The sequence below is a fragment of the Equus caballus genome, chromosome 24 (genome assembly GCF_041296265.1).
Source record: "Equus caballus isolate H_3958 breed thoroughbred chromosome 24, TB-T2T, whole genome shotgun sequence".
Lineage (NCBI taxonomy): Eukaryota > Metazoa > Chordata > Mammalia > Perissodactyla > Equidae > Equus > Equus caballus.
The window spans coordinates 45096624-45384981 of record NC_091707.1 but is presented as its reverse complement, the minus strand read 5'-3'; the positions used below and the strand labels follow the sequence as shown (position 1 = coordinate 45384981).

Below are 288358 nucleotides of genomic sequence, written 5' to 3'. Positions count from 1 at the left end.
TCTAATAAGTCTGTGACCTAATTCCTATGTTAAGTTCCTCTCCACCTAAAGACCCAGAACAGTTTCTGTCTTCTGACTGATAACGCTGACTGATAAAAATATGTATCTTCCATTTGTTTAATGGTTTATGGTTTTAAATATCTTTTGAATTATCTTATTGAAATTTTATAACAATTCTGTACGGTTGACAACGCAGGGATCAGCGTGACCATTTTATATGGGGATAGGAAAACAGAGAGACTAGTAGGAGCCTCATTGCTAGGCCTGTCTTTCTTCTAAACAGCTGAGTAATTTTGGCCCACTGATTTAATCTTTCTATGCCTCAGTTTCCCCACTTGTAACATGAAGCTATTAGACTAAAATCATTAGGTTTCAAACAGTTTTTACTGCAACTCGCAATAAAAAATATATTTTACATCACCATCCAGTACTTACACCTGCATGTATGTAAGAAAGTAAAATATAGTTTCATGAAATAAGACCCCCAAGAAACACAATGTATTCTGATTTTTTTCCTATGTATTTTTTAAATGCTGTTGGTAATTATTGTGGACTAAATGTGTGTGATCCCCCAAAATTCTTATGTTGAAATCCTAATCCCCAATGTGATGCTATTTGGAGGTGAGACCTTGGGGAGGTAATTGGGTCCTGTCGATGGACTCCTTGAGAACGGACTAGTGCCCTTATTGAAGAGGCCACAGAGAGCTCTCTCAGTCACTCTCTTTCTACCATGTGAGGATACAGCGAGAAGTTGGCAGTCTGCAGCCCAGAAGAAGGTTCTCATCAGAATCCAACCATGCTGGCACCCTGATCTTGGACTTCAGCCTCCAGAACTGTGAGAAATAAATTTCTGTTGCTTAAGCCCTCCAGTCTAAGCTCATTTGTTCAGCAGCCCAAACAGACTAAGACAGTGATCTACCACATTGACTTCATAACTCAAGTTCTTGGGGAAGTAACATCCATTTCCTGAGTCTCAGTCTCATCATCTGTAAAGCAGGAGAAATAACATCCCCTTTATAGAGTTACTGATAGAATCATATTTGATTCTAGCTCAGAGTTCAGCCCAGCATTGATGCTAGCTTTTATCCCTGGAACCCACTGGCAGAACTAGGTCATACTTAGTATCGTGATTACATTAAAAATGCAGAATAGAGTATGAAACAGTCCAGCGGGAAAAACCTGAACTGTTTACAATACAAGAATACCAGCTCTGCCAAGTGGTTCAAAACCTCCCCTTCAGTTGCCAGGAATTCAATGTAGAAACATTCCTGTGGCATTATACATGCTGCGGGGTCCGAGGGCGAATGGAAAACAGCTCATATTGGAAAAGGATGTAATACCACCAGGCAGTGTGCCGGGATAAATGTGAGAGAGCAGCCTTATTTTAAACACCTATGCAGCGTCCCACTGGGGTGCTTTGCAGTCATGACGTCTTTGTAAGTTTCTAGTTTCCAAATACCTGCCTTCTGTTTTGAAGCATTGTTTTTTCAATAGTTTTGCTCTCCAAGAGGTTGTGAGCAAATTGGATTTTTATAAATCAGCCATCATGCTCCTGCTGGCTTAAATTATAACTTGCAGAAGTTTTGTTTTTTATTCCTGATTCATTTTCAATCCTAACACTTAATTGAAAGCGTCCCTGTTTCCTCTAGCCTGCCCACACCAGTCAGAGTTCTTAGTTGAGAAAAATAGAAGGCATTCTAGCAGTTTACACAGAAAAGGAATTAATGGATATGAGGTCGCTTACGGAAACTCCTGGACACCTAGAGTCAGGCTGGGAGTACACGAACAGGCGAGCCACGCTGCAGGGCAACTCCAGCAAAGACAGTGTCACTGTCACTGGACACAGACCCTGTGGCTCCCACCACTGACCCCAGGTTCTGGATACCAGCCCTCTCCATCCTCTGTTATTGATAACTGAATGCCTTATTGCCCCATCATCTGAAAATTGGATTCTGGGAAACAGCTGATTTCTCACCTGTTTTCTTCCAAATTAAAGTGTCACATGGGCGATTCTGAGTGGAGAGGTCAAAATCACATGTCTGCACCCCAGCTGCAAGGGAGGCTGGAAAGGAAGGCTGGCTTCTACCTTGGTCCATGGGGGGTGGGATTTATATCTTGAGATATTCCTCCCCAAATGGTGGATGGTCATAAACCCTGATAACTGTCTACTACACACCATCTTTACACAACCCTTCTGCCAGTGTAAGCAAAGGTCTTCAAAGCAAATTAAATACGGACTTAATGAGTACCTATCATTTCCTGAAACCAGAAATGTGTTTGGTGTTTTATGGAAGTTTACGTGTGTAGAAAAAGGAGTTTCATACACAGAACCTACCTTTGAAGGAGCTAATAACCTGGTTTAAAAAATAGGCAACCAGATGATAACTAGGGCTAGTGAGTCAAAGAGACCTTTGACATTCAGGAGGACAATATCTGGCGACCTTTGGAGTTCCCAAATTTGCAAATACGGATAACGTGTTCACTGAGAATCACATTTCCTGGGCATATCCTCATTGCCTTTTCAATTTCCATTTATACTTTCTCTTTAAACTGCTTCCATTTTTAAACAACGAAACAGAGTTTGTTTCATTTTCTAAGAATACATGGAATAATGACCAGAAATCCACAAAGAAAGTTATGATGAGAATGCGGGGTGGCCAGCTATGCATACTCAGTAGTTGAGTCACTCAGGATCAAATAATTGTGCTTAAACAGTTAGTGAAAGAAGGGCAGAGAAAGTTCAATAGAGGCAGCAAAAAATCCAAACTTCTTTCCATAGATTATAAGAAATTGTACGATCTAGCCCTTATCAATTCTCTGAGCTCATCTATATTATTCTCCCCTTCATTCACTATACTTCAGCCACTCTGGGGTTCTCTCTATTCCTGTAATGCACCAACTTTTCCTGCCTCAGGGCCTTAGAACTTGCTGTTCACTCTAACCAGAATGACCTCCCCTGATCTTTGCATGGCTAGTTCCTTCTCTCATTTGGGTCTCAGATCAAAAGGCACTTTCTCCAAGACAGCCTTCTCTGAACACCAGAGTAAATGGCCACCCCATTCTCTCTACTCTCTAGCACATCTTCTTTTATTTCTTTAAGAGTTATACTATTATCAGCAGTTACCTCATTTATTTGTTTCCAATTAATTCTTGGTCTTCTCCTTGTGGAACTTAAGATCCATGAACAGGAATTCTGTCTGACAATTCACGGCATCCAGGATGATGTGTGATGTACATTAGGTGCTCAGTAGTTATGGACTAAATGAGTGAGTTAAGTCTTAAAGGATAAATAAGAGTTTGTAAAGAAGAAAAATAGGAGAAGGTATTCTAGTCTGAGAGACTAGAAAAGCATATGTAATCAGCACTGAGGAATAAAATAGCTTGACACTTTGGGGAAGAGATCAAAAGTAGGCAGGCACAGTCAGGAAAGCCTTGTGTGCCATGCTAAAGAGTGGGAACTTGTTCCCACGGGGAGTGAGGAAGGATGGAAAGGTCCTAACCAAAGGCAAAAGGAAATTTACTGAGATGTCTATAGCATGATGTATACAGACTAAGCTGCAGAGATAAAGATGATGGAAGGAGCGGGTACTTAATATCAGGCCGAAGACCTTGTATTGGATCTGCTAGGGCACTTTTAAAAAGCCAGGTCATTATATGGGTTTGGCAAACACCTTGTAAGATGAATTTGGGTTGGGAGAAACTAGAGTTAAGGAGACTACAGTCATTTGTCACTCAACGACGGGGACTTGTTTTGAGAAGTGCCTTGTTAGGTGATTTCATCATTTTGCCAACATCGTAGCGTGTACATACACAAACCTAGATGATATAGCCTACTACTCACCTAGGCTATGTGGTACTCATCCCATGGGACCACCATCGTACAGGTGGTCAATCACTGACCGAAACATTATTATGTGGCACATGGCTATAATTAGGAACTTTACATATCCCAGACAATATGTCACTAGGGTCTGAATGAAGATGGCATGATTAACAATGACAAATAAGGAATCAAGAGACATTTTAAAGAATCAATAGGATGTGGTGACAGATTGGCTGCTGGGGTCAAAGAAAATGGTCAGGTTCTGATGAGAGCCCTCTTCCAGATTGTAGACGGCTCACTTCTGGTTGTGTTCTCACAGGGCAAAAAGAGAGCTAGAGAGCTATCTCGGGTCTCTTTTATAAGGGCGCTAATCTGATCCATGAGAGCTCCATTCTCATGAACTAATTACCTCCCAAGGACCCCACCTCCAAATACCGTCCCATGGGGATTAGGGCTTCAACACATGAATCTTGGGGACACAAACATTCTGCCCATTGCAGTGGCCTTGACTGTCCCTTTCCTCCCCTGGCTCCTGCCTGCACTTCAAGCCTGGTTCTTCAGCCATCTCATCATTTCTGTGGTCCGTCTCACATCCTTCTGCTACATTCCCTTTCCACTCAAGTTAGCAAGACTTGATTCCCATTGTTCACAACCAGGAACCCCGACTGGCTCAGCACCCGATAAACTAACAAGACTTACAAAATGAGACCAAAAGCAAAAACAAAACAAAATCCCAAGATATTTGATTGTTACTTGAAGAATTTGAAGTGGTGAAAATAAAGAGAGAAGTTTTCTTCCAAGTGTATAGTAGTTGCAACTACACTTTAAATGGCTTCTGAGCAAAAAGATCTGTTTCAGAATGAATGTTAACAAAAAGCAGCTGAAATAATAGTGAGACGCCAGCCCGTCCCCACCCCATCCTGCTCCAATGCTCCCAATGTTCCTGTGGTTTAAACCAGAGCAACAATATCCTAGTCATTGTGTAGAATGGGTACCAACATAGCCCAGGAAATAGCTGAGATTGAATTCAAAGATTGTAGGAGACTCGTGGAGATAAATGTCGGGCTGTTATATAGCAGTTAGAAGACACAAATAGCTACAGAACATAGAGGTAAAATTCTTTAAAAAAAAAAAAAATGCTTGATTGGTGCAGCATATAACGGGGCATGTCCTCCAGGATTTAAAAAAGTTTAGATTATCAGAATCAAACTGTGGGGCTATTTGCAAAATCAAGTTATTAGATAGCAGTTTTTAAATGACTCAGTTACCAGGAGGTGCTGCAGCACAGTGAGCGCCTGCATTCCCTCTGAAGTGTGTGCCGCGTGTCAAGAAGCAGCGCTCCTAGAAAACTTATCACGTTACGCGTAAAATGTGGGTTTGTGACGACCGCCTCTAACAGCAGGGGGAAAAGAGAAACTTAGTGAACGTCACGAAAAAGCTGTTGGAGGTGGAAAGGGTTATAACCCTTTGCCCCCGAATCGGACCACTTCTCATCACCTCCACGTGATGCCTGAACCCACGCCCGGGTTTCTGCAAATGATTTTCTAACTCATGTCCTTATTTTCACTCTTATCCCTTATGGTCTCTTTTCATCACAGCAGCCAGAGAGGTCCTTTCAAAACCTGAATCAGGTTATGTTCCTCATCAAAACCCTCCAGAGATTCCCCATTTCACTCAGAAAAAAATCAAAGTCCTCACAATGGCTTACAAGACCCTAATGATCTGCCGATATCTCCCTCCACACACACACTCTCACACACACACACCTCTGACCTCACCTTGCATTGCTCTCTCCCTCTGTCAACTCCAGCCACCCTGGTCTACTTGCTGCTCCTTGAACAATACCAAGCACGTTCCCGTCTCAGGGCCTTTGCTTGCCTTATTCCGTCTGCCTGGAACACTCTTCCCCAAGAGACCCCCTTAGCTTAATCCCTGAACCTTCCTTAAGTCTGCGCTCAAATGTCACCTTGTCCACAAGGCCTATCCCATCGTCTCTCTTTAAAATTGCAACTTGCTGCTCCCCCTGCACACTCTTGACCCCCCTTCTCATGTTCTCTTTTCCGTAGCATGTATCTGCTCCTTTATTTCTTGCTACGTTTATTCGTTAGTGTCTGTCTCCCCTGCTAGAACCTAAGCCCCACAATCACAAGGATTTTTGTGTATTTTTTCCACTACTATATCCCTATAGCCAGAACAGTACTTAGCCTTCAGTAGATGCTCAATAAATATTTATTAAATGAATGAATGAATGAATGTCTCAAGGGATAAATACAGCTGGGGAGAAAACAGAAAAAGTCTTCCTGAGTTTCTAAAACTCTAAGCCTCTGGGCATTAGAAAGGATTGGGAGTAGATAAAATTTCTGGAAGAAACTTGAAAGGGAGACCGATCCCTCCCTACCCACATACTAGAAAAATATTTGAGGGGATTGAAGGGAAGTGATGAAAGCAGAGAGTTTGGTGAGTTCTGGAGAGTGAAATCTATGCTTCGCCTTATGGACAAAGCCCCAGGGATGCTCAAGACCCTGAGGTGGGATGCCTGGATGCTGCATCTGTTCAGAGAGAACCAAAAACAGCATCTCACAGAGGTACACATCCATGAAGGAGAAGAGCAACAAGAGAGTTACAGGACCAAAGAGGGCCACATAGACAGAAAGCAGGGAGGTCTCAGTTACAACCTGTGTGCCCAGATGTCCCCTCCCCAAATCTGGCAGTATGTAACTAACTCCCCCCACCCCCGCCTAAAAACATTCACACAACCTCCCAAAAGTAGCGTGATCCCTAAAGATTGATTAAATTTTCCCACTAGTCCATTGGAATACAGGTAGAAATCATAACTAAGTTGAATTATGTAAAAATAAAATTCTATTTCCTGCATGCTAAAGTTCCAATCTGCCTCATTTTATGTCAAAAAGCTAATATTTTAAGAAATAGAATGAATTTTAAAGACGTTTTGGTCTTGTGCCAGGCAGAAGCCAACTTTGTCCCCAGGAGTCTGGGACAGGCACTTTGCGTCCTCTGCTGACCTTGAATGCACTTCTGTGGGGAAATTAGAGAAGCGTTAGGCAGCTGCACACAGCTGAGTAATTGCCATGGCAACCAGCAGCCCATCACCTGAGCTTCGTTCCAAACCACTTTATCGGGAGCGAATTGCAGACAATTTCAGCAAATGGAAGGTGGAAAATTCATATTCTCTCTCTTTCTCCTCCTCTCTCGTGTTTTCATATTGGAGTCCTAAAAGTGGCCCATCCCTTCTCTTCCTAAAATTATTCTGAAAGCCTTTTTCTTTCTCTCTCCAATTTGCTGTCCGATTCATGGATCTTTGTGTTGACGAGGTGAGGGATTGGGATAGAATTAGGACACAGCAGTTCCCTTGGGGGTCACCCCCCATGTTGCATGTTGGCAAGGCTGGCAGAATGACGGTGTGTCCCTGAAGAGGCCACCCTGTGGCAAGCACATTTCTGGTCTGTTGAAGGGGATCCATGACCCTGTCACTCTACTGTCTGGAGGGGACCATAACCAAGATAGATAAGTTGTCATGTCAGGCTGTTTCTGGACTTGGAGTTATGTTAATGAATAAACGATGACTTACTGACCAGATCTTTGTGGAGTTTTTTTCTCTAATCTATCATTTAAAGTAGAAGACAGAAAACATGAAATCGTGGGGAACACAGTTTGGTGAAGAGTTCTTTGGTTGCTATGGTGATTACTCTGCTATGACTCAACGTCCCTTCTAAAAACAGTTCTACCAAATTAATAAGCCTAAGAATCAACTATAGAGCACGTCTAAAATGTTCATGCCTGGGACCCTTCCCCAGGATCTGATTCAGGATGGATGGTGATAGGAGCCCGCAATGCGTGTTTTTAACAAGCAGCCCTTCTCCAAGCAGATTCTCATTCAGAAGGTCTTCACGCTACACTATGAGAAACGCAGTACATTCAAAAGCTGTCCCCATGAGTAAGGTTAGGCTCTACCAGGACAGGTATGGTGACATGCCAATGAGTACCAGCTGGTTTTAGGGTACGAAAACATGACTGCAGTAGGGTCTCCTACTTAAGTACGTGCTGTTGGGCTAGTTACATGACTTCAGTTTTCTATTTGTATTTCCTTTATGCAGAGGATACCTGGAATGCTTATGAATGAATAATTGGTACAAAATTACTAAGTCCCAAATATCAAGCATATGCACAGGAAGGCAAAGAATGTTAATTCCAGACTGATTTATATTAAAATAGGCAATACTTTTTCAGAAACCTTGAAATAATGACTTTTGGGAGAAGACTCTCATTCTTGTGAAAGGAAAGCCCAACCTCCTAACTTGATGTTGAGATTGCATCAGAAATAAATTTTATATCTCCTAGTCTTTAGGGCAGTTATAATAAGAAACAATAGAAGTCTTTATAGAAACTTTTATTTCTTTGCCTTAAGGGTATATGCATACACATTTTGGTGTGGATGACATAAAACCCTCACATATATATCATTATATTGTGTTGCAGAGAAGTGGATGGAATGAAATTAATTCTTGGAATTAAATTAAATCTGTTGTTAAGTATCTCTTGAAAAAGAAAAACCCTATAGGTCAATTATACTTTATAGACAAAATTATGGATTTCAAACAGCAAAAAATATTGAATCACAGAATTTTAGGTTGGAAAAGACCTAAGAGATCCTTCATTCCTACCATTTACAATCACCGATTCTTTTTTTTTTTAAGATTTTATTTTTCTTCCTTTTTCTCCCAAAGCCCCTGGTATATAGTTGTATATTTTAGTTGTGGATCCTTCTAGTTGTGGCATGTGGGACGCCGCCTCAGCATGGCTTGATGAGCGGTGTCATGTCTGCGTCCAGGATTCGAACTGGCGAAACCCTGGGCCACTGAAGCAGAGCACGTGAAGTTAACCACTCAGCCACGGGGCTGATTGTCACACCTAGGCAAAATTCTCAGAACTACCCAAATTGCTGTGTGGTACTAGAGCTTTATCATGCTGACTATAATTTGAAATAGCTTCACTGGGATTCAAATATCTTTGTCATTCAGGTTTTATTTATTTGTTTATCATTTTTTTAGTATTTTGGATTTGACTTCTATATTTCAAACTCTACTTTGGTTTTTTGTTTTGTTTTGTTTTAGAGAATGGGGTTAGATGAAGGGAGTTGTTTGAAATAACAAAAAACAAGCTGATACCAGAACTTTAGCCAAGAAAACATTTTTTAAAAGATAATAAGGCTGTCTTTACTCAGCTTGAGCTGCTAAAACAAAATGCCATAGACTGAGTGTCTTCAAGAATAGATAATTATTTCTCACAGTCTGGAGGCTGAGCAGTCCAAGATCAAAGTGCCAGCAGGTTCCATTACTGGTAAGGGTCCTCTTCCTGGCTTGCATATGGCTGCCTTCTCCCTGTGACCCCACATGGCAAAGAGACAGCGAGCTCTGGTCTCTCTTCCTCTTCTTGTGAAGACACTAATCCCATCACGAGCTTCCATCCTCACGAGCTTGTCTAAACATAATTACCTCTCAAAGGCCCCACCTCCAAATACCATCGTATTGGAAGTTCAACACATGAATTTGGGGGGAGCACAAGCATTCAGTTCATAACAATAGCCTTGCAGAAAGAGCATTTGATACAGCTCAGAAGACCTGGCTCCCCTGGCCAGTGGTGATCTCGAGCCAGGCTTTCAACATTCTGGGCAATTTCTTCATCTAAGACGTACAGGAGAAGGATTAAACACTCTGCAGGTTCTTCTGGCTTCAAAATGCTAATGATTCCATGATCAGCCAGTGCCTGCCTCCTGGTGGGCCCTCCAAAAATGTGGCCGAATGAATGAACACGTGGATTAGGTGCCTACGGAGAGAAAGAAATCCCTGGGCTTCCATGAGCTTCCCAGCCCCTGTGTCAAAAGACACACCTTTGAGATGAAAGAGATCACTCAGTTGAGAAGCACAACTATTGTGGTATATGTGCAAAATTGTTTTGGTAAAAGATGTTTCAACTTTTTTCCTTTTAGTGATTGTGTTTTACATGAATCCAAAAGGCAACACGGTTTCCTGAATACTTGATAAAGTTTACTGTTTCTTTTCTCTTAACCTTTCCGCAATACCTAGTGTGACCCTGGCTAAGGAATCATCTTAGGTTGGTGGATTTGAGTGTCCTTTTTTCTGTAGTTCATGTTGATCTTGTCTGACTCTCTGTGCCATACAAACCCTGACATTCCCACTTAACTCTGAGCCCAGTGCCTTGTTGTTTATATCAACACCCCATGTTTTAGTTAAAGCAGTACTTGAAGCAATGCTACGTCATCTTCAGACAAGCCTTCCCACACTTTTTGCATAAATAAGCATAAGAAATAGGCCTATGTGTAGTATTTAAGTTATGCTGAAGGAGAGATACACAATCTAAAACAGTGCCTGGCACACAGTGGGTCTTCAGTAAGGGTTTGTTGAATGAATGAATAACTGGCAACTAAATATTTTCCCCAAGACAAACCTTTCCCCACTGTCTGCTAACGTCCCTTCACTTGCCAGCCATTCCAGCCTCAGAACTTTGAGCCCATGTGTTCACCACAAACAAAGATGTGACCCCAATTCTACACTAATTCTGCCATACGTATAGTAGCCCTTGTTCCTCCCAGCAGGCTTTGTCGCTCCCATGTGGACTTCAACGTAAACAGGGTGCCTGGCTGGCAGTGTATTCTTCCTGAAAGTCAGAGCCCTTTATCAAGAACACAGAAAAGAGGGTGAGGAGGGGGTTCATTTTTCTGGGCCCTGCAGGATGTGCAGCCAGCGCCTTTCCCATTCGCAGAAGGGAACTTCAGTCTCTCTCTTACTGGAATACCTTTCCTGTCATAGCCTGCCGCACCCAGAGCAGCATTCTACCCGATACAATCTACCAAGAACTTTTGTTCCCCAGATTACTCTAAAATCCTCTTTCAGAGAGGGCTGGCCCCAGTAAAGGTGATGGGAAGTGACAGACTACATTCAGAGAATTGAACCATTACACCTCCTCTGTACTGGGTTGAATGGTGTCCTGTAAGTGTGCATGTCCACCCGGAACCTCAGAATATGACCTTACTTGGAAACAGGGTCTTTGCAGATATAATTAGTTTAGATGACTAGAGGGGGCCCTAAATCCAATAACTGATGTCCTTATGTGAAAAGGAGAGGACACATACAGACACACAGGGAAGGAGGCCATGTGAGGATAAAGGCAGAGAAAGGAGTGATGCAGCGACAAGCCAAGGAATGCCAAGGATTGCTAGCCACGTAGGAAGAGGCATTTGGAGGGGGCATAGCCCGCTGAGAGCTTGATTTTGGACTTCCAGCATCCAGCACAGTGGGATCCTCCAAATAAAATTATACTAAGGTAAGACAACATTGTTCTGGATTTTGTACCATGACACCATAGGTCATCAAAGGCTTGGACCATTATGAGGGGAGAGGAAGAGAAGGAAAGAGAAGACTGAGCATACACTGGCTCAATAGTAAAGTACTGAGCTAGATATTTGTCATGTATACATACATCATTTTATTTAATACCCAAATCAAGACCCTGTAAGATAGTATATCAGTTAGGACGCTTTCAAGAATCTGACAAAGTGAATAGGTTGAAAAGGTAGTAAGGACCTAGATATATTGAATAATAAAATAAACAAAGTAGATAAAGTGATTTGTATATTAGAGAAAGAGAAAAAAATCTGATACCTCTCATATGAGAATATACATTTTTGTGTCCATGGAACACATACCAAATGTAGGGTAAGTCTCCCCGAGATTTTATAACTAGATGCCACTAGTCTCAAGAAGTACAGTGAACAAAGAAATTCGTAATCATGTAGGCAAATCTAAACAAGCATTAGCAACAATAGGGACAAACGACTAATTTGAGAGATATAGAAACAAGGCAAACTTCAAGTACTGGACATGTAACATGTTAACATGTAAGACTGGAGCGTTTTGCATTACGCAGGAAAAAGGTTGAAATATTAAAACAAATATAGACAAATTGAGTATGCCTCTTAATATTGAGTAACTACTACAAAGACACAGAAAGAGATTGTCAAACTTCCAAATCAGTGGAGAGAAGCTAAAGGGAATGTTCTCTGGCTTTTCTCCAGGGCCACCTCCTCTCATCTCCACCTTTCAGTTCTGGTGCACACCACCATGTGAGAAAACCAGGTTAGCGCTGCTCAGACAGTGAATTTGCCACTCCTGTTTCCACTAGCTGTGGCAGGAGTATGAGGACAGGGACACATTGTTTAAACAGTGTCTGTGGATAGAGAGCAGATACTTCCAAAACAGATCATGGGCTCTGCAGGCACCATAAAAATATGTCTATTCCATGTGGTAGATTGATAGTTAATATGAGGCCCCAGAACCATACAGATTGTCTCTGTATTCAAAGCAAACTGAAGATTTTTATTTGTCAAATGGTAAATGGTATCTACATAGCAACTTTCAGATTCTCTAGATTAACTTGCAATGAAAAAAAAAGAACATGATCCTCTCCACCACATATACACCTACAGGTGCATGCGCACGCACACACACACACACAGACGCACAAAGAAAACACCCAACAGAACCCCAGAGGTGTAATCTCTGTGGCACTATGTGGGCAGAAATGGATGTGTGAGCAAAGCCAGCATAGAAAGCGTCTCCCAATACTTATTCATCCTCCCACCGCCTTCCAAAAACATTGTGTTGAGTTTACAGCTTTGCAAATGTAATTAACACTTTTGCTCATGGGAGAGTAGGTCCTGCAAATTTTAACAGGATGTGCTAGAGACAGATTCAACTTTCAATAACCAATGGTTACCCGAAGGATAAACCAGTATAGCCACCATTTTCCGGTCTCCTAGGAAACCGGAAACCACCATGGGCTTAGGTGGACCTGCTTTGAATCCTTCTGTCATTGTTGTCATATCCCTCCACCTGATTTGAAAATTAAACCCTACTGAGTAGTATCCAAGCAACTCCATGTGAGAGCCCAGAAAAGCTGTTTGAATGAACAGGACTCAAACTTTCTGGCTTTCTGCTGTGATAACCTCACGAGCTGCTCTCGTGGCTTTGGGATTGGCAAGAGCAGTGTCTCTGCCAAGGCGATTGCTTTCGTGCTGTGAGCTGAGGGATGCCATGGAGCAGCTCTTGCCCCTAAATGTCTCTCCTATAGGTCTGCCATGATGCCTGAAATCCAACGTGACATTACAAGTGTTTTACTTAGGAGGGAGAAACACATAAAACTGCCCACATTAGGCAGCGATTTGGCGTAATCTTGAGGGAAGAAGACACAGAACTGGCAACTTTTGCTGGAGTGACACAGAGGTCCAGAGCAGGAGATGCTACTGAGCTGGGCAAGGCAGGACCCTGAGACCTGAGCACAAGGAAGAGAGACTGGAAGAGCCAGAGCGGGAGGTGGGGAGAGGAAGGTGCTCAACGAGGCAAACTGCACCCACTTAGGTCTTCTACCTGGAGCTGAGAAAATAGAGGGAGAGAGTGTGGGCGCTGCAGGGGAAACCACAGGCTGAATTATGGGCCTTCATTCTGGAACGGCCGCTTTATGTGAAGACGTGTGGAATACATTCCTTTTGTATTAAAACAAATACAGATTTGCTTTGGGGTTAATTGCAAGATCCAGGTGGCTATTTTAAAGAGAAAAAACCAGGAGGCTCCAACGTCACATGTCACGCTTACAGTGGACCTCGTGGGTGGTGACCTGGATTCGGATTTTCTCGGCTCAGTCACCTCACCTGCTCCTGCTAGTGAGCATCACTGTACAACCTGGAAAAGCTCGTGAGCTTCAAGGATATGAAACTAAGAAGCCTTGTTCTGGGAAATCAGTACCAAGAACGTAGTACAGTACTAAGAACACAAATTCTTTTCAATCAAAGTTCTTGAGAAATTTTTTTCTGGTTGAAATCCAATCAGGGACTGGAAAACTAGAATAAGTCCTCTGTAAGTCTGGACAAGTCAGAACGCAGGCTATGTAATGCCATCTATCAGAGCTGTTTGGCATCTTCTCCCGCTTCCTTTAGAACGGATGAATGTCTTCCATGCTTGCTCAGGGTAATGTATTTAAGACGTGCTCAGTGCTGTTTGAGGTGACTGTTTCCAATCACAGGTCTCCCTTGTCTGGAAACTTTAATGCATTCAGGGTTGCCCTTCAGTGAGTCTATGTTATTAACAGGCTGCGTGGTTGGGAAAGTGGAAATGTACTGGTGTCGCAGGGAACAGAAGACCCATATTTAAGTCCTCAAGCTGTGTGACTGTGGGTGGATCATCTTCTCTCTCTGGATTTTATTTTTCTCCTCCACAGTGGGGACACAAATTGCTGGGCTACTAGCCCCACAGTGTTGCTGAGAGGATCAGAGAAGATCATGAAAGCACTTTTTGACCAGGAGAGCTCATGGAAATTTCAGGACCCATTCTGATGAGAGACATCTCATCCTTTGTGACCCATTTGTTCCCTGTCACAACTCAATGTTTATCGAACTCGTGGGAGCTACCACCTGGTCTTCTACTTTGCCAGTTTATCTGCTCTTAATTGGCTGAGAGAAGACAGTACACCGAGATGCTGGGATTCCCAGAAGTGCCTTTTAGCATCTAGTAAAGGTAACCTTGGGCAAGTTGTGTAACCTTTCTGAGGTTATCACAGGAAAAGGGGAATTATAATAGTTATCTTGTAGACTTGTGAAGATTACAAGCAGCAGGCACTTAATACATAGTAATTACCTGTTATTGTGATGTTCTCTCTCCCCACCTCTCTTCATGAGTGTTTCATGATGGTCTCAGAAGGCAACCTGGATTCTTCAGTTTAAAGCGCTCTCTGTTAAGGAACCTGGGACACCTCACATTGGAGCTGTATGGACACTTCCCATTCCAGTCGTATTAATAGGTAGACTCTTTAATAGATACAGGGCTATTTAGGTTATCTATTTCTTCTTGAGGGAGCTTCAATAGTTTTGTGTCTTTTGAGGAATTTAGAGGTGAAAGCGCTCGTAGAAACGATCTAGCAAAGTGGTTCTCAAATGTTAGGGTATGTCAGAATCATCACAGCCTTGCCCTAGACACTAATTCTAGTGTTGTAACAAATATTACAGTGGAGAAAACTCTAGCATGGGGTAAGTATTACTGTTTTTACTTCCCCCAAATTCCTATTTCATGAAATAAAAAAAAATCACAGAACTAGTGCCCCTGCATTTGTAAAAAGACGGCAACCTTGTTAAGAAAACTATTTGCTGCAAACGGTAATTAATAAAGCACCATCTGCAACATTCAGTTTTTTCTGCATCAGCTGGGACTATCTGGGCAAATTTTTATGCTTTTTAGTGCAGATAGGAAAGAGAGAAGAGTGTAACCAAGCAGAAGTGTGGCATGAACTATCTAATCAGTTGCATATATTATGTGGTTGAGAAATTTTTATTTATTATCTGGTATAAATATCTTCATTTTCACACTTTTCCTAGAAAACTTGATTTGAAATCTATATCCAAATTTATATTCTCCAACTGACCCTAAACATTACTTCCAGATCAATTCTTACGAAATACCTGCTTCCTCTCCAACTTTCAGATGAAACTTAAACTCCTTAACTTGGGATTCGAAACCTTCTATATTCCAGTCCTTCCTGTGCCTCCAAATTTAGCTCTCATGACCAACCTACTCCTGCTGCTATTGCCCAGCTCCCATCCAGCCAACTTGATATTCTAATGGCCACCATAGTGGTTCACCCATTAGCCTTGGCTGGAATGCCTCTCCACAGCCTCTCTCTACTGTCTGGTTGTTAAAATCCAACTGATCCTTCAAAGCAAGACACTTCATCCATTGATTTCTCCCATATACCCTTGATGTTTGTTCTTTAAAAAACAGTTATAGAGCTCCTAAACTTTTATAGCACTTGCAAGGTCTGTAAAAATAGCATGGTACTTCAGTTAACATTCAGTGACATTTGTGGGGTTTTTTTTTATCAAGTCTGTTGAAGTATAATCTATAGAGAGTAAAACTGCCTTTTTATAAAGGTGTAGAGTTCTGTGAGTTTTTTTAAGAAACAGTTTCATTGAGGTGTAATTGACATACAATAAACTATATATTTAAGCATAAAATATAAGATTGACATATGTATATTTGATGAAATCATTACCACTATTAAGATAATGAACTTGCCCATCACCTCCAAAGTTTCCTCCTGCTCCTTTGTAATCCTTCCCTCTTGCTCCTCTCTGTATCCCCCCACTCTGGTCCTCAGGCAATCACGGATCTGCTCCCTGTCAATATAGATTAGTTTGTATTTTCTAGAATTTTATATAAATAGAATAATACAGCACATGCTTCTTTTTGTTTGTCTTCTTTTACTCAGCATAATTATTTTGATATTCATCCATGGTGTGTGAATATCAACAGTTCATTCCTTTTTGTTGCTGAATAATGTTCCATATGTGGATGTGCCACAGGTCATTTATCCATTCAGTTGTTGATGGACCTTTGGATCGTTGCCTGTTTGGGGCTATTACTAATAAAGTTGCCACAAATATTCAGGTCTAAATTTTTTCTTGAATGTGTGCTTTCATTTCTTTTGGGTAAATATCAAGGGATGGGAATGGCTGCATCACATGCGAGATGTAAGTTTAATCTTTTAAGAAACTGACAAACTGTTTTCCAATGTGGTTGTACCAATTTACATTCCCACTACCAGGATATGATAGTTCCAGTGGCTCCACATGCTAATCAACACTTGGCATAGTCCACCTTTTTAATTTTAGCCATTAATTTGCATTTCCTTAATGGCTAATTATGTTGAGCATCTTTTCATATGCTTATTTGCCATCCATGTAGCATCTTTGGTGAAGTACTCGTTCAAATTATTTGCCTGTATTTTAATTGGCTTGTTTCCTCATTACTGAGTTTTGAGAGTTCCTCATACATTCTGGATGCAAATCCTTTATCAGATATAAGATTTGCAAACATTTTCTCTCAGTCCGTGGTTTGTCTTTCCATTCCCTTAACAATGTCTTTCTGAGTACAAAAGCTTTTCATTTTCATGGAATCTAATTTATCAATTTTCCTCTTTTTGGAGTGTGCTTTTGGTGCTATAGCTAAGAAAACTTTTTGTGACTTGAACTCACAAAGATTTTCTTTCATGTTTTCTTCTAAAGGTTTTGTACTTATAGGTTATATATTTAGGTCTATCATCTATTTTAAGTTAATTTTTGTATACGGTACAAGGTGTGAATCAAAATTCACTTCTGCATCTGATATCTAATTGTTTCAACGTGCTGAAAAGTTTATCCTTTCTCCATTGAATTGTCTTTGCACTTTTATTGAAAATCAGTTTTCCATACGCGTGTGGCTCTATTTCTAACTCTATTCTGTTTCATTGATCTATTTACTTATATTGATACTAATACCACAGTGTAGTGATTATGACAGCTTTAAAATAACCTTGAAATTAGGTAATGTTAGCCCCAAAGTTGTTCTTTTTCAACATTGTTTTTACCATTCTTGGCTCTTTGCATTTCTATATTAATTTTAGTACCACACTGTCAATTCTTACCCCCAAAAAGCTGGGATTTTGATTGGAAATGTGTTGAATCCGTAGATCAATTTGGGTTTCAGATATCTTCCTGTTATTAATTTCTAATTTAATTCTATTACAGTCATAGAGCATACTTTGTATGACTTAAATCTTTTAAAATTTGTAGAGATTGGCTTGATAGCCCAGCAAATGGTCTAATTTGATAAACGTTCCATATACCCTTGAAAGTTGTTGATGTTGAGTGGAGTGTTCTATAAATGTCAGTTTGATGCTGTTGTTCAAGCTTTCTATATTGTTACTGATTTTCTGTCTGCATGGTCTATCAATTACTGAAAGAGATCTATTCGAATTTCCTACTATTAATAGATTTGTCTATTTCTCTTTGCATTTCTGTTTTTGCTTATGTCCTCTTGATGAATTGACACCCTTGTCACCATCAAATGGTCTTTTTCTATTCCTAGTAATATTCTTTGCTCTGAAATCTACTCTGCCTGATATTAATATAGCCATTGGAATTTTGATAGAGATAGCATTGAATCCATAAGATTGCTTTGGGTCGTATGGACATTTTAATAATATTAATTTTTCCACTCCATGGGTGCTGAATATCTTTTCATTTATTTGTGTCTTCTTCAGTTTCTTTCATCAATGTCTAATAGTTTTCAGTGTACAAATCTTTCACCTCCTTGGTTAAATGTATTTCTTGGTATTTTACTCCTTTTGATGCAATTGTAAATGGGATTGTTTTCTTAATTTCTCTTTCTGATAGCTTGTTGTTAGTGTATAGAAACACAACTGATTTTCATATATTGATTTTGTATCCTACAACTTTACCAAATTTGTTGATTAGTTTTAACAGTTTTTTGGTAACATCTTTGGGGTTTTCTATATATAATATGTCCTCTGCAAACAGAGACAGTTTTCTTCTTCTTTTCTGATTTGGATGCCTTTTATTTCTTTTCATTGCCTAATTGCTCTGGCTAGGACTTCCAATACTATGTTGAATAAATGTGGCGACAGTGGGCATCTTTATCTTATTCCTATTTTAAAGGAAAAGCTTTCAGCTTTTCAACATTGAGTATGATATTAATTATGGATCTGCCATATATAGCCTTTATTATGTTGAGCTACATTCCTTCTATACCCCCTTTGTTGAGAGTTTTTATCATCAATGGATGTTGAATTTCATCAAATGCTTTTTCTACATCTATTGAAACAATCGTATAATTTTTATCTTTCATTTTGTTAACGTGGTGTATCAAATTGATTAATTTTTGGATGTTGAACTATCCTTACATCCCTGGATTAAATTCTACTTGATGGTGTATGACCCTTTTAATGTATTGTTGAATTTGGTTTGCTAATATTTTGTTAAGGATTTTTGCATTGATGTTCATCACGGATGTTTGCCTGTCTGCCTTCCTTTTGATCAAGTATTTTTATGATTCTACTTTGGTTCCTTTGTTAGCTTATTAGCTACAACTCTTTCTTTTATAATTGTAACAATTGCTTTCTAGCATACATCTTTAACTTTCACAGCCCATCTAGTGATATTCAACCACTTCATGTATAGCATAAGAAGCTTACAATTGTATACTTCCGTTTCTCCTCTCCTAGCTTTTGTACTATTGTCATACATTTTACTTAGGTATATGTTGTGAACTTCTATATAACACTACATTGTTATTATCTCTGTTTAAATAGTAAACTATATTTTTATATGTTTAAATAATAAAATATTTTATATATTTACTCATGTATTTACCATTTCTGGTGCTTTTCATTTCTTTGTGTTGATCTATATTTCCTCCAGATGTCATTTTCTGTGTCCCTAAAAGAAAACTTCCTTTAAAATCCCTTATAATGCTGGTCTGAAAAGTCTTTATTTCACCTTTGTTTTTGAAAGACATTGTCTCTAAGTATACAATTCTAAGTTGACTTTTTTCTTTCAGTACTTTAGAGATGTTTCTCCACTCCCTTCTTACTTTCATTGTTTCCAACAAGAAATCTACTGTCATCCTTATATCTATTCCTTTGTACATCACATGCCTCTTTCGGTCTTTTTCTGGCTTCTTTTAAGATTTACTCTTTATCATTGGTATCGAACAATTTTATTTTGATGTGCCCTCATGAGGTTTTCTTCATGTTTCTTGTGCATAGGGTTCATTCCATCTATTGGGTCTATGGGTTTACAGTGTTCATCAAATTTGGAAACATTTCAGCCATTACTTATTGAAATATTTCTTTCTGCCCCCCTCCCTCCTTTGAGGACTCCAATTACACATATATTAGGCTGCTTGAAGTTGACTACAACTCACTGATGTTTTATTCATTTCTTTTAGTGTTTTCTCTGCTTCATTTTAGGGAGTGTCTATATTTTCATGTCCCATCCAGACTCTGAGCTCCTCAGGGACAAAGCCTCATCATTGAGATGGGAAATAGAGGAAGAGAAACAGATTTGGAGGGGCTATTGATGAGTACTTCTTTTACTTGAATTTGAGGTGGCTCTGAGCTATCCAAGTAGAGGTTCCAGATGAAAGTTGGAAATAAGGATCTGGAGGCAAGAGAGAGGATGGGACCTGAAACAGATTGGGAACCACTGGCATATGTATGGGAGTTGAATGTACTTTGAGAGAATGAGAATACTGAGGAAGAACAAAAAGAGGAGAATTAATTACAAAGTGTGAAGAATTGAACCCTGAATAATAAGACTTAAAGGATAAGCAAAAAAAAAGAACTATTGGGTAATTTGGAGTCTTTCATGAGATTGAGGAGTGCTCTAAGAAGTATGAGGAGAACCCAGAAAAGTGATGGCACCAAAGAAGTCAAAGGAGAAGAGAGTTTCAAGAGAGTGGTCAGTGCAAACAGTGAGAAAAGTCAAGTGAGACAAAGACTAGAAATTAACCCCTGAGACATCCTATGTTCATGAATCAGACTTAATATGAAGATGGCAATATTCCTCAAATCAATCTACAGATTCCACATCATCTGCTAATGGGGACGAGGTTTCTTTTGGGGATAGTGAAAATGTGTTTAAATTGATTATAGTTATGGTTGCCCAACTATGAATATATTAAAAACCATTGAATGGTACACTTTAAAAGAGAGAATTGTATGGTATATGAATAATATCTTTAAAAAGCTGTTATGTAAAAATAAGTAAATAAATAAGGAACCTCTGGACTTTCTCATTGGGGGTTACTCGTGACCTCAGTGAGAGCAGTTTCAACAGCGATGGGAGTGGAAGCCAGATTGAAGAGGGTCAAGGGATGAATGGGAGATGAGGAAGTAGGCAACATCACCGGCCCTTTCAAGGTGCTGTGACGAAAGGAGAGAGGGTAGTACTAGAAAGGGGGAAGATTTAAAAGGACCGTGATTTTTTTTTTTTTTTTAAAGTTAAACAATTCAGTAGAGAGAAAGAAATTGAAGCTATTCGATTAGAGCAGGTGCGGGCAGGGGGGCAGTGACAGTTGTAAAGTATTGGAGCCCAAAAGAACTTGAGCTTTGAACACTGGAAGAGGGTCTCTCTTTTCTCTGATTTAAACAGGAAAAAAAGTCTTCCTTCCTAAAATCTGTCTAGCTCTGGACTTTTCTTCCCTAACATAACACGGTTGCTTTTTTCAAAAATTTCCATCATTTCCATTTTACCAACCAATTACTCCTTATTAGTCAGGATTCAGGTAAGGGAAAGGATCACATTGCAAGAAACATTACAGTCCCTAAAGATTATAATTTAATGTTTCTTTAACCTCAAGAACTTGGCTTTCATCTCAAGGAAGTAAAATGTCAGCATTTCTCAAAAATGTTAAGTTTTTAGCCAAAAGTAGCACTAATGTCATCTAAATGGAAGGATGTATAACTGTAGTTATTTTCAAATTGCTCAAAAAAATTTCCCCTAATATCTGAGCCTAGAGAACCATTGGAACGTATCCACGGACCATTCCAATTTACCTATTCCCTAGAATTTAAAACTATCCTGTAGTGGCCTTTTATCTAAACTCAATTCCTGGATTTTTTTCCAAGGTTGAGTCTTCCTGCAGTATTTCTAAGATCTTTGTTGGTTTTTTTGAATGCTTAAACTCAATCCCAGTTGAAAGCTTTTGGCAGAAATCCCTTATATTAATAAAGAGTTGGTGGTTAAAGTGTAGTGCTGTGTTCTCTTTGTTAATTTTCCTATCTCTAGGCCATAAATCATACCCCGATGGGTGCTGAATCCTGGGAAACACCATTCAGCAATGTAACAGAGCAGTTATGACTGTAGGGGGCTGGTTCAGATGTGACACATTCGGGAAGGAAGAACTTCTAACCTCAGTGATTACTTAGTGCGGGCAGCCTTCTGGCCATATCTCATTTTGCTCAGTTGGACGCTCAATGATATTAATTTTGGTTGCAGTTTGGACATGGGTTGGATAGCTTTTTAGCCATGGGAGAAGGCAACCGTTAAGCCTCCTTCTACAGAAAGGTTGGCACAGAAGCCAGAAGTTATGCAGTCCCGAAATAGTTTTGTTACAAAGATGCATGTAGCTCCTGATGCACATGTTATGTCATCATTCTGTCCTTAGCCATCCTGACTCATTCTTTGCACTGGTGTTCACATTGAATTAACATAAACTCAGGACAAAAATTTCTCTATCGCCTTAGGAACACTGACTCATTTATTTTTTGCTGTGTTCATATTTCCTTATTATTCAATTTTACGAATGCATATAACATTCATTTTAAATGACAGTAGCTTTATTTACAAGAGAACACTAGGAGGCAATTTAACATAGTGGTTAAGGGCACATGTTCAGGGGGGCCATATTGCCTGCATTTGATCCCCAGCTCTGCCACTTCCTAGCATAATCTTGGGCAATTTACTTGACTTCTCTGTGCCTCATTTTTTCTCCTAAGTAAAATGGGAATAACAGCACCTCATAGGACTGCAGTGGGCATTCAATGAATTAATCCAATCCACATCAAGTCTCGGGAACAGGGCTAGATACATACAACGTCCTCAGCAAGTGCAAGCATTGTTATTAGCTTATTCTAAATTAGCTAAGAAAATGATTCACATTATAAAATTGGAACCTAAATATTGAATACAGTATTAGGAAATTTGATAGGGCTTACGGAAATTCTCATGAGCTACACAAGCACTAGCATGTCCTGGAGAACCAAGGAAGGTTCAAGCCTAAAGTGCAGGAACAAGATCCTGGGTTCTAGTCGTGACTGTGCCACCAACCAGCTGTGCAACCCCGGGCCTTGCTTCTTCATCTGTGCCACGAAGAGATTCTACAAATTCTCTGAAGTTACCTCCAGCCTCTAACGATCTGTAATTCCTTGAATTCACAGGTAGCTAAGTAGTACTATTTAAATCTGAACAGAAACATCTATAAAAGAGTTCTCATGAAGTTAAAAATGAGAAATAACATGGACAGATCCCAAAGTCCAAAATACGAGTTCAAGTGGCCCTGGCCCTTTAACACATTTCCTTGTATGGACGCGTTAATGAGAGTTCCACTAAATACCGGAGAGGAGAGACTTGCCAGGATTTCACAAGGCACCATATGGAGAACAGCCTAACCTCCCTGGGGCTGACCACAGGTGGGACCCCGGGCCTTGACTCCATTTCTAATCCTGCTGTAACAATGTGATGTCCCATGAATAGCTTCTCAGAAAGAAACAAAATTGGTGGTACATGATTTCAAATAAAATTTAAAATAATGACTTGATTTCTAAGATTACTGGACTTCTGAAAAACTTACTTTATCTGAGATGACTGAAATAAAAACTCATGAAAAATAACAATGATGTTGTTTCACATACTAATTTATTTAAAAGCACAATATATAAGAATATGTAGAGTGTCTCACAAAACATTTGATAAAAAAGAATTTTAAATACAAAATTTTTAAGCTTTAAATAAAGTCTTTACTTAGGAAAAATATACACACTTTTAGCCACAAAAGTGCAGTTTTAAAGGCAGATTTCAGACCTCTTAAGCTACGTGATACCTAATAGCTAGCTTAAGGGACATTACAGATGTGCATTTATAAATATTTGAGGAAGTTCATGAAAATGTTTTGTAAACATTATGAACAAACATTTAGCATATAATGTGGGAGAAAGTTGGATGATCTACTTAAAAATGGTTAAAGCTTATATTTTATAATATTATCTTATAAAATTACTATTATTATAAAGAATTCATTATACATTCTGGTTTAAATTCTCTTATGTCATCTTCACTAATATCAAGCACAGGTTTGTATTACATATATATATATATATATATATATATACATACACACACACACACACACATATATATACAGACTCTACTTTTTCCCTTGTATAATGCCCCTGCATAAGAATCTACTTGCTCCAAGGAACAATCAGAGCATGGCAAAATGCTGCTTTAGCTGTTTAATTAAATGTTGGGTATCCACATGATCTGGAAATGCTGCTTCAGACTTTTGAGCGGCAACATAGCTTCTCTGTAGATCCCCGATCTGTAAGAAACATCAGAAAAAGACCACAGAATGAGACCAGAAAAAATGAGTAAGAAAGCAAAAAATAAAAGACAGACTATCTGCCTATCGTAGAAATGCAAAGGTTCTTAAAGGTAAACTGCTTGATCTACTTTGACCTTAGAATTCTTTCACCCAGATTATAATTCAATCTTGAAAAATATATGAGAAAAAGAAAACAACCAATTATACAAACAATTTCTGTTCCATGATAGCTGTCTCGTTATGAATTCATAAACCCATGTTTTCTCTTCCTGTCACTGATAGTATTATAAAAATACAATGCCATTTGCAAGTTAAAACGGCCAGCTCTATGTAGCTCAGGAACACCATTTGTAATGTGCCACAGAGAAAGACATGTTTTGATTAGGGAATTCTCTTTTAAACAGAACACTCAAGCAAAAACTATTGTATTTAAGATAATAACATGCTCTAGGAGGTTTTAAATGGTGCTAGCAGAGTAATCTGGTTTTAAAAGTTTATAAAGGGTCTCTCTGATTTTCAATAAACTTTGTGTTAAAGTCCAGTCCCAAAGAAAAACACACACAGTATCTGAACCTATCTGAATATATCTTGATTCATGTGTACATTTCTAAAAAGAGGGTTTTCAGTGTGTGCACACAAAAAAATCTAGGTAATTCAATTCTGGTATTTTTTTGTAATGTATATATGCTAAAAACATGTTTCCTTTTTAAAATCATAGCATTTCTTTTTAACATACTATTTTCTCTTAGGAAAGTGTAGCCTTTTGTTTAAAGAAATATCTCATTTGGAGTTACATATTATTAAAATGTGCTAATATTCCTGAAGGAAAGCAATCGAGTCCTCTTTGCGGTTTAGGTGCGCAGCAGCACAGTGCAGGGGAAAACGCGTGGGCATCATCGGGAGCTGGGTGTGAATTCTGAACCTACCAGTGCCATGTGACCCTACGGAAGGTTCTAACCTCTACGAGCCTTCGGTTCCATTAGAATATAAGCTGCATGAGGCAGAGGTTGCTGTCTGTTTTATTCATTGCTAACATCGTCTGTGCCTACTACAGTGCCTGGTGTATAGCAGAGGCTCAATAAACGAAATATCAGTTGTACAAAAAAATGAGTGAGGGAGGCAAGGGATACCTACATTGCAGGGTTGTTGGGAGAATTAAAGAAGGTGTGTAGAGCCCCTGGAACAGTCTGGAACACTTAACAGTGAACAAAAATTACAACTTATGAAAGACAGCTTATTTTCAAAACAGAAATGAGAGTGCAGAGGCTTTGTGCTCATACTATGAAAAATGATGTATTTTTATAATGTCTGTTGGTCTATAAAGACTCTTATTTACATCAGCAAACATTTTTAGCCATTTCCTTATCCTCAAATCTCACCTCCGATGTTAAAAGAAGGTTTCCAAATAAAAAGTTAGCTATTAGACGTCTTTTGTTTATTTTCTTCTTATTATTAAAAATGGCACATGACTCCTTTTAGCTTTTGGATATCAACCGACTTGCAACACAGTATTAAAAGTTGCATTTTTCCCATACTTTCACAGCTAAAGCAGATTTTACTAATCTCCCTAATTTTACAGTAATCATGCCAGAGACTTGGTGGCAATATGATCTACTAATAACATACAGGATTTTTTTGCTGTAAAAGCCAATTACTAAATCATTCCCAAACCAGGAGTTACTTAATGAGTATTTTTCAATGACTAAATGTCATATTTTAAAACATAAAATAATTCTCCTGAAATCTATAATGGTGTTAAGTTTGGTCAATATTAAGTGACAAATTCCTTTACAGTTTATTAAACAGTCCCTTGAAGGAAAGACATGTATACAAAAATTGTTTTAAAAAATCACATTTTTCAGAAAGGCAGAATTTCCTTGATTATCTGCACTTTTTTTAAACCAAGAAAGAAAAAGAAACAGATGAGATGATACGTTAATAAAGAAAGAGAATACCTTATCAGAGATTGTTGCAAAATTAAAATGCGGCTCATACATATGGGGTGCTAAAGATGACGCAGTTTGTAACAGTGCCCTTGCCTGCGTGAAAAAAAAAGGAAAGAAAAGAAAAACCAAAGGTATATGAGCATAAATCATCACTATATTTCCGAGGTCTTTTTTTTTTTTTTGGTAAAAGAATCCTTCACCCAGGACAGGACCTTAATAAACAAGATCCTGTGATAAACACAGATGATATTCCTCATGAAATACAACTTACTAATACAGAGCTAACTATTTACATCTTGCGAAAATTATTTTAACAATAAAATGCTTCAGAATATGGAGAAAATAAAAGAATTGAGAACTCAGAGTAGATTTAAAGTTATTTGAGATCCACTGCTCTTGTAAAGTTCCTATTTCAATATGACATACGACTCAAAATATAATCCTCTCAATGCTAAAAAAGTCTTATTAATCCAGCTTTTGCTGCTGTTGATTGATTTTGTAGGCTTCTAATTACCCGTTCTCTAATGCAACAACCAAGACAACCAAAAAGCCATATTAAATTTCAAAGCCCCGAGGTCTGTGCTAGATGACAGTGAGCAAGCATTCATTATACTGCTGACCTGAAAAGGACAACTGAATGCAACTGAAAATGACAAGCTTTCTGTTCTCTAAAGTACTCAAAAACAAAATTCACATCATTTTTGTCCCCTACAGGCTCCAAGGTTCATACATCGCAGAGACCACTGAGTGACACGAGATGCTCATACATTCGTTGTTAAGACCACGAACTTGGCATTCCAGGCAGCTGAACAATCTCTTACTTGTAGCAAAACCCAAAACCTCTATCCACGACCCTGAGGACAAATTCGCAGATCTTTTTTTTCATGGAAAATAAAATACTTCATGTAAGATGGTGGATATGAATGTTTAATAAAATGGGGTTAGTATCATGAAAGCTTTCACCAAAACATTTCTATACCAGAGAAAGTACAATGATTAGGAGGGAAAGAAAATCAGCAATGTGGTAACAGAGAAAACCACAAACAAATCCTTGCTTGGATATGGACACAGGCAAAGTTCCGTGAAGAACAAGTTCCCATTTAGAGTAGTTACTTTTTGTTTATAAAATACAAATCCATCCTATTGACCGTGGGGGAATTTATGAAATAAAAGCAACAGCCAGTGATGTTTCTTCCCTCGCTTTGTTTAAAGCTCATCACTGTGCTTAGGAGACCAGGTTGGAGGTTACCGTCCTGGCAGCTGCTCACTATGTCTGCAGCTGTGAGGAAAGTTACTTGCCCTCCTCAGGCGCGTTTCTTCATCTCTAAAGTAGAGAATGTAATAATATCTACCCCTGATTGCCATTAATATTGTATGAGTATAGTTAGCATTTTTAACTTTCTGTTACGTACATAATAATAATACCATTTATTAAGCATCTACCCTGTGCTCAATACCGTGCCAAGTGCTTGACACACATGATCTGCTAATCGTCACAAAAACACCTTCAGGTACTGTTATTACCTGATCTTACGCATCACCCACTCATGCCACAAATATTGACTGAGCACCTACCCTGTGCCAGGCACTGTCACTGGTGCTGACAACAGAGCATTTAGAAGACAGAAGGTCCCTTCTTTCACACAGCTACCATTCTACATCCTACATATCAATTTGAAAATATCTCATAAAACGATAAGCACTGTGAAGAAAGAAACAGTAGGAGATGTGATAGTGCCTGAGGGCTCCTTTAGACTGACGCTGGAGATGGCCTTTCTAAGGAGGTGGCAATTAAGCTGAGACCTGAACAACAAAAAGAAAAAAGTTATTGCAGGATGGAAGAAGATGGTTGCAAAGGCCCTACAGTAAGAATGGGCGCTGCACCTCTGCAGAAGAGTGAGGCAGCTAAGGCGTCCGACATCAGTAGGAAAGAAGCAGTGGCAAAGGGGGGTCTGAGAAGGAGCCAGAGGGTAGGTTACATGGGGCCTTGTAGGCCAAGGTTTGAAGTCCAGATTTTATTCCAAATGCAAGCAGAAGCCCCTGGAAGATGCTAAGCAAAGCAGCAATAAAACAGTCTTGTTTTGGGGGCCGGCCTGGTGGCGCAGCAGTTAAGTTCACACGTTCCGCTTCAGCGGCCCAGGGGTTGCCGGTTCAGATGCTGGGTGCAGACCTAAGCACTGCTTATCAAGCCATGCTGTGGCAGGCATCCCACATATAAACTGGAGGAAGATGGGCACGAATGTTAGCTCAGGGCCCATTTTCCTCAGCAAAAAGAGGAGGATTGACAGTAGATGTTAGCTCAGGGCTAATCTTTCTCGGAAAAAAAATAATAATAATCTTGTTTTTTAAAAAATCCCTTAGGCTGTTCTGAGGAGGATGCATTACAGGGTGCCCTTACTCACTGATGTAAGTGGAAACAAAGAGACCAACTAGGAGACTCTTGCAGGAGTCCAGGCAAGAGATGAGAGCAGTGTGGAGCTGGGTGGTAGGAGAGGAGAAAAGTGGCCAGGTTCAGGATGTGGCCTGGAGGAAGAACTGAGGGGGCTTGCCGAGCACGACAGGGGCATGGGGTGGCAGGGAGAGGCAGTAGGAAAAGATAGGTGTCAAGAGGGGCTCCTAAGATTCTGACTCGAGCAGGGGGATGGTGGATGGAGGACTATGAAGAGTGGAGCAGCTCACTAAGACAGGGAAGACCGGGAGGTGCCCATTTGTCCTAATAAAATTAAGCGTTCTATTTTAGATACAGAAAGGTTAAGTAACTTGTCCAAGGTCACATCACTCAAAGGTGACAGAGCTGGGATTCAAACCCAGGCCTGTCAGGCTGTACAGCTCACTTTAAAATATGCAATAGTAGCCACAAGTGACAACTTTTCTTTGAAGAGAGCAGATGGTCCCTTGGGACACAGGTAGTTCACTGACCTGTTCGACATGGCCCTTCCGCATCTCCAGCACAGCCAGGTTGTTGTAGGCTTCGGCGTGGTTATTGTTGTTGACCAGAGCCAGCCTGAAGCACTGATGGGCCAAATTTGTGTCTCCTATTCCCTACAAAAGAAAAGCACATATTCGCAGACACAAATCCATATGCTTCCTCCTGCCATCTCTTCCCTTCTTTCCTCATATAAGTCTTTTCTGCTACCATAGAAAAAGCAACAAGTACCCATCACAAGAATCAAGTGTGAATTTTATGTAAGAAGATTTAACCCAGGAATATAAAATGAGCTGTAGGGACCCCTAGAAATCTCTAATTTGCTAAATAAGACCATAACCAAACCTGAATTTACAACCCCTGAAAATTTCCTCTAACTTGTGGCTACCTTTTCTATAACAGAAATTATAATAGAGAAATAACATACCACAGCTACATGTCCCAAGTTGTACCAGACATCAGCTGCCTCTTCTTCGTTTTCAGCCAGAGAAAGGGCACGTTCAAATGAGGTCAGAGTCATATCATACTGCTGGGCATAGAAGCAACACAGCCCCAGATTGTTAAAAAGCTGGCAGTTATAAACACCCATCTGCAGAAGTCGCCTTTTAGAAAAAGAGCACACAAATTTTGGTGTCAGATGAACTTTATAAATATTAACGCATATACCTTTATAAAGTTAGAAATGAATTCACTTTATAATTTTTAATACTCCCAAAGAATATAAACAGAAAGTATTATAGTAAATGAAAAAAATTTTAAAGCAAATACAAAAGCATGTCTTTTTTATTGGTACTAGTCATGGGAAATGTATCCAGAGGCAAGGTCAGAAACAACTTAATCAAGTTTTTTCCCCCAAAAGCTCTGTTACAGAACCAAAACAAGAAATAAGTAGTCACATAAAGTAAAACCCACACATTTTTTGCTTCATAAAGCTTTGGTGCCCATAGGTGAATACCTAAGACCTTCTAATCTAATTTGAAGACTGTGTTTAGCATGTATCTCCAAGTTTTCATAAAGCTTTGGTGCCCATAGGTGAATACCTAAGACCTTCTAATCTAATTTGAAGACTGTGTTTAGCATGTATCTCCAAGTTTTCAATTGAATCGGTCTTGTTTTTGGTTACCTGTAATGTGCAGTTTAGCTACGTCTACTGACATCCTATGAGCTTCCACCCAGAAAGACAAGCCCATCAGTGGATCCCTATGACATCCACTTAGCTTTCACGCTACAGCTCAAAAACCCCATTTTGTTTCTATGCGTCAATTCCAAAGGCCAAGGGACAAGAGAGTTCAAGGAAGTAAATGAAAATCCACCTCAGCTGCCCTGAGGAACCCATGGCCCACGCTGGGGCTGGGGAGCAGAGTCAGCTGCATGTGCTCAAGAGAGCCTTCATATCATTATGTTTCAGGCTTCTAGCATATGTTTGGAAAGAATTCTTGTCAGCTGCCAGTTATCTCCTTGCGTATCACCTAAGGGCTGAAGAGGATATAAAATTATTTTAAGAAACCATCTATAGGATAAAATAAGTATGTGCTCACAAGAGAACCAGTCAACAGAATTTATTCAGATTTGGAAAAATATTTGGACAAGAGCTGACAGTATTTCACAAAATGGGAATCCTGTTCCAGGTCCTCATCAGGCTCAGAACCTGCAGCCTACTGATCTTTGCAAATTGTGTCATTATTTCAGCGTCAGGGTCCTTATACTATGTATAGTGGTTTTAATGGAGGCAGTGATGGTGAGAAGTGCCCAGTATTGGCTGATGACAAAATGGCTAACTCATATAATGACATGGTGTTAAAAACTCAAGCAGTTGTCTAGGTATATTTCTGTAAGATGCCAACTAATTGTGCATTTCCAAATGAGGGGTTTCACTTTAATGCTCATAAAACATCTGCGTGTTTGAATTTTTAGTCTCATATAGACATGGCTTATCCATCATTTCTCTACATTTTCATTCCATCTTTATTATTGTTTCACTAGTATTTCACAGGAATGTGGTTCTACAAGTTGAATGGAAAGCGCACCTGTAAAACCGGAGAGCTACTTCTGGCTGATCAGAATAAAAGTGGTTGCTTCCAATGCATGCGATGGCTTCCACATGAGTATTGTCCTGTTTCAAAACTTCTTTGTAGTATTCAGCTGCTGATGAAATATTGTTCATTTCCTATTCCCCATCAGGACAGAAGAGCAGTACTTTATTAATATTGAACAAGAAATTATTTTTCTTCTGAGTGGTTTACATTCTTTCATTCAATAAATATTTATTAAGAGTGTGCCGTGTGCCAGACTCTGTTCCAGGCCCTGGGAACACTGTAGGAACAAAAAGATAAAGTTACTATCTTCAAGGAGGTTACATCTGGTAAGGAAGACCAAAAAATGAACAAATATGTAATATAATGTCAGGCAAGGACAAGTGATGCAAAGAAACAGAGCAGGGTAAGGAGAGGGGGAGGGAGGGAGGGAGGGTGCTGCTTCCGAAGGGGCGGAGGAGCAGTCACTTCAGAGGAGGTGCCATGTGCGCAGAGGCCTGAGTGAAGCTGGGGACGGAGACCTGAGCGCATCTCGGGGAGGCACAATCTGGGCAGAGGGCACAGCAACGGTAGAGCCCAAGGTGGGAACACACTAGCAGGAAGAACCACACAAAGGCGAGTGAGGCTGTGAAGAGGAAGAGTGGCGCAAAAGGACATCAGAGGGCAGCCGGGAGCTCTGTCGGCCATGGTAGGAACTTCAGGGTTTTTTCAACATGGAAGGAAAGCCATTAGAGCGTTCAGAGCAGAGGAGTAACGTGATTGTATTTAGTTTTTTAAAGAATAACTTGGTGGCTACACACAGGATATGCCAAAGTGGGGAGGGAATGGTAGCCAGGAGACTGGGAGTCTCCCTGATAATCATAAATAAACGTAGTTAATGTTATTAATGAACGTTACATCTCTCAAAGCCACCTTCAAGGCCAGTTCAGCCTCCACACCCTTCATGGAGATTTCTCTAATGCCCTCACTTCACACAGCTCTCTTCTGCCTCTCAAATCACATGATAGATTGTGTGAACCATTCACTCAGTCTCATCATGTGAGGACTCACATATTTTTATCATAACATTTTATCAAATCTAAGAGACTCCACTGATTGTTAAGAAGTGCCAAACAATGCTTTCTTATCACATAGAATTTTTTTTTTTTACCTCCATAGACTTCAGTTTTGTTTTTTTAACTTAAGGACTTTATTTTTTTAGAGCTGGTTTAGGTTCACAGAAAAACTGAGGGGATCGTACAGAGATACATGCATTTCATTATGCAGTATCAAAAAAATTACATCCATTAATACTATCCCCAATCTCATCAACATTAGTATTGTAAAACTAGCTTTGACCTTGCTGGACCCCTTGAAAGGGTCTCAGGGACCCCTAGGAATCCCTGGACCAAACTTTGAGAAATGTTGACATTAAAATGATATTTGAGGTCTTTCTTCCCACTCCTACTCACTCATTCCCATGAGATAAATTGAACATACTTGTCTCTGCCCCTTCTGGGTCTCTTTGGAAGCCACTCCACCTGCAAGATGGCCACATTCTCTGCCCCGCCGTGTGGAGCAGGTTCCCCGGGTGGAGAAGGACCACAGGTCTGTGACAGGGTGGACTGTCTGTCTAACTCGGAGGCAGAACTCTATTAAGTCCTTTTGGTCATAGACCTAAAATCACATGCTCCAATTCTGCTTTTCCCAGTAATAAACTAAATGGTTTATCCTCCATTTTGTCTGACTCTTGTATCTATCTCTCAGCTGGTTCCCAATTTGGAGTGAGGAACAGGGGTGTTATTTATTAGTCCCTTAAAACCCCAATAAAACATTCACAGGTTGATCCAAACTCATCCTTTATATACATTTTTCACATGATTTATATTTGAAATTCTTATTCAAAGTCCTGCCAGGATTTAGTCCCTTAAGAGGTTTTTTCACTGATTGCTTATAGCTGAAAATCTTTTTTCAAAACACAGCGCTGTTGACACATTTGTTAATTAATTGTTAGTTCATCTTCTCCTGAATTTTGCATTCCTCTTATGTGCAACCATTCCAAATATCCTTCATATTTTAAGAACCCACTGAAAAGTACAAAAAAATAAAGAATTTCAATAGAAGTATATTTTCTATTTTTTGGTAAAACGAGCCTCATAAAACTTAAAAGAAAAGAACAAATGAGTATCTTACCTCCCTGCAACCCCCACTCCCACACATACACTCAAATCCTTCCCTGCTATAGACTGAATGTTTGTGCCCCCCTAAAATTCATATTGAAGCCCTAATCCCCAGTGTGATAGCATTTGGAGGTGGAGTCTTTGGGAGGTGATCAGGTCATGAGGGTGAGGCCCTTATGAATGGGATTAGTGCCCTTAAAGAAGAGACACCAGAGGAATGATCGCTCTGTCCACCATGCGAGGATACAGCAAAAAGGTGTCCATTTACAGACCAGGAAGAGGGCCCTAAAACTAGGAACCAAATTAGCCAGGACCTTGATCTTGGACTTCCTAGCCTCCAGAGCTGTGAGAAATAAATTTCTATTGTTTAAGTCACCTAGCTTATGGTATTTTCTTATAGCAGCCTGAGCAGATTAAGACATTCTCCTTCCAAAGAATAATCTCCACACCTAGGCAGCAACCTGACCGGTGAGCCTTAATGGCTCCATGAAGCACAGGGTTCTAAGAACATGACTTTTCTGGTTTCCAGGGCAACAGCATCCCACAGTGTAAGGCTTCAGTGTTCCAGCTGCCAAAACTGGTGTATTAGGCTGCTTGGGTTGCTGTAAAAAAATACCATAGACTAGGTGGCTTAAACAATAAAAATTTATTTTCCCACAGGTCTGGAGGCCAGAAGTCCAAGATCAAGGGGTCAGCATGGTTGGGTTCTAGTAAGGACTCTTCCTGGCTGGCAGAGGGATGCCTCCTCACTGAGTCCTCATATGACAGAGAGAGAGAGAGGGAGAGAGAGAGAACAAGATCTCTGGTGTCTCTTCTTTTAAGGGCATTAATCCCATCATGAGGGGTCGACCCTCATGAGCTCACCTAAACGTAATTATCTCCCAAAAGCCCCCATCTCTAAATACTATCACACTGAGGAGTTAGGACTTCAACATATAAATTTGGGAGGAACACAATTCAGTCCATACCAGGCAGCAACGCCCAAGGCAAAGAAGGCTCCAGCCTGAATAGCTAGTTATTTCAAGGCTTTCAGTTCTATCAAATTACCTTAGAATGTCTGTATACTTCATTAATGGGCACAGAATTAATTTATGTAATCTTCAGGAATTTTAGACTGAAACTAACATGTTTTTGGCAACGTCATATGTAGTTTTTCAAACTTGTTATTGTAAAATACATGCTTATGCTAAATAAATGTAAACACTGCAAAAGGGCTTAAAAGGAAAATGTCCCAAATCCCCTCCCCTCCCCTCCCCAAATCCCAGTCAGTAGATGCTCTGATAATAGTTTCTTGAGTATTCTTCACGAAATTTTGTTCACATATATGCACACATCCATGTATGCATGTTTTAACCACAAACAGAATCATTCTGCACATTCTGATATAGTTTATTGTTTGTACTCTCAGTGTCTTGACACTCTTTCCAGATGAATAGAAAGAGCTTTACTCCATTACTTTTTCACTTCTGCATAGTTTTCCATCAATACATAGACCACAATTTATTTAACCAGCCCCTTGTTGATGAAGCATTAGTTTGTTTCCATTTTTTTACCATAAAAAAATACTATAAAACCCTCTTTGTACGTATCTTTGCATACTTGTATGAAAAGATCCTTAAGGAAAATTCCTAGGAGTAAAATTGCTGGGCCAAAGAGCACAGACATTTAAAAATTTCATCTGTAAGTGCAAACAGTCTCCAAATGGGTTGTATCAATGGACACTCCCAGCAACAATGTTCATATGTGGAGTTTATTTGACAAGTCTAGCTGCCATAGAACTCATCCATCTTTATCAACCTAAGTGAAAAATGGCATAACATTATTTTAGTTTTTATTTCTTTAATCATGACTGAGGTTAGGCATTTAACACACCAGATATTGATATTTCCTTTTCATGAACTGCCAATTCATGTCCTTTTCCCTTTTTCCTATCCTACCTTTTGCCCTTTTATTATCGATTTGTGTGTATGAGGGACTTGGGTGGGAAACTGTCCTCCTGAACGCAGGAGAGCTGGAGGCAGAGATGGGGCCCTGCTTTCTCCTTCCAGATGAAATGAGCCTGTGCCGATGCTGATTTCAATTCAAAAACCAGCAAGGTCCAGTGTTTATAAACGTTCCCTTCAGAGGAAAAGCACAGATGGCTTGGTTAGGTTCTTCCAGGTCGGTGTTAACCAAGCCCCAGCATGAAAGGGTGGTGGTGCAGCCAAAATGCAGCTGGAGTTTGGCTGTTGTTTCATCTCTGGGGTGATTTGACTCACATGGAGAGGGTCAATGGCCACTGTGTAGGCTAGTAGGAAAACAAAGACCTACGCAAAAGCCACACCACAGTCTGACCCAGAACTACTCTGAGGAAACACCTAGTTTCCATAAATATTTACATTCTTGACTAAACAAATGAGAATTTGTGTGTGGGCACGCGCTTTTGTATATGTATGTGTGTCTGTGTGTAATTTGTCCATCAACCTGTAAACCACCCGAAACCCAGCAATTTTTTAAGCATGTGTAGATTGAGGAAACTAAAAGTAGCCTTTTGACTGTCCTAAGTATAGCAAATATTTTCCCCATTTGATATTTTTATCTTTTTTTTGTTTTGGTTTTTATTTTTGCTATATAGAAATTTTATGTTCAAATTTATCAATTATGATTTTCTGACTTTGTATCATGCTTAGAAAGATCTTCTTCATTTTAAGTTTATACAAATAATTCATCTGTGTTTTCTTCTGAAACTTTCATGATTTTAAATCTTTGAGCCATCTGGCAGTAATAGATTCTTTTAGTATAAGACATCATTACTCATTCAGCTCTATTTTTTATCTATTAAATAATCCAATAATCCAACTGATTTAATAAGCAATCTTTCCACATCATAAATTTTCATATGTATGAACATATGTAGACTCTATTTTGGTCCTTTTATCTATTCCTGCATCAGAATTGTTTAAATTATAGTAGCTCTAAAATAAATTTTTTATTAATGTAGATTTAAAATAATATTTTCAAGTTTATCAATGTCACTTCAAGTATATAAATAACTGTGGTATCATTATGTGACTTTTACAGTGGTTATTTTTGAACGAATTCACAAAATACTAACTATAATTAGATTTTTAGTTATTTAAAATAAAATTTCAAATAACTAAGGAAGTGAATGTTGCAGTGGTTCTCAAACTCTGTTATACGTCAGAATCACCTAGTGAGCTCGTTAAATATACAAATGCCTGAGCCCCACCTTCCAGGATGCCTGATTCACTACGTAGGGGATGAGCTGTACTTTTCAAACACTTTCATAGTCATTTTTATACACAGTAAAGTTCAAGGACCACTAGAATAATATTTCCCAGGGTCATGTTTCTAATTCAAACGCCTTTTAACAAAGAACAGTTCAAATAAAGACCTGGCTTTCACATGGATAAACAAAATGCCTCAAGAAAAAGTAAAACCACAACCAAATCAATTTAGCAAGGATAAATCATTTTAAACAACTTTCTGTACAAAACAAGCAATGACAAATAGGCAGCACAAGATGAAGTTCATTTTAAAATAGAAAACATTTAAAAGAATCAAGACCAAAATGAAAGTGATAAATGAAAAGAACATAAAGAGAGCTTCTCCAGAGAATAGAATGATGTACACACAAAAACCCCTGAAGGCATATGTAGTGTAGGCTGCAATACTAAGGAACAAACTTTACCAATTAACTCTAAATCCATTGTCACATAAAGAGAAAAAGAATACACTGGAAATCTCTGTGTGGTAAACCTTGGCATAAGGGAAATTAACTACGTAAATTCAAGGGGAAATACTGCATCCGACTATTGCAAGTCTGTGCTTAGTCCCTGACCACCCTACTTGTGCATGACATCATCCCCAAACTAGGATGCTTTCCTCTCCACTTCTTTCTTCCTTCAAGTGCAAACTTTAATTCCACTTTTCTCAGAAAGCCTTCCCCTGTACACTCAAAAAAGAATATGTTCCTCCAACTCCTGGCCAAACCCACAGCAGAGAATGGAAGCAGGTAGCTGATTAAAGTCTCCACTCGAGAGTCACGACCTATCCCAGCCATAGCAACAGTGACTATAACAGAGGTTTGGAAGGAATTCTGACCAGCAACCACGTGTTAAAGACGCCATCGTTCACTAGCTCTTTCTGCCAGCACTTTCTGCCTAAGAAGAGAAGGGCAGAAGACTGAAAGGTGCAGAAGGCAGAGCCTAAAGGTCAAAGAGCGCCGAGTGCATCGGTCACCACTACACATGAATTCCACTGGTTTCAAAAGTCGATTCTATTTAATCTCCTTCCTTTCTAAGCTTCTTGGTCAAAATTTAGTTCATGTTCAACTCAGGTTCACACAAGTAAACATACAGAGATACTGATATACTATTTTTATTGAATGTTCAAAATCTTCTATTTACAAGTTTATAAAAATTATATTTCAAAAGGGAAAACATTTCTAGACAATTCAAAAATAGTATTTGTTTTTCATTTTAAAAGTAATGCATGTTCATTAAAGAAAACCTAGGAAATAGAGAAATTATAAAGAAGAAAATAAAAGTCATTTATATACTACCATCCAAATATAGTATTAACTATTAATACCTTGCATTCTTTTTCTAGCAAAATAATTTTAAAACATCATACCTAGCATTTCAAGAAATTTAAAAGAGAATAGAGATGCTTCTGTTCAACATTGTACTGGAAGTCCTAAACAATAAGATATTTTTAAAGATTTTATTTTTTTCCTTTTTCTCCACAAAGCCCCCCGGTACATAGTTGTATATTCTTCGTTGTGGGTCCATCTAGTTGTGGCATGTGGGACGCTGCCTCAGCGTGGTCTGATGAGCAGTGCCATGTCCGCGCCCAGGATTCGAACCAACAAAACACTGGGCCGCCTGCAGCGGAGCACGAGAACTTAACCACTCGGCCACGGGGCCAGCCCCAACAATAAGATATTTTTAAAGCGGTAAAATGACTGAAATGAGGAGATGAAACTGTATTTGCAGATGATGATTATTTTAATTACTTAGAAAATTTAAGAGAATCTATGGATAAGATATTAAAATTTAAACAGAGTATTTAGCTAGGTTGTTAGTATCAAATCAACTTCAAAAAATTAATGCATTCCTACTCACCAGAAATAATCAAATAGAAAATACAATAGAAAAAAAAAAAGGATTTCATTCATAGTTATACCCAGGAATACATCTGGGCAGAAGAGTTAACATAGCAGGTCTGAGAATGCTATTCTTAGAAAGGCCGGCTCAGAAGGTTGGCCATTTGCTGGCATCTGAGAATGTGGCTGGTTCCTTATATTGATATAAAACTTTCCCCAAATGAAAAGAGTGGCTCACTATACCTAAACTGTTTGGACAAACAATGTGGTTTATGCTGAATACCTGCTTCACTTCTTGGAGTCTGGGATTTTGGTACATGACAGACAGAAGGTGCCTATATGACCAGCCCCCAGTAACACCCTTGTATACCAAGTCTCTAATGAGCTTCCCTGATAGGCAACCCTTCACACATGTCATCATAAATTGTTGCTGAAAGAATTAAGTGTGTCCTGCATGACTACACTGGGGCAGAACTCTTGGAAGCTTGTGCCTCATTTCCTCTGAACTTTGCCCCATGTACCTTTTCTCTTTGCTCTGGATGTTTCTAATAAATTATCAAACCTCAGGGTGGTTTCGGGGACCCCCAACAAAATACCTTTATGGAGGTAATTATAAAACATTTATTGAACGACAAAAAAAGAAAACCAAGGTAAATGGAGAGTTATATCATGACTGAGAGTGGGAAGAAAGGCCGCTCCCCCGCCCCCCATCATTCATATATTCAATGCAATTCCAATCAATAAACCTGCAAGGTTATTTTTTTAATGGTTCTTGAGAAGTCGATCCTCATATCAATATGGAGGAGCAAAGGCTCAATAATAACCAGCTATGAAGAGGAACAGGTGGTAGAATTTGCCCACCTGGTATCAGGAATTATTGGAAAGCTATAGGCATTAGGCAGCAAGGAGGGTATCTCACCGGGGTTTTTCATGGAATTTGACAACATGACTCTAAAATTTATAAGAATAAGCCAAAGTCCAAAATAGCCAAGATGTTCCTGATGAAGACGAACAAAGTGCCCTACCAAAGAGTATTACAAAGCTATAGTAATTAAGATAGTATAACACTGGTATAAGGATAGGCAAACAGACCAATAGAACAGAATAGAAAGCCTCAAGATATACCTACCACATATAGAAAAAATTGATATTTGACATTATAGACCTCAGGAAAAGGATCAACAAATTTGCTAAGACAAATAGCTATCTCTAGGGGGAAACTAATTTAAATCTCTATCTCATACCATTCTCTATACTTTTCTGTATGTTTGAAATATTTCATAATAAAAACTTAGCTTGACTAAATGCATACACTAAAATCTCTTATTCTATTGGTAAACCACAGGCCAACAATCATAATTTTATAAACTGTTCTTCTTGCTAGGATCTCAAGGGACTATGAGCTTACTTAAGAAGCATATAACTTCAAGGTTACATCAACTTTTTGAATAATATGAACCTTACCTCATAGATCCTGGCAATTCCACAAAGTAGGGTTACTTCTCCTGGAAACTTATCTAAGCCTTGTTTGTAAAGATTTAAAGCAGTCACAGGTTGATCCAATGAGATGTAAACCTAAAACCAAGACACAGTTCAATAAGAGCAATGGTTCTTAAAATAATAGTATTTGTTACAATTTTGTAAAAATTGCTTACTAACAAATTATCTCCTAGATACCACAGTAAAAAAATTTCAGAAATGTGTAGAATTAATTTTCAACAATGATGTTATAGTTTTGTCTCCTCATATTGCATATGAAGAATTCATTCATTTATTCCTTCAACAAATGCTCATTGCAGGCTTACTATTGTCACAGATACTGAGCAGTAACTAGACAAGAAAGGATCAAGGGAAAACCCTTTGAGGATAGAACAGACATGAGTATGTCTAAAGGCTGGCACTAAGGAATCAATCCTAAGACTGAAGTGGAAGATGCAGGAGAAAGGGGGAACGACCCATGGAACAAGGTCTGAGAAAGAGCAGCAGGCGAGAGCTTGTGGAAGGGTCGTTTTGGAAAAAGACCCTCAGAAATAGAGGAGAAACTGATTGTGAGGTATAGTGTCAGGAAGTTGAGAGAGTTAGCCCTTGATGGCTTCCACTTAACTAGCAATTAGGACATTAGCATGGATAAACCATACACTTCATAAGAATTTCTAAAATAGAGAATTATTTTATGATTAGAAACATAAGATTATGACATTTTTTTCTTCATGATCATGGATCCTCTATTTCTTCCTAAACACTTAGACTGTGCTTTGAAGGAGGACCAACTGGATACAGAGAAAACCGTTTACAGTGTTTATGGCTAAAGTATGAGATTAGAGGGAGAGATATGGATGAAACCTTCTCAGTTTTTACCTTATATGCTTCAGAACTGCTTTATTAAATATAATACATAATAATTTAATATACTAATATAAAATATTTGATAATTTTTTAAATTAACAATCCAAATTTTTAAGAAATAAGGTTTTTCCTAAAATCTGCTTGATCTCTATTATTTAGCAATCCTTCCTTCATATACTAAAGAAAATACGTACACTTTACCTCTATACAGTCATGTAAGCAATAACAGATTTAAACAAATCAACTTATGGATAAATAAGTCAAACCATGTATTTAACAATAGTTAAAATTAAAAGTACATTTTTTTAACCACGTGGCAAGTGATTATCCATTAAGATGACAGTCAAATAGTGTGACTTGAGTTTTAATTTCAAGCTATCAGAAAAGTTTAAAAGTGTACTGGGATGCTCAGAAACTTCTTTAAGAATTTAAGTTTAATATATAATGCATAGAAGATAGACTTAGATACCGGATAGTTTCAAACATTTTTGAAAACCACTGTAAACATACTAATATTAGCACAGTAAGTTTATACAGCACAATTTTCATTTTGTTTCCTTTTAGTATGCCAATTTTTAATACCATATTTAGGAGGTAGTAGTACTTCCTTTTGCATCTCATCTTCTTTTCAATGTGCTTTACCATACTTTTTAATTTAAAAAATTCTTAAAGATACAGCAAGATGAATTCATAACCACCAGTTCATCAAACATTTCTTTTCAGGCAGCCTTGCTGAGGGTGAAGTAACTTTATCCCAAAACTGAAAATTATAGGTGGCCCTGCACTTCTCTTGTGGCTATGGGTGGCACTAACGGGGCAGTGAGCAGGCTCTGGAATCAGAAAGTCCTGGGTTTGAATGCTGGCTCTTAACAGCCAAGTGATCCTGAAAATCTTACTTATCCTGTTATCCTCCTTTTCCTTAAGGGTACAAAGGAGAAGCTATAAGGGTTAAATTAAACTGCATATGGAATGGACCTGATACCATACTTTACACTGAGTAGGTGCTCAATAAAGGGGAATGTTGTTTTTGTTATTATGGAAGAGACAAGAAATGAAGGACCTACACAAAAACAATCCCTATTCTCTACAGTCCACTTAGGCGCAAGACTGTGGTAAAAAAGAAGGCCTCTCTGGGGCCTATTATGCATGGGGGTGGAAAGCCCCTGGTATTTTCTTCTGCTCCGATGGGCAATCTTTCAAAAGGGTTTTCTTATTTTTCATGGCAATCAGTTTCTCCTGGGATGGTTACCCTCCACATGTTCTCACGTTTCCCCTTGCTATAAAGAAAAATAAGTTAAGACTGAACATGCTAACTTGCCGAATATTCCTGAAGAAACTGGCAACTCTCCCCGTGCATTGAGCAGAACTAAACACTTACTCCAAGAAGACCGATTTCACTCAAATTAAGAATACTTACTTACTTTCGCCAAGTAGAGGAACGTATCTACCATTTCCTGCTGCTTCAGGGCTGATTTAAACTGTTTTTCTGCTTCACGATACATTCCTAACCTAAGAACAACCATTAAAAAAATTAGACGTTGAACTTAAAAATAAACACTACCGCATTTATTCATACCCTGAGGATATGAATAGAGATAAATTACATCTATAGGAGTAAGCATGTACCAAAGAAGGTAATGTTGTACACACACATATATTAACATAAATGTTTACACAGTTCAGCAAAAAGTTGCCTATTTCCCAAATTCACTGTCTGTCTAATGCTCAAATGCTATGTAAAGAGTCTGTCAGAAGCCTAGTCACAGCAGGACTAATAGCTGCCAGGAGCCAGGTCACAGCAGTCCACCACCCAAAGAGCTTATGATCAGCTGGACATATGGTAAGCGACCTGAATAAATGCTTACTCTCCATCTTCCTGGAAGAACTGAAGGGTGACACTTCTTTGAAAACATCTTCCGCTCTGAGACAAAACACCATTTTTAAAGCTATTCTTAAACAGTTTTGATGTAAGTAGTAATTGCCATCTGAGTATAAAGCTATACTATTTTGTTATTCTAGAAACATTTTCTTTTCCTTTTTTAATATCTGATACTGATTGTCCTATCTACAAATTTGAGACTTGCTCCTTGCGTAACTAAAACTGTCCTGATGTCAGCACCCATCTCTTCTGCCTAGGGAACATTTTGTTACCACTAAATCAATCATTAAAGCACACTTCAGCCTGTCCTTAATAGATCTGTTGGGCTTTCTCATAACTACTCAACCCTAGCCATCTAAGAGCTACTTAGGCACTTTATAACAACGCTTTTATTTTGTGAAATAAAGTCAGAACAAAACACAGTATGTCCCATTGTGCTACTTTCATTTAAAGGCTTGAGAGAATAGCTTGATCTTTTCTCCTAACCTAAGCCCCAAGCGTTGGTGTGGCTATACCCAAATAGCCGTTGGAAGACATGGTGATTAAACAGGTTAAAAGCGACCCCAAACAACTGGCCTAAAGTTAGAGGACGTGTGACATGGCAGAAACACCCCCCTCTTCAAAGGTCTCACAACTTTTACAGGAGCATTTATAAAATGTTATCAAAGAACTCTAAAAGTTCTGGAAAACTGCATATTTACATACATAACTTCAACTGAACATGCTAGTCTTAAACACAGCTGAAGTTGAGTCACTAAATTCCATGAACACCTAATTATCCATGAGAGTCTATATATTTGTATTGACCAAGTCCTCTCTTTCCAAAAATGATTTAAAAGGGATTATAAGAAAAGATACGTATAAAACAAGAATATGAAAACAGAAATGGATTTTTTTAAAAAAACAATGGAGATGGAAGGATAAACGAAAAACAAACAAAAAAGCAATCTGAGTTATTGAGCTACCTGGAAACCAAAGAAAGGAAGGAAAGATGGGTCATATGTTTTTATTGCTGCATCCTCAAAGGATAACTTCTTCTAGTACTGTCAAACAGGGATTTACCACATGAGTTCTTATGTAAAGGAAACAGAGTGGACCATGTATAAAGAAAGTTTAGGAACAATGAAAACATTAGTTAGGTGAATGAACACACACCAATATCAGAGAGTCAGAGTCCAGAGACAAATCCCCACCAACTGCCAACTTTTTCTCTCCAATTTAATGCAATAACCATTGTCAAAGCACCAACTGCACATTTCATGCACATTTCATGATGGCAAGAAGATGGAAAAATGAAGATAACAACTATATCCTGTCCTGAAGGCACCAATAAAGACTGAAACAAAACATGTTCACAAATAAATTTAATTGTATTATGGCAAAGAGACAAAAAAGTGCTTTGAGAGCACAGAGGGGGAGCACACCAGGATAGTTTCAGGGAGAAAGTGACAGGCAAGATTTTGACAGATAGAGTAAAGTGGGGCTGGGGGGACATTTCAGATAGAAGCAAATTATCAGCATAAGCACACAGGCAGGAAAGTACACAGCATGTTAGGGCAACACTGAGTTGTTTTAGTTTAACTAGAAAAGGGAACATAATAAGGAATGGGAGAAAGTGAGACATATGAGCAAACATGTAGACTGGGACAAGATCATGGATGGCACACTTAAAATCCAGATTTCATTCTAGAGGTAATGGAGATTAACCAAAGTATCCAACAAGAGCTGTTTTGTCACAACCAGTTACTCCAACAGTGGTATATAGGAAGGATGGATAGGGTGAGAAAATGGAGAGAAAATCCAGATAAGAAGCTAACGTGACAACTGAAACAAATGACACTAAAAGCCAGAAGTAGGGCATCTGAGTGGGAACGGGTAGTAAGGGAGCAACGTGAAAGCTATTGCAGAGGACGATCCAGGAGCACTTCACAATCAGGAGCAAAGAGACGGAAGTCAATTGGGGGCTGTATCCTCTGGTAATGCATCCTTGACCTCTCCAGTCGAAGTTGGGAGCTCCTTCTCTGGACTCCCACTGTACCACCCTGCGCTTGCTTCTACCATAACAGAAACCACGCTTATAATTGGTTAATGTCTTCTCTCCCCCATTCAATTGTAAACTATTTGAAGGAAGGGACTATCTAATAAATATTTGTAACCTCTGTGCCTGGCAGGGTAGCTGCTCATTAAATATTTTACTGAGTGAGTGAATGAATGAATGAATGAATGCTGAATACATAATAAAGATGAGAAGCTACTAAAGAACAGAGAAGAAGAATAATTAATATGACAAAGTGCACTCATTTAAATGCCATTCTATGGATGGCAGAAGGAATCCAAGTTGTGCTTTTTTTAATTATTAAAGGTTTCTGAAGGTTTTGCTTAGAAGCTCAAGATTTCAAGCTTGTCTTCAGAAATTATATTCATAAGAGTTTAATGTCATAATGGTCTAAAATTACCTTTTAGCAGAAAACACTTCCTCAATCTAACAGCAAGAAAAAATAGAGTTCGATGTGAAATATCTAAATGGAAAGTAGGCTTACTTTCAACAGTAGAAGAAGGAGTATCCTTTTTATTCCATTTATACATTCCTTTACCTCAGTGTTTGACTCACAACTAAAGTTTATAAGTATTGAAGGACGTTCACAGTAACCAATCTACATCGTTTTGAATAATAAAAAGCATTTATCTTTATAAAATATAATTGCTCATTTATCTCTACTTTTCAAATGCTTTAAATGCATTTCAACATCAGGCAACAATTTTCAGATCTTATTTACTAATTGCTGTATAATATTTATTCATAAAATTAATTACAACTTTTCTGATCTCTCAATTAATTTGCTTAAAAGTGTGTTTAAAAATTAAGTAAATTAATATAAGAATATTTCAATCCTAGAGAAACACTATGGAATTGTGCAAATAGTAAGAGAACTGGCATCAGAAAGTTGAGCGCAAATTCTTGTTCTGACACTTAACTAGCTATACGAATCTGGACAAGTCATTTTATCTTTCGGAGGCTCAATTTTTCTCATTGGGACAAAGGGCTAATCACAGCAACTACCTCCAAGGTGCTGAGAGATTTAAGTGAGATAATGTAACATACGGATAAGCTATCTCTTATCTGCAAAGCATTTTACAGATGTGAGGCATCAGTGGAAATAAGAAAGACTTGAGAGCCAAGGGGAGTGGAGTGGGAATCAACAGACTCGATCATAGTCCCAGAACGTTACTAACTAGTTCTTGATGCAAATCATATCCACTCTCTGGCCTCAGCTTTCTCATCAGAAGAGAGGTGTTTGACCTGATGGTCTCAGTTTCCCCTCCCCAGTTCCAAAATTTTATTATTCTAAAGGTGTCAGTTCTTAGTGCTACCAGGTGATTGTTAAGTAAATGTTTCTCAAGTAAACCAAAGACACAGTTCTCATTTCTTCATGAGGAAATCTATAAAAAAAAACAAGTTATCAGATTTGAGACTCTCAAATATGTTGCCACTTCTAAGCCCTTCAAAAATAATCAAATTTTTACCTGTAGTAACATTTTCCAATCTGCACTTTCCACCACCAGTCCTTGAACTGAGAATGCTCTGTAGAAAGGGCAGCCAAATCCAAAGCCTTTGAAAACAAGTCATTTTAGATTAGGATTTTCTTTTCCAACAATAAACAGAAACAATAAATAATGAAATAAACCATACAATTAGCATAAATCAAAACATGCATTAGAAATCAGACAGAAACTCAAGTTGCTCATATTTCCAGATGGCCCCACCAATTTTCCCTAAATAATCAGTTCCAGACCAGAGGGCTGACAGCAGATGAGAAGTAAACATTGATCAATGGGAAGCAGATGCACAATATATTTGAATACAATTTTAATATACAAGGTACAAAATCGATAATAAAAAATCCCTAAGTTTTTACCCCCTCCCCACCAAAATGCCTCCAAACTTAGCGGCAGTCAAGCCTTTGGTGTGTGAGTCAGGTCCAATTGCAGGGACCACTTTCAAGACAGATGTGGAGAAAGAGAGAAAGATCAAGTGTGTAGACAGAAAAATGTCTGAAAAACAGGATCATGAAGAGTGAAAGGAGCAGAAGTCCTAGGGTAACCGTCATCTTCAACAACCATCGTGCCGTTATTCTGACATCACCGGACATTCCAGGAATTCTAGGGGTCAGACTTTCCTTTGCAGCAGACTGAAAAAGATCTTAACTGCTTTCATATTTTACATGTGTTTATCCCTTTCTAATCTCTTCTAGTTTGTTCCTTCTATTGTTTATTCAAGATCAGACAAGAGATGACTAAATAGGAAAGTAGGGTTTTCTACAGAGGAAGTGGAAACCACCTGGACAAAGAGGAAAGCAAGTCAATCTTTACACAAATTTGAAGCTCACAGATATTTGAAGCTCATGTAAAGATTTGGTGAATAAAAATTTAGGGTTTTAGTTAAAAAAGAATTCTGATTTTTTTATGATATTCTTTTTCTCAAGGTTGAAGAACTTTTATTCTTTAGCCAGTGTTAATATATCATGATATCCAACAACTCAAAGTAACTCTTAGATTTTCAGTTCTATTATCTCAGAATAGAACTATTCTATTACCTAAATATATAGAATATATACTATTCTATATATATATTCTATTACCTATAAATATATAATATATATATAATATAACATATTACTGTCCATTTCTTAATATTAACTCTTTTCTGAAATGAATGGAAGAGTTCCTTCAATCTCCTACTGCAAAATTAATAACTTTTCCTCGTGCTCCCCATCTTCCCTTGCTCCAGGGGAGACTTCTAAATATGCAAACTCTTTATAAAAGAATGGTGTCACCATGCTGAGGTTCTAATGGACTTGAAAAATCAACGTCTCTACTTGAAAGCTACAGAAATTAAAAACAAGCCACATGCTACTTTCATATGCTTATTTTTCTTTTTTTCCCCAAGCCAGAAGTAAAAATGGAAGCAAAAGATGAGGAAAAAAAGTATAAGTTCAATTAGCATTACCTCTGGAAATACTAGAAAAACATATTTTCAATCAGCTCAACTCACAAGTGTACTGTAAATATCTGAACATATTAATTTTAACTTAATCTTTATAGAGACCTTTTCCAGCAAATAGATCATATTCATTCTCAGTTTTAATATAAGAGAGCTTCTAGTTTTCAGAATAAAAGTCATTCTAAATTTTTTTTACATATTCTAATTTTCCAAGATTAGATTTGGTACTTATTACAGGCTGCTGATTTTGCTTTCAGATATGGTCCTGAACAAGTCTTCCTATGTAGGACCCATATGTTGTACTAGCCCAATTAAGAAAATTAATATGAATTATTGATGCAGAATAAAAATGGTTAACAAATGTAATAAAAATTACATTTTAACGATCACTCATATGAAGACTGAGCCTGCACTAGACAAAATCATCTGTGACAATTTCAAATGGACCCTAAGTTCCCTGAGGTCAGGCGCCCCTTCTTACACATCACTGTTGTTCTGGTACATTGCTGTGCTGTTAAGAGGCACTCAAGAATTATTTGTTGATTGAATTAACTCTATTCTTTGTTCCTCATTTATGCTGAAAACTTAAGAATCAAACGATACTGTCATAGTAATTAGATTCATAATTAAAAGCTATTAACATTTAAAACTTTAAAGTGGTGACAAGAGATCTATATTTCTTTAAAGTCTTTCCCAATTTTCTAAAATAAATGACTATATACTTATATTTAAGGATTTTTGAATAATTTAATCAATTTGATATCTAGATATTAATAAAGGCCTAGAATGTCATAAAAGGCCTGAGTTCATAAAAGCCCATAAGGAGAGAGAACCTTAGCAGATCTAGACAATGGAATGTTTGTGAATACATCGACTGGGCATCTCAGTGAATTTCCTAAGAAATAGTGCTCCAACCACTGAAGTTCAAGAAAAGAGTCATCCTTTCAACTGTCATAGCAGCAACAGCTTCAGGATGATGAAATTAAAAAGCATAAGGAAATAAAGATTCTAGAATCACCAACCCACACACCACTTCAGTTTTGCCAATACTGCCAATATTGCCCCAAAAAGGGAATGGGGGGGGAGTTATCAAGAATTCAAAGGCAGAAATACAGTTTTCCATAGATCGATTTTACTTTTTTTAACAATTAAATACCACTTCATAGTACTCTCTATAGTTATCTATAGTATACTCCATATTTGCTTATAGACAAATACAGAACCACCAACCCACATGCCACTTTAGTTTTGTCAATATTGCCCTTCCACAAATAGAAAAAGTATTAAGAACTCAAAGACAGAAATATTGTTTTCCATGGAAGATCAATTTATTCTTTCTTAACGTTTAAAGCCCACTTCACAGTATTCTCTATATTTGTCTATAATTTTCCCTATATTTGCATGAAATAGTTTATTTATGAAGAAATTTGGGAGCCACCCAAAGTAAAGCATGTCTGATTTCTTCAGTATGTTAAAAAACAGAATTCTCTTTTCTTTTCCCAGCCAAAGTTGAAAAACATACAAAAGGTATAAAAATACATGCTTTGTGCTCATTATCTAAATCCTCTTCCATTCAGAAAATAACACTTGTGGTAAAATCTAAAATGACATTTTAATGGAACAATCTGATCCATAACAGAACTATAATGTGGCAAGCCCATAACAGAGTAAGAAAACAGACACAGGGTATCTGTTCTACCCAGGACTCCTAGCACCCATAATAGTTCCAATATATAGGCACTCAATAATTATTTGTTTAAAGAATAACTCAATCAATTAATAAGTCAATCAAAAAACTAACGAACAAAAAGGAAAACAGACGAACCAACAATTTGTGCTTTTCACTAAATAAAAACAAAACAAACTGCTTAATTTCATGTTCTATAAAATAGTGAACATGTATTAGGGGTAAGCAGATGGAAATAACAAGCAGGATACAATTACAAGCATCTTAAGTTCTTATTACCCCTAATTTACAGCTAAATTTATAAATGAGAAGCTGCTATAATATTATTGAAAATTTGGAGGGGGGAAAGGTAAAATTAGATAATCGCCATTAGTACCATGGATTATAGCTTCTTTACTGTTGTAATTCAAGCTGCCAGCACAATGCAGGTATTAAAGAAATATTTATAAAATAAATACATCTCAATCTCGTAATATTATTTTTTCATTTTTAGGTATTACTTTCTAGTATCTGTCATAAACGTATCTTTTATCTCTTTTTAGAGTTATAATTCTATTTAACATTCTAAATGGTATACTTTGTTGTCTAAACATTATAAAATAAACACTTCATGTTTCTGTCTACTTATAATTATGATTTTTAATGGCTGCATAAAATTCCATCAAGCAATTTACTAAACTTGTCTTCCATCATTTGAACATTTAGGTTGTTTTTCAAGTTTATTTGCTACTCCAACTAATGTTACGATAAATACCTTTGCAAATATAGCACTTAATTTTTTCATGAAATTTCCTGAGAAGCGAAATTACAGAAACAAATTGAATAAACATCTTTATAGCTACCTGCTATACATTATCATGTTTTCCAAATTATTATACCATTTAAAATATCATCTATAATATATGAGTATAACAACATACTCCATTCTCCCTCAGTATTTTTTTTTTCAAATTTCATAAAGGTAAAATTGCAGATCCAAAATTTCTTTAATTTACATTTTTGTTGTGAGTGAGAAAGTACATCTCTATTATGCTTGTTTACTGGCATTTTCTCTAATGCAAACTGTCTGTTATTTGGGTCATTTCCATTTCCAAAAAATATTTTCTAACAAATTCAGATAAGCTTTTTATATGTGACAGACACTACAATTTTTAAATCATGCTTGATGTACATATTTCACTCTTCCATTGTCATTTCACTTTCGGTTTTGTCTGGGTTCACTATAGTATAGTGATCTATATGAGTCACTAAGTCTTTTTCTTTTGTAATTGCTTCATAAATCCAACCAAATCTGTGAAATATTCTATTGTTTGCTAGGTTAAATTTGTAAAATTCTTCAATGATCAAATGCATAAAAGAAAGTCTAAACAAATTTTCTGAACAGTATTGTTTAATGGAGTCTTAGGATCTATTTCAAAAAGAATCAAAAATTGTGTTCAACGTTGCTTGTTCCTAGTATATTAAGACTCTTCCACTGTTCCTAACAATAAAAATATAAAGTTTATAAAGGGGGTCTCCAGTTCTCAACAGTAGTTTGTATCGCTTCCTTGTTACTGAGACATATCTGAGAGTCATTTTTGTTGTGCCTTTTCTCTTAACTTGTTGATTTCTTTCACTGAGCCAGGACACAGACCTCCTCTTGTGTGTTAGTTTGTTAGAGGGAGCTCCGCCCTTCAAGTCTTGTTACTGCTCCCCAGCTCTACCCTCCCACATCAGAAGGCCTGGCACTACAGCCTTCTATTAATCATTGGTTTTCAAACTATATTCTACAGTCGTAGTTCCCAATCCCCGCTGAAAATTAGCATTACCTGTGGAGCTTTTATTAACAACAGATTTACCAGACGTACCACTGAGGATTCTGGGTTCAGGGAGCCAAGCATAGTTCCAGAAACCCATTATTTTAAAATTCCCCAGGTAATTCAGAAACAGCCTGATGTAGGAACTGCCCAACAGTCCTAAGATTTGAGGGGCAGGATCACATGGGGTGGGAGGAGCAAGGAGGAGGTCCAGTGGGTGTGTTCTTAATCCATTACTTCTGCTTTAACTCAAACAGCTCCACTTTCGTCTCTTTTACCTATTAGGGTCTGGATAAGATTTCATTTAAAGAAAAAGGTTTTGCTGCTTAAATAAAACATTTTAAAGTCACTGCTCTATTTAAGATTTAAAATCAATGTATATGAAGAACTGTGAAAGCATTCTCTAATACATAAAATATAAAGGTTAAAGTCGGGTATCCTTAAAACCTTTAAAATATTAAGTTCAGTTAGTGCAGAGAATAAATCCTATTTTTTTCAATGTAGTTCCTATTTCTCAACAACATTACGTAGATGCCAAGATGCAGAGTGACGTCCTCAAAACGAATCAATTAATAAGGACACTATCACAACCTACCAGCATTATGCTCTACTTTCCAAATTCATCGCCTACAACTCTTCCCCCTCACAGACCTCACTCCAGACACACTGGCCTCCTTACTGTCCTTAAACAATCCAAGCATGCTTCTACTCAGGGCCTCTGCAGTTAAAGTTCTCTCTGACTTACGTGCTCTTCCTACACCTAACTATATGGTTCATCTCCCTTCATTCAGGTCTCTGTTTAAACATCTTTTCAGAGTGGATTTCACTGACCATCTCCCACCCCCTCCAAAATAGCATCTTTCCCCATGTCATTATCTACTCCTTTACCTGCTTTTCTGCTTTCATAGTACTTATTATCCCACGATATGTCATTTATTTTTAAATTTGCTAATTGTCTCTATTCCTTGCCCAACCGGAATATAATCTCCAAAAGAGCAGACGTTTTGTCTGCTTGCTTCTCTCTGTAATCTCAGGATCTAGGCCAGTCCCTGGCACACTGCAGTGGCTCAAAAAATTTTGGACGAAAGAATAAATGCCTCTTCAATAAATGAATTAATCTTCAAAAAATCAAGATATAACTTTATAATACCCCAGTAATTTTAGAGATTTACTCATTTAAGAAATGGAATGGTATTTGGATGTTTCTTTTTAATGACAGTATGACTATACGATTTTACATATCACACTGAGGGCCTTTGATCAGCTTTATATTCAGTGAAAATGGCAAGTACTGACTGCTATTTACAGAAATGCACATGATTTCTCAGTTGCCCCAACCTTAGTTTCCTCATTCCCCTACATGGCCACGTGCACTAACACTTCATCATAGATAACTCTCATATTCTGTACATCTGGTCCAGGTTCTCACCTACACTTAGTGCCACATCTTGCAACACATGCAGTGGTATCTCCACTTGGATAGCCTTTCACAATTGCACACTCAAAATGCCTTCAAGTGAATTATTCAGCTTCATTACAAACTGACTTCCTTCCCTAATTATCCTATTTCTGTTAGAAAAAAACAACTATTTCTCTCATAGCATCTTTAGGAGGCTGACTTGACCTGTGTTTTTCCTTTGTTCTCCATATCAAATCTATCATCAGGTTCTGTCACTTTCTTTAAAAGGTCTCTTTGATACTCCCATTTTTAAGGATACAGCCTATTTATTTCTCATTCCATACCTTGTTCATGTTTTTATCCTTTCTTTACATTTATTTTCCCTCTTTTCCAAAATAGCCTACTTATTTTATGAATCTTTACTAACATTACCCCTTCTGATTTTTCCCTTTGCTATTTGGTAGCAATTTCACAGTTTGGCAATTATCTTTTAATTGTTTCATTATGTCAATTTTACTTCCTCAGCTAAATTGCATGGTTTGTAGAGACAGGAAAAAATATCACATTTTTATTAGTTTTTCTAGTACATAGCATAGTGGTTGACACACAGACAACACAACTGAGGAAACCATTTTTATTTTCCTGAATACTTAACATATGGATATAAAGTTTTTTTCCCTGAACTAATAAAAAAAGGAGGGAGAATACTCTCTCTAGACACTGCAGAATTAACTACATTCAATTTGACAAAATTTGTGAAATTATTGCTCATTTGCATATTAGCATATAAAAATTGAAACAAACGGAGAAGTCATGTGCATATAATATCAAAATTCTCTGTTAAGAGACTACCAAGATGACTGATGATTGTGGAAGCTGGGTGATGGGCGATATGAGCTCATTATACTATTCTCTCTACTTTTACATATTTGAAATTTTCTATCATAAAATGTTAAAGGGCAGAGAGAGGGCACACTACAAAGAAACTAGAAATACATGTATTAGTAAATCTATAATACAGTATATGGACTAAAGAAAAAAACAGATAAACAATGCTAACTATGAGTATAAAAAATAAACTTTGATATAAACGCATTATGCAGTATTCTCAATTATCTATATCTTGCCCTTTAATAAAGATCTTCATATTCTATGGACCAGGCACAGTTCTTACCACTTCTAGATTTACACAAATTTTCCTACTGAAACCGACAGCGGATTTGAAAGTATTAGTAATCCTCCAATCTTTAATAATTTCATCTGTTTATGAGGTGAGAAATAGAACATTTCAGAATCTAAATAACTGGAGTCAGAAAAATCATAATAAAAGAAAATAGCATGAATTCAAAACTTACAGTCTTAACATCATTTTCATGATGAAAGATATACTCAAACAAAGCCTATGAAGAAAAAAGAAGCCAAAAATATATTAGATTTTATTTTAACAAAAGCACTCTATTGTCATATCAAAATTCAAAGGCCATTTTGACAGCAGCTGGAGTGAACCAAAATAACAAGGTACTCTACAGTGTCTGGGGTTTATAAATAAAGGGTCTATCCATCATTCATTACAATCACCCATTTTAAAACAGGGTTATTTACAAGTGATTCCTGTTTTTACAGAATATAAGCTGGAAAGTTTAAATAATGGAACAATTTTTTTCACGTTATTCACATTATTTTATTAGAAAGAGACAAATGAAAAGACCAAGTTTAGGATTGTTGTAAAACAGAGTCAGCCCATTTTCTAGACACTCTACATATATTACACAGTGATTGTGATATTAATAAGGACACTTTAGATATGAGAAAATCTGTAAGTTCCTTCTGAAACAAAGTAGATTTTAAGCCTAAAGTGGGGTATTTCTTGCTTAATGTGCACATGGCTCTAATGTGCAGCCATGGCTGGAAACCACCTACTTTACACTTCACCCAACTCATCTGGATAAGCAAGCACTTACTGGATTACCTTTTGGTGCTATTACATTTGTCCATAATAACATTATTTTACACTTGCAAAGAGGCTAGTGTACCTGGAAGATATCAAGGTTATTAACAGAAAAGACTTGGAGAAGACCAAAAAATAAAAAAGAAATCAGGACAAGACCCTTTTTAAAAACTCCAGCAAACTCTCATTTGTTCAAATACAAAGAAAAAAAGTTGGGAGTGCAGCTGGTACTACTGTTCTCATGAAAAGAATGTTACAACACCCAAGACAGTGTCAAGGAGTCACCAAAAACACCCTAAGCAAAATGCCAATATTAGAAATGAGTCTTGATGACTCAAAGCAAGTTGGGAACCAAAGACAGAAAAACCTGGCATTATTTCTACAACATTCCAAAAAAGCACAAAATCTAGTTCAGTCTAAATCTAGTAACATAGACCAGGTCTGTCCTGGAAGTATCTTAATTTAGTTGAGGAAAATACCTCCACTGACTACACTCCTGGTTAGAAAATAGCAATGGTATGAACTAGCCATCCAGTCACCCCAAGCAAATGGCCTAAAAGGTAGGGAACCAGATATTCCAAATAAATTGTTTTTCAGACTCCACTCTCATAGAGGAAAAAGAAATAAGTAAAGCTTTATGATTCTGCTAAATCAAGTTGACTGGATTGCTGTCATAAGAAATTTAAAAAAAAATCCTCAGCATTATTACAGTCTGATTCCCTGTCTACCAACTGGCATTTCTTCTTCTGATTTAAACTTCAAGTCTGTATGGCTAGACTCCATTTTTATTTTCCCTAGAGTGTTTAATATTTAGTAAATATGTTAAATGCCATTAGAAGTAAGATTAGGAATGAGTTCACTCACGCACAAAATTCACAGAAATTACAACTGAAAACCTGAGCTAAGCTTAAACCAGTTTCCAGAAGATAAGTGCTCCTGGTTCTGAATTATTCCACGCTCACCTTAGTTTTTTATACTGGAAAGGTCATGAAAACCCTCCTTTCTCTCTCTCTCTCAGTCTCTTTCTCTCTCTCTCTCTCTCTCTCTCTCACACACACACACACACACACACACACTACTCTCTCTCACACACACACATACTACTCTCTCTCACACACACACTACTCTCTCTCTCTCTCACTTTTTCTTTAATTTAAAGGTGCATTTAATCTTTGAGCAGTTAGAATTACTAATTGGCTTGCCGTTGTCTGGCTTGAGTAACCCTTATTGTGATGCCTGATTAATGACTAATTAGAAGGAGTACATATTTTTTATCTTCTTTTTGACAACCTGAAATCCTACAAGGATAGAAAATTACTTTTCTGAGAATAGTTGAAGCTGGAAGAGAAAAAAAAATACACACACATACAGATGACCTCTTAAGCATTATTCCCCAAAGATGCTGCTGTATATCTGCTTTTTTTTGATATATATTACTGCTCTTTACCAGGATAAAAAGAACTTTCTATAAAAATAGTATATATGCTTGATTCTGATTGTCTTTCCTTAACTCAAGACTAAGAAAAATATTACATATTAGCGTAATTAAACATTTTCATTTCAATCAACACATGGCCTCTCCTTCACAAATTTTTATCCAATCTCTACAATGTCATTATGATAATACTTCTAACGTTACTGCATAACATAAAATAATTTTAAGTACATACCTTTGCCAATTTAGGTTTCTGGGCATATTTTGTTAAATTCAGTCTAGATAAATTTATGAAAGGTCCATCAGGACTTGTAAGCATGGAAGCCTATGGGGAAAAATGATAGAATGAGAAATCTGAAACTCTCTTGAAACATAAATTGAGTTTAATGTGCATAAAAATTATAGAGGCAACATAAGTAAAAAAAAAAAAAAAATCACTCTCAAAACTCTTCCACGTAATTCTCCACGATAACAATAGTGAAAAATGATGTAACAAACATAAAGTTCACGTCGGTAACAAAAGGCCACAATAAAGCTGAGAATTTACCGTTCCCAGCCTGACGAATCTGCCAGATGAGCTGGTGATGGGGCGAGCTGTGTAGGCGGTTCTGGGTGTTCTGATGGCCTGCTCCATAGTGCCCGGCCTTCCACTCTGTGTGCTGGGTCTAAGGAAACCTGTAATGGGTCTCCCAGTTTGAGTGACTGGCCTGTGAAGATTGTAAATTGTTAAAATACAAAGAAGATCAGTCTGGCCAATACTTAGTAGCAGATGGTATGAAATAGAAGTGCATACCTGACAGCTGGGCTGGGCCCTCCCATCTGATTAGTTCCAGGGAGTTTCAAAGATGTTCCAGGGCCTATGAGATGAGACAGCAAATTCAATTTATCTATTATTTATTCACCTGTAAAAACTGTCAGCTAATTTTCAGAATGTGCTGGCCTAGTGGGAAAGATATTAATAACAGGAAATACATTTTATAAATGGGAAATCTGTTTGAGACTAATATTTATTGAGCAACTATCAGGTTACTTTATGTCACCACATTTAATCTTCACACTAAGTCTCTATGGTAGGTATCATTAAGCCATTTAGCAAAGGCACAGAGAGTTAAGCAGACAAGTCAACCTATTAGTAGAGCTGGGATTCAAACCCAAGACTAGCAAGCTCCAATTTATCCAGAGAAAATGAAAACACTAATGCAAAAATATATGTGCACCTCCATGTTCATTGCAGCATTATTTACAATACCCAAGACATGGAAACAACATAAGTGTCCATCGATGGATGAATGGATAAAGAAAATGTGATGTAGATATAAAAAAGAATGAAATCTTGCCATCTGTGACAACATGAATAGACCTCCAGGGCATTATGCTAAATGAAATAAATCAGACAGAGAAAAACAAATACTGTATAATCTCACTTACATGTGGAATCTAAAAAAAAAACAATCACCACCACCAAGCTCATAGATACAGAGAACAGATTGGTGGTTGCCAGAGGTAGGGGGATAGAGATGGGGTAAATGGGTGAAGGAGTTCAAAAGGTACAAATTTCCAGTTATAAAATAAATAAGTCCTGGGTATGTACTATACGGCATGGTGACTATAGTTAATAATACTGTGTTGCATATTCGAAAGTTGCTAAGGGAGTAGATCTTAAAAGCACTGATCACAAGAAAAAAAACTTTCTAACTATGTGTGGTGATGGTTGTTAACTAGACGGATGTAGTGATCATTTTGCAATATATACAAATATTGAATCATTATGTTGTACACCTGAAACTGATAAAATGTTATATGTCAATTCCTCAATTAAAAAAAAGGGGGCCAGGCTGGTGGTGTAGCATTTAAGTTCATGCACTCTGCTTTGGCGGCCCCGGGTTCACCGGTTCAGATCCCAGGCGCAGACCTAGCACGAGTCATCAAGCCATGCTGTGGCAGGTGTCCCATGTATAAAATAGAGGAAGATGGGCACAGATGTTAGCTCAGGGCCAATCTTCCTCAGCAAAAAGAGGAAGATTGGCGGGAGATGTTAGCTCAGGGCTAATCTTCCTCTCAAAAAATAAAAAAAAAAAAGACTAGCAGCCCCCAAAGCTCCAAAGCATCAAAATGATGGCTCTATATTCATAGTTTATTTTTCATACACACTTCTCTCAATAAAAGATCATTTACACACAATATCTAGAATTTAGATATTTTAACTCCAAAAGAGCAAATGATGGGGAAACAGACATTTTAACCGGAGACATATTTTTTTTCTCAATTTTCATTGGAAGCTTTTACCTTACATCATGCATTAGAGCAAATCATCTTCAATTATTACAAGGAAGTGATGTTTCTAAAAATGATCACTTTTTTTTTTAAAAATCCTTTTAGAATACTTTTGTTGTTTGGATGCTTCTTGTGTTTAGGCTCTCAGATACACAATCTCCCGATATAGTAGATAAGCAGTTCAGATAGAATGCATTTTACAAAATATTTAAAAATGCATAATATAGCTTTTATTGAAAAATTGTTATACATCAATCTCACACTTCAAGTTTAAGATAATGTAACTGAATTGTGGAAAGAAAGCCTCTGTACTATAAGGCAGAATAGAGACGACTTACTTGAGGTAATTTTTTTTCATGTATATACATGTTTCATGTATATGATGTCCTGTGTTTATTTTATATATATAAAGCATTCCTCCTCGTAATGGCATTTCACTTACTTAACTAAAAAACCAATACTCACGTGGAACTTGAGCAATAGCATTTTCATCCAGCATCATTTCTGCAATTCCTTCCTGATTTACATCAATTTCATCTACGTATACCATTTCAGTTAGTGCTCGTGCCTTTAAAATCCAAACTGCCTAAAAAGCATGGATAAAATAAAGCATATATTAAATAGCATTAGAAGTACTGCATAGCCTACAGAAGCTAGCCATCATTTATTGTTATCTGATTTTTTATTAAGCATGTTTATCACCTAATGCATTATACTAATTTAAAGGGCTATGTCAAGAAACTAATACAGGAAGGCAAGGTCATTATTAATCAAGAAACAACCAATATATCAACTACCTAGTAAATAAAAGTGTGGTAATTACCTGGTAGTCTTCTAACAGGCCTTTTTTTATACGTATAAGAAGATCTTCAGAGAAAATTTTACTAGAATAATAATTTGAAAACAAATGAATAAAGCTGCAACCACAGTGCTCTTTCTGCCTTCCTCCTTCAGGGCTGAGTCCTTCACGAAGACTTTCTTGATCTTTTAACTCTAAACCTACTTCCCTCTTGTCTTTCTCACAGAACACTCTCTTTATACTTTTCTTGTTATGTACTTACCATATTTGACAAACACTGCAATTATCTGGGCATGTGTTTAGCCCTCCCTTCTCCAGAATACAAGCTTTTTTATTTACCTCATTCACTTTTGCATTTTCCATAAAACCTATGGTTTTTGTACACAACAGGTATTCCAAAAATGTTGACTTGAGCTAAAATCAATTTCTCCCAATTCCCAATAACTAATCAACACGATCTTGGTTGCTTTGTGATCTAGCCAGTAGAAAAACTGCTAGAAAGTAGGCGGAAAAAATGGAAAAGGTAATTAAGGAATCTGGAAAATAATTTATCAGCTTTGCTTTACCTTGACAAACGAGATGTAAAGTTGTGCACGATTATTTTGTTAAACATTTAAAATTGCTTTATCAGAAATGTTTACCTTTCTGCTTCACTACAGAATAGAAGCAGAGAACAACAAAGCTCCGTGTCCCGTGGAGAATTCGAGGAGAAGGCAACTCTTGAGGCAGCAGCATAGAACTAGCTCTATAGCATAGAGGAAGCAGCAGCAAGAGAACCTTGGGAGGGGTTAGGGCTCACCATATGAGGGATCTGCCTGAGAAGCAGGCTGAATGAAGGCAAAGGGACTGAGAGAGGAGCTGATGGGAGCCACACGAGGCCCAAAAAGTGCTCACATAAAGAACTCAAGATGAATCCATTCAGCCAGTCCATATTAATTGAGCACCTCCTAATAACATACCATTGGGCTAGGTTCTGCAAAGGAGATACGAGGAGATTAAAACATGGATCCTAATTTCCTGAACACATCACCTATCGGATTAAAGGACACGGCAAAGCAGTGCATGATAGGTGACAAGTGTGTGGTGTGGAAAATAGTTTTAATGGAATTAGAAAATAGAGATCTTTTTGTGGGCTAAATTAATTGGGATGCATAAATAAAGATTTTTTTAAAGAAGAGAAAATCTTCATGCTTTCATTTTACTGGGATTAAAGAAGGCTGTTTTCACAATATATTTAGCTTCTTCAAGTGAAATTACATTTGGTTAGATGATTAGTTTTTTGGCTTGTATTTTTCTGGTTGAGGTTTACTGGATTCTTATCGGACAACTTAGAATGAATGTTTCAAATGTTATGTGTAAATTTAACACAATTGAGTGAGCAGAATACGAATTCAAGAACTAATTTGTTTGTAAAAAAATCAACTCCAATTGGAACTGCATCTAACTGCGGGAGCCACCAAAATGTAGAAACAATGTGAGATTTTCACTCATAAAAGATCAGGAAAGTTGCCAGATCTATACAGCCATTCTCAGGGGTCAGCGAAGCCATCACTGGCTTGGACTAACGGTTTAATTTAACTTCAAAGATGGAAATAAGTAATCCTGATCTATCTGAAGTTCCCTCAGTTCATAATGCCCTCCAAGGAGTATCTGATGGCTTTAATTTTTCAAAAGGGCATTCTTTGCTCAGCACTCTCCAGTGGACAGGAAGAAGGACTGTAGCCTTTCCCACTGAAATAGTAAAGCAGGATGTGGGCTCCGCTGGTTCATCCCCATATTACTAGGGAGCACCTACTGTGTGCCAGGTCCTGGGAATAGAGACGACTCAGCCACAACCCAAGTTTCTAGCTCATAATAGTGTTTCAGTGTTACAGGCAAGGTGTAAAAACAAACACCTGGAGCACACTATCAGAGGACAGAGAAAGGCACCCAGCTGCCTCGGGCCGGAGGGAAGGGTAGAAGAGAAGAGTGTGGCTCAGTGGCCAAGACAGGAAAGCACATGCCAGGTAAAGCTAACAACAGGGCAAAAGCAGCACAGCTTGAGGGCTCACGGCACATTTCAAAACTCCAAGAGTTTAAAATGAGTGATGAATTAGATTCAGATGCAAGAGTAGTCAGAGAAGCAGCTAGAGAAAAAGGCAGCGGCAGATAATGGACCCTGTATGCCACAAGGAGGTATATGGATGTTTATCCTGATGAGGAGGAGCCAATGAAGCTTCAGAAGCATGATTTGGAGTCCCAGTTAGATGGACTTTCTAAAAGTCAAGTTTTTATTATTATAGTATCATTTATATAGCTGGGTATTAATTATCTATGCATTTTTTTAACTATTTCCATGTCCATACTGTTACCTCATAGTCCAATCCATCATGCTTCTTGACATCCATCCTTCTACTAACCTCTCAAAAAATTAAGAGTTTTTCTGTTAGGCTAACCAAAACCTAGGAAAGTAAATCCACTATTCCCTCCCCACCAAATGAATAAATGCTTCAGAAGCCAAACAGAAACATCTTTTTAAAAATTTTATCCCATAAGAATTCATTTTTTCAAAAATGATAAATAGAACTATATTTGTTTCAGTTTCTAAAATCTAATTCTTAAGAAGCAGAAATAATGATGTAAATTTTTGATATGTAAAGATCCATAATAAAATCTACTTAAACCATTATTTAATTTTAAATTTCATAAGTATTTGAGAATATTAATCTTCCTAACTTTCCTTCTGTCCTAACAAAAAATGACCTTGAAAATCACATACCATTGCTTGATTAAACATCAGACTGTAGTCAAAGAACTGCTCTTGGCAATGTGAATAATTCTTGGGATTTTAATGAAAATAGCAGATGGGGCTTTGGCTTTTTAAAAAAAATTAAAAATTTTATTTTGGAAGCAAACCAAGCACATTTTACAGCCCTCAAATCCACTGCTTGTTTAAATTTAAAAAAAAAAAGTTCAATACTAATCAGTGATTAAAATAAAATGCCTATCAAAGCACAATCAGTGATCCCAAACTGCCCCTTGAATCTGAATAAAAATATTTGGCTTTATCAGATATGTTTAACTTGTTTGAATAACTATGTATTGGAAGTACTGTGAAACCAATAAAAATAATAGATGCTTAGAAACTTTTTTTTAAGAAAAAAGCATAGATCCTCTCAATCTATGTGAGTAATCATCACATCAATTATTTCCTTTTTAATGTGTGAAACATAACACCACCTCATTCACCTACTGAGTCAGTCTACAGGACATTACTCTTGAGGCAAATATCTGCCAGCTAACATCGAGAAAATATTGACTTACTTGTACTGCCTTCTGTGAGGTTAATCCCATTTTAGTTATGAAAATAAACATATGAAAAGGTTAAAACTCTACTGACCGAGTAAAATATGTTTAAATCGTTCTGCTCCTCTTAATACAGAATGCAAGGCCAGTAGTTTAAGACATGTAAGAAACAATTTTGCTATGTTATTATTAGAATAAAGCTACCAAAAGAACAGTCTGTCTAACCTGATTTAGACATCATGAGAATCAGTGACATTTGACACTCTGCCTACTCTACGAAAATGAAAACTTAGGCACAAAATATTGAGTTGTAAAGCCTCATTTATTTTGAAGTTGTAAAAATGTGCAAAAGAGGAAAGGCAAAAAGCGTGAACAGTGAGATCAAACGAATCCAGTCAGCCTTGTACCCTTTTATTCTTTTAGATCACTATCCAGGGGATAATTAGGTCCACAGTAACAGAACAGCAAAGTAATACTAAAAACAGGTCCTTCATGAAGTCCCTGTGCTGGTTTGAAACTTCCAAATGCCATTTACAGTTGTAAAAGCATACCAACAAAGCAAATTATTGATGTTTTAATTTAATTTTAATCAAAATCAAAATCACTGAAAACAAAAAGCACATTATTTACTCTATTTATAATTTAGGTCCTTTTAAAATGACTTCTACATATATTATGCAATAAATAGTTTTGCACCAGCTATCAATTTGGAAAACATGATTATGAACATTCCAAAGACAAATGTTATCCTTTTAAAGAACAGAGAGTGCTATATTTTAACCTATTTACCGAGTTTTGTTTAATACTATACAGGCCTCCATAAGAGTACTTTGTATATCGCATTCTTTTAAAAGGCCTGATGATTACTCATATGAACCCCATATAAAGTTCAAATTGTTTATTTACCTAAAAACCACTGTTAAAATTCTCTCTCACTTGGCAGGGCAAGTATCTGGCAATATTTAAGCTCTCTGATTTACCACTCTCTCATCTCTTCTCCTGATTCCCAGACTTACTGGAAACCCTCTTGGGGTAAAAGCTTCACCAGCCAGGAGTCCCCCTAACACACCTCCTCTCCCTGGGCTCCCTCCCCACTCATTCGCTGTGTCTTATCCAGTTAGCAGATTAGCAGGGCTCTCTGGCCACCTCACATCTCTAACCAAGTTGATTTGGTAGACGTGGCTGTCTGGCCAGTATCCCTTCCTTTCTTACTCACTGTGGCAGGCACCTCTCTCTAAAGCCAAGACCTTCCCAAGAAAAGCCAGCCTACTTGTTACTCAAAACACACTGTTCAGTCCACCGCAGCCTTTTCAGACACTTGTGGCTCTGCTGACTTCTTGGCTCCCTTTCTAAGCCTCTGCTTCCCCTTGCCTCCTTCTTTATTTTTCTCATCCTTTGGTCAAAACTGGTCATTTCTCTTTAAGCTCCAAGTCTTAATGAGTGGAGTGCATAGTTCCACTAGGCTACCCACCCATAGATACAAAAGAGTCGTAAATATAATCGTTTACATAAGATAAGAAGGTAGAGAATATCAGGTAGATATGGCTAACTTTATAATAGCACAAGTAGATAGGAAGCGAATTTTCTAATCTATAACAACAACTAAGCAATAGTAATTAAAGTATTCTCTAAACTAAAGGTTGCAGCTAAACCTTTACCTGAGACACTGGCAATTCAGGATCTGGTTCCTGGAAAGCATTAAGAAGGCAGTAAACATTTTTAAGAAATACAGTTTCTAACACAGAAAGTCTTAATGACCTACCAACTGCCTGTAGGTGGACTCAAACTCATTCGATAAAAATCCAAATATTAACTTTAACCTTTCTCCACAAGTGCCTTCAGGAGTTCTGTAAAACTAATATACACTGAAGAATGCTAAATTTTCTATGATCAGAAAATTCTAATTACTCTAACCTCACTTAGAGCACAGAGAAGACATCTTAACTACTTGTTTAATGAAGACACAGTATCCCAGTATACCACATATGTATACTGTGCGAAGACACAGTATCTCAGGATACCAGGCAAATGTATACCAAGGAAACATTTCTTTATATTCAAAAGTCAGTTCATAGTAGTTAAAACATTCACACTTTACTCACTTGAGGAGGAGAAGGAAAACCCACAAACTATAAACCCTTCTATTCCTCACAAATATAATGCGGTTAGTGGCTGAAGATAAGAAATTAACTCTGTACGCCCTCTGAGAAATTTTTATAAATGGTCTATATAATATATATTAGTGCCAGGTGCTGCTAAACTCAGCTTCTTTTCTGTCCAAATTAAATAGAAATCCATTAGTAAAAAATCAGACTTATAACAAACTTATTTATAAAACATCTCCGCTTACATGTCTACAGTCAGCCGCCTCTGTTGAACACTTAATCTGCAACGTGTTTTATTGAGGAAGCTACTAAGAAACAGAAAAAGGAAAGGAAAAAAAAAAGATTCTTGCTTTCCTCGCTTTCTACAGCTCTAAAATTCAAAAAGAATACCCTAAATATGTTTTTAAGAGTACATTATATGTGTAGGGCTGGCCCCGTGGCTGAGTAGTTAAGTTGGCGTGCTCCGCTTTGGCGGCCCAGGGTTTCGCTGGTTCGGATCCTGGGCGCGGACATGGCACTGCTCAGCAGGCCATGCTGAGGCGGCGTCCCATGTGCCACAACTAGAAGGATCCACAACTAAAAATACATAACTATGTACCTGGGGACTTTGAGGAGAAAAAGGAAAAATAAAATCTTTAAAAAAAAACAGAATACATTATATGTGCAAGCAATGCATAACCCACCTGGACACCACTCAAGGATAAGCAGCTTCTTTAGCAAGACACATGGTAGGATGCATGAGAGGAAAAGGTTAAGCTAGGCTAGAGGGTGAGGGCCCTGTGGGATTTACAGGATATTTGGCAATCAGCTGAACCAAACCCAAAACAGCAACTAAGAACACAGAGCAATTGGGGGTTTCCAACTCCAGTGTGTGTAAGAAATATCTGGAAAAAGTACAGATTTCCTAGCTCCCACAGTCCATACTTAGAGAAACACACTGATATAGGCAATGAGATGACGTAGGAAGTAACCCTTTCTCTTCTTTCTTCTACTTATTTGAATACATGTCTGTCTGACCCATTATCTCATCTGAGTCTTGTAACAGCCATCTGAGGGAGGCAGGTAAGTGTTATAATCCATTTCACAGATAAGGAATCAAATTCAGAGATGTCATGTAATTTGCTCAAGGTCACACAAAGAAGCCAGAGCTCTTTCTTGCCAGTGCATCTTGGAGATAAAAAAATGAGTTTGAAATAATAAGGCAGGATTGAAGGGTAAAGTGTAGGAGAGATACAAGATAAGTTTCATATAGAAAGGGAAAAAAAGTTTATCAAAGGTGATTGCAGACAATGCTTGAAAAAGAAAAGAAACGAAACGAGTGAAAGGAGACAGAAGCCACTGATAGGAAGTAAAAGCTGGATGCTTGTTATTCTGCCAAGGGCAGGAAGATTCCTCCAGTGGCCCAAACTAAAACCAGCAGCTCAACCTCAGAGAGCTCTGTTCACTGATGAAGGCCTTCATGTTCTCTCTGTCTCGTTCTTATTCTCCAGAGGAATACATTTATAGTCTACCATACAGGTAAAGGGCATGTAAGGAAATGATGTGAAATGAGAAGGTCTGAGAAGAAAATGAGAGACCTAGAGGATTGGAAGGTGTAGAGTCAGTTGAGGTTGTGTGGATGGAAGATGAAAACAAGGCCTAAATGGGAGTAAGGCAGAGAACTCATAAATCTCATAACATCCTCCTGGCCTCCCTGGCACCCTGCTAGGTACTGAAAACATTCTATGGGGGAAGGCACATAGTTAAATAAATTACAATACAATGTGTTAAATGCTATACTCAAGTTATGGACCAATTATAGAGGTCTCAGATGAAGGGAAGATTATAGATGACTTGGATGGAGAGGGGAAAAGCAGAACACATGAGAGATAAGAAGCGAGTCAGAGAGGAACGAAAGAGATTATTCTGGAAATTATTGAGTGCCAATGATCTATGAACTATATTCAACATCATTTTATTATCAATTTCACTGGACACTTTACTCACGGATGCTTTCCAGATTACCAACAATCCTTTCAGAAAAATACAAATGTCAGAATCCTACATGCAAATGTCTCTAGCTATATAGAGACAATGGTAGCTAATATTTTTGATGACTTACCATGTACTAATGAACTTAACCCTCACAACAATCCTTTGAGGTAGGTATATGACCATCCCCATTTTACAGATGAGAAAACTGTGAGGTCAAGTTCTACAGACGCTATTTAAACCCAGACACTCTGGGTCAACAGCATGCACTTTGCTGAGTACGTGAGATCATAGCAAGGCTGGAAAGTAAACTACCATCAGGTGTGGGGAGACCAAGGCGAGGTATGGCTGGTCTGGAGATCCATCAGGAGCAGCACAACCATGAAAGAAAAGAGTCGGGATGTATTAATTTAGAGACAGGGCAAAATTTTTTTAAATCAGTGAGACCTTCATCTTTGAGTCTCTCTCAATTATAGTTTTGTGATTTAAATTAATTCACCCATAAGGGAACCACAGGTTAGGTTCACTTGGTCCAGCAAATTATTTCCATGGGTATCAGCATGGTTGAGTAGAAAGCACGAGGCCCAGCCCTAGAGTCAGAAGACCGGGCTTGATCCTCAGGGGCCACTTAGCTGCATGACCCTGAACAAGTCAACAGTCATGCTCCTCTCAAATTGGAGCAATAGCACCTACTTTATTGGATAGTTTTAACAACAAAACCTTGCATTTTTAAGAATACTTCATGAATTTCAGAGTTCTTTCACGTATACTATCATGGTTAATGAAGTGTAAGGTGGTAGCACTTTCAACAAGAACTATCAGTCACACAGAATTTCTTTAGAAAAACACTTACATCAGGAACAGAAAAGCACCAAACTCTCTATTACTTCCCTTTTCAGAACTCAGAACTGACTCCCAGGTATGGTACACAGATTAAAACTTCCCTTTGAATCTCCTTCCAAGTGAGTGAGCAAGGCAACAGGGCAAGTAGAGCGCCACTGCCTAGAACCAAAAAATACTCATTAGCATCAACTTCAATTCACATCAGTTTGCTTCCTTCCTTCCTCCCCAGGGCCCAGCCTTCTCTTAGGTTGCTGCTATTACTTCAGGGAATTAAATCTCCAGATAATTCTAAATGCAACTTCCTAATTGCAACCAATACTTACTCTGGCTAATGAGTCTATCCAGCTCTGCTCTTAAACTACGGAGTTATTATTCAGAATTTAGCAATAACAGGAAGGAAAAAAATGTAAGAGAACAGAGAAATGGATGGATTTTAGAAGGTTTAGGGAGAGCTAGTGACCAAGTAGCCAAGTGGGAACGTAATCTGTATAATTCAGCAGAAATACAAATTCATAAAATGAACTGCTCCGCAGGGTATGCAACCGAAAGATTAAGTCTGGCTTTAAGTCTCCATGGCCCCAAAGAGGAAACAAATTAGATAATCACAGAGAAAGATGTTTTTTGGCTTGGATCACCAGATCACTGTCTCAATCAACTACTAAAATATAGTTCACTGGGAAGCCCTGGTTCCCCAGCTTCCATCTAAGCCAAGGGTTTTCGGCCTTTTCTCTATCTTCAAATCACTTAGAATAAAAACCTCCTCCTCTCTGTAACACCTCTCATTATAAGCAGAGATTGAGGGTGGGGAAGGAGAATGTGAATTACCTCCATTCTGATATACAGCTAACACTCCCGACTCCCAGAATCACTGATTTTAACAATTTGCAAAAGGACACTGCCTTTTAAAAACCCCACTACCTGAAAAACCTCCATATTTTATGAACTGTTTAATTATAATGGAGCTAAAAAATCAGATCTGGTTTTAAAGCTATGAATCTGACATATGGAACACAAAGAACAGTAATCAGATTAAGCAACTAATCAGGATGAGCGACATGAGCAGTAGAGGCGAGCGTTCCCTCTAGGTCATATTGCTGTGTGGAAGACCAGTTCTCCTTTTTACATCATAACTTTTAACCACTTTTTCAGTCATGATTTAAAGAACACTTGAAAAAAAGACAACGTCTCTCTACGAATTGCTTGTTCTGACTGTATTTTATCAAACAGGGAAACTATGATAAATTATCCAGTTATCCTTCTTAATTCTTAACAACTCAGAACCTTAATATCCTTCATGCTTACAGACCTGCCCTCTGTTTCTCATCAGCCTGCATCTGGGAAGCAGTTCAGAATCCGTCTTCTTCAAGAAGCCTTCCCCATTACCAAACACCATGTTATTATATTCACCCTACCCTTCAGGCCTTTTGGATCCAAATAAAAATGTATTACTCTAAAGAAACATGCTAGTCCACAGTACATCATTCCTCTTTGGCCAACCTGAGTACCCTGACTTTGGCAAGAATCAAAATTAAATAAAATCCAGACGTCCTAATAGGAAGCACAGGCACTAATTAAATATTTTTGATGATACTATACCAAAACAGTATCTCTTAAAGGAGAAATAAGTTTAAAAGAAATAGTCTTAAAGGTGGGCTTCAACCAGAAGGCTGACATATCAGGACCGAAACGTTATCTTTTTGAAGCTCCCTGAACCAGCTTACAAGATTAAGAAACAACAAATCACTTCAGAGAAGTTGTCTTCATCTGGGGAAAAAAACAGCAAGACCAAAAGTGAAAATTAACATCAAAAACAAAAACTATTTTTGTTCTGGGGGGAAAAGAAAGGCAAGAGCAAAAATGAATCCATTTGGCACTCAGAAGAAACATTTCATTTCCTTGCTCTTACTATGAGTCCAGGCACTGCTTCAAAGTCACTCATTTGTACTACAATCAGTTTGCTGGCACAGGAATGGTAATTCAAAGAGCTGAAGAGGAAAAGTACTTTAAAATGCAGAAGCCTCAGAAAAGCCCCATGAGGCTAAAGGAGCACATGAAGATAAACCAGCTAACTATGGAGCTGAGGACCAGCTGCTTCTGGTCTGATCACATTTCTGTTAGCTTTTCATAAATTGCTAGTCTCTCCATCACTTAACTTCCTCCACCGACACAATAAGAGCACTGTAAGAAATACAATAATGATAATTACTATTAGAAACACTCTCCTTGAGGCATCTAGGAAGAATTTTCTCAACTGATTTAGAAAAACTGACCTTTAAAACAAGAAATGAATTAAGAACGTCTATGATGCAATTACATTTATTTGAAAAGGTAAATGTACATTTAAAAACGTATAGGGCTGAGAATTAAGGATGGGGGACAGCGAGAGACAAAGATCATCAGGCAACTAAGATGATCTTCATCAACAGGTAGGAAGCTGGCACATATGAATAATGCCATCAAAACGCATATATAAATATGATCAATGCACTCATTCAGCAAATACACAACGAGAGCCCCGTGGGCCGGACTCTGTGCCATACCACACAGATCTGCCACCCCAGACTCACGTTCTAAGGGAAGGAAAGAGAATTTTCAAGCTTTTAATCAAAGGAACCTCCTTAAGCTTCCTAAAGCTCTTCATTAATTGTATCAGCACTCAAACATAAATATCTTAAAACTTTTTTAATTAATTAAGAAAAAAGTAAGATTTCTTCAAGTTTGGGGAAATCATACTGGAAAGTATTTCTAAAATGAACTAACAATTAGGTACAAAATAAACAAGTTGGTGCTAAGAAAAGCATACAGTCAAAAAGCACAGCGTTTAAACGTTGGGTCAAAACTAACATGAGCAAACCCTATAATTTCAGAAGCCCTATCCAGGTATCAAAAGCCCAGTTTGGTAAGGTAACATCAAGATAAATTTCTATTCCTGGTGAAATGCTACTCATTGTTCTGCCAATATATATAGTTCCTTCTTAAATAAACTTTCTCAGCAAGACAAATAGAAAGGATTAGAAAGGAAAAGAATATCATAAATTCTTCTGGATCTGGTACTGACCTCCTTGGTCTACTCTGATATTTGTAGGAGGTGAATACATCAACCCCTGCTCATAACAATAAAACAGTAACAAAGAATAACATTTAAAAAACATGTCTATGGTATTAGAGATTAATTATGTACTATATTATGCAATATTATTTCAAATCCACAACAAATAGGACAATGGAACAGGCCAGGACCTAACAAGACCGTTGCCATAATGATCTTGACCATGTCAAAAGGTTAACCAACACCACCACCACCATTTCCTAGGACGATCTGTGTCTTTTTTTCCTCCATCATCATTATCAAAATCAATTCCACCAAAACCTGCAACAAGCCAATCTTCTAAGAGGGCCAGAAAGCCAACGGGAACTGTACGAGAGGCCAGATAAAAAGATCCAAACTCTTAGCTCATTTAGCTGCAATTTGGGAGATTTTAAATGAAGTACCTATTTGTTCATTCTATTCTTCCTAGATAAAAGGAAAAGGGTCAAGAAGATCTCTTCTACGGGCCCTTCTTAGCCATTAATAAAAACACTACTGTTTTGCCTATGCATTTCCCAAAGTGACATCTCCCTGGAATAACAAGGGAGATATCTGTACCTTTGTCCCCACAAATAGGAACCAGTCAGAGGTCAAATAAGTTTCAGAATACTATCTTAATCAAAATTAGGCAGGTTTCCTTCCTTCAGGACTTCTCAGAGCCTTTAATCCAAGTACAAAGACCTGTCAACTTTACTTTTAGCTAGAATCTTGAAAAAGGCACACATGGGAAAATGTACTGGGAAAAGTTCAGAAACACAGTTTTGAAAACTCAGGCTACATAAGTGCCACAGGCAGCACAGTATAGACAAAGGGAATGGCTCACCAGCTTTATAACTTTGGACAAATTACTTCACCTTGAGCCTCAGTGTGCTCAATCTGTAAAATGGGGAAATAGTACTAACTTCCTAAGATAGCTGAGGATTAAATAACATATAAACCATCTGAACCAAGCCTGACACAGAGTAAATACTCAATAATTGTTAGCTATTATTTTTGTTACCTACTTTGCAAGGTTATTCTAAGCACAGAAATACATATCATTTATAGAACTTATGCCTGGCAAGTAGTAAGCACTCAATAAAAGGTCACTGAATTGAACACATAAAGTCCTGATCACAGTGCCTAGCACAAACTAAATCTAAATTCATAGGTGCAGCACTGAATGTCACTATGATTACATGTCATCAAGTTTATAGGGTCTTAATCATTAATAAAAACACTGCTGCTTTGCCTGTAACAACATTTCCCAAGGTGACAGCTCCCTAGGATGCTAACAACAAAGAGATCTCACCCTTGACTGCTTCCAAAACAGGAATCAGCAGTCAAGCAAGTTTCAGAACTATTGCGTTAATCAAAATTACGCAAAATTGTTTCTTTTCTTCAGAACTTTCCAGAGCCGTTAGTACGAATCTTGAACCTCTAAGAGGGGAATACACATTTCCCAAATGCATTTAACGAGGAAACTTTCCTCCTATGAGCAGCTCTTAGGACTTGTGTGTGGAACACAGAACGGAAACTACCCTAACTCAACAGAAAAGTGGAAACACTATGTAAAGTTCTTGCAAACCATTGTGCCTAGAACAATGGTCCATCACAGGTTTGTATCAAACTTTTGGTGTACACACGTAAAGGGGTCAATATTTTATCATGGTTCCCAAACATAGTTGATCATGGAATCTTTATCTTTTCCTTTTTTTTTTTTTGAGTACCATCTGTGGGACTACTGTCCCAAGAAACACCCTTGGAAAAATGCTTGTCTGGGGAAGCAGAGTCCTATTAACTAACAGGAACTAACACGAACAGGACCTAGCTTAGCAGTCCCACTGACACAGATTGTTCTAGGTGAGATGCCATCTCTATCTAAAGGCCAAAATGTTCATCTCAACAGGTTATCCTCCATCCATTTGCTGGGAGCTAAGGCAGAGCCTAGTAACACTGTTCACATCCATTCCTCCGCTTATGTAACTCCCCTCAATTTTCCTTTTTTTCTAACATCTCCCAGGCAACACTACTAGAGGAAAGCTGGGAAACTAGAGCTATATAACTACATGCTGCATTTACTAGAAGCACTGAAAAACGGCTACAACTCTGCTCCTATTTTCCCTAGTCCTCCTTTTTGCCTCTTCCAGAAGATACAGGCCCACCAAAGTTGTACCTCCCACACACGTAGTATGACCTTTTCACTGGCTTTATTCAATATTTCTCTTTTTTAGGAGAACATAAACTACTACTGTAGTTTAAGTTCTATTTTAATCAATGCCATCATTCCTTCTTTTAGGGGGACTTTTTTCCCCATCCCTCCCTCCTAATAATAAATGTATCTCTTCCCCTCCTAGATTTTCTTCTAACTTGCATTATTTGCCTCAAGTTGCACTCATGTCCCAGAATCAAAGGCTCCTTCACTCTTGAACAACATTTTTTAAGATGAAGTGGAAGGATCACACGTTAGATCCAAAAGAAAAAAGGCAGCTATTTCAACAGGGAGAGGGAAGTTCCAAATCTTTATGTTTATACATAATTGTTTTAGAAATTAAAAACGCACATGCAGCGAGCTTAAGAGCCCATCCGGATGCAAGTATACATGAATTACAAAATTCAGCGCTTTAAGTGTTCCTTTAAGGGACACTCAAAGGAAGGTGGGTGCTGAAGTTTGAGGAGGGGGCGGTCATGGCACAGCACTCGTGGGTCCTGAGGGGACTAAGGGACGCCGCGGACAGGGACCCGCCGGCCACAGCTCCACGAGGGTTTTGCTCCAGGCGCCTCCGCGGACCACACGGTCAACCTGGCCCTGGATCTTACTCTCCGGAGCCCCCACCCGGGGCTCGGGGATTCCCCCCGAGCCCTCTGCCTCATCGCCGGGATGCACAGGGCTGACGGGGTCCGGCCAGTACCTGGTCATAAGGGGACTTCTCCAGCATCTGCGTGCACAGATCCGCGCAGAGCTGGAACTTCCTGCGCCTAAAATAGCTCCAGGCCAGGAGCAGCGGCTCCATCTCCGAGGCCATGGCGGCAGAGGGCGGCCCGCGAAGGACCAGGGCCCTGCCCAGGGAGGGGGGGTGAGGAGCAGGCGGCGTCCAACTCTGCCCGGCAACGCGCGGGGACAGGGGCCTTGCCAGAGAGGAGCCTGCATCGCGCCTGCGAACAGAAAAAAGAAAAAAACACCGCCAGCAGAGCTCAGCTATAGTGCTTGCTAAACCTAGGTGCAAAAAATGTGTACTTTTAAAGGTTAAATAGTTCATTAATTTCAAAAAGGCACTGCGGCTAAATTAACAGGCAGTGACTTAGACACCTCCGACTGGGGTCCTCCACCCTCCCAGAGTAGGCGCTGTTGCCTAGCAACGGAACGCTGTGCTTACTCTGCCAGTCCTGGAAAAGTCCTGGGAGTTGACCCTCTGACTCTCACTCTCCTGCTCTTACCCTTTGCGCGTTCCTACCCTTATCACTTACCCTTTCGACTCTAAAAGCACAAACATGAGAACAGCTTCTTCAGCACCGTCCCGCCCATCAGAAACCAAAACCCTAAATCCTAAAACTCTCCAGTCTGTTTCTCGAAGTCCTTCTCACCGAATCTCAACGTCCGAATTGAAAGGAGCATCAGAGATTACAGCCCAATCTATTCATTTTACAGATGAGAAACTGAGATTGGCTCAGAGAAATTATTTACCTAAGGTCGCATGGAGTTAGGGAGCTGGACTGTCATCTGGGTGACTACAGGCTGTTAAATTCGTTTGCTAATTCGGCGATGCATAGGGATTCTGGATTAGAAACTGGTGACACTTCTACCAAACAAGATAATGTATGCAAAAAATTTGAAAGGAGTTTTTCGAAACACCATCTCCAAGCACATGCTATCAAAGGTTTACTTGTGCAGAGTGACTTCTTCAGGCACAATTCTGACTTTCCTCTAGAGATTTACACAGATGACAAATACCTTTAATGGTTATAAAGAGCAATGTGACCGGGCTAAATTCAGGTAGACTTCATTATGAAAGACTAGGAGATCTTTCGTCCTTGCATCCTTCCTACCACAGAGGAGAAGCAGGAGAGGAAAAATTAATACTGAAGAACTTTCTGATCAGGTCTAAATCTCTTTCACAGATAAGAACGAACTGACAACAGCTCTTAGCAAAGATAAATCACTCGCAATTTTCTCAAACCGCTAGGGTACCATAACGCATGCATTATATTTAATCCAGATATCTATATCTTTCATATTAACTATCAACTCCACGGTTTATTTGGATTTCAGTAGTTTTTCCCTAATATCCTTTTTCTACTCCAGGATACCATGTTACATTTAATCGTCGTGTCTCCTTTACCTCCTCTAGTCTATGACAGTTTCTCAGACGTTTCCTGTTTATGATGACCTTGACAGTTTTGAAGAGTGCTGGTCAAGTATTTTGTAGAATGGGGAGCTTTTAAAAATAAAGATGCCCAAATTCGATCTCTAGAGATTCTGACTTAAATGGTTTGACATAGGGCTAGAGCATAAGTATTGTTTTAAGTTTCCTGTGGGATTCTAATTGGCAGGCAGTGTTGAACAACCACTGTGTTGAGTCTAAATGGTCTTGTATATATTGAGATTATTGCCAACTTCCTAGACAGAAACAAGATTTGCATAAGTCAGATAAATAAATACACATATTTATATGAAAATAAATATGGGACAAAAAAGAGGTATTCAAATATTTTAGGAGTATATAATTCATCCTAGCTTCTTTCAGATGGCTAATTTTTTTTCCTTTCAGAAAAGTCAAATGGATGAGGAATATTGTAGAATACTTAAATTGTAGGATGTTAAGCATGTCCAAATATAGCATAAAATGTGCCTTTAAAAGGTGTTAAACATTTGCTATTTTTTAATCATGTAAATATGTTTATAGTTGATTAATTTTATGAATGTGTAGACTTTGTTACATTTTTTATAATTTCTAATCCATAATGAAGAAACCATTACTATTTTCTAATGGCATGCTAGTAATAGGAAGCATAGTAGCTGTAACAGTTCCTAATGAGGGGGGTAGATAAGAATTACTGGGCCATTTTCTTACTAGAGAAAATGAAGCATAGGGAAAAAACTTAACCCTTAAAAAGGATCAGTTTCACAATCAGAGCTAGATCTCAGTTCACCGATCCTTATCTTTTGCTCTCTAGCAACTAGATATCTCTTTAGGTTAATTCGGTTTAAAATCAAATACTGAATGTAACTTTAAATATGAAAGGTTGAATTTTCTTAAATGTTAAATTGGAAGTATTTGGACCATTTGAACTTAACCCAAAGGAAAAGCAAAAGTATAAAATGAGATAGTCTCTTGGTCAACAAGTAGTAGTGCCAACCCCACGCTTAGCAATAAGAATGCAGAAATGAACAAGACAGATCTCCCACCGCAGGGTACTTATACATAAAGAGCAGTTACTGGAAAGAGCATTGGACTTGAGGTCAGACTTACCAGCTGTGTTTTCTCAGGCAAATTAGGAATCAATATAGGATGATGATTAAGAAGTGGGCTCTGGAGCCAAATGTCCTATATTTGAACCCCTGACTCTGCCATGTACTAAATGTGGGCATCTTTGGCAAGTAGTTTAATGGCCCTGTGGCTCTGACATGTGCTCTATTCATAATGTAATGTATGTTTGCAGCATTCTTTAAGAATTTTTGATTCTGGGGCCTGCCTGGTAGCATAGTGGTTAAGTTTGCATGCTCCATTTTAGTAGCCTGGAGTTCGCCAATTTGGATCCTGGGCACAGATCTATATACCATTCGTCAAGTCATGTTGTGGTGGCATACCACATAGAAGAACTAGAAGGAGTTACAACTAGGATATACAACTATGTACTGGAGTTTTGAGGAGAAGGAAAAAAAGAAGTTTGGCAACAGATGTTACCTCAGGGCCAATCTTCCTCACCCAAAATAAAGTATAAAAATAAATAAATAAATAAATAAATAAATAAAAAGAATTTTTGATTCTGCTTTAAAGGACAAGAAAAACTAATGAGATGGGTGAAACTCATAAGAAATGTTAAGTATAGGTAGTAATACATCATTAACCTATAGGACATGGTAAATACAGGTAGAATACGGACCTACAACTAGAATATACAACTATGTACTAGGGGGCTTTGGGGAGAAGAAGGAAAAAAAAAAGAAGATTGGCAACAAATGTTAGCTCAGGGCCAATCTTAAAAAAAATACAGATAGAATAAATAGACATTTATGTGTTCAAGGAAACAAATGAGAGTGTTACTTGTAAATGCAGTCATGCGTCAGTTAACGACGGGGATACTTTCTAAGAAATGGGTCATTAGGTGATTTCATTGTTGTGGGAACATCACAGAGTGTACTTACACAAACCTAGGTGATATAGCCTACTACACACCTAGGCTCTATGATATACCCTATTGCTCCTAGGCCACACACCTGTACAGCATGTTACTGTACTGAGTACTGTGTGCAATTGTAACATAATGGTAAGTATTTGTGTATCCAAATCTGGAAAAGATACAGTAAAAATACCTTATAAAAGGGGCTGGCCCCGTGGCAGAGTGGTTAAGTTCGTGTGCTCCGCTGCAGGCGGCCCAGTGTTTTGTTAGTTCGAATCCTGGGCGGGACATGGCACTGCTCATCAGACCACGCTGAGGCAGCGTCCCACATGCCACAACTAGAAGAACCCCCAACGAAGAATACACAACTATGTACCGGGGGGCTTTGGGGAGAAAAAGGAAAAAATAAAATCTTTAAAAAAATAAATAAATAAATAAATACCTTATAAAAGGTAAAAAGATGGTACACTTGTATAGGACACTTACCATGAATGGAACTTGCAGGACTGGAAGTTGCCCTGGGTGAATCTGTGAATGAGTGGCGAGTGAATGTGAAGGCCTGGGGCATTACTGTACGGTACTGTAGACTTTATAAACACTGTACACTTAAGCTACACTAAATTTATTAAAAAAAATACTTTTCAGGGCTGGCCCCATGGCCGAGTGCTTAAGCTCACACGCTCTGCTTCAGTGGCCCAGAGTTTCCCCAGTTTGGATCCTGGACTCAGACCTAGCACCATTCATCAGGCCATGCTGAGGCAGCATCCCACATAGCACAACCAGAAGGACCTACAACTGGAATACACAGCCATGTGCTGGGGGACTTTGGGGAGAAGAAGAAAAATAAAAAATAAAAAGATTGGCAACAGATGTTAGCTCAGATGCCAATCTTTAAAAAAATTTTTTTCTTTCTTCAATAATAAATTAATCCTAGCTTACTGTAACTTTTTTACTTTATAAACTTTCAGTATTTTAAACTTTTTGACTCTTTTGCAATAACACTTAGCTTAAAATACACACATTGTGCAGCTGAAAAAAATATTTTCTTTCTTTATACTTTAATTCTATAAGATTTTTCTATTTAAAAATTTTTTTTTCACTTTTTTGTTAAAAACTAAGACACAAACACACACATTAGCCTACGCCTACACAAGGTCAGGATAATGAATGTCACTGTCTTCCACCTCCACATCTTATCCCACTGGAAGGTCTTCAGGAACAACAACACTCGTTGAGCTGTCATCTCCTATGACAACAATGCCTTCTTCTGGAGTACCTCCTCAAGGAACTGCCAGAGGCTCTTCTTGAGAAATATGTCCCTGGTGGTTTGCTTGGTTTTTCTCTTTTCCATCATAGCTTTGTCTGTAAGTGGATAATGCATCCTGAACTTTCCTCTCTATTAATGAAAACCTTTCAATGTTGGGGTCCATATTTTTAAGCTTTTGAAGAAGCTTGTTGAGGTCTGCAAAAGCTTCTGCTAAACACTTCACTGTGAATTTTCTTTGGGGATTCTTTTCTTTTTCTTCTCTCACAGTTTCCTTTTCTCCTGCCTCTTCTTCAGCTATGCATTCCGGTTCCAGTTCCAACAACTCCTCATTAGTCAATTCCTCAGGAACCACCTCTAGGAGCTCCTCAATGTTATCCTCATCCACACCCAGGCTAAAGGCTTTTGCCATCTCAACCACAGCCTTGTTGATTTTTGTAACCTCCTCATCCTTGGGAAATCCTTTGAAGCAATGGACGAGCCTCTTGAGTGTCTTCTTCCAGATGCCATTCATACATTCCTTGGTAACATCACCCCAAGCCCAAGCAAGGTTCTTGATGCAGTGGTAGATGTTGTAATCCTTCCAGAATTGCATCAGTGTCTTCCTACGGTGCAGCAATAGCCTGAGCAAAGGTCCTCCTCAGGTAGTAGGCCTTCAGAGCTGCTATAACTCCTTGATCCATTGGTTGGGCCAAAGAGGTGGTGTTTGGAGGGAGAAACATCAATTTGATACTGGGATGAAGATCAGCAATAGAAGGAGGATGTCCAGGAGCATTATCAACAATAAGGAAAGTACTGAAAGGTATGTTATTCTCCACATAGTACTTCTCCATTTCTCTGGCATAGCAATTCAGGAAGGCATCTTGGAAGAAGAGCTGGGTCATCCATAACTTCTTATTGCTCCTGTAGTACACTGGTAGTGGGTGCTTATTGATATGCTTGAAGACCCTGGTGTTCTCACCATGCCATATCCCAAAGGTTTCCATTTGTAGCCCACAACATTGCTCTCAAGAAAGACTGTTATCCTGTCCTTAAAAGCCTTGAAACCTGGCTTTGACTTGGCCCCCTTATGGATGAAATTCCTTCCAGGCATCCGTTTCCAGAATAGAGAGTTCTCATCCATATTGAATATTTGCTCTGGTAAGTAATTTCCCTCCACAATCAGCTTATCTAGAGTCTCCAACAATTCTTCATCCGCCTTCACATCAGCACTCACAGACTCACCACTCACTTTCACATTGTGTAATGAATAACCATTCTTGAATCGTTTAAACCACCTAGCAGTAAATTCAATATCATATTTGGGTCCAGCCTTTTCTTTCAAGATCACAAACGAACTTTTTACCTTGGCCACGATCATCATGGGGCTGAGAGAGATACATTTCTGTGTCTGGTCTTCCATCCAGGCCATTAGAAGTTTCTCCATGTCTGATATAGGCCCTTCTTGAATTTCTGTTAGTCTTCTTGCCTTCAATGAAGCAGATCCTCTAATAGCTTCTGTCACTTTGTTCTTGTTCTTCAGGATCACAGCTATGGCGGAATGGGACATGCCTGACTGGAAAGTAATAACCATCACTGATTTTCCACCTTCATAGTTCTTAATCACTTTTAATTTTGTTTCCAGGTCAGTCACTCAATGTATCCTCTTACTGACAATAATAGTGGTGGATTTTGTACACTTAGGGGCCATGATGAACAAAACAACATAAAATTATATCAAGAGAAATGATGCCATCAAGAGATGCAGTAAGTATGAGATGTATGAGGCTACTGCTGGCATAACATGGCATACTATTTTACAGTAAACTTTTTTTTATAAGTAGAAAGAGTATACCTTTCTATATATATATATATAGTATATGTAGTATACTATATTCTGGTATACTAAAATAATCATAAAAAGTATAGTATGGTAAATACATAAACCAGTAACATAGTCATTTATTATCAAGTTACTTACATAGTTGGATATTACTTACATAGTCGGATGTGCTATACTTTTATATAACTGGCAGTCGGTTTGTTTACACCAGCATCACCACAAACACATGAGTAATGTATTGCGCTATGACTTTACAATGGCTTCAATGTCACTAGGCAATAGGACTTTTCAGCTCCATTATAATCTCATGGGACCACCATCATGTATGTGGTCCATCGTTTATCAAAACGTCATTATGCGGCAGATGACTTGTAGGAAGAGATGGAAAGCAAAATGAATCTTAAATATTCATAAAGCACGGATCAGCTTCATCTATCTCAAGTTGGCCATCCATTGGAATCACTTATTCTAGCCTATTTGTCCTATGCTTAAAACAAACACTGCTGTTCATCAAAGGCATGATGAAGCTATAGCTGCAGCCATACATACTTGCCTCTTCATCTCTCCAGTGAACCCAGCATTGGGACCATGAACCTTCCATCTCTGAACTTTCTTGCCTGCCCTCAACTCTGGTCCTTTAACCACACCATCAGTAATGAAGACAGATGAGGCAAAGATAGAGTCAGGATATAGGAACTTTGAGGGACCCTCAGGTAGTGTGGTCCTTCTACCTGCTTGCACTAAATGTCTTAACCTACCCAACCTCTTTCCCTTGCTTCTCACTGTATGTTTTAAGTTGATTTAACAGACTAACTTGTTTGAGCAACTTAATTTGGTTTATGAGCCTTTCAGTTCCAGGACCTCTGGGATAGTCTGCCAGGTTGTGTACTTTGAAGCCACTATAGCATTTCCCCATTACATATAAAGTGGGGATGATGATGATGATGACAACTATGATGACAATGAAGATGATGATAGTAACTATTTTATGGGATGGTTGTGGAGATCGAATCAATTTAATTCAAGTAAGGCATAATTGCATTGTCTTTTCAAAGAACATGGAAACACATTGGAGTGGAACCCAATAATATATGCAACCAGGGAACACCTCAATTTTCAGTCATACAACATGTATTACATGTTAGAGATAGAGCACTTTGAGACAATATCAAAGAAATTAGAGGTGGTTCTCATTTCCTAGTTGTTTGAGAAAGTGCTTGATAAATATCTATTGATATTGATATTGATGCAAAAAAAGCTTTTAAATACATACTATGAGATGCCATGATGCAGAGTGAATAAGCTCAATAAAACTTATCAGGGTAAATGGGTACAAGTGAAGGCACAGGACTGGGCAATTCTTTCTCTGCACAGGAGATTGGTAAAGGGCTCTGAAGTCAGTAGCTTAGGAAAAGCTTCACAACCGCATGAAATCACGTGACCAAGAAACGATGTGTGGCAGGAAAGAAGAGGAGAAGGTGGGCTGAAGCCAGATCATCAAAAGAGTGAAACATCGTACAGTGGAGTTTGCATATTCAATGAAAAGCCACCGAAGAAGTTTTATCAGAGAATAAAGACAACTTGATTGACTAAAAGTGAAGGCAGGGAGATCACTTAGAATACAATTGCAAGAGTCAAGGTGTGAGATGCTGGGAGTAATGGAGATGGACAAAGAGGTCAAAAAATGTTAAAGAAATAGAATCAATGAGACTTAGACACTGATTGGATATGTGGAGGTAATTTGGCTAAGGAAAGAGAGAAACCTAGGCTAGCTCCCAGGTTTCCAGGATGTAAGTGTATCGATAGGGAGGCCAGCCACCAAGATCAGAATGGAGGAGAAGGGATAGGTTGAAAAAGAAAAGAGACTAAATTCAAATTGGGGCATAACCATTTTAAGTGTCTCTCAGAGAGCCAGATGGAGATGTTCTGTTGGTAACTAGAGATACATACATGTCAGAGGCCATAGGAAGAGGTCAGGGATGGAGATAAAATTTGAGACTCATATAATTATACACCTGCTCATTGAAGACAATGGAGAGGATGAGATTACCCCAAGGAGAGTTTGTGGAATGAGAAGAGAAGAGAGCCAAAGACAGAGTCCTGAAGATCCCCAATGTTAAGGGGCAGGTAATGAAAAGAGGAAAGATAAAACATGCCAAGAAGGAATAGTCAGAGATGTAAGAAATCAGATGTATGAAAACCAGGTGAGTGTGGCATCATGAAGCCAAAGCATGGAGAGAATTTCAAAAAAGAAGAGTCAGTTCAACCACATTAAATTCTGAAAAGATATGATGGAAACTAAAAACTAAAAAACAAAAATTAACTGGATTCGGCCGTTAGTCATCTGTTTACAATATTTGTCAGCATAGTTTCAGAGGAGTCAAGAGAGAATAGGCACAGAAACCTGAGTGCAATAGTCCAAGGCAAGAAACAGACCTAAAGAAATAGACATGTGAATACAGAGTATCCTTTCAAGGGACAGTCACTCATGCAAATGATGTTAAAATACTTATTCTGCTTTTTAAGCTAAAAAAAGCCATAGAGTAAATGATTCTCAGCAATATATAAGCAAATGCTACTTGATATTATTTAAAGGAGTCACTAACAGATTTATCTAAATATCGTTATAATGATGGCTACCATTTATTGAGTCTTACTCTGGGTACGTTAGACACAATATTAGGTTCCATACATGTTCTTAAATCTTCCTAATAACCCTGCAACCTCATACTATCATTATCTCCATTTTACAGAGGAAAGAACTGAGACTTAGATTTAGTCATTTGCTCAAAGTTATCCAGCTAACGAGTGGCAGAATCAGGATTTGAACTCATGTTGAGTCAAGATCCTACACCCTCCACCACCGGTGCAACTTGTACTTTTCAAATGTACAAGATGCTCTAGCCACACTGAATTTCTTCCTATTCCCTCTACACTTCATGTACTTTCAGGATTCAGTACCTTTGTACACACTGCCCCATACCTGCAATGTCCTTATTTCCTTCTTCCATGACTTGTCTGGTTGATATAGATCCAAGCCAAATTTCAACTCTACTTTGAACTCTGTTGGTTCTCCAAGGACCCGTCTGCAAGACGCTTTCAATACTCCTCTTATAAAACTTACCATGCTACATTGTACTGTCTGTCTCCCTAGTAGATTTCAATGTTATTCATCCCTTTCCCAAAAGCCTAGCACATGGCACATGGCAATAGATGTTTCATAGATCTGTGTTGAATGAATCACTGAAAGAAGTTCAATAAATACTATACTTTTCTACTAAGTGCAAAATTGACAGTTACGTTTAGAAATAAATAATATTTGAATATGCATTTTGGCATTTATTTAAATGCTTAAGGAACTAATTTTAATCATTTCAAAGCTTAACACTATACAACGTTTTTCTTTAAAATGCCAAAGTCTTTGAAGACTAGTCCATGTAAGTATAGTTTATCTAAAGCAACTTGAAAATTCTTTTTCACTTGAAGGGGGTGAAAGTCAGTCAAACTAATTTTGGTCTTTATTTTATTTTATTTTGTTGAGGAAGATTAGCCCTGGGCTAACATCTCCCACCAATCCTCCTCTTTTTGCTGAGGAAGACTGGCCCTGAGCTAACATCTGTGCCTATCTTCCTCTACTTTATATGTGGGACTCCTGCCACAGCATGGCTTGACAAGAAGTGCATAGGTCTGCACCCAGGATCCGAACCGGCAAACCCCAGGTGCTGAAGAGGAACGTGCAAACTTTCCTGGGTCAGCCCCTGGTCTTTATTTTTAAAAATGACCAGTTTAAAGATCTTTTTGCATTTTTAAAGTAGCTTAAATATTGTACAAACTATCCAAAAGTTCATTTGTTCTAAGCTAATAAATATATTTTAACACAACTTTTCTACATGTATAACTCCAATATTGCTAGATAAATTTTTCTTAAGATCTCAAATAAACTTTCTTCAGATAATTTCTTTGTCCTTTCACATCTTCTTGATGTAATCTTAATTTTTATTCATTCACCAAGCTTTTATTCAGTGCCTACCTGCGCCAGTCACTTTCTAAGCTATGGGGATACAATAATGACTAGAGAAAAGTCTCTCTCCTCTCATGGATAGGAGAGGAAATTACAGCTATTGGTAAACTAGGAATATAAGGATGTTTCCTTAGCATGTTAAAGTATGCCTGTCTTAAACCACAGTTAACATCACTCTCAACAGTATACCTTTAGAAGCATCCCCAGTAAAATCTGGAATAAGACATGCTAACACTACTATTTAATATTGTTCAGAAAATTATAGTCAATGCAATGAACAGAATAAGAGGTTTGACTACTGGAAAGGCAGAGCCAAAATTAGAGTTATTTGCCAATTGCAAACAATTGTCTTTCTAAGAAATTTTATGCTGGAAAGCTTGTTTTTTTTTTTTTAAAGATTGGCACCTGAGCTAACAACTGTTGCCAATCTTTTTTTTTTTCTTTTTCTCCCCAAATCCCCCCAGTACATAGTCGTATATTTTAGTTGTGGGTCCTTCTACTTGTGGCATGTGGGACACCGCCTCATCATGGCCTGATGAGAGGTACCATGTCCACCACGCCCAGGATCCTAACCATCGAAACCCTGGGCCGCCGAAGTGGAACTCGCGAACTTAACCACTCAGCCACGGGGCCGGCCCGGAAAGTTTGTTTTTTAAAACATTTGTATTCTATAATATATTGGACACTCTGATTCGGTAATTTAGAATGCTGCCTTCGTTATACACTAAATTCTAGTACAAAATGATTACTGTTTCTGGGTTGTCTATTCAGGGCTATTGATATAAAGATCAATATTTAGGAAAGTGTAACAGTTTTAATTATTGTAGCTCTATTTACAAATCTTCACATTCTTCTCAAGTCTTCAAACTTACGTAAGCCTTTATTCATAGGAAAACTATTTTATGTTAATAAAGTTAGTCACAATCCGATATTACTGGCATTTCAAATACTTGAACAATAATTTTTCCTAACTTGGTGGGAAATATTCTCATGGTACTCTGCTACTAAAATAGTAAACTCCAAATCGAAAAGCACTAAAACTAGTGACTTCACTGAAAATTAATAAAATGCTTCTCAATTTCAGTACATGAGCTGTACTACATTAACCTCAATTACTGACCATCTGCCCAGATTCATTTCACTCTTGTGCTCGCCAATGAAGTTATCACCTGTTATGTTGGCAAAGTTCTTAAAAACGTGAAAATACAATTATTAAACGTTCCCTTTTATTCTAAATTTGCTTGTTTCAGTCTGAATTTCACAGGCAATTACACATCCACTAAGGTGAGCCGTCTAGGTGTTCTCAGGAATATTTATCAAGTCCCTCTGATTCATATCACATACGACAGCCTACACAGTTTTAAACCAAGCACATAAAGACAGGCTGATTACATTCAATTGCCTTATCCATCAAGCTTCTTCTACTCTGGAAATCAGATCCTGAAGTCTAAAAATGAATTAATTTTCCACAATTGAAGTAAGCTTAGAACTCTGTCGACGTAAGTTCTATTTATGTGACAACCACTCCTGGCTCCATTTTATCCTCACGTGATTGAGCATGATAATGAAAGAGAGCCTTCTTTCTATTCATTGGTAAGGGGCCATGCAGATTCTTTTAAAATGGTTTTTAAAAAGAAAAATAGACAGATTTTTTTTTTAGCTAAAATAATGACATTTCAATCAAACCAAAATCTACCTATCATAGGGCATTTATATACAGGGAATCCTGGTATAAATATTTAAAATGTACAATAAAAAACTACTGGTTTTAAAAATGCAATATACACTATGTTCTTACATCTCTGCCTTCTACTCTGATCTGTCACAAGGATACTTATATGCACATACAACAGGAGGGCAATGAGTAAGAAAGTGTCTTTGATTTGGCTGGAGTACTTCTCTTTTTTTAAAAAAATTAATTTCTGGGAGGCTGTAACACCACCATCCAAACTCTCTACCAAGGCCTAAAGGTCCTATAGGTTCTAGCTCCTGGCTACTTCTCTGACCATATCTCACCCCCTATGACTTGCTCACTGCATTCAAGTGACACTGGCCTCCTTGCTGGTCCTTGACTGGGCTTAGCAGTGCAATTTTGCACTTGCTATTTGCTGACAGCCACACTCTTCCCCCAGATAGCCACCTACTTCAGTCTGTCACTTCATAAAGCTCCTCAGTGAAATGTCACTTCATGAAAGACATCCTCCTGCAAACCATCCCCATCTCATTTCCCTGCCACATTTTTCTTCATAGTACCTACGACCACTTGATGTATTTCATAAGTATGCGTGTATAAATTAACATCTCTCTCTACCCTACCCACTCTTCCCCAGCATGCAAGCACCAAGAGTAGAGCTTGTTGCATCTCCAGTGCCTAGAATAGTGCTTGGCACATGATAGGTGCTCAAAAAATATTTGTTGAATAAATGGCTTTCTTTCTAACAATATTATACTTAAAATAAGTTGTGGATCAGTATTTGAGTTTAAAGATCCAACTATTACTTAGCATTTTGATAAATAATAACACTTGGTAGTGTAGATTATTTAACTGAACACAATACCTACACTTTCTTATAAAACTAAACAGAAAACTGATGTCTCAAGAATCTCTGCATCTTTATCCTGTTCTATTCATAATCCTGGCCTTGGCCCTCTCTTTGCTGTTAGAGTCAATAGCGAGTGCTATTCTTATGGTATTCATTACTAGATGAATTTAGTAGAGAAATGATGAAGAGGGAATCCAGAAGAGTCATCTGCCCAGCAGATCACCTACTCTAGTTTACATCCTGACCAACCGTCCCTGAACCCCCACCCCTGGCACCTAAGAGGAGGAAGAGAATAGCTACAGGTAACATCTAGCTGCATGGCGGAATATATTTTTGTCTTCTTGTGAAAGTGTCATATTTACACTTATTGGCATTCCCCTTCCTTCCCTCCATATTCTGAAAAATTTTCCCCTTCACTCTGAAAGTTCCAAAGTTTTAAGCATTTATAGGGCTTTGAATTCCATTACATATGACTCCTTTTCCTTCAGGATATTGTGGCAGATTGTATTATTGTCTCCAATTACTTATTCACCCCATCCCTACAAGAAGATTAAACACCCTCACCCATTGCTGTGTGACTTCCTTGCCCCCATTGACATTGGAGTTGGCTATATGACTTGCCATGACCAATGGGTTTCAAGCAGAAAAAATATACTTCTGTTCTACCAGAATCTTTAAGAGCCTTTGTGTGGTTGGATTTTATCCTTTTCCCTCTGCTCCTTCAGCCTGCCTTCTAGAATGAGAAGACCTGTGGAGCAAAGGTCAATCAAGTCACAGCACTGTGACCAACCCACAACCGCCAACATGCAACGTGAACAGGAAAGAATAAACTACTGAGATGTTTGGGTCATTTGTTATTGCAGCAAAGCTAACACCTTCATACTCATTTCTTTCTCCCATCTTTAGCATTCTAACATCCATTTCTATAAAATTAGCAAGATACAGCTAACTCCCACTTGAAGAACACTACTAAATTTTACTGGAGGGCACATAAAAAGAAACATAAATAAGTATCATATTCCTAGATAGGAAGATCATACAGTGAAAAGCTTCAATTCTCTCCAAATTATTTTTTAATTCAGCGTATTTTCAATAACTAGAATAGTTGAATCTGACATTCATCAGGAAATTACCCCCCAAAAAATGTGAGAAAGAAGGACAGTAAGGGAAGACTTGTCCTACAACTTACATCAATGGGATAGAATAGAGAAGCCAGAGATGGCCATAGACATGTGATAATTTACCAAATGATAAACGTGCATTTCAAAACAGTGAGGAAAAGACAATCTTTTCCACAGATTGTGTAGGGGATAGTTAGTTTTCCGTTTGGGAAAAAAAATGAGTCAACTCACCAGTATATGAAAACAGAGATCGTCTGGTTAAAACAAATTAGAAAAGTAAAAGAAGAACAGTTAGGAATCTTTTTTTTTTTTTTTATCTTGGGCAGGAGAAGGCTTTGCCAAACAGGCACAAAAAAACGAAAGTCATCATTGTGAAGATGGACTTATTTGACTACATAACACATTTTAAAATCCTGTAAAGCAAAAGAAACCAGGAATAAAGTAAAAAACAAATAATAACCTAAAAAATATTTGTAAAACACATGACAAAGTATAAACATTTGAGGAGTTTCTCTGCCTCCCTATTAATCAGAGAAATAACATTTAAAGCAGCAGCTATTTTTCACTCAGCAGACTGGGAAAAATTAGAAAGAAAAACTGTGCTGGCAAGAATATGGACAAACCAATCCTTTCATCCATTGCAGGATTATTGAGAATTCCGACAATCTCTAGGAAATAATCTAAAGTTCTAAAGTTTAAAATACAAAAACCCTTTTACTAAGTGATCTCACTTTGGGAAATTTATCTTTTAGGAAAAAAAGTTAATTTTTATAATGAAAATTTATGTATTACTTTTATAATGTAAGTTAAAAAATTTAATATCACTCTCCCAAACCCCACCCCCACATGCACACCTATTTTTAACATCTTTACACATTCCAACGATGTCCTTCTTTCTCCTTTATAAGTTATCTGCCTACCAATTTTTAGGCCCAGCCTAAATTACTTCTAATCTCTGAATGTTTCCTTATTCCTGCAGAATACACTCATGGTGTCACATTATACAGCATTTATTTTTTATACCTCAATTTAACATTGTTTTGCATTATCTTTTTTTTTTTTCAATGCTGTAGTGTTGTCTCCCTAACTATCAGAACTTGCTGCATACACCTAGACCTGACGTTCTCAACCCTGGCTGCTCATTAGAATCATCTGCGTGGCTTTCACGAAATACCGATACTCAAATCTCACTCAAATCCAATTAAGTCTGAATCTCTGAAACTGAGTCTTTGGTATTAGTAATTTTTAGAAGTTTCCTAAGCTATTCTAAGATATAGCTAGGGTTGACAACTACCATACTAGATATTCAATAAAAAATTGTCAGCTGACTGTAGTCTTCCACTTTGCCAAATCCAGTAGCCAATCACAGTTGACCTTTCAGCAAAATTTGACCCGGTTGACCAAGCCCTTTTCCTTAAACTCTCTTCTCCTGGGACTCTACTCCCTCCCTGGCTACTTCTCAGTGTTCATTGGTTTGCCTTCACCACTCAGGCCTAAAAGTCAGAGTACCCCAGCATTCAGTTCTTGGATCTCGTCTCTCTATCAATATCTACCTTCTAGGTGATCTGATCCAGTCTCATGGCTTTAAATATCATCTACTTGTTGGTTATATCTCCACCCCAGACATTTCCTCCGTACTCCAGACTCATATATAATGGCCACTGGCATCTGCACTTGAGACAAATAGGTATTTCAAGCTTGAACATCCAGAAAGAACCCTTGATTTCCTCCTTACACTTTCTGAAATCTTTCCAATCTCAGAAAATGGTGCATCCATCCTTCCAGCTGCCCAGATCAAAAACCTTACATACATGCTTGTCTTCTCTTTCTTAAACATACCCATCCAAATTCATCAGCAGATCTTGTTAGTTCTACCTTCAAAATAGATGTAGAATCCACCTCTACCACAACAACTTTGCCCCAACGATCTTTGTCTCCCGTCTCAATTATTTCTGTAGGCTCTTGGGACCCTTGCATTAGTCGTTGCCCCTTTACCGACACTACTCAACACAGCAGCCAAAGTGATTCTTTCAAAATATCCTAAGTCGGATCATGTCATTCCTCTGCTCAAATGCCCTCCAATACTGGCCATCTCACTCACATTAAAAACCAAAGTTCTCACACTAACTCATAAGGCCCTACATGATCTGCCCCCTCACCCAGCCTAATAGGTAAGATCTGATTTTATCTAATGCCACTATGTTACACGCCTATAGGTTTTGAAAGAAAAGCATATAATCCCATATTTAGAAAGAAAAAATAAGACAAAGTATGTTATGCCTTTAAAAATGGAAGTAAGGGTCTAGTTATAAATTGCTTGCTTTCTAGAAAAAGTTTCAAAGCTAATACGTATTTTTCCACCACTTTATTAATTGTACATTAAGTCACTGACACAAAAGGAAGACAACTAATTTTCCCTAAGTTAATAACATTGTTCCATGTTTCTGTTACATACATTAAGACACTATGATTATGTTGTTTCAACCTCTTTTATAATTTGTCTAAACAATATTTCACAAGATACAAAGCAAGAACTATTAGAAAAATTAATGATTGTTCAAAAATTGTATCAGATGATGTCAATGATTGAACAGTATACCTCCTAAGCTTTTCTTAAGGGTGCACTGTGTTCCAAGGCTACAAACCCTTCAATTTATGATTATGTTGTTGAGAGCCATCCAATATTCTCTTCGGACAATTGTAGAATCGTTTTTAAAAAGTGATTTCTGAGACTTTTTCTGAAATGCAAATTTAACTCATCACATATCTTTATTCTAGAAGCCCCATCTCATGATTATGTGTAACCAATCTAGACTTGCATTCTAAGGCACAGATTTTCATCTAGGTGTATTACCAGTCCCTATGTGTAACATTGTTTGAAAAAACCTTTTCTCTTCACCACTGATAACAACCACCACATCATAATAAGTGTGATATAATACCTTTTGTGATGCTTATCTCCTAATCTGCCAGTTTATTGGAAACCCAACTCAAGTACACTTAATGTCTAACAAACAAATCAATCAACGCCATTGAATTACTTTAATTCAATCTTTTCTTCCATTTAATTCTTGTTTTGATAAGGATTATTAATTAGCCAAATCATTGCTTCCTTTTGGAATGTTCCAGACCTCCTTTTTAGAATTATGACCATGTTGCATATGTGCCTTCTTAATTTACTACTTACTTTCTGTAGCAATGATAATATGTTAACACTGCTTTTCTTACATATACATTTTATAATCTAATGTCAACATTTTTAAGAGTTTTTCCCCTTGCCTCTGGTCATCCAATCCAACCTCTGCCCATTTCTCTACCTCTAGGCTAATGCTGTAAATAACTGTTCAAGTTGTTGGGGTTTTAATTTTAAATTTTTTCACAGTCCTGCTCAGGAGAAAATAGGAAATAACTGAAATAACTCATTGAATAATGATTTAAATAGATCTATTTCTCTTGTAGTCTTCCAAGAATCCTGTGGATCTAATGTTGTCACTGTGTCAACCCTGTTGGAATATTGGCCAGCATAGTTTGTAAGATATTCGTAATGCTTGCTTTCTATAATCAGATTTTTATTTACAGGCCTGTGTATTATCTGATATTTAAAAATTAATAGAAAAAGGATAAAAAAAACTTCAGCCAGAAAAATTAATTTGCAGGAAAGAATGTGCTTTAAGGTGCACCGGCGTTCAAAATGCTTCATTGTGACCTTTGAAAAAAAATAAGTTCAACACAAAATAGACCAGTTGATCGTTCTTTGAACAAAGTCACTTCCTCTGAGTGAGGATTTTATTCCAAGCATTCATAGAAAATTCTCTACAGAGTTTAATGAAAATCATGTACAGACGAAAGATCTTGTCACATGCATTTTTATCACTCCATAAGAGATCAAAATAATGATATTCTAAGTCAGTAGTTTATAAAGTTATTACCCTCAAACACCCCTCGTGAAGAGCATGCCTTGAAAGATTATGTGTACCAAACTTCAATTATTATCAATTATTTTCCAATGGTTATGAATCAAAATTTTAGGTTAAAATTTTCTGAATAATTCCCCACAAGATACTAATTAATTACTTACAGTTTTACAGTGGAGAAACCTGGTAGATACCACCTTAACCCAGTAATCAAAGTTAATATAACCAATAACAGAACAAAAGATATCATTTGCCTCTGGATATGATGTACTGAGATGAACACAACATTGCTTTTTTATATTACTTTTTATATTACTGCCAAAAATGTATAATGTGAATCTAGTTATGAGGAAACATCAGACAAACCCAGCTGAGGAACATTCTACAAAATAAATGATCTGCATTCTTCAAAATGTCAAGATGATGGAAGATAAAAAAAGACTCAGAAACATTTCCAGATTAAAAGAGACATGGAAACTAAATGAAACATGTGAATGGAATCCCAGATTAGATTTTAAAATTTTTCCTATAAAGGACATGAATTGAACAATAGGCAAAATTTGAATAAGGTTTGTAGATTAAATAATGGTACTACATTAATGTTAATTTCATGATTTTTTGATATTTACCCTTTAATCATGTAAGAGAATGTCATTTTTAAACAAAAAATACAGACTAAAAAAGGGGAATTATGTCTACAACTTACTCAAAGAATTTACACATACACAAGCACGTATACATTTATGTGTATGCGTATATATATATACACACATACATATATACATAGGAATGTACGTATCTATTTGCATATATATATTTACATACACACACGGAGAGAGAATGGTAAAGGAAATGTGATAGATGTTAATATTCAAAAAATCAGGGATATGGATAAAAATCAAAATATTACTGGAATTCTTTTTATTGTTTCTTCAGTCTGAAATTATTTCAAAATAAAAACGAAGTCATCATTGAATCCAAGGGGAGATCCAGCCCAAAACAAGCTGATATTTTAGCTTGTGCTAGAAAGTATACAATTATTTTTTATATATACTTGATATAAATACAAATTTTGTATATATTTGTATTTTTTGTATATATTTGAAAGATTATTACTTTCAGTCTCCTTAGAATGAGATATACTGCTTTAAATCATTTATTATTGTCATCCAAATTAGAATGACTAAAACTCTTGCAGCATCTCCATGGGAATTATGCCCCTGTAAAGCTGACTGCTTGACCATAGCTTCTAATGCTATTAACAAAGAGGTTTAACAAATTGTCTTGCATTACAAAAACCATTAGTAAATTATATTTGTTTCTTATATATTGACATTTTACATGTAACCTTTCTAAACTCACTTATTAATTCTAACAGCTTTTTTGGTAGAATGTTTGGGATCTTTGCTCCCCTGAATGCAATTTTTTTTCTTCAAAAATTTTCTCTTTATCTTTGGTTTTCAATGCTTTGACCATGATACGTCCAGGTGTGTGCTTGTGTGTGTGTTTAAAATATATCCTTCTTGAGAGTCTCTCAGCTTCTTGCATCTGTTTGGTTTGTAATCTTTTATTAATTATGGAAAATTATCTCTTCAAATATGTCTTTGTCCACGTTCTCTCTCTTTTCTCCCTCCAAGACTCCAACCACATATGTGTTAGACATTTTGATACTGTTTCACAGCTCTTACATGACCTGTTTTCTTTTTTCCACTCTGATTTTCCCTTTATGTTTCATTCTGGACAATTTCTAATGCTCGAATTTCAAGGTCACTAATTCTTTCCTCAACTGTGTCAGTCGGTCTGCTGATGAATCTGTTGAAGAAATTCTTCAGCTCTGATATTATGTCTTTTATTTCTGGAGTTTCCATTTTACTCTTTTTTACAGTTTTTGTTTCTTCTGAAATTTCCCGTTGCTCATGTATGTTGTCCACCTTTCCCACTAGATTCTTTAACATATTAGTTATAGCTATCTTAAAGTCCCTATCTGATTATTCTGACAACAAGTCATCTCTGAATCTGGTTCTGTTGATTGCTTTATCTTTTGACAACGAATTGTTTGTTTGTTTCCCTTGCTTTTTGTGTGCCTTATAATTTTTTATTATATACCAGGTAACCAGGTATTGGAGTAGAAGAATAGAAGAGAATGAGGAACATGGTGCAATCATGTATCAGTTAATGACAGGGATGTGTTCTGAGAAATTCATTGTTAGGCTATTTCGTCATTGTGTGAACATCATAAAGGGTACTTACACAAACCTAGATGGTATAGCCTCCTACACACCTAGGCTATATGGTACTGATCTTATGGGACCACCATCATATACGTGATCTGTCATTGACTGAAACGTCCTTATGTGGCACATGACTGTATGTACACCTGGAAATAGGTAGGCCTCTTCTCTATCAGGCTGTTACTATGGAGGCTTTAGTTAATCTACTCGAAAGTTGAGCTGGTTTGGGGCTTTATTGTGTTATTGTTACTGTCAGTGAACCACAAACTCCAAAGGTAGGCTGCTGTTCCTTTGAGCGTGGTATTGCATCTGGGGTGCTGCAGAATTATTCCCAGTGCTCCTGATCCACCCTGTTTTCAGTAGTCCCTGCAGAACTATGCCACATAATGGGGTCTCTCTCTCTCTGTTCTCCCCCTGCCCCAGCAGTAGACTGCTGGTATTTGTTACTCATGATAAGTTTGTGGTGGGGGGCAGGAAGATGTTCTTGGTTCTTTCTGTCCAGCCTCTCAGGCTTAGGCAGGGCTGCGAGCCTGGGCCTGGCAGTGGGGCTTTTTTTTAGTGCTCCAGCCCTCTTCTCATGATGCTCAAATGCTACCTTGTATCTCTGTTTGGTCCTGTTTGGGGAAGAGTTTTCTGCTCCTAGGCCCACAGCAACAGACCTCTCCTTTGTATTGGTATTTGTATTATGTTCCTGAGCCCAAGAGGATTTCCTGCCCCTCCCTGAGGGCTGATGGATTTTGTAACTACCCCTCCCCTATCAGCCTTGGATCTTTGTCTGAGTGTAGGTCCATAGACAGAGTTTCCTGCGGTTGCCCAGTAGCAGCTGACCACCGCCCACCCATCAGGCCTGTACGCCTGCACCACTAAGGGGATCTCTCTCCATTTTCCTGCCCTGCTCCAGCGCTGAGTTCTTTCTGATGAAAGCCCTCAAGGAGCTTATAGCTGGTGGGGGAGATCAATATTAATAAATTATACAAGTAAATATAAAATTACAACTTTGACAAGTATTAAGAAGAAAGAACCCGTTGTTATGAGTGCACAAGAGGAGTGACCTCCTCAGGAAGCATTGACTCAGGTGTGATGGCAGAGTGCAGTCAACCAGAAGAAGGGCCTAGAGGAGGGGAACACTCCTGGCAGCTGAGGGTCAGCATGTAAAAAGTCCCTTGGATAGGATAATCTGGCAAATTCTAGGAACCAAAAGAAAACAAGACCAGGCTGGCGGGAGGACTGAGAGAGTGGGAAGACAGCGTGAAATGAAGGTGGAAAGAGGATCAAGACCATGCTGGGCTTCCTCACCTTTTTAAGGATTTCGGTCTTTATTTTAAGCAGTGGGAAGTTACTAGAGAATTTCACGTTAGGGTTGGTGGTGGTAGGGGGAGTAATTGAAATCAGACTTGCAAGAAAATAATATGTAAGCAACATATCGTTTAGATCCTACAATGTTTGTACTTTGCATATTGAAGCCTTAAAGTTCCCAAAGATAAGTCAGGATATACCAGAAGGGATCACAAATAAGGGAGCAAATAACATTTGAACTACGCAGTGATATGCAAATATTTTGCATTTGATTATAGAATGGGCATTGGCTGGTGATCTCTCCATACTGTATTGGATGGATATAACTTATAATTGAGAAGATTTTTTTTTTGAGGAAGATTAGCCCTGAGCTAACATCTGCCACCAATCCTCCTGTTTTTTGCTGAGAAAAATGGGCCCTGAGCTAACATCCGTGCCCAAATCCTCTACTTTATATGTGGGACGCCTGCCACAGCATGGCTTGACAAGCACTGCATAGGTCCACACCTGGGATCTGAACTGGTGAACCCCGGGCCACTGAAGCAGAACGTGTGAACTTAACTGCTGCACTACTGGGCCAGCCACAAGAAGAAGTTTTAAACTAACTTAGTTAGTCACATTTAATTACATGACCTTATGTTGCAAAATAAACTATGAGAAAATCTATATTTGGAAACATTTATTACAGGTATATTTAGTTTCAAAGTGTTACAAAATATGTAAATCAAGTATTTATTGAATGCTTATAGGGTGCATAGAATAAATTAAAACAAATATTACAAAATGTAAAGATGTTGCTTACAGACAGTGTTTCATTTGTTAACTAAAATACTTTGCTAGTAAAATCTGTGACTTTAAAATATATATGGCATTTTACTACTGTCCTGTCTTTTATACTTCCCAGCTTTATCTTCTTTCAGCTCCAGTTATCGTATCTCCTTTTTCTAGTACAGTACTGTCTACAAGTCGACTGTATTTGCCTCTCCAGAAAATGTCCTCCTACATCAAACTCAGCTTAAGACTTATCTTTTCATGCATCCTTTGCACCTAAGGTTTTCTTTTGCACAACCTATGGTAAATCTACTTCTGTTTCTTATGTTTCCTTCATCCATTTTTTTGATGCAGTAGGTGTTAATGATCAGGAGAATTTAATAAAGTCTCTTTTGATAAGAGCATGTTTACTCTGTAATCCTCTTGTAATTTTTTAGATACGTATTTAGTTGTATTAAAATATGTATATATATTTTTATATACAAATCACTTGTTTATATATTTTTTCACTTGTTTTTAAAGGTACTTATGTCTTTGTCTTGTTTTCCTCTTTCAAACATAAATTCTTCAAAGCACAGACCGTGAGTTCGTTTTCCTTGATTACTCCTCCATAGCACCAAGCCCAGTGATTCACACGTGGGGGCTCGGTTTATGCTTAGGAATGATTATGGTGGCGGTTCTTAACCTTTCTCTTTCTGTGGCATGCTTTTGAATAGCAGAATTTTTGGCAATATGCTTGAAGGCAGTAGAAACATGAAGCAACTTAAAACAAGTCAACAATAATTACAGAATAATCACTACTACAGTATATAATAATGTCTTTCAGTAAGTGTGCAAGCATCCACAGTTACTTCACTGAGCAGAATTGTTTATGGCCTTGAAGGTATTCTGTTAAAAGTTCATTGAGCAAAAATTTCTCTTGTTTTCTTTTACTAGGTTGATGTCAAGATATGCTTGTTACTTCTTACTGGTAGCTAGTTGTATTACTGCTATACTGAGAACTGCAGAACTCTTGGCATACAACTCCATTCAAACGTCTGCACTAAGAGACTTGACAACTCGAGCATGGTGCTAGCAGCTTACGGCTGTGTCCCTGGAATGACCCCAGCCCCCCTTAAAATACCTGCCTAAGAAAGCTCAATGCCGCAAGGAGAATTTACTGTTTGTTCCAGCTAAAGCTTAGTGATAGACAGATAGCCCTCTGAAGTCCCTCTTAGAGCAGACACTTTAGAAAGCTTGCAATTAAAAATCCTTACTCTGGGGCTGGCCCCGTGGCCAAGTGGTTAAGTTCGTGCGCTTGGCTGCAGGTGGCCCAGTGTTTCATTGGTTCAAATCCTGGGCGCGGACATGGCACTGCTCATCAAACCACGCTGAGGCAGCATCCCACATACCACAACTAGAAGAACCCACAACGAAGAATATACAACAATGTACCAGGGGGCTTTGGGGAGAAAAAGGAAAAAAAAAATCCTTTCTCAGGGGCCAGCCCAGCCCTATGGCATAGTGGTTAGGTTCGGGTGCTCCACATCGGTAGCCCAGGATTCACAGATTTGATCCCTGGGGCAGACCTACACACTGCTAGTCAAGCCATGCTGTGGTGGTGTCCCACATACAAAATAGAGGAAGATTGGCACAGATGTTAGCTCAAGGACAATCTTCCTCAAGCAAAAAGAGGAAGATTAGCAGCAGATGTCAGCTCAGGGCCAGTCTTCCTCACCAAAAAAAACCCCCAAAAAAACCCAACACCTTTCTCTGCCCTGTGAGATGTAACTCTACCACCCAAAACTGTTTCCTCAAGGACTTGAGAGCTGTCTCTTTGAAATGTAGACATTCAGGGAGATAACTCTCTTTACTCTCAGTCCCTGCATCTGCATAAATAATGTCCTAAAATTCAGTAATTACTAAATGCAGGATAAGAGCCTAACTTTGGTAGCTGCCTGGCTTCATCGTGTACCACTGCCTTCCATCATAAAGGTAGAAGTTTATTTCTCCTCCTGATAAGCACCAGTTAACAAATCCAGTGTACTCGTCACAGGAACTAATGCCCCTTAAGAGCCCATGGTGCCTTTCCCTTGGCACATCCAGCTTGCAAAAAGTCTCCAGCACTTTGTTTTGTAGATGTCGAGTTCAATACATGCTGGATTCTCTTCCTTATTGCAAAAGTCTTACTGAATAAAATCTGTCCTTGCCACTCTAACTAGTGGCCACTTTTGTCTTTGACAATGTTATGTTTCATTACCTGCTTAATTCAATAGTCTCAGTTGCTGCAGAAATATAGTTTACATGTTGATCACAATTTGGTAGCATTTCCACTCAAGAAATAAGCACTTGGCTGCTTCGTGTTGGAGGCATGTGCTCCACCGTTCTCCTGTGTTTCTGCACATCTTATTTGCAGAGGCACCGACCACCTTTGATCCAGACTATCTTTCCAAGGATGTTTGTGTAGTGAACAAACTTGGAAGGTGAAGATAGTGTCTCCTCTGGAGCCAAGGGCAGCTTTGTTTATTGTCCATGTAATAAAGATGATGTCTCCCTTCAGGCCAAGGGTCAGACAGCTTACTGCCCATTATAAAAGATTTAGGTTCCCTGACCTTGGTTGAGATTCCTCTCCTGTAATGCAACTCGCTATGTGTGTAGTTACCATCTGGCCCACTTTGTGTTACCCTGTGGGAATTGGGGCTCAGGGAGCTGGTGGCCCAGAGATCACAGAAGAAGCTGGATGATGCAACCTGGAAGTGTGGGTATCAACTCCAACTCCCCATGAGGTGAACGTTAACCAATGGGAAAGAGAAGGCAGGAGGGAACTGGGGAAATAAATTCTGCCTCCTTCCTTCTTCCTCCTTCCCGTGGACTACTCTAGGCCACAATCTGCCCTTGTGGCCCACTGAGGGAAATCCCATGTGCTAGGTGGATACACCAGCCTAATCCCCTGCTCTCTCTCTTGAAGGCTTCTTACAAGGTGGTAGCCAGGCAGTAATGTCACATCACATTGTTTCACAGATTTTCTTGCCTCACTTCCTTTTCCTCAACCTCACTGCCCTGGGTTGCCCTTTCCAACTGAAACAGCAGTGCCTTAACCATTGCCTCAGGCTCAGTTTTCTTGAGAATCCAGGCTAAGGCAGCGGCTAAGTAAAGAAGGAGCACTATAGACTCTAAAAGAATAAGCAGGTAAACATACACTCTCAAGTATACACATTCTGGAAGCATAAATAAACAATTTCCTATAATTCAATGTGGTAAGTGCTACTATAGAAGTATGTATGAGTGTATACAATGTACTAGGGACTTAAATGAAAGCTGATTAATTCCGGAGTGTGTGGATGGGGATATTCCAGCAAACTACAACGTGGTGTATATTTGTTTGCTAGGTTTGCTGTAACAAAGTACCACAAACTAAGTGGCTTAAGCAATAGAATTTTATTGTCTCACAGTTCTGGAGGCAAGAAGTTTGAGATAAAGTGCTGGCGGCACTCGTTCCTTCGGAGGGCTGTGAGGAGGAGATCTGTTCCATGCCTTTCTCCTGGCTTCTGGTGGTTACGGCAATCCCTGGTATTCTGTGGCAGGTAGATCTCTGCCTTCATCTTTACATGACGTTTTCCCTGCGTGGGCGTCTGTGTCCAAATTTCCCGTTTTTATAAGGACACCGGACATGTGGGATTGAGGCCCATCTTACTTCAGTATGATGTAATCTTAACTAATTACATCTGCAAAAACTCTATTTCCAAATAAGGTCACTTTCTAAGGTACTGGGGATTACAACTTCAACATATAATTTTTGGAGGACACAACTCAACCCGTAACAAGGTGGTACATTTGGGCTGGACCTCAAAGATTCATTTTAATAAGAGTTTGCCAGGGTGACAGAGACAGTTAGAGGCTTCATGTGTCAGAATGAGGCGATGGTCCTTTATTTTGCAGTCCGTTGGAAGTTACCCAATATTTGTTAAAGATTACTTTTGTTACTTCTTCCTAATTACAGAAGGAACAGGTGTGTGTAATTGACATGTCAGTTGGGACTTCTCTACCGCTTGGAGGGTTTAATGTGGCTTGAATCCCAAGTTCATCCATTAGAATCCTGGGCTTCCCCTGCTCCCTCCCCAGCAACTTCATGATTCTCTTCATGAGGTGTTGCTTCTTACTACGTCAATCTGCATGAGAAGCCCTGTTTCTCTAGTTTCCGTTTTAAAAAGCCACCTAACGTTTCATGAGTTTAGAAACTTTATTTAAGATTTGAGAGGTTTTGGACAGAGTTGCACGGCAAAACTTGCAGCTTTGCCATCTCTGTGACTTCATTCCTCCCTCATCTTCCTGGAGCAACAAATTCTTTCTCATTCCTCATGCAGAACAGTTCTGCCTACATTCGACTCCTTTGGGATCTCATTTTCTGTGCCAAGCACCCATTTGGGTATTTTCTTTCCAAACAAATATAATACCCTTCCCATGAGGAATTCTGAGAAATAAAAATTTCTCATCTCATTACATGTATATTTTTAAAGAACTTAGAAAACATACCAATAAAAGTGTAAAAATTACTCATCACATTACAAAACTGTTAACATTTGGTATCATTTGTTCCAGTCTTTAATATATTTCATAATTGGGCTCATTCTGTACATACATTTTTTTAATATCCTGATTGTAAAAAATATTTCATATTCTATTAATGGGAAATTTCCAATGTTGCCAAAACTTATTTGAAAACCTAATTTTCAATGGTTTTACAATATTTTTCATATGGGCTGACTCAATTTACTTAAAATTTTCCCTGTGGTTGGACAGTTAGGTTTTTAAATTTTTATTGTTATAAATTATGCTGTGTTAAATATTTTGGTATATGAATCTTGATTTGTATTTTTATTACATTATGACAGGTAACCAAATGAGAAATTAGTGAGTCAAAGGATAAGAACATTTCGAAGCTCAAGATGCCTAAACTGCTTCTAGAAAAGTGTCTTGAAACAGGGGAATGACATGATCAGACACATGATTTTCACGTAAAACTGGAGTTGCCCAACCTGTTACGGAACTCAAACAGGTTCACTTACCCACCTCACAGTAGGACCAATAACTGAAAAATCAGGCTTGTGGCAAGGAAAGAGGGTTTATTATTATGGAAACCCAGCCAGATGAGGAGATGGGAGTTAGATCTCAGATCCACTTCCTCCAAGGGAAAAAGGTAGGGGTTTTTATCTAGGGTTTTAGGTAGAGGAGGGGAAATGTATGGACTTGCTGTGTGGTGGTCCTACCAGCCTGCATTTGGCCTTAAAGACTGAATCTTGATATTTGGACCTTGAATTTCTGGGAAAGACAGCTCATTCTTATGCTAAGGAGGGACAGAAAGCCCTGGTTAGTTTTAAACAGCAGTTGATTAGGCTGAATATGCACAGCTGCAGTTAGCAAAGTTTATCTCAAAGTTTTTGCTCTAGGAAGATTTTTTAACCTCCTTGTTCTCGGTTTTAAACCTAAGGAAAAGATGATTAGAACTTGAACTGAACTATGGCAATGGAGATTGGGAGGGTATGGATGTAGAGATGGGGATGGAGTTTAGGGATATTTCTAAAATAGAGTCAAAAGGACTTGGTAACTGGATATGGAAGCGAAAACAGTGAGAACCAAAGCCAACTGTCTAGCTTTCCAACCTGCCTAACTGGGGGATTATTGATATTGTTGTAAAGAAAGAGAAGATGGCAAGGCGTATAGATGTGTAGGAGAAGGTAATTTGGTTTGAGACTTCTTCTATTTGAATTATATACCAGTTTTTAAGGCTTTAGGTGGAATCTAATAGGCATTTGGAAATGTGGTTACTGGTGGAGAACATCTGCTGTTTTTGCCTGCGTGACATCTTGGGTTAGCTTTAGAATTTTTTTCAGAGGAGGGTATTTGGGTGGCAGTCTGGTTAGAAGTCTTGTCTTAGAGCTGCATTTATTTAGCAAACACTTGTTGTCGTTTTTAATTTAGATTGCACGTGTATTTAGTTATGTGTGGAGCCTGGGGAATACTAAAGCATCTAAGTCAGCCTGGGTAGCCACTGCTAGCATCCATTCCTTCTTATTCTGGTAATGTCACTTCAATTTTCTTGGGAGGAACACCTCTATCCCACTCTCCCTTCCCGTGGTTTTAGTGCACCTGGCACTACACTATGGATCCAACGGTGGGCACATATTTCAGATCAGTCAATTGGAGACATTGGGGCTGACGTCTAGGAGTTTCCAGGGGAACTGCTGGGAAAAAAAAATCTTTCCACAGGGATTGCTAAGAGAATACGATGTAGAACTGGAGCTGTTGGCAGCTAGTTTGCTTGTCTGGCAATGGAATCAACCCAAAGGAAAGTAGATCTGAGTTAATTCTGAAGACTTGGTTCTGAAGGCCCCCAGGATCCAAGTGCATTAATGCTAATTCTAGTTTCAGTCCTGTGTGGCATTAAAATTCCCTTTTTATCTGAAGCCATTTTGAGAGGGTTTCTGTCATGTACAACCAAAGAAATCTTGACTAATACGGTATTGAAGATGAGAAAAAGTTGCAAGCTTCCAAGTTTCAACTATTCAAGATAAAACTAAGAGGATCCTATTATGAATACACAAGTATTGTCTTTTATATGTAATGGCCAACAGATACGTATGAAACATCTACCACGTAGTGCTACGCACTGTGTTAGCCTCTGTACATAAAACAGAAATATTTGTTTTCTGTTGGCTACAGAAATATTTTTATGGACAGCTTATTAAAATAGTATTATAATTCATAAGTTGGCTGCATTAGTTTGTTAGAATTAATAGAATGAATTTTAGCTTTTATCTAATTTCGTATCCTTTGTCTTAAGTTTCTTTTGGAGACTTGAGGGTAGCTAAGTCAGTAGCCAGCATGTAATTTGTTATTTGCTTGAATTTTAGAAATATCTCAAATGTCCGGAATATAAAACTCCATACTAGGAACTCAAGTTTCAGGATATAGATTACCAAAGGGTATTTGTAGCTTATATCAAAAATGCCTAATAGAGGTCTACCTGTTGATATGTATAACTTTTGGGGTCTTTCTCCTCCATCCTTATTTGCGTTACTTTCAAAGGGTATGGATGGTGAAATCTCATCTAGCAATAAAAGCTTGATTAAGCTTTCTGAGGTGACATTAGTAATAACAGATTATATAAAATTGTAGGGGTAATAACTAATCAGGTTTTTTTCCCATCTAATATTCATGAATGTTTCATTTTTCAGCCACCTTTGTGCCTCAGCTGTCTCTTTGGGTCTTGAGTTGTCAGCTGAGGATGGTTTAATTAAGAATGTTTTTGCTTCACACTCCACCCTTGGGTCATTAAAAATCATCATGGAAAATATGATAATGGAAGAATAAATTATTTAAATCTGTTATTAATATGAGTACTTAAATATGTATCACGGGATCCATAAGACATTGCACTGAAAAATCTGAACAACAGAACAAAGTTTTTCTTATTCTTCACTACCCTACATCTCATAAAAATTACACATAACCAGCAATTAATGTACCACAAATGTATAGCAACGAAATATTTTATGTTTTCTAAGTTCAGTGCTTAAATTTAAATAATGAACAAATTTTTTTTTTCTCCTCAGGGGTTTTCAAGGAACTCACTAGCGAGTTAGCAAACATATTCTTATTAAAAAACAAATACACATGACAAAGAGAAATTGTATGTGCCTTTCTCCAGGGAATCCCACACAAGCTTTTTTATGACTTCAAAGACACTTCTCAAGCCTGAGTTCTTTTTTTCTTTTCAGCAAGTGCCAGAAACCCAATCTACAATCCTCTTCTCTTTCTGCTGAGATTCTCGTCATTCCTAGCCAATAACAAGCTGTGGAGTGGGATACACTTCCCCCAATCTTGCTCACCACCCTCTTGTAATTCTTGGCTGCTCCTGGATATTAGGACAAGGGCCCTTTTCATTACAAGAGTTCTATAGCTAATCACTCTGATAACTAATACACTTGAGGATCTCTGAAAGCTTGGAAATTTTATGAAGTTCTTACAGTCGGTTTTTCCTGCATCATAGTTCCTCACTATTCTGTTAGATGATTGCTGTGAACTACAGTGGATTTGATTTCTACTTTTAGCCCTCCTGGCAGAGTTCACCAAATCTGCTCACTCCTTCAGAGTTTACTTTTCATGACATTTATGCAAATTTCTTCCTCTGATATGGCCCTTCTTCCCTGCATGTGGAAGTCATAATGAAAACTGAAAAGGTATTCTCTTGCCTCAAATTGGCAATTTGGATCTTTTTTCTCTTTGAAGATTTTATTTTTCCCCTTTTCTCCCAAAGCCCCCCAGTACATAGTTGTGTATTTTTAGTTGTGGGTCCTTCTAGTTGTGGCACGTGGAATGCCGCCTCAGCATGGCGTGAAGAGTGGTCCCATGTCGGTGCCCAGGATTCCAACCAGCGAAACTCTGGGCCACCAGAAGCAGAGTGAGTGAACTTAACCACTCCGCCATGGGGCGGCCCCCAATTTGGATCTTTGAGGAAGTAGAGAGTGGGTAGCATTCATTCCAAGGTATGGGTACCATATAGGAATCATCACTTTTGTGCAGTCACTGTTTTTTGAAAGGATATTAGTTTATTCCAGTTTTTGTTAGATTTCCAAGTTTTGGTATTTTCCAGGAAAACCAAAACAGTGATTTTTTAGACATGGAGGATTTATAACAGTATTTCATGAATTATTATTTCTTGTTGTAAATCTGGCAGCTATCGTCCTGCACTTAAAACCCTTTAAAATATGGATTTCAAATTATTTTTACAGGTTTGGTAAATCTTGGCCGTATTCCTGCCAGAAAGGGGACACTTAGAAAACCGAGTAGGAGGGGAACTGACAAAGTGAGGAATTCATCGCTCCTAGCACTTTTGTGTTACACGCGCATTCTCCAGAATCACAATCTCATGCCATCTTGCTTCACTCTTACTACAATGTAACAAGTATCAAGATTTTATTGGTGTTCAAAATAGTAATTAAAAAAATAAATTGAGGTATCATTGGTACTTATTAAGAAACTGGATCCGGCGTGTCATTTACCATCTAAACTCTACTTTCAGCTTTGAGGTCACCGACACAAATAAGAAAACGTACACTGAGGAAGTCAGATTTTATCCCCACTCAGTGTCTGATACAGTGAGCACTATGAAGCAGAAAGAAAATACATATACGCACACAAAGGCATTAGGAAAAAAAAAATGAGGTTAGCATCCAGGTGCTGATTCCCCCAGGCAGACGCGTAGCCCTGGCCGGGTACAGGGGCCTTGCAAGACCTGCGACGCTTCCGGAGCAAAGATTCCCAGCAGCAGGGGGTGGGGGTCGACAAGGGTCGGCACCGGGCCTGGGCGGCTTCGCGAGGGCTCAGCGCCCTGCGGGGGCCGCACGCGGTCAGGACGGCTGGGGTCGGGGAGCTAGACCTAAGTAGGGAGCGACGGCGCGGGCACGGCGACCCACCGCCAGCCCCCACGGCTCCCCGCGCTGGCTCGGACCCCGGCTGGGAGGGGCGGGGCGGGACGAGCGCAGGCGGCGGCGGCGGCGACGGCAGGGAGGGGGCGGGGCCGCGCGCTGCCGCGCACCCGCTGCTGTCCTCGGCTCGGGGGCGCGCGGCGCGTGCTCGGCGGGCCGGAGGACGCGGCCGCCGCGGAGGGGCGCGAACGCCGCTGGTGACCCGGGCAGGGAGCAAGGCGCGCGGGCGGCGGCTGAGGAGTGGAGGCAGGAGGCGGGCCGTCGCTCGGCGGCACTCGCACCTCGGTGCTGCGGGCTGAGGAGACGAGGCGAGCACCCCCTTGCCGGCCGGCGGCGCCCGCGGCCCTCAGCATGTTCCGCGAGGCGAGGGGTTTCCTCCCGCCCGTGGGCTGAGGCAGCGGCGGCGGCGGCGGCGGCGGCGGCCAGGGGAAGCGACATGCACCTGCCGGGCGCGGCTTAGAGGACGCGGCAGGCGGGGGAGTCCCGGCCGCCAGCGGAGGGCTTTCTTCGCCGGGCCGCCTCCTGCTTCCCGCGGCCCGGGGCCCGAGCCGGAGCCGGAGCGGCGGGGTGGGCTCCCCGACATGGCGGCCCGGAGCGCCCCGAGCTGCCACCTGCGGCTCGAGTGGGTGTACGGCTACCGGGGCCACCAGTGCCGCAACAACCTCTACTACACGGCGGCCAAGGAGATCGTGTACTTCGTGGCGGGCGTCGGCGTGGTGTACAGCCCGCGGGAGCACCGGCAGAAGTTCTACCGGGGCCACAGCGACGACATCATCAGGTACCGAGGGCCGGGGGTGGCCGCCGATCCCCGCGGACCGCCTGCGGAGTTTGCACTTGCCTGTTCTTGCGGGGAGCATCGCCCCAGCAGGAAACCCGCGACTGTCTGGTCCCAAACCCACCCGACAGACCTTTCCCCATCTTCGTGTCCTGGAGTCTCTCCCTCGGGTCGGTGCGGTGACACCGAGTCCGCGGATCCCCTGGGCGTGCGGTTTTATGGCTTTGCACCCTTTTCCCTCCATCAATGTATGAAAACTGCAAAAAGGTTTATTTTGGTGGCACTTGACTCCTTTAAATCCCATCAGAGATTCCTGATTAAACGCGTTCTTGAAACCAGGGGGAAAGCTACCTAATAGAGAACTGATAAAAGTACCGCAAGCTGTAGGCTGGTCCTGGGGAGCGCGTCCAGGTGCATCCTGGAGGGCACTCACCTCTTGGCCATAAGAATTAGTTCAGGTTTCACTGTCTGCTGTTATCATCAGATAGAAGAGAAGCCCGCAACCTTCAGGCTATTCATTGGACATTAAAATTTGCACACCTAAAGGCAGTTTGGGGGTAGGTTTTATCTGAAAAAGCTGCTAAAAATGATTCCACTGGTTTCCCGTTCTTTTATTCCTTCTTCATTAAGCTACTTCTAATTAAGTTTACTTTTGTATTTTAATTTAAATCACAATTTTTGTTTGCATTTTTATTCTTCTTGGGCAGTATCTTAGAGTTGGTCCCAGTGTTTGTTTACATATCTTGAACGATTGGTGTATTTGAAATGTGATTTTCAATCAGTGTCTCAGAATTTTTGTGGCAAATAAAGTTAAAAGCTACAGAAATTATTCTAGGTTGTTGATTATTGTCTCAAGCGCAGCATTTGTGTCCTTGACAGAGGAGAATATATTTAAAAACATTTTGAGACTATATGTGTGTGCTGCTTCTGGGTTTTTAACAGAGGCTCTGTGATTGGATTTCGTTACTCAGCTTTATTCCCTTATTTATGTTGCACAGGATTTAGATTGGGCATTTCAAATCCAGTATCTCGGTTTGATGTCTTGTAGGCAAGAAGCTCTGGTATTTAAATTCTGTCGATAACAAAGTTGCTCTTCTGTGTTGCATCTCTGTACATCGGTGATCTGTAAGAGGGAAAAGGGGGGCTATGACAAACAAAAACAAAAGGTAGGACAAGATGGAGTAAAGATAAAGAGAGCAAAAATTGAGATTGTGGAATAAGCAATGAGGTGGTATTTTTGGTTCATTTGTTGTTCTTCACCCCAAGAGTGGACTTTACCCCAGTTCCTTGTCTTTTTCGCTAATCCTTTCCAGTTTCTCTGTTCTTTTCCATGTGTTGGATCTCACGCAGTACAGGGGATAGCAGCTTTACCTCGTTGAAGCAGGCTTCACTGAAGCCCTCCTCTGGATGCTCAGTCTATTCGGTTGAATTCAGTAGGTGGGGTAGGTGAGAAGGATTTTGAAGTCTTCTCATGGTGCATCCTTTTGTTTTTACTACTTGGTCGTTGACAGCAGTATGGTATGAAAGCTTTCTGAAATGAGATATGATTTATTTGATGGGATAAATTATGTTTTGTTTATTCTAGCAGTAATTAAAAGCTGTATTATATGTTACATCACTTGAGTTTTTGTAATTGTGTTTCCATCAACTGTAAGGAAGTAATGCCTTTGCCTTCGTTTGGCACAGCCCATACATATATCTCAAGATATTTCAAATGACAAATTAATATTTTGCTGTAATTAGATACTGCTTATGATTTTATGCAAATGATTTTATCCTTAAAATAATGTATAACACCATAAAAAGATTTCCTGAAAAATTGCAGTGGGGTAGTAAAATCTAAATCATATAGCATTGGTGGCACAAATGTAATACGTACTAAGAATATAACTTAGAAATCAGTCAAAGGGATCTGGAAATTCTATTTCAAACAATAATGACAGAGATAATTCTTGTTTGTGAAATAGATCAGGCAAGTGTTCGAACCTTTCACTTTTTTTCAGTTCAAAGTTTGAAATATAAGTATAGAAACTACAGTGGTTTTTCAGTTATGTCCCAGCAGAAAATATAGTATTCATAAATGTGATGCGTGGTGGAAAACAATGTTGCTGTAATGTAAGCCTTAGTAATAAAAAGTCATTGCTGTTTTTATCGTCTGTTTTGTTTCCACATTTGCTTGAAACTTTGGTAAAAGTTTTTGGTCAAATATAACTTAGTTTGGGGCTAAGACTATTCCAGATTGAGCAGGTCATTGTCCTTAGGTTTTAAAAATGTAAGTGCTGTATTGGTTGTAAAGACTGAATCATGACCAGTCTATCATTTGTTTCTCAATTCTCCTGTCATCTTGTTATATCTAGTATTGCCAACGGTGGTGCCACGTGACTTTTTGTCATTTTGTCTGTGTTGCTTATAGTTGTCTTACTTCTTTTTGCCATATATCTCTATACACTTCTTTAGTAATTTATCCTTTAGTTATATTTATTTCAGTGCTACTGAATTATGTAGAAATTTATTTAGAAATTAGCTTCACTGTCAGAAATAATACAGGAATTTTAGAGTTAATTTTTCTTAGTTTTTTTCCTGAGTCTCAAGTTATATTGATAAAATTCTCCAGTTGTTAAGTGTTTATTACAGGTTTAAGGCTAAGTTATAAAATATACTAGACTACCACCAGTTTTAGTGTAAGATGCACACCTATAGCTTTGTCTGTATTTTGCAACTTTTGCCAGTTGTCTTCCCAAAGGATGTGATAGCTTTTAAAATTTATTTTTCTGCTTACTGCCCGTCAACATGTTTTTGACAAGTTTATTCTTGAAATAGTAGATATTATTGACAGTTTTCAAATCATTTATCACCAGTAGAGACCATTGATGGAATATAGCTAGCTTGGTGCATTTTGGTATGACTGTTTTTTCCTTTAGACAAAAATGAAAAGTGTAGCTCTTTTCTTCAGTTGTGGTAGGTAGTGTTCTTAAGAAAGAAAACTGATCAAGCCTCACCATAATCTAGTAAATATGATTTTTTAACAGCTCTGTATTTATGGTATGAAAACATCATTTATTCAACACAAGTCAAAATTGTAGTTGGCAAAGCAATTCAGAATGTGTGATATTTCTGTGGTAGATCAATATTTTTTGTGTTTATAGGGGTTGAGGGTAGCAAATTTTTAAGGTCTGGCAGGAATTACTACGAACCTACTTGTTGTCCAGTTAATGCTTCCAGATATGTGGTCAGTATTTCCCAAAACTGGCTGATCATCAGAATCATTTAAGGAACTTTTTGCCAATTTCTAACCTTTTCCTCAGGTGCACTAAGTCAGAATCCTGTAGGTTTGGAGCCCAGAAATCTGTTTTTTGAAAGTGCCCCAGATGATTCTGTTTGGGAAGCACGCTGCCAATCTGTATCCCAAAACATGCATGCCTAGAATTCTTAACATAAGCAGTTTGAGAAATGGATGTAAACCCTCCCCTCAACCTGGTACTAGAATTTTCTTAAGCATTGTGTAATATCTAGAAACAGTACTTCAGAAAGTATTAGAATACATACAGATTTAGTAAAATGTCTCTCTGTTTAAGTAACTGGAGTTAGGTGAGCTTAATTTTCACAGACTGTATAATCTGTAAAATTTCATTTTATGTGTCTGGATATCAAAGTGTTTATGGTTATTTGTTTTTCAAATACTGCATAATTTAAGGGATAAAATTAAGACATGTTTTTGGGGAAAGGTAGGAATTATCTAGGATAATAGTTCAAATTGTCATAAATGTACATTAAATGTATCTTTATTGTTTACTTAGGGAAAAGCCAAATTTTTAGATTCACATCATAGTTATTTTCCTTTATTTTATATTTCATGTCAAATATGCAGATAACTAATAAAATGTATTTTGGATGTATTAAGGAAAACGTATGGAATAATACATTCTTAGAAACTATTAAGAGCTTACTGTTCTTTCAAGGGCTTTTGACTCATCAAAGAAATGTTTATTGACCATCTGCTTTGTGCAAAGGTCCCTGCCTTAAGGTGTTCAGAGTTTAAAGACACAGTCAAGTAAAGAGTCACTTAGAATACTATGTATACTAGGGATAGCACTAGTATACCTGTGATACGGTGTGTACTTGGGACATAACAGTTCATAATGATGTTTCCTGCTGAGCATAATACCTAAGCTGAGTCTTTAAGGAAAACAGGGAGGAAGAGTCATCAGAAGAAGTGAGTGAAGGTCTCCCATTCTGGGAAGAGGGAGCATGGTATGCAGTGGTCTTGTGTTGAGAGAGAATATTTGGAAGAATTGTTTGTACTGACTATCTTCAGTTCTTTCTCTCCCATTCAGTCTTGGCTCCACCCTGTTTCACCATAGCGGCTCGTGTCAAGGTCACCAGTGACCTCCACGTTGCCATATCCAGTGGTTAATTCTCTGTTCTCATCTTTTTTGATTTATCATCTTCATTTGCCACAGTGGGTCACTCTCACCTTCTTGAGACACTTTAAGTGGTACCTGGGACACATCTTAGTGTAGAAATAGGTATTTATTGGTTCACTTATTCTTTCAGAAAATATTTATTGAGCACTTATTATTTGTCAGGAACTATTCTTAGCACTGGAGATACAGCAGTGAACCAAAAGGATGAAATTTCCAACCTTCATGGAACTTATATCTACTGGGGCTGGGGGTTGGCGGGGTGGGTGGTAAGACAGAGAATAAGCAAGCTAAATTATATTTTTAAAAACAGGAAAGTGAGATAGAGACTATTGGGAACAGTTTAGATAGGTATTTGGATAGGATTGACAGGAAGGCTTCACTGTAAAGTACAAAGGTAACACGAGTAGAGACTTGGAGCTGAGGGACTGTGCTGTGTGGATATTTGAGGGAAGGACCTTTCAGGCAAAGGGACTGCCAAGTGCAAATGCCCTGAAGTGAAATGCCTAGTGTGTTTGAGGAACAGTTAGAAAGTTAGTGTGGCTAGAGTGCAGTGAATTTGTGTGAACGTAGTCAGAAATGAGGTCTGATGAAGTGATGGTGGTGGGGGCAGATTGGGTAGGACCTTATAGGCTATCGAGAGGATTTTACCCTTCCCATCTGAGACTGGAAGTTATGGGAACAATTTAATCAAATTAATTTGACATAATTTGACTTAATGGTTTAACAAGGTCTCTCTGGCTTCTATACTGAGAACAGACTGAGAGAGAGGGGCAGGATGGAAGCAGAGAAACCACTTAGGAGACTGTTGCAATAATCCAGTCAAGAGATAATTGGAGGCTTGAACCAGCATGGTAACAGTGGAAGTTGTGAGAAAGGGTCAGATATATTTTGAAGATAGAGGCGGCATGATTTACTGATGGATCAGATATAAATTGTGACAGAAAGGAAAGGTGAATGATGTTTGCAGTTTTTGGCCAGAACGGCTGAAAGAATGGAATTGTCAGTTACTGAATTGGGAATGACTGTGGGAAGAGTAAGTTTTCTGTTTTGGGAGAAAGAAGATCATGAGCTCTGTTTTAGAAGCGTTCCATTTGAGATACTAATAGACAACCAAATTTCGGTTGCAAATTAGGCAGTTGAACATATGTGTCTATAATTCAGGGAAGCAGTCTGGGCTGGTATAAACTTGGGTGTTATCAGCATATAGATAGTGTTTAAAGCCATGAACCTGGATGAGATCACTGAGGGAGTAAGTATAGATAAAGGATCTAAAAAGTGGATTCCTGTGGTACTCCAACATTTAAATACAGGGGAGGTAAACAAGAACTGACAAAAATGTGGCCAAAGAGGCAGGAGGAAAACCAAGAGAGTGTGAAGTCATGGAAGTCAAGTGGAAAGAGTATTTCAGGGAGAAAGAAGTGATCAGCTGTATCAAGTGAGGTGAGGAGTGCTTCACCTTAGTGGGAAATGTTAGCTGTTTTGCAATAATTACATTGTAATCGCAAGACTCTCTTGGAGACTGTGTGTGTTCACGGTTCAGGGGAATGGGAAGGGGTAGGGGGCAGAAAGAAGTTGTCAAAATGAGTTGTCATTATTAGTATACAAAACTGGCCTCCTTCAAGATTGTCCCAGCAGCTTCTAGTTTGCTTGGTTATTGGAAAATGGTGCATGGCCTGCCGCCCTACATCCTTGCTATTTAAAGGTGTAGTCCTCAGACTAGCAAACGTCAGCATCACATGGGAGCTCATTAAAAATGCAGATTTCAAACCCCACCCCAGACGTATTGAATTAGACTCTAAATTTTAACAACATTCTCAGGTAATTTGTAAGCATATTAAAGTTTCAAAAGCTCACTCTAGGTCTGTGGTTTTCAAAGCATTATCCTTTAACCAGCAGCATTAGTATCACCTGGAAACTTGTTAGAAATAAAAATTCTCAGGCTTCACTTCAGACCTAATCGGAAACTTTAGGTATGGGGCCCAGCAGTCCATTTTAGTCATCTCCAGGTGATATTGATGTATTTTAAAGTTTGAAAACCACTGCTCTCGATTGCGATTCTCAGCCCTGGCTGCATATTAGAATCACTTGGAGAATTAAAAATGAAGCAAACATAATAAAACCACCAGTGGCTAAGTCTCATTCTTCGAAATTTTGATTTAATTTGGTTAGGGTGGGTCTCAGGTATAGTTTCTTTGTTGTTTGCTTCTGTTTTTAATTTTTAAGCTTCCCAGATGAGTCTAACATGCAGCCAGTGTTGAAAACCACTACTCTACATATAGTAGTAATCCGTATTTAGCTGGTGGGCTAGAAAGTCAACCTCAGAAAACTCAGGGCCTAGCCAAATTTATTCACTTGCTCTTATGCATCATATAACAATGTGGATCATTTGCTAAGTATTAAGATCCCTTTAAAAACTTGGAACCTCTTGCCTAAGGTCCTCCCATTCTGGACATCCTTGATTGGAGATTACCCAAAAAAGCAATCCTTGCTATGATTTTCTGTTGATGGATCTGCTCAGTATCATCATGGGCTGAAAATACTAAAAGACACATATTTTGTATTGTTAGTCCAGAAAAATGGTCACTCACTGGGGACCTGGAAGGTTCATTTAGTGGGCAAAATTAGGTGCATCCTGGATGGTATCAAGTGAGGTGTAACCCAGTGCCCCAGGTGATGATTTCAACAGACTTAGGGAACAGTTGCAGTGGCTTTGGCTGAGTGATTTGGGCCATGGAAAGCCCAAGATTGTCTACTGATAAATTTCTATTTTGGAGCCAGGATCTGCTCCAGTCAGAAGTAGACCAAATATCCAATATGTTAACATTTGATCCAGGATGTTAATATGTTAAAATTTAGTATAAATGCCCGTCAGAAGGACAAATCACCCCCACTCTATGAAATTGTACAGTGGATATATTCACATGGAGAGTGAAAATAGCACCCTAGGTTCATGTCCAATCAGGGCAAAGTAGCTGGGATATTGTGCTTCGTAGGGCTTGAGGTCACGTTGCCACTAACCAAGCATGAAGGAGCCACTAATAGCTGACTGACTTCTCTTTAGGCCAGCCAGTGTCCTCCTTTGTGTCTTCAGTATGGGTCAGTATTCTGAGACAGCATAGGACTGGCAAAGGGTTATACCTAGCCAGCGTAAAGAAACTATCTTGGCTACAGTGGTATCTATTTTAATTATAGGGTGACATATGATACTACCGTATTGGCCAAAATAGCAAGAACTGGTACAAAAGCCTTAATAGCTCGTGGATTTCCTATCTACAGTATCACTCTCAGGTGGCCAGTGTAATTTAAAGGTGGATTGGATTGTTAAAAGATCAAGTGAAATATCATGTCCACCTTACAACACTATCTGAGGTAACAAGCATAGGGGAAAACATTAAATAATTCCTTGGTGGCGTTTGACTCCTAGAACCAGGGGATAGGCATGAGACTGAAGATTGACATTGCACCCTGGATCTAGCTATTTTGGAGGCCATTGGCACGCTCAATTCATCATACTACCACAAAATGCGTAATTTTTTTTTTCTGGGATGGACAGCTCATAATGCTGGGTTGGCAAACAAGGGGTTGTGATTGTAGGAGGTGTTAACTCAGATTTCACTCTAAAAGTTACCTTGTTCTTCACAATCGGGGGAGAATACCTGATTTTACTTCCATTCAGAGGCTGGGGGATATAGGGATAAAGCAAAGAGACAGGTTGGTTGCGAGATGAGAATTCTGGATTCTGTCATTGCCAAGGGGTGGATGGCTCAAACTCTTGATGGAAAGGGAGATGTCATGGGTACTGGACACATGGAATGTGTGGCAGAACAGGGAGCACCTAATTGAAATTAAAGGCCCAGAAATAAATTGACGGCAAGAGAAGTGTACGTAGCCTGTTCCCAAGATCATTTGGAAGAACTGAGATGCGCAGTTGCCATAGGTCTCCTTGTCAAGGAAATCCTGCTGCCCTTCCTGTTCCTGGGAATCATGTACCTACTTCACTTCCCAGCCAACAAGGACATTCAGTCTCTGCCTCAAATCCGTTGGAATCTATCTTTTTTCATCACTATGAGAGAATTTTCTTTCTTGGTCAGGAGATACAGTACTAGACACCATTGCCTCTGGTGTGGAAGCTCACATTACGTATTCATTTCAATCACTCAAAGTCCATAGTTTACCTTAGGGTTCACTCTTGGTGGTGTACATTCTGTGAGTTTGGACAAATGTATAATGATGTGTAGCCATCATTATAATATCATACAGAGAATTTTCACTGCCCCAAAAATCCTCTGTGCTTTGCTTATTTACTACCCCACACCCTACAACCACTAATGTTTTTACTGTCCCCATAGTTTTGCCTTTTTCAGAATGTCATATAGTTGGAATCATACAATATATAGCCTTTTCAGATGGACTTCTTTCACTTAGTAATATGCATTTATGCTTCCTCCATGTCTTTTGATAGCTCGATAGTGCGTTTCTCTTTTGGTGCTGAATAATGTTCCATTGGATGTACAAGGTTTGTTTATCCATTCACCAGCTGAAGGACATCTTGGTTGTTTCCAGGTTTTGGCATTTATGAATAAAGCTGCTGTAAACATCCATGAGCAGATTTTTGTGTGGACACAAGTTTTCAACTCCTTTGGGTAAATACAAAAGAGCACAATTACTGGATTATATGGTAAGAGGATGTTTAGTTTTGTAAGAAACAGCCAAACTGTCTTTCAAAGTGGCTGTAGTGTTTTGCCTTCCCACTAGCAATGTATGAGAATTCCTGTTGCTCCACCTCCTTGTCACATTCGGTGTTGTCTGTGTTCCGGATTTTGGCTATTCTAGTAGGTATGTAGTATAATCTCATTGTTTTTATTTGCATTTCTCTGATGACATATGATGAGCATCTTTTCATATGCTTATTTGCCATCTGTATATCTTCTTTGGTGAGGAGTGTGTTAAGGTCTTTGGCCTGATTTTTAATTGGGTTTTTTGTTTTTGAGTGTTAAGAGTTCTTTGTGTATTTTGGATAAGAGTCGTTTATCAGATGTGTCTTTTGCAAATGTTTCCTCCCAGTCTGTGGCTGTCTTCTAATGATGTTGACATTGTCTTTCATAGATCAGAAGTTTTTTATTTTAATGAAGTCCAGTTTATCAGTTGTTTCTTTCATGGATCGTTTTTTTGGTCGTGTATCTAAAAAGGCATCACCATATCCAAGGTCATCTAGGTTTTCTCCTATGTTGCCTTCTAGGAATTTTATAGTTTTACATTTATATTTAATATAATATATAAATATTATTATATATTTATAATATATATATAATATATTATATATATAAAATATAGTTTTATATTTAGATCTATGATCCATTTTGATTTAATTTTTGTGAAGGGTGTAAGGTCTGTGTCCAAATTCACTTTTTGTATGTGCATATCCAGTTGCAGCACTGTTTGTTGAAGAGATTATCTTTGATCCATTGTATTGCCTTTGCTCCTTTATCACAGATCAGTTGATTATATTTATGGAGATCTGTTTCTGGTCTTTCTCTTCTGTTCCACTGATCTATTTGTCTGTTCTTTTGCCACTACCACACTGTCTTGATTGCTATAACTTTATAGTGAGTCTTGAAGTTGGGTAGTGTCAGTCCTCCAACTTTGTTCTTCCTCTTCAATATTGTGTTGGCTATTCTGCATTTTTTGCCTCTCCATGTAGACTTTCAAATCAGTTTGTCAATATCCATAAAATAACTTGCTGGGATTTTGAGTGGGATTGCATTGTTGGTTCACAGCCTCAGGAATTCCCCTGATGAAAGTTTGTAACTGTCCCCTGTACATGGAAGGCAGGGAGAGACTGAAGAAAGAGGCAGTTTTAATAAGCAAGGGAACTTACACGTGTCTTGGGCGACCACAAGATGAGTAGATCTCCATACCTACCTGCCAGAATCTTTAGAGTTTATATAGAGGCTTTAATGGGATTCAGTCATGTATACAGTCCAGGTGGTCTCAATAACACATTACTCTCTCAAGGCTGTGTCCTTGAAGTGGATCCTTGTATAGGAATAGTGGGCACAAGGTACATTCCAAGGACAGGGGAGTGGGAAGTAGCCTCTGATTGCCTGAGGTCAACCAGTGGCTGTGTCCTCTCCATGATCTCCCAACATGCATTGACTCTGAAGATCAAGTTGGGAAGAAGTGACATCTTGACAGTATTGAGTCTCACTATCTATGAACATAGAATATCTCTTCATTTAGTTAGTTCTTCTTTGAATTCATTTATCAGAGTTTTGTAGTTTCCCTCATTAAGATTTTATATTTATTTTGTTAGATTTACACCTAAGTATTTCAGTTTTTTTGGTGCTAATGTAAATGGTATTGTATTTTTAATTTCAAATTCCACTTGTTCATTGTCAGGATATAGAAAAGCAATTAACGTTTATATATTAACCTTGTATTCTGCAACCTTGCTATAATTGCTTATTAGTTCTAGGAGTTTTTTTGCTGATTCTTTTGGATTTTCTATGCAGACAATCATGTTATCTGCAAACAAGACAGTTTTATGTCTTCCTTCCCAATATGTGTACCTTTTATATCCTTTTCTTACCTTATTGCATTAGCAAGGACTTCCAGTACAGTGTTGAAGAGGAATGGTGAGAGGGGACATTCTTGATTTGTACCTGATCTTAGTGGGAAAGCTTAGGGTTTCTCACTATGAGGAGATGTTAGCTGTAGGTTTTTTCTTTTTTCAAGGACGATTAGCCCTGTGCTAACATCTGCTGCCAATCCTCCTCTTTTTCCTGAGGAAGACTGGCCCTGAGCTAGTATCCGTGCCCATCTTCCTCCACTTTGTATGTGGGATGCCTCCCACAGCATGGCTTGCCAGGTGGTGCCATGTCCGCACCCAGGATCTGAACCGGCAAACTCCGGGCCACTGAAGCAGAACATGCACACTTAACTACTGTGCCACCGGGCCAGCTCGTAGTTGTTAGCTGTAGGTTTTTTGTGGGTACTCTTTTTTATTTTTGGTGAGGAAGATTGGCCCAGAGCTAACGTCTGTGCCAATCTTCCTTTACTTTGTATGTGGGGTGCCACCACAGCATGACTTGATGAGCAGTGTGTAGGTCCACATCTGGGATCCGAACCTGCGAACCCCAGGTCACTGAACCAGAGCATGTGAATTTAACCACTATGCCACTGGGCTGGTCCTTGGATATTCTTGATCATGTTGACAAAGCTCCTGTGTATTCCTGGTTTCCTGAGAGTTTTCATCATAAATGGGTGTTGGCATTTGTCAGATGCTTTTTCTGTATCTGTTGATATGATCATGTGATTTTTCATTTTTAGGCTATTGATGTGATGGATTACATTAATTGACTTTTGAATCATACCTGGGATAAGTCTCACTTGGTTGTGATGTATAATTCTTTTTATATTTTTTGGATTCAATTTGCTAATATTTTGTTGAAAATTTTTGCATCTGTATTCATGAGAGATATTGGTCTGTAGTTTTCTTTTCTTGTAATGTCTCTAGTTTTGGTGTTAGGTTAGTGCTGGCCTCATAAAATGAGTTAGGAAGCATTCCCTCTCTTTCTGTCCTTTGAAAGAGATTGTGGAGAATTGGTATAATTTCTTGCTTAAATATCTGGTAGAATTTACCAGTGAACCCATCTGGGCCTAATGCTTTCTATTTTGGAAGGTTATTAATTATTGATTCAATTTCTTTAGTAGATCTATATCTGTTGTAGATCATCATCATAGATATGCTTATTCAGATCATCTGTTTCTTGTGTGAGTTTTGGCAGATTGTCTGATATGTGTTTTCTTAAGTATTTGAATCTTATATATAAAATTATGGATTCTGTGCTTTTAATTTAACATTATAAAGTAAGTTTTCCCCAGTATTATGAAAAATCTCCATACATGTTTTTAATGATTACATGAGAGTCCATCCTGTGAGTGTACCATTGTTATTTAACCATTTCTTAAATGTTGGACATTTAGGTGGTTTTCAAGTTTTAACTGTTATAAGTAATAATGCAGGGACAAAAAGCTATACATAATGATTTTTATGTATTGAGGATTGTTTCATTCACAAAATTTATTTTAGCACCAGCAGCTTCTTTGGAAATTCAGTTAACAAATATTGATTGACTACCTGCTTTGTGCTAGTCATTGTTCTAGGTACCTAAGGAGTACTAAGGAGTAATATGAACAAAAAGGGAAAGTCTCTGTCCTAATGGAGTACACATTCTAGTGGAAGAGAGTAAGATAATAAATGCATAATAGTAATTTTAGATAGTGATAACAACTACAAATAAAATAGGGTAATGGGATAGAATATGTTGGGATGACTAGGAGTAGTCAGGGAAGGCTTCTCTAAGCAAGTTACATTTGACCTGAAGCGTGAATAATAATGAACGAATCAAGATTTGGGAGATCATTCTAGACAGACTTTGAGAGCCTAATGAGCTTGGTCTTTTGAAGGGACAGAAAGGCCACTGTGGCTGGAGCCTATGAACAAGAGGGAAAATAGTGGAAGTTGAGGTTCGAGAAGTTAGGGCAGATCTTGTAGAGCCTTAGAAGTGCCATATAGATAGTTCTGTTTTTATTCTAGTTTAATAGGAAGCTATTGGAGGATTTTAACCAGCTGAATGATGAGGTCAAATTTGTGTTGTTTTAAAATATCACTCTGGCTATGTTAAGAAAACCCTAAAGGGAAGCAATAGAGGACAAAGGGTATGTGGTTCAGATTAGGGTTGTAGCAGAGAAGATGGGGGTGATGATAGAGCCAATAGGACAGGCTATGGAATGTGTGTGATGAATAAGGAAAAAAGAAGTGATGAGGATAAAATTTAGATTCTTGGTCTGAGCAATTGAGTGGGTAGTGATGCCATTTACTAAGATGAGGAGAAGCAGATTGGAAAGTGAGTAAGGAGGAAAAAAATTCTGAATGTGTGAAATGTGAGTTGCCCATAATATGTCCATTGCTCTGGGCTAGAGATATAGATTTGGGGGTTATCACTGTACATATGCATCTGAAGACGTGGGATTGGATGAAATCACCTGGGAAAGGAAGGGAAGACAGCCTAGACAAACCCCTCGGACACTTTAACATTGAGAGGTTGGGAGTGGGAGAGGGCCTAACAAAGGAGACAGAGAAGGAAGGGCTAGTATATTACAGAATCAGGAAAGCCTGGAGAGGAAAGTGTTTCTAAAGGGAAAGAGTGGGGGCCGGCCCGGTGGCGCAGCGGTTGAGTGCGCACGTTCAGTTTCTTGGCGGCCGGGGTTTTGCCGGTTCCGATCCCGGGTGCAAACATGGCACTGCTTGGCACGCCATGCTGTGGTAGGCATCCCATGTATAAAGTAGAGGAAGATGGGCATGGATGTTAGCTCAGGGCCAGTCTTCCTCAGCAAAAAGAGGAGGATTGGCAGTAGTTAGCTCAGCACTAATCTTCCTCAAAAAAAAAAATAAGTAAAGGGAAAGAGTGGTCATTTGTGTCAAATGTGAAAAGTGTTGGAAAACAAGGACATACAATTAACCATTAGATTTGACAAGGTCACACATGACCTTGAAAAGAACTGCTTCAGGGAAAGAGAAGGGACGGAAGCCTAACTGGAATAAGTTGAGAAAATAAAGGTAAAAATGTTGAGACAACTCTTCTGAAGAGTTTTGCTGTGAATGGGGAGCAGAGAAAATAGGGTGATAGGTGAGGGGTCAGGGAGCTTTTTAAATAAGTGTATTTGAATGCAATTAGGAATGACTCAGTCATGAGGAAGCAATAATGCCAGAAAACATAGTTCTAGAAATAAAGTACTCGAAAGTAAGGGGAATGAGATCCAGAGCACAAGTGAAGAGTTTGAGGAATAGAGACATTTCTTCCATTTTACAAGAGGGAAGCCGGAGCCTGCTGGGACAAGTGCAGTTAGGTTAGTGAATTTGTTGGGGGCAAAGTATCTCCTTTAATTCCATCTATATTATTGGCTGAGTACAAGGCAGACTTATCAGTTATGAGGTGAATGTTGATGGTGGGGTACTGTGGTCATGAGGAAGTTTGGAGTTGAGAGAAGGAAAGCAAAATTTATCAGCTAAGTGTTAATAGGATTGGGTGATAGTGTAAAAATGCTCACTTGAGATCTGTGAGGATAAATTTAAAGGAACACTGATGAACGCAATTGTATATAAGAAGGGAAATCTATGAAGATAACTACCTTGAAGGAGACAGCCCCCTTTATGTTTGTTTAATGCGTTACTACTTTCTAATTATGATAAATTTAGAGATTAAATGCTTAAAATAACTAATATGTAATTGTGGGATTTGATGACAGTGCTCTTACCTACGTAATTCTCAATACTCAGGAATAGTAATAGGGAAAATAACTTAAAAAAAAAAAAGAATTTGTTCTTTCCATGTGTTTCAAATGACGGTGTCATAATATGGATGAGTAATCACCTTGTTAAACGTTTTAGAATAAGAATACACCTAGAGGAGCCGGCTCTGTGGCTGAGTGGTTAAGTTCGCGTGCTCCGCTGCGGCGGCCCAGGGTTCGGATCCTGGGCTCGGACGTGGCACCGCTCGTCAGGCCACGTTGAGGCGGCGTCCCACATCCCACAACTAGAAGGACCTGCAACTAAGATATACAACTGTGTACGGGGAGGGGAGGTTTGGGGAAATAAAGCAGGAAAAAAAAAAACAAAGATTGGCAACAGTTGTTAGCCCAGGTGCCAATCTTTAAAAAAAAAAGAACATACCTAGAAATGGTTGCTTCTATCATCTTTCTCCCAAATCAATTTCTAAGTGTTATTGAGTTTGACTATATGTACGGCAATATGCTAGGCAATATGTGGAATAAAACTTAACTGTAGATATTAAGTTGACTTCAAGAATACTATAAAAACACTCATGCTTTCTTTTTCATTAAGAAAATTGGAGCTATCAGAAGAGAACTTTCAGATTCCACCCACCCATCAGCAATACACCAGCTCCTGTCTCGTATTAATCCCTCCCCTAGTGCACAATATCCTGCCCTTTTTTCCCTGCTGCAGAAATTCTGCCCTTCTCCTGTATCAATATTTTTGATGATTCTTCTACTGGATGATTCCTGTAAGAATATAAAATATGCTCAAAAATAGTCTTCTCAGGGGCCTGCCTGGTGGTGCAGTGTTTGAGTTCATGTGCTCTTCTTCAGCGGCCCGGGGTTTGCCAGTTCAGATCCTGGGCATGGACCTATGCACCACTTATGGAGCCATGCTGTTGCAGGTGTCCCACATATAAAATAGAGGAAGATGGCACAGATTTTAGCTCAGGGCTGGTCTTCCTCGGGGCGGGGGTTGGGGGGGACAGGAGGGAAAGTCTTTCAACAAATGTTAAAACCAACTGAATATCTATATGGGGAAAAAATGAACCTCAACTGTATACCTCACCGTATACAAAATTTAACTCAAATTGAGTCATATATCCTAAACGTGAAAGCTAATACTATAAAATTTCTAGAAAAAAAGCAAGGAAATAGGACATAAAAAGTGTGATTTATAAAAGGAAAGATTATAAATTGAACCTCATTAAAATTAAAACTTTTCAGGCTTCTAGGTAACTGAAGACAATGGCAGGTATGTAGTAAGTAACCTCCCAAAATCTCTTCTCCAAACAATGCAAAATCACTTCACAACTATGAAATTTCTATGCAAAACCTTAGCCTTACCATTATTTAAACAGAGACTGTAAAAACTGTAAAGTAACTGTAAATAAAAAGAGAATAATAAATTCTAGCTACAGTTTCACAAGCTCTCTCCCAGGACTCCACTGCTGAGGTTTACGGAGAGCAACTTAAACTAAAAAACTGAGATAACGGTATCTTGACTGGGTACTGTAAGGATACAGACAAAAAGAACTATGGATAATACTATAATCTAGTTGGTAAAATTGTTTCTCACAGGCCTAGCAATTCTGAAACAACTTTGTATATACTAAAATGAAATAAGTAAATAGATTTTAGGTTATGAGAGCCCGATTTCTCACTCTTGGAGAAAGAAGTTATAAATAAGGAAAGAGAGAAGTATTAAATGAACCCTGTGGTTTGGGATTAGAATCAGAGGTATCAATATGAACTCATGGTTTTTAAATATATATATATACAGATAGATACAGAATGCAGATGTGTGTGTGTAAATGCGTTAGTATACATACATTTCCTGGCTCAGTCTACAGAGAGAGCCTGGAAGCAGTAACATTCCAGTAACAATGAACACACCTACTGCCTAGATCTTGCTATCTAAACACCATTCTCCAAGAAAAGGAACAAGGGCTTCCTGGAGAAGTAGTTCATTACAGGGCTGGAGCAGGAAAAATACTAGATAAGCCTGGAATATTTTGTGATGCAAGAAAGTAAGTAAATGCAAAAGAGATGTTGGCTTGTTGAAACAATAAGGGAACCAACTTGAAGGATCTCCTAAAGGCCAAAGATGGAATGATTTGAGCCACAAAATAAATAATGATAGTATTGAATTTCAAATAGAGTAAAACAGGAGTCATCAAACAACAGGCTGTTGGCCAAATATGGCTTGCTACCTATTTTAATAAAGTTTTATTGGAAAACAGACATGACTGTTTTTGCAACCTTTTTTTCATTATAGTTCCCCTAAGGAATCCTTTTAGCTATTTTTTTTCCTAATTGTCCCAACCCACTACAAAATTTTAATAGCACACATATACTATATGCCAATTTATGTACTGTATGTATATCTGCTTTATACATAAAAAGAATAAGACATCCATACACACAAGAACTGATTTTTACTCTCCTGGAGGTGATATTGCTCCCAATGAGAATGTATGGTTTACATATTACATACATACATTTACAATCTGTGGCTGATTTGGCATTATAATAGTATCACAGAGTCGAGTAACTGTGACAGAGATTGTATGGCCCACAAAGCCTAAAATATTTATTGTTTGTTCCTTTATGGGAAAAGTTTGTTGACCCTTGGAAAAAAATAAATACCCATGAATTCAAGCTGATATAAACAAACAATGGATTAAATAAACTAATAAGGGAGAAAAGTTAGTTCTTCCTTATTGTGGAATTCCAATTAATAAATGTAAAAGAAAAGAGGGAAATAAGAGGAATACATTAGGTGAATACTGTAGTAGTAACTGTTTCTGGCAACATCCACCAATAGACACTAAAATTAGTCAATGGAAGTTTGAGGAGAAACAGAATTTGCATAATCTGAGAGCATCTCCCCTCAAATGCTTATTGACTATGAAGAGAAGCTTTGTGGTGACTTAATGGTGGAGAAGCCTGGCAGGCACCAGCTTATCCAAGGGATCGAGATACGCATCATCAGTAATCATACATATTGACATCCTCAGCTCCTTGATATGATGCACTAAGGAGAACAAATATAATTTTTACGATATACTTGCCAAAAATGCATAACTTCACTCCATCATGAGAAAACATCTTACAAATCCAAATTGAGAGACATTTTACAAAATAACTGATTAGTACTTTTCAGAAGTTTAAGGTTATGAAAGACAAGGAAAGTCTAAAGAACTGCTACAGAGAAATGACAATTAAATGCAGCCTGGGATCCTGGATAGGATCTTGAACAGAAAAAAGGCATTAGTGGAAAAATTGGTGAAATTTCTTTTTTTAAAGATTTTATTTTTCCTTTTTCTCCCCAAAGCCCCCTCCCCCCCCCCCACCAAGTACATAGTTGCATATTTTTAGTTGTGGGTCCTTCTAATTGTGGCATGTGGGATGCCACCTCAGCATGACCTGATGAATGGTGCCATGTCTGTGCCCGGGATCCGAACTGGCAAAACCCTGGGCCACTGAAGCAGAGTGCGGGAACTTAACCACTCAGCCACAGGGCCGGCCCCAAAATTGATGAATTTTGAATAAGGTCTGTTGTTTAGTTAATGGTACCATACTAATGTTTATTTTCTCTTCCTGATCATTGTACCGTGGATATCTAAGATGTTTATGTTAGGGAAATGAGATGAGGGATATAAGAGAACCGTTTGTACTATTTTAACAACTTCTTTATGAGTCTAAAATTAGTCTAAAAAAAGTTTCTTTAAAAAATTAAAATCTTTTGCTCTTTAGAAGATACCATGAAGAAAATGAAAAGTTAGTCCATGAACTGGGTAACACATTTACAAAACATGTATTTGAGAAAAGAATTGTATCCAAAATATATCAAGAATGCTTACAATGCAATAATATGATCACAACTAACCAATTAAAAAAATAGGCAGAATGCTTTTTGCCCAGAGGCAGAGCCAGTTGCAGGAAGTGCATGACAGTATGCGGAGGCTCATACTCTAAACCTTCATAGTCATATTCCGTGAAGAGGGGCCCCTGGGAGATGGAGAGTGTGGAGGTAATATGCAGAGCAGGGAGCCCAAGAAGGGGAGCTCATAAAGCAATATTTGATGTCCCAGATTCACTCTTATGCTGTATATGGTTGGAACTGACTGCAAACAGCATATCAAAGCCTTTAAGAACTAAACTACAATCATCCAGATTTCAGACTGGCTCCTTGGTGTATACATGTGGTAGCCCTGCAAAGACTTTAAAAACGAAATTAACATTGGAACCACAGAAGGAGAGTTGGGACCCTGAACCTAACTGGATTGCTTGCCTGCTGAACAAACAAAAAATTCAACATTCTCTAGAGGATTTTAACAGGACCTAGAGTTTATAATATTCAAAATGTCCAGGATATAATCTAAAATTATCATACAAGGAGTTAGGAAAATCTTAACAATTTAGAAAAGACAACAGTCTTCAGCCTCAAGAAGATGTAGTTGTTGGAATTATCAAAGAATTTAGAGGAGTTGTTATAAATATATGCCACAAAGTAAAGGGGAATGCTCTTGCAACAAATGTTAGAAGTTCTCAGCAAAGAAATAGAAGCCGTAGAAAAATGTAATGTTTAGAACTGAAAAATACAAAAATAGAAATAAAGAATTCCCTAGTGGACTCACTGTCTGAGTCTGTGTGGTAGCTAGATTGCCCCCCACCAAAGATAGCTACTCCCTAATCCCTGGAATTTGTGAATATGTTGTTACATGGCAAAAGTGACTTTGAAGATATAATTAAGATATGGACCTAAGAGAGTGTCTTGGATTATCCAGATGGGCCCAGTCTAATCAGGTGAGCCCTTAAAAACAGAGACTTTCTCCAGCTGGAGTCAGAAGAGATGCAGCAGAAGTCAGAAAGATTCAAAGCTTGAGAAGGACTCATTGTGCCTTTGCTGGTTTGAAGATGGAAGTGGCAACGTGATGAAAAATGCAGGTGGCCTTAGGGAGGTGAGAAGTTCCTAGCTGACAGCCAGCAGGATAACGAAGACCTCAGTCCTTTTACCACAGGGAACTGAATTAAGCTAACATTTTGAATGAACTTGGAAGCCGATTCATCCTCAGAGACTCCGGAAAGGAATGAAATTGTGTTGACAACTTCGTTTTGGCCTTGTAAGACTCTGAGCAGAGGACCCAGCTGAGCTACTCTGTAGCTGGATTTCTGCTCTGCAGAATGCAAGATAGTAAATTTATTTTGTTTTAAGATGCTAAATTTGTGTTGATTTGTCACAGCAGCATAGAAAACTGATAAAGTCTGGGATATATTTTTAGCCTTTCTAAAAATTAATGTTAGACTTTTACTGTTTCTTGGATGTTGGCAAAGGTATGAAATTCCTGGGTCAGAGATAAAGGACTTTATTATTCATGGCATAACAGATAGCATGAGTCAGTAATAACAGAATACATGTTCTTTTCAAGTGCCATTGGAACATTTACCAATACAGGTCATATCCTATAAAACAAACCTCAACAAATTTAAAAGAATTGAAATCGTATAAAATATGTTCTCTTAACATAATGGAATCAAAATAAAAATCATTAAAGTAAACAGAAAGGAAATCAGAAAATATTTTGAACTGGAAGAAAAATACAACATATCAAAATTTGTAAGATTCAGCTAAAGCATTATTTCAAGGGAAATTTATAGCATTAAATACATATACTTGAAAAAAAGATTCCAGATTAGTAATTTAAAGTTTCACCTTATGAACTAGAATAAGAATAGCAATCTAAACCCTAAAACAGAAAGAAGGAAATAATAAAGAGCAAAAATCAATGAAAACAGCAAAACAGGGAAAAATCAAACCAAAAGCTAGTTGTTTGAAAAGATTGATTGAATTGATAAATGTCTAGCTTGATTGACCAGGAACATAAAGGAGAAAACAGAAATAACTAATATTCATCAGGCTATCACTGCAGACCCAAAGAAAATAAGAGGAAGATAAGGAAATACTGCAAACAACTCTATGCCTATATTTTTGGCAACTTAGATACAATAGACTATTCCCTTGAAAGATACAAACTATCAACTCACCAAGAAGCAGTAGATAATGGGAATAACCCTATATTTATTGGGTAATTGCATTTATAGCTTAAAATATTCCAAAACAGAAATCTCCAGTTACAGATGGTTTCACTGGTAATTCTGTCCAACATTTAAAAATAAGAAATAATACCAATTCTATACAATTTCTTACAGAAAATAGAAGAGGAGGGAAAGCTTCCCAACTCATTTTAGGAGCTGGCATTGCTCTAATATAAAATCCAGGCAAAGACCTTAGAAGAAAGGGAAATTATAGACCACTACCCCTCATTAACATAGATTTAAAAATTCTCAACAAAATAAGCTGATAAGCAAATAAACCCATCAATAGAATAATACATTATGATCAAGTGGGGCTTATTCCAGAAATGCAAGGCCAGTTCAACATTAGAAAATTAATCAATGTAATTTACTATATTAACAGATGAAAGAAGCAAAACCGTATGATCTTCTCAATAGTTGCAGGAAAAGAGTTTGACAGAATTCAGCATTTGTCCGTGTTTCAAAAGATGCTTAGCAAACTAAGAATAGAGGGATACTTTTCAACTATAAAGGCATGTATAAAAACCTACATCTAACATCATGCTTTAGTGGTGAGAGATTGAGTGTTTTCCTTGTAAGACCAGGAAAAAGATGAGGATGTCCTCTCTTACCACTACTAATTCAACATTGTACTGGAAGTTCTAGCCAGTGCAGTAAGGCTAGAAATAGAAATAAAAGGCTTAGAGGAACGGAGGAAATACATTGTCTCTCTTCCTGGATAACATGATTGCCTACATAGAAAATTCCATATAATCTACAAAACTCACACACACAAACTCCTACAACTAATTAGTAAATTTAGCAAGGTCGCAGGATACAAGGTCAACATAATACATTAACTGTATTTCTACATACTAGCAATGAACAACTGGAAACTGAAATTTAAAACACTACCATTTATAAAAACTCAAAAAAGTCCTGTATAAATTCAACAAAATCCATGCAGGATCTGTGTACTAAAAACTATAAAATGAAACTGAAAAAAGCAAAGAAGACCTAAGAAAAGGGGGGATGCATCATGTTCATGGATTGGAAGACTCAATGTAGTTAAGATGTCAGTTCTCCTCAAATTGATCTGTAGATTTAATGCAATCCCAATCCCAATTCCAACAGGATATTTAGGGTATACAAACTGATTCTAAACTTTATAGGGAAAATAAAGTCATTAGAACAGCCGAAGCAATTTTGAAAAGGAATGAAGTTGGAGGACTCACGTACTCAATTTTAAGGCTTATTGTAAACCTACAGCAATCAAGGCGGTGTGGTATTGATGAAAAGATAGATATATAGATTAAGGGAAAGAATATAAGGTACAATTTGTGACAGATTAACATAGATGTGATCAGTTGACTTTTGGCCAAGGTGCATGGGCAATTCAATAGAGAAAAGATAGTATTGTCAATAAATGGTGCTGGAAAAAATTGGACGTCCATATGGGGAAAAAAAATGAGCCTCAACCTATGTTATACCTTATACAAAAATTAATTCAAAATGGATGATTTAAAAGTAAAACATAAAACTATAAAACTTTTAGAAGAAGACATGAAGAAATCTTTATTACCTTTTGTTATGCAAAAGCATGGTCAGTAAAACAAAAAAGTTGATGAACTGATTTCATAAAATGTTTTCTCGTTGAAAGAAACTGTTAAGAGAATTAAAAGAAAAGCTACAGCTTGGGAGAAAATATTTGAAAATCACATATTGGACAAAGGGGCTTGTATTGAGAATATATAAAATAGTTTCAGAACTCAAAAATAGTGTACAGACAACCCAATTAAAGTGGTCAGAAGACTTGAACACATAGATTATAAGAAACATTACTCAATATCATTATTCATTAGGGAAATCCAAATTAAAAAGACTGGCAACACCAAATATTAGTGAAAATGTGGAGCAACTGAACTCTCGTACATTGTGGGAACATAACATGGTGCAACCTCTTTGGAAAACTGGCTGTTTTGTGTAAATACTAAACATGTACCTACCGTATCCTCTTTATTTTGTGTGACTTCTAATATCTCTGACCTATTGTATGTAGATTTTATGGTTAAAGTATGAGGACCTTCCTGTTTTTCCTCCCCAATTTCCAAGTGTGGAGAAATTGTCTTCACATTACTTATTGTTAAATATATTCCCTTTTTATAGATGAGAAAATAAGGCTAAGATAAGTAACTTACCCAAAACCCTGTGAAGAGCAGAGCCAGAGTCCATTTTATCTATTTTTTCTTTTGTCATTTCTGATTTTGGTGTCACATGTAAGGAAACCATTGTTTCATCCAAGGTCAGTAAGATATATGTCTATGTTTTCTTCTAAGGGTTTTATAATTTTAGCTCTTAGATTTTGAGGTGATTCTTGCATGTGGTTTGAGGCATGGGTCCAAATTCATTCTTTTGTATTTGGATATTCATATGTCCCAGCACTGTCTATTGAAAAGACCATTCTTCTTTCATTGAATTATCTCAGCACCACCCTTGTTGGATGTCAATTGACCATAAATGTATTAGTTTATTTCTGGACTCCCAATTCTGTTTTTTTGATCTGCGTGTCTATCCTTATGCCAGTGCTATAATGTCTTGTTTACTATAGTTTTGCAGTAAGTTTTGAAATTGGAAAGTATGAGTCTTCCAATTTTGTTCTTTTTCAAGATTGTTTTGGCTATTCTGAATTTTAGATTCAGCTTGTCAGTTTCTTCAAGGAAGGCAACTATTACCTTGGCAGGGATTGTGTTGGTTCTGTAGATCAATTTAGGAAGTAATGTCATCTTAACAATATTGCAAGCTTAGAGCATGAGATACCTTCCCATTTATTTAGATCTTTTAAAATTTCCTCAGTGGTGTTTTGTAGTTTTCAGCGTACAAGTCTTGTGCTTTTTTTGTTAAATTTATCCCTAAGTGTTTTATTCTTTTTCTTGCTATTCTAAGTAGAATTGTTTTCTTGATTTAATTTTCAGATTGTTCGTTGGTAGTGTATAGAAATACAGTTGGTGTTTTGTATTGATCTTATATCCCTCAACCTTGCTGAACTCATTTATTAATTTTTTCTACTTGGGATTTATTTTGTTGTAATTTGTTTGTGGATTCCTTAGGATTTTCTATATACAGGATCATGTCATCTGCAAGTAGGGATAGCTCTACTTCTGCCATTTCTTTCTTTTTCTTGCCTAGTTGTCCTGGCTAGAATATCCACTATCATACTGAATGGAAATGCAAAAGCTGACATCCTTGTCTTGTTCCTATACTTAAGAGGGGGTACTTTCAGGCTTTCTCCGTTAAATGTGATGTTAGCTGTGGGTTTTCATAGATGCCCTTTATCAGATTGAGGAAGTTCTGTTTAATTCCTAGTTTGTTATGTGTTTTTTATCATGAAAGAAGTTGAATTTTTGTCAGGTGCTTTTTCTGCATCTATTGAGATGAATATATGTGGGATTTTTTTGTGTTTATTCTATTAATATGATATATTACATTGGTTGATTTTAGTATCTTGAACCAAATTTCCATTTCCACTTCCCTCTCACTAGTTACTCACTTAGTATTCCCTGACTTGATGAATACCACCCCAACCCATCCAGATGCCCAAGGCAGAAACCCAAGAGTCATCTTAGGCTCCCTTTCCCTTACTCCCTACATCCAGTCAGTTGATTCTGCTTTAATACCCTCCTAACTTTTCCCTCTTTGAGTTCATCCTCTACCGTGGTGCTAGGAGTGATTTTTTTCCTCAAAAGGCAAATCTGATCATCTAAATTTACTTGTAGAAAAATTTGTCAAGGAGAAATTTATATTAATTTCCTGCCTTCTGCTGATGTACATAAACCATTGCCAACTGTTAGGTCTTTGTCTTGTCTCTAAAGACTCATAGATTACTTTCTGTGAATTATGGGTGAATTTTCTGTTTCTTAAAATGGGATTTATAATTTAATATTAATGTTACAATATGAGTGCTACTAAATGCTATTTTTGGACACTAAGATTTGGTCTAACTTTATCCAATAAAAGAGTAAAATGGGAGAGAGGGCTTAAAAACAGATGAATACCAAATAAGAAAATGGCAGGTGGTAGGGGTGCTACTAATTTGTTGCTGTGGTTCAGTTGATCCCTTGTGAGAATTCTTGTTTGTTTTTTTTTTTAAGATTTTATTTTTCTTTTTTCTCCCAAAGCACCCGGGTACATAGTTGTGTATTTTTAGTTGTGGGTCCTTCTAGTTGTGGCATGTGGGATGTTGCCTCAGCATGGCTTGATGAGCAGTGCCGTGTCTGCGCCCAAGATTTGAACTGGCAAAATCCTGGGCCACTGAAGCAGAACGTGTGAACTTAACCACTCAGCCATGGGGCCAGCCCCTCTCTTTAGAATTCTTTTTTTGAGAAGTTTTCACAGCTTATATCGAATTATAGGGATTATGAAGTCTATCATAACTGTTTATCACATATACTATTGAAGTAGTAACAACATGAATTTTTATAGATGTTATTTTACTTTAAATCCAAATTATTTTAAATGGATACATAATTAAAGTCTAATTTTCATGTTGATATATATAAATGTTATATATACTAAATGCTATAAAAGCTCTATAAGCAATTTTTAAGTCTGTTTGTTTGTTTATTTTGCAGCCTTGCTTTGCATCCTGAACGAGTATTGGTAGCAACAGGACAAGTGGGGAAGGAGCCTTATATCTGTGTTTGGGATTCTTACACTGTGCAGACCATATCAATTCTAAAGGATGTTCATACACATGGTATAGCTTGCTTAGCATTCGACTTAGATGGACAGGTATGTGATAATTTTTCCTCTTTTTCTAAACTATGTTTTAAAAATGTGTACTATCAGAAATGATTATAAATCTATCAAGTTAAATTGGAAAGCAATTGATGAAAAGTACTTGTTTGTATAAGAGTGGAGGTCGGTAGGTGGGTTGGGTAGTTGATGTATGTAAGAAAAATAGTGACAATAAGAAGGTTTTTTTCGTTGGATCAAGAACTTTTCAATTGAAGTAATTATAATTATGAAAGCCCAAGAAATTCTGACTCAGTGGAATATTATCTGGTTGTTCTAGAAAGTTTTACATATAACTCTTTTTCAGATAGTGTATGTTGATAGGACAGATGGAAGACGTCTTAGGAAAATTAAGTTTCTCTAAGTAGAGCTGTATACATTTTAATTTTCAGTTATTTTAAAGGTTTCTGTTAAAATTACATTTTTTTATTGAAAATGATGAGGAAGTTTCTATAATATGAGCTATTGTACAAAATCAAAGTTCAAAACAAAGGATATAATTATCATTCCACTTACTAATGAGTTCCCAAATTATTATTTACTTCTAGTCATTGATTTTAACAAAGTTAAACAAGCCAAAAGCTTTTTTGTGGTGCTTTCATGGAACTTGTTATACCTAAAACATTTACGAAGTGATAAGAAGATGGATTTTGCAGGTGTGACTAATTTGTAGTCTTTAAAAGTTTTACATTAAAATTAAACTTTAAAAACCGTTTTAACTTTTAGAAAAATTTTGATCTGCTTTTCAATTCATAAAATTAATTTTGTAGATCTAGATCTTACAGAAAAGATTACATTGTGTTCTATTCCCTTGAAAATGATAACAAGTAGATATTTTATTTATAACTCTGAGGAATAGCTTCTTTGAGTAGGCTAGATTAATATGACTTTCTGAGAAGAGTCTGGTAAGGGATCTATAAAGACTAAACTGGAACCTCTCATTTGGGGAAAAATGTGCTTCTAAGTTTAATATCCCTGTGTAGCAGTGTTTGGCATTTATAGAACCTTAATTCATGTCCCAATTTTGCTATTATTTTTCAAGTCCCTTAATGTCCTCATATCAGAATTTCCTTTCTTTTTTTAAAAGGAAGAGAATAATACTCTTTACTTATACTTTACCGGAGACTGTATTTTATAAAACAAACCTACAAAGTTGTTTGTAAAAATCATTTACCACAGGTGTTATAAAATCCAAGATGTTTTAACTATGTGCCTGTATACTTTAAATACAGATGTTTTCTTTTTAATTTTAAAAGTGCCCTTTCTAAATGTGTTGCATTGCTGAGGAATTTTTCTTATATACATAAAGGAGAAATTGTGCCCGTAGCTTTTACTAGTTGAAAGGCTTTAAGTTCACTTATTTTAAGCAACTTATAAGAAAAGTCTTGAGTGCATGTATTTTATTATCACAGATCTTCATGAGAACCTGTTCCTTAAAAATTTAAACTTGTAAAAAACGTGGTAGCTAAAAGTTATTGAGCACATGTTAAGTGCCAGGCATTGTGCTAAACCTACAGTATCTCATTTAATCCTTGCAACAACCCTATGAAATAGATATTATTATTATCTCTATTTTACAGATAAAGAAACTGAGACTTAGAGAGGTTAAATAACTTGCCCCAGGTTACACAGCTAGTAAATGGAGCCAGAGCGGGAACCCAGGTCAGTCACACTCCAAAGCTCATGTTTTTAACCACAATGCTCTACTGCCTCCCAAACATGAAACTTAGGAGGTGGTTATTTATATTTCAAAAGGACTTCATCCATGTTCAGTACAGTTAAAGCTCGTAAGGAACTGCTATCACTTGAAGATTGTTAAGAGTATCTCTGAAATTTTGTTAATTTTGAAAATGCTTTAGTTAAAACATATATTTGAGAATATATCCGTTCACTAATATCTATAAACTGTTTATGAGATACCAACTAGGAAATATTTTATAATTTTTGCATTTTCTACTAGATTTGAAACTATAAGTGATCAGTTAAGATTTGTCCAATGAATGAGTTTCTCTGTTGGTAGTAATGCTGAATGTTCCTTTCCCAGAGGATTTCTTTTAAATGGATTGAATATCCACACTAATACTGGAAGTCTGCCTTATCGAGAATAATTAGGGCCTGAAAAGGCTGTTTATATAAATCCACGTCAAACAGGGACTAAAACTTCATAGTAAATGGGAGAGGAGGTAGGAGGAGGGAAAATAGGACTGGTACTTTATTTTGAAAATATAACCATAATTTATAAAAACGCTTTTCTCATATTTAACAAAATCTAGCTTATAGTTACAATTCTAATTTATAAAATAAGCAAAGAATAAATGTTAATTTTTTAACCTAATTTTGTCAATTACCTGCTGGTACAAAATAAAATGCTTTAATCTATTTTTGCTTTTTTGCACATGATTATGAAGAGGGTCATTTTTGCAAAAGTATTAGAGGAGTTCACTGATTTTTTCCAAGGGCCTTTTAGTAATCTCTTAATAACTAGATGTATTTCAAGTGCCTATTGTATTATTGTTGAATTTTTTTCTCTTCTATTGCTCTGCCGGATTCTGGCTGCTAATGGCTTTATATATAATTTCACTAATATTTATTCCATTAAGTCCTGAATCTTTTGCAAAATTTGTGATTTTTACTTTGTAACATTGTAACAATTAGTTCTTATATAACGAACCCAGAGATCAGAAGAACCTCCATACTGGAATCTTTTAAGTTTAATTGTCCATTGTTTGAATATGTTTCACAGTTGCAGGAACTTATGGGATGTGTCTAGTTCTGTCTATTAGGATTTTAGTTATCTGTGTATTTAGTGTGCTAGAACTTTTTAATAAATATTTCCGGTTCAATTAATGGATGCAACCAAGATTTTGTTTGGGAATAGGCTCAGGGAGGATTTGGGAAGCTGAATAGAGGCTTCTATTACCAGGTTTTCTTTCTCTCTCTCTGGCTGTTAGTTCTTAGTTATCTTTAAAGGGACCTTTTCTTCTGTCTGCTTGTTAAATGTCAGTATTCTTTTGGAGTCTGTGGCTTTCTTTTTTTTTCACTTTGCTTATTCTCTCTAGGTAATTATCCAGATCCATGTCTTTAATTCCCATATTAGTTGACAGTGGCCCTGGCTTCTCTTTGCACCTTCAAATACCCTCCTTGAGTGTCATATAGATATGTTTTATACTACACATTTGAAACTGAATTGTCTCTTTATTCCAACTCTATTAAAAAACACAGCTTATCTTTCTCCTGGTTTCTGGCCTACCTCTCCAGTCTTGTCTTCTGCCACTTCCCATTGGTCCTCCTCCCTAAGCCACACTGAATTACTGGCACTTTCCTGAAAGCACCATCGTGTCTCTAATCTGGTGTCCTTTGTTCTGAAATGCACTTTCTCTTACTTTCCTATACCCAACCATCTTTTACTCTATCTTGCAAGATATGCTTCAAGCATTACTTTTACTGGAAAACTTTATCCTCTTCCTCACCTTCCTAGGCTGGGTTAAATGTGAGAAAAGATGATGAAGTAAAAAGTGATAGAAAGCTAGGAGAGGAGATAGTATTTGCTTGATTATGTCTACCTTTTCCTCCCTGCTGTTGCTTAACCTATGCTTAGGGAGGTTGATTTTGGCCATGATATGTTTATCAGGGCTACAGAGGAAGCACTCGCAGCTCTATTTTGTTACTGCCTGTACAGAGCTAGATGCTTTGAGGCTCTGTTGAGATTCATGGAATTTTAGAGCTTTTGGCCAGTTGTTTCCAGTTTGGCCAGTTTCCTAGCTGATCCAGAGAGAAGGGGCATCCGTAGAAGAGACAGTGCCTCTCCAACTATTCCTCACTTTATCCTTGTCTTGTGAAATTTTAATCTCTACACAGTGTGCTATAGTAAGAGGTAGATGTCCTTGTTTTAGCTAGGTATTTGCTGATACCCTCTAGTTCCCAAATATTAAAGACTCTCAGGAGGGGCAAATCATCTCCTCTTGTTTCCTTGGGTTATCTGCTACTGTGATTTGATGGAGAGCTATAACAAACGATATTCTGTATCTTTTTATGTGAGCCTCTCATTCTACCCTTTTGGGGATTTAAATAGCAATTCTCCTTTGCAGAAACTGTAACTGGGTACTAGCTGGCATTTCTCCTTGGGACAGGTAGAAGGTACGGGTTCTTAAAACTAATTATGATTATGGTAATCTAATAATAATAATGATAGCAAACATTTATATAATATTAACCACATGCTAAGCACTCTTCTAACTCCTTAACTCTAATATTAACCCTATGAGGTACTTTTATTATCCCTACTTAATAGGTGAGGAAAGTAAGGTACAGAGAGGCTAAATAACTTCCCAGAGTCATCCAGTTAGTGAGAGATGGAGCCAGTGTTCAAACCTAGGCAGTCTGGTACCAGCATCTGTACTCTAAACCAGGGACTGGTAAACTTTCTATAACAAGTCAGATAGTGAATATTTTAAGCTCTGTCGCAACTCCTCAGCTCTGCATTGTAGTGTGAAAGCAATCATAGACAGCTTGTAAAAGAATGGGTATGGCTGTATTCCAGTAAAATGTTAGTATTTACAGAAACGGGTTGCAGGCAGGGTTTGGCCTGAGAGTTGTAGTTTGCCCACCCCTGCTTCTAAACCAGTGCTTTTCAAAGTGTGTGTTGTGGGTTGGTCCTTGTGATTTCTTCTTTAACCCTTCAGTTACTTAGAAGTGTATTGTTCGTTTCCAAACATTTGGAGAATTCTGATTTAATTCTGTTTTTGTCAGAAAACATGGTCTGTATTTTAATTTTTTTTAAAAGATTTTATTTTTCCTTTTTCTCCCCCAAGCCCCCCGGTACATAGTTGTTTATTCTTAGTTGTGGGTCCTTCTAGTTGTGGCATGTGGGGGGCTGCCTCAGCATGGCTTGATGAGCAGTGCCATGTCCGCGCCTAGGATTCAAACCGGCGAAACACTGGGCTGCTGCAATGGAGTGCGCGAACTTAACCACTCGGCCACGGGGCCAGCCCCTGTATTTTAATTTTTAAAAATTTGTTTAGGCTTATTTTGTGATTCAAAATTTTGTGATTTTATGAAGCTTCATGTGCACTTGGAAAGGATAAAAAATATGTATTCTTCTATTTCCTTTCTCTCTTTCTCTTTATTGTGCTATTGTTATCATTCATTTTACTTCTACATATTTTGTAAACCACATAATAACTATTGCTGTTTTTGCCTTAAACAGTTAGTTGTAAAAGAAAATTAAAAGCAAGAAAAGTCTTATATATTTGCCATTTGAGCACCAATCATTCATATATGTAAATTAAGTCTCTCTTTGTTATCATTATCTTTCTGCCTAAAGAAACTTCCATTATCATATCTTGTAGTGCAGGTTTGTTGATAAATTTTCTCACCTTTTGATTACTTGAAAAAGACTTTATTTTGATCCAGTTTTCAAAAGATACTTTTGCAATTCTTTGTTGACTTTTTTTTCCTTTCTCAGAGGTTATTCATTGTCCTCTGACTTTCATAGTTTCAGATGAGAAGTCTCGTATTATTTTTTAATCTTTGTTCCTCCATACCAAAATTGTCTTCTTTTTTTCTGGTTGCTTTGAAGATTTTTCTCTCTAGCACTGGTTTCAGCAATTTGATTACCATGTGTGTTTTTTCTGTGTGTTTGATTATCCCGTTTGCAGTTTATTGAGCACCTTATATTTGTGGGTTTATGGTTTTCATCAAATTTAGAAAATTTTAGCCATTATTTCTTTAGTTTTGTTTTATTTTTCTTTTCCTCAATCTTTTTTCTCCTTTTGGAACCACAATTACCTGTATGTTAGACCAGTTGATATTTTTCTAAAGGTAACTCAGGCTCTGTTAATTTTTTTCCTGTTTTTTTCTGCTCTTTATTTTGGATAGTTTCTGTTGCTGTGTCTTCAAGTTCATTTATCTTTTCTTTATTGTCTAAGCTGTTATTAATCTTTCAGAGTGAATTTTCATTTCACATAATTTAACATTTATTTTTACAAGTTCTACGTGTTCTTTTATATCTTTAATTTCTCTTTTTATTCTTTATGTTTGTTTTAAAATAATTTTTCAGCATCTTGAACATTTTCATTTTAACAGCTAATGTCTCCTAATTTTAGTCATCTCTGTGATTCCTGGATCTGTTTATATTAACTGATTTTTCTCCTGGTTATTGGTCACATTTTCCTCTTTCTTCAAATGTCTAGTAATTTTTTTTTTAAAGATTTTATTTTTCTCCCCAAAGCCCCCCACTACATAGTTGTATATTTTTAGTTGTGGGTCCTTCTAGTTGTGGTATGTGGGATGCCGCCTCAGCGTGGCCTGATGAGCAGTGCCGTGTCTGTGCCCAGGATCTGAACTGATGAAACCCTGGGCTGCCGAAGCGGGGTGCGCAAACTTAACCACTCAGCCACAGGGTCAGCCCCAGTAATTTTTTTTTTCTTGGATGCTACATATTGTGTATGTTACATTCTTGACCCTTTGTGATCTCTGGGAATTGTTGGCTTTAGCTTCCGAATAATTGTTCTTTTTCCAGAATTTGTTCTTTGCATGGCCTCATGGATTTCACCTTATGTGTGTAAAGATTGGTGTTCTCAAGAGGACCCATAAACACATTTTCCAGAGCTTTTTCTCTACTTTGCAAACTCTAGCCATCTTGGCCTCTCTGAACTCCAGGCTCTGTCTTCTCAATTTGTCAAGGCTCCTGGCCCCTATTTGGATTTCAGCTTTCTGTGCTGTAGTCTGGAAATTGCCTCTTAGATGAAAACTAGGGCTATTGCAGGACTTACTTTTTTTGTTTCCCCCTCTTCCAGGGTTCACAGGTCTTCACTTCCTGTTATGAATGTCGGAAAACATTTCTTTCGTGTATCTTGTACAGTTTTCTAGTTGTTGATGGCAGGAGGGCAAGTTCAGATCCTGATAATCTTTCATGGCCAGAAGTCCATCGTTCATATTTCTTAACTTCTCTCATACTTCCTGATGTGGATTAAGGCTGCCCCAGCCAGAGAAGCCCAAGGTGACATGGCCTACATGCCAAACTATATGACCCAGTGGACTTTTTTTATGGTATGAATTAGGGCTGCCCCAGGGAGAGAAGCCCAGGGCATCCTCACCTACATGCCGATCTATATGGCCAGATTTGTATCTAAAGTTATATGACCGCACAATAACCAGACCCCATCTGCACTGAAATCATTTAATGACTTTTTACATCATCTTTTCTTTTCTCCAGTAAAAATAAGTCACGTACCCATGCCTTATAAAATTAGCCCTAACCCTCAACTCGGGGCAGCAGCAAGAGCTCTGACTGCCCGTGGGTCCTGTCCCCACGCACCAGCTCTGCCTGCCCATGGGCCCTGTCCCCATGCCAGCGGGGGCAGCAGAAGGGGCAGCAGCAGGAGCTCTGAATGCCCATGGGTCCTGTCCCCACGCACCAGCTCTGCCTGCCCATGGGTCCTGTCCCCATGCCAGCGGGGGCAGCAGCAGGAGCTCTGACTGCCCGTGGGTCTTGTCCCCACACACCAGCTCTGCCTGCCCATGGGTCTTGTCCCCATGCCAGCGGGGGCAGCAGCAGGAGCTCTGCCTGCCCATGGGTCCTGTCCCCATGCCAGCGGGGGCAGCAGCAGGAGCTCTGCCTGCCCATGGGTCCTGTCCCCATGCTATTCCACACTATTCTCTAAATAAAAGAGCACTACTGCCAGATCTTGAGAGTCTAAGAAATCTTTCTTTCGACTCCTCGGCTCACCGACCCCGCATCACTTCCCATCTGACTGTCTCCTAGTTCTCAACTCTGTCTCTTCTTTTCCCTCTAATCACCTATTTACCTCTTTCACTGAATTTTAAATTTCATTTATTTTATTTTTCATTTCTGGAAATTCTGTTTGCTTCTTCAAATTGACTTGGATACTCGTATTCTTGGCTCATATGAAGATATTTTGAAGCTTTAATTTTATTTCTCTACTCACATTAAGCTTATTTTATATCATCTGATAATTCCAATGTCTGATGTTTTTAGGACTGCTTTTGCTATTTGTTATGACTTCTTGATTCTCACTCATGGTCCCTTATTTCCTGTGATTATTGTTGGGGGGGGGGGTTGTTTGTTTATTTTAAGTTTATTTTTACTGAATTGCTACCTGTGGGAATTCTTTGAGGGACAATGGATTGAGGTTTCAGTCCTCCACATAGGATTTATATTTGCCTATGCCACATTGCTGAAGATGCTTGAAGACTCTGCAATTCTTAAGACCACTCTGAATGAAGTTTTCCACTCGAAGGATTCCTGATTAATGTGGATTTAGGCCCTACAACCATGTGAAGGCTGCTTGTGGCTACAAATTTTCAGGGAGGTTTTTCTCGCCTTTCATGCATTGCCAACCCCTTCTTTATAAAGGGATGGTTTCTTGTTTTCCCATTCTCTGAGGAGTTCACTGTTGTACTCAGAGGTCTGCAATTCAAATGCCCACCTTCGGCAGGCCCTAACCTTTATCTCCTATTCCTGTTCAGCCTACAGAGCAGACATCAGGCTTATCAGTATTTAGCTGATACTTTTAGAGTTAAAGAGAGTGTAGGAGCTCTCTTACCCTCCAAGGTTCCCATAGGAAATCACTGTGTTTTTGTTCTCAGATTTCTTAATTCCTTGACATCTCCGCAGTGCATTTAAAAAGATGTTTTTAAATTTTATCTAGCATATTTAGTTTTGGCAGGAGAGATGTTTAGTTTGTCAATCCTACTGTTGGAAATGGAAGTCTCTCTTCTGTTTCTTAATGTGGAGAATCACACATGTGCAAACATTAACAAGATAAAATATATCCAGCCTTTTTCTATGAGGGCAATAAAATATCAGTGTGTAAGTTTTTATTTTCTAATACCCATGAGTAGAATTTGTTTACAATTTATATTTTGGTTTCTTTTTTATTTGTTTGCCTTTTTATTCCCTCCTGGACTTCTTGGACAAAATTCAGCGCTTGGTTTCAGTTGGACTGGATTCAAAGAATGCAGTTTGTGTTTGGGACTGGAAAAGGGGAAAAATGTTATCTATGGCTCCTGGTCACACAGATAGAGTAAGTATTCTCCTTTGGGTTTCTAATGGGTACTGGATGGGAAGAGGCCAGAGGAGAGTCAAGGGGGTTTATGTTTCTGTGTGTTTTTATTGCCAGATAGCTCATATGTAATTAAAAATTTAAAGTACAATTGTGAATACTATAAAATTTTAGAATGAATATGTATTATAGTACTCAAAAACATGACTCGATATGTATAGTGTTAGCACAAAACTTTAAACCCAGTGTTTGCTTCAACAAAAATGATGAATTTTAAGTTATTCAGACCTTAATTTAAAAATTGAATGGTTCATGCCTAGGGTCTGTTTAGTTTGGTTTACCACTAATTTATTACGTAAGTATTACAGTTAAGGTGAAAAAATGGTGTTACTTTTAAAATAATGTATTAGTGTTAATATTTTAGAAATTAACATTTTTTACTTTGGAAACTTGTTAAAAATATATTCCTATTCCAGGTTGTAGAAAATTAATATAAAGAATACTTTGTAGTCAGCTTCTTAATTAAATATTACACTACTTTTATAAACATCAACAATTTTATCATAAAGTCTTAAAAAAGTTGGATTTTTTTTTGTGTGTAGTAAAATCCCAACCTGAACTAGCACAGAAGATGTAGTAATTGATTCTGTTTTGGGGGATCTATGAATCTGTGAAAGTTGTATAGAAAATTTTGTGTATATTTGCACTTTGGAAAATAAACTTGGTTTTCAACAGATTCTCAAAGGGGTACACACTCACAAACAATTTAGATAATTAAGTGTTAGGTGTATTTTATTAGACAGTTGTGTATTCTGACACTTGGATCAAAGCATTTCACACATCAGTACTTTAGATTTAGTAAATAGACTGATTATTATGAAAAATGATACTGTCCTTAGAAGTTCTAAAAGTATTTTTGTGGTTAGTATTTTAAAGTTGCATCAATATGTGTTTCATATAATCTGTATTATGGTGAATGTTAAACATTAATTTATAAGATGTATTTTTTCATTATTTGAGAAGTAGTAAGCGTTTTAGGTAATTATGCAGGCAGATGTCAAAGAAACAGGCTGAAGACTACCAGGTTTTTTTCTGCTATGAAATTCTTTTTCAAATATTAGTTTGTCTTTCATTTATTGTTAAAGTGCATGTTTCTAATGCATATTTTATTTCATCTGGGTTTTTTTGATTTTCTTTTGTAACAAAAGTGGTTTGTATTTATGTGGAATTTATGGAATCTTAGAAAAGAGCAAAGCCTGGGGATCTCCAAAATTTAGGTATAAGTTACTTTTGTTTGACTCGTAAACAATAAAAAGAAAAGCTAAAAAATGATAACAAAGTTTTTACTGTGAAATAAATGTTTGGATCCTTTATGTAAGTAGTTCTGTGTCTATTTCTAGCTATATAAGTATAAAGTCTGTGTTCCAATAAGTATCATTCCTCTCTAGAAATTATGCACGTACCTGTCTCATGCCCTAGTTCTGTTAAGCCATTCTTATTATTTATGGACTGAATTTTTTAAAAAATTAAAAAAAGGAGGTGTTAATTTTCACTCCGCTGGTTCCTTCATAAAGTTCCTAGAAAATACGAGTAGTTTTTGTTCCTTATCACTTACATATTTACTTTCTCTCTTTATAAGATTTTGAAGCATAGGATTCTGATTATTATTTATTGAGGAATGTTGTTCTATGATAGGTAGGGTTTTGTGCTATTTGGTATTTTGGACAGAATTCTTAAATGACTCTGAAAATAAGTATTTTAACCATGAATCTGATTTGTTTACAGATATTTGATATTTCTTGGGATTTGTACCAGCCAAATAAACTTGTCAGCTGTGGTGTAAAACATATCAAGGTACTAGAAGGGTCTTGTTTTATAATAGTCATGTTTACTTATTCTTTGCCACTAAGTACATATCACACTATTTACAATTTAGGCTAGTTTTAGGATTTTGGCAGCACTATTTTTTAAAATGTCAACGTTTTGCATGTTATGTTCAATCTAACAAATATTTATTGTGTAGTTACTGTGGATAAGACACTGTAAGGGATATAAGTATGAATAGGGAATTAACAAAACACTTTCCATAAAGGAATTTATAGTCTACTGAAGTAGGCATTACTGTATTCATCTTGTTTCTTCATGTTTCGCTTACAAAGGAAAATGTGAGAATAGTAAACTAAGTAAACTAAGAGGTTTTCATTCAGAAAGATAGAATGGTATAATAGAAGCAACATGGGTAGAGTTGGCTTTGCCACTTACTAGCTGTTTGAGCTTTTTTCACATCTTAAAACTGTGGCTGTTGTTACCACCCTCATAGAGTTGATGATTAAATAAGGCAGTATATATGCAAATGCTTGTCATAGTGCCTAGAACATGGTCACCTTTCTGCAAGTGTTATCTTTTCCTCTCTCTCTCTTTCCTCTGATTTGACCTCAGCCTTTGATAGCCACTGTTTACTTTGCTTATGAAAGCTCTGAGAGTTGTTTTATAATTATAATTCAGGTTTTGAAGCCCATGTAGTCAGTGGTGATATTCATTCTTATGTTTATAGTTGCTTTTAATTCCTTGGTGCAAATTGGAAATACTCCCTTTCCTCCCACGATCTGATGTAACAATTCCTTATAACAGTTAATTCCTAGTAAGTAAGGTTCTGTGTTTACCTTGTTTCTTTTGATATGCTTACTTCCATCCACATTTTCTCCAAAGCATCTTTAGCTGCTGCTGCAATTCTTGTTTTGGTATTCTAGTACTGATTTGATAATGAATAGTATTAAATCTTTATTTTTTTCAACAAATATTCAACAACAAAAGGCTATATGCTAGGTGTAAGGTACACAGTATAAGCACTGTGAAAGAAATTTTTGTCTTGTTCATCTTTGATGAAAAGGTGATGTTTGACATAGGACATGATATATATTAACTGCTTAATAAATTATTGGCAAATTAAAGAGATCTTACTGCTGCTTTATATTGTAAATAAAGCTAAAAGTTTAATTTTCAGGTTTTTTAGAAACATCTTCTCAAACTAAACAAACTGTGTTTTCATAGGATTACATTTCTTTTCCTTTGGTAGAGGCAATGAATAGTATGGAGGTTCTCTTTGCAGGCAATATATGTCAGGAAACTAAGTCCCAAAGATGATCTAGACCTGCACTGGCCACTACAGTAGCAGCTAGCCACATGTAGCTGTTTAAATTAATTTAAATTAAATTAAATTTAATATTCATTTCTTCAGTCACACCGGCAGTCACATTGCAAATGCTCAAGAGCTACAAGTATATAGTGGTTACTGTATTGGACAACATGTATATAGAGAGATATAAATGTATAGTTATGGAGCATATCTAAATATATATAGAACATTTTCATCATCACAGAAAGTTTTATGGACAGCTTTGATGTGGATTCTAGAACAATAGTTCTTAACTCTTGTTGAGCATCAAAATCATTTGGATACCTGGGCTTCACTCTCCAGAGATTCTGTCTCAGTTTATCTCACTGGGGGCCCAGGCATGTTTTATAATTTCCCCAATGTGATTCTAATGTTCAGCCAAAGTGGGAATCACTGAGCTAGAGGAAAATAATAGATTGAAGTTGGGACTTGCTGAAAGGAAGAGAACCAGCTATTCTTATCCACAGAAGTCATGGAGCTTTTAAATTAAAAAATCATAAAGTTTCATTGAGTAAAGCATTCATTAGTCATTTGAATGGATAAGTGTCGTAATTTTTAGTTCTTTGAGGCTTCAAGGTTTTAAACTAAGATCTTTAGGTCTTAAAATAAGATCTTGAAGATCAGGTAAGATTTTTAAGTATATAATATTAACAAATTAGATTATTTTAAATGGTAATTTACTTATTATAAAGTTGAATTTATTCTCTGGTCCTAATTTCTTAATGTAGAACTATTTAATTTGTATATCCCTGCCCTACTCTATTTTTGTTTCTTTATTTTTCTCTGAAAATGGTTAAAATTTACCTGAATCTACGTAAAAGAACAAAAATGCTGGTCATGAAGATTTATGTTTGACTTCCTTGTCTTCTCCCAAGGATGAACAAATTATTCCAAATGTGTATCTCTCTTATTTTTAAGGTTTACAAGTAACAGAATTGCTCAGCTTTGAAAATATCATGAGAGCAACATACTAATCACTCCCCTCCCCCATCTTTACTCTCTTGATCAGAGATCGAATATTTGGTTTGGTCCTTTTTCCTGTTAGTGTATGGTGTCTTATCTTCATTTTTCATTAGTAACCCATTCCCAACTTTTTTACCTAAGTTTCATGTAGACTGTTTTCAGAAGCCTAAGGGAAGCATAGCATATTTTAAAAATAATCTAGTTCAATTCCCCTTATTCTTACAGATAAGGATTGAAACCAGTGACTTATCTACTATAACATAGCTATTGACAACACTAGGATGAGGATGTGAATATTGAGTGCTATTATATCATAAGGGAATTTCTTAGGTAATTTCTAGTCTGCTGCTTGAATATAGCATCAAGGTATTGGAAATGTTTCACTTTATTTTATAAGCGTTCTTTGATAATTTTGATTATTTTTTGTACCTTTTAGTTCTGGAGTTTATGTGGAAATGCTCTGACCCCAAAACGAGGGGTTTTTGGTAAGACTGGTGATCTTCAGACAATATTGTGCCTAGCCTGTGCAAGAGATGAATTAACATATTCTGGTGCACTCAATGGAGATATATATGTTTGGAAAGGAATTAATCTGATACGAACAATACAAGGAGCCCATACTGTAAGTATATTTAAATATTTTTAAACACTTTTAGTTGTTAACTACTTATCTTCTTATCCTAGAACAAAAGATTACATAATATAGCACTTTCTGATCAATTCAGTTACTTGAAAAATGCTATTATAACTGAATTTGTTTGTTTTCAAGATTTCAATGAGGAAACGTTATACAGTTAGACACATGGAAATTTATTTGTGTAATTAGTATCTTGTTCAAACCATTGCTTTAGTGTCTTTCTCAGAGTATGGTCATGCATTGCTTAATGACAGGGATACATTCCGAGGAGTGCATCGTTAGGTGATTTCATTGTTGTGTGAACATCATAGAGTGTGCCTACATAAACCTAGATGGTATAGCCAATTACACACCCAGGCTATATGGTACTAATCTTATGAGGCCACCATGGTATATGTGGTCTGTCATAGACTGTGCAGCACATGACTGCAGTGTTGGAAAAAAGCTTGTTAAATTCATCCTAAAAGTATTCTAGATTAACCACATTAGAATAAGATAGTGATCTAGTGGCTAATTTACCAATGGAGAATTTGGGACAGTTCTAGAAAAGCATATAACTTTTTATTTTTTTTTTTTTTTGCGGAAGATTAGCCCTGAGCTAACATCTACCACCAATCCTCCTCTTTTTGACTGAGGAAGATTGGCCCTGAGCTAACATCTGTGCCCATCTTCCTCTACTTTATATGTGAGACGCCTACCACGGCATGGCTTGATCAATGGTGTGGAAGTCCGTGCCCTGCATCTGAACCAGTCAACCCTGGGCTGCTGAAGTGGAGCACTCGAACTTAACTGCTATGCCACCAGGCAGGCCCCTATAACTTTTAAATTTTAATATCACTGATTCGTTAAGTGAGTGGCAAAGGAATTTAATTTTTGTACCTCATGAGATTTTCATATCAAAAAGTTACAAACCAGGAAAAAAGATCTGTTGTTAAAACCTTTTAGTGTTTTTTGATTTGGGCTTTTTGACAGTTGGATCCCTCAGATAGTGAAGGGAGCTAGAGAGCACAGAGCTGTCACGTTGTTAGCAGTAAGATCAAGTAGAAAAGTTATTAAATATATTAATATGAACCACTGCTAAATATATAATGTGTTATGCGTTAAACATATTAAAGAACTACTTAGAACAGGACTTGCTTTAAGCAAAATGCCTAAAGACTAGAAATACCAGATTCTTTTCCACAAAGGTTATGGCAGTTCACATTTTCACCATCAGTATATAAAAATACCAAACCCTTCCTCATGCTTATCAGCGCAGGATGTGATCATGATTGTAAATTTTTGCTTGTCTTTTGGGTGAAAATAGTAACTAACTTCTTGTTTTAGTTTTATTCCCTGTTTGTGAAATTTCATATATTTATTGACTACTTGAAATTTCATTTTCTTTTAATTGGCTTTTCTTATCCTTTGCTCTTTTTTGGTTTTTGTTGGTTTTGGACTTTCTTTCCTTTATTTATTTGTATATCAGGGATTTAACTTTTTGACAGTCATACACATTGCAGATATTTCCCCAATCTGTTTTTCTTTGCTTATGATATCTTTTCTCATATGAAAAATTTAAAAATTTTCCTTTATGGTTTGTGATAACCTGCCATGCATAAAATGATCTCTCACAGCCAAAAGTTACATAAGTGTTCTGACTTTTTCTAACATATTTGTTTTATGTTTTGCATTTAGAATTTTATGTAAATATTTTTTATCTGTAATTCATTTTTATATATGGTATATGGTTTAACTTTATGTTATGCTCATATCATTAAATATCACCTTAGTCATATATTGAGTTTCTATTTACACATAAATTTATTTCTAGGTTTTCATTTGTATTTTCTGATGTTTTTGTTTATTCCTATCTCATATCAAAATCTTTTAAAGTGGGTTTCTGCCTTATATAGTAGATTTTCTTAAAAAGCATATCGTATTAAATTATTTTATTTCTTCTTCTAGGCGGGAATTTTTAGCATGAATGCTTGTGAAGAAGGTTTTGCTACTGGTGGCAGAGACGGCTGTATTCGTCTTTGGGATTTAACTTTTAAACCAATTACTGTGATTGATCTCAGGGAAACAGACCAGGGATACAAAGGTAATAAGAAAGCAGATGTCTTATTACTAGGCAAATTCTAAATGTACCAAGGATTGTCTGTGTCTTTCACTAGACATAAGTGAGACTTACATTTGTCCCTTTATACTGTGTATATTTAATTGAAATCCTTCTATTGAAGAGGAGAAACTTTGCCTAAGATAATCTAGGTTTACTGTTATGAGAAAGATTATTTCATATGTCTAATGCCTGTTATAATGGGACCTACAGAGACATGTGATAGGTACTTACTTTGGTAACCTTGGATTCTGAGAACGTTTTGCTCTTAGAATGCTGGATGTAACTATTTAGCGAATAAACTGTTGAAAATAAAGCGTGTTGACATTTGGGGGAACTTTTGTTCAGGATGATTTAAATGCGTGTGGATGTGTTTTTCCTTCATCCAAATTTGTCAGCCGTCAGGAGATATTTTTTTCTTTTGGGGATTTTAAAAAGTTGGTGTAATAAAACAGAATCTTTCACTATAGAAATAAACATATTTTCACTATTGTGGTATTATAAGAGTAGGATTGGAAGTTACACAGTTTTATGTATAAGCCATGTTTTAGTTGCTTACCAGGTGTGTGACCTCGGGCTGCATTATTTAACCTCATCTGTAAAATGAGAATAAGAATAACTGCCTCATAGGATTAAATGAGTTAATAGGCGTAAAACGTTTAGAAGAGTGTCTGACACATAATAATCATCCAGTAAATGTTAACTGTTATAGCATTTTCATTAGTTTTGCTGAGCATTATTGTACTTTAAAGTTTACAAAATAATTTGACACTTTTTCTTATTTGATCCTCACAACAGCATTGTGAGGTACACAGCCCCTTTATGTTGGCCGTGTTATATAGATGAGAAAACTGAGAGAAACACTAGCTTTCCTGAGGTTACAAAAAGGATTGTGGAGTATACAGGAAAAGTGGAAGTCTCTCTTCTTAATGATTTTTTGAGCAGATTGAAGAAATGAAATATAGACACATGAAAAGTCAGATTATTATACTAGAAAAATAATATAATTCCATAAACGTAACCCCTGAGGGGCTGGCCACGTGGCCGAGTGGTTAAGTTCTCGCGTTCTGCTGCAGGCGGTCCAGTGTTTCGTTGGTTCGAATCCTGGGTGCGGACATGGCACTGCTCATCAAACCAGGCTGAGGCAGCGTCCCACATGCCACAACTAGAAGGCCCCACAACGAAGAATATATAACTATGTACTGGGGGGCTTTGGGGAGAAAAAGGACAAAAATAAAATCTTTTAAAAAGAAAAGTAATCCCTGAATAATTAACTTTTTGGATGATACAAACTGTGTTATATAAGACTTTGGCTGAGGAAGTGGTCAGACTATGACTCAAGTTGTCTAATATGGAAGAAGAGTGTATGTCTTGAAGGATGGGTAGAAATTAGGTATATAAAAACAGAGAAATAGGGGCTGGCCCCGTGGCCCAGGGGTTAAGTTCACGTGTTCCTCTTTGGCAGCCCAGGGTTCACCAGTTTGGATCCTGGGTGCAGACATGGTGTCGCTTGGCAAGCCATGCTGTGGCAGGTGTCCCACATATAAAGTAGAGGAAGATGGGCACGGATGTTAGCTCAGGGCTGGTCTTCCTCAGCAAAAAGAGGAGGATTGGCAGCAGATGTTAGGTCAGGGCTAATCTTCCTCAAAAAACCAAACAAACAACAATAGGACCAAAACAAACAAAACGAGCAAACAAAAAACAGAGAAATATCATTCCACATAGAAAACAATATGGATAAATGAAGAAAATGTGTGGATCAAAGACTTGCTGATCCCTTTTCTGTTATATTTAAGGTATAAAAGATACAAAAATTAATGTTGATTAGGCAGATTTGCATTCTGTTATCACAGCATTGATCTTAAATACAATTCATTTTTTACTAGGTTTGTCTGTGAGGAGTGTTTGTTGGCGAGGTGACCACATTCTAGTTGGAACACAGGACAGTGAGATTTTTGAAATTGTGGTACATGAAAGAAATAAACCTTTCCTGATTATGCAAGGGCATTGTGAAGGTGAACTTTGGGCACTTGCCATCCATCCTACTAAACCTTTGGCCGTGACTGGAAGTGATGATCGTTCAGTCAGGTAAGCAAATCATAAGATAATTGCATAGGCTGGATTTTGTTGTTAGCTAAACACAAGAAAAACTTTAAAAAAAATTTGGATTTAAATTTTATCAGCTTATAGTATAACATGAATATAATTTACAGGTACTTAAAATTAATAGAATTAACTATTTATGAGATTTTGTTTTTTCCCTTAAAAACATAAGTTGGCATTTTTTTCATATCAGATTACAGTGCAACCTCCACCCTTTTAATGGCTGTTTAATATTCCACATGGATATACTGGAATTTATTCAACTAATCCATTATTGATGAAAGTTTAGGTTCTTCTGGTTTTGTGCTATTAAATACAATGATATCAATGACTATCCTTATATTTAAGCCATTTTCTACATGTGTAAATATGAATATCTCTATGGTAAATTCTTAGCAGTGTTCAAAGGATATATGCATTTTAAATTTTGATAATGCTTTATGCAGAGGCAACAACAGTTTACATACCTATCAACAATGTATAGCCGAGTCCATTTTCCCACACCTTTGCCAGCGCTAATTATTATCCCAAAAGGTAAAAAGTAATATCTTGTTATGTTTTGAAAACATGTATTTTTCTCATATTGAGTGGTGTTGAGTATGTTTTCATATATTTGGAGGACATTTGTATTTCCTTTTCTGTGAGCTGTCCAAGCTCTTTCCTTATTTTCTATTAGTTCATTTGTCTTTTTCTAGTTATTTAAAAATAGGATCTAATAACATGTCTACGTATTAAAGAAAGTAGCCCTTTTTCTATGACAGTGGTTCTCAAAGTGTGGTTTTTGACCAGCAGCATCAGTATTACCAGGGAACTTGTAAGAAATGCAAATTATCATGACTTATCCAGGACCTAATATCAGAAGTTCATTAATTTGTGTTTTAACAAGACGTCAGGTGGCTATGATGTACACTAAAGTTTGAGAACCACTGGTTAATGTGTTGAGATGTTTTTTCCACTTTATCACTGTCTTTTTTTCCTATTTCATCTGTAAATATTTCCATTTGTAGCTCTAAAAGATAACTCTAAACATCACCACAGTACACACCACAACAACACACAGTGCAGCACACAGCATTACTTTGGCTTCTTAGAATTAGGCTCCAAATAAGGTCCTCATAATGCAATTGTTGATATGTCCTTTAAATTTCTTTTATTCTATAGCTTTCTTCCTTCATTTTTTTGTGTTCTTACAGTTTATTTGTTCAAGAAAATAAGTGTTTGCCCTCTGGACTTCCCCACCTTCTGGATTTGGCTAATAGCGTACTCATAGCATATTTTAACATATCCTCTCTTCCATGTAACCTGTAAACCGATAGTTAGATCTAGAGTTTTGATGAGATGCACTTATGAATTTTTACCAAGAATATTTCTTAGGTGGTGATATGTATCCTTGTTTGATGGTGTGTGATATGAAGTCTCTTTTTTTGTCATGTTAGCAGCCATTGATGGTTTTTATATAGATCACTGTTTCTCAACCTTTTTTTAAATTGTTGCTTTCCTAATGAGATGTTTCAAACTTTTTTCCCTGGTCATACCTCCTCCCTATGAAATTTTAACACCACGAAAACCTGTATATCTGTTTTTCTACTATGGCCCTTCAGAGAGCCACAAACAATTGTAGTATTTAAAATTTCCATCCTTAAGAACTAATTTTTAGCCCCTTTGGCGCAATATTGCCCCTATCGAGAATGCATGACCTAGATCTATTATTTTATTAAGAGTATCAAATGGTGGTATTCTAACTTTTTTTTTATCATTTATTTTTCATTTATTAGCTACCATATTTCTATAAAGAGAATTTCTCTTTGTCAACTATTTAGCTATCCTGGGTACAATTTGTACAGGAAAAGCAGAAAAGTGCTTAATTCTTTCCCATTTACTAGTTTAAAAAATATTTAGTTTCCTAGAATCCTTTCTATGATCTATTCACATTTCTTGCCATTTTTTTGTGTAGGGTTGTAGATCTTTTTCTCCTTTATTTTTAGCAGTTCTTTATATATTATCTATATAATATATCCTTACCCTTTGTGACCTAAGTTGCAAATAATTTTTTTTCTCCTGAGGAAGATTAGTCCTGAGCTAACATCAGTTGCCAATCTTTTTTTGCTTGAGGAAGATTAGCTCTGAGCTAACATCTGTGCCAGTCTTCCTCCACTTCACATGTGGGTTGCTGCCACAGCATGGCTGATTGAGTGGTGGAGGTCTGTGCCCCGGAACCGAACCCATGAACCTGAACTACCGAAGTGGAGTGTGCCAAATCCAACCACTACACATGGGGTTGGCCCCGCAAATAATTTTAATAATTTTCACCAGTTTGTTACTTGCTTTTTACTTTGTTTGGGTTGTTTTTTTGCCGTGCAAAAGTCTTTCTGTTGTTATTTTCTTTTATATAGCTGAATTTATCAGTATTTTCTTTTATGACGTCTGAGTTTTCTATCAGAGAAATCTTCCCCGAAGTTAAAAAGTTTTCCAATATATTCTTCTAGTACATTAGTGGTTTTATTTTTTATGTTTAACTCCTAATCTGTGTAAAGTTTACTTTAGTGTAAGGATTGAAGTGGGGATGCAACCTAATTCTTTACAAATAACTACTGATTTTTTAAATAATATGTTAATCATTCATGCCATTTACTGTCATTGTGCTGCTTGGTTTTATCGGGGTGGGAGATGCCATAGCTCTGTGTCCAGGTGGAAATTTGCTGTGGGGCTACACTTTACCTGTGTGCTTTGCTAGGAACTATTTTATAGTTCCTTTCATTTTAGGAGAACTACTGTTAGCTGCTGCATAGCTGTTGAAAAAAGGGCAGCTGGTCCTTTAAAAAGTAATTGCTCAGGCTTGTTTCTATTATTGGTGGGCAAGTTCTTTGGAAAGAACTCTTCCGTTGAAAACAACTAAAAATGCTAGTTAAAATGTAAATCACTTTAACTGTGTGTGCCAAGAACAGTCAAGAGAGTAAGGAACTGTCAGCCACATTGTGAAAGAAAATGGGAATTTAGGAGCACCAGTGGGCCAAAGCCACTTTTGCCCTGAGGACATTTTTCTTCCATTGAATAAACTTGGGTTTTGCTTATGGCTTTCTCCTGGGCCCTTGGGGCAGAAGTCAAGACCCAGGGCTGCCCAAGGAAAGTAATCCAACATACCATGCTAAAACTATAGATTAGGCTCTGAAAAAATACCTACTGCAAATTTATGTGGGATTGGAGATCTTGCTTTTTGTTTTAAGTTTTGATACACAGAAAGTATATAAAGCAGCTTGATATTGTTATTCAAACAACGTTAATTGTTGTCAAATAACTTTACCACGGTATAAGTTTCACATGTAAGTCCTGCTTTTGCCTTATAATTTTAGATTGAATTCATTAAGAAACAGTATCAAATCTGCAACAAAAGCTAATTTCCAAAGCCATTCAGTGTTTAATAATAGAAGTTGAGGGCAGTTCTGGTTCAGAAAAATTTCAGTCTTGGCTATGAGATCAAAAATGTCTTAATAAAACCTTACTACTCCTAGCCATTAAGCTGCTGTGTGGTAGGGCAAGTCAGGGTTTTTGGCTTCTATTCCTGACAGAAATTCAGAACTGATGGTTAAATCCACAGGAGCAAAGGAAGTTCACCGTTTACACTATTGGTTCAGAAACACAATTCAAAATATTTTTGCAAAATATTTGCTAAAGAATAATACAATGAAGAAATCACAGGCTTTAAACACCTACATTTTCACAGTCTGTAAATTTGTCTAAACTTTTTTTTTCTGCGCATATTTTTTTTACCACCATCTGATTCCACTTTATGTTGTGTTGGATTAGTGCTTTCTCACTAATGTCTTTGAAAATATTCTAGCCTGTAGTTGTTCCACATAGACTATTCATAGAAGCTAATTCTTCACTACTTCAAACTTGGCATTGACTCAAATAAACAACCGAGTAGTATCAGTAACATCTGTTGACTCATTAAGATTCAAGGAAAACCACTCAAAATTATATGCCTTGCTTTTTTTCCTCACCAAAGCCCAAGTACATTGTTGTATATCCTTGTTGTAAGTCTTTCTAGTTCTTCTATGTGGGATGCTGCCGCAGCATGGCTTAATAAGCAGTGTGTAGGTCTGCACCCCGGATCTGAACCGATGAACCCCGAGCTGTGAAAGTGGAGCATGCGAACCCAACCACTACGCCACAGGGTCAGCCCTAGGCCTTGCTTTTTAATTAACCATTGGTGGTGTTTGCAACACTCATATAATTCTTTGAGCAACTGTTCTTGCCAAAAGACTAATAGTCTTAAACAGAGTTATTTTCTCTGGACATTTCTCCAGCTGCTGCAATCCAAAATGATTTAGTTAATCGATTGCCAATAAACAGCTTTCCTTGCTTGCTTAACAAATGAACCACTCAGAAACTTAGTTTTATTAAAATCTCGTAATTTTTAAATTTGTAAAGAAATTCTGTGATGAGATATTTTGTTTTAGATTTTTTAATTTCTCTGACCATTGCTTTCCTGTTAGTTGAAAATATTGTGATGAGTGCTTAGTCTGGTAATGTTAATATGCATTTATATTCTTAAGACAGCTATGGTGTCATTGCATAATAAACATAATGCTTTACCACCTAATTTAATAACAGTATGATCCATACTTCACTTTGCCTTAAGAATGCAACATTCGAAGTTTACTTCTCCCTTTTTTTTTTGTTTTGACATGATATAGTAAAGTGTTACCCTAAGATAATACACATAGCACTCAAAATTCTATCAGATTATAACCAGGTCACTGCGATTTGTAGTGCACTGAAGAAGCATTGCAAAGTGATGTGAGCGTCACATACCGTCTACAGTCTGTTTTGCAACAACTCAGTTCTGCCTCTGTAGTGTGTAAGTGGCCACAGACGATATGTAAACAAACAAGTGTGGCTGTGTTCCCGTAAAACTTGATTTATGGTTACTGAAATTTGAATTTTATATTATTTTCTCATGTCTCAAGATGTTATTCCTTTAATTTTTTTCAACCATTTAAAAATGTAAAAACCATTCTTAGCTTGCAGACTATGCAAAAACAGGGAGTGGGCTCAGTTTGGCCCACAGGCTGTGGTTGGGTGACCCCTGTGGTAGAGCATAGAAGGTCTTCAGTAAATACCATATTTGATGTTGAAACATTGAGAGTTTTCCTGTGAAATCAGGAAGAAGACAGTGATGCCCACTTTAACCATTCTGTTCTTCATTATATTCAGCTATGGACTAGAAGTCTTTGTTAGCACAGTAAGGTCAAATATATGTATATATGTATATATATTTATATTTAGAGAGAGATCTAGATATTTGGATTGGAAAGGAAGAAACAACTGTCACTTGCAGGTATTACGGTTGTATACGTAGAAAGTCAAAAGGAAAATGCAGAGAAATTATTGGAATTAAAAAGAGAATTTAGCACATTTCCCAGATATAAAAACAATATCTAAAAACATTTTTTCTATAAAACAGCAACAAACAGAAGGTTTTTTTTTTAAAGATACATACTGCTATAAAAACATTTAATAATCTGTTTCCTTTTGCTGATCTTTTCCTAACTCCTTTGGTAGATGCCTGTTCATTAAATTGTAGTCTGTCTTTGTTTTTATAATGTTTGCATTTAAAGTTTTCCCTAAGTATGATTTCAGCCATATCCCACAAGTTTTGATATGAAGCAGTTTTGTTCTAACTTACTTCAAAATATTAACTAATTTTCATTAGGATTTTGTCTTTGTCCTTTGGGTTATTTGGAAATGTAATTCCTACTTTTCAAACCATGAGTATTTTCTACTTATCTTTTTGTTGTAGATTTCTAATATTAGAGTCTGGAACACACTCTGAATTTGTGTAGTCCTAAGTGTTATCTTTAAAAGACTCTATAGTACATACATATACCGCTATACTATTTATATATGTATAAATATATATATATCTCCCCTTTGATCAGGGTAGACATTGTCTACCTAAAATGAATGATTGGAAAAAACTCGTGTCATCATATTGTTTTAAAATTGAAAGATTCTGTTAACCATTGTCATTTTATGAATTCCCTGCCACAAAGTATACGTTTAAAATCTAGATTTATCTTACCTACTTAAAATGAGATTATCTTAACTAAAACTTTTCATAGAGTCTCTCATTTTTTAAGCGTACATCAGTTAACTATTATTTTAATTAAATGTTACAGGATATGGAGCCTAGTAGATCATGCACTAATAGCAAGGTGTAATATGGAAGAACCAATTCGTTGTGCAGCTGTAAATGTAGATGGAATCCATCTTGCCCTTGGGATGAAGGATGGCTCATTCACTGTACTTAGAGTAAGGTATGGTATTAGGGTAGAAATAGAAACAGATAGTAAAATTCTGTTAAATGAGATAGAATATGTAATACCCATCGTTTTTACCCATTTTCTTTTCCTTCTTTCTTAATATATATATATGTCAGATACTAGTTTCATTAAATATAAAAAACATATTTATTAAAATGACTTTGTCAGAAAATTAGGTTAACTCAAAAACCTTGGTTTTGGTGGTTAAGAATGCTTAGTCAATTAATGGCTAAGATTTTGAGCTATAAGTTTGCGTCCTGACTTCCATTCCTTGATAGTATTGATTTTCAGGAAAGATCCTCTGAGGATCAAAAGGAGATTGAAAGGGGCAGAGGCGGGTGGAGTGGAGACTTTGGGGCTGTTAAAAATGAGTGAATATTTTTCTTGTTATTTGCAGCTTTATGCCTTGAAAAAAATGCCTGCATCCTCTCCTTTGTTTCTATAATTAGAAAAGTTTACAAAATTCGTTAGAGCCATTAACGTCTTGTGTTGAATTATAGGTACAATTCATTCAATTGAATTCAATTGAATTCTATACAGCCATTAAAAATTTATTGTAGATTCATGCATGTTCACAAGAATAAGTGTTTATGGTATCTTTTTTTCTCTAGCTTAGTAAATGGTTGGACCATCTATCTACCTGATTGCCCAATCTAGAAACCATTAGTTTTTCTCTTTTGCCTTCGTTGTCTAGTTAATCACAGAGTTCTGAAGACTCTACTTCCTAAATAGCTCTCAAATTAATCTGCTTCCTTCCGTTCTCACCATTGTACTCTTGTGTAGGCTTCTGCCATCTTCTAACTGGGTGGTGGACTAGCGTCTCAGCTGGTCTCGCTACCTCTTGTTTTGCTTCCTTCAAGACCTTTTTTCAGTCTACAGTTATGGTGATGCCTTTTAAAACACATTTGTTTGCATCCCTCCTCTTTTAAGAATATGATAAAAGCTTTGCACTGTCCTTAGGATGAAGTTCATAATCCTTAACGTAGCCTGTAGTGCCTCTCTCCAGTCTGTTACTTTCTACCTCAATCTTTTTCTTTCAACATATATAAAACATCTTTTGCTTCTTGAGATACATGTTCTCTTGTACTTCTGAGCTTCTATAGATGCTCTTTCTGGGACAAGTTTTTACAATGAGATATACTAAAATTTTTTTCTTAATCTAATTTTTTATTGTGATAAAATATGCCTAATATAAAATTGACCATTTTAACCATTTTTAACATAAAATTCACTAGCATTAAGTACATTTATGTTGTTTTTAACCAAAAATTTAAGATGCTTATAAGAATTCCTATCATATACCTGGTATGCATTAAAATAGTGATTTTTTTTTTATTACACATTTACTTGCCCTTTCAATTATTGTATGCAAGAAACTGGGTGTATAAATTCTTATCTCTAATAAGTCACTATGTTAGCAACTGAGTCCAGCATTGCTGACAGGATTGTTGGAATGGTTATTATGACTGTTAAATGCCTTTGTAGTTTAACCAAAAAATTCTAACTCACAAAATATTCTTAATCCTTCTAAATTTACCTGGTCACTATTTCTTCTTGGTTTGCTGTGTATATTTTCCATATCATAAAGCAGGATTCATAAGTATAGCAGTACTAAGTACCCTCACAGGAATGGTTATGTTACGATTGGAGGAACATAGAATACAGTAGATTGGAATGCAACACACTGATTCTTAAATTGGGATATAAGGTGATGTGCCGGGGCAAAGTCACATAACTTCCTAGAAGTTCCTTCCTTTTCCTTGTGACAAAAAATGTTAACAATTTTATGTTAAAAGAAACACTAATTCATCTATTCAAATGAAAAATTGCAAATCTTTTTCCAGTTAGAAGATATATAACATTGACTTATAATGGGCTGCGTGGTGTTATCAACCCCAAACTCCTCAGAGGCACTGATTCATTCTCATGAATAGTTAGGGAGACTTCAATGGGAGAGCTTCATTGATAAGCACCTTTAATCAATTATGCTGAAGATAGAATAAGATTTCCTGCAGGTTATGGGGTAGACTTTAGTTGTGAAAAACATTGACGTTGCCATTTTAGATTCTACCAATGGCTAGCCATTTGTCTCTTTCTGAAAGTGTCGCTACTACATTATATCAACTTTAAAAGGATTGGGATAGTTTTTCCCTAACCATGCATTTATTTAAAAATTTTTTTCAACCTATTTATATTTTGTCTGCTCTGTTTCTTGAGAATAATAAATTCCAAAAGCTGTTTCCTGGCTTTAAAAAAGTAACTCTTTGTATATGTCCATTATATTTTTACATCAAAGTTTTTTTGTCCCTCTCCCCCTGTGCCAAGGGTACTATTAAAACATGCTCCAATATGTCCTATCCTAAAATTCCTACCTTGAACCTAAGACCCTTTCTAATTATATCATGTTTCTGCTCTCCTATCTTTCACAGTAAAATTCTCAAAAAATTGCCTAATATGCTGTCTCTTTTCTTCCAATTAACTTATCAACTTTCTACCTCCATACCAATATAGCTTTTGCCTTCATCTTTGCATTGAATAAACCCTCACTAATAGTACCCTATCACTAAAGAAAGGAGACGTTTTTTCAGTTCTCATCTAAATTGATTCTCAGCAGTATTTGACTCCCTGAATCGCTTGCTCCTTCTCAAAACATTTCTTCCCTGGCCTTGAGTGTTAATTCTCTTGCTCTTTTCAGCCTACTTCTCTGGCTCCATATTCTTTTTAGGCTAATTATCTACTGCCTACCCAGCAAATAGTGGAGTGCCTCAAAGCTCAGACCTGGGCTTTCTGCTCTTTTTACTCTGTATTTTCTCTTTAGGTAATTTCATACTGCCTCTAGCTTCAGTTACCACTCATATAGCCTGATGATCCCAGATGCGTAGCTCCAATCCTGATCTCTCCTCTGAACTCCAGCCATGCATATTCAGTGGCTTATTCAGCATCACTTGGATGTCTCAAAGGCATCTGCAATTCAGCATGTCCCAAACTGAGCCCATAATCCTCTCTTGCAAACTGATCAGTCTCTGGGCCCCATTCTAGTGAATGGCACCATTTTCCATGCTCTTGTACTAGCCCAAAACCTGGGAGTTATCCTTGATACCTCTCTCTCTAAGCCACCAATTCTAATCCATCACCACATCCTCTTGATTTTACTTTTTTAAGAGCATTTTAATGAATGTCTGTGAATAAGATCAGAATTATGTCTTTAACATATACTATATATTATATACTGTAATACTAGAGACTATAATATGTATAGTATGTATTTCAAATCATTTCACTTCCTTCTGAAGGCTGAGTGACTGCCATCTGTGGTAGCCTTCTAACTGGTCTTGACCCTTCTCCTTCAATTTGTTTTTTTACTGTCGAACCAGATCAGTGATCTGATTGATTCACCCTACCCTAGCTTAAACTGACAAATTAAGGCCAAAAATCTTAAGATCTCTGGGGCCTTTCATGATTTTCCCTCAGCCTCTGTCATCAGACTCATCTCACACCAAAGCCCTCTTTGCTTGTGTCAGGCAAATTACACTGGCCTTCTCAAGCTGAGCTTGAATACTTTCTCTTGCCATCAGCTCTTTTACATCTTGTTTTCTCTGCTGGAATGTGGGCTCTTTACCTCCCAGTTCCTGTCTTCTGCTGAGCTAAGTCCCATTAATTTTTCAGAATGAAGTTTAAATTCCACTTCCTTTAGTCTGTCTCTGCCAACTCCCTCAGCTAGAAACAGTTCTCCTGTTATATGCTCAGATCAACACTTGGATCATCACTTTACTTCTGTGAGGTTTTGTGTTACAAATTGCTAATGTATGAGTGTTCCCAGGCTTTGACCTCCCTCTGCTTCTTGAAGAAACCATATAATTCACATAGCAGTTTACCAGAAGATTTAATTCAGGTTCTTTTTAAATTAATACATTTCATCTAATAGTCTTCTTTCATATAAATTTTTCAAAGAAACTTCTTCATGAGAGAAGACAGTCATAATTCCTAGTGTTGATGTAATAACATAATGGATACCACAAAACCAATCAGTCAATCAGAATCTCTCCATCACTGTTGGTTTCTTCTGTGTGCATGTGTGTGTGTTTCTTGGTGGGCAGGGGCATAGTGACAGAAAGCAAGAGCCAACCTGGTTCATAAGCCACGTTTATTTCTCTTTTTAATTGGGAGCAGTTACGTCTCTGGAACAAAAAAGCTGTAAAAAAAAAAATACCAAAATAATTCTGGAGAATTTTCCAGGAGCATTTTAATTAATGTTTGTGAATAAGATTAGAATGGTAATATCTTTAATAAAGAAGGCATAAAAAGTAAAAACTATCAAATGGTGCCTTAAACGTTTTCATAAAAATCTTGTTCCATATAGATGTAGATGGATGGATGGATGGATAGATAGATAGATATGGAGAAAGGGAAATAAGATGCATAGATTTAATTAAAAGTTGAAAGAAGGAGTCACTGGGAAGTATAGAGGTAGCTACATGAGTCTAGGTAAGAGGACCTTGCAAGTTCAGGGTCTAATGCAAAACTGTTGTTGACCGGGAAAGCTTTAAAAAAAAAAAGTACTATTTTTCCTTCCTTTGTTTTATTTTGATCTTCTTCTATAGCTAAGGGGCTGATTTCATCTCTTTCTTTATATAATTAACACCAGAGCGAAGCTCAAACTCCTTGGCAACATATCATATCTGTCACATGTTGTCCTCAGTTTCTTTCTTTAACCACATCAATCACAACTTTTCCCACTTATTCTTGTATTCGCGTTATATTATTTACTGTTCTTTAGAGGTGCCATATACTTGCATACTTCCATGCCTTTTCTCATTCCGTGTCTTCTTCCTGGAAAACATTCTTTCCTCTTTTATACTTAGCCAACTCCTCCGGTTTTATGCTCAAAATAGATATCATTCTTCCTTGACCCTTTCCTGCCTTTAGTCTAGTCTTAATCCTTTTTCAGTATTTTTTGTAGAACTTCACACATACCTTTTGAGCACTCACTGCATTTTACCACTTATGAAGTTTAATTACTTTATATCCATCTTTGATGGAAGAAGAGTTCATCTTTGTATCCCATGTGCCTAAAACAAAGTTAAGTACTTAGTGAGTGTTGCTGAAAGAAATTTTGAGTTTGATTGCTTTAAATTGGCCATATTGAAACTTTAAAAATTGGGAACTATCTATTTAAACTTCTGTTTTTGAAATTATCTACTTAGAGCATTACCGATGGGTAATACAAAATTTATATAGGAAAAAGTCCCTGGCACTAATTGGAAATAAGAATTCTCCCTTCCTCCTGCCCTTCTCCCTCATTGCTTCCCTCTTCTCCCACTCCCGACCAAGTCCACAACTTTGGAAACTCAGTTGTGTTAAACTTAACTGTTTATCTATTTTTATGGCTGCTACCAATACCTGCGTGGAAACTCAATTATAAGACATGATTGAAAAAAATGTTTAACTTCACTGGTCAGCATCATCCATAAATGGGAAGAATTTGTGTTCTATTAAAAAAGATGGAGGAGGTTGAAATAAAAATAACTAATGGTAGCTACGTAAAGATATATATTCAAGTGTATTACTGAAATAATACAAATGAATTCCTTGTTTCTTTATTTCCTGAATGTGACTTTGCACATTTGGCTCATTACAAAAATTTATTTGAAAATCATGGTGTTTATAATTAAGCATTTTTCATAAATTCAGTATTTGTAAGGAACTTCATCATAAAAATCTGACTTTATTTCCTTTATTGTGTGACTTTAGAAATTTAGTATGAATCTTTAAACTACTTAAAAATAAAGTAATTTAAGGACTGAAATTCAGCATTTTTATCTACTTCCAGCATATGTTGTCCTCATATATTTCTGTTCAACAGAATAATTATTCCTGAATTAATACTCTTTGTCTCATCTACATTTGTTTTATGGCTTATAAATACTGGATACAGCCTCACAGTCATTTTAGACACATTTGAAAACTGAACTAATTCTGTAGGTACCTTTTCATATGATCTTTTTTTTTCTTTACAGAGATATGACAGAAGTTGTACATATTAAAGATAGGAAGGAGGCAATTCATGAGTTAAAATATTCCCCAGATGGAACGTACCTTGCTGTTGGATGCAATGACAGCTCAGTTGATATTTATGGAGTTGCTCAGCGTTATAAAAAATTTGGGGAATGTGTTGGATCACTTAGTTTCATCACTCACCTGGACTGGTCCTCAGACAGTAGATATTTACAGACAAATGATGGAAATGGTAAAAGACTTTTTTATAGGATGCCAGGTAAAAGTTTCTAATAAAGTATATATAATTTGTAGATTTTTAGTGCCTATAAAATATTTTAGAATTTCACTAGAAGCAGAGTGTAAGCTACATTTGATTATGGGAAATCAAAGAACATCAGAGCTAATATTTTGGGCATTGTGATCTTTTCTATAAGGCTCCGCTATTATATTGAAATACTTTTGGTTCTTGATTAAAACTATTTGCTTGGAGGATCTAAGACAGAACTACTTTATGTTGAATTCCCTGCCATGTGAGTACTATATGGTAAAGTCCTAGTATATATTAGAAAGTCAAAATGCCATTTCTAATGGGTGGAAATAATTAACTAAATATATTTTCTACAAATGTTTGGCCATAAATTATTTGGGTTTTTTGTGGTTACCTCAAATAAACTTTGCAAATATTAGTAATATAGCCGACAAACTAAATATGAAAAACAGAGTTCTCATGAAAGATTTAAAAAGAGAAGAATAAAAACAGAGCTATCAAAATATTATCTCTCTCTAATTTATTTAGTATGATGCTTGGTGAATTAGTCACTATTTTCCAATAATTTCTTTAATAAGACTGACTGCATAATTAATACATCTCCCCAAAACTTTTTCATTAACATGAAGATTGACTGAATCCTAAAGTCCTGTTACCTAATGAAAATGTATTACTCCCCACTTGTCAATCCTTCCTGGTCCTTTTCTCTTTTCTTCTTAATCATGTTATCTTCTTAGGTTTCTTTTTAAATACTCAGTTTGCCATGTTCTTATGGCTTTTTCTTTTTCTTCAAACTTAAACGCTATTGTGACTAATCGGGAGCATGATTTTAACAGAGTTCAGTTTTATTCTCCACATGGCTGAAGCTGCTAAGCTACATCATAATTAAATTTGTGTGTGTCTCTGAACCAATATAATTTTGGTGGTGGCTTTTTTTTTTTAGTTCTTTGCATTTAATTTTCTCCTCTCCTTACCATATTCACCTACCTATTTATATATTCTCGTTTAACTAGAGTGGGAAGATATTTAAATTTTGGAGTTCATCATGTTATCAGTACAATTTATGCTTGAATAAAAATCAAATGAAATAACCTTACACTAAGACTCTTTATTATTTTTAGGAGGAAAAGAAGTGACAAATAAAGACGAAATCAAAGGTGTTCACTGGGCTTCGTGGACATGTGTTTCAGGCCTTGAAGTAAATGGAATTTGGCCCAAGTATTCAGATATCAATGATATAAATTCAGTAGATGGAAACTATATTGGCCAAGTTTTAGTTACAGCTGATGACTATGGAATTATAAAATTATTCCGATATCCTTGTTTAAGAAAAGGTATGTTTTCTTTCAAAGTTATAACAGACTTTTAAGTTCTTGCAGAAAATTAGTTTTGAGATAAGTAAGAGGGTTTATGTTTTAAAAAATATGTATACTGATTATTTGGTGGAGGGTTTCATGAAAATGACCAGACTTAGCTACCATTTATTTTGCTAATTCAAAAATTATTGTCATATGTTATGTTTATTTTTGGCCATGAAATATTTATTAGAAAATTATTTTTGAATTCATATATTATGGATTAATACTTTACCTCTTTAAAGAATCATTTTTCTTCCCACTTCCAGAATTGCTTCATATAGTCAGACTATACAATGAGTTATACTTTTCTTATGGCTTATTCTCTTTAATCATTTAACTTGTTGAACATATATGTTTTAGGAGACATTTTTCTTATGTCTTTTTCTCAAGAATTCCGATGAAGTAGTCAACTGTACAAGTTCAGGTCATTGGGCATATTTTATTTTGATCAATATAGTATATTATGTTCATTTTTGTATGTTGAACCAACTTTGCATTCCTGATGTAAATCCCATTTGGTCATGTCATGTAATCCTTTTTATATGTTGCTGTATTAGTATTTTGTTTGCTAGTATTTTGTTGATGACTTCAGTTTCAAAGGATCCCCTCTGGCTGCTAGGGCTGATCATGGTTGGTGTGGAGTAGACTGGCTGAATGTCACTTAAGACCTCAGGTCAAAGCGTTCAAATATGTTAGTATGAAAACAGTTGATCTCCTTGTGGCTGCAGGCTTTTCTCAGAGCAGTAAGATAATACCTCACAGCCCTGGTGGTTCCTATCAAATTGTATTGTGAATCAGTAGAGCAAAGATTTATATCCCTTGATGTAGACTCATTCATTTGTTTATTGAACAAATTTTTGAATTAAGGTTTTTCCCCTTTGATCATAATTAAGATAATAGAAAGAGGATATGTTGGTTCAGGTATAGAAATTGTTGTTTGAAGTGGTATTTTTGTGTGTTGGCATTTGTTTATCAATTTAAAGGTATATTTTTGTTATAGGGGCCAAATTTAAAAAATATATTGGCCATTCGGCTCACGTAACTAATGTCAGATGGTCGCATGATTATCAATGGGTTATTTCTATTGGTGGAGCAGATCACTCTGTCTTTCAGTGGAAATTTATTACTGAAAGAAAACTAAAAGATACTCTTCATATAGCACCTCAAGGTGAGTAGTACACACCACCTAAACAATTTCTCTGTCAAATAACTCTTCAATAACCCCAAAATAACAATTTTACTGCTAAAGTGTAATAATCTAGCCTCATAAGTTAAGAGTAGAGACTATTATTAGTGGAAATTTCAAATTAAAATATTAGGTCTGTGTGTTTAAAGTCAGATGTCACAAAACATGGAATACAATGTACTTTTGGCTGCATTTTAATCCATCAAATGATGAGTGAGGTAGCAGTAACATTAGTAAACATTTAATATATTCTCTGGGTGATGGGTATCTAGGCTTCATATATGGTTTTTTTGACGAGGAGAAGTTATCTAATGTCAATTCATCTGTTGCGAGTAGTATTTTCTAGCTAGTTTTCATTTTAATTATAGATTATATTTACTTATATTTGCACAGACATTTAAATTTGATGTAGCAGTCCTTGGGAAGCCAGTGAAGGGATTTAAAGGAGAGATTGAGTTTGCAGTGAGTAGAGAGGAAGATAATCTGTAGTACAGTTTACTGACGTCTGTGTCACTTGAATAGGTAATTTCATTTGATTGTTTCATGGCTTGTCTCCATCTCAGTTGGCACAGTCAGCTCTTAAACATTAGTTTTACAGTGCTGTTTTGAAAATGAATCTGCTTTAAACAAGTAATGTTTCATTTAAAAAAATTACAGAAAGTCTGGCTGATTCTAATAGTGATGAATCAGATTCAGATCTGTCTGATGTTCCAGAACTGGATTCTGAAATTGAACAAGAGACACAGCTCACCTACCGTCGGCAGGTAAGTTTCATTATCGCATGATTTTTCCCTGAAAAAGTCTAGTTTTTTCTTTATCTTGCTACCTGTTGTTTAATCATCTATTGTTATCTTTGGTATTTTTTAATTTTCTAAGAAATGTGTAGCTATTTCAGTTTTCCCCTTTAAGAGTTAAAGTACACTTGTGTAAAATGTTATTTTATGCTAAGTGCTTGATATACTAAGTGTGCCTGTGTGATAATTGCCGATAGCTTTTTGTCACAGTACACTCCCATTTATTCGCTTTAAAATATCCTCCTATGAAGTATGAAAATTTCATGGAACACTAAATATGTTGTCAGAGTGATATAGAAAATGTAAATTACTTTGTCTTTCCAAAGAAGTAAATTTCATACAGTACCTTTCTATTTAAGGCACTTAAAACTTTAGTGATCAGCAGTAGCCACAATGTCTGAAAGTTACATTAGGACTCTGTGAACACTTTTATTAATATATGTTCTAAGAATATTTCTACTTATGTGTGTTGTTTAAAGGTTTACAAAGAAGATCTACCTCAGCTTAAAGAACAATGCAAAGAGAAACAAAAAAGTGGTACTTCTAAAAGAAGAGAATGGGCTCCAGGAAATAGCATTCGATTACACTTTGTTCACGGGTATAAAACAACTATTTTTCACTTATGTGTTTGAATTTTGGTTCACATTTACTAGCTCTGTGACTCTGAGCAAGCACTTAACCTCTCTGTGCCTCTGTTTCCCCATCTGTAAAATGGAGATAATAATACTTACATCATAGGGTTCCCATGAGGAGTAAAAAAGTCAGTACTTTTGGTGACTTAGAGTGTTGTCTGGCACATAATAAGCACTATATAAGTGTTTATTAAATAAAAAAATTAATTTGTCTTATGAAAGTTTAGTATTACTGTATTTATAGAAATGGATCTCGTCTTTAAGCAAATAAAAAAAAGTAAAATGTAAGAGATTATCCTCCCCTAAATATGTCTAATTTGGAGTGATATTGTGGCTTATTTTGGCCTTCATATTTTAATTTAAATAAAACACAGTTTCTGGATTCTCTTAGAACATGTGACAATACAGGTGTCACATTTCATCCTGGAACAACAGATTCTCCAGTCCAACTCTTTCCTTCCCCGACCCAGTGGTCATTTTCTTACCTGGCTGATAATGCCTTCAGGAATTTGAAAAAGGGTTTATTTACCAAAAGTATTTTTCCTCCAGTGTTAAAACAGGCAGTATTTCTATTCGTTATGTTTAATGAATTGGATTTCTTTGAAGCACAAAGAAAGGTTGCTATATAAATGGAATTATATTGACCGTTTTAAGAAGATTTGGTTACTTTTTCTCTTAGTGTGTATAATGTTTTGAAATTGTTTAAACTTATTTTTGGAGTATATATTATATTCTCATGATTCAACAATGTATATATAAAGATACACTTTGAAAATCTTCTTCCTACTGCTGCCCTCCCAGCCAGCATTTTCCCCCTCCAACAGTAATCACTGTTACTTAGTTTCAGAAATATTTATGCATATACAATTACAAATATATATTCTATACTCTTTCACTTGTAAATAAAAACAACTATTTATGTTTTATAGTATACAAATTTAGTATTATACTTATGCAAATAGTAGTGTATATACACTTTTCTCCACCTTTTTTCACTCAGTATTATAGCTTGGATCTTACTATTTGTAATCAGAGCAATTCACAAAAGTTTGTGGGATCTCAGATGCTTGTATTTTGTTTTAATTCTTCAGTACTTTGTAAAACTGGAAATTGAATGACCTAAAAGGTACCTGCTTTTCCTCTGTACCTTTATCAGATAAAAGGCCAAAGGTACTTTTATGCCATATGTTTTCTATATTTAGTTACAGAGGTTATGACTGTCGAAGTAATCTGTTTTATACTCAAATTGGTGAAATCGTATACCACGTAGCAGCAGTGGGTGTCATTTACAATCGACAGCAGAACACACAGCGCTTTTACCTGGGTCACGATGATGACATTCTCTGCCTGGCTCTTCATCCTTTGAAAGACTATGTAGCAACGGGCCAGGTAGGTCCTCTGAAACACTGTGTGACAGCAACCAGATAGGTTAGACCTTTGTTTGGGTTTAAAGTTAGGGTAATCCACTTTTTAAAAATCTATCTTTAGTATTCTAGGAAATGAAAAATAAAGAATTCTTTAGAATGGGATTTTATTTTCAAATTACAAATAAAATTTATCTCAACTTTTGTCCGACAGTTTTCCTTAGAGTTTTATTGTTTTAGTTATTATTTTAATTTGAATTTGGAACTAAGAGCTCTGGCTTGTCTTCTGTCAGGATAATATTAATTTTTAAAAATTTGTGAGTAAAAATTATAGAAAACAAAGACTAGAAATCTGATTTCTCTAAGTTGAGTTATCTAAAATAATATGTTATCTAACAAATGTTCTATGACAAACAGGATGACTGTGTTTTTATTTTACTATCATGATAGTAACCTATTCAAGTTTACCAAAGTACAAAGAAGTATTGAGATAGCAAACATTGAGAAAAATCTTAACTGATACCTCTCTATATGGATATTCTTAGACAGGGAAGGGAAGGGATGGTGTTTATAGATTCTTGCTCTATATAAGCACTTTTCTAGTTTCTGAACGTATATTTATTTTATTCTCATGTCTGTGAAGAGAGAAACCATTTCCCCCAGTTTATAAATGAGGAAGTTTAGGTTTAACAAAATTAAATAATTTTCTCAAAGACCTCTCAGCAAATAAGGGAGAAAGCCTAAAGCCCTAATCTGTCTGGCTTTAAACACTGTGTAAATATACCTTCTAGGATATATTGAGGGCCGGGGGGTAGGCAGCTTTCATCATCCTATGTAGCTTCCCTAAAAGGAGAGAAAACTCTTCCCTTTTCCTTTGTCCCATCTTCCTTCCCTGTGTTTGTATCTCCCCATTGCTCACTCTTTCTCTCTTCCTCTCTTCCTCCCTTCCTCCCTTATTTCTCTCCCTCCTGTCTCCCCTTCATTCAAAAACATTCATAGAGCATGTGCGATGTACTAGGAAATGTGCTAGGAATATAGAGATAAGTAAGACATCTTGCCATGGTAAGCACACATATTCTGAGGGGGAAAGATATACATGCAAGAAAAGTTCTGATATGAGGTCATAAGTATAGATCAGGGCTTGTTAACCTCGGCACTATTGACATTTGGGGCTAGATAATTCTTTGTTGTGAGGATAATTGCATTGTTGTGTAGAAGGCAATCCTATGCATTGTGGGATGTTTGGCAGCATCCCTGGCCTCTACCCACTAGATGCCAGTAACACCACCCTGCCTAGTTGTGACAACTGAAAAAATGTCTCCAGACGGTGTCAAATGTTGTCTGGAGGCAAAGATCACTCCCTGCTGAGAACCACTAATGTATAGATGTGTATGAAGTCCTTTGTAATATAATGAAGGACTGATTACTTGTGCCTAACAGAATCAAGGAAACCCTCATAGAAATGATGACCTTTGAGCTGAGTAATTTACTGACAGAGGGGAGGTTGGAGAAAGTGTTCTAAGTGTGTTTTTTCGAGTATAAAAGTGGGGCAACAAAACAAAACAAAACACAGCTTATTTAAAGAAGTGAGAGTAGCCTGAGGTATTCAAATCTTAGCGTGCGTGATGGACATTAGTGGAAGAACTAAGGGCACCATTTACCTTTACCTTTAGTTTGTATAAGTGGTTCCTCTTAAAGTACAGTTATGTACCCATTGTGCTGTGGCAAGGAGTTTGGACATTATTCTGGTACTACTGGTATGAAAAATGTAAAAACTGGTCATTTACTAACATGATTCTGGGATTTTAGGGAATTCAGGCCAGATTGAATTAAAAGTGAGTATGCCCACAGGATATCCCTGGATACCCGCTGTAGGGGAGGCAAAACTTTATCTCTGCCCATCTTAGTTTTCATCTGGGACTCAAAAAGACAGATTAATAGGAGAAAAACAATGTATTTATGCATACAGTGCTTATCCTGTGAGTGAAACCTAAACCAAAAGTAACTCAAAATGGTAACTTAGAATTCCAGCTTATGTAGAAAACAGTAAATTTGTAGAGAAATGACAGGACAAAGGAAACCAGTTTTAGGCTTCCAAGAACAACAAACTGTGGAAAGGTAAATATATAGGAGGAAACTAATAGAGAAAGGTTTGTTTGCAGATTCCCCTGGTGCTGTCTCTGGGTTGCAAGTCTGTCTCCAGTAAAAGGAGAATTTATATAATCAACAGGTTGTGCATCTTAAACTTATACAATGTTGTCTGTCAATTATATCTCAATAAAATTGAAAAAAATTATATGTATTACCTACCTTTATGCAGAAAAGGAGGAGCTTTCTCTGGGTTTGCTGCTATTTTATTGCCTTAAGCCTAAAATAATTTTTATGTCAAAGAGGCATATTTTGGGGTGACATATTCTGGTTTCCTTCACCATCAAGCCATAGCTCCTTTGCTTCTGCTTAAACAACAGCGTGTCTGCTTTAGACGCTGCAGAATCAAAACCTTTTCCCCAAGGCACAGGCTCACGCTGCCTCCTCCACTTCTCCCAGTGTTTTCCATTTCTTTCCTGTGTTATATTACAACCAACCAGTCCCGTCTCTATAATTAGAGACTTCTGAAATAAATGTTTCTCATAATTGTTCAAAATGAAAAAAAAATTTATTAAAAATAAAAAGATATGTCCAAAGTATTTTATCTGGATGTTTTGAAATTTAGTTGACAAATCTAAACGGTGTTTTGTTTTCTGAAGAATAGAGTACAAATAACTCCCCTTTGTTGAGAACCGTGATCCTAATTCTAGATGAAAGGAGCTGAAAGAACCTTACCTAGCAACTTATTTATGTATTTCACTTTGAGTACCCTGACTGATTGTACCATAATTTAGAAATTTTGTTTCATTCCACAAATATTTGTTGAGTGCTTCCTATTTGAAAGCATCGAGTGCTGTGGGAAACAAAAAGATAACTTAGATTGGCTGCCACTATGAAGAGTTCACAAGCTAGTATCAGAGTTGGATGAATTACTGTATATTTACAATTCACGGAAAATACGCTCTTTTAGATATCTTGTGGACAGCTCAGATTCAGCATGTCCAAAATGGAGATAAATGGGCTTAAGCTTCCTTTCCAAACCTGCTCATGCTCATGCTGTTTCCTACTTAGAACATGGTGCTATGTTAACTTGGTTGCCTAAGCCTGAGAGTCAGCCTTGTTCTTCTTCACCCTTGATAGCCAGTCAGTCCCAGAGTTGCATCCGTTATTTGCCCTGAATATAGCTTGATTCTCTACCTTGAATGTATCTTTGCTTTTTTTTTTTTTTAAAACCTCATCTCTACTGGCAATTCAATGCTTCATAATCTCTAATTTATTGCTATACCCAACCAGCTGTTCTCCCACCTTTAATTACCCCTATCCATTTTCCAGTCCCTTAGTAATCTTTCTTTCCTTCAGTGTGTATTAGTAACTTTTAGGCTAATATGTAAACTCAGTAACATGCACCTCAAGGCATTTAACCTAGTCTAAGTCTCCAAACTTCTCTTTTTCTCTCTTACCATTTACCTCCTTGTAAACTATACTCCTGCCTTTTGAGCTATTTAGAATTTGTCCAACATGTGTAATGCTGTTTCAGGTCTTTTATATAGTTCTCTCCTCTTGGAAAATTCTTCCCTTTCAGGTCCGTTCAATCATCCAACTTTATCTAATTCCTACCCCTCCTTTTAAGGCTTAGGACAAGTAACATGTCTGAGCACTTGCCCCATCTCTCCCTTCTCCCCTCATGCCTATCTGACATGCCCTGAGTGTGCTTGAATAACACTTACATATTACTTAAGCCAGTACTGAATATGCTGTTTAAAACGAACTCTTTCACTTGTTAGCTGTGGGAAAATTGCCTAACCTCTCTATGCCTCAGTTTCCACATCTTTTAAAATGGGAGTACTATCAGTGCCTATCTCATAGAGTTGTTTGATTATTAAATGAGTCAATCCTTGTAAAATGTTTAGAATAGTTTCTGGCACATAAGTCAGTTCTCAGTAAATGTTAGTCTTCATCATCATTTCCGTGTGACATGTCCAGTGGGCAGTTGAACATGTGAGTCTTGAATTCAGAAGAAAAGTTTGAAGGTTGGAGGGTAGAATTTGGGAGTCATTTGTTGATTTAACTGTTGAAAGTGGAAGTGAGTTACCTCCAGGCAAAAATGTAGGATGAGAAGACCGTAGTATGAAAGCCGGAATCTTGGGGAAGTTTGCATTTGAGGGACAGGTGCTGAAACTGTGAAGGAAGCTCAGTAGTAAGAGTCAAGGAGACTGGAGAACTAGGAGAGAGTAGTCCTGTGAAGTTATCAGAAGTATCAAGCTCTGCAGAGGTTAAGTAGAAAGAAAACTTAACACTCACTGGTAATGTTTGGCTGAATAACTTAGTGAATTATTGACTGATTTCAGTGTCATTTTTTGTTATGTCTTTATATAAAACCAATCTCAAAATTAACGATATTTGGTAGCTATCTTAGTTATTTCAGGAGTTGCCTTTATAGGCAAAGCTATTATATCTCATTATCCTTATAGTTAAAGACAGTGATTACTTGAGGCTAAAGGAATAATTCAGAATTGATAGTTTATCTGTGCATTCATGAACATCATAAACCAAGTTTAAAGATAAGTGATAGAGCAGCTGGCCCAGTCACATAGTGGTCAAGTTTGCGCACTCTGCCTTGGCAGCCTGGGGTTCATGGGTTCAGATCCCAGGCTCAAACCTACACACCACTCCTCAAGCCATGCTGTGGCGGCATCCCACATATAAAATAGAGGAAGCTTAACACAGATGTTAGCTCAGGGACAATCTTCTTCACCAAAAAAAAAAAAAAAAAAAAAGTGATAGACCACTGCAGTAAAACTGTCTATTCAGAGTCTTGTTTACCTGCTTTAACCCCTCTGTATCTTTGTTTATAATTATCCTAGCCTAGAATGGGCCTGCTTTCTTCTCTTTTTATCCAAGACCTGTGGTTTCTGAAGGTTCAGGTCAAGTATCATCTCTTCTATGAAGTTTTTCTCTACAGCCTTTTCATCCCTCATTAGGCATGTATTTCCAGATGTTCTTATTTAACCGAAAGTATCTTGTTTTCCCAATAAGTGTGCAAAATGTACCTGAATGTCGTAGTGTTCATTGTATCTAGCATAGGAACATTGCCAATAAAAGGTACTCAGTAAGCATCTGTATTTATGAAGAATAGAATAAATTTTAGGAATCACATAGTTCTAGAACATTCCTAGAAACAGTGAGCTTAGTGTCATTAGCTTTTCAATAATTGTAAGAAAAAAATGTTAGTCACATATATCACCTACTTTATATTTTTTATTTGATAAATATCTATAGCAAATAAGACAGGCTGTAAAATCTCCTGTAAAATAATTTAATTGTATAAAGTGACTTTTATAATTCTTTCTATCTTAGGTAGGTAGGGATCCCTCAATTCACATATGGGATACAGAGACCATTAAACCATTGTCAATTTTAAAGGGCTACCACCAATATGGTGTCTGTGCTGTTGATTTCTCAGGTAAGGCTGTTTTCTATCTCAGTAAGAATGACCAAAATACAGAGGTGCAATACATAGCATTTTAGTCTAAATCAGTGCTGCACTTGTCATTTAGCTATGACCTTCACAATTTTTATCAAATATGCATACTGTTGTCCTAACCAATCAGGGCTGTGAAAGAGTGGGTTTGCTGGCTGGTTTATAATTATAATTTAATGAGTGTAATTTTGAATACCTGTTAATTTAAATATGTTTCTATTAAAATAAAAAATGTTTGCATAACATCTAAAACTATCCAATTACTACTAGTGGTATATATCTTCTACTTTGGGCAAACCCTGATCTCACTTAATATTTTACAGCCACAGAGTTAATTATGAAAATGTTTAGGGTGAAAGCTAAGAAAAAAAGAGTTGAGAACTGAAGTATTTGTTTTGTAACATTTCTATGAAGTGACAATTCCAAGCCCTTTTACCAAAATAATTTCAGATTATGTTACGTTGTTGCTGTATGTTTGAAAGTTTAAGAGCTGCAGATAGATCTACAATGAAAGCCAGCATGTGGTTCGGGAAGAGGAGGGAAATACCATTAATAGAGAAATTTATAATAAACGAAACAGTAAATTTGTGCTGTCTGCTGCTCTGACAAAAGTGATAGTGAATTATTCATAGCAGAGTTTTGGGAGAAAATGTATATACACGTTCAGGGATCTGCTAAGAATCAAGAAGGAAGAAAATGAACGGCAAACTAAGGGAGTCAACAGGAAAAATGCCACTGGTAGCAATGAACTAATTGAGGTCTGCAGAAAGTGTGGTGGAGTGGCAAACATTTTAGTGGAGTTTGAGCCTTTATAACCTGTAAACACGTGCACACCTGTCAGCATGACTAATTTAGCTCAATCATTTGTCTAATACAGTCATTGCTTGTTGCTTGATAATAGTAACAACTAAAGTGATTAACCTTCACTAAAAATCATTGTATTAATGGCAATATATAGTTTTAACCTACACCTTTTTCAATGATTAACTTTTCATTGTTGCTGTAAGTTCTTATATCACAGTGGAATTCTTATGGTGAATTTAATTGAAGTAAATCTTTTCTTCCTTCTTTCAGTTTTTCCTTTCCTCCTCATTTTTTAAGTCTATCTACTTATCTTCCTCCTTCCCCTCATTCCATCCTGGTGGATAGATAAAGTAAATGAGCTCAGAGAAAATGCCAGTAGATATGTTGAGAAACTGTCCCCCCTTATAAATTCTAATTCTTTTAATAGATGTATGCATGCCTAACATTTAGCATTATTTGATAAAATTTTAAATATGGTGCTGTGGTTTTAGAATGTGTACTGAATGTTTTTTATCTTCTGATGTTAATGCTCAGTATATCTCTCTGATGAATTTTCATAGCGGATGGGAAACGTTTGGCCTCAGTTGGAATAGATGATGGCCATACTATTGTGCTGTGGGACTGGAAGAAAGGAGAGAAACTTTCACTAGCAAGGTAAGGAAAAAACCCTGATATCACGTTGACAAAATACTACCATTACTTTGGACTTAAAAATTTTTTAATTAAAACAATTTTGAAGCTTTGTTTATTGCTGCTGTCTTTATTACCATCAAATAAATAGTATAATCATGGTAAAAAGACAAACAATTTCAGGATTCATTTGTAGGTTTATCCCTTGTGAACCTACTTTTTAATGTAACTAGTATGACAATTAGTAATGTAACTAATTTGAAAAAAGCTGTTATCTAAAATCTCCATTTACAGGTAGCATGAATTCTACTGTATGATAAGCTATTATAAAGTCCTTGGAAAGTATGATAAAATGCTTATATATTTGAATGAAAGAAGATATGTACACACTCATATATCACAAAGAAATTATAGATTATTTTTATTTTCTGTTATATTTTTTATTTTCTAAATTTTCTGCAATGAGCATGTATTATTTCTATAATAATAAAAAATATGAATAGTTGCTTTAAAGGAGGAAACAGTGTCAGAGACTATTTTTTTTAATTTCCTGTTCCTTAAAGTAAGACATTAAAACACTTAAAATATATAGATAAGTGCTTTTTTTCCAGAGTATATAGACAATGCCCAAATATAAAATAATTTAAGGGGAACTTTGTGTTTGGAAAGGCTATTTTAAGCTATAACAGAGTATTTTAAAAAATTTCTTTAACTTATTTACTCCAAAAATAGCATTCCCTGTGCACAGTACTGTAGTAGGTGCAATAGGTACTATCCACAAGAAGTTCAATTCTCATTGTTCCTATCTTTTAAGATTCTGTTGATTAGAGTTAATATATTAAAATAATGACAAAATAACAAATGTACAAATGCATGATTACATATTCCAAACTTGAGAGACAAGTGGGCCAAGCATTCAGTAATGGAGTAATCAGGATAAAGGTATGGATTAGGCAAAAGATTATTACAGGAGAGATTTATCTTCAGAGTTAAAACATTTTGGTATTTATTTCAGAGGAAGTAAAGATAAGATTTTTGTTGTAAAGATGAACCCCTACGTGCCTGATAAATTAATTACAGCTGGAATTAAACACATGAAATTTTGGCGTAGAGCAGGTAAGAAAGTGCTTCTTTTTACTCCTTTGAAATTTAAGAAATTGTTGCTTTAAAAAGTGATTTAGCTAAGTGCAGTGTGGTATCCTAGATTGGATCCTGGAACAGAAAAGAGACATTAGTGGAAAAACAGGTGAAATCTGAATGAAGTCGGAGGTCAGTTAATAGTAATGTAACAAACATGTTGGTTTCTTAGTTTTGACAAATAGTCTATAGATTACTATAGATGTACTGTAATATAGTATAGTATAGATTACTATAGATGTAAGATGTTAACATTAAGCGAAACTGGATAAGGAGTATACGAGAACCTTCTGTGTTATCTTTGTGTCTTTTATGAAAATCTAAAATTATCCAAAATACAAAGTTCGTTTTTTGAAAAAGTGATGCACAGTTGTCTTGGTACGTTTTAAACAAATGTTAGATTTATTTTATTGTCATTTATTGGCTGCATTGATGTAGTATTCATGTTTGCAACAGGATTTAACTTAGAAGATTAATCAAGTGATGTCCAGACTCCTTCCTTCTGTTAAAGATGTTTTTAGTCTAAACTGAACATGAAAAATTTTTTTAAAATTCTTCATATGCTATAGAATGATATAGAAATGGAATTTTATATTACTTAGTCATTTGTAACTGTAAAACAATAACTGTGGAAGAAGTTCATGTTTTAAAATAAAAGCCTCTTTTCCAAATAGAATAGTATAAACTCCAGCAATTTAACATCAAAGTCTCAGCACACTTAAACCTTTCAGATAAAATACATAAATATAGGAAAAAGTGAAACATTGTTAGAAAAGAATAGGCTCATTAAAGACATTTCCAAAGTTCAAGTAACTTTCAAGTTGTAAGCTGCGTAAGACACGAATTGATCTTCATCCCAGATTCATCAGATCATAGTGTATATACATTTACAAATTAAAAAGAAGTATTTTCACATTTATGATTTCATTCCCGTACATTTAGAGAAAAATTTTGAGTATCTTAGTTACTTGGAATTGCAAATACCCAGCAAGTAATGCTTATTATTTCTGTCTTGAAAAAAAACTATAAGTGTATTTGAAATAAGAGACTTAATGAAAGTAAGTAGCCTTAAAATGAAAAGATTTGCAATTAACTTTTCTCCTTCAGTTTGATTTGACATATAATAGATCTGAAACTGAACCATAGAAGGATAAATGTTAAGGCTTTGGTGTACATTTTAACCTTCTTCACTTTTGGGGTTCTGATCTACAGGGTTCGCTAGCCAAGTGGGAAATAAGTAACCACTTTATTAATCTGAGTAAATGCTGTCTAACCTCTGAATGTATAGCTTTATGTAAACTAAGTTAAAGATGACTTAGGCCTGAGGTTAAAAGGGTGCTTTTTACCTTTTTACCTTCCAGGTATAGGCTTTGAGAATTCCAAGTTATGAATTATTAGTCTATCCTTTAAGGAATTTGAACTCTATTCTGTGGCTGGTGGGGGTGGGGAGCCATTGAAAGTTTTTGAGTGCAAGGAAAACATGACCTTGTGCAGTAGGAACATGTTATGCTGTATGTATCAGAAGACACAGCTATTGATTATCTAAACCAGGGGTGGTAAACTCTTTCTGTAAATGACCAAATAATAAATATTTTAGATTTTCCAGGCCCAGGAACAAAATCAAGAATATTATGTAGGTATTTATAGAACAAGAGAGAGAACTCCTGCTCTGCTCTACCCTGTTTGCACCCAGTTGCCGTTAACTGGAGACATTCTTTCCAAGATCAGCCTGCTGCAGCAGAGGGGACCTGCACGTTTGGGGGGTGGGATCATGGTCAGCTTCACTCTGCCCAAGTAACGCAGAGATCCTAGTGTGTCCTTCTCCTTCTGGAGAGCCCTAACTTCTCAACTTGGGCAGCTGGCCAGAGGCAAGGCGACTCCTTGACTTCAGTTCCACTGCTGGGTCCCAGCAGTTGCCATTAGCAAAATCCTCAACTTCCAGATAGTAACCAACTCAAGCCCCGGGCAGCTGCTAGTTAGCAGCCAAAAGTCAGGGAATCAGGCTCTGGAAGCAGAGAAGGAAACAGGCGTGACCTCTGCAGCTCATAGTGCCAATTTGCTCCAGTGCACACCGTACAAAATAGATGGTGGCAGAATTTGGCCTGCAGCCTGTAGTTTGCTGACCCTGTTCTAGATGGGTAGTCTGTGCTCTAGTGAAGGCCAATCCCTCCACTTGTGTACTAGATCTCTTCTGCTGTCACCTACTCAAGGACATGACTTCAACTCTTCTTCCCTTTCTCTCCTACATCATCAGTTTTCCTTCTCTACAGACTTTCCCTTCAGCATACAAGTATGGTGTTATTCTCCATCTTAAAACCCAACAAAACCCCTTCAACTCTCTTCTCCAATTGCTAATCAATTTCTCTTCTTACCCACGTACTGAAACACCTCCAAACAGTTGTTTACACTTTCAATTTGCAATGTGTCGTCTTCTTTCTCTTGAGAGAAGTCTAATGTTTTTTTTTCCTTCACCTCTCCACTTAACTGCCCTTGAGGTTCACTGATGACTCTGGCTGCTATGTTAAGAAAAGACAATCTTACAAATGGATCTGGAATGTGACCACTTTTCATCATCTTCCATGCTACCACCGTGGTCCACGCCACCTTTATCATTTGCCCAGATGATTGAAATAGACTTCTCTTTTCATCCTTGCTGCTCTTCAATTTTCTTTCAACCCAGAAGTCAGAATGAACCTGTTAATAAATCGTATGCCAGATCTTGTCATTCCAACTACCCAAATGTTTTCCATCTCATATAGAGTAAAAGTTAAATCCTTACAGCGGCCTGAAATACTGCCTTTGACCTCTCTGACCCCATCTCCCATTAGTGCCTCCCTTACTTTCTTTCCTACTTTATACTGGCCTCCCTGATTGTTCCTTGAAGATTCTTGTCACATTCCTGCATTTGGGGCCTTTGGATTTGCTGCTCCCTCTGCCCTGAACACTGTTCTTGCATAGCTTGTTCTTGCTACCTCCTTCAGGTCTGCATTGAGATATTACCTTCTCAGTGAGGCCTTTCTTAACCACCGTACTGAAAATGGACCCATGTCACTTCTTATCTCCTTTTTATGTCTATGTTTTCTCCATGGCTCCTATCATCTTCTAACATACTATACATCTTACTTATTTGTCATATTTATTGACTGTCTCTCACCAGGAAGCTCCATGAAAACAAGGAATTTCGTTGTCTGTTTTGTTCAAAGCTCTACCCCCAGTGCCTTGAATAGTACCTGGCATATGTATTTCTTGAGTGAATGAATGACTTTAATTGGAAAAATGGGCAAAAGGTATCAACAGGTAGTGAATGGCCAATTAAAATAGGAAAAGATGATACAGCCCATTAATAATCAGGGAAATGCAAATTAAAACCACAATAAAATTTAGTTGGTATTTCATCCCCCAGTCTGACAATAACAAGTGTTCCTGAAAGCTGGGAAATAATAGGAACTCTCTTCACTATTAATGGGAGTGTAAATAGATTTATCAACCCTGGATAACAATATGGCAACAGATGATACCTCTCATTTATGTGTTGTTCCTTTTGCACATACCCTATGGCCATTCCTAGGCATTACTAGAGCATCTCTTGTATAGAAGAAGCCCTTACAAAAATGTTTAAAGCAGCATTGTTTTCAATAGCAAATCTTGGAGACAACTTAAGTGACCATTAATAGGAAAGTGGACAGATTGTGTTTGTTTATATAATGGAATGCTATATAGTTATGAAAATGAGTTTTCTAGAGGTACAAATCAGCATGTATAAAACTCCATAACAAATCATTAGTGAAAAAAGCAAGTTGCAAAAGAATACATACAGGATGGTATTTATAGAAAATTTTAAAACATGAAAAATAATATGACATTGCCCTAAGAATTCATAAATAAGTATTAAAATATATATAAAGGAATGTGTGAGAATAATCAACACCGCATTCAGAATAAGAGGTGAAAAGGGAGATGGGATTGTCATCGCCTTTCAGTTGTTTAGTAATTTTATGTAAGTTGATAGTGTATTGATACAGGTGTTCATTGCATTGTTTTTTATACCTTTTTGTATTAAATGCTTCATAATAAAAATTTTGAAAAACGTAATCAGAAGTACTAAGAACTAATTAAAAGTGACTTAGCACGTGTTTTTGTTTATCCAAAATGCTATGGCCTAAAATCAGCCATTGGTATGGCTGCCTAAGCTGGGCAAAGTGTTGCCCAAGTCACTGATTGAGAGACCTGTAATTTTCTTTTTAATTCTCCTTACTGTTCCATGTTTTTGTATTTAAACAAAAACAACAGTAGCAAAGAAATTTTACTGCTTTATAATTTTATACGTTTTGAAAGTGGTACTCTTGTAATATTTTTTATGAACCAGGGGGAGGATTGATTGGAAGAAAAGGCTACATAGGCACACTGGGGAAAAATGACACAATGATGTGTGCAGTGTATGGATGGACTGAAGAGATGGCTTTTTCTGGAACATCCACAGGAGATGTGTGTATCTGGAGAGATGTCTTTCTTGTAAAAACAGTTAAAGCACATGATGGGCCAGTCTTCAGTATGCATGCGTTGGAAAAAGTAAGTAACCTAAAGATATTTTAAGTTAAACACAATTTGATCATGGAGTATAGAACATTTTCACAAGTAAAGGAATTTTGCCTTCCTGCTTAGCTTGGCCACCCAATAATGATCTATGAACTAGAGTCTTTTTGACCTTGTTTCATTCCTCCTTTTAAACTTCTGATCACACAGTGAAATAGGTCTGCTGTTTAAAAAGTTAATATTTATTAATCACTATGTGTCAAAAGTTGTGTAAGTGCTTTATATATTATCACCATGTCCTGTGAGGTAGCTACTGTTACTATCCTCTCTCTCTTTTTTTTTTTTTTCTTTTTTCTTTTGCTGGAAAAGATTTGCCCTAAGCTAATATCTGTGGCCAATCTTCCTCTTTTTTTTTTGCCCCCCTCCCTAAAGCCCCAGTACATATTATTATTCTAGTTGTAAGTCCTTCTAGTTCTTCTATGTGAGCTGCCACCACAGCATGGCTACTGGCAGACGACTGGTGTGGTTCCGTGCTTGGGAACCAAACCTGGGCTACCGAAGCAGAGTGCGCCAAACTTTAACCGCTAGGGCTCTATCCTCTCTTTTTAAAGGGTGGGATTATGAAACCTCCAGGAGAATATATTTAACTTGCTGAAAGTGGTAGAGCTATTTTATGGTTCCAAATTACAAATTGTGTTTTTAAAGTCCTATCCTAAAAGTAGAATGTTTAGTGTCAGTGTAAATATTTTTGCAGACTCCATGTTGATGTTTAAAAAAACATTGAATTCTTAGGATAACTCTTGTTCTTTATGAGCTGTAACTTTTGGCTATGAATGTTCTTTGTTCTAGAGTTTTTCAATATAAAGACGGTTATTATTTTTTTAAATATCTAAATCTTTATTAACTTGAATCTTTTACTTTCATAGGGATTTGTAACTGGAGGAAAAGATGGTGTGGTAGCTCTTTGGGATGACTCCTTTGAAAGATGTCTCAAGACCTATGCTATAAAAAGAGCTGCTTTGGCCCCAGGGTCTAAAGGTGGTTTGAGATTTAATTTACTTTGTAGGAAAAAAGATTAATTCCTCATTAACATGTGTGGTCACTGAGGTGGAACACACGGAATGCATTTTTCCTTCTTTACTAGACAGGCATCAGAGTTAAATGGGGGAAGCCACTTAGTTGGGTGCCAGAATCATTGCTGCCCTTTCAAAATCTATTTTCTGTGGTATACATGGTAAAATATTAACCAAGTACAAGATTACTAATGTTAATTCTTAACATTTTTAATTTTCCAAAGAAAATCACATTTAGCACCAGTCAGGAATTTATCATCAAACTTGGTGTTTTGTTGACCCTGCCTCTCTAGCCTTGCAGGCCGTTCTCCCCTTCCCCTTTCTCTCGGTGCATTAAGGCGCTGCATCATACTCTGACCTCCAGGCCTTTCTATCTGCTATTACTTTTGCCTAGAATTTACCTTTCCTCCTCCCTCCTGACCTCTCCAGTTACCTGACCATATATTCATTTTTCAGATCTCAAATGTTATTTCTTCTAGGATGATTCCTTCCACTCCCCTCCCCCTGAAAAAGGTTAAATTCTCTTGCATATGCTCCTCACACAGGGTTTTTTTTCTCATTGTATGCCCTGTGAGGTCAAGAGCTGGCTCTGTCATGTTTACCAATATATCTCGGAAGCCTGCCTAGGACACAGTAGACATAAATGAATTAATCGTAAGTTGAATTAAAATTTCCAACCAGAATATTGTATGTGCTCTAAGAGGCACAGGAGGTAGATGAGGAGGGGCACATCTAAGAGGAAAAGAAACAGTTGTCAGAATGGTAGCAGGGGATCTGGGATAATACAGAATCATAGAATCGTAGTATATAAATGGTGCTTACTTTTGAGATTAGTAAATTGAACGATTGGGGGAAAGGCATGCTTTTATTAGAATACTTAAAATATAGGAGAAAGCAACCTTGTAGTGTGATTTTCATTGTCAAAATAACATCATTGGCAATATATACATCCTTGTATTATAGTAACTTCATACCTAAAGAAAATCTCCACTTAACATTTCAGGTCTTCTCTTGGAAGATAACCCATCTATACGTGCCATATCATTAGGACATGGTCATATTTTAGTTGGCACAAAGAATGGTGAAATATTAGAAGTGGATAAAAGTGGCCCAGTAACACTTCTGGTCCAGGTAATTTTAAATGTTAATGTGTTAATATGACTGATTCAATACATAAGAGCCAAAAGTTGGCAGTGGTGAAAAATGATGTTAGGGAAATATTTGTTGATGTTAGTATATACCAAAAAATGTAAATTTAATTATAGCTAAATGAGTAGACATCAGTAAATAAATATGCGTGTTATCATGTGGAATTATTGTCAACAATTCAAGTAATTTCTTATCACAAAATAAAAAACGAGTGGAAAGAAAAAGACAGATGTAGTTAATTTAACACAGTCCATTTATTTAATATTTAATTTTATTTCTTTGAAGTATATTTGTTGAATGTAAGGGAGTTGTTTTTCTGTGAAACCCAAGTTTCTAACTTAGAAAAATAAAAAACAAATGTATGCTAAAATTTTACTGTGAAAACATTTATCAGTGAAAATATATTAATAATAAAACAAAAATCCATAAAAGTAAAAATTTGTGTGGTAGAAATATAAAATGAAACAGCAGGATTAGCTGATCCTTAACATCAGGAATGCTGTATTAATTTTTTAGATGTACATTTCCTATAGATATTATGTTTTTCTGAAAAGTAAGAGGAGAAATAAGTCAATACTATAAAACATAGCAAGGGAGATAGAATCTCCACTAATGAAAAATTGTCCCCATGCAACTCTAGGTAGTAACACCAATGTTGAATATGCCTTTTACCCTGAAAAAGAATTACGTTCTTTCTTAATACAGACTTATTTCTTCTCCAGTCCCCACTTCACTCCTGTTAAGACTCCAGAGAGCACATGTAGATGAGAACATTGGACATGCTTTAATGGTAGTATAATACCCTAATGTGCCAAGGAAAATTTATAAGCAAATAACGAAACATTTTATATTAAATTAACTGTCAGACTTTGGTGTCTTACTCTTTAATTTCAGTCATATAATATGCCTTTGAAGTAAAAAGATGATGGAGTCATAGTGTTAAACATGTTTATGATCTCTTGGAAAATATTAACACAAGTGCACTTTTGCAGAGGAATCCATAGAATTATTCAAAAACAGTTTTGTAATTTTAAGAAAATATTTCGAAGTCATAAATGACATCCTATTATTTTTTATATTTATTATGGAGTTTAAGCTTTCAAATATCTACTGTTTCCTAAACATCAGGAACAAAGCAAGGATACCAGGTCTCACTGTTATTGTCCAACACTGTGTGCGAGGTCTTAGCTAATCCAGTAAAACAAAACAATAAAAGGTGTAAGTATTGGAAACAAATGGACAAACACTCAGTATTTGCGGATATTATAGCCCTATGTCTTGAATGTTCAAGAGAATAATTTGAAAGATTAGTAGAACTAATTAAGGAGTCCTGTAAAGTGAGTAGATGCAAAGTCAACATATAAAAATCAACAGTATTTCTAAATATCAGCAAATCAGTTACAAAATATGACACAAAAATAGTACAAAGAAAACTGCAATAACCAAGAATAAAAACAGGCATACTTTGCAGATACTGTGGGTTCGGTTTCAGACCACCACAATAAAGCAAATATCGCAATGAAACAAGTCACACAATTTTTTGGTTTCCTGGTGCATATAAAAGTTATGTTTACACTATAGTCTGTTAAATGTATAATAGCATTATGTCCAAAAAAATGATGTACATACCTAATTTTTTTTTTTGGAGGAAGATTAGCCCTGCGCTAACATGTGATGCCAATCCTCCTCTTTTTGGTGAGGAAGACTAGCCCTGAGCTAACATCTGTGCCCATCTTCCTCTACTTTATATGTGGGATGCCTACCACAGCATGGGTTGCCAAGCAGTACCATATCCGCACCCAGGATCCGAACTGGCGAACCCTGCACTGCCAGAGTGGAATGTGCGAACTTAACTGCTGTGCCACTGGTCTGGCCCCATGTACATACCTAATTTAAAAATACTTGATTACTGAAAAATGCTAACCAGAGGCCAGCCCTGTGGCCTAGTAGTTACATTTGGTGCACTCCACTTTGGCAGCCTGGGTTCAGTTCCCAGGCACAGACCTACACTACTTGTCAGCCATGCTGTGGTGGTGACCCACATACAAAATAGAGGAAGACTGGCCACAGAGGTTAGCTCAGGGCCAGTCTTCCTCAGTAGTAAAAAACAAAAGCTAACCATCGTCTGAGCCTTTAGCGAGTTGTAATCTTTTTGCTGATGGAGGGTCTTGCCTCGATGTTGATGGTTGCTAACTGATCAAGGTGGTAGTTGCTGAAGGTTGGGGTGGCTGTGGCAATTTTTTAAAGCAAGGCAGAAGTGAAGTTTGTCACATTGATTGACTCTTCCTTTCACGAACAATTTCTCTGTAGCATGTGATGCAGTTTGAATAGCATTTTATCCACAGTGGAACTTCTTTCAAAATTGGAGTCAATCCTCTCAAACCCACCTCTTTATCAACTAAGTTTACTTAATATTCTAAATCCTTTGTTGTCATTTCAACAGTCTTCACAGCGTCTTCACCGGGGTTAGATTCCATCTCAGGAAACCACTTTGCTCATCCATAAGAAACAACTCCTCTTCAATTAAAGTTTTATCATAAGATTGCTGTTGCATCTTCAGGCTCCACTTCTGATTCTAGTTCTCTTGCTATTTCCACATCTGCAGTTACTTCGTTACTCAAGTCTTGAACCCCTCGAAGTCATCCATGTGGTTTGGAATCACACTCTTGTTAATGTTGATATTTTGACCTCTTTCCATGAATTGCGAATGCTCTTAATGGCATCTAGAATAGTGAATCCTTTTCAGAAGGTTTTCAATTTACTGTGCCCAAGTCCATCAGAGGAATCACTCACTACCTATGAAAGCTATAGACTTAAGAAATGTATGTCTTAAATAATGAGACTTGAGAGTCAAAATCCCTCCTTGATCCATGGGCTGAAGAATGGGTGTTGTGTTAGCGGGCATGAAAACAATATTACTTTCCTTGTACATCTCCATCAGAGCTGTTGGGTGACCAGGTGCATTGTTGATGAGCAGTCGTATTTTGAAAGGAATCCTTTTTCTGAGCAGGAGGTCTCAACAGTGGGCTTAAAATATTCAGTAAACCATGTTGTAAACAGATGTGCTGTCATCCAGCCTTTGTTGTTCCATTTATAGAGCACAGAATGAGTAGTAGCAGAATTCTTAAGGGCTCTAGGATTTTCAGAATGGTAAATGACCATTGGCTTCCACTTAAAGTCACCAGCTGTGCTACACCCTAATAAGAGAGTCATCCTGTCCTTTGAAGCTTTGAAGCCAGGCATTGACTTCTCTTTTCTAGCTATAAGAGTCCTAGATGGCATCTTTTCCCAGTATAAAGCTGTTTCATCTACATTGGAAATCTGTTGTTTAGTTAGCCACCTTCATGAATTATCTTAGCTAGATCTTTGGGATAACTTGCTTCAGCTTCTACATCAGCACTTGCTGCTTCCCCTTGCCCTTTTATGTTATGCAGATGGCTTCTTTCCTTAAATGTCAGGAACCAACCTCTGCTAACTTCAAACTTTTATTCTGCAGCTTCCTCCCCTCTCTCAGTCTTCATAGAATTGAAGAGAGTTAGGGCCTTGCTCTGGATTAGTTTTAGACTTAAGGGAATGTTGTGGCTGGTTTTCTATCCAGACCACTGAAACTTTATCCGTATCAACAATAAGGCTGTTTGGCTTTCTTATCACTCATGTGTTCACTGGAGTGGCACTTTTCATTTCCTTCAAGAACTTTTCCTTTGCTTTCACAACTTGGCTATTTGGTGCAAGAGGCCTAGCTTTTTGCCTATCTTGGTTTTTGATATGCCTTCCTCATTAAGCTTAATTATTTCTAGCTTTTGATTTAAAGAGAGATATGTGACTCTTCCTTTCACTTGAACACTTAGAGGCCATTGTAGGGTTGTTAATTGGCTTAATTTCAATATGGTTGTGTCTCAGGGAATAGGGAGACCCAGCCCCAAAGAGAAGGGGAGAGACAGGGGAACTGCTGGTTGGAGCATCAGAACACACACGTTTATTGGTTAAGTTCAATGTCTTATATGGATGCAGTTTGTGGCACCTCCAAACAATTACAGTAATAACATCAAAGATCACTGATAACAGAGCATTATTAAAAATAGAAGAATAATGAAAAAGTTTGAAATGTTGCGAGCATTACCAAAAAGTGACACAGAGACATGAAATGAGCAAATACTGTTGGAAAAATTGCACCAATAGACTTGCTTGACACAAGATTGCCACAAACCTTCAACTTTTAAAAAATACAGTATCAGGGGCCAGCCCCATGGCCAAGTGGTTAAGTTTGCATGCTTTGCTTCAGCAGCCCAGGGTTTCCCTGGTTTGGATCCTGGGCACAGACCTAGCATTGCTCCTCAAGCCATGCTTAGGCAGCATCCCACATAGCAGAGCCAGAAGGACCTATGTTCCAGGGGCGGGATTTGGAGAGAAGAAGAAGAAGGGAAAAAAAAAAAGATTGGCAACAGATGCCAATCTTAATTCAAGATTAACTAAATTAATTTAATTAATTAAAGATTAGCTCAGGTGCCAATCTTTAAAAAACCAAAAAAACAGTATCTGCAAAGTGCAATAAGGCAAAGCACAATAAAACAAGGTATGCCTGTATAGCTAAAAATATGCAAGACGTGTTAAGAAAACTGTAAAATTTTACTAAAGACATAAAAGAACTAAATATATTATAAATTCAATATGATCGTAATCCAGGCTTTAATAAGATTTTTCACAAATTCTGGAAAGATTTTTAAAAAATCATCTAAAAGGGAAAATATTCAAAAATAATCAAATTTTTGAGAAACTCTCCATGCTAGAAGTAAAGATAATATAAAACTATAGTAATTAAAAGTGTGGGAATGTATGTACACAATGGAAGTACATATATGTATACACCCCAAAAAAATCTACAACAGTGTTTGTAGTAGCAGAATTCTATGGATCAGTTTTGGGAGTAGTGCCTCTTAACAATATTAAGGCTTTGGATCCTTGAACATGGGATCTTGCCATTTATTTAGACCTTCTTTAACGTTTTTCAACAGTATTTTATTATTTTACAGTGTACAAGTCTCAGTTATTTGTTAAAATAACTGACCTCATTTATTAGTTCTAATAATTTTTTAGTGGATTTTTTAGCATTTTCTATATGTAAGATCAAGTCTTCTGCAAGTAGAGATAGTTTTACTTCTCCCTTTCCAATCTGGATGCCGTTAGTTCTTTTTCTTGTGTAATTATACTGTCTGGAACCTCCAATACAATGTTGAAGAGAAGTGGTGAGAGCAGACATCCTTGGCTTGTTCCTAATTTTAGGAAGGCAGCATCCAATCTCTCACCATTAAGTATAATACTAACTGTGAATTGTTCATAGATGCCCTTTATCCACATTCCTCAATTACTCTTTTATTCCTAGTTTGTTGCATGTTTTTATCATGAAAGACTTTCATTTGTCAAATGCCTTTTCTCTGTCTATTGAGAAGATCATTTTGTTTTGTTTTTTGTTCTATTGATCTGGTGTATTACATTAATTGGTTTTCAGATTTTAAACCAACCTTGCATTCCTGGGATAAATCCCACTTGGTTGTGGTGTATAATTCTTTCTATATGTTGTTGGAATCAGTTGCTAGTATTTTGTTGAGGATTTTAGTACCCATATTTATAAGGGATATTGGTCTGTAGTTTTCTGGTGACATCTGTCTGATTTTATCATCATGGTAATACTGGCTTAAAGAAATGATTTGTGAAGAGTTCTCTCCTCTTTGATACTCTCTTTCTCTGACCACACCCAACTGTTAAACTCTGTTGATGGATGGCTGATTGCTCTATTGTTTTCAACATTTCCCTGAAGCATAAATTGCTCCACTAAACCAATTAAATTCAGTCTCCTTAAAAGCAGCAGTTCCCTAGGGTAGTGTTGGAGATTTGTTCTGACTTTAAGCAGTCTTCTCTCAACTGCCTTTGAGATTTCCCTGGTTCTCTTGGACAAACTAGCTGGCCTTGACTTTAGCCTTTATGTCCGATGATTCTATCAGTCGCCTCCCAGTTAGCTTTCATCACAACCTCTAGTGTTTCTGAGAGTACCTTTAGATTTGAACTTTTCCACACTGTGCAGTCAGTAAATAAGGTCAGTTCCTATGAGAAGAGATTAAGAGCTGTTTTATGGCTTGCTTCTCCCTCCAGGCAAAATCTCTGATCAAAGTCTCTGGTGTTGAGGGTGAGGACAATGGAGCGCTTCTTTTGGAGTGTCCCTTGCTGTAGATGCTTAATACTGGAGAGGGAAGGGAGCAGAAGCTTCAGGTCTTACTGGGTTGACGCTGAGGCCCCTGTATTCTTAGTGGCCCTGCACCCAAGGTAGAGCCCCCATTTAGGCACAGGGGGCGGGCAAAAGAAGGGAGCTCCCACCTCTCAGCAGCACTCACCAAGAATTTAGCCTCATTAGCAGGTAGCTTACGGCAGGATGAGAAATGCAGACACCTGCCCCTTTTGAGAAGATAGCCCTCTAACTACTGGCTGGAGGGAGAGAGAGAGAGAGAGCCCTGTGTTCTTGGTTACATCAGTCTGGTGAGGAGTTTCTCTGTCAATGAGTTGAGAAGAGGCAGGAAAGGAGTGGGTCTCAGTTCAAATACTGCTGACACTCACTGTTCTTGATAATTAGCAGATTTTCCTGAGTAAATGTTTCTTCATTTGTTGTATTTCCTTAGAACTATTTCCAGAGACTTTAAATAGTTATTTAAAAAAATAATTTTCAACAGTTTCACTGGTGAGCAGGTCTGTGGAGCTTCTTACTCTCTCATGCAGGAAGTCCCTCCTGTGTGGCAATTAGTAACATTCCAGGGCAGCCAATTCCTGTTCTCTCCACCCAGTGAATGTTTTAGGATTTTAAGCTAATTTTAGTAGTAATCTGATTATATTGTAATTGTGGAGATAAAGTTGTTACAGAGGTGTTTTAAGGTGTATTCCAAACATAAAGAGAAAATTTTTATTAGATTAATCCATTAATCATTATCATATATTATCAAAGTTATCTTTAGTTGTCTTCTGAGTACACATATCTTTAGGTTAAGTTGATCTGAACTATGTTTTCTTTATAGGGACACATGGAAGGAGAGGTGTGGGGTTTGGCTACACATCCTTATCTGCCCATCTGTGCTACTGTGAGTGATGATAAAACCTTAAGAATATGGGATCTGTCTCCTAGTCATTGTATGTTAGCTGTCCGGAAATTGAAAAAGGGTAAGAGCTCTCAGACTTGAATATAGATTAAGTTGTCATAATATTCTAACCCTCACAAATGTAAGAAAGCAATAGTAGGTATATAAAAAAGACTAAATATTTATTCTATGTCCACTTGTTCACAATGCTATATTAAAAAAACTAATTATACCCAGTCTTTCCTTTATGGGACCTGCTGTGATCAAACTGAGCCAGTTTTCAACCTCGTGTTGGAAGAAAGAATGTAGGAAGAAAATAGAAGCTAAGTTTTCTACCCTTTATGATTATGGATTATGTGTAATTCAAAATCAGAAACTAAAAAAGAAGGCCTTACCTTAAAAAGGGGTGGCAGAGTTGGGGGGAGAATGAAACAGAACTGAGCACATTTGTAGGAGGCAAATGATGCTAGCCTGTCAGTGTAGAGAGACAAGGGGTGCCACTGTTGGAGCAGGGCTGTTACTATTAACCTAGGGCGGAAAGGATATTCAGAGAGCTTCAAATTTCTTAGTAAGGTCGTAGGGAGTGGTAGTTTTTAGAATGGGGATATTGTAGGAGGAGCTCTGATTGAAAAAGTTGGAAATTGTGACTGTAAGAAATGTGATGGAATCAGCGGATAAAGAAAAAGATTGTCTAGCCATCATAAGGGCCAACTTGAAGTTAGGTAACATGAATTTGTAATTCAATCAGTTAATTTATTTTTACTTCTTTCCGCTGACTTAAAAGTTACGGAGTCTATTCTCTTCTTCTAGGGGTACTGTTAAATATTTAGCGTGTACACTTAAGTAAAAATGTGAAGTTAATCACAGTCTCTAGAAACTTGAACTCCTGTCACTGTCCCTTTGTTAAAGTTATTGATGTCCAGCATTTTCATTCTCTTCTTTTTGGTGAAAACTAGAGAGAATTACCAAATTTCAGTGGTTCTGTACTTGAACTTCCAATGTGAAAGGTTACCATAAGATTCCAAAACCAGTCACACCTCTGTGTACACAGAAACCACGGTGGCAGATATTCTTTTCTTCACAAGGCCAAGTCCTGACCAAATTTGGAACATCCTTGCTATTAATACCCATCAGATTTTTTTCTTTTTTTTAATTGAGGTATAATAGACATATAGCGTTATATTAGTTTCAGGTATACAATATAATGATTCAATATCTGTATATATTGTGCAGTGATCACCACAATAAATCTAGTTAATATCCATCACTGTACAGAGTTACAAAAGTTTTTTTTTCTTGTGATGAGAACTTTTAAGATCTACTCTGTCAGGAGCTTTCAAATATGCAATACAGTATTATTAACATGGTCACCATGAGGTACATTATATCCCCATGACTTATTTATTTTATGACTGGAAGTTTATATCTTTTGACCTCTTTCACCCATTTCACTCATTCCCAGCTCCCTCCTCTGGCAACCACCAATCTGTTCTCTGTATCTACGAGCTTGGTGTTGTGTTTTATTTTTTTTGTAGGTTTCACATATAAGTGAGGTTATATGGTTTTTGTCTTTTTCTGACTGACTTATTTCACTTAGCATAATGTCCCCCTAGGTCTATCCATGTTCATCCTTTTTTACAGCTATTTGAATGATATTCCATTGTCTATATATACCAGATTTTCTTTATCCATTCATTGATCAGTGGACACTGAGGTTGTTTCCATGTCCTGGCTATTGTAAATAATGCTGCAGTGAACATGAGGGTGCGTATATCTTTTCCAGTTAGTGTTTTTGTTTTCTTTGGATAAATACCCAGGAGTGGAAGTGCTGGATTATATGGTAGTTCTGTTTTTAATTTTTTGAGGATCTCTGGGTTTTTTTAACCCCCCTTCAGTTGGACATCATTGTTGTTTTATGCAGTCAGTGTTTACTTAGATTTATCTATGTGTCTATACATTTCTTTGTTCACCTTTTTTTCTTATATCTCAGACTTTTTTTCTATCGTCATTTTCCTTCTTCCTAAAATACAGTCTTAGGATATCTTTAATAAAGATTTGTTGGAAATTCCCAGTTTCTTTTGTCGGAACCAGTGGCATACTAAGAACAGAGTGGTGGGGATGGTCTGTTGTTTTATCAGTAGCAGAATTGTTTTATCACTGACATTGCAGTTCTTAAAAAGCAAACTAATTTTTATTCAGTTTTATTATTGTTTTAAATTCTCAATAGGAAGTGTATTGCCCTCAGGGTGAGCTGTTACCGCCACCCTGCCCTTGGTATGCTGTGCTGCTAGTCTGAAGGTGTTTGGATTTTTTACTTTCATTCTTGAATGCTAATTTAACTGCTTCTGGAGTTCCTGGTTGAGAGCTATTCTTCCTCTGGTTTCCCGTGTTCTCTTTTACTTTGTTTTGCAGTTCTGTAGTTTAATAAAATCAGGCATAGTGTTTGGTTTATTTTAATTTATTCTGTTTAAGATTTTGTTGTGCTTCCTGAATCTGTGAATTTATTTCTTGTATCAGTCCTGAAAAATTGTCTGCCAGTATTACTGGCTCCTTCTAGGACCAGATCTTTGTATTAGGTTTTAAAGAAAAGTCATGATTCTATATTTTTATTCTTCTGTAGTCACTGTTATGTTTCTTTCTGTCATCATTGATTCAAGAGGAAAACAGGTGAATTTTTATATTTTCAAAGGGATATGTATGATTTTATACTGGTTGACTTACTTAAAATTACTGAAGTCATAATGGTTTAAATATTATGAAGCACAATTATCTCTTTCAAACATTCAGTAAGAGAATAATATTTTCTTCAACAAATGAATATACAAGTGTTATGGCCTGAGGCTTAACATTTTATAAAAATAAGCTGTTATAGTTAATGTAGACTATTATATGAGAATTTTACCAAATAATTCAGTTTTATGATAACTAGTTATAGAATAATCAGAAGTATAAATATGCAATATGAATTAATGTCCATATTTTTAGTGTCTGTAGAGTAAATATTTCCTAAATATTTGCCAGCCTTTTGTCCTTTTCTGTATAATGGTATCGTAGAAAGTTCTCATTAGAAACTTGTATCCCTTGGCTTTAGCTTTTAATTATGATCAAATCTGGATTTTTAATGGGCTTTTTGTTTTTTAATTCTACACTTTTATTCCATGTCTTGGCTCTTTTCACATTTTCTGTCTTGCTGTGCAGCATTCTTAAGATCATTATTCTGGTTCTTAATTCTGTTTCACATGTGCTGTTTAACCTACCCATTAGGTATTTAATTTTCGTAAGTCTCGTTTTTAGAAATTCTATTTGTTTTCTTTTCAAATTTGCCTTAGACTTTTTTTTATAACATATTATTCCTTATGTTTTAGATTTCCTCTTTTATGTCTTTAATTCTAACTGTACTTATCAGATAAAGAATATGAAATCAAGTTATGTGACATCTTTGGGGATCTGTCTCTACTGTGTTTTTCTTTCTGGGGTTTTCTGGTTATTTTCCTGCTTGTTCCCTCCTGGTGGTCCATTTTCTTGTGTGCTTAAAAATTTGGATTGTACGGTCATGCTTGTTTGGGCTTTCTTTGCTTGTGAGAATCCTCTCAGGTCTGAATTGAAGGTGTGTTCTTCCAAAGAGATTTTGTGTTTCCTGATGTCTTTCTTTACTGCCAGGCACATTTTTAAAAAGTCTCTTCTTCCTTTGAGACATGATTGTAATACTAGAACAAAATGATGATATAGGTGTTTGAAAGTTTTTTGCAAAAAAAAAAAATTGTGTATAATTAAATATCTATTTTATATCTTAAGGTATTTATAAGTCAAAAGAAAAGTTAAAAAGTAAAAATCAGTGAAGCTAAATAGTATATTTAAATACAAAATTTGTAAACATAAATAAGTAAAAATAAATTACAAAAATATATGTATAACTACATTATTTTAATTATTGATAAGTTGTTAAAAAATAAATGCTTCATAAAATGAAGAAAGTTTCAGCATGAAAAATTGAAAACGAAATAATCTTTCTTTTTAAAGCAGTCTTAAAAAGCAAACTTTTGATTAATGGTATTATCATTGAGTTGCAAAAGTAATTAATTTTGTGCAGATTTTCCCAGATGTCCAAAAGGCCCTTACTGACTACACTATACAGTAGTCTGAGTAAGATGAAAAGATAAATACAATTCAGTTCTAAATTTCCGCTCCTTCATCATATAATACTCTCTCTTGTTTGATAGCTTTGAGGATGTCTTTTTGAATAACTTATTTTTTATAGGGACTATAGCCCTTTTATTCATAGTGAGCTTTAATGTTTTTTTCATAGAAAGCATTTCAGTTTTCAATGTCTTTAGATTTGTGATTTATAGAAGGAAATCCTAACTCATTATTATCATGTCTAATGTGGGTTGAATTCTGTCCCTCAAAAAGATATGTGAAAGTCCTAACCCGTAGTACCTGTGCATGTGACCTTATTTGGAAATAGGTCCAGATGTAATCAAGTTAATAGGAGATACTGGATTAGGATGGGCTGTAAATCTCTAATGCCTGGTGTCCTTATAAGAAGGCTATGTGAACATATAGGATCACAGACACAGGGAGAATGCAATATGATGACAGAAGCAGAAAGTGAGGTAAATCAAGGAGCACCAAGGATTGCTGGCAACCACCAGAAGCTAGGGAGAGACAAGAAAGGATTCTGCCCTAGAACTTTCAGAGGGTCATGGCCCTGCCAACACCTTGATTTCCGGCTTCTATTCTCCAGAACTGTGAGAGAATAGATTTCTGTTGTTTTAAGTCACCCAGTTTGTAGTAATTTGTTATGACAGCTCTAGGAAGCTAGTAGTGTTCACATTCGACTTGTACAGGAAGTCTTTGAACTAGACTAGGAATTACTCTCACAGTCGAAGCTTTGCTTAGTTGACTATTCTCTCCATAAAACTTGACAGAAGAAAATAAAACATGATTTATATAACGTATGTTCAATTAAGAAATGTATTGCAGTATATCTGCAGGCATCTCTGGATGCCTCAAGATACTAATGTTTCAGATTATTTTTAAATTTGGAAATAACGGTATTACTGATATTTTGGAACTTAAAATTGGCATAGAATTTGAAAACCAGTGCCGTATGAATACAATGAATGTATAGCCTTTCAAGAATTCCACTTTTATCCAGGAGGACCAGGCGCAAGACTAGTCTCCTCTGCGGTCAGGGCAGATGTGCCTTTATCTTATTACTCTATTTTTCTCCTACCATTTTTTTTTAATCCCTGGGGAGTTTCTCTTAGTTTTTAATGAGCTCAGCTATGTATTTTAAAGATGTTTGTTATGTTAATCTTTGCTTAAACTCAACTTTGCACCTGCTCTTTGCCCAACTCCTGGCTAAGGTTGAGTAAAACGTGCAGCTGTGATGCTTGGTCTCAGTACCTTTCTGGTTCTCTGTTCTCCATTGTAGCAGAACTTGATATGGTGGGCTCACTTCTCTGTGTTTTCACATGACAGTTGCTTCACAAACCACTCCAGTTAGGCTTTTATTTCTATTGGTCCGTTGAACCTGCTGCTAATCTCTGGTCAGCTCTTGGTCCTCACCTTACTCACCTCAGAGTAGTTTTTGACATAATTGATCATTCCTTCTTTTTTGAAATTCTTTCTTCACTTGACTCTGGAACCCATGCATGTCTTTTTTTTTCCCCCTCTACTGGCTTCTTTTTTTCTATTCCCTTTGCTGGCCCTGCCTCTTCTTCCTGCTCTCTACATATAGAAATGCTCCAGGGTTCTCTCCCTGGCCTTCCTTTTTTCATATGTACACCGTCACTGTAGATGATTATATTAGTCACTGTCCAGTCAGAAGACAGAGACTATACTAGTCATTTGATCAGGGAACATTTAATAAAAAGAATTGTTAACTAGTAAAGCATGGTTTCCTGCTGAAAAGGCTATAGCAGTAGCCACCATAGAAAGCAACTACTAGGTTTCCTTAGCTGAGGGAGAGTGAACAAAGAAAGAACTTAAAGGAGACTCAGACCTGTTTGGAAAGGGTGTGGCTGGCTGAACGCTCAGTCTGTCAGTGGTGAAGAAGCTTGCCAGAGGCTGCAGGCCTCAGTGCAACAGTGAGAGTGGTCACTGGGTGAAGGAAAAGCTTGCCAGAGGTTGCAGGCCAGAGCTGAATGGCAGGACCACTGCTTGGAGAAGAACTTAACCAGGGCAAAGGTTGTTGAACTGTGAGGACTGCTGCTGTGTGGGTGGGGCATCTTGCTGGAGGCTGCAAATCACAGCTGAATCATTAGCGCCGTTACTGTGTTGGTGGGAAAACTTGCTAGAGGACTCAGTGGAGGCTGCCACTGTGGGGAATGCAGCCAGACCCCCTGCATGCCAGTGCCCTGCCTCTGTAGGTAAAATCGAGTACTGGAAGAAGGGAGGAGAGTTCCTTTCTCCTGCTTTGGACTTGTAGTGTCTCTACAGCACCTTCTATTGGCAAAACTTGGATCAGTCAGCTGGTAGAAGAGAAAAATCTTCTATAAGGCCCAAAGAATGGTACATTTGGAACAAGACATTAATAACCTATTTGTCTAATCAGCATCCATATTCATCTTTTGTACAGACGTTTGAAGTTCAGTATAACCACAGACCTAACCTTATGTTTATGTTCTACCCAAAAAGTTTTTACCCAAAGAGATGCAGCTACCCTTGGTACAGATGAAGAAATTCTCATCCTCTACCCAAAGGGAAAAGACACACAATCCCAACAGTCATTGTATCCGTTGCTGACTATATTAATTACTTTCCAATTCAGTCACAGTCTTACTGAATATTCTGTTACCTTAGGAGTAAATTATAAAGTTAACCTCCAACAAACTGTATAAAATATTCAGGAGAAAAAGGGGAGAGAAGAAGTAAATAGTTTATATATACACATTACAAGCATTTATGTATAGTCCATTTCTGTAGCTGGTTATAGGCTGTGGTTGGTATCTTTGACTTTCTGTCTTGGATGGGGATGGAACTATGCATTCCATACTTCCTTTGCCCTTAGCCAGACCCTCAGGTGATGGGAGTTACTTTACTCATGGGGTGACCCAAACCTTCATTACTGAGGGATGTGAAATCTCACTCTCTCTGCCTCTTTTTTTTCTCCTTGTTGCTGTTGTTTTTCATTAAGCTTTACCATTGGTCATGGAGGGACAAAGAGGCATCCCAGTGAATCCCCTGGGTTCCAGATGTAGTCCGCTGTGCCCTAATTGTGTAGCAGTAACTCAATTTCCCCTTCGTAATCAGGATCCATCACTCCAGCCAGAAGTGTAACAATCCTTTCCTTTGCCTGTTGGTTCATTGGCCTGAGGAGCCCAACATGACCAGGTGACAGTCTCATCTTTCAGTTCAGTGGAAACATTATGTCCCCTGCTGAAAGCATTCTCCTTGCTCTTAGGACCTAAGACTAAATCAGCAGAACTCAGAGTTGCGAGGATGTAAAACAAAATTGTACAAGTTGGTTATTAGATATAATAGTCAAAAGAAACACTCCCACTTCTACCTCTTGATTTCTAGACCCACGTATTCTGGCTGTGAGGTAGACAGCACCATATAGTGGTCTGTGAGTCAAAGCATATACTGCATCCTGTAAGACAAAACTGCAAAACCCTGAAAGACTGCAGTTTTGAGATTGAAGGATTCCAGGCCAACTGTGTTCATGCAAATTACTCGTAATTTTCAGATCCATTCAAACCTAGTCTTTTATATACCAGTTTTTTTTTTATTTAATTTTTTAAAAAATTTTTCCTCCTTCTCCCCAGTGCATAGTTGTGTATTTTAGTTGTGGGTCCTTCTAGTTGTGGCATGTGGGACACCACCTCAGCATGGCTTGATGAGCAGTGCTAGGTCCACACCCAGGATCCGAACTGGCAAAACCCTGGACTGCCAAAGCAGAGTGCACGAACTTAATCACTCAGCCACAGGGCCGGCTCCTATATACCAGTCTTTTATATACCATTTCCACTTGATGATAGATTGCTGTTGTGCACATGTAATCTATGGCTGGATTGGTCATGTAACTTTGAGTTCATGATAGGAAGCTCAGGATACATATTCACCTAATATCCCATGATTAGGCATTTATTCTCTAACAAGGCCTAGTAGCAAACCAGAAGCTGCTTCTCAAAAGGAAAATGGTTATCTGTAAAGGAGGGCATGGATTTTCTTCCAAATCTGAGAGATCTGCAGTATGATTCTCCTTTGGTAGTTTTCCAGAGGCTCCATCTTTAAAGCATCCCTCTTTACCACAGACACACACTTTAGTATCATTGGATCTGCTGGATCATTAAGTCCCAAGTGGAAAATCACCTTGCCCTCTCTTTTTCTCGTCCCCACTGGAATCTAGAAGCCTTATAAGTGACTTGACAGATGGGTAGAAGCAGCTCATTCAAATGTAGTATATGTTGCTTCCAAAAAGGCCTACCAAACATTTTTCTCCTTTTGTTTGTGGTAGGTGATGGGAGGTACAGCAGCTTGTCTTTTATCTTGGAGGGAATATCTTGACATCCTCCAAATCAGAAACTTCACTGAGATGGCAGGTCCCTGAATTTTTGTGGGGATTATCTGCCACTCTCTTGATTCACTTATGTCTTACTAAGGCATCTAAAGTACTTGTTGCTTCCTGCTCCTCAGATCAATTCAGCATAATATCATCAATGTAGTGGACCATTGTGATGTTTTGTGGAATGTCAAGACGATCAGGATCTCTGTGGACTATATTATGGCAAAAGAACAGGAGAGTTGAAATAGCCCTGAGGCAAGGCTTTGAAGGTGTACACAGATGCATGCCAGGTAAAAGCAAATGCTTCTGGTGGTCCTTACAAATTGAAGTGGAAAAAAAAAGCATTAACCAGGACAATAGCTGCATGCAAAATGCTAGGGGCTCTGTTAATTTGTTCTAGTAAAGAACTGGAAGAGTAGCTTCAATAGGAGTCATACCTGATTAAATTTATTATCCATAGTTATTATTTAAAATCCATCTGATTTCAGCACAGACCAAACAGGCAAGTTTAAATGATGATGTGATAGTCATTCTCACCCGTGCATATTTCAAGTCTTTGGTAGTATCACTGATTTTTGCAATTCTCAGGCTTGTGGTTTTGCTTCTGGTTTATTGTCTTAGTAGAGAGAGGAATTTCCAGGGGTTTTCCCTTCGTTCTTCCTGTCATAATGACCCTTACCCCACGGGTCAGGGAGCCAGCACAGAGAATTCTACCAGTTGCTAAGCATATCTATTCAAATTCAGGAATTGGGTGGGGTCCACAGACCACCTGGGTCCACTGTGATTCAAACTTGACTAAAACTCTATCACATGATCACCGTCAGGTCCCACTTTTACTGGTGCACAACAGCAGCATTTTGTGTTCTCAAGAATTAGTATCAATTCTAGAGCTTATGTCTGGTAATTCCTCAAAGTTTGGATATTTCCTTTTCTCAGTCACAGTCATTCCAATAAGTGGCCATGGATCTTTGGAGGAAGATTTACATTATATACTTGTGGCAATGCTACAAGGTCCTTCCTCAAAGGGACCTGCCTTTCCTCTTAAGTCAAGGGGGTCTGAGTGTGTGAATTGGCTTAGGTCTGAAAACTGGTTGAGAATCTGTGACTCTCCACTCTGGTGATTTAAGTTAGATTTTTTTAGCCACCACGTCTGGTATTTTTCTGTTATTCCTGGAGATATCCTGATTAATTAGCCACCAACAGAAATCCTCACAGGCCAAAACATTCTGATTATTAGTACATCCTTGCTGCCCTTTTTGGTAAAAGAATCTACCTTGTCTTTGGTGATTAAGTGATGCTACAGCAAGGAGCCCATATTAATGGGAACATTTCCCATTGCTTACCTACATAGGAGAATAGCCACAGAGGTTTTCAAGGATGCAGATGCTACCCTTAATTAACGTATTTCTCAATGCTTTTGTGAAGGGACTATTTTCTAGACTTTTGGGGGGTGGGTGGGTGTGCAGGTTGCATGTGAAAAATCTACTTCAATATTCTTGCCTTCCTAAGCTTTTAGATTCCTTTCTCTACATCAGGGGTCAGCCCTTGGATCAAATCCAGCCTAGCTCCTGATATTTTAAATGAAGTTTTATTGGAACACAGTCATGCCCATTCACTTATATATTGTCTAGGTTGGTTTTTGCATTATAGTAGAGAGTTGATTAGTTGAGACAGACCATATGGCCTGCAAAGCTGAAAATATTTACTATTTGGTCCTTTAAGAAAATGTTTGCCAACTTTTTGCCCTAGAGCAAGTTTGCCCTAGAGCATGTTGAGATTTGATCCAAGTTAGGGGTCTAGTGACAACAGAGGAATAGTTGTCATAGTTCTTCAGAAGGTTAAGCATCCCTTTGCGAGGCATCTGCTGCAGATTGTCATTCTTCTCAGACACAGGGGAGCAGGTTATTTGCACTGGCCGGTGAGACTCAGAATAACACAGAAATTTAAGATTCTCAGTTTTGTCTGAGTCCAACCAGATGCTCCCATTCCAAGTTTCAGAGTTCCCTTCCTTGCCAATAAATGCCCTAACTTTCACATAAGAAACTTGGTGAGGCTATGAATTCAATTGACATTGTAAATTTGCAACCTATACAGTTAAAGTTTGTGTTTAATTTTCAGCGATATCAGCCCCATCAAAGATTCTTTTAGGTTTGCCACAGAAGCTCTCCCTGCTCAGACTGTGACTTGTGCTGAAAGTTTAAGGACCTGAGCTTGACGCTTCTTTCTGTAAAGGCTCCGTGCACTCAGTGGAATCTATTGCACAACACAGTCTTTGTGTCATCATCGTTTTTGTAATGATCAGGGGCAGCAGCCCCTTGGACTCCCAGGGCACGCACTTCAGTATATACTTCGCTACAATCAACCTCAGGAGATAACTTGATTAATTGTCATGCCAATGGATACCTTGCATTACTGGCATCCCATTTCCCACTGGCAAGGGCTCAGCAATGTGCTTAAGCCCAAAGGCATGACTAACCAATTCCAAAAATCCCATCTTTACTGGTCTGTCTGCTGTGACCATTTCAATACCAATTCTATATCAATCAGCAGACAGAAACCACCCCAGTAATTTGAACAGGGAAAATTTAATAAGAAGTGTCAACTAATAAATGATGGTTAACTACTAAAAGGAGTAAAAGAGCATTCTAAGGTGTATAGATGTAGCAACTGCAGAAAGCAGTGACCACCCATAGGGCTAATGGACAGTGAACAAGGAGTAAACTTAGTGGATGGACGCTTGCCCTCTTCCCCCAGGCTGAGATTCACATCTCTTGGAAAGGGTGTGGGTGCCACAGGAACACAACCTGCCAGTGGAAAAGAAACTGGTCAGAGGACTGATCTAGGAAATCCTCTGCTATGGTGGCATAGAAACTCCCCCATCCCCTCCCTGACCACACCCCTTACCTCCTCATTGGTCACTAGCTCCAGCACACCAGAAGGAAGAAAAATCCCTTCCTTTTAGTTTAACCTTCAGGGGTCCTCTAGCACCCTCTATTGGCCAAAATCAAATCAGCTGGCAAAGGAAAAAGGTCTAACAGGGTCTGGCTCACATAGCAGGAAAAAGAGGGGTGGATTTGGAGGTGAGACATAATAAATTAATAACAAGCTCTTAACCAGTTTCTTAACTATAACTACTATCTGTATGCTACTGTCTCCTATATTTATATCTCTAGCCTATTCTCCCTTCAGCTCCAGAGAAGTATTAAATTATCAGACTGGCTCCTTGATGTCTTCACTTGAATTTCTCATAGGCATCCTTAACTTAATGGGTACAAAACTAAACACTTGTACCATCTCAGTAAATGGCATCACCATTCAAACAAAAGCATAGCCCTGACACTTATCTTTTTCCCTTACTCCACTTGCAATTCATCAAAGTCCTGCCAGCTCTATCTTCAAAATATATCCAGATCCTACCATTTCTCATCACCTTTGCTGCTGCCACTCTGCTCCAGGTCATTGTCATCTCTTGACTCTTATAAATCTCAGAAATAATACCCTAATTTCTTCATTACCAATATGTGCTTCATAATTAAATGACTACTTGTTCTCAATTCATTCTGTAATTTTTCATTCTGTAACAGCTGTACCCCATCTTCCCTCTCTGAAGTCTGTGCAAGACTCCAAAAGCCTTAGGGTGGGTTGGTTGGTTGTTTCCGTCTTCTCCCCAAAGCTCCCCAGTACATAGTTGTGTATTCTAGTTCTGGGTCCTTCTAGTTGTGACATGTGGGATGCCGCCTCAGCACTCCCTGATGAGTGGTGCCATGTCCGCGCCCAGGAGCCGAACTGAGGAAACCCTGGGCTGCCAAAGTGGAGCATGTGAACTTAACCACTCAGCCACGGGCCCGGCCCCAGCCTTAGGGTATTTGAAAATGCCTGCTGCATCCCTTGCTGTCAGAGTAAGCCCATATTTTGTGTTTGCCAATGCAGCATTAACCCTTATTTTTTAATATTAATTATATTAATGTCATTATTTCTTCATGTGCAGTTTTGAAACATGTATGGATGGATCTTTTTACCTCAAACTATTAATTGCCTGTCAGATTTTTTTAAAATTTGAAAGCGTTTTTATAGAAATGACCTTTTTTCTTAAATTTCTGATTTGTTGGATAGAAACTACAAAGGTGGCAACCCCCTAAAAAGAAATTTTTCACATATGTCATTGGCTTTTTGTGTCAGTTAAAATTTTTCATTCTTTTTCATCAACTTAATTTCTTTTAAGGTAAATATCAGTACTTTTGTTACATTCAGAAGAGGGAATGATTTGTATTAATTATTGCTTAGAATTCCATACGACTAATTTCAGTAGAAAACTTTATTATCTGGATCCCTTGACTCCGTATTAATATTGATTTGAGGCCATAATAAATAAGGAATCCCTTTGAAATTGAAGGTTCTTTAAGCACGTACTTTTTTTGTTTGTTTTTTGTTTTTTTTTAACTTTTTATTAAGATTATGATAGTTTACAACATTGTGAAATTTCAGTTGTGCATTATTGTTAGTCATGTTGTAGGTGCACCACTTCACCCTTTGTGCCCTCCTCCCAACCCCCCTTTCCCCTGGTAACCACCAATCAATTCTCTTTGTCTCTATGTTTAACTTCCACCTATGAGTGGAGTCATACAGAGTTCGTCTTTCTCTATCTGGCTTATTTCACTTAACATAATACCTTCAAGGTCCATCCATGTTGTTGTGAATGGGATGATTTTATCTTCTTTTGTGGCTGAGTAGTATTCCATTGTATATATATATACCATATCTTCTTTATCCAGTCATCAGTTGATGGGCATTTAGGTTGCTTCCATGTCTTGGCTGTTGTAAATAATGCTGCAGTGAACATAGGGGTGCATGGGACTTTTGGAATTGCTGATTTCAAGTTCTTTGGATAGGTACCCAGTAGTGGGATGGCTGGGTCATAAGGTATTTCTATGTTTAATTTTTTGAGAAATCTCCATACTGTTTTCCATAGTGGCTGCACCAGTTTGCATTCTCACCAACAGTGTATGAGGGTTCCTTTTTCTCCACAACCTCTCCAACATTTGTCACATTTTGTTTGGGATATTTTTGCCATTTTAACAGGTGTAAGGTGATATCTTAGTGTAGTTTTGATTTTAAGCACGTACTTTTTTTAAATTAAAGAAGATTACCTGATACATGCTGTTTCTCTTTTAGGTGGAAGATGTTGCTGTTTTTCTCCTGATGGTAAAGCTTTAGCTGTAGGTCTCAATGATGGAAGTTTCTTAATGGCAAATGCAGATACTCTAGAGGATCTTGTTTCTTTTCACCACAGAAAAGATATTATTTCAGATATTCGATTTTCACCAGGTAAGATTCCACTGAAATCATATTTGATTATTTACTTGAGTCTGGCAGTGAGTAAATATATCAGTGTGTAATTTTTGTTAACGATTATTTTATCTCTTAATTTTGCTTTTTTGACTAGAAGAGACAGCATGGTGAGAAGTAAAAGCCCTGTATTAGATCCGTGGCAAAATATCTTGCCTAGTGCCATTTCTCTCTCTCAATTTTCTGTGTGACTTGGGCCAAAGCACTTCTCTGAGCTTCAGTTTCCTCACTTGTAATGTAAAAGGGGTTGGATGACTGTCTTCATTATATTCTTAATGCTTTTGAAATTACATTAATTTTGCTTCATCAGTTTTCACATATTCATTGCCTATGACAAACCTACTGTAATGTAGGAATTACTATAGTTAAGGCAAAATTTACTTATGCTGGTTTACTTCCATGTTTTGTAAATTTAGAGGGTTTTTTTGGTTAAATGCAAAGTGTATCAAAATTACATTGCATATAGTTTTTGACATTTGCTTTCCACTGAACTACTTCACTACAATAAAAACTTATTTCATTTTGTTGATTACAATATGCTTGAAAAATATGTTGCCATTTGTCATTTCACATGTCTTGTTATAACTTATGAAACACCTAAGAGTTCCTCCCAAAAATATTAAGAAAATTAACTCTAGTTGTTGAGTGTAAAAATATTTCTAAATGTAGAAAATGTCAAGCAAATACGTTTCTATTATAGGTTCTGGGAAATATCTTGCTGTAGCATCCCATGACAGCTTTATAGATATATACAATGTAATGAGTAGTAAACGAGTAGGAATATGCAAAGGCGCTACCAGTTACATAACCCATATTGACTGGGATATTAGAGGTAAGAATTTAAATAACTTAATGTTTGATAGAAGTTTCATTTGATTTAGTATAGCTGTTTTAGAAAAACAAAGTGATTCAATGGATGAGTTCAAAAGCATTGTGAAAAATAAACATTCTCAAAATTATTTTCCACTGCTTTATTTCACTTGTGGAGATGAAATGCTGTAAGTTTAGACTTTTCTATACTTCTCCTAGTGTAATTCAAATGATAGTACAGTAAGGGGTAAATTGTTTAATTTATAAAGTAATTTAAATACTATACCAAAAAATTTTTTTAATCATTTGTTTTCCTTTTATCAGATAAACTTGACATAAATAGTAATTGAAAATTTGGAAAATGGTAATGAGGATTTTAATGTCATTTCCCCATCATTAGATATAAAATACATTCTCTAAAAATATGCGTAATTTAATGTGTATCTTTATTTTTTAGCAGAATGCATGGCATATGGCAGTGTTTAATAAATTTGGATAAAAGATAAATATTTTAAATGCTCTGTTTTTAAGGATTTTTGTTTCACGTCTTCATCTATATAAATCTAGTATTATAAATTAACGTTTTTTCCAAATGCAGTTAAAATACTTTTTTTAAAAGTTGCAAAATTTGTTTCTAGGATTTTTTAGATATGCGTAACAACAGAAATAGTTTTTATGTATATACATACACAAAAATTAAACAATTTATGAGTTTAATTAATTACATGGAGATTAAGAAAGTCAAATGCTCTTAATATATGTTGACTGCAGAGGAAAATGGTTTTTATGTTTAAGCTTAATTTTTCCCGTAAAAGTTAAACATCACACTAACTGAATATGTATTTATATTTTATGTGTGTATATATATATATTTTCATTTGAAAACTATTCAAGTGCCAAACTTCCTTCCAGAATAATTGTATCAGGTTATATGCCCAACATAGGGTTCACACCCATGGCAGCAACTGGATATGTTAAACTTTCTCAGTTTTTGACATGGCTAGGTGAAAAATGACATCTCTTTTTTAATTTGCATTTCTAAAGTATTTATTTTCATAGACTTTTTGTAATTTTTATTAACTACTTTTGTTCTTTCTTTTAACATATGAAGTTTATATTTTTAGGTAGTAAAATTTACTTTTATTAATTGCTTTCTTTATACTTTCAAGTTTTCATGTTATGTTTTGAATGGTCTCTTTTAAGATAATAAAATTTATAAAAATATAAAATTATAAACATAAGATGATATATGTATATATATTTTTAATTTTTTTTAAGGAAAGCTTTTACAGGTCAACACTGGTGCTAAAGAACAGTTATTCTTTGAGGCTCCCAGAGGGAAGAAACAAACCATCCCCAGTGTGGAGGTAGGAAGATAGTACTGTTGTAGTGTTGTTAATATGACTAAGAGTGGTTAGAAAACTGATATGTACCTTCCATCATTTGGTGACACATGAAGCCTGTTCTCAGATTATTTGAATTATTGATGTTCTCTTTGCGAGTTATTTTATTGGGTCAGACTACCTAGATGAGTAAAGGAAGAGCTGCTGTATTAAGGGAATAAATTGCTTGTTTGTCTAGCTGTGCTCTAATACTTTCCTTAAAGAAGCAGACAATAGCAAATAGGAGACATGACATCTAAGATTGGAGTATTGCATGTCTGCCAAGTCTTTTGGAACCCATAAGCCTAAAATGTTAGTTGGCAAATTCCTGTTTAAAGAAAAAAATGTGTTCAGTTTTGTGCCTGACAGTATTAGCAGAAATTTTTGACATGGCTAAGAAAGAGAGGCTAAACAAATTTAACATGAAAGTGGCTTAATAAGAAAAGGGCTGTAAATAAAAGTTCTTAACTTCCAGTAATGATTAATTGGAAAACATGTTTATAATGTGTTAGTAGAAATTTAGACATGAAGTGTAAGAAGAAGTTTCTTGATTATGCTAAGAGTAAAAATGGTCTTCTTTCTTATCACTGTATGCTGAGCATCTAGAACATACAGTGGATATTTAGTAAGTAAATATTAAATAGTGTTATGTAAAATTTTTCTGCAGGAACTAGTGGACTTTGGAAGCTACAAAACCAAGACAACTAATAACTTTTTTAATTAAATTTTTAATTTTAATTGTGGCACATCTAATTACAAAGAAAAATATTCAGACTTGATTGTTAATTTTTTAGGTTTGGATATTACAGACTTACAGCATTTTTTTTCCCCCTTTTTAGGTAGAAAAAATTGGTTGGGCATCATGGACAAGTGTGCTTGGTTTATGCTGTGAGGGAATTTGGCCAGTAATTGGAGAAGTCACAGATGTAACTGCCTCTTGCCTCACCAGTGACAAAATGATCCTAGCTACTGGGGATGATTTGGGATTTGTGAAGTTATTTAGATATCCTGCTAAAGTATGTGTTTTTCTTTAACTCTCCTAATGATCATAATTATGAAAATGGTTAGGGTAATTCCCTTTCCTAGCATTTCGTTGTTGTAATATTACTATTACGTATGTAATATAATATGAAAGGTTCAGAATTGTGTTTCCTGTTCTTGACATCATATTTATAGCTTTTATCTAGAAGAATTATTATAATTTGTGATCCTGTGCCTTAAATTATATATTAAATTGTGCAGTTTCTCAATATTGAATAATATAAATAATCCATTTTAGAGGAAACCTGCCTTTTGTCTCCAATATTAACTTAATTTTAATATTCTTCTGATTAAATATATACTATTAACAGTAAATATAAACTTTATATTTACAGCTTTATAAGTTTAAAATGTTTTAAGCAATTAAATACAAGATATTATAAGTGCAACACCTATAAAATTAACATAAACAACATTGATTTAATGTGATGAATGATGTTATTTTGCTAAAACCAAACTGTCCAGATTCTTTGGAGTACTACATGCCTCTGCCACTGTGTGATTACTCAGTTCTCTTCTTGCTTTCCTCTATTCAGACTACTGGGAAACATCAGGCTTTCACTTAGCACAAAAATGAAATTCACGTTATCAAGTCCAGATGCATTTATTTCTTAATTGTCACAAATTCAGATATATGTTATAATGTGGCACCAACATGAACATAAACATAAATTGGAAATAGAGCATTGAAATCATATTATGATATTCAGTTCATGATGGTCTCAAGTAACTGCTCATATTCATATTCTAAGCTCAGCATTGAAATGAAAATGCAAGTTTAAAAACTCATATAGCAAACTCAAATGCACAAGAAAATATTTCGCAGATCCCTATTTTAGGTACACTTAAATGGTAGAACTTTAGTTGATAAGAATGTGTTCCAATAAAACACTTATTCGTCAGAAACTTCACTTCTAGCATTCTGATGGTAGAGATGCCCTAAGAATAGACTCTAGGGTATTGAGCTACAGATTCCTTCTTCACCTTACTGTAGCAAGAACCGCAAAATCTTAGGGAAGCTACCTTCTTGCAGTGTTTTGTTGACAGATCCTCCTCCTATTTCAGCTAACTTTTATTGAATCTTCATTCCCAGAGAATTCACTGATTTAGCTATCCCTATATTTCATATATTTAAGGCATTCCTCATTTTAACACTCTTGAAAAGATGTCCATCTAAAACCTGCTTATGATACATTGATCTGAGATTTACTTACGTAACTTGATAATGCTAATGTTCTAGATTTAAAAGTTGCCAGTATCTATAATGTGGATTTTTCTTGATATTTAAAAGAAAAATGCATTCCCATATGTAGCACTTATAAACAGAAACACTAATGAATTACGATAAAACATATTTTCATGGGTATATACCAAAATGGTTGATAATTACTTTTGTTAACATGGCCATGCTGTGCATAGGCATTTATATTCTGACTTTCTAAGTTATTTTGTCTATTTCCAACAACAGTAGCCATTTTTTGTAATAGATAGGTACTATTCCATAGATGTACACTGTAATTAACTACAACTTTATTGAACATTTAAGGTGTTTAAAGTTTTTCACTGCTATAAGTAGATACTGTGGTAAATATTTTTTGCACACATAGCATTTTTTAGCGTAGATCTCTAGAAAGGGGATTGGTGAGTCAAAGGTCAGAACACTTTTGTGCTTTTAATGAAAAATACCAAGTTGATTTCCAAAAGAAGTTGTCCATGGTACTAGCAGTGTGTGAAACTACTAGTTTTATCCATTTCTCACCAGGCTTGGGAATCGTTATTTTTTATTCTAGTGACTTTCAGTATTTTCTCACTTTTTTTTATAAGTTGCATTTGTAATGATTAATTTCTAATCATATATTAAGAAACAAATTCAAAATTATAACTCACAGTTTTCAAGTAATGAAATTTCTCAGAAAGACTGTTTGAATTTTTTTTATCTTTAGGGAAAATTTGGAAAGTTTAAGAGGTATGTGGCCCATAGTACACATGTCACAAATGTTCGCTGGACTTATGATGACAGCATGTTGGTTACCTTAGGAGGTGCAGATATGTCTTTAATGGTTTGGACAAATGAAATGGAGGGCTATCGAGAAAAAAGGCCTTGTGATAGTGAAGAATCTGATATAGATTCTGAAGAAGATGGGGGTATGTGGTTTTAAAATATTTTATTTTAACAAAAACGTAGAAAAAATTTAGCACAACTGATTTAAACTGTAGAAGTTAAGCAATAATAATGTTTGAATAATTGCATTTTTAGTCTTTTTGGTTTATTTAACACCAAAATTGGTCTTTTGACTCAAGAATAACAGGCTGGCATGTATTGATGACTTAGATATTCTTCATCTACAAATGTAAGATAATCATAACTTAAGTACTGTTAAAATAAATTTTATGATATCTAACCTCATATTTTAAAATAATTTTTTTCCCTAATATACCAGTAATACCAGCTCATAGAAAATACATTTTGCAATGAAAAATAAACATAGCATCCATAATTTGACCACTCAGAGGTAACCTCTATTAACATTTTGGGGTATATCAATAAGGGTATGCACATTTATATGCACAATTTTTTTAACAAAAATGGTGTCATATTGACTTACTTTTTGTAGCCTGCCATTATCACTTAGAAATACTTTGAAAACATTGTTACATATCATTAAATATTCTTCTACATCATTTTTACTGGTTGTATATTATTTCATAATTTGGCTGTGACAATTTATTTAACATTTCATATTGTTGAAGTCCTTGTATTCAAATTATAAAATCATACTTGGTGTCTTAAGTTATTACTTAGAGAATAATTCTTATATTTTGATGGTAGGCTATGACAGTGATGTTACAAGGGAGAATGAAATCAGTTACACCATCAGAGCCTTATCAACAAATATTCGCCCAATGTTTGGAATCAAGCCTCATTTGCAACAAAAAGAACCCTCAGTTGATGAGAGGTAACAATCAAGTTTAAAACTAGATGAAGAAAAAGATCTTGGTGTTAAAAATTGAATTTATTGCTTAACTGAATAAATTTCTGTGAAAACTAAGAAAGAGTGGTACTCTTGCGTTGTACAGTTCCCAGCATCTCTTAGAAAACAAGTTTGTCCTTAATTGCTTTTTGGTGGTGATGCAGTCTTTTACAAGTAGTTGAGAGAATGGTGCTATGTATAAAGTCTGTATGATTAAAGGAATGTTATTTGCTAACTTTTATAAATATATGTGATGGGGTTGGAGGAGATAATAAAAATTGAATCTAATACCAAGTTCCTTTTAGGAAGCACATGAACAGAGATATGATTAAATTTTGAGAAGGCTTCTCTATCCATGTGCCTTTAATCAAGGATAGAAAATCATAATTTCAAAAACTTTCCAAAAAGGCAAGTTGAAGTATAGCTTGTCTAATGGGAATTATTGGTCTTTGTCTAGAATCAGTAAGTCAAAAATAAGGACACATATACAGCTATTTTATGAGGAAAGATATTTTAATAAAGTCTCTGAACTAGGTGACGGATCAAGAGAGAAATTGTGAACCTCATGCTTTTAAAATCATTAGGGAAGATAGAAAACAATAAAGAGGCATATGGATCAGTGAATGGCATAAGTTTTAGAAGCAAAGAGGTTTTAAGAAATGATAAAGAAAAAATTATCTAGAAACAACAGTGAGGAACAAAGAGGGAGTGGGAGGAGAAAACAGCAGTGACCTCTTCTGTAGAAAGCTGTGATGAGAAAAGCTTTATTATGATAAGTTAGTAGGAGTATTTGAGGGAGAATTTAAAAAAGAAAGCAAATTCATTCGCATTGAACAGAATTTGTGGAAAATTCAACTGAGTGTTATAGTTGGTGAGGGTGGTGCCAAAGACCACTGGTGCTCAGCTAGATAGAAGTGGTATCACAAGAAGGCATTGGCAGACGGATTTGGGTTTGCACGTCTGGGTTTAAGATTTAGGGAAAAGGATGAAGTTGGAATGGTGAGAGGCATGTTGGTGGTGGAGAACGGGAGAGCTAGAGACTCTCTAGAATTGACTACCCCAGAGTTCCCAGGAAAGTTCTAGGTGGAATGTTGAGGTCGCGATGTCTCCACAGCTCTTCTTCCAGGTGCCCGATTTGCTGAGGATACACCTCAGACAATAGCAATAGACGGTCACCTTACAGAAAGGGATAGAGAGTAGTAATCAATTTTGCCGTCATGTATAAAGAGGCAAAATATTAAATTAAAGGTAAGTTTTAAGAAAGCTAACCATACTATAATCTAAATACTTGTACAGGATTCAAGGTTGAAGTGACTTGGTAGGAGGCGATATCATACAATGCAAAGGGCATGGTTTTTGGATTCAGATAAATGGGTTAAAATATTCATCTGTATCATTTACCATTTGTGTGACCTTGAAAAACTATCCATTCTCTCTCAGCCTCAGTTTTCTGAGAGGTAAAATGAACCTGATAATCCTTAACTTATAGAGTATTTCAAGGTTTAAATGAAATAATGCATATAAAGAGTTTAAATGTTAGATCTTCACCAGTGACATCCCTCCCTTGGAATGGAAATACAGAGTAACCTGAGGAGATACCCTGGTTAATACAGAAACACTTTCTGAAGTTAAATATTCACCAAGTAATGAACATTACCTGTGTATTTATTGGTTAGGGTAATACATTTAAGTATGCAAATATAGATGTTTCTAATAGAATATTTGCAATATAGTGCTTAATATTAAACTTAAAGGAAATTATATCTATACCGTAGGGAAGAAGGAACCCTGGACATTCCCATAAATCTTTTTCATTTATTATTTTTTTAAGAAAAGTATTATCATTTATCAGATAAATTTGATATATCAGAAAAAGTGACCTAATTTTAATCTGAAGCCATGTTAAATTTCCTTCTCATTGCTGAAGTGACCCAAATTATGATAGATGGAAATATTTTACTGCTGACAGAGAATAATTAACACTGTCATAATTGTAATCTGTGCTGTTAGCTTGCATTTTTTATACCTTTTTCAAAATTACTTTTGAAATTATTTTGCATTTTGTTCTCAAATTATTTTACGATTCACCTATACTATATTTTTCTGAAAATGCCGAGGCACAAGAATTTATTAATGTGGTTCATAGTTGGGAGTCTTCATTTTCATAAAATGAAACAATCGAAGGAGATAAAAAAAAAGAAGAGATATTTCTTTTTACCAACTTTGAATATATTTGTGAGGAGATAAAATGGTGTGTATAAATAATTGTTTTCATATTTCAAATAAAATATATTGTCATCAAATATTAAACAAAACACTTTGTAGGCAGTTAAAACAAATATTTGTCAAATATCTGATCCACTTAAAAAGAAAATGTTTCTGATGGCAGTTTGACAACTACTGTACTTGGCTGATAGTTTTGTAGTGTCTTTTTTCATAAATGACTTTAATAATTTTGTTTTCTATATGTATTTTTGTAGCAAATCTTATATATTTAAAATAGTTAATTGTCAATCAAATTTCCAATATTTTTGAATAAAAATATTCAAAACAATGTGACATAAAATTTAGGCATTTTTGTATTTCCTTAGAATTCTGTTAACATGTTGCCTTTATTCTGTTTATGGAACTGCTACATTTTATTCATCGTCAATTTTCATGTATGTTTCCTTTTTTCCTCTTGCTCATTTCAAAGGCAGGGGGTAGTAAGGTAAGTATTTTATTGAAGAAAATATTTTACTCAAAAATTTACTCTTCTCTTTTGGTCTTTATAGTATTTTAAGGTATTGATTTTTCCCCCCTATAAAACATTGAACTATATTTATTGAGAAAGAACCAGAAAATAAAATAGGAAAAATCCTACAAGAGCGTTGCATTTATTAATACAATATGTGGGTGGTGTTATGAGGGTCTTCCTTATGATCATTGGTTTTACAAGTGACTTTTTACAAACTCCTATACTCTAGATAGTTTTAGTTTTTCTTTAAGCTTCAGAGGCTCATAAAAACAAACTGTTAACCACACATATTTATCAGTGAAAATTTTTTGTTTATAAACTTGTTAGCTTCATTCAATGCATCTTTAATATATTCGTTAATTTAAAAACATGAACATAGGGCAATGATGGTATTTGTATGTTTAGTAAAATGATATGTGCATGAAAGGACTCTTTGGGGGTACTTTCATAGCCTCTTTAGTGAGATGAAAATGTCTTCAGATAGTTTCTGAAACAGGACAGTGTGGAAAAAGCTAGTCTATTTTAGAAGTAAAAAAGGTACCATTAGGAAAATGCTGGAAGATAAGGATGAAAAAAGTAGATTTGAGACCAGATTGTGCAGAAACTCCAATATTAGGCACTCCTTAATTTCTTTGGCAGACAGCAGGAATCCATTATCTATTTTAAGCAGGGGATGATGTGTGCAAAGATGTGAGTCTAGAGTGTGATGTGACTTCCAAAAAGGCCCACACAGTCTTATACTGTTTTAACAGAAATAAAACATTCAGATCTCGCCTCAGATCAGGAGTAGCTTATTCAAGACTGGTCTCTGCATTTTAAAGCAACACTGACAGTTTACAGTGGTCTAGAAAGAGACACAGGATGAGGGAGGTTCTAGAGGCCACTTCACATAAAGAGTAATTCGCTGCTTTGGGAATCACTTGTTTCAAAAAGAAGAAAGCTAAGTGGAGGTGGAATTGCTGTCTTGGGTGTGAACGACTTTTACGGAGACGTTACCTCCCTGTCACAAGCAGTGCTCCTGCAGAGCTGAGATGACTGCTTGTCACTGGTGCTCTAAAGGGATATTCTAGACATGGAAAGAGGATTCCTGGTTTCAGTGGGGAGATGGATGAGATGACTTTTGTGATCCCTTCCTATTCTGTTTCGATCATTATGTTATTTAGGGGAATTTTTTTTAAAAGAAGTTACTTCCTTTGCTAGCAAAATCCCAAATCCAGCATGGTCCTGAGTGACTCCCTCTGCCTACTTGGTTGGACTGGCTGACTGGGAAACAAGTCTTGGGTCACAGGGGGTGGGGGCTTTGGGGGGCGTGAGGGAGGGAGCTTAGGCTCTTTGGACAGTTTCCTGAATAGCAGCTCCAGTGCTACCAGCGTTTTAAGTTAGTTGTCAACATTTTACTGCCCTTTCTTAAAAACAAAGATCAGCTTAAATATTTTGTTTGAAATTCAGATTGCACTGTAGAAAACTAAGAATGGCAAGCTTTAATGTTTACGACATAGAATATATTGAATTTGCATTTATTTTTCTTTTTCACCTTGTTGTTTCTTATTTCCCTGCCATTAATGGAGTAACTTCAGCCTTTTGTTATATGGTATATTAAGTAAAAACAATAGGTATTTAATATATGCGATATAGTTTATCGGCATTAAACTTGTGAAAATATTTTATTACAGGAAGTATTTTACTAGTGTTTTAAATTCAAATTTATATTGTAATCTTTTCCCTTTTTTATCTGCTGCTGAAAAGAGGTTCCAGGTAATCCTTTCTCTTTGCTATGCTTTATGAGGCCTAACTTTGTATTTTTGTCATCTTTCATATTTACCACTAATGAGGTGTGTTACTTGGTGTTCTTTACCTCTATTCACATTTTCCACATTTTTCTCCTTTGAAATCAGTATCCCTGAAATGAGTAGCATCTTAATTATTGGATTCATACAACAGAAGTAACTGGTTTACTAAAACTTTATCCATTTAACTTGTATAATTTTACAAGTTGTATAATTTTAAGCAATAATATATCTTGTATAAATTATCTTTATAAAAATTACAATGTGCTATTATATGATTTACACTGTGCAACATACACCAAAGAAATTCAAAGTAAAATGAAAAGAGTTCTACTATTTTCTTTCCACCTTCTTGCTTTAGAAGATTTCAAGATATAGAGGCATGGTCTAGTGAGGAACACAGATTGGGTTCATTTTTATGAAGGTGTGTCAGACATCCCTCTCTGGAGGGCAGGCAAGGGAGGCTCAGTGCAGGCACCCAGCACTGGATGCCTTTCTTCATTCGCACTTCCCTGTTTCAGGCCCCCCGTGAGCAGGGCTCCGCCACAGCCAGAGAAACTCCAGACAAACAATGTCGGCAAGAAAAAGAGACCTATAGAGGTGAGGAAAGTCCACTCCCCAGTGTTAACTTATGTTTTGAAATGTACCCAGAGTTCATTCGGTTCCTTTTTGTAAAACACGCAAATCTTGTCATTAGTTTTTATGAAAATAAACTTATTGAAGATCTTCTTTGGTTGGTTGTAAAAATTGCTGAATTGTCAAGTCTGAGTTTTGGATTGATATCCTGTTTTTTAAAAATAATTTTTATTAGTCTTTCTGTTAGTTTTCTAGGAATAGTACCTTGAATTGAACTGTATCTCAGAGAACTTCTAAATCTAACTATGTGTGAATGATCTATGGTTTATAGAAGCATAGGTACCTTGGAAGTGTCTTATACTTAGTGGTTTGAATTTGTAAGTTAAAGACTTATATCAAATCAGAAACTTTTATCCTATGTGATGTATTCACTGTAGGGTTCAGAGAAGGCCCTGCTTCCAACCAAAGACACCTTCCACAATAATTGGGCAAGAAGGAACGTTCTCCCAGGCATTTCACAATCCCAGTATCAGCAGCAACAAACAAACTGTGCTAAATTCAGGTCGAAAACTCGACTATTGGTGGTGAACACAATGCGGTCTGTACGAAGCTGAAATATAATAACGTACATCTGAAATTTACACAATCTTATAAACCACTGTGACCTCAGTGAAATAATTTTTTTTTAAAAAGGGCTTAAGGCTGTGGGAGGGTGGTGGTTGTACTCCCTCACCCCTGCCAACTCAGCTTCAAAAGGACAATGAAAATGGACACTTTCAGTAGCAGAATTACCTGCTAGAACTTTGGCATGAGTTTTCAGAGAGAATGTGCTTAGTTTTCTGCACTGATACTGATGTACTGTTTGGATCCTTACAAGTATATCACTTGGACATAATTTATCCTGAGTTATGTTTGCAGATCAGATATTTTGATTAACAGTTAACATAAATCAAAATCTTCTTTTGGGCACAAGAAGGATCTTGGTGTTTAACATGTGAAATCATAAGAACTGAAATTCTTGGAATGAGATCAGGTTGTGAATCCCTTTTCATTTTTATAACTTTATGCAGAGAAGTATGGAATGTGTGTTTCAGCTGCCCAGAACAGGTTATGTAGAGAAGTATGTCTAGCTTAATTTTGTGTTTGAAGTTTGTAAAACATGAAAAAAACATGCTCTGTTTTGACTAAAGACACCAGTACTGTATACAACAAAATAATGGTGAACATTTGGACATGAGGAATTGGATAATGGTTTTATCATTGTTATAGGATCTTGTGTTGGAGCTTGTTTTTGGCTATCGAGGCAGAGACTGTAGGAATAATGTTCACTATTTAAATGATGGTGATGATATAATTTATCACGCTGCATCTGTTGGAATTCTGCACAATGTTGCTACAGGTAGGAAACTCTGCTTCTCTGTCCTCTACTTTTTTTTCAGTTTAGAATTTTTTAGTTAGCATCTTAAAATTCTTTGTTAAAACTATAAATAATTAAAGTGCATGAGTCTAGAATATAAATATTTCATACTGTATAACTTTCTAGTAATATTTCAAGTAACCAAATTTACGGTCTTGAGAGTATAAGACAGCAAAAAAGGATTTCACAATGTAGAGTGCTCAGAGGTCTATATTAGAAGTGACAGTTTCCTGTATGTTGAAGCCATGTTTTATAGTTAAATATTTGTAACTTCATTCTATTTCCCCATTACCTTAACATGAAAATGGATGGTCGGATGGTTGTCTCAGAGAGTTAGTGACTTTAGCTTGTTGGGTGAGTGATTGCTATGGGGTGGGAGTGAGGTGGCCAGTGTTCTTTCTGAGGCCTTGGAAAGCCAAGGAAGTTAGTTAAGCAAGCTGCTTGCCTGTGGCCCTACTCCTGATACCTTGTTTGATTCAAGAAGGTGAGAAGGTACTTCTGATGTTTATTTAATTGATTGGATTGTTTGAAAGCAAATAAAGTTCTCTTAGCATCATTCGATGACCAATGATGTGATAATCGTACTAGTGACACTCAGTATTTAATTTTGAATTCTGTTTTATTACATGTAATTCTAAATTTCGTAAAGTTTGAAAATTGGAAGTAAAAATAGAGATCATCTAGTCCAAACATTTTTGACTTTTTCTCTGACAGCTTCACTCTGAATAGGTAAAGAGTGGATTATGTGAGTCATGGTCTCCCACACCTGGTTAATATTAATCATTAATATGATCTTTCTGTTTTGATTTCCTAAAGAAAAGGATTCACCAAGATCACACAGAAATCAGTGGTGATTTTCCATTTAACAATTTGTGTCATTTAAAAAAATACTACTTAGAGAGAAAATCTTCTTTAATTGAGGGTTCCTGTATTCTTTAGAGAGAATAAGAAAGGACAAGCTGGAAAGGAATGAATGTGTAAATGCAGTTTCATGTTTATACTTGTAATTTTCTTTATTTTTAATTTTCTGATTTCTAATTAATCACCTTTCTAATGATCGGTTGCAGAGATGGGGACAGAGGGAAGACTAGGCATTTGCCCCAGTTCTGATTATTTGGCTCTCACCAGTATGGGGATACATTGCTATGTTCACAGTGTAGGAAGTCTTGATCTACTACAGTCTGATCTACTGATTTAGCCAGCAGCTTGTATAATTGCTTGTTTGTTCCTGTAACTGAACTCTCAGCCCTGGAAAATATAAAGCGCCTTTCACTTTGAGAAGAAGTTTTAAAGTAATATTAAGTCTGTTAAATGTCATTGTTAAATTTGTTTTGTTTTGCTTTTTTGGAGGACCTAGTATTGATTGATGGCCCTCTATAATCTGGATCCAGCCTACCATCATGACCTCATTTCCCACCTCTGTGTTTTACTGGCACAAGACCACCTTTATTACCTCTTGCATGGTCATAGTCTGCTAAGGTCTCTTCACTGTCACTGCTACTAGATGAATCACGTTACTTCTTTGATTAAAATTCTTCAGTACCTCCCCACTGAGACAGAATAAATGTGAAATTTAATAGACTAGCATTCAAAATACTCTTTAATTCTAGTTCCAAATGCCTTTCCAACCATATTTCTCACTTTTCTTCTTCATGACCTTATATTTTAGCCAAATGAGCCATTTATATGCATACCAATACTTTACTGCCTTTGTACCCTTGTACTTTTCCTTAAAGTATTCCTCTACCTGGAACATCCCTCCCCACCCATCTTCACATTTACAAAATCTGTCATGTCAGTGCAGGAGTGCCATATACTCATGATAAGAAGACCTTTTCTGCTATGAAGTCCCATAGCATTTTGATCTTTAATGTGGCACTTGATGTCTTTAGCTTTGTAATCCATGGTTTATGTGTTTCAGGGCTCTATCCCTTTAAAGATTTGAGTTATTTTTTTCATCCTTATGCTGATATGCACATATTAAGTGCTCAAAAAATATGTATTAAATAAGTTAAACAGAGTCGTTTATTGCTCTGGATAAGTGCATTTGATGGTTATACCTTAAAAGTTTTCAAATTTAATTCTCAAATTCTTTTTTATAGGGGCTCAGAGTTTTTATCAGGAACATAATGATGATATTCTATGCCTCACTGTAAATCAGCACCCCAGATTTATCAACATAGTAGCAACTGGCCAAGTAGGTATGTTTCTATATTTTAAAAAGAAACTGTTTTAACCAATAGTCTTGTTTACATTAATTCAGTATCCTGGGGAAAAAAATAAAATGTATTTATGTATTTTTCAAAATGTGTTTTGTACATAAAGCACACACCCGGTTTTACCATATTATTTGCTTCCAGGTAACTTTCTTTCACTTTGGTGATTATCTGAGTTGGTTCAGATAGTTTAGAATTGAGTAATCTCTTTTATAGTGGTTGAAATAGTTGGATTTAGTCCTTTAGTAGAAATTTCTGATCACCAAAAAGGCTTAATTTGATAGATGTAAAGCAAGAAGGAAGAATTTGAGGAGAAAACGGTAAACAAGGGGGACCAGAAAGTAACTAGACTGAGAGAGGTAGAACATTATTTGCTCCAGCAGGGGTTAGGCTAGAAAGAAGGAAGCCAAGTCTGTTCCATGGTAGTAAGTCCCTTCTGCCTTTTTCTTTTCTTTGGCGTTGGTCTAATTTGCCAACTGTTTTGAAATCACCTGTCTTGCTGTCTTCTTTTAACTCTATAAAAAACTCAAACAAAGGCTATAAGTCTGCAAGCAAAATGATGAGAGGATAGCAGGTCTATTTAGAGCATATCTGCCAATCAGTGAGCACGATGAATAATGCGTAAGAGAGTTGGTCAGTCGAACCTTCACAACTCTGGGGCAGTTTGTAAAAATGATTGGAATCGTTGGGTTTCTTGAATCTCAGTGAGCCTCAATTGCTAAGCCAGCTTTCCAGATGTCTTTTTCTTCTTGAATAACGTAATTTATGCTTATAATATCTTCATTTTTCATATAAGTACTAAATTGATCAGTTAGGAACTTGTTCTCTGGGTTGCTTATTTCCCACTTAGCCACAAAGGCTCTTGTATTCTTCCTATCTGTAAAGCTTTCTACTATACTTCACCCTTTATCTACAGTATACTCTGATCTTTGAAGATAAATACCTAGGTCTAGGCCCTTTCTGTGCTAAGCTTTTTGAAATTGAAATCTTATTTTCACTCTGCATGAGGAAAGAGAGACCATGTTATCATTTTGGTCACAAAGCACCAAGTTCAGTGCCTCTTGGCATATAGTTATTGCTCAGTGAATTTTTGAATGCATTTATTTATTCAGCAAACTTATTGAGCACTTACCCTTTATGAAGTATTGTTCTAGGTGCTGGGGATACAAGCAGCTTACAAAAAAAAGACAAAGTCTTTATGTTAATGGAATTTACATTCTGTGAATAGAATTCTAGAAGGTATGGTTTTTTCGTTTCCCAACTTTGCTCCTTCTCCTTACCCTTCTGCTCCTCTGCTAAGCAAGTTTGTTTAACGTATTAGTGCTGTAGTTTTCTCTTTTGATTAAGAAATGTTGTGGTCACAAATATTTTATGAAATTTGACCCTCTTCTCCACTTCCTTACTTTTTGTATTGAAATATAATTGACATATAACACTATATTAGTTTCAGATGTACAACATAATGATTTGATGTATGTATTCTTTTTATTTTGAAAGGCAACACCGTAGGGAATGTGGAGTGGCTAATTATCTCCCCTCTCTTTCCTTCCAAGTCAAAGTGCAGCACTGCAGAGGTGAATTTTAGACCCTGTTTTTACCCCCTGCCTTGCCCCACTTGTACCCTTCCAGAAAACAGATAACGAAAATTCTTCGCTGATGACTAGTTAAGTGTAAGACTCAAGAGAAGACCAAAGAGTGAGGGACTTTTTCTCTTCTGAACCTAAAGAGAATTGAATCAGTAGTTACTTTGCCTGTCAAGTTTGTGAAATACCTGCAAAGCACGAAACACTGCCTAAAATATTTATGTTTCTCTGTTAAAAATCATACCGATTATAGAGGAATTGAAATATTTGCTTTTGTGGTATTTTAGTCAGTTATGTTCAGACTTTTATTTTTTCTTGTCTAGAATCTTGGAATCTCAGAGCCAAATATATCATTTTATCTAGTTTATCGTTAGACGTTTGAATCTTCTGTATAACATCTCTGATTAAGGGCCTCTTACATATGCCTAAACCCTGTCGTCACCTAATGCCTGACAAAATAGTCTAACTTCTCCTTAGGAAGCTCTGTTATAAAGTGCTTATTCATATAGAACAGAAATTGATCTCTCTTTAATTGCAAGTCATTGATCCTCATTCTTGGGGCACCTAGAACAGCTAATCACTTATCCCCATGACATTATCTTCCAGTATTTGGAGAGAACTATCATATTCTCCCTGAGTCTAATCTACTACTTCCCTTTTAGAAGGCCCACTTGGACATCCTCCAACTACATTCCATGAGACAAAGAGTACTTGAGAGCAAAGGGATTGCTTTCCATGGGGGAACCTTCCTCCCCACTGGACCATGCTTTGCATATCTGAAATCCCAGAATTCTCTGTCAAATAGTCCTAAACCTACATCTGGACCTGCTTGAGCCTCTTCTCTGAGTCCATGCTCCTAATGATAGATTGAATAACCAATATGGGTACTCTTGAGAAATGGCCAAGGGTTAGCTGTTCATTGGGTTGGTGATGATGGAGTTTTGATCTGCAGCCTGGAATAACCACACATGAGCTTCCATGGCTCCTTGTGGTGTGGGATAAAGCTGGGAGTGGTATAAGGTTATATCATGCTGCCCAAAACTCTAAGCAGTTCTGAATTTGAACCATGCCTTCCAGGTTATTACAGGGGTGTATTTGTCAAGATAGGAGGATGGAATGTATTTAATTTAATAATCTTATCTTGATTGATAACTTTAAAATATTTAGGCCTATGACATTTAGGTCTTTATTTGTACTGTTGTCCCAGGCCCTGCAGATATGCAGGGACAAGCCTGTTCTTCAAACCAAAAACCCTCAGTCTTTCAGCCATCCTTCATGTGGCATAGTTTCCAGTCTTCTCACCATTTGGTTGTTATCAGAGCATGTTCAGAACTAAAAGTGGTATTTCCTGAGTGGTCTGCTCAGCAGAATCAAGTACTTTCCTCTCTTTTCTCCCATATTCCTGGTCAGAACACTATGGGCCTATGTTATCAATATGTCCTTGAAATCATTATTTCCTAGGGCTATAAGGCTCTACCAAAGCAAAGTATGACCATCTATCTTGAAAGGATTCCTCAATGTTTACTCCTTCCTTTCTTTCTAAAGACTTAAAATTTTGGCTAATGAGGTATTTCCACACAAATATAAGGAGCATAGGCTCTCGTGCTTTCTTTCTTGGTGATCTTTTAATCATACAGAAAATATTTAGTTAAAAAAACTTAAAAAGTGGTTAATTTATGGCCTGAATTAAGAACTTTTTCTTTCTTGAGTTATATGGTAATTTTTGCCATCATTTCTCTCAGAAAGTTTAGATCTAATTCTTTCCTGCAAGTAGAGAAACATTTAAACTCTAAAGGGTCTATTAACAGTTCACTTTGTAACCAAAATAGTGGTCACATCAATTTAAACCATATCAATATTATTTTAAAAGTTGTTAAAATTTCATGTAACTCATTGAAAACTAAGAAAATAAAATATTGATCCAAAGATTGAAAGTTCAGATATGTAGAATGTTAAAATGTATTAGTGACTTCACTTAGAAACAGTTTATCCAATTTCATGTAATAAAATAAATTTTATATATGATACTTTATTATCTAAATTATTTAAAAATTATTGTTTTATAATTGAGTTTTTACAAATTTTACTTTTAGTATTTATGGATAATTATTTTTCTGCTACTTTTCCATTATAGGTGATTCAGCAGATATGTCAGGTAAGGAAAATTTATCATTTTCTGTTATATTGTTTAATAATGAAGCTCAAATTTTTATAGAGTAATAAGATATGGAACCTATTTTACATTTTTTTTAATGAAGAATAAATGCATCATTTTAATGGCATGATACTGAGCCCAATCCGCAATAATAATAATAGTGTTTTTAAAGAAGCTAATATTTTTTGACCTTTTTAGAGTGCCTAGCACCGTGGTAAGTACTTTACATGTATTGCCTATTTAGTCATCACAAGAATTCTTCATGGTAGGTATTAACTTGCCAGTATCCTATAATTCTTAAGAGTGGAGGTGAGATTAAAACTTAATCTTAAATATGAATCAATAAATTTTATTGGCTAAAAATTTTTTTAAATTTATTATTTTTATATGACATCCCAGTTATTGCACATATTAGATCAACAGATCATTTAAAGATTTAAATAACTTTTATTCTTATTTTGACCATGACTTTGTGAATTTAGAAAAGCTGTTATTAGTTGTTTTTAGATATTATAATAACTATGTTTTTTCAACTCAATTTTCAGTTACGTAATTTAGTAAGAATTGGCAGTTTGATAAGAAACATTTCCCAGTGATTTGTATCTATTTCCCTCCCCTCCTAGGGTAAAGCATGATTTTGTGATTTGACTATTCAACTACAAATGTGTTCAACCCAACAAGCGAGGTCCTTGCTCTCTTGGTTACACTCAAGAGCAGGGGTTGGCAAACTACAGCCCTTGGGCCAAATCTGCCCCACCATCTGTTTTTCTATAGCCCATGAGCTAAGTATAGTTTTTACTAATTTAAATAGCTGGAGAAAATCAAAAGAAGAATAAAATTTCACAAAACATGAAAATTATATGAAATTCAAATTTCAGTATCTATAGATAAAATTTTATTGGACACAGGCTCATTCAGTTAACATATTGTCTATGGCATCTTTTGTGCTACGATGGCCGACTTGAATAGTTGCAACAGAGACTGTATATGACACTGTCATCGATTTGCACTGCTGCCTTGGCATACTACAAATTGCAGTGATGCAGTTATAACCTGACAGATATTAAGTGCTATGTGTATCTCTGTACCACAAGATTTTTAATTTTTTAACCACTATGTATCTATCATGTCAAAACAAGGGGGAAGAAACGAAGTGGGCTTTTCATGTCACACTTTTAAGGCACAGTGAAGTATGGACTATAGTGTTATCAAATTAGATGGTAAAACATTGTGTTTATTATGCAATGACACTATAGGTGTGCTAAAAGAAGACAATGTATATGTCAACGTTTTCACCCTAGATTTCATCACAGTATTCCCAACTCACAGGAAAGCAACAATCTGAAAAATTGGAAAGTTTAAAATAGAATATATCATCACAAAAGAATTTCGTCACAAAAATAAAAAATAAAATGAGGCTAGAACCAAAGTAAGTTTCTGAATGCTTCATTTGTTAGCCAATCAAGAAAAGCTGTTTACTGACATGTCCAGAGAAAATAAACTTAGTTAAGAGTATTAGCTTTTTGGGAAAAACCGTTGCTAAAAGAGTTGAGGACATTGGGTATAGCATCAATAGTCAATTAAAAACAAGACAAAAAAAATGCTTTTGACTGGTTTCCCTTGGCTCTTCATTGGTGGACAAATGTTGGCAGTTGTTTATCTCAGGAATCAGTGCTGACTTTTGAGTGGCTGAAGAGTTAGTGTCTATAAATAATCTCCTTGGAACAACTACAAAAGATAATATTTTCAAAGAAGTTAAGGAAACAGTAATTTAGTACAACCTGAAATGGAATATATTAAGATGTATCACAACTGATGGTAGTAAAAATATGTGTGGAGGTGGAGCAGACAAAAGGGTTAGTTAAGTTTACGAAGCTTATGAAAATTTAAGGTGTTTAAAGTCTATGATTATTCATTGTGCTATTAATCGGCAGGTGATCTCTAGAAAATATTTCAATCTATCGTGTGTTATTGAATCTCAGTATTTTGTTATTGAGAGTCAGCAGTTAACTTCATTTGCTTTCATAGACTTAACCATCATCAGTTCCATGAATTTCTGTTAGAAAGAGAAGGTGAATATCCTGACTCAGCCTATCCCCACAGCAATTCAGTGGTTTAGCAGTGGTAAAGTTTGCTTGCAATTTTTGGAGCTCAGAGCCAAGGCTGAAATTTTTCTGAATGAGAATAGCTGTCCTCAGTCTCTGTTATGGAAAACAGAATGGCTTTGAAAATTAGTTTTTGCTGCAGACTTGATAATGTTTCTTAATGAATTCAACTTGAAGTTACAATTTCAGTTCTTATATGTGAAACTTATACTGTAATAAAGTCATTTGATGACAACTAATATTTGAATCACAGGTAATGCCAAACTGCATCATACACTTCCCATGCTGTCAAAAATTAAAACAGGAATCGAGGTGCCCATTCCCACAAATTTGCAGCAAATATGTTTTCTGAGCTCAGACTACAGTTCCAGCAGCATTTTTCAGATCTTGATGCAAGTGCAAAGAAAATTTCCATATTTCAAAAATTTATTTAACTATACAGTTGAGGAAGTTTCCTCTAACCTTCAGTTTAAAGTGATTATTCTATAATGTAATACTTGCTGAAAGGCAAATATCAAGACGCGACCCTGATAGAATTCTCTAAATGCCTTCCAAGTGATTAATATGCTCAGTTAAAAATCAACATGCTTGTGGATTGTTATTTGTATTTGGCAGTACCTATCTATGTTGAGACATTTTCAAAGTTGAAATATATAAAATTATTACAGATCATCATTAGCAGATGAACATTTGCAATCAATTTTTGAACCCACTTAAAGTGAATTATTAACTCCCACCCAAAAAAATTTCATTCTTCTCATTAGTAGATCTGTATTTATAAACATTTTCAGTGAGTTTTATCAATAAAAATTTTGTGGACATTTTTTTCTCATTACACGAGTACCTGCGTAGTATCTTCAATTTTGCCTTTTATCTACACTTTACAGGAAAATTTTCTGACTCCTGCTCTAGAGGGAGACAGGCAATAAATAAGTAAATTTTTAAAACTAACATGGGCTGAGATGGTAATAAGTGTAATATAAACAACAAACAAGGTGATGGCAGTGAAAGAAAATGTTTGTTTACTCAGTGGTGGGAACATTTAGCTAGGCCATTAATGATACCAAAAATGATAGCCGAGGGATGATCTGGGGGCTCCAGGCTGAGGCCTGTTTTGGGACTCCCAAGACCCACCCACACATTCAGTGATTCACCAGAAGGAATCAAAGGACCCCAAGATAGTTAGAGCTAGCTTATTACAGTGATCAGCCAGGGAAAAAGACATGTCAGATAGGGTCTGGAGGATCTAGGCAAAGGCTTTCTGTCTTCCCCCAGCAAACTCCCCCGGGGGTCACACACAACCTGCTTCCTCCACCAGTGTTCAGATGCAGCAACACAGGTGTAGTGTTTCTGCCCAGGGAAGTCCACATAAGACTCAGAGTCTGGGGTCTTTACTGGGCGGCTGGTCACATAGGCACAAAGCCACAGCTACTGTAATACCGTACTCCCAGAAGATAGCAGGTATTCAGTGCCCTGGGTGGACAAAACAACCTCATCAACATAGGGAACATTTCAAAAGTCAGAGTCTTAGCCACACTAGCCAAGGGCTAGCCCAGCTAGCAGGCCCTTCTGATGACAGTAACCCTTAACTCTTTCCTGTGCAGGCCCTAAAGCTGGATCAAGAAACAGTAACGTCAGTGTGACTAGAGTAAGGTCTCTGAGATGGACTTAGAGCAAGAGAGAGGAGTCAGTCACACATAGCTTTGCAGGTCATGCAAAGGAGTTTGGATTCATGGCAAGTGCAGGGTCCATCATTGGGGAGCTTTCAGCAAGGGAATGATGTGGTCTAATGTATACTTGGAGGAAATCACTCTCCCCTCTGTTGAGAATGTAAAGGGGAAAGAGAAATAATCAGGAAGTTAGGAAGCTATTATAGTAGTCCAGGCGAAAGACATTTTTAGACTAGGGTGGTAGGAGTGAAAATGGAGAGAACTAGATGAATATGGGATATATTTTGAAGGTAAAGCCAGCAGTCTTTTCTGATGAATTGGATGTGGGGGTATGACAGAAAGTGAGGAATCAGGCTCACTGTTAATTTTTTGCTTGAGCATCTGGCTAAATGAGATGGGGGAATACTTTGGGAGAAATAGTTGGGCAGGGAGCAATTTATCCACAGACATAAGGAATGACGGGAGTGTAGGTTCAAATGCAAGAAGACTGGTAGGTTTAGGGGTGGGAAAAGAAGGAAGCTCCTGTCTGATGGCTTCTGTTTTCTCCCTTTCATCCGCTCTGAGTGAGGAGGTGGTGAAATAGGTGGGGGATAAGCTTTTGAAATTGTCACTTTGGAATGTGGGAGAGTAAATATATGTATTAGAAAAGATATGATATAATTACCATTTGAATACCTTAGATGTGCTTTGAGTAGACGCTTAAGAGAACATCTTGTCTCTGAAGAAGCTTTTTCAGCCCACCTAAGACTTTCGGAAGCTAAGAATTTGACATCTTTGATCTTTAAGGCAATTCAAGGAGAGAGAGCTATCTCTCTGGCCTTGGTCACTATTAGTCACAATAGGCAATTGTCCATTAGTAGTGTACTTTGGTAGTGTACTGTGTGCCCTCTACGACAGAAAAATAAGGAAATTCATTAGCACGCACGAGTGAAGAGGGAGGGTGGTCTGAGTTTGCTGCTGCAGGAGCTCCGTGTACTTCCCGTCTCTTCTCTGCCATCCACAGCAGTGGCTTCACCCATAAGGCTGTCTGCATTGGTGGTGATAAAAGAACTTCCAGGAGCAGTTGGAGTTACATGCTTCCTTGCTTTTTCATCCACTGGGAAAGTGGGTAAAAACACTTTTCAAATCCATGACCTAAAAGTACTTCCTTTTAGCCTGAGTCATTTTAAGACAAGAGCCAAACCCTGTACTAAGAAGACACCAGGGGAATCCCATGTGCTGATTGGCTTAAATCTGGGTTACTGAACTAAATCACTGATGTCAGGGGTGGGGGAGTGGAGAGTGGGAGATCAGTTGAGCATGCAGTGTCTTTCCCCTGAATAGCTTGCACTACATGAGGGAGAAGTGGATTCCTGAATAAAATTGGAGCTTTATTAAGAAAGAAAAAAAGGGGGGCCTGCCCCGTGGCCAAGTGGTTAAGTTTGCACGCTCTGCTTCAGCGACCCAGGGTTTCTCTAGTTTGGATCCTGGGCACGGACATGGCACTGCTCATCAAGCTGTGCTGAGGCGGCATCCCACATGCCACAACTTAGAAGGACCCACAACTAAAATATACAGCTATGTACGGGGGGGATTTGGGGAGAAAAAGCAGAAAAGAAAAAAAAAGATGGCAACAGTTGTTAGCTCAGGTGCCAGTCTTAAAAAAAAAAAAAATAGTGCTCTAATTTAAAAAAAAAAAAGAGAAAGGGAATGGATGTTGGGTGTGTGGCAAAGAATTCTCTATTACAGAAACTGAAGGGAAAGATACAATTAGCCCACTTAGTGGCCCATATTACAATTTTGTTTTAAAATATGGTTTTTATTATGCTACATCAAAGGCAAACTAGAGCAAAGAGAAAGAGTATCCTTTAAAACTTTGACTCTTATGAGATCCTATTAGTAGTTTAAAGGAATCTCTATATTGGAGACTAAAAGTCAAGAATGGTTATGAAGGGGCTGGCCCGGTGGTGCAGCAGTTAAGTTTGCATGTTCCACTCTGCTGGCCCAGGGTTCGCCGGTTCAGATCCCAGGTGCAGACATGCTGTGGCAGGCATCCTACATATAAAGTAGAGGAAGATGGGCACAGATGTTAGCTCAGGGCCAGTCTTCCTCAGGAAAAAAAAAAAAAAAAAAGAGGGGTTATGAAAAGGTGGTGAGATTGATTTTCCAGAGAGAGCTTGACATGATGGAAAGAGCAGGAGCAGGATCTGGGGACTGATGACAGCACACCACTGCTGGCTCTACCACCTCTGAGTTGTGTGTGGTTTAACTTCTCTGAGCCTGAGCTCATGTGAAAACATACCTGCCTAGGGGCCGGGCATACCTGCCTAGGGCCCGGCCCAGTGGCCAGCGGTTAAGTTTGCACGTTCGGCTTCTCAGCGGCCTGGGGTTTGCTGGTTCAGATCCCGGGTGTGGACATGGCACTGCTCAGCAAGCCATGCTGTGGCAGGCATCCCACATATAAAGTAGAGGAAGATGGCACGGATGTTAGCTCAGGGCCAGTCTTCCTCAGCAAAAAGAGGAGGATTGGCAGATGTTAGCTCAGGGCTAATCTTCCTAAAAAACAAAAAACAAAACAAAACAAAATACCTGCCTAGAAGCAGGGATTGGAAAGTGTGAGATGTCCCTTGGAACATGCTGGCCCAGGATAGGCACTCAGATCTGGTGGCCTACAGGAAGAGGAGGAGTAAGAGTGGGATCCACACTAGTCTAGCATGATGAATGACCATTTCACATTATAGGAGAAAATAAAGTGTACTTAATGAACATAATTTGATCTTTCTATAGTAAGTCAGGCCTTGAGAATTTCCACAAATTTAAATCATAGAACGTTATTGGTGTAAGTTTAGAACAGTCTAAATGTGTAACAGTCCCATAATAGTCATACCTATATGTTTTAAAACATAAATTTCTGGTATAAGCTTCTTACCGTGTTGTTTAATTTGTTTTTTTTTTTTTAGCTTTTCTAATTTTTTTTTTTATTGAGTTATTGATAGGTTACAATCTTGTGAAATTTCAATTGTACATTAATGTTTGTCAGTCATGTTGTAGGTGCACCACTTCACCCTTTGTGCCCACACCCCACCCCACCTTTCCCCTGGTATCCACTAAACTGTTCTTAGTCCATAATTTTAAATTCCTCATATGAGTGGAGTCATACACAGATTATCTTTCTCTCGCTGGCTTATTTCACTTACGTGTTGTTTAATTTTTTATAAATGTTTGAAAAGCTCATTAATTCAATTTACTTAAGATTACTTGCTATTTAAATTTTAGATGGATGAAACTTTGTAATTTGTGCCTTATTAAATTTGGAGACAAAAAGAACTGAGTGATGTTTCTTGAAAATCCGTTATCTACCTCATCACATTTAGGCATATGTAGTTTGTGGATTGCCCAGAAGTGCTTTTTGTAAACAGGTGAAAATGTTTCTATATCACAGAAAATCTATATAATATTTATCACTGGCAAAAAATTATAGAGTGATCTGCCAGTATATATTTGCATTTTAGATCTAAACCACCTAAAATTCCTTATTGAGATTAGGTTTACCAGTCCCTCATATCCTTTGACTTTTATTTAATGAGGAAAATTCTAATTTTAGTCTAGTACTTAAATTATTGTGGTCAATTTTTCACATAGAAATAGCCTATTGTATGGTAAACTTTTATGTCTATTTCCATGTAGTTTTTATTTTTTATGGTTGTATAAATCTTTAAACAATTTTTACTTAATGATACTCAAATTCCTGGTTTAATGTACTTTAATTGCTTTGTTTAAAGAACTTGTCAGATTTAATTTATCATTGTATACTATAAATTGTAGATAGGATAGAATATAGTCTAAATTTATCAGAATATTTTCTTTAGAGACCAGAATTTCTTTCTTCATCGAATGATTTTAAGGCAGCTTGTCTTATTTAACATTTCCTTATTTTTGCAGTATTTGTAGCAGATTTACAATTTGAAGCAAATGCATTTTAGTATTTTGATTACTAAAATTACTTAATTTCTGAGACTGAGTTAGCTTTTGAATTGACTTATTTATGACATAAGGACAATGCAAAGCTTTGGGGTTTTTTTAACTTAGGAAATGCAGAGAATTGGGAAAATTTTTTAAGCAGTAGAAACAGTTACCCAAGATGAATAACAACAAATAGAGTTTTTTTTAAAGGTTAACAGCTTTATTTCTCCCATAAAATCCAGTTTAAGAAAACCAAACTACTGTCTTATAAAGTGATGTGAACTTAGCTTTTTACCACGTATCTATATGGTTGGAAATTTCTTTTGAGATCGTTCAAGTGGTTTCCTACCTGTTGCTGTCTCAGTTTGTTTGCTTTTCATCTCTCCTTCAGATAAGTACTGAATATACCCTGGTATTTAATTATTATATAATATTTGTGTATTTCTCCACATAATTATATAAAGATTTAACATGTGTCTAAAACATGCATTATTTTTAAGGAGTTGTTTAAAGTCGTGATTGCCATTGCCTTTCTAAATGCTGTTTTCTCAAAAGTGCAATTTGGACTATAGCCTTAAGAAGTATTCTGTATTTTTTTTTCCTTTCCTTCCTTTTCCCTTTTATTCTTTTTTAAAAATTTAGTCTTACTTTTGAACTATTTTCTTTTAAGTACACAGTGTTTCTTTGGTACATATTTTTTCCATGTTTCAGAGATAAGTAATCCTAAGCTTTAGAAATGGAAACACTTGTAAAAGGTCTATTACAACTTTTGGGTTTTATCTTTATTTAGCTACAGCTCCTTCCATCCACATCTGGGATGCAATGAACAAGCAGACTTTATCTATACTAAGATGCTACCATTCCAAGGGAGTGTGTTCAGTCAGCTTCAGTGCTACTGGCAAACTCTTACTGTCTGTGGGACTTGACCCAGAACATACTGTTACCATTTGGAGATGGCAAGAAGGTAGGATTCTTTGTCTTTGTGATTTTAAAAATAATACTTGGGTAGTGTGAATTCTTTATTCGATATTTGCCGTAACTTGGTGATTGAAACCATTATTCACTACAGCCCTACACAATGCATAATACACAGTTGGTGTTATTGTATGTTCTACTTTAAAAACCCAGTGAAGGGGCTGGCCCAGTGGCGTAGTGGTTAAGTTCGCCTGCTCCGCTTTGGCGGCCCAGGGTTTGTAGTTCAGATCCCAGGTGCAGACCTACACACCACTCATCAAGCCATGCTGTGATGGCATCCCTCATACAAAATAGAGGAAGACTGGCACAGATGTTAGCTCAGTGACAATCTTCCTCAGCAGAAAGAGGAATGTTGGCAACAGATGTTAGCTCAGGGCCAATCTTCCTCACACACACAAAAACCAGTGAAATTTTAAGCTCACAAAACATAAATTAATGAAAGTTATTAATATTACTGCTCTTTTCTTTCAGTAATAAACTATGTATATAAGTGACTTTTGCTAATTATTATTTGATTGGTTATGGAGAATCTTAATCAAGAATGGAAATCAAGTATACTGTAAGTGATAATGGAAGATCAGTAGGGTAATATTACTTAACGCTTCAGGTAAAAATGTTCTGTTCCATAGCTACTATAAAAAGTGAAATTCATAGAGCTACATAGAAAAAAATAAGCTAATGGTTTCTAAAATCTAAAATGCCCCTTAGTTGATTATGAAGCTCTCCATAAATACATACATCAGTTGCAAAAATATGTAAAAAGGACCCTCTACATTGTACATCATGTGATTGCGAAGTAGCAGTGCAAGGGACATAGCCTCTCTTTATAAGCGTTTGTTTTTTGAAATATATATATATATATGTTTTTTTTTTTTTAAGGTATGCTTTTTGGTGAGGAATATTGGCCCTGAGCTAACATCTGTTGCTAGTCTTCCTCTTTTTTTTTTTCCTCCCTGAAGCCCCAGCACGTAGTTGTACAGCCTAGTTGTATGTCCTTCTAGTCCTTCTGTGTGGGGTGCCACCACAGCATGGCTTGATGAGCAGTGTGTAGGTCCATGCCCAGCATCCAAACCAGTGAACTCCGGGCTGCCGAAGCAGAGCACACAAACTTAACCACTAGGCCACCAGGCCAGACTCTTGAACTATATATTTTGAATAACTGTTTGATCCTGTAAAAATTAGCTTATTTCTTACACTAACTTAAGATGATTTTATTGTATCTTTTTTATCAGGTGCCAAAATTGCCAGCAGAGCTGGTCACAACCAACGTATTTTTGTGGCAGAATTCCGGCCAGATTCAGATTCTCAGTTTGTCTCTGTTGGAGTAAAACATGTGAAGTTCTGGACACTGGCAGGAAGGGCTCTTCTTAGCAAAAAAGGGCTACTGAGCACACTGGAAGACGCCCGGATGCAGACCATGCTTGCTGTTGCATTTGGTGCAGTATGTCTCTTAAAATGCATGTGGTAGTGTAACTTTGAAATATGTAAATTGGGCTACTGTGAATTTTCTTGCCTTAGATAAGCCACATTAATGTTGTTTCTGTGGCACTGTAATCTACCAATCATTCATATATCTCCTAGTCATGCATGTATTTCATCTTTCAGAATCTGATTCTTTCAGAAATCAGAGTGTGGGAAAGAAAGTTAATGAGGAAGAAGGATTATGATGAAACATTTGTGTCCTTGGGCCATTGCCGTTCTCAGAAACTTTCATTAATTTTGTAATTGTCACCCTAAATCTCCTAGGTCCTAAAAATTTGTCAGAATCAAAGAAAGATAAATCAAGAAATGTAATTTTCAAGTGTTTAAGGTGGTACTTGAGTTTAGGATTTCTCTTGCTTTCTGTCATCTTAACTTACTGCTTATCACGTGGTTAGTGGTGCTTTGGGCCAGTGTCTCTCCTTTAGGGGAAGAAGCAGAAGAGCACAGTTCCTGGGCTTAATAGAAAGTGTTCAAGAGCCATTCTCTCCCCTCCCCCATCCCATCTGGGCTTGCGGTTTACAATCCACATCTGCTTTCCTTTAACACCCTGCCCTGACCAGGCTTTTTAAATCCTTTGGTGCATCAAAAAACCTAAGTGGATTTCTTTACTGAAGCGTTTATGTGGGTATGTGATACTTGAGGGAAGAAAATTATAATTTTTGAACCTTTAAGCATACTTGTGTTTTTGAGAAAAATGTTTTTCAACATTTTGAAAATATTGGTCGTGCCACGTCAAACTTCAGTTAAATATTTTGGGGATTCTTAATGTAAGACCAGTAATTCCTTTCCGAAGAAAAACCCACACATTCAAATGCTTCTGGCCCTTACTTTGCCCATGTAGATTAACTTTCTTCACATATAAAACTCCTTATGTAGTCAGTCGCCCATTCCTAATAGAAAATAAACTTGAAGATGAAAATATTAGTCATAATTGACTTTTTATGTTTGAAGCAACAATGCAATCAATGAGAATGTTTTATTACATCACAAGGTGGGTTGATGTTTAGTTCAGGCCTCGTTGAATGTTCTCTGTGCTAGGGGCTATGAAAGAGCAGGGGAAGTAAAATACTGGATTCTACGCTTGAAGCGTTTACCTTCTAATCACAGGTGAGGCACGAGTTAGTGATGCTCCTGGATAACAAATAGAATTATTGTTATCCACATATGGGATATAGAGAATAAGCATAAATGCTGAGGAATTTGGAGTAACATTAAATTGTTGTAGGGAAATTAAACCTATAAACTAATATTCTAAGAAAGATTAAAGGAAATCTCAGTTTGTTTCATTATAATTCAAAGTCTTATTTTCCTGTTGGTTCTTTCCATATTGTTTTTGGTGAAAGATCTTATACTAGTTGCTCTGAAAGTGGAGCTACAATGGGATGAAAGTAGCACATGATACGGGATTTGCTTTCTCCAGATTCCCCATGAATGAACTGTATCAGGATTGCAATCCCAAAGTGACCTAAAGCATTATTAAACTTTTCTTACCTTATCAGATTTGTCTTATTTTGGATTGACTGCAGAACTGCATTAACTTTTGCTACTTTGATTTTAAGAAATCATGGCAAATGTTAATTTTCTATATAATTTTGTTATAGATAATAGTTTTACTTTCTGTGACAAAATACTTTATCAAACCTAATAAAAAGTTATTTTCACTTCCTATTCCAATTCTTTTTTCACTTAGTTATTAATGACTTTTAAGTTATTTCTTGGGCAGCTAGAGAGAAGTAATCCAAAGGGAGAATATAAACTAGAATTATTAGAGACTGAACTCCCTCATTTTACATGTGAAAAAGCTGATACTGATAAAGGTTAAAAGCCTCCTTAAGGTTACTCCAGCTAATGAGCAGCAGATCTGGGAAAGGAAGAGGCCCTGGCAAAGCTAAGCCTTGAGTTCAGGTTGTCTGACTCGTGAGTCCACTGTCTCCCACCATACCATGCTCTCTGTATCAAAGAAGGTGAGATAGGCGCGCACTCACATAGAGAATTGCATCTGTTTGAACTCTGTTTGAACTTATCTCCCCCTTCCCCACTCCTTTTCAGAATAACTTGACGTTTACAGGTACCATCAGTGGAGATGTCTGTGTGTGGAAAGATCACATATTGTGTAGAATTGTGGCCAGAGCTCACAATGGGCCTGTGTTTGCCATGTACACCACCCTGCGAGACGGACTTATTGTGACTGGTGGCAAGGAAAGGCCGTGAGTCCTCTTTCTTTTTACAGCCCTACTGAATATGCATTGTGATCTACCTGAGGTTTGCAGTTAGTTTTTTTAATCATTTCTGAGCTATATGGATTATCCTCTCTGACCCTCCTCCTTATATGCTTCTCCTTTATTGCCTTTTATCTGCCTTCTTGTTGGTTCTTATTTCTGGTCTTAAATCGCTTCCAATTTTTTCACATTGTAGAGAAACCTAAACTCCAACAACTGAGTGGTAATTTTTCTGAGGTAGTTATCCTGCAAGTTAAGAATTGATTTTCTTAATGTCTATATGCCTGTATAAGTATTTGCTGAGTTGACCCATGGGGGAATTTTTGCCATTGAACCCAGGATGCATCTTGAATGCCTGCTTTCTTTTTTGTTCAAACTCTACTCAGGGTGCAATGCATAGTGCTGCATTAGAGAAAGACGAGAGGGTGCTAGGAACAAACTTTGCCTTGTTTGCTTTTGCTTGAAGCAAATTTATTAATTAAAGCTGTTTAATACAAGACCTCAAAATTTAAGTCTGAGGAGAAACCTTTTTCTGAGTGATTTTCAGTCTTCCAACAGAAACCAGATAGTGTAATTGATTTCTTACCAACGTATTCATATGCATGTTAAAATATACTGTATACATGACCAATACGGAAGTACATTTCGACGCAGGATTGAAAGAACCCACATATACTTGTTAATCTCGAAGGCAGTAGTTTTTGCTTTTCACATAAAGGAAGACTGTAACGTGGTACATGGGAATGTGTTTTTCCTAAGATAAGCAATTCGTCTAGCAGAAAATAAAGGAATGCATTTTCCAGTTCTTCCAAGAGAAAAACTGTAAACAGGAGATATTTTGTCTTTTACACATTACTCTGACACTTGTGTTTCCCACACGTTGTCAAGCCTTGTACGCCCCTAATCTTTAGTAGGCTGCTAAACCTGTTTCAGGAGGATGTTCTAATAATAGTGGTAGGAAAGAAATGTGCTTCTCTTTTGGCCCTTAAAAATATATTTTATAGCATCTGTAATCCTATTATCTAGCCTTACATTTCTATTATCCTTTTGACATTAAAAATCATTTTGTGCATTTCCTTAATCAAGAAGTACCATGAGAGAGGATACATATATGAGGAGTCTAAAATTATGTTCATGTCAGAAAAATGAATTTTCATAAAGTAAAATTTGTTTAAACTGAGTGTTTAACTGAGAGAGTATATCTTAAAATTGCCATAGAAAGTTTAGGAGAATATAAGAAGTAAATTATAATCAGGGCCTTTTTTAATATTCTGCTTATAATTCAGTATTTGTTTACAGTAAAAATTATTTGTAATAGTCAATAATGCTTATTTTGGTTTGGGTTCTTATTTACTTAGGTCAAAGGAAGGAGGAGCAGTCAAACTGTGGGATCAGGAACTGAGGCGATGCCGAGCCTTCAGGCTTGAGACAGGACAAGTCACAGACTGTGTTCGTTCTGTGTGCAGAGGCAAAGTAAGATGTTCTCTGAGCTGTTACAGTGCGGCAGAAAACAGAGAACAGTTATTTCTGTGGTTCTCTCACCCTTTGCAACTCGACTGAATGCTGCAGAGGTGGCGGTGCCTGCCGCTGGGACTCTGCCTTGTCCTGCTGCTGTGAGGCCGCTCTGCTGTGGGCACAGATGCAGCCTCTGCAGGGCGCAGGGCAGGAGATGGGAAGCGTCCCTCTGTCTACTCACTGTATTTAAACCCTGTGTTTTCCTGAATCTGCTAATTCAACTGTGGTAGAATTGCATTTCCTTGCTAGTTGACTCATTTTGATTAGAGCAGCTGTCTCTGTTTTTCTTAAAAATACACATTTCTGTAAAAAGTTTTGACCATGCATGCAGTCATAATCAGTGTATTTATAGATTATATAATGTGTTATTCTCAGTTTGTATATTAAATAATAGTTAAGCTTATATACTTATTTTTAACTAAAATCCAATACTTTTTTCTAATCCCAATGCACTTAGACTAACTCTTTGAAGATTTTCAGACTGAAATATCGTAGTCTTTGGATAAAAAGTAGACGGTAGTGAGCACAATGTAGTCTATACAGAAAATGAAATACAATGTACACTTGAAATTTACACAATATTATAAGCCAATATGACCTCAATTAAATTAAAATATCATAGTCAAAGTCAAAACTTTGATGATTGGAGAAGCCAGATGTATCATCTTAGAGAAAAGTTCTGTATTTTAGTGTGAACTCTCAACATGCAGCCCAGCCTCGTGCTCATGCAGGTGTACCTCTAGTCATAGAAACCTCGGCAGGAACTGATGATTGGCGTGCTGCTAGATTAGTTCAAACCAAAAAGTTCTCTGAAAGTAGGTTATCTGTCTACCTGGAGATAGCATCAGATTCCACAGGTTAAGGGTTTAGTCCTACAGAACTGTACCCCCTACTTCAGACACCAGTCGCAAGCCCAGGTTGTCACTTGTGCTTATGACCAACCAGCCATAGGTTGGAGGTTCCAATGACTCCTCCTTGGACTTCAGATGTCAGTTGCAAATCCAGTTTGTAACCTGTACTTCTGACTGACTGGCTATAAATCAGAGGCTCCCATGACCCCATCCTTCCTTGGGTTTGATTAATTTGCTAGAGCGGCTTACAGAACTCAGAGAAACATATTACTTACTAGGGCACCGGTTTATCGTAAAAGGATGTAGCTGAGGAACAGCCAGTTGGAAGAGATGCATAGGGCAAGGTGTGTGGGAAGGGGCGCGGAGCTTCCATGCCCTCTCCAGGTAGGCCACTCTCCCTGCATCTCCACGTGTTCACCAACTGGGAAGCTTTCTGAATCCTGTTCTTTTGGGTTTTTATGGATACTTCATTACATAGGCATGATTGATTAAATCATTGGCCATTGGTGATTGAACTCAATCTCCAGCCCTTCTCCCCTCCCCAGAGGTCCGGGTGTAGGACTGCACGTTCCAACCCTCTAATCAGATGGTTGGGTCTCCTGGCAACCAGCCCCCATCCCTGAGTGGGGTCCAAAAGTCACCTCATTAACATAACAAAAGACACCTTTGTGGCGCTCATCACTTAGGAAATTCTAAGGGTTTTAGGAGTTCTATGCCAGAAAAGGGGGACTAAGACCAAATATCTATTTCTTTTTTTTAAAGATTGGCACCTGAGCTAACAACTGTTGCCAATCTTTTTTTTTTGTCTTCTCCCTAAAAGTCCCCCAGTACATAGTTGTATATTCTAGTTGTGAGTGCCTCTGATTGTGCTGTGTGGGACAACGCCTCAGCGTGGCCTGATGAGCAGTGCCATGTCTGCGCCCAGGATTGGAACTGGCAAAACCGCGTGAACTTAACCACTTGGCCACGGGCCGGCCCCCTATCTATTTGTTATTATAAATCACCATATCACATAAGGCAACAGGGTCTTTCTTATATTATTAAGAGCACCTGTTGTACTACATTAAATATATTGGTCCCACTTGTGTTTCAGGGCAAGATACTAGTTGGGACAAGGAATGCTGAAATAATTGAAGTTGGAGAGAAAAATGCAGCGTGTAATATTTTAGTTAATGGTCATGTGGATGGACCCATATGGGGACTAGCAACACATCCTTCCAGGGATTTCTTCCTTTCTGCTGCAGAAGATGGGACAGTGAGACTATGGGATATTGCTGATAAAGTAGGTACAAACAATGTAGGTACAAAAAAATTGTAAAAGATGTTACAGTTTCTAAGAAGAAAAGTTCTAAATTGCTAGCACTTGAACTCTCAGAATTATGTTGAGAATTTGGGGGAGAAATTGGCTTACTTCGTAAGTACTCTACTTCATGTAGTTCTCTATGACTCTTTTGGTTCTTATGCAGAAGATGTTAAACAAAGTGAATTTGGGACATGCTGCTCGTACTGTGTGTTATAGCCCTGAAGGGGACATGGTGGCTATTGGAATGAAAAATGGAGAATTTATTATTTTACTGGTGAGCTCTCTAAAAATATGGGGAAAGAAGAGAGATAGACGATGTGCAATCCATGATATCAGGTTAGTCAACAAATGGAATAGTATTTCTGGTATACTCTTAAGTGATCCAGCTTGCATTTGAGAAAAGGTTCCTTGTGCCTGTAGCATTTTATCACATCATAAATTATATCTTGAAATACGGCTGTTTATGTACTTATTTACTTCTCCTTGCTAAGTTATGAGTCCACTGGGCACCAACCAAACACAGTGCCTTATAATAGCAAGTACTCAGGGAATGTTTGATGAGTAAGTATCACACTGGACATGTTCAGTAAGTTCATCCTGCCAGGAGTTATCTCCCATCTGCCCTTCAGGACTGGCAGCCTGGAAAACTGAAGTTATAACCACAAACATCTCTTATTTCTCTTCATAATCTCCATTGAATATATAGTTCAGTATTCGTTAAACATCTACTGTGCCCTAGAATGTCAATTAGATGCTTCTTGAACCTTTATTTTTCAGTGCTTAAGCTTATTTCCACAGAGGCCGTCATTTACTGAACATGTCTTTGTGATCAGCATAGCGCACTGAATCCAGGTCTGTTCACCAGTAAGAACCCTTTTACCACTGAAACCTTCCTCAGCACTTCAGTATATGAACCAGTAATGGTGGCTGCCCTTAGCCCCTCGGTGTCCCTAAGGTACCTCGGCAAGACTCATGGAATGTTTTCACAAGACTGAATTGTCCCATACTTCTTCTCATCATCACGAGGCAAATAGTATTTTATGTCTTTTACAATAACTTCTTCGAAGCTTCAAGTAGTGTCTCTTCATCTGTTAAGACACAATCTTTCCAGATGATCCTGACTATCTTAGTGAATTACATAACTTCGTAATATGTAATTGTTACTGGCTTTTTAAAAACTGAGACTTTTTAAAGGAATTAGGAGATGAAAATTCAGGAACCATTTAAAATTGAGGTGAAATATAGAAAGCTTTTTGTTTCCTGTAATACAGACAAATGTGTCAGAATACATAATCAGTTGTGTCTATCAGCTCAGTCTGTCTGACCCATATCATACATAAACTTAGTTTCGAGAACTAGAAAGGGAAAGTCACTGGTCTTAAAATGTTTCTACTATTTCACGTGGTCTAATGCATCTTTCACATATTTTGTTATGTTTTCAGATTTAGTCCAGATTGCCGGTTTCTGGCAGTGGGTTCTAGTGAGAACTCAGTGGATTTTTATGACCTAACCTTGGGCCCCACCCTTAACAGAATCAGCTACTGCAAAGACATTCCAAGCTTTGTCATTCAAATGGACTTCTCTGCAGACAGCAGGTATCTCCAGGTATGTACCAATACTGTATACTCAGTTTACAAGAATAGTTCTGCTTTCACATTTTGTTAGTGAATGCATGTAAAACTCCTGAGTGCCAGGGCTTCTGAACTTGTGCCTTTATTTACTATTCCCTGTTTCTGTGTAATTTCTTTACTATCCTATTCTTATCAGTCCTTTTCTCCATTTTTTCTAACAGATTTGTAGTCATTTTTTACATTCTTAATGTTAGAAATGTAAATCAAGTAGCACATTGCTAGTATGCTGTAAACTTCTTCTGGATTTGGCCTCTCACATAATGGAATTCTTGTCCCGTTCTAATATGATGAAAGGTCTCCACTGGTTGCTACAAACGGCGTGTCTATGAAGTGCCTTCGGGAAAACATCTTCTGGATCAGGCTGCCATTAACCGAATTACGTGGGCTACATGGACTAGGTAAACATTTCATATCCTCAGAAGGGAAGAACTGAGCGAAGGTCAGTTAGGAAAACTGGAAAACCCTATTTCTGAACAGTTAGGGCCATTTCACTAGGGAATAGTGATAGAGTTTTGTGTTTATTAACATATCTTGAATTCTTCCTAAGAGAATGATATGCTCATGCTGGGACCTCTTTTGATTGAACATGTTTCCATGCTTTCTCAGTTCTTTTAAAGAAAGAAAATCAAAGTTATAACTTTAAAGATGCCCTGATATTTTCCTTAACATAGATTTAATAACAGACAATAAAAACACATACTGGGTACTGTTAGGCAGTGGTATTATTTTTCTATTTAAAAGAATGCCATCTTGCAGCTGTTAGAAATGAAACCTTAGAAATGTGTTAAAATTTGCTGGCTGTGTAACAGGGAACCATGAGTATCCATGTTTTTAGTCAATGAAAATGCCATCAAATTCCTATAGCATATGCACTCCTTTTCATTTTAAAAGTAGTTCTGTCAGCTCTCATAAAGTATTAATTGAATTTGTAAAGGATTCTTTAATGTATAAACTCTTGTAATTATTGATTTTCATTAAGAAAAAGTGTGGAGGGAGGGTTAACATCCCAGGTGAAATTCAGCCCTCTAGATAACTTTGCCTTATCATAATTTACTTCCTCTATTTTAAATAACATAATGAGGTACTTAGAGATTAATTGCCAAGAAACTTTTCTAGTATGGTAAACCTATCTGTGTTTGCTCTGGTGGATTTTCTTTTACTTTCTCTCTAGTATTCTAGGAGATGAAGTTATGGGAATCTGGTCCAGACATGCTGAGAGAGCCGATGTTAACTGTGCCTGCGTATCTCATTCAGGAGTCAGCCTTGTAACAGGAGATGACTTTGGCATGGTTAAGTTATTTGACTTCCCATGTCCTGAAAAATTTGTAAGTTTGTGTTTGGTTTAGTATTTTATATAATTTACTCCCAATTTACCCATCAGTACTTTTTCCCCACATAATAGCTAAAATGTTATTGTCTCCTGATTTGAAAATACCTGTGTTCCTAAAATTTTTTCCAACTTCCTAAATCCATTACTTTGAAATAAAAACTATTAGAAATTATCTCCCTCTGCCCCAAAGTAACACCATCCTTGCAAACTTATGCTAACAAAGCTGTGATAAGCCTTTCATCAAAACTTTCATCAGTTACCAAGTTTCAAGTGCTTTTTCCTCAGAGGAAGATTTTTCAGAGTACCTGGAGACATCTGACTGCCCTGCCCAAATAACCTGGTTTGTGTTAAGTGCAGATCAGTTACTAACTCTGGAAAAGCATTTCACCATTGGCTGTGGTCCTGACTGCTTACTCTCTCCATAGCCTTTTTGACGGAGATTGTGGTTCCTGATAGGAACCTTTGACTGTTGTGTGCATCACCACCTCAGCTTTTTTTCTTCTTCTTCCCAAAGCCCCCCCAGTACACAGTTGTATATTCTCGTTGTAGGTTCTTCTGGCTGTGCTGTGTGGGACGCCACCTCAGCATGGCTTGATGAGTGGTGCCATGTCCACGCCCAGGATCCAAACTGGCAAAACCCCGGGCCACCAAAGTGGAGCGCGTGAACTTAACCACTTGGCCACCGGGCCAGCCCCCTCAGCTTTGTTTGTTTTTCATTGTTTTTTAGGCAAAGCACAAAAGGTTCTTGGGTCATTCACCCCATGTGACAAATATTCGATTTACCAGTGGTGATCGACATGTTGTTAGTGCTGGAGGTGATGACTGCAGGTTGGTTACTTCCTCAGCTCAGTAAGAGCAGACTATCCTTTATTAGTTATTAAGAGATTTAATACCGCTGCTTCTACAGCTTCAATTTATGGACTCAGCTAGTCAATATCATAATAAGGTAGCATAACTCGATGGCTCCTTGGAGTCACATACTATGTAAATACATAATAAAAAGAGTTAATGAGGAAAAATTTTATACACCTATGATTTGAAAGCTCAACTGAAAAACTTCTGAAAATCTAGAAATATAATGAACTCACTGCAATTTTTTCTCTGATTGCAGTTTATTTGTCTGGAAATGTGTACATATGCTTCACTGAAAGATATGGATGCTGAGAAGACTCTATATAAATTAACAGCCTTGAGAAACCAGAATTAAAGAAGAAAAAAACAAAACAGAACCAAACCCTGCATGGTCAAGTGGTGCTAACTTAAGATTGTAACAGAGATAAATGCCCAGAATCATCAAAATAGAAGATTGATAAGTTCAAAATATTTTCGATATGCACTGGATAACTTGTCCATAATTCATACACTGCCAGATAATTACTTTTCAAGGAAGGACTGCATAAATACTTGATGGTGAAAGCCAACCCCCCACTTCTGGGGTGTGTGCAGATTTGGCAGACCTGCTGGGAGGTGTAGGGGAGAGCACTCCTCAGAAAGCAAACCAAAACCTTAAAACCCCAACTTGGATAATTCTCATCTTTTTAGCAAAATTGTTTTTCTTTTAGATTTTATTTTCAAGGTTCATTGTTTAATGAAGTATTTTATCCTTGTGTTTACAAAAGGAAACGAAACACACCATCACCCTAAAGGATCACAGTTTTCAAAAGGCAAACATTTTCCCTAAGGAAACATACAAGCTTTACTGGAGAATATAATGCTGCTTAAGCATTAATAAAGCCTTTTCTATAAACGACATTTCTCTCCTGGCAGTTTTAAATTCAGGAACAAATCCAAAGTTAGTATATGAATGCTACATTTTCATTTTTGAGCTGTCAGTCTTATGTTCAGAAGACATCTCTATAATTGAAAAATTAAAATTACAGCTTCATTAATGAAAAAGTAGTATGACGAACAATCATTTCCAATGGTGTACAGTTTTTTAAGGTTTTACATAGCAACAGTATTTAACTGGGAGAGAATACTGAATATTTAAAGATGTAGTCTTATAGAAACATTTGTTTAACATATAAAGCATTCACATTTACAAAGTTATACAATTTAGTAACTCTTGAAATAAAATTTTTATAGCATTTTTTCTATTGGAAAAATTTGTTTAGTTAGACGTATGCCACCCCGTAGGCTGACTTCCAAAAGGAATGAGCACAGGTCCACTTGTGAAACTTGTCTTTTGAAGTTCCTTTTTGGTAGATTGGGGCTGAACTCTTAGATCTTTATTTCTATTCACTTTAAATGCTGCCAAAGATCAGTACTTGCCATTCAGGAATTTGTGGTTTACCCTATCTGTAGTTTCCTGAAGACTGAAAATCACGTAGACTGCTATTTAAAAATATATTTTTCTAAGTGTGAAGAAGTTTAAGATGCTCTATTGGTCCTATCTTTATTTTAATGTTAATCATCTCTGTAGCGTAACAGACCCCTTCAGGTTTCTGGAGATCTCAGTTTTCTATGTCTAACACCTTGTAAATACTAAAAACAGAAATGGCTGAATTACATCAGAGAAAGCCTAACCAGTGATTGAACCTGGTCAGTTTTAAAGCTCTGAACAGCTGTGTCTGAAGGACTGATTAAGGCATTTGTTTTGCTTGAAACATAAGATCATATTCTTTCATTATTCACATCAATGAATTCTCCTAAATTAAGCCAAATTTTAGACTTTACTAATATTACATTTCTATCATAAAGGAGTCATCAGTAAATTAAAGGGGAAAAAGTTCCCCTGAACCATTCTCTCCCTCCATTTTTGAGCCTGTCGCAGTTTCGAATTGTCCTTGTGAGTCAAGTTTGCCAGCTTTTGGCGAAAGAGAAATTCCATTTCCATTGCAGTGCAGGTAGAAACCCTAACTGTACCCTTAAGCAAGGAAACTATACAGGGTAAAATTGCTTCCATTGCAGTTTTGTTCTTCCCAGTGGCCAGCCTGGTCAGACAGCTTTAACCTGTTGTCAGTTTGACGACCAGTCATGTTGGTTTTAAGTAGTCATCCCACAACTACCTTGCTGGAACTCACCACCAGCTAAGGGAAGGTGAGTAACGGCGAGAGGCCACATATTCTGCCCTGTTTATTTTTAACCCAGAGAATTAGTTTTGTGTGCAGTATTTCACTAAGCTCCTGAGTTTGTAACCTGAGACTTCTCCTGGCACTGGTAGCCCCATCTCTGTATATAAATGCATGCCAAAGCACACTGTGCACTCTGGTGCCACCCACTGCATACCACTAGCCACACTTGTTCCCTTCCTTTTTTGTGATCCTTTTTGATGGTGGTTCATTTTAGACCAAGTTATCTAACAGATGTTTTAGAATCAACCTTAGCTTGCCCATAAACCACAGCAACTGACAGATAGGAACAAACTCTTAAATGTGTTTCCAGGCAGTGTCTATTAAATAGAAAAAAATAACCCGGTTTTAGCATGTTGTTTCCTTATATGGCTGACCTAAACCACTTAAGCCCTTGTTTCCCATTTATGTTCTTCATAGTGGAATTATGAGAATGCAACTATGTAACCACTTATAAATGATACTCAAAGTCTGCTTAAATTTCTGAAAAGACAATTTAAAATAAATTTCTCCTGCAGAGATGTAAAGCATTTCTAGTAAGTAACACTGGAATGAACAAATGCCTTATATTCAATGGAGTAAACTTTCAGAATGAAGTGGAACTGTCATGTCACCCAAGCCTAACTATGTGATAGCTTTACGCTCTTGTGTGCTTTGTCTTTCCTCTTCTGATGTTTCAAGCCTTTACTTTGGAATCAGCACAGCCAAGTGCAACTTAAATGGTTTAATAGCTGGTTAATTCTTTCTTCTCTCAATGGAAGAGCAACGGCCACTAAAGAGACTGCTGGATTTACACTCTTAAACATGGACTTTTACACGTGGTTTTATTACCCCTTGGGTATACTACTAAGCAAGTCAATGAGCTTTTTTTTTATAATTAGTTTAATTTGGTCCTGAGAATGTCTGAGTCTTTATTATCCCTTTTGCATTAATTCACTCTTTTCTAACCAACTTTAAGCTTTACTTTTCAAAAAACTACTATACATCGTCTTTAAAATCAGTGATCTGTTTGTTATTTAATGCATTTGACACTTCTTGCCTTAACAGTTTTAAAAACCACACACGAAACTCTGTATTTTAATTCAGTAGTCCAAAAGTTTAGTCCTATTTTGCAGTTTACCCATCTGATCTCTGTAATTATATAGTCTGTCATTTAAAATATACTAAATCTAATTTTTACATTTAAAAAATCATCTTCAATAACTATTTTCTGTGGAGTTGAGAATGTTTTTTCAGAATGTGAGAATATATATGTATAACTATAATCTTGTGAGTGTAAAGTCTGTTTTCTGATACTTTATGTATATACTTGTAAAAAATTTTGTATAATTTTGTGATAATGTAGTTCCCCAAAATATTTATTTAAAAAGCATACATTAATAGTAAATGAAAGCATTTTAAGGAATTGTTCCTATTTTTTGCCCTTGCCATTCCAAGTGTTTTCACCTTACGTGCCCACATCACTCGTCCTTTCCCAGAAGACGAGGGATTAGCTACTTGGGAACCTTTTGCCAAAGCACCACTCAACCCAAAAAGCCTGTAGTTCCATGCTTTTCAAACTAAATTACCTTAAAATTAAAAAGTAGGACTGAATAACTACTTTAAGCAACCTCAGCACTTTTGGCCACTCCTGTTTTCACAGTGGATCATGAACATTATTATGTAATCCTTGGGAAAAGTGAAAGCAGCAATCCAACATTCGGAATAACGACACTCCCCTCACTACATCTCTATACACACAGCAACACTGGGGCCCCACACGGATTGATTATCAGTACTGACAATGATACACCACATTGTAAATGCTGATACTTGAAACAGCTGTGTACAAACACGCCGCAAATGTTTTAATAGAATTTAGCTTTTCCTGAAACTGTCTTTTCCATAGTCAACAACAAACAACAAAAAAACACCCAATGTTATAACCACTTAATAAACTTACAAACTTGAAAAATTAAACACTTCAGATAGGCAATAAACTTCATATTATGAAAGCAATATATTCCAAGTTCCAAAGATTTGACAAGTTCTGTAAATATCTTTCATCAGCAGATGGAAACTTTCAAACTCCACGATCTTCTGCCAGGAAGGACTAGGTGTCATTCACTGAATAAACAAAACCAAAATATTTTTAACCAACAGCTTTCCATCCATATAAACCCTATACCTCAGCTAAGAAGTTGAGTATTTTCAGACAACAAATATTTGTTCTACAGATTACAAATATCATATAATTGAATTATCCTTTTAAAAAATATAAGGTACATAAAAGATAACATACATATTTAAATTTATAGGCAGAACTAAAATATTCCGAAAATACCTTTCAATATTTTACAATGACTAATGTCTAAAAAACTGACGTGAGATTTGCAAGCAGTCTAATTCTTGAAGACCTTAGTGTACGTTCACATAGCATATGTTTAGAAGTTAAAAATCTGATCTGGAGATAACCTACGTAAATAAGCAATTGCTAGATAAAACTTGGGGCACCGACCCCGTGGCTGAGCAGTTAAGCTCACGCGCTCTGCTTCGGCAGCCCAGGCTTTCTCTGGTTCAGATCCTGGGCACGGACATGGCACCGCTCATCAGGCCATGCTGAGGCGGCATCCCACATGCCACAACTAGAAGGACCCACAACTACAATATACAACTACGTACTGGGGGGATTTGGGGAGAAAAAGCAGAAAAAAAACACAAAACTTTGTTTATGTAGTAAGTTATGTTTCCAAAGGACCCTTCTATAATTAAACAGAAGAATCAAAGTGATAGTTTCCCCCACATCTATGTGCCTATAAATTTAAGAAACTTACATATTAGAAAAGTATTTGAAATGACATTAGAAAAACTAATTTTAATCTTTACCTGGTTTGAGGTCGAATCCATTTCAAGGCATGTCGTGGTGGTACAGTAATGGTGGGATGATAAAATGTGCAGTCAGGTCTCGTACACTGAGTGTTAAATCTACAGTGCTAAAGAGAGAGAACAGAATTTCAGCATCTGCGAAGCTAACACAAAAAAAACACAATGTGCGATGACAGTAACCAGCTCACCCTAATACTAACAGAGCAAGAGATACAGACCGTAACATTCATGTGACTACTACTGAAGCCTTGAAAAATGAACCCCTACTAAGACACAACATCCTACCAAAAGAATAACAGCAAGGCAAATTTCAAAAGGAACCTTAGCATATAATACAAGTTTCTTTTCAACGTAACAAGCACCCTGGACATCCAGCCCAACATCCCCCGTATTCTTCACTGAGCACCCTCATCTGTGCCCAAATGCAGTCACGGGAAGTGAAGGCCTTTCCTATGGTCTTCAGGCTGCTATTTCAGAAAGGAGATCATTCACTCTGAGCAAGTAACAGCTGGAGATACATCAACTAATTTTTAGTACCCAGTTAAAACCATTAGTACAAGTTTTGATGGTATTAAGCAGTACTACTGGATTTCATCATCTCAGTTCCAGCATGAGAAGTGGGGGAAAAACCCACCCACATGCTTAGGGGCAGAGAAGAATGGAAACTGACTAGCAAAGAGGAGCTTCACTCTCCTGACAGCTTAGGACACTAACATCAAATAGTTTCAGACCACTCAGCCTAAGAGACCAGACGGGCTCAGTGACAAGCAAGGAATAATGTGAAGGTCTTAAGAGCATAAATTAACTAACAAAAAAGTTACACTGGGAGAAAAAAGGGAAGACACTGAATTTGCAAGTGATCTTCCAAGTCTCAGAACTGAGAACTTATCACTAAATTCATTTTGGGAAAATGAAAGTTCTTACTTTTGGATGATAGAAGGGACATTCCATTTTCTTACAAGCAGGGAAGTAACGGCAAAGCTGACTACTAGAAGGTGATGCTGGTGTTGTAACTGCTGACAAAAATAGGGACAAAGACTGATCAAATTTATTTGGCAAAATAATTTTTAATGTAGTCTGATGTTTTTATAGGAACCATTTTTAAATTAAAATACAATAAGGAAGTTTATATAGTCATTAGTCAAGATAAAACATTTGCGAATCCTACAGGATGGACACACTCTTTAAAACATGGTTAGATTTAAAAAACTGGTTAGATTAACAGATTCTGGCACAATGATTTCTAAAACTATTCCTTTTTTTCTTCTTTTTAACTCAGTTTATAGTCACAAAATGTCATTCTCCATTTTTTACCCAAATGTAATAGTGCACAGTCACTAACCTGGTTTTGGAGGCAGAACTGGAATTCTTCTACTCATATGAGTGAAGGGACAATCTGGTTTAGTACATTTTGCATCATATTTACAATTTGGATGAACAAACAAACATTTTTCAGCAAATTTACAATTGGGAAAGGCTCTATAAAACAAAAATAGCATTTAATATTCACATTTAATCTCACTGCATTATTAGTTTTTTGTAGAGAGGTTCCTTATACTCTATCACTGTTTGTTTTGAGAAACACAGAAGTAAAAGAAAAAAGGAAACTCCACTTTTAAATGAGGCCAAATATCAAAATAGGACAAAACTGTCTATTCCAAAGCCTGGGGTAATAACAGATTTTCACTCGGGCCCAAGCCACTTATAAAGGGTAGAAGGGTTTTTTGCAATGATAAGAATCACACCACTCACTCTGTAATTAAGGATTTCGCAATATGCTACGATGTAAACTCAAGAAAGTAAACATAATGTGTGAGAATTCTAAAAGCCATCTCTCAAAGCTCCTTCCATAGAACCAGCCAGCTGATAAGGAAAAATTATACCCAAGTCCAAAAATGTCTTCTCATTATCTGTAACTAGTTGTTTCCCCAATGCCTTAAAATCTGTGTATGTATGAACACAACACATACAAACTGGGGCAGTTATCATATACCCAGCTCCTTAAATGTAGCGAATCCTCAAGGAAACCCAGAAATTTCCATATCTCATAGGTATAAGGCACAAAGAAGCCCCCTCCCATCTCCCCATCCCCAAACACACACACATATACACGATGTGCTGTTCTGGGGAAGGGCCATGGAAGGGTCCCAGCATTTAGTTACAAAACTCAAACTTGTCCATAGTAAAGAAAAAACAAAACAAGCTATAAGAAATAGAAATTAACCTGACAACCACAATCTGTTTGTTGCTACTCACTTGCAAGGTGAAACAGGGTGATGGTAAGCACACTCGTCCCCGTTTTTACAGGCAGGCCAGTACTTGCAGCGCTCCAACAGTTTTTCCGGTTTCTGTGCCACACTCAGTTCACTCATCTCAGCTACAAAGAGAAAGGGATTAAAAGCATCTCATTAATTATAATCAATTCAGTACATGGCACCTTTAATAAATTCCCTCAAAACCCAGCCTTAACATCTTATCTTCTTCTATGTCTACAGTTATACAAAAATGAGTCCAAATAATCTGATTAACATTGATAACAGAATCCTATAAGACTCCTAGTAAGCAGACTGTAGTTCTCACTGTGAAAAGTAAAGTGGACAGTGATGCTGCAAATAGAGCCAAAGTTCCTATTAAAAAAACCCAATTCTCAAAATTATTTCAGAGCTGAATTAAATATAAAAAGGAGGAAAGAATATCAAGAAGGGAGCCAATAAAATGAAATGGAAACTGAAAATACAAGGTGATAAAGAATGTGAACTACTTCTCATTTTCAGGCAAGACTATGAGTGGTTCAAACACAAAAGCATTCCCACTCACTCAGGGATACCCAGTTTTCTACGTCCAGGTGATAAACTCGCATCAGTGTCTACAAAGGGAGGAAAAGACTTTTGCCAAAAATGGGTCACAAATATTACCTACAGTGCCAAGCAGATCACCCAACAAAGTGACTTTGGCTGGGTGTAAGATGATCAATGGCAGAAAGTCTCGGTGCAGAAGAAACAAACAGAGGTGAGGAAGAGCTAACCGGAGAGCAAGCACATGCCCCATCCCCAGGGCTCACTGCCACTCCACTCACTAGGTCGTGTCCAGTTACAATGTCAGTTACTATAATGTGGGAAACCTGTGTTGCTAGATTTTCTCCTGACTCAGACAGCCAAAAGCGTTTTTATATGACATCTAAATTTTAAATGCTGGCAACTAATTCAAATTTGAAACACAGAATAAATCAAATAAAATTACATCTGAAGGCCATAATGAGCTGCCAACTTCTGGCCCAAGATACCCTAGCCAATAAAAATTAGCATGTTGGGTGTTACATATCACGGTCTATGTTTATGAAAGCACTATCACTCCAACCACATCCCTCTAGTCCTCTTGCCCGACGTCAGGCCCTTCAATTGGGCTCTGTAACTTACTAGCTGAGCTAGACATTTTGGGTAAGTGTTATCTAACGTCTCAGAACTTCAGTTTCCTCATCTATACAAAGAGAAAATAATGTCTTCCTTAGAGTTTTATGATTAAAATGGAAATGAGAAGGCAAAATAGGCAGCCAGTCAAAACCTAACAATGCAAGCAGCTAGTATCTGAGTACTTAGTGTTCCAGTGACCCAGTCTCAGTCTCCTTACGGAGAACAATCCAGTCCTGAAGCCCAGGTAGGAGCATCATCAAAGAGCTATTATGACTGTGCCTGATATATAAACTTTCTATGCTACTTTAAAAACAGTAAGAGTCATTATTTATCTCCAGGACATAAAAGTATCCTTAGTCTCAAATAAAATCTGACAGAGCTGGAAGGAGGAGTTTTCTCCAATTTTAAATGGTTTTTGTGTCATCCCTGTAGAGAAAATGTGTCTTACCCTCCTCTTAAAAAACATACTTTAGACTACGTATATACACGAGAACCCAGGCCAAATGAAAGAAGAGAATACCCAGAGGCAGATTGGCTGGAAAATGGAGTAAGGTAGCTAGATACTCACAAGCAATATTAAAGAAGTTAAATACTTTACAAGGAAACTTTATCTTTCTGATGGTACTGTTAAGTCATATATACCAAGGTCATGACTTTGGTTTTACCTAACATGTACTTCACAAGCTATTAAAACTTTTCCTGCGGGCCAGCCTGGTGGTGTAGCAGTTAAGTTCACACGCTCTGCTTTGGTGGCCCAGGATTCACAGGTTCAGATCCTGGGCAGGGACCTATGCACTGCTCATCAAGCCATGCTGTGGCGGTGTCCCACATACAAAATAGAGGAAGATGAGCACAGATGTTAGCTCAGGGCTAATCTTCCTCACCAAAAACAACGACGACAACACCACCCAACAACTCCTCCTCCTGTTTAAGAGGCAAATTCACTTTTTATTGCAAGCCGTAAGATCTATGTTGCCATATAATGGCCAGTGGAGGTGGCTTAAAATGGATGCTGATGTTGGTAGCATCCTTGAAACACTGGACAAAAAGCCACCAAAAGCAATTACAAAGTTTCAAACTCCCTGCTTGGAAGGGCAGAGCAAGAGAGAGCAGAGCCTCTTTGTGGCTGTTATTCAGGAGTCTCTCTGGCATCACTTATGTTCTAAGTGCTACAAAGCTCCATCCTTGAGCAGCAGAAACACTTAGATCAAAGCAATGGTAAAGGACTCATCACCACTCCATAATGGTCACAGCCTGTGCGACCCAGGCAAGAATTTTTACTAACACATTGTTTAGAATGTCACAGCTATGATATATATGCCAATGAAGCCCAATGTGGATAATAACATTTAATGAAATTAGACCTTAATATTCCAAAAATTAAGCTACCAAACTGAAAACCAAAGTAACAAAAACACCAGAATTTTCTCTTATTTTAGATAAAATACACAGGGGCAAGAAATTCGCCCTGCCTGACTACTACAGTTCTTACCACCTTTGTTATCATTTTAAAATTTTTCCTCCTTTCGATAGGCTCAGATTTTCAACTCCTTCCAACAATCAAAACCATGACACTACATTACTGACCAGCAGAAAAAGCATTCAGTTCAAGATAACAGTGATCTCTCTTCACTCACTCATCATCTCCCCCTAAAGGCTAATGTATTTTTAGTGACTGAAAATACATTTTCATACTTCTGTCAAGACAAGGATTACTTTGGAAAAATTTCAAAACCTATTACTGTTTTTTATTTGAAACTATTTCATTTTTAAGATTGACTAATTGTCTCCCCTGCCAATGAAGGTGTTTCTAAAACCTTTAGAAGGGATGAGAGCCTGCGTATCATTCTCTATCATGAATGAAAATGAGCCATGGTGCTGCACCTGCCACTGGCAGCCAGTGAAAGCAGCAGCAGTGATGAGAAAGGCTCTTCTGCCTGAAAGCAGGCTACTATGTGAACTGAATTCCTCTGACGTCTACTAAATATTTAATGCTTCAAAATTAACTTAAACATAAGGTCTTTTCTCAACTTTCAAGAAGTATTTTGACAGATTAGGTCAGAAACTCCTTTCAAGAGAATTTCATTGAGGTAGAAACAGCATCAAAATCAAAATTCATCCTTCTGTCAGGTTAATTATGAGAGAGTATTGCTGGTACAAGGGGAAAGTAACAAGTATAGTTTCTAAAGGCAAAAAGGTAGACAAGGCATCAAGAATGATGGTTCATCCTTTAACAAGCCTAATTAAGAGGTATTCCTTGACTTCCATGGCTGAATTCCATTTTACCACTGGAATAACAGGCCACCTATGAAACACACACAGTAAAAAGAGTCTCACATTTAACTAGTCATTTTGTCTGAAAAAAGAAAAAAGGCCACTACTGAATTATAAATATAAGCAAGGCCTCCAACCAATATTCACTCAAGGTAGAGACACATGTCAAAGATTCCCTTCACAATGACAGCACCCTGAAAAGGGCAAATCTGCGCTCTCAACACACCGTTTGAAAAGCTACCATTTGGGTCATCAAGCTGCCTGCTCATCAAGTGCAACTGCTGTGGGTGGAGGAGACCTCTGAGTCCCTTGTTTGAGGCTGCAGTTTGGTTTACGGGTTTCATTCCTTCAAAGCACATGTCCTCCTCTTGATCTGACATGTATCCTGGGGGGCTGGGGACACCATCCAGCGTCACTATAAACTTGGGACTTGCAGGTTTATCTGGTTGTACAAGATCTCTGCCAGACAGATAGAAAATACCATAGAATTAGGGAAACGAACATAAAAAGCTGAGCCTCCTACAGTGCTCTTCAGCAGACCTATCACTCCCTCACTTGCTTTGCGATTTCTTCAGTAAAAAAAGACTTGGTAGGACTTCCAGGTACAGCATTAATGGACTCCTGTTAACACAGAGGCGACAGCCAATCACTGCAGCAGCATCACCAGCGACCCTCCAGGCTGCACTAAGGACAATCTCCCCTCAACCCTGACCCCCAACGTCCAGTTGATCCTTGTAAGGTCACATGGAAATAAACTAAAAAATCAGCATCTGTGCTCAGAACACAATAGCCAGGAGGTCTATATTTACACTAGTTTTATGATTTGTACGTTTGTTCCTTTACAGGACAATTGAGTCCATTTTCTATGGGAAGAATCACCCCGACCCAATGTGCTCTCTCTCTCTGGAGAGATTTCTTGATTTCGATCACCTGACTTTTAAACTTTCATTTCCTGGATGTGCGTAAAGAAAAGAATCTTATTAATAGAGCTAAATCATAGACTGACTTATTTGTAGGATAATGGATTTCTGAACAAGAAAGATCAACTAGAAATTCCGAAAACTGAATTTGGCTTATTATACATGGCCTAACTACTGAATCAATAAAAGCAGTCTACAGGAAGGGGAGGAGGGAAGCTGGGAACTAATGGTTAACCTGTACTATCTAATCAACACAAATTAGCTACACAAGAAAAAGAAACCATCTACCGTGTCTGCATAAGGTGTCCTGAAAGTACCCGAAGGGTATCTGCAGTCTTCATCCCCGACTCCTGGTTTGGTGCCACTACTATCTCCTCAGACAGCTTTGGCTTCTTCAGAATAAATGATCTTGTGTCTGCATGGACCATGGATTCCATGTCATAGTAATCTGAGCCAAAAAAATTGGCCACAAATGTTTACTTTTGTATACCTTGCATTCCCAACATCACACACGTGAGAAGAATGTCAATCCTTTATATAGCTATAATTATTTTCAAAGGAAAATCACAATGGTTCTACTCAGGAATGGGGTGCCATTCTGTGCCAAACATCTTTTCAAAGAAGTATTCCTTTCCTCACACGACACATACCAAGAGAAGCTAATGAACACTCCCTGCCTACAGTATAGAAGGGTTCTTATGTGAGGCATCTAATGGGATATTAACAATATAAACTTAAAGTACAATATTTTCTAAAAACATGGAGAATACAGAGTTCTAATGCTTCCTAGAATTATGATAATTTAAAAATCTTTCTAAAATCTGTTTTGTTCATTTTGCACAGTACCACTTACAGAGAAGAACAGATCCTGATGAAAAGAATTCAACTGGCATAATTTCTACCTGGTTGTAGATAAAACTTTGAAAGGGAATTTTAAGACGAATGGGCATTTAAAACACTACAGCAAGGAAAACACTGACCTTCAATGAAAACAATCACAGCTCACATCACCTACAATATGCTTTTTAAGCCCAACTACTTTATAAAATATACCAAGACCTGGCACCCAGAATGGAGATGGTTAACCTATCAATATACTATCAACTGACTAAAGTTAATGAGTTGCACTTAAAGTTAACAGGCAAATAACAGAGACCAAAACTCACAGGATATTCATTCATGTTCATTCAATGAGCAAAGTGAACACCTGAGAGACCATAGTAAGTATGCAAAGAAGAAAAAACAGAAAAATAGATGTATACACAATTTCAGCACAGCAGGCCCCAAAAGGTGATCCTAAGGGGATATGAATAAGGTATTGGGAGAATACAAAGCAACTACTCCAGCTGGGGAATCAAGGACAAGCTTACAGAGGATGAACATTTGAAGCAGGTATTAAAGGAACGAGCAGGAATAAACCAGGAAGGGGAGAGAGAGGTGGAAAATAAACAGAGCATTTCATGCAGAGGAAACTGCCCGGACAAAGGCAAGGCTTTTGTGAGGCACGAGGAATCTGAGACCTGGTGAGGAATGTGGCATGGCTGGAGAGGTGTGTGGGGTGGGCTGAGTAGGTAAGTAGTAAGGAAGGCTGAGGCATAAAGGATCTTGTATGTGTCAGTGAGTCTGGATTCTGGTATAGAAGTAGTAAGTAACCAAGAGAGGTTTATACGAAGGGAGTGACATGATCAAATTGGTTTTTAGAAAAACAGAGAGTGTGAAGATTGGACTGGAGTTCTAGATCTGTTGAGAGACGGCTGCCCAGGAGAAACGGTGAAGCTGAATGACAAGATTCTAACCCTCTGTCCTATTCTGACCCATGTGAGAGAGAGAGAAGACACACTCCACAATCCCATCAGCACTAGCACTTCAGAGCAGTTGCATTTTCAAATACCATCCCAGGAAAGAAGCACATCTGCCTTCCCCTTCAAGAGCCGTGGAGATGGTGATATAGGAGTGACAGCAGGAGGAGAAACTTGACTCAGGAAATAGAGAACAGGATGAAGCAGATTTAAAAGGGGGCAAAGACAAATTTAATTTTTGATTTATTTAGTTTGAAGTTTTTTGTTGGGTTCTTAGATGATTATGAAGAAGCTGAAAATTCAGATTGGATCAATAGGAGGGGGAGAGAAAAAAGAGAGGCAGAGTCGAAACTGAAGGTAAAATATAAATGTTTAATAAATTGCACATATTCAGTGCTGCTGTCTTCTCAGCGAATCCTCATAGGGAGCCTAAGAAGTAGATTTCCCCTCACATTACAGACGACCAATTTGCAAAACAAAGTTCTTCAATGATTCACTAAGCTCTCACGGCTCCCACAGGGAAAGCCCAGAACTGAGTCCAGGGGCCGACGCGACACTCCTCATCACCCTGCACTCTGTGAGGCAAAGCAGTTCTACTAGTTTGCAGCTTGGGAAAATATAGAAGAGATGAAAACAATGCTGAGAGGGCAGGACATGGGGTGAAGTTAACATTTTAAAGGGTAGTAATGGAGGAGAGGAGTTTATAAAGGAGAATGAAAAGGAATTAGTAGAAGAATAGAAAGTGAAGTCCTGGAAGCCAAAGGATCAAAGACTGAAGAAAACACAGGAATGCAAGTGTCACATACCACAGAGGGTAGAAAAGCATGCACAGCCCACACAAGTCACTGGTCACCTTTGCAAGATTAACGCTTTGGCAGCCTGAGTCAAGTAGAAGCAGACTGATGGGAGAGTTAGACATCTTCTGGGTAAAAACCACAGGCTGAACCCACACATTCTGTTTCCTCCTGGAACCTCACTAAAATGTCAATAAAGAATTAATGATAAATAAATAAACTCGCAAAGAAAATAATTGTAAAAGGAGAGACGACATTTTGAAAGTGGAAAACTAACTTAGCAGATCTTCAAAACTGAGTCTTAAGCCAATAATGAAGCAATTCAATGTGAATGCCAAGATTCTCCAAAGGCTGCGAAACTGGCAGCAGAGGGGACCTTGGAAACGGCTGAGGGAGAAGACAGGGCAAAACAGGTTGTTCAAGTGTCCACTTCAGAAGCAGTTAGTTCTTTCTCAACTCTATCTCTCTTCTTCGTCTCTGATCCTTACCACACCTATCCCTACCTCTACAGTGAAGATATCTGGAATAACTGGAGATGTGCTTTCCCGATGATCAGTGTTGGAGAGGCCTATGAATGAAGCATCATGGTCTCTGATGGGAAGGTGCTACAACAAAATAAACTAAGTGTATGATACTAAAATGTTTTTTTAATACTACTAAAATTTCAAAGAGCAGTTAGATTTCCTGATAACCTTTGACCATTTTCTCCCTTGGAGAAAAGTAGAGCTTTAGATTCTTGAAAAGGTAAAAACAGAGGGGTCTCTGGACCAAACGATGCTAACCATGCTCAAAGAAGTACCATTCTGAAAACAGCGGAGATGAGGGTTTGTTAAAGTAAACATTATGTAGTAATTAATGTTGAGGTGCCTCCTCCAGCCCCCTTTCCCACTTAGCTTCCAGAACCCTGGCAGCCAATCCATTACCCGAAACATCATCCTTTGAAGAAGCTGCCCAGCCTAAGAGGAAAGGCCTAGAGACAGTGACATCAGAGTACCCCCAAACTAGACAGGCAAGACAAATCACTCTCCACTGTAGGATCTACATTCAAATGTGAAGTCAAAAGCCCCCCCATCCCACCTCCCAATTAATGAACCCAGAACACCAAGCAACTCTTTAAATGCCTCTCTCTTAAATATAAGACAACCAAGGATCCCGAAACATCTAAGGAAAACCTGTCACAAAAGACAGCAATCAAAACAAACAAACAATTAGGAGAAAACAAGACCAGGGAGGGACGGGAAGAAAATGTCCAAAACTACCTTTACTATCCTCAGAGAAATAAAAGAAAGTATTTGCATACGTGAAACAAAATCAGTCTGTTAAGAAAATACATAAGAAATATGCAGAAACAAAAGGGCTCTCAGAAATAAAAAATATGATAGGATGTAAGCAAAGGATGTAGTCATTCAGAATGACTTGATGCTTCACACTGTATGTGCACTGTGGATAAAAATAAAAACTAAAGGGGGGCTGGCCCCGTGGCCGAGTGGTTAAGTTTGCGCGCTCCACTGCAGGCGGCCCAGTGTTTCCTTAGTTCGAATCCTGGGCGCGGACATGGCACTGCTCATCAAACCACGCTGAGGCAGCGTCCCACATGCCACAACTAGAAGAACCCACAACGAAGAATACACAACTATGTACCGGGGGGCTTTGGGGAGAAAAAGGAAAAAATAAAATCTTTAAAAAAATAAATAAATAAAAACTAAAGGAAACAAAAAGAATGCATAAGAGCTGATGAAGTGGATACAACACACACAGACCGTAGCTGTCCAACATTTGGAAAGAAAATCCTCTATGTAGAAAGCAAAATGGAATGTTGAGAGATGAGAGGGCAAAATCACGGGGGGAGAACATCTAAACACTCCTATAGGCAGAAGGGAGAAGCCAGAGGAGAGACAGAGACTGAAGCGACAGGAGCGTGATGATACTAGAATGGTCATCAACTGGGTACGATCTGGCATCTGGGTGGAAGGTACCCCTTAGAGCAGACAAGCACATCGGTATGAGACAGAAGGCTGGGGAAGGGTCAAGGAATACAGCTGCCGACTACGGAGATCTGACCAAGGGGGAAGAAAATTCAGTTAGGAGCTGACAGGGAGGGTCAAGGGACCAGAGCTTCCAACAACAGGCAGGTTTAGGGGAAATAGAAGGAAGCAGGAGAAAATAAGATTTCTGAATTTAAGATTGCAGGTATCCAATAATTCCCTTCATTTATTCAGCAGATATTTATAGGTATTAACATGCATCTGGCAGGGCTGGGCACTGAGAACACAGAGATAAATAAGGCAGTAGCCCCAGACCTGAAGTAGCCCCTGGTATGTGTGTCTCTGTGTGCTGGGGGTGGTGGAGACAGGTTAAACAAGTTACAGTGGCCTCTAAGAATGACAAGTTCTAGGTGTGGCCCTGATCATGAGATTCTAAAGTGAAGTGAAAGTGAGGATAAGGTTGAACAGGCCAGAGGACACTCAAGCAGCTCAGGGCAATGGCAAAAGTTGAGTAGAGAAGAGAGCAGGGTAGGGACTCAAATCATCCCTGGAGCTGGGGAGTGAGCAGGGACCTGGGTGAAATGGCATCAAAGGAAGAAAGTTTTTGAATGAGGCAAAAAATACAAACACCATATAACACGAAAAAAATGCAGACCTTGTCTCCTGGCCCTAGAATATTTCCAAAGATCTAAATATGGCATGTTAGGGCAGGATCTTCGAGATCTAAGATACGTTAAATGAGGTGTAAGGAATGGAAATAGCAACTAAAAAATGCTAGATTACAATGAAAATTTAACATTATTACCAACCTTGACTGATCTGCAGAGTTTCTGCCACTACTGGGTCAATCTGCAGTCGGGATAACAATTGCCTCTGCTGAGTTCCTAGAATATAAATTTTAACACTTCACTAAGCTTAAAAAACAAACAATATCAGCTTCCATGTTTCCCAGAAATTAAGCCCAAAATAGTCTTTCTGGGTTCTTAAAGTCTTAAAAGTAATTTAAAGATTCAACAATACAATTTAATAATATTTACAGACCAAAGGTATGTGAGACAAAAACCTATACTTAGGGTTAAACCAAAAATGCCAATGTAGGACATTCCTGGTTTTCCCTCTATCTGAAACCCCTATTTTTTGGACTAGAAGTAAGCCTTGGGATAAAGGTAAAGGGTGGCAAAGGCAGGTGGAGGTGCTGCATGGACCCAGAGCTGGTGCCATGGGAGAGGCAAAGAACAACTAACTACAAGAACAACATGAAAAGCATCTCCCTCCATCACCTGGGCTCTCACCGCTACCACTCACTCCCCTACCTCAGAAATGCAAAACAAAACCGAATTATCTGGTCACAGACGTCCCAAGAGACAAACTGGTTTTGGATGGATACAAAGAGAACAACAAGTAAGTACGACATTCAGAGCTTTGCAGTCCAGGTCCTACATCAGCAAAGCATGAAAATAATCATTTGAATCTCCTGTAAGAAAAAATGCTCAGCTGGAGTATTTATTATCTCTTAAACAGGTTCGTAATTTCCTCATAGTTACACTGCAAAACAAAGCAAACCAAGGACACAGAATTGATTTTCTCTATCTTCAATTTGATGCTAAGCTCCTCGAGGGATGGGAGGATGTCACACTTCTTTGAATCTCTCCACTTAGTACTTAGCAGATACTAGGTACTCACCTGCTGATTTAAAACAAAAGTGTTAGAGGACAGTATACAAAAAGATGTGACTGATAGAGTTCCAATACTGAAATATTAATAAGATGCTTGGATGCTAATTTTTAGTATATCTATTACCAGTGGTTTCACAAGGACAGCCTTTGCTCACTCAGTGCAAACATCTAAGTTAGCAATCGCTTGCTAACTACCATGAGTCATTTAAATGGGTTTTTAAATTTTAAAAGCTATATTTAATTCAAAATTTTATTAGCTTTTGGTCAAAATTTTATTTGGTCAAGTTGTATCCCTGTAGGACAGCTTGGGAAACTGACACATACTAGGTTACAGGAAGAATGCTCTTTCAATTCAAATACTACAACAGGTCTCCTTAACATAAACCATGAACAACAAAAGAATTATACATTTTAAAATAATTTCATGAGACAGATACAAGCAACAGGACCATTCTCTCACATTTCAAATTTTGCTTCATCTCTCTATGCTCATCTATCTTTTCAAAACATTTAGAGAGACACACTAAAAAGGATGACATTCTGGGAAGTTCTGGGCTTCTAAGCTAGATCCTGTAAACTCTGATTCTGTCATTAAAAGTCCATGAAAAATTCCAGTTCTTTGTGACACACTGCTTCCATAAGAGAACTACAGTCAAGTTACACGAAAAGATACAGATCCATGGGGGAGTACACAGAAGATATCACATACACGGAATTTACCTTTGTCAATGTTTCTAAGGAAGCCAATTATTTTTACATCAGTAATCCTTGACTGTGATTCAAAATCTACTTCCTCTTGAAGATCTTCAAACTGCCTGTTGCACTCACATGCTGATGTTGAATATTCATTCATTTTAACCTCCAAAGATGAAATTTTTGCTTCAATCTGTGACACTCTAACATTTAGATCAAAAAGATTTGCTTCCACTGTCAAAATTGCTGCTTTCATTCCTTTAATTTCATTGATATCAGTTGATATTTTCCTTAAAAGATGCGAAATATTGTCTAGCTCATTCAGTGAACAAGAGGAACTTGTTACAGAGCCTAAGTCAATTGGCCCAGGTGAGAATAAAATTGGTAAAGATGGTGATGGAAACCTTGAAGACATTTTCATTAAATTTTCTCTCCCTCTTAATATCTGGTAATTCTTGCTTCACAGCCCATTAAATTGCTTCACCAAAAGTAAAAGGAGTGATTAAAGCCGTTACTTTAGGAAGTATCAGCAGTGAGTAACATTTTAAAATATATAATTGAAAAGACACGGTTGTACATTTCTGGAGTCAAAATTCAAAGTAAACTTGAAAATGCTAAACAAACCAGACCAATGTTCTCTTTGCCACCACTAAAAGGCCCTAATACATAGTCCCATATATCCTCTAAGTTCTACTCACAGCTCGTTCCCAAACAATAGATCCTATTATTACATACCAAAGAAATTCTGGCTTCTGATTGGCTGAAAGCAGACATGTGACACACAAAGAATTTTCTATTATTTACCTCATATGGCAAGGAGTACTGAAGATCTGAAGGATAAATTAAGCAATATAACAACATTAAGTATTTTATACCTGAATATGTGAATTTAATGTATTTCTGCCCCTTCATCTATTAAGCCATAATTTTCAAGCTTCAGATTGTTTTATGTAGTATTTTGAATTTCACTTCCCCTTGAAAATAGTATGAGAGTATTTGGCATTTCTTTCATAGGGAGAGGACAGGGAAGGTACCTGGACCAATGACCACAGACAAATCTCTTTAAAAATTAATGTGGTAATAATGGAATTCAACTGCACTGATATGATATGGATATGGTAGGAATTTAAAGATAGGGGAAATGAGGATGTGGCCTTCATTTGATACTAGACCATTATTAGCTATGTGATTTTTCTCCCATTCTGTGGGTTTTTCCATTTTCTTGATAGTATCCTTTGAAACACAAAGTTTTTAACTTTGATGAAATCCAATTTACCTATTTTTTCTTTGGTGGCTTGTGCTTTTGGTGCCACTATCTAAGAAACCATTGCCTAATCCAAGCTCATTTAGATGTCTAATTTTTCTCCTAAGAGTTTTATAATTTTACCTCTTACATTTAGGTTTTTGATTCATTTTGAGTTAATTTCTATATACAGTATAAGGTAAGGGTCCAACTTCATTCTTTTGCATGTGGATATCCAGCAGTCCAGCAGCATTTATTGAAAAGACTATTCTTTCCCTGATGAATTACCTTGATACCCTTGTAGAAAATCAACTGGCCATAAATGTAAGGGTTCACTTCTGGACTCTCAATTTGATTCCATTGGTCTATGTGTAGACCCTTATGCCAGTGCTAGTCTTGATTACTGTAGCTCTGTAGGAAGTTTTGAAATAGGGAAATGTAAGTCCTCTAACTCTATTATTTTTCAATAGTTTTGGCTTTTCTAGGTCCTTTTCATTTCCAAATGAATTTTAGGATCAGTTCACCAATTTCTGCAAAAAAGCCAGCAGGGATTTAACAGAGACTGAGATCAATTCACAGATCAATTTGGGGAGTACTGCCATCTTAACAATACTAAAGTCTTCCAATCTGTGAACATGGAATGTCTTCCCACGGTTTAGTTTGAAAAAGGTCATTTTTACTTTGGTTTACTTGCCAAATAACAAATAAGCTGTGCAAAATATAAGCATGCAAGATGGTAGACATAGCTCCCCCAGGCTCTCCAAAAGAAGAGTTCTTATAAAGAACCGTAGCCTTTCATTTCCCAGTTAAACAGTGGTAGTTCACCATAACAGAATAAAGAAAAAGCGCTAAAATTTACATAATAAGAATCTTTATTCTTTATTCTTATTTCTCCACTGTATCCGTAAATTAATCTAAGTCTTCAAAATCTTTAGATAGAATATAATTTTCAAACCTTACAAGGCTTTGGATTCACACAGAATCTTTTTTTTTTTTTTCAAAGATTGGCACCTGCACTAACAACTGTTGCTAATCTTCCTTTTTTTTCCTCCTGCTGCTTCACCCCAAAGACCCCCCCCAGTACATAGTTGTATATTTTAGTTGTGGGTCCTTCTGGTTGTGCCATGTGGGACGCCACCTCAGCATGGTCTGATGAGCAGTGCCATGTCTGCGCCCAGGACCTAAACTGGCGAAACTTTGGGCCGCTGAAGTGGAGTGCGGAAACTTAACGACTCGGCCACAGCATCAGCCCCTCACACAGAATTTTTTAAGAGCACTAGCTGATAGAAGACCTCTCTAGTAAACATTAGGAAGAGCAGCACATCCTCAGCCAAGTGCCACCCGCAAACCAGTAGGGTCACTCAAGAGCAGCAAACACAACCGCAATGAGAAAAGCAGGACGGTAGTCTTAACAGGATGAATCTCAAAGAAACAAGGTGCCTAAAAAGAGCCCGTTTGAGGCTTCCTGTTATCATCCATCATACCCACCCCAACTTTAGAATGCAAAATAAGCAAATATCTTTCCATAGATTCCAATGTAAATATCCATCAGCAGAGGAAGTTTATATATTTTAAGGAAACTAGAGCACAGAAAGGTTAAAGTCAGCTAGTAAGTGGCAGGGCCTGGATTAACACCTAAGTAGTCTGGCTCCAAGTCCATAATCATAATCACTATATTATTATACTTTTCTCCGTGATACATTAAGTGGAACAAAACATGTCACAGAGAAATCCATGCAGTCTAATCCCTATTTTATATATACATATATGCTTGTGCATATAAATATACACAGAATTCTACTTTATACAGAAAGAATGCACACGTACATAACACAGGACAAAAACACCACGAAGACCACAGACATAGACCTAACTGCTGTAAGTGCTGTGCTTACCTCTGAAGAAGGCAGTGGGCAGGATGAAGCAGGGATTTCCCTTGTTTTCTCTGAAAATCCCTTTTTACTAAGATTCTTTCACAGTGCTTCCAGTCCAACATAATATATTGAATATATCCATTTATATAGCCTCTCTTTCTGGAGAGGCTATAAAAATGAAGAGCTTAAAAAGGGTACAAATTCCTAACAACACACAGCAGTGGACTCCAAATTGGGTTTCTAAGATTATCCACTGAGGTGTAGGAACATCAGAAGTTCTATTACATTAGAAATATTTCTATCTCCATCCTCCTTAGAGTTCTATTTTCACATGTTCTAACATACATATCAATAATAGTCTGTGTGTGTATATGTAAATAAAATATATATACTGAAGTGTCACATTGAAAATGACTACAGAATACAAAAAATTGTATGGTCAGAAATACAGAAATATGGAGATCTCTGATTTAGAGATGGGGGTTAGGGAAGGGATCAGAGCAGATTAGATTTCAACCACCTCTGGGAAACAGAAAATATATGGACAAGTACTGGCTGTGAAGGAGAGCAAAAAAGCCACAAAAGAGACCCTGGGAAAAGTGCAAGTGAGATGCAAGGCAGGAGGCAACACACTCATTAAGGCAACAAATATTTACTGAGCTCCTACGATATGCCAGGCATGGTTCTGAGCACTCACTAACAGCAATGAACACCACACACACACGCACGCACAAACACACAACCCCCTGGTCAGAGCTTACATTCTGGTGGAGAGGGGAAGGAGATAAACTTTGAAACCAAATGCACAGAAAAACAAAACATGTTAAAATATAACATATTTTATGTTGATATTTAAAGCCCTGAGTCTGGATAAAAATATCTAAACTATGAAAACATAAAATATATATATTAGATGGTAGTAAGTGCTACGGAGAAAAATAAAGCTTTAAAAAAGTGGGTTAGGGACCACGGGGGTAGGACACTGAGGATGGCCTCACAGAAATGCCTTTGGGGCAAGGTATGTCAACACCTGAAAGAAAACGTTCCAGGGAGAGGGAAAGCATCTCAGTGTGCTCTGAAATAGAAAAACACACCAAGTATGTCAGGGTAACAGCAAGGAGAACAAAGTGGAGGGAGGGAGAGGGTGGTAGGTGATGAGATCAGGTAGGACTCTGACTCTGACTTGGAGCATAATGGGGAGCCACCAGAGGGTTCTGCGCAGGGGAGTGGCATGATCTAATTTACAGTTTAAGAGGATCACTCTGCTGCTGTGTGCAATAGAGACTGTAGGAGGACAAGTTTGAAAGCAGACAGACCAGTAAGGACACTATTCCAATAATCAAAGCAAGGCATGGATGATGGCTCACACTAGGATGGTAGAGGCAGATGTGATGAGGGGTGGGTGATTTTAGTATATTCTGAAGGCAGAAGCTGACAGCATTTGCTAAAGTTAAAGGAGGGAGGAAGGTAAAAGGAGAGAGGAAAGGAAGAACAGCCATAGCACTAGGCTCTTGGCCTGAGCAACTAAAAAGGTAAAACTGCCATTAACTAAAGTGAGGAAGACTAGAGCAAAAACAGATTGGAGGGGAAGATCGTTTGTCGTTAGGCTCTAGGCAAGTTTAAAATGATTTATTATATATCCAGAAAGAAATGTAGAGTAAGCAGTTGGATAGGAACTAGAAATTCAGGTGGCAAGGTCCAAGCTGGAGATATAAATTTGGGAGCTGACAGTGCAAAGATGATATTTAATCTGGATGAAATGAACAAAGGGGCATTCAACTGTGAGAAGTTGGAGCCATGAGCAAAGAAGACTACAGAGGATGTGAAACAGAAAACAAGGTTTGCGAATGATATAGCCAGACAGACATTTAAAAGATAAAATTTTAAAAATTTTAAAGAAGCGTTCTTTTCTACAGAAACAGCAAATTATCTGGGGATAATCTAGACAGCTAGTGGGAGTATAAGCACCCCCTAGGGAAATTACTCCACAATTTCAAGGCCAACTGCAGCTACTTGTCTGCTTTATTTAAAACAAAACTTGCCCACAATAAAGATTAGCCCACACAACTCTAGGTAAGCCTTTGTACCGTCTTCTTAAACTAGGAACCACGTGTCTGCAGATGTTGTTGAAAAGAGTCTGCGAATAACAGGACCAAAAAAGCAAACAAAAACTAACTCTGAAGGAAACCATCAATTAGGGGACAAAAGAGAATCTTTCAAAAAAAAAAGAATCCTCTAATTATGTTTTTCAAATTTGAAATGATATCATGTCCACAAAACAAGATGCTAACTAAAACAGAACAAGAAAGAACTTGTGGAAATTTAAAAATACGCTTGCTTAAAAAGAAAATAGAAGACGACTAAGGATAAAGTCAAGAAAATATTCCAGAGCAGGACAACAAGATTAAGTCAAAAATGAGGAGAGCAGAGATAAGAGATAGAAAATGAAAGCAGGAAGTTTACCATCCAACTAACAGAATTTCCAAAAGAGGAGACCTATGACAACAGAGAACAATTTTTTCAAAAAACAATGTAAGAGAATTTCCCAAACTGAAAGCATGGACTTTCAAAATTAAAAGGGTGCAAAAGATATCCAGCCCAAAAGCGACTAACTAGCACCCAGACTTATCACAGTAAATTTCAGACATCAAGAACACAGAGAAAATTTCTAGTGAACACTAAAAATTTCTAGTGAAAAAAGCCCAGGTATTCTATAATGGAATAAGTATCACACAGGTAACCAACTTCTCAGCATAAACAATAAAAGCCTCAAGATAATGAAGCCATGCCTTCAAAGTTTTGAGGAAAATGATTTCAACTCAGAATTCTGTACCTAGCCAAAGTATCAACTGAGTACCAGGATACCTTTAGACTTCTAAGCACTCAGAAAATTTACCTCCCATACTTAGTTTCTTCATGATGAGGTGACAAAATGGAGGACTATACTGAGAAGACAAAGTGGGATCCAGGAAATGCAGAGCAAAGTCAGGGGAGGAGCAGTCCTGTGAGGACAGCCTTGAAGCAGACCTAGAGAGTAACCAGTGAGAAAGCAAAAGAGGGCAGAGGCTCTAGGAGGAAGGTACCTAAGAACAAATGGGAACCCAAAGATTTAATACTACAAAATGATAGACTTTTAGGCTATAACACAGTTAGGCAATGCAAGAAGAGGGAAAAAAAGAAATAAGAACACAAGAAAAACAAAAAACTATATGAGAGCAGAAAAAATAAACTCTAGGGAACTCCTAAACAAAGAACTGTAGAAAACGTAAATTTGGCCCTATAATATTCATATAGTCTTAATAATGTAAACACTGCTTATTGGTTCTCAACTTTTAGAGTCAACCTCCAAAGCATGGTAGTTTTAACTAGGAAAACAGAACAAAAGGTAAATTTGCTCATCTTTGACAATATAAAAGTAGAGATGACAAAGTGTAGAAGGTGAGAGTGAGAAAAGATATACAAGAATTAAAGGACATAAACATCTTTTATCTTTTGGAAGTCAAAATACATTGAAATTGAAGAGTTAAAATACATTGAAATATAGTTAATCAGACAAGAAACAGATATTTAGTGTACTACTTAAAATTACAAAATTAACTAATAAATGAACTAAAAATAGTGATTTTACTATATAGGCTTGGAGGCAGGGAAACGTGGGAGATTCTGACATTTTGTAGCAAAAATCAAAAGATACCATCTATACTTGGTGAATTAAACAGTGGTATAAGCACATTATTACAGACATGGAGAAAATTAAAGAAAGTCATAAATGGAAGCATTTAAAAGTGGTGGCCTCTGGGGAAAAAAAGCGTGAAGAAGAATGAGCAGGGAATGTTACTCTTTATTTTAAATTTTTCTATATACTATTGGGTTATTTTCTAATCTATCACCAGATATTACAATTTTATTTTTCCAAATTTTCTAAGGTGAGCATATATTTCATAATGTAAAATATTTTAAGTATATATATTTTTATGCAACATATACCAAATAGGAAAAATAAAAGGAAATCCACGCCTAGATACATCGTAGTGAAACTGCAGAACATCAAAGACAAAGAGAAGATCTTGAAAGCAGCCAGAGAAAGGACAGATCACCTACAAAGGAACGACAGATAATTAGAATGATAGAAGTCGACTCAACAACAATGGAAGCCAGAAGACAATGGAATAATACAATGCAAATAACTGTTGTTAACCTAGACCTGGGTATCCAGCAAAACTACTGCACAATAACAAGGAGAAATAAAAAGGCTTACAGGTAAACAGACTTTTGGGAAATTTACCACCAACATACCTATTCTAAAGAAACTTCCAACGAACATACTTCAAAACTACTTCAAAATATTAGAAAATGATGATCCCCAAATAACATTCAAGAGATGTGAGAATAAAAAATAATAAACATGTTGGTAAATCTGAATAAACAGTACCATTTTATATGGTAAAATAATAACAGTGGTACCCAAATTATGCATTTTTAAAAGGGCCAAAATGAAACAACATATGTCAGGAGGGTAAAGACTGGAGCTAAGGTATTCTAAAGTCCATTTTCCCTTTGGGAATGGGGTCACAATATTAACTTTCGGAATATTTAATTAAATCTGCATGGTAAAATTTCAGGGGTAACCACTAAAGAACAGAAATGGAGTGTTTAAATTTAAACTAGCAAAAAAAATGTAGAGCAACAGTAGCAATAGTAATTAATGAATCTTAAAAAAGGGAAAAGAGGAGAAAGATCAAAAGCAGGCAAATACAAACCAAAAAAGATGACAGAAACTAATCTAATTACATCAATAATTATAATAAATGTGAATGGTTTAAACTTTCCAATAAAAGGCAAACTCAGATTGGATTAAAACACAATCTAGCTTTTTATTTAAAAGATATACATGCCTAAAGCATAACAAAAGAAAAGTGAAAACGAAGGCATGGAAAACAGATATATGGGCCAAATACTAACTAAATGGCTATATCACTATCAGACAAAACTGACTTTAAGATAAAAACATCATTTGGTAGAGAGGGTTATACATAAAGATAAAAGGTTCAATTCCCTGAGGAAAATCTAACAATTTTAACTATATATGCACCCTAGTTTAAGAGCCTCAAAATAAACGAAGCAAAAACTGATAGAGGTATAGAGAAATTAAAATAAATTTGTCATCCTGATGGGCGATCTCAAGACCTTCTCTCAATTATTGATAAGTCAAGCCAACCAAAAATTAGCAAGGTCAAGATTTGAACAACATAAATTTAGAGCTTTATCTACTAAATGCAGAATTCTCAATCCAACAATTAGAGTTCACTTTCTTCCAAAATGCACATGAAAGATGTACAAAATTAAGTCTTAATTTTCAAAGAATATTATACAGATCACATTATCTGACTACAATGCAATTAAGTCAAACATATATAACAAAAAAGATTGTAAGACAAAAAAATAAATAAAACTTCCATATACTTAAAAACATTTCCAAGGAACTCACGGATCAAAGATGAAGATCGTAATGGGAATTAAAGATAGAGTAATAATGAAAACATTATGTATCAAAATTTGTGATATGCAGCAAAAACAACACATCAAGAGAAATTTACAGCTTAAGAAGACAGGCTAAGATAAATTAATAAGAAAAAATACAGACCAATATAGTAAAAATAAGAGCAGAAATCCATGAAAGAAAAAAAAGACACCAAAAGAGAATCAATAAAGCCAGATTACTGTTGCTGTGCTAAGTCTCTGAAAAGACTGGCAAAATAAATTTCTCGTGACAGATTAATCCAAGACAAAAAGAGAAAAAGAACAAATATTGTGAGGTGAGCAAGCTAGTAAAAATAGAGGCAAAAGAGATGAAAGAACACTATCAACAACTCAGGCCAATACATGTACACATTTAGATTTTTAAAAACTTGTCAGAGAAAACTATGAAACACTGAGTAAGCACATTAATGAATAGCTGTTTGCAGAGTGTCACTTTGCACTTGTGAACCAATGAAACCAGTAAAAGTCCTCATCAAAAGAGGTACTTAATGCCATTTAAATTTTTTAACCTTTTATTTTAAAACAATGATAAAAAAAACCACACAAAACAATAGCTTACTGAATTTTGATAGGGCAAAACACCTTTATAATCACCATCCAGGTCAAGAAAACAGAATTGTGTCATCCACCCCAGAAATCTCTCCATGTGCTCCATCCTAATCAGTCCTCTTCAAAAGTAATCACTAGTATGAATATGCCTTTTATAGTAATACCTAGAGTTTCTTTGTGGTTTTATCACACAAGTGTGCTTCCCTAGACACTACAGCTTAACCTGGACCCTTTTATTTTAATTTCTCTTTTAAGTCTTTTAATCTAGAATTCTCTTGCTGTCTGAACTATATAGTGTCCCAGAGATGGTACTTTGTCTACTGCAAGCTCACGGTGCAGCAACCAACATATTCCTCTGACCTCTGCACTTCCTGCAAGCTGAACGCTAGACTGAAGGCTTGATCATGCAGGTTCAAATCCTCTGGCAAGACTAAGGTAGTGCTTCATTCTTTCATCAGGAAGCACAAAACAGCTGGTTTTCACTTAAAAACAAATGGTTTAGTAGCCACTAATGACCAGGGCTTAGATTCATTAATTGACTGTGAGTTGCAAGAAAATAAAATAAAATAAAGAACTATAATTCTATCATTTTGTGTTCACTTATTAGCTACAAAAATTTTAAGAATTTCCCTCATCTACTATATCAAGTGTTGACACATGTTTTGTATTTTAGGTTGTCTGGGCTATTTGGTCTATTTCAACTATTCAACTCTGTGGTTGTAGTATAAAAGCAGCCTCAGACAATACACAAGTGAATGGGCATGGCATGGTTCCGATAAATCTTTATTTACAAAAATAAGTGCTAACTCCTCCTATTACACTTGGTTACCCAGTGGTACCATTCTTAGAGGAAAGACAGCTAAAAGCTCAATTACTTTATCTGGTTTTCAAGATAATGAGTTAGTATCTATTATCCTCCAGGTGACCAACTAAGGGTTTACATTTTAAAAATATCATTACGAAATCATAGGTTTAAACCCGTTTAATGGCCTTAAATCCACTGCAATTCTTATACCCTTACTGAAGCTCAAATCCCACTTTCCAGTTGCTCTTCACAAACTGGCCCACCTACACTTTCTAGTTAGTACCTTCTGGCTGTTTTGGGGTTTTCCTGTTCCTGGGCCCATCATTTCTTGGAATTGCACATAATGCTGACGTGGCAAATTGCACATTACAGTCAAAGATTTTTTTTTTAAAAAAAAGAGAAGAGACAAATACAGGATGGAATCATAATGTGTCATGAAATAAGCAAACGTGAGATGAACCTGAAACAATTTAAAGGACACAGCTGAGGAGGAATGAAAAAATGTATTCCAGTGTTAGAAAAGTATGTTAGAAATAACATGATAAGCATACAGTTTTGGTGGGGTTTTTCAATTAAGGTCTTAGTAGAAGAAAAAAAGAAGAAACTAGAATCTTTCCTGATGGGAACAGAATAATCAGGTGGGAGAACAGTGGAGAAAGGCTGGGCAGGCCCAGGGGCCAGATAATGAAGCTGCCTAAAGGCCAGGCTGATGGCATCAGTTCTGAAGGCAAAGGCAGGGGGAACACTATAAATGCTCTCACAGAGGAGTCACATGAGCAAAGTCACACTTTAGACAGAAGAGTGTCTGCGTAGGAGTTGGGGGTGGGGGGCTGAGAGAAAGGAAGCAGAAAAATCAGCTGGAAGCTAACTGTAGTATGTTAGGCACAGGGGATAAAGTAGGGCCACCGGGACAGTAAGGCAGATCTGGCAAGTGACAGAGACAGGATGGGAAGAGAAGGGAGACTTAAAGATATGATTTCAAGTTCAAGAGAATAGGGGTAAGATTAACAAAAAGAAAAGGAAAAACGTAGATATCTGTGTACCTTTAGGTAGGAGCTTTCTAAAGACCAGCAAAATACTAATAATTATTAAGGCTGGGTGACTGAGTTTACGGGAATTCATCGCACTGTTCTTGCCACTTTTGAGAACACTAAAAATTTCCGTAATAAAAAGATTTTTAAAGTTCTGCGAAATCTAAGTATAGACTTTCCTCACGTTACCTTCTCATTCTATTTTTGGACATAAAGAGCACTTTTCTCATAGTATAACTAACATTTCATAAACACCTAACATTTCATAAACACCCATTACAAAATATTTAATGCCTCATGAAAAAAGTGAGAATGAAATATGATTTAAATTATTACCTTGACTTTTTTCTATGTTATCTCCCTTTATTTCCTCTTCTTTAACGGGGGGGCTTATTCTGGGAGTTTTGCTTTGCCCCTGAACCATTTCTGCTAGCAATTCTTCTTGAGAAGTTCGAGTTCTGGGAGCAACTGGAAGTGTCTGTTTCTGTGAGACTTTTACATAAAATGCAAAAAAAAACCGGAAAAGCAAATACAGTAATATATCAAAACTCAACAGTGAATATGTTCTATTAAACATAAATGCCTGCGTGGGGTTAGAACACGAGGAGTTTGAAACAGTTCATAGATATCACCTCACTCTTTCTTACAATATTCCCAAGAGATAGGTACCTGACTTAGATACTCCTATGTATGTAAACAGCAGCTATACATTTTAAACCACACGCCATAAAAACACTGCAGCACATACGCATCCATTTTTAACCAAATGCAGTTTAGGTTCTGCTTCATTATCCTGTAACAATTTCAAACTGTAATTTAGATAACCTAGGTAACTTTAGTTTCAATGCTACTGCTCAAAAAACTTGCAAAATCTCCAACTATTATAAGAACAGAAAATTTAAAGGTCACAGTGAGTAAAATTCTCTAAAAGTCTCAGCATTCTCAACACTAAATATTGCTGACAAGACGAAAAGAGGGAAGGTAAACAGATGAATCATTAGGTCAAGTGTTGGCATTTGCCTGATAATCTTTATCGTGTATGCCAAAACCTGTTGAATTTTATGTTCAAGGTTAAATTAGGGATGAAGAGAGGCAAGGGGACAGATGACTATCAGGATTAAAAGTTGATAGCTTAGTTTACTTCACTTTAGGAAGGGGTCACTAAAAGAGAATGGAAAAGCAGAACAATGCTAAAAGAATGGTCATCAAATCCATCAAAAGTAAAAACAGAAATTTTTAGAGTGGGTTATTAGCTTATTAACAGAAACTTTTACACACTGGCTATAGCATGTGTGGCACAGTGTACAGAATTTAACGGCAATATGGCACCACCATTTGGTTTGCATTTCAGCATGAGCCTTCTGTAAGATCAAATTATAGCTGACTCATCATCTCCTTTTTTTTAAAAATACGTAATACTTCTATATTCTCTCAAAATGATTTAGTACTTCCACTAGGACTGGGGCAGGAACTTCACAAGTAAGTCAATTCTCCACCTTATATTCTATTTATGGGTTCTACTGAAAGGAAAGAAACCAACCTGTTCATATACTAGACAAATTTTGCTAAGTTCAGCCTCTCAGTGTTATCCAATTTTGCTTTTTATACGTCATAAATTCATAGCCAATAGTGACTCTAATGCTACAAATATGAAAGTCCCATCTTTATCAAAACTCCCTTTAAAATTTCTATTTATTATATGTTTCACACACATTGGAAAGAAGGAGTAAAAGGCATTACAGTTGCTCAAAGAGCTAAATTCCAGGGGCTGGCCCCATGGCTGAGTGGTTAAGTTCACGCGCCCTGCTTCAGTGGCCTGGGTTTCGCTGGTTCAGATCCTGGGTGTGGACATGGCACTACTCATCAGGCCATGCTGAGGCGGCATCTAAATTCCACTGAAAGTTTCTCCAACTGGTCAAATCTCCTTTTAAAACCATTCTTCTCCAAACCTCATGTTAGTCTTGACATCTAGCAGACGCCTTTATTTTACCACAACCTGGGGAGCATCATTTCTAGCTTACACAAGAGTTACAGAAATCTTACTTAAAGTAAACATAATACATTTAAGTTACCTGTAGAATAGTTAGTTGTTTTTGTAACAGATTCTTGAGCTTCAGAAATAGCCTTCAAAATTAGATTCTTGTTAGCTTGTTTAGAAGGTGGAAGTGAAGGTCTAAAGAAGTTAAGAAAGGTATTTTGATTAAATTTTAGATTTCAGTTCTTTACATGCTAGCCATCTATTATCGTTTTTACTGCAGCCTTCTCTTAGGTTTGGAATACGCCAGCTGCAGTGTTTAGGAAATGCCCACTAGATTGGACCCTTATAACTTTTTAAAATAATGAATCTGGATCAACTCCCCCACTCTCATATTACACATTTTAATATTCTCTACAATATTCTCCAATTTTAAGCAATTTTTCTTTCATCAATATAAGTGTTTCTCAAAAACCAATGGAAAAGCCTTACATGTTACTACATTTTTATTTTCATGACATCCTCTTCAAGACACCCAGAAGACTCCATTAGGTAATTAAAGATTAATTTACAGACATGTAAAGGTACCTCCTTTCAGGCTTTGCTGGCACTGACACACTGCTGGAGATGCTTCCTGTACGGGACCCACAATCATCATCTTCCTCCTCCTCTTCTCCATCATGATTGAATTTTTTTACTTTAACAACTGAACTTACCACAGGCAACTTTCTCTTCCGAAAGTTTTCTTCCTGAAATCAGATAAATGTATGCTTACCTAGTCTCAGAAAGCAACAAAGTTCTACCATGGAATATTTTCTTCTTCTTAAGAAAAAGCCAATCATATTAAGAATTATGGGCTATTTCCTGGTTTCTTTTAAAAATATAAATATTATCCCCAATAGCCAAGCTTTAGCTAAAATAAAAACTAGTGCTTTAATATTTATTTTAAACAGCAGCATACAGCACTGTTAAGGAAACTAATAAAATGGAGTTACTTGGTTGTTTACTAGTAATAGCCATGAAAAATCTAAAGTTGACCTAAAATCCCCTCAAAATTATAAGGTAAACTTAAAGCTATCTCAAATGTGGGCATCCCAGGAAAGTAAAGAAGATGCAAAACATCTATACTAGCCAGTTGCGAAGAGGAAAATCTGACTGGTGATAATATGTTGAGTAGTAAAAAATCAGTTTAAAATAAACTTACAAAACACATTTACTTATTTCACATACCATTTAGTATTAAGAACTGCCAACTTTCAGCCTAACAAGCCAGAATTTCTAAGTATATACAAACCTCAATACTCATTTTTTCGGCGTTGTTTCTGAAGAAGGGACTATAAGTCTCTTCTAAGCTGTTCAGCACTTCTGGTTCACACAAACGTCCTGTTTCATACACCCGGCTGTTCTGCATATCGAGTTGCTTGACAGCATGAATACTGTTTTGCTGCTGTTGAAACTGTAACCTGTTTAAATGAGCACCACTATCTGCATTTCGACTTGCAGGTGGTCGATAAATTTCAATAGAAGGGCGAGAAGAACCATATGTAAGTGTCACTGTAGGTTTTTTCTGAGATAAGGGATTCTCCTGCACAAAGTTGAGATCTTCATCAATGAGATCATCTGGTTCTGGCTTAATATCAATCACATCTTCAGAGGGTGCTGGCTCCCTCAGAGGTTTCACTGTTGACATTAGTCGGGTTGCAGCTCCATCATCATAAGTCTGTCTATTTTTTAAAAAACACACGTACACACAAAGTATTACAACCAAGTTAGAGCAGTATCTTTAAAACTTCGAAGAATATTTACTTAAATTTTAATGAGTAAGTTTGGATACTCCCTTTACGTATTCCATTAAAAACTACTTTGAAATTGCATTCTTTTTTTAAATTTTGACTTATTACGTTTGAGTTAAAAAATAAAATAATGAAAGGATAAGACCAAAAGTTATTTAAAAAAAATTGCTCATGACCACCTCCCTGCCTCCAGCAGTTTCTGAAAACAGTAATTTAAAGATATAAAAACTAAAGTAAATGTCACACACACATACCCACCTGTCTACAGCATGTCTACCCAGGACTCTTACCTAACACTAGTGGTTTTCTGCTCCTGAGAACTTGTAGAAACTCTAGAATCTCTTTTTTCAGGTCTAGTGCTAGAAACTGCAAGGGGTGGCACTGCAGCTTCGTGCCTTCTCTCATCTCCCCGACTGAAATTGCTCTTGTTTGAAGGCACGTTATTATCAAAGATGTTGGTATCAGAAGACTTTAGACTGGAAGGATCTGGAAAGGAGAATACATGGTTCTTGTAAGCTATTTTTATTACTTTGAACCTTCTCTGTCCTCATCACCAACTTAAAACCAATACATTTTGTTCCACAACATTTTTAATGGCCGGATATTATTCCATACATAGTAATATAATCATTTATTCACTTTACTATTATTGAATTTTTAAGTAATTTTCAATCATAAATCATGGCTAAATCATGGCACCCACCTATAATTATTTCCTTAGGATAAAATGTATAGTTCCCCTTCCCTTAAAATTATCTTTCAGTTATATTAAATTTATTGCTCTTAAATTCATAAAAATATGTGCTTCCTAAAAAAGTTCCAGTGAACTGTTTTCAAATTTATAGGTTTTTTTCCCCAAAGAAGTATATATCACTTTAGAAATAATACAACCACATGCTATAACAAATTCCAAAAAACCCACTTTTATGAATCTTACCAGTTGTAACAGAGCGAAGTTTATCTAATACACCATGAAGCCTAAAAGAAAAAAAAAATTAAAGCTTCCTTCAGGCAAGAAACATTTCATTTCAAGTGTCACTCTAAACTTGATGACATCATAGAATCAATCTTCAGATAAACGGTAATAAACGGTATTTAGTGCATAAACAGTATTAGAATAAACTTAAAGCTTCACATTTTAAAAAAGGCTTTACATGAATACTGCAGAAGCCAATTAAAAATACGATTTTTTCATCACTATTTTCAACATTTAGCCTCTGCAACAATAAGGGCAGGGATATCATCTGATCACAGAGTCTTGATCTACAAAGAATGTCATTTTGTTTCATAAGGACTAAAGACTCAATGTAGCTTATGGTAAAAGAAAATAAAATATCACAAACGTAATACAGCTCATTATTACAATCGTTTAAGCACAGTTTAAATCTACTTTATTTTTATGGTTTCTGGAACTTAACTCTGAGAAATAAAAGAAACTTAAAAATAATCTCAAAATATACTGTGTCACTTCACTATGTTATTTACAAAACTAATGTGGTAAACAAGCACGGGCCACAACCTTGCTTATAATATAACCTATGTTAGTAGTTATGTACAAAGCAAATTTGCCTTACAATCCTTCCAAGAAGCCAGGCCTCCTGAAAACACGAGAAATATCTCATTATAATATTTCACCCAGAACCCAGTCACATGCCACTGTACCCTAGGACACAATTATTACAGAGCTCCACAGAATCAGAATAGTCTGTTTGAGGCTGGTGTCAATGAACACTTGGGAAAGCAAAGTGGCAAAACAGAGACACCATCACTTTCAGCACATGTTAAAGAACTGAATTTATGGCAAGAAGAGAAAGTTGAATTAATGTGATTTTAAATTCAAATTGAGTCAGTAGTCTGTTTATGTAAGAAATCTGTGTGAAGTATTCCATCAAGTTATCTGAGAAAGGATCTACTAGATCAATCTTCCATGTTATATTAGAGACTCAAACCCAAAGCGATCCAAAGATTGAACCAAAAGTTAGAGCATAAAAAACGTCTATGAAACAAAACAAATACCTGGACTGATGAAGACTTGAAAAAAAAAAGTTCTCATGATAACAGTAATTTCCCCAGTCTAAAGTACCATGTTCTATCTCTCTTTTTTGTAAATTCTGGGGACAAACTGTAACAAGTGGTTAGGTCATCCACACTGCAGGAGTGCAGGCACCAAAACATTTGAGGATTGACCACTGCACTCAATGTTCTTCAAAATTGTGTAATATAAACCTGGCGGATGCTATGTGGAATTTCAAGAAAGCCTCACAAGAGTTATAAAGCAAACAACTGCCTGCTGGGGCAGAAACACCTTCAAGACAGACTTTGGTTTAAAGGCAAGAAGTTAACCAGCTTCAGATCCCTCCTTAGTGCCCCCTATTCCCTCTCGCAGTCTCTTGTCATTCAAATTAAGCAGGCCCCCCTGCTCATTCAACTTCTGCTCCATCATCAACTTGTGCTATAGCTGGTGGTTCCCAGTATGAGGCCCCTTATATGAATATTTCCTGCTCTATTCTCAGCCACATCACTATCCCCCAGTCCTCATTCTACTTCAAACCTGGTACCAGAACTTGGCCTGCTTTCTTAAATTGAATCTTATGCTTTTAGTCAGTATTCTCAACTAAAAGCATATGCAGTTTGAAAAAGGACATTGAAAATTACAACAGTAATTCATATTTGAACACAGAGTTGCCTCTTTTAAAATTCCAAACTTCAAAAAGTTGCCAGTTTTATTTATTTATTTTTTTTGCTGAGGAAGATTCACCCTGAACTAACATGTACTGCCAATCTTCCTCTTTTGTGTACGTGAGCCACCACCAGAGCACGGCCACTGACAGCCAAGTGGTGTAGGTCTATGCCTAAGAACCGAAACTGGGCCACTGGAGAGGAACATGCCAAACTTAACCAGTAGGCCACTGAGGCTGGCCCCAAAAGTTGCAAATTTGTAAAAACCTGACTTGAAATTTTGTCAAAAAACCCTGCCCCCTAAGAGTTAACTCATTAGAAAAACTAATTTAGGAAGTCTTCCAGTCGAAAAAACATCTGTAACTGGTTTTGGTGGGGGAGAAGGAATGATAAGATGCAGAAGTTTACAAAATAAACACAATAACTACAATTAACATAGATTAAGGACTTGCTATGGGCCAGTCACAGCTATAAGCACATTACGCGTATTAGCTCATTTAATCCTCACAAACAATCATACAAAGGTGATTTACTGTTCCCATTTTACAGATGGAGACACCATTGCAAGAGGCAGATCCAGGATTCAATCTCAGCAGTCTGGCTCCAGAAGCTGTGCTCTCATCACAATCTGCCTCTCCGTACTGAATCTGACTCTCCTATCAAGAACCTCTTTTCAGACAGAAGATGTACTCTGACTTGTGGCAAACTTTGGTCTGAGGGGTAAATATTCAGAAACATACCATACGGTGAATCGAATTGTGTTGTTCCCTAGAAACAGGGACAGGTCCTCTGTCATTTGGTCCTGACTTTTCTTGTTGGCCACCATCACCATAATGTAATCAGGAAGCTCTTCATCTATTTAAAAGGAAAAGTATATAAAAACTTTTTTACGTTTTCCTCAGCATTTTCTCCTACTTAAAGTTGACGTGCTTGAAAATATAGATGTAGCTCGGCTCTACTGGAATTATGGTGGACAAGGAAGCATAGCTTTTTTTCTCTGCATTCCATAGGTATTTCAATTACTAGAGGAATAGGAACTAGGAATGACTAACGCATACTTAGAAAACTAGATATTGTGAATTACAGTATCAAACTTGAGAATCCAATCATTTCCTTGAATTTTTAATAATGCTCATTAATTTCAGAAAAACTTCCAGAAAGCACACGGACACTCCTCAAGAATAATAATTGAGTTTTGTGTTTATTTGTTTCAAAATGATACTCATTTCTCAAGAGAACACCTTTATCCTTGGCAAAGACAGATTTCAATTAATTAGGGTAACAAACTTGCAGCAACATCAAATAAACTAAAACCATCCAAAAATTCTACATCATTTAAAAAATTCAATCTTAAGATCAGTGAAATAATTTCAACTCAACTCATTGTTTTATCCTCATACCCTCCTACACAGTGATTATGGTGAAGCCTAGGACCAAAATCAAAAACCACTGCAATAAGAAGATAAGGAAGCAAAAGCCGTTTATTAGGAACTCTAATCCCCACCAAAAGAATTCCTTTAGATTCCTTAATACCTTAAATACCTATAATATTTCTATGTGGGCTGAAAGGTTCATTTCAGAATTACTATTAGACGTTTGTTTCATGGAGAAATAAAAATTCAGTTCAAGAAAAGCATAAATATACTGAAAAGCCCAATCTACAAGTGGAAAGAGAGAAATCAGAATATTTGATGGAGACGTAATATGATGTGAGGAGATACAAGTAGCCAGTCATTTACTATTTTCTTTGCAGAGTATCAAAAGGCTCCCACTGCTTTCTGACAATTTTAGTAAATAAGCCTGGTAGTTTATTTATGAAAAGTATACCTACTATGGGCTGCCACTGGTAACCCACAAAAGGTCAACAAATAGAAAAGCTGTAGTGCTTTGGCAGTCTTGACAGTTTTTCTCCTTCATAATGCCAGTAATAAAAACAGACTATGCTTTCCAGCACTGTATATTAATTTGCATTTTCTAAAATTTTACATAAATGAGATCAGTGTTTGCCTAGGTACAGGGTGGGGGCAGGGAAAGAGGGAGGGATACAAAAGAGCCCCAGGAAAATTTTGGCAGTGATGGATATGTTCAAGCTTGATTATGGTATATACAGGTCAAGATCAAATTGTACACTTTAAATATGTGCAGTTTACTGTATACCAATTTAATCTGAACAAAGCTGTTAGAAATTCATATTGTTTTCTCAGTAGACACAAAATGGGAAATAGGTGTCTAATAAAAAATTAATGTGTTCATGATACATTCCTACAGAATTATGATAGATTTCTCAACTTCATATACTGAAAAAAGTAAAAATTTTGAAGGTTTCTGTAAGCTCATACTTCTGAAATGTTACTGAAAGACTGCTCTGAATTATAACTGCCATTTCACTAAAGTGCTCCATTTCAAACAAACATACAAATGAGACCTCATCACTCTTAATAAAAAGGACTTTCTCACCCAATGCCCTGAAAACAGATACTCAAACATTTATTAAAGAGTTGTTTCTATAGCCTTAAAGGTTTCCAGGACTCTTGCTAGCACAAAGAGATTAGAAAGTCACCTTTTTCAGAAGGGCAATGATGTATATACATAAAAAAAGTAGGTAGCTAATTGTAAACATAAATTAATAATGTATACTTGTATTTCAAATCAAGTCTAATGGTGACCCCTGTTTACCCACTTAATCAACATTTATGAAAAAAATCAGGCTCTCTGCTCGGCCACTGGGACACGACAAATATGAAGTCTCTGCTCTCAAGAAACTTCCAATCAAGAAGCAAAGACAAGTTGAGAAGCTGTGTTAGCATGTTAACCGCTGGGAGAGATTTCAGGGAAGTTCTAGAGGAGCATACAAGAGTGACTCTTATCTGTTGATTCAAGTTTCTATTATAAAGTTAACAGAAACATCAAGAACCCAGAAGACTTGAGTTCTTTGGTCTTAAACCTGCTATTGACAAGCTCTTAAATTTAGCCCTCCCAAGAACTCCATTTCTTTATTTGTAAAAGGAGGAATATTACCTGCCACCCCCACACCAACACTGTGTTCAGAGACAAATAGAACTATATGAAAATATCTTGCAAACTGTAAAATATATATTTTTTAGTACAATTATATTTCATATTGGACTATGCTAAGTTTGTAACCAGGTTTTTAATAGGCTCAAAATCCTTGGTTTCAGATCTTTGCTAAATGCTAGGAAACATCAGTAAGATTGAATTTAGACCCAATGGACATGTGTTTGTGCTTTCATGCTCTAGAATTAAGAAAGTTCTCACTGTAGGTTTTCTGTGGATTTCTTTTTTGACCCCAACAAGTTCCTGGGACGTAGCTAGCATCCATTAAGTGTTGGATGAATAAATCAAGCCTGGTTCAGCTTCATCTATAACCTCTGAGCCTCAATTTTATTTTCTGTTAAAGTCTTACAACAATCCTGACAACAAATAATCTACAAAGTGTGCCCAGCACGTGGTAAATTAGCAATTTTCAAACATTTGGTCTCGGGCCCCCTTTGCACTCTTAAAAATTATTGATGACCCCAAAAAACTTTTATTTGTGTGAGTATATCTATTGATATTTACAATACTAGAAATTAAAACTGAGAATTTTAAAGTGTTTATCCATTTAAAATACACCTATCACAAGTTAAATTTTTATAAAGCTCCTTAACATCTGGTTTAAAAGAAGACAGCTGGATTCTAATTTCTGCTTCTGCATTTAATCTGTTGTGACACGTTGCTCTAATTGAAGAATGTGAAGAAAATCTGCTCTCACACAGACATGTACTTGGAAAAGAAAGGAGTATTTTAACAGCCTCTTCAGTTAATGTGGATATTCTTCTGTGATACTACACCAAAACTCTACAAGTGGTAGTTTTTTAAAGGTCAGCAGGAATATGGAAACTAAAACTATATCAATGACCTTTGTACTCTGTTACATGAAAACCCATTGATCTATTCTGCACTTTTAAGGGATCTTTTAACCTTGCATAATTCTGTAACATCATGCATTGGTCATTTGAAAAAATACTGGTTCACTGAGCTGTACAAACCATTCACATGTTGATACATTTCATTATACAATATAAAGAATCAATTGCTAATATCTCCATTGATTTCATAGGAAATTTAAATACTGGGAAGCTGCCAAATTCATGGAGGGAGACACAAACTTTCCAAAATTCTGCTTTTCATTTGAAAGCTCAACTTCTGTCACTGGCAACAAAGTCTACCAGTTCTTTTACTTAGCTCTTTTTCAAGCAAATGTCTGCCGAATACTCAAGTGTACATAACTAGCCTGTCAGTCCTTCTTAGAAGTTACAATTGATGGCTCATGAAAAAGGTGGCTACTAGTCAGTACTCAACTCAATCATACAAATCCTTTCCCTCAAGACAACCTATCATGCTTCAGTATACCGCAGAAATACTTTATGAGTACTTCCTATCTCCTCATGCCATATATCAAAAAGATGTAGTCAAGCGCCAGGGTTTTAAAAAATATGTTTATGCTTCATCAATTACATTCCTAAGTGAAACTGGCGTTTCTTTTAACTGCAAGTGGAAGGGTGGTGAAGACTATGATGATTCCTTGTAGAGCTTGATTCAGGCTAAGGTACCCAAGACTACCTTTGTACAATCCAAATGTCAGCACAGTGAATACGGCAAGTACCTGTCAGTTTTAATACGTAAACAGTTTTGACTTCAGAGACCCCTGGGGTCTCTCACCCCTCGAGAACTACTATCTCAAGTAGTAGCTATTATTTTTGTAGAAGGCACCACCAGCTTTGGAGCCAAACAGACCCAGGGTCTCAATCCATAAAACCCTGCTCAAGTAAGCACTCTTAGCCTCAGTTTCCTTGCTCATACAATTGGGGATTTTACCGATTGCGTTCCAGCGTTCTCCTGGGGATTATCATGACCTAATGCATACACAACAGTTAAGCACAGTGCCTGGCCAAGAATAAACAGTCAAATTATAAATTATAGAAGAATAAAGAGGAAATGGACACATTACTGTCAGGAGGTAAGAGAGATCTGAAAATAAAACTCACTGAACCAGGACAGAGGCAAGCCAGAAAGCACCAAGCATTAATATCCAAAATAATAACTCTGAAAAATGAAGAGGACAGTAAAGACAAATCGGACAAACATTAAGGAAAATATGACAGAGCCTCAGCAAAGGAAGCTAAACAATTTCAAAGCATTCTATTAGAAGGGGGTTTGATTAAAAAAAAAATGGTTGCATACAGAGCTTTCAATGGAAAAAAAAATAACCAGGGAGTATCAGATTTGAAAGTAGAAGGGGGCCTCTCAAGAGTCAAAAGTACGACAGAAAAAAATGCATTCACTAGAATTCAATTAGCTGCAAACTCTAAATTCTACTAGGCTAACAGGAACAAAAGAACTTACCCACATAAGCTCCTAATTCTTGCAATTTCCCCTTAATGGCACTCTGAGGGGGGTGGGAAAAAAAGACAAACGTTGCGAGTGAGAAACGTGGCCCTTGGAAAACAAACCAACTCTGCAGCACAGAGGCAACTTCGCGGGCGCGCGCACCGCCTGCCCCTGGGCGCCCCGGGGAGCGGCGGGCAGGCGCCCCGACCCCCTCCCCTATCTGGCCCCCTCCCCGCCCAGCGGCCCCGCCCCCCGGCCCCCTTCCCTCGTCGCCGCGGCCCCCTCCCACCTCGCCGTCCCCCGGTTCCCTCCCCCGTCCCTGCAGTCCCCTCGCCGTCCCCGCGGTCCCCTCCCCATGCCCGCGGCGCCCCCTCCAGCAGCGTCCCGACAGCGGTTCACTGCTCGGCGGCGCGCGGCTCCCGCTGGGCCCCCCACGCCTCCTTCCGTTTCCCGGCGGCTCCTTCTCCGGCCGCGGCCCCGCTCTCTGAGGCCGCGTCTGCGCCCAGGTCCGAGGCGGCCTGGCCGAGGCGGCGACACTGGCCGGCCCCGCGGCCCGTCAGGAGCGCCCGGCAGCGACCAGGCCGCGGCGTCCAGGCCGGGCCCACGGTCCCCGTTACTCCTGACAACCGCACGCCCGCCTGCCCGCAGAGGCCCGACTTCCCGCCCCCGCCCGACCCGGGCCTCACCCGGATCTTGCGGCTGATCTCGGTGCCGATCTCCATGGCCCCGCGGCGGCCGGCGGGCTCAGCACTGCGCGGCGCAACGCTTCCCCGCAGCCCCACCGCCGCCACCGTCACCGCCACAGGCTCCGCCGCTCCCGGCCGCGCGCTCTGCGTGACCCGCCCCCACCGGCCCGGTACTCCAGAGCGAGCCGAATCCAGCGCGCCTGCGCCGGTGCCTGCGCCTGCGCACACCTGGACCCGCGAAGCTTGCGCTCTGGCGACCTCTGCTGCCGGCTGGGAGAGCAAAGGCGTCCGGACGCCTTCGCCGTCTTTGGGCTTCTCCCGGCCCCTGGGGAGCAATTCGCCCTTCCTTTTCCTCGCCCGCACTTATTCATTTTACTCTCCTTTGGAAAATAAAGATCAACTAAATGTGCAGCGGATAGATCCCTTGCTTTGGTGTGAGATCCGAATTCGAATCCAGCCTTCACTTACCGTTAGTGTGATACTGGTTTAGATGTTTAAAGTCTCGAGTCCTCGGTTTTCCTGTATGTTAAATAGAGACCGCCTCCTAGTGGTTGCATTATAATTACACTTTGAGGGAAAATGGAATATCCAGCGCAACAGAACCAATCCATCCTAGTTCTCTTTGACTCCTGAACTACCTGGTTCTCCTGGGTCTGTTTCTACTTTCCTTCTCTCAGGCCCATCGGTGGTCTTTTCTCAAGATCTAATTCTCATCGTCCTGCTCCTCTGTCTCTGAACCATCTTCTTTGGAGAACTCTTTTACGACTTCAACTCTCACCTCTATGCTGATAATAACCGAATTTTCCATCAGCCCTGAGTTCTCATCTAAACCCCACTCCCAAATTCCACTTGTATTTTCTCCAAATTCAGCACATCAAAACTGAAGTCTTCATCTTTCCCTTCCCCCATTTAGATTAGTTTCTACTCCTGACGTCCCTATTTCTATCAATAGCAGCTTAGTTCTCCCTGTCAGTGTTCACAAAACCTTAGAATCAGAGTAAGCATAGAGAGAAGTTTCGGTTCTTCCCTATATCCACTAATTCCTGAAGTGGACTTTATTATTTATCGATTGCTGCATAACTAATGACCACACACTTAGCTGCTTAAAACACACACGGTTATCATCTTTGTGCTTTTCATGGGTCAGCAATCTGAGCACGGTTTATCTGGGGCCTCTGCTCAGGGTCTCACAAGGCTGCCGCTGAGGTGTCAGGCAGGCTGTGTTCTCATCTGGGGTCTTGACTGAGGAAGAAGCCATTTTTAATCTCGTTTAGGTTGTTAGCAGAATTAATTTCTTTGCTGCTTTATGAGTGAGAGCCCCAGCTTTTTCCTGGCTGTTGTCTGGAGGCTACCCTCCAGTTGTAGAGGTTGCACACAGCTCCTTGCCATGGGCTACTCCAACGCGGCTGCTCACTTCAGGGAGCCCTCAAAGAGAGTCTCTCAGCTCAGGGAAGGCCCAGGCTTCTTTCACTTAAGTAAGTCAGGGCCACTCAGGGCCTGGCCCCCAAATCAACTGATTTAGGGCCTTAATTACATCTGGAAAATCCCTCATCTTAGCCATATTTGTTAGCTACAAGCAAGTCAGAGGTGCTGCCCTCACTTAAGGAGAAGGGATTATACAGGGTATAAACAGAAGGGGCAAGAATCATGGGGCCACCTAGGGTCTGTCTGCCATCTGGCCCTCATCTCATATAATCCTTTGTTTTTTTCTTCTGAATTCCTCTAGCATCTGTGTGAGAGCTGCTTGTATATACTCTGTATACAAGTAGTATATACACAATATACTCTGTGTAACGTTCATTTTATTTGTATGCCTGTGTGTGTGTGTTTGTCTTCTCTAACAAAATTATAAACTCCTTGTAGGTCTGTATTTCTCCACAGTTTCTTTCAGGATGCTAGACACATATTAAGCACTTATTAAATATCTGTAGGATAAAATAAACTAATGACCTAAATTACAAAAGCATTCATCATGGATAAATCCAACGATCATGCACTCATTCAACATTGATGAGAGGCAGTGGAGCTGAGTGACGGAGAACAAGGACACTGGAGCCAGACTGTCTGGGTTTGAATCCCAGCTCTGCTACTGCCTCTGAGACCTTAGGCAAGTGGCTTATGCTCTCTGGGCCTCAGTTTCCACATGTGTGACACAAGTAGGATACCAGCTTCTCCTTTACAGGGTTATTTTGAGGATGAAATAAGTTAACGTTGGAGAAGCATTTCAAACTGTGTTTGGCTTACAGCAGCACTATGCTTCTTGATTAAAAATTAAATGCCTACCCTGAGCCAGATACTGTGCTGGGAGCCAGAGCACAAAGATAAGCAAGACTGAGTCCCTGCATTCATCACACTCACAATCCAAAAGACGGGACATTATTTCTGTTTCTCTACCCACCATTTCAGAACTAAGAATGAAAACACATAGTTTACTATTACAGGGTACAAAATCCTTAGTCCATATTCAGATAATATTGAAAGACTATTTTATAAAGAATAAAAAATGTTTTCATTAAATGTATTCAGTATAGGGAAACCTATTAAAATGTATTCAAGAAGGAGTTAACTTTCAGGACAATCCTTTTAAAACTGTGGAAAAAGAGACTTGTAGGCTGCTTAAGAACTTGCATATTTAGATCTCAGGAGTTACGGTGTCCCGATCATAGAGGGGGCAACTCCACTAAACCATGGTGGTCACCGGTCTGACAGTGTTCTGGTGCTTCCCTGTAAGACGCAGCTTCACAAACCACACTGCTTCCAGAGGAAGATGATCAAGATGATGCCCCAAGACTAGGGGCATTCAGCTTGGAAACTACTAAACTAGATCATGAGAATTCCTCTCCAGCATGGAAGCGTTCTCCAGTTCAGGAGGATTGGCATGTTTTGTGCTAGGGGATTGAATGAGGACTAGATTTCAGTAAATCATAGTGCTGGCTAAGGGGGCTCTGGGCTGTCTTTCAAAGAGAGATGACTAAAAAGAGCATTGGTTTTGAAGTCAGAGAAGCCTGAGTACTAACCCTAACTCCATGGAGCCCTGAGTCCTCTAACACTGGCCTCCTAGTATCTCCAGCTTCCTCTCAGGGCAGCGTTCCAGCTGTCTCATATCCTTTCCAAGTGGTGGTAGGGGGGAGGGTTTGGGGGTGGTTTCCTTCAACCTGGAATGCTTTCCTCTTCTTTTCTGTGAATGCTTAGTGAACTTTTATTTGTCCTTCCAGACTCAGCCAGAAGCTGATCACAGTGACAAACCAGGCATTACCACTCCACTTAGCATATACACCCATTGGTACATTCGCCCACTAGAATTATATATTCACCTGTTTCTCACATGGGCCGTCTTTGAGGACAGGCCCATGCATCTTATTTATGTTTCTCTTTGTAGCATCTGGCTTGCAATAAATGTGGGATGAATGGACAAGTTTTTTCAACAACGAATATCATCACATGGCATCTCTGCCCTTGGATCAAAAGTCCTCAGTTTTGGGAATTACAGTCCTAGCAGTTACTTTTGCTACTGAGGCTGACACACTTTTCTCCATTGTCTTGTCCATTTGAACAACTATATTGCCAACACCATCATTTCTCTGATGTCCAAGGGAATCTATCCCCTAAATTCTCACTCTTTGGTAGCTGAAAAGCTGCTGCAGCTGAGATGCTGTTGAGCGTAGTAGGCAGAGCACACAGCGAGGATTCACAGAACAAAGGAGATTTCACCTGTCTAGCTCTGGCTCCCACCACCCCCTCCCGCCAGGCATCATCATCTCTCTGGGGTGGGGCGTTCATCCAATTTAGATTCTTGCAGAAGACGGTAATTTAGGTAGTGAGGTATAGTGGATGCTCAGCAAGCTATCAAAGCAGGCTAATTTCTTAACCCCTAAGAAAATATTAGTCAATGCACCACCAAAGCCATAATTTCCTTCCCTTTTATTGAACATCGTTTTAGTGTAGAACTTTCTTTTTTAAATTTTAATTTATTTACTTTAGTAAGAATTACCTTCAAAAGAAAAAGTATATGTAACATACCACTTTCTAGGTAACAAGAGGAGGTAAAGATAAAAATATGTAATTGCTTATTTATCTATAGAATATTTCAAGACAGATACATAGGATTATAGTAACACTGGTTACTCCCAGCAGGAGAGCTGGGTGTCTAGCAGGCAGGGTGGAAAGGAGATTTTTTTCCTTCCCAAAGCCCTGCTACATAATAGTATATTCTAGTGTAAGTCCTTCTAGTTCTTCTACTTGAGCTGCTGTGACAGCACGGGCAACTAACAGACAGGGGGGTGGGGGAGGTGGGGGAGTTGGGGGAGGGTGCTTCTGGGACTGGGAAATTAACAGGGTCTTGCAAGTAGAGAGGGCCGAACTTTAACTGCTAGGCCATCAAGGCTGGCTCAAGACTTTTCACTTCTATCTTTTGGGGTTCGACCATAGAAATTCCTTCACTTCCTTCCATACAAACATAAGCCTATAATAATTTCATGTCTAACACTTTTTTCTTTTGAGGAAGATTAGCCCTGAGCTAACATCAGCCGCCAATCCTCCTCTTTTTGCTGAGGAAGACTGGCCCTGAGCTAACATCTGTGCCCATCTTCCTCTCCTTTATAAGTGGGATGCCTATCACAGCATGGCTTGCCAGCTGGTGCCATGTCCACACCGGGATTCGCACTGGTGAACCCAGGCAGCAGGGGCGGAACGTGGGAACTTAACCGCTGCGCCACCAGGCCAGCCCCTATGTCTAACACTTTGAAGGGATTG

The 288358-nt window shown here is 37.3% G+C and overlaps 3 protein-coding genes across 21 annotated transcripts; 1 reads left to right on the top strand and 2 right to left on the bottom strand.

Annotated features, from left to right (window-relative positions):
* Positions 1-23145: 23145 nt before the first annotated feature.
* On the bottom strand, positions 23146-72952 carry TTC8 (tetratricopeptide repeat domain 8). The gene is made up of 14 exons (XM_005605394.4): positions 72767-72952; positions 58250-58370; positions 56304-56367; positions 56058-56217; positions 55746-55835; positions 53483-53527; positions 45769-45854; positions 41786-41873; positions 39483-39593; positions 30747-30886; positions 29147-29321; positions 28713-28835; positions 25803-25886; positions 23146-23844 (listed from the first exon to the last, which is right to left on the bottom strand). The coding sequence occupies exons 1-14, from the start codon at positions 72878-72880 to the stop codon at positions 23728-23730; spliced, it is 1518 nt and encodes a 505-aa protein (XP_005605451.2). The 5' UTR covers positions 72881-72952; the 3' UTR covers positions 23146-23727.
* Positions 72953-104775: 31823 nt separating this feature from the next.
* EML5 (EMAP like 5) lies at positions 104776-244978 on the top strand. 11 transcript variants are annotated; one of them, XR_011432096.1, is made up of 43 exons: positions 104782-105424; positions 130893-131052; positions 140004-140102; positions 141867-141935; positions 144656-144841; positions 146804-146939; positions 148841-149042; positions 155240-155377; positions 161401-161657; positions 162770-162982; positions 164007-164174; positions 164850-164956; positions 165466-165584; positions 166821-167011; positions 172432-172533; positions 173916-174009; positions 175001-175101; positions 179489-179691; positions 180582-180693; positions 181732-181859; positions 188936-189077; positions 202680-202832; positions 203554-203685; positions 204942-205030; positions 205885-206061; positions 208030-208231; positions 208917-209043; positions 214104-214182; positions 215428-215557; positions 217678-217776; positions 221509-221529; positions 230037-230210; positions 231454-231662; positions 233753-233910; positions 235281-235395; positions 237382-237570; positions 237755-237927; positions 238425-238617; positions 239034-239196; positions 239517-239620; positions 240394-240547; positions 241280-241380; positions 241664-241751. XR_011432096.1 is itself a non-coding variant. In XM_023628233.2 (42 exons), the coding sequence occupies exons 1-42, from the start codon at positions 105228-105230 to the stop codon at positions 241698-241700; spliced, it is 5910 nt and encodes a 1969-aa protein (XP_023484001.2). In that variant the 5' UTR covers positions 104776-105227; the 3' UTR covers positions 241701-242897. The 11 variants fall into 11 exon arrangements, 3 of the variants coding, with proteins under 3 accessions (XP_023484001.2, XP_070105846.1, XP_070105845.1); XR_011432100.1 differs by lacking the exon at positions 238425-238617 and having other exon boundaries at positions 104776-105424; positions 166821-167007; positions 172428-172533; positions 208917-209054; positions 241664-241776; XR_011432101.1 differs by lacking the exon at positions 238425-238617 and having other exon boundaries at positions 104776-105424; positions 166821-167007; positions 172428-172533; ... (1 more) ...; positions 239384-239620; positions 241664-241776.
* A 625-nt stretch (positions 244979-245603) lies between these two features.
* Positions 245604-283847, bottom strand: ZC3H14 (zinc finger CCCH-type containing 14). 9 transcript variants are annotated; one of them, XM_023628238.2, is made up of 17 exons: positions 283607-283847; positions 282936-282978; positions 278270-278384; positions 275788-275828; positions 275141-275336; positions 274352-274781; positions 273646-273806; positions 273155-273255; positions 271419-271574; positions 258480-258554; positions 253381-253540; positions 252399-252631; positions 248745-248865; positions 247831-247967; positions 247413-247501; positions 246489-246595; positions 245604-245729 (listed from the first exon to the last, which is right to left on the bottom strand). In XM_023628238.2, exons 1-17 carry the CDS (start codon positions 283640-283642, stop codon positions 245723-245725), a joined length of 2208 nt encoding a protein of 735 aa, XP_023484006.2. In that variant the 5' UTR covers positions 283643-283847; the 3' UTR covers positions 245604-245722. The 9 variants fall into 9 exon arrangements, with proteins under 9 accessions (XP_023484006.2, XP_023484005.2, XP_023484007.2 ...); XM_023628237.2 differs by having other exon boundaries at positions 247413-247504; positions 283607-283830; XM_023628239.2 differs by lacking the exon at positions 258480-258554 and having other exon boundaries at positions 247413-247504; positions 283607-283816.
* Positions 283848-288358: the final 4511 nt, after the last annotated feature.

What these genes read in the sequence shown, in the direction of transcription:
- TTC8 (XM_005605394.4), bottom strand. Translation starts at nt 72,880, where the DNA reads ATGGCCTCGGAGATGGAGCCGCTGCTCCTGGCCTGGAGCTATTTTAGG. An exon ending in ATGAAAATGATGTTAAGACT is followed by an intron (nt 45,855 to 53,482) that starts GTAAGTTTTGAA and finishes TTGTTTTCAAAG; the next exon opens with GCTTTGGATTTGGCTGCCCT. An exon ending in TTGCAACAATCTCTGATAAG is followed by an intron (nt 23,845 to 25,802) that starts GTATTCTCTTTC and finishes TGTTTCTTACAG; the next exon opens with ATCGGGGATCTACAGAGAAG.
- EML5 (XM_023628233.2), top strand. Translation starts at nt 105,228, where the DNA reads ATGGCGGCCCGGAGCGCCCCGAGCTGCCACCTGCGGCTCGAGTGGGTG. An exon ending in CAGTAACACTTCTGGTCCAG is followed by an intron (nt 181,860 to 188,935) that starts GTAATTTTAAAT and finishes TTTTCTTTATAG; the next exon opens with GGACACATGGAAGGAGAGGT. An exon ending in GAACCCTCAGTTGATGAGAG is followed by an intron (nt 209,044 to 214,103) that starts GTAACAATCAAG and finishes TCCCTGTTTCAG; the next exon opens with GCCCCCCGTGAGCAGGGCTC.
- ZC3H14 (XM_023628237.2), bottom strand. Translation starts at nt 283,642, where the DNA reads ATGGAGATCGGCACCGAGATCAGCCGCAAGATCCGG. An exon ending in CCAGCAAAGCCTGAAAGGAG is followed by an intron (nt 273,256 to 273,645) that starts GTACCTTTACAT and finishes TAACTTCTTTAG; the next exon opens with ACCTTCACTTCCACCTTCTA. An exon ending in GGACACCTTATGCAGACACG is followed by an intron (nt 252,632 to 253,380) that starts GTAGATGGTTTC and finishes TCTGTCTGGCAG; the next exon opens with AGATCTTGTACAACCAGATA.